Genomic DNA, 288358 nt, shown 5'->3' on the forward strand with positions numbered 1-288358 from the left:
AGGTGAAAGTCAGGAGGCTACAGAGCAGTGGCCATCTGTGTGTCCCATGCTAAAGTGTCATGAGCAATGGTGCTTAAAGGTATAACAGTATTAGAGAAGTGGTTCTAAATCATTGTCATGTTTTGGTTTTGGCAAAACCACCCTCAAGTGTTTTGGTCTGATTTCAGTTTTGGATTTCTTAATAAATTGATAAAAACAGCTAAAATCATGTACCTTGGACCTGTTTTTGTTTTTATAGTATTATTAACATCAATAACACTAATTTCCAGTCATCAATAACACTGATTTCCAGTCAAATTTGACTACTGAAATCACTAGGCAGGGACTTAAATGCAATCCAACATACGCAAGATCCAATTTTTAAATCCAACTTTCCAAACTTGCAAGAAGACCCTAGTCAGGACTCTGTTCTACTCGGAACCGCAATCTTCGGGTGTGTTCAGTTTTCAGCAAAACTGAACGGCTCATCTCTAATCACCATACAGTACATCTAGGAGGAGAAACAATCATCAACTAAGGAAAACAATGTTTGTGATAACAGTGTATTCATTCAAAGTGCAAGGGAAGACCAGAGATCAATTGACTGCACATTTCAAACTTTGGCACAAAGAGTGAGTTTCTTTAAACAGAGAGCAGAATATCATAATTAGGGTGCCACTCATTTGGCGCTCATGAAACCTGCCGATGCACATTTGCGAGTTCATTGGTGGGAAATATGGACTGCTGATTATTAGAGGAAGGTGATATAATAATGGTCATATGAATCCTTTACTGACCAAAGTGCTTGTTTCCAATAGTGAAGGTTTCTCATGCTTTGCTGATGTGTGGGGAGGATTGCTGTGGGTGCAGTCATACCCTATAAGATAAGGTCACTGCTAATCTCTACTTAATGGTACTTAACGATCATCATTGTCCCATGCTGCAGGAATTCCTTTCTGACAGGACTTTCTATTTTTCCCCAATTACCTGTATATAGTAGTTTACTGTTTGGACCATTCTTCTGTCCTTGAAACTTTGCTTCTGTATCTGTTCTTTTGGTCCCCTATGACATTGTGATGATTTATTTTGAAATCTGTATATGGGATACAATCACAGATTCATTCTAAGTAGATTGTACTGTTTTGTGAAACAATCTAATTACAGGGCCTGGATTTAAATATACCAAGAAGCAAGCCAGGAAAAGGACAGGAGGGTTGGGGAAAAGTGAGGATATCGCAGAGTGAGAGATAGAAGGGGGAGAAATAGGATGGAGGGACAGACTGAGTCTCTGCATTTAAAGCTGCACACAAAAGACATGAATTGTCTCCATGTCACAGTACAAAATAAAAAAGTGCAGTGGGAGGAGGAAAAGAGAGGGAGAGGGAAAGGGGACTGAAGGAGAAGGAAAGCAGAAGAAAAGAGGGAGGAAGATAGAGTGAGGCAGCTAGGAAGTGAAGAGAGGAGGGGAAGGAAGAAGAGAGGGTAGGTAAGAGAAGGAGGAGGGTGTGTAAAGGAGGGGGGATGCTATTGCAATCATTTAAAAACTCAATTGTTTGGGATTTCTAAGCCGGTGGAAGGCAAGTAGGCAGAGTCTGCTCTGCACAGACCCTTTTTCTCCTTTCTCCCTGCAGCGTGGGGGGCACATTCTGTGAAAGTCAGGAGAGGCAGGGGGGAGTGAGACTTCTCACTTAGGGGCTGTCTGGAGGCCGGATTTGTCCTTAGTGACTTTGAGTTGGGTTTATCGAGGATCACCAGACAATTTCTCAACTAAGCAATTGGACGTACGGTGACACCTACCTGTACTCATGGAGGGGACATCAATAGATAATCTTTAAGTCTTTCAAAACGATATATATGGACTTTACCTTGTTGAACACAAAGTGTGATCCCCTGTGTGGATGAATCATGAGGTTATCAGTGCCCTGCTGCTCTTGTTGGCATATTCTGCTCTACCTCTGTGCCCTGCTGGACAAAGGTTGTTGCACATGGACATCTGGCGCTCAGTTCCGATATTCACCATCACTGCAAGTCAAAACCAGGGAATCCCTCACAACCCCCAGAAGGTAACCAGCGGCATTTGCAGTGGTTATTCATTTATAGCTCTGTATGCATCACTGTTTTGCAATGATGCTGCCAAATTACTAATTACTGTACCCTACTTTAACCTTATGCACCCTAATAGCTGTTATCTTATTTCTGTATATTTCAGTTGCAGAGATGTACTCCTGGAATTTTAACATTGAACTTGAGGAAATTATACACATTAGTAAAGTAAATGTTTCAGGTTTAGCTACATAGCGAGGGACAAAACAGCTGTTTATTAATAAAGCATATCCCACTTTTGTGTTTTGTATGGAAGTAGACAAAGGGGAAAAAAAATCAGTCCGCACAGCAGCTTGTAACATAAGTGCAATTTGTGATAAGAAAATATGGGCTAGATAATGTATGATCTCATTTATAGAGTAGTTTTAATTTTTTTTTTGCTGTGGAAAAATGTGTTTCTGCTTGCCTGCCCCTCTGGCTGCATGGAGTTTAACAGATGCAGTTTTTAAAGGTTATTTTAGGATTAAGGAATTGCTATAGATGCAGGCAATTTACGGCCCCTGGTAGCTGACGAGCTATTGTAACATAACCCTTTCACTACTAGACAATTGCAGTGGTTATAACATTTTTCACATTGCAAAGGGCTGGAAATGTTGGCTGCTGTCATGATGGGATTCAGTTCAGCTGCAATGAGACCCCCCTGTGTTACGTGCCAGCAGGGAGGGTTTTTATGGGTCATTCAGGGTTGACAACTTTACAGCATTTTAAGGAAATGTCCATTACACCATTTACAATACCACTTCATAGGTTGTAAATTGTGAATTAACCCATTACTTTTTATAGTAGAAATTCACCCTTTTAGTTTTTTACGAATGCTACTATCTGTGAAACACAGTGCTTTGTCCATTTAGGCTGGAGAGAAAGATTTCCGGGGGAATAATTGTGACATGGGGATGTTGGAGAGGGAACACTAACAATTTATATGAGAAAATCAACAGAGGAAAAGCAGAGATAAACAAAATGTCAACAGAACAGGCCCCTCAGCGCGAATTGTACTGCAATTCCAGCATTCTTCCTGATACATCATTTTTTACACTGCAATTGCTGAACTTTCTCAGCACTGCAGTATTTGCTCTCCTGGTATTCTGTACCACAATACACTCTTCACTGATAGTCACCTCTGCACTGACATCTATGAATTGGTGCGTACACACGGTCAGATAAGCTGTCAGATTTGTACGATAACGATCCTATCGTTATCATTTAAATCTGACAGCTTCTGGCCCCTGCAAACGACCAAACGATGGTCAATGCGCGGCCACGTAAATCGATCATCGTCAGTAGTCTGTGCAAGCAGGCATACCGGGTCAATATCGACCAGGTTAGCCTGTTTACTATAGGGACCCGCGATCATTAATCGCGGGTCGTTATAGTTGTAAGGGGCTTGCAGCATGTGTTGGATGTTCGATAACGATCATCCAACACATGCAGGACGATCAGATAATGATTGTTATCGTTATCTTTTTGTCCCCCCGTCGTACCGTGTGTACGCACCATATGTCTAACATGCAGTTACACTGATTTTGTTGAAATTGCAATCACTGGCAATTGTAGTGATCTGTCACCGTACAGACTGTTCGTTTATCACTGTATGCAGTTTACTCCCAGCAAGCGTACCACTTCCTCACCCTACACTATTTGCTATTTCATAGTTACCTACTATTCCAAATTATGATTTCACTTAATGTTCTGTCTCTGACAGTGTCTGAATGTTATTATTTTTGCTCAGTAATATTATTATTTTGATTTATATAACACCATGATAGTCCCAGATTTATGTAGTTTCAAAGCCCCACTTTTTCTTTAAAACATCCATCATACATTCTTTAAAATAGGTAACAATATTTTTTCTAAGCCACTTATTATGCCATATTGATCCTTGAATTATATCCTGATATTTACAGATGTTATTATTCTTTATATGTTAGAATTTAATTTCTCAGCATTCAAAAATATTAGCTTGTCACTACAATCTCCCACTTACACAGATATTAATGAGTTTCAATAACTGAAGCCTGAGTTATAGAAGTAAACATAATGATATGACCAGCTATAGTAAGACTAGATGACAGTAGCTGAGATTTGTGTGTTTGTTTAATGTAATATGTTTCTTGCCATCAGATATTGTTTTATACATACAGTCTAATAATTGAACTGAATATACAGTTCCCATGTGACTGTAGGCCTGTCATCTTACCTCCGCCTATACAAACACCGTGCACACACACGCACACTGTAACTGCAGGGGTCTCTGGCACACCGTTCATGAGGAAAAACTTTGTTTACCCCTGGAGCAATCTCAAGTTTAGTCTGTCTGTGACACTCCCTCTAACCTATGAGAGCAGCCTGGGGCAATAGCAATGTAGCTGAGCAATCGCAGTGACTCTAGAGCAGTGTTTCCCAACCGCGGTCCTCAAGGCACACTAACAGTCCAGGTTTTAGTGATATCCATGCTTGAGCACAGATGGTTAAATCAAAATAACTGAGGTTCTAATTAAGACACCTGTGCTCAAGTATGGCTATCCTTAAAACCTGGGTTGTTAGTGTGCCTTGAGGACCGTGGTTGGGAAACCCTGCTCTAGAGTATGTGGTTTATGGCATGTTCAACACATACTGGCCAACTTTTTACCCAGGCCTTTCCAGAGATGCCAGAGGGGGAGGCCCAGGTAGGAAGTACAGGGGTGTGGCAATGGGGGTGGGATCTCAATGACATAATAGACTGCATATTGTGTCACCTAGCCTCTGGGGGCAGACCTACTCTCTCAGGAGTCAATTTACTAAGCAGCCATTTTTAAAGCCACCGCGTCTTTGGCGGTTTTATCCAGTGGATTTAAAGGGACAATCAATTTATTATTCATAACACACCGAGTATTGCATTTAATATTATTGCATCTTTATGTCCAGTGGCCTAAAGAGCCAGTGGCTTTGAAAATTTATCTCCAGGAGAGCTTCCTGAAATTCATTTCGCCATGAATTCGCCATTGTCTTGTAAAGGGTTATAAAACCACTTTATTCCATGAAGATTTTAACTAACTTGTAAAGCCTAGCAAATTAAAATAGATATATAATATTGCATTCAATATAGAGAATAAGAAGTACTGCGCTGTCCATATTGAAAATATAGGATAAAACTATCCACAGGGAAATCTGTTAATCCTGAGACAGTAGTTTACAGATAACCGACATTTAAAACAGAATCATTAGAACGATGAGAGGTTACTTTGCATATGATTTTGCTTTGTCAAAGACTGTTTATCAGTTTCAGTGCATAGACTATTGCAGGGCATGCAATAATGTGTATTTCTGGATATATATATATATATATATATATATATATATATAATTATTATATCTTTCCTCTCTGTATTGTAGGAACTGGTGCTCTGTCCCTGTCAGTCGGACAGTGTCTTGCCAAGTTCAGAATGGCACTTTCCTGCAGAGAGTGTACCAGAATTGTCACTGGGCAGCAGGCTGCTCCGGAGGAAGGTGAGTCTGCAGAGCCAGATATGATTATTCACAGTCAATGTTGACGCATCTTTCTCTTAGACACAATATATAGTAATTTTATTGTCTGTGCCCATGTCTCATGCAGGCTTTACTTAATTACGTGATTTTCAGTTACAGGACAGTTGTCCGCCCAACTTATAGACTCAGCTATAAGTCGGTGACTGCACTGGAATGGAGATGCTGCCCAGGATACAGAGGTGCTAACTGCGAGGAGGGTAAGTAATGTAATGATCTTACAGTGCATCCGGAAAGTATTCACTACGCTTCACATTTTTCCACATTTTGTTATGTTACAGCCTTATTCCACAATGGAATAAATTCATTTTTGTCCTCAAAATTCTACACACAATATTCCATAATGACGTGTAAAAAGTTTTTTTTGAGATTTTTGCAAATTTAATAAAAAAAGATACACCAGGAAATCACATGTACATAATTATTCTCAGCCTTTGCCATGAAGCTCAAAATTGAGCTCAGGAGCATCCTGTTTCCACTGATCATCCTTGAGATGTTCCTATTGTCTGTGGGCATGTTTTGGTGGTAACAGGGGGGTGGCTAGCCGGACGTAGGCGTGTCGTGGTCAGCAACTCTGTCTTTTGCCGCAGTTGCACTTATTTCAGTGGTCATGTTCAAATGGATAATCTGCGCCTCCATAGGGCTGGTGCAATGTGTCGCTGGTGTAACTGATGTGCAGCCAATGGTGTTTATTAATACGCAAAGCAGCGGATTAGCACCACAGCCATGGGGTGTCTCTGCACATATCCCATCGGCTGCTGCATTAGCATAAGGATGCAGTCGCAGCTGTATTAGCGTGCACCTCTGAATCAGGCCCTGTGTGTCTCCACCATCCCTTGTTAGCTCTCTCCAGAAATTCTCTACACCAATTCCTTTTTAATTAATCCTGACACTCTGGGGCTTATGCAGAGTTGAACACAAGTCGGCTGTAATTGCTGCCACATAGCTTGATTGCAACTAAATGCGTATTTTTGTTCCCATTCAAAGACGAGCACATCTTTATGAGTGAACATCCCCTATCTGTGCACTTGGATTAATACCCGTCATCGTCGGTGCAGTCTCTTATCCTTAGTGCAAAAGATACTTCTGAAAATATGCATATTTACCCTTCCAGCCAACTCTGTACAGCCTGCAGTTCCATTGGCATGGCCCATTACTGCCCAGTTACACCCTTTCAGTCGCAAATGGAGATGCAAATGAGATGTGTACGTTTGGTTCCAGAGCATGTGCAGTGCAAAAGTACGCAAGCAAGATGCACTCTGTAAACGGATGTACAGTCAACTCTGCATTAAACTATCTTTGTTTACCTGCTCTCATTTTGGAATATTTTGGCAGATCTTGGTGGTGGTAGCAAAGATCTGCTTTCCTGTGAAAATAAACAAGGGCAGTATCAAGAGTATCATTTTTATTATATTTCTACCTAGAGAACCCCCTTTTCTAATCCTTAGCTTGCCTACATAGTCAGAATGAAACTAATATAGTAGGTGGTCCATTGCGCTGCTACAGCTTTTCTTTTTTTAATATTTTGGACTACAGATTTAGGGATCTATTTATCAACCTTTTATTACTAAAATAATGTGAAAACATTTGTTTTCACACTCTTTCACATTATTTTAGTTTCACTGAAATGTATTAAAGGACTTTTGGAGCAGTTTTCATGGAAAACTACTCCAAGCCCTTTAATTCGCATTTGTTTAGTAAGCAGATCGCATTTCCCGTACTTATAATTGGAAATGCAATCTGTTTGAAATGTACTAAAGGGGAATTGTGAAAAAATACCTGGTGGGAGCCCTGCTATAACATCGCTATCTGGAGATGGCGTAAAGTAGGGTTCCCCCTAGTTCCCCGACTCCTGCTCCTCTCTGACAGACAGAGTAGAGCCGGGAGCCGGCCCGCTGTGATCAGCTTTGTGATCTAAATAGACCACAAGCTGATTACAGTAAAAAAAAAACTTCAAACACTTGCCTGCACCCAGGGGTCAGCTGATCAGTGATCGGTGAGCTCTCTCCTCTAGTCAGCTGGTCGCTAGGCTCCTGCACGGCAACGCTGGTCATCTCAGTTTACAGCACACACCAGATGACCGGGGTCACAGTATAGGAGCCCGGCGACCAGTGAACCAGAGCACAGAGGATCACTAATCACCGAGGAAAGTGTGAGCTCTTAGTGGGGGAGGGGGTGTCGCGGAGGGTGGCAATCGCGAGGGGAGGTAGCGGTAGCCGGCAGCGGCACATGTGCACACACCTTCTCACTGTATTTTTTGTGAAAAATACCATTAGAAGTCGCAGAGACAGAGCTTTATTGCAAGCTCTGTCCCTACATGCCGATGTTAGTACATCCAAGTGATATTTCCTAAATTCGCAATACAAATTTAGTTGAAAATATCACACTACAACCACATTTTAAATGCGGATTGTAGTAAATAGGGGCTCAAGAAAGAAGATCACGTAAGGTAAGTATATGTAATTCCCACTACAATACAGAAAGCTTTTGAGAACATTATTAATTTATTATTATTATTATTATATTGTCACAATTATTAATAAAGGAGCCAAATCTATGATTACAAAATAATAAATTGGGCAGATACAAGATTAAACAACCCAAGAATGGAAGAAATGTTTCCCCTAATTGCCAGCGATTTCGGTTCTGGAGTTTTTTTTTGGAATCCCCATGGAGTCTGGGGACAGTACGCCACTGTCCTGCATCTGACCAGCTTCCTATACAATTGGGCAGGATGGGGGTGCTCCATCTTGACCCTGCCCCCATTTTGTAAACCCACGATTCATGGCAATATGCTGTGAGTGGGGTGGGTTAGTGATGCAATGTACCCCACTGCCCCACATTGATTATCCATATCTCCAGAGGGAAAAATAGAAACTTTGAATGCATATATAAATTACTCAACGTTAAAAGTGATATTAATGCAATTTAGACACAAAGCTAGTGAAACCAAAGCATTCCGGAATGGTACTATGGTTTTTTTGGGTGTCATGTAAATAATGATAATAACTGAAGTAAAAGAAGAATGTTACCAGAGCTTGCAATCCATATATTTAGTATTTTGGGTGTTGTTCATTTCTGCACAGTTTCTTCCTGCCTGTGACAGAAGGAAGATGTAAATCTACTCTGTGACCTGTGTTCTCTTGCTGGATCACACACAGCGTTACATAACAAAACACAATACACAACGCTAGCATCTGGTGGTGGGGAACAGTCGGTGAAAGGTCCAGGAAAGATGGTATAATAAATGATAAAGGGGAATTTCTACTGTAAACTAATTTAAATATAAATTGTCATTTAAGATAGCTGTAGAAGTGTAAATAAACTTTGAGAAGAATAAGAATAAAAGGGGAGTGTGGTCATTCTGGTAAAATAATGGTATTTCCAGTGACAATTGTAGTGTATGTTTTTTTGACTACAGAAAAAAACTCCAAATTAACAGTGTAACAGAAAGAAGCCAGAGCTGTAGCATATTATAATATATACAAGGTATATGTAAAAATTACAAAAGGCAAGTATACCAAGAAGGAGCCTCATGTAAAGGAACAAATTCTGGTAGGCTACAGTGAGAGCCACAAAAGATAACTTTGTACATGACCAAGGTAACATTTAGAAGAAGTATGAGGATTGACAAAAGGGCTGATTTAGCGTTGTATGCAAATCCGGTGGTTTGTGTCCATCTCTGATGGTTTTCAGTCTGGTCTTGCACAGAATCTGTACTGCAAGATCACTTACAGTGCCCCCTAAGTCGTTTGGGGGCAGGCAGGGGGCGGCAACAAGGACCGTTATCCAGAAGGGAAGCATGTTGCCTCCATTTTGTGGGAGTGCCGAGGACAGTGCCCGCTTCCTTCGACGCAGATTTACTGGCCTCGGCCAAAGAGATGAGACTTCCATTCTGAGCTGCCTTAGACTCACTCAGATGGCCAATGCCGAGACCGATGGTCGCTAAGGCGAGCCGATGATACGTCTTCGATCATAGCACTCGGATCTGCAATGCTGGCAGTTAGCGTCTTTTGTCCTCAGACGCCTCCTGCTCCGTCCAAAGAAGCGGAAGGGATGCAAATAGCGTTCACCTCTGAATAAGTCACAAAGGCAGATTGCCTATTCATCAACACTAAAATAATGTTTTTAAGGACATTTTCCTTAATTAACGTTATTTTAGTATTCATGAAGAGACTTAATACAGGAGATATCACTGATATCTCCTGGTTAAGTCCCCCTGCATTAATTTCCACACTCCCCATACATTAGTATGGGGATGTGGAAATTATGGTATTCATCAAATTTCCGAAAATTATGTATTTTCGGAATTTGATGGAGTTACTATCTGCCACTGTGAGGTGGCGAATAGCAGGTAACACTTACCTGCTTCCAGCTGGGCAGGGCCCTCGGCGTCTTCCTCCAGTGCTTTGGTCCCTCCTCTGGCTCCGGTGGCTGCTCTGACATGTATTCTCCCAGCAGAACACAATAAAGTTTAGAAAAAAAAAAATATAATTTTTTTCTTAAACTGTACTGTGGTCTGCTGGGAGAATACGTGTCAGAGCAGCCACTGGAGCCGGAGGTGCTGCAGCAGGCAGGTAAGTCGGGGACGGGGGGAGGTATGCGGAGGGGGACACAAAATCACCGCAGCTGTAGGTAGTGCTGCGCATTCGCTGGTTTTACAGATGTAACAGCGCATGCACAGCACAGATTCCAGCTGCGGTAAATTAGTGTAGAGAGGGAAAACTATCTATTTCCCGAAGAGCTGTCATCGCAAAAATGACAGCTTTTTGGAATAGATAGTTATGGGGAGGAGGAATGATGAATTCCTCTGGTAATTAGGTAGAACTCCATGCAAGTTCTAAACCTAATTACCTCCATCGATTTTTTAGGTATGATGAATAGGCCCCTTTATCATGTACTGTTTGTAGTTTATCATGTACCTTTCATCTGTGATGTGTGTTGCTGCAGTATAACAGGGCCCATACATCAGCAATCAGTAGGGGCAATTACCCGTTCTGCCGATGCCTGGGTCAGGTGATTGTCAAATCCAACATGTTGGACAATCTCAATTCGCCAATTCCAACTTAAAAATCACCAGAATCAGCGAGTCAGGTAATCCTTATATTATATACTGTAGATATCATTTCCCCTGGTTGACAGTAACACATCCATCACTGAACAAGAAAAGACATGTGACAGAAATAACGTAAATCCACCAAATAAGGATATATTTATTATTTATTTCTGCACAGATTAAGGTCTGAATACATTGGTATCACATGCACCTACTTTACTACAAGTCATCATCATGAGTGTGTACTTCCACCTGCGAGAGGGTTAGGTTTAGGGAGCGGTAAGGGGGAGGTTAGGGTTAGGCACCCCCGGGGGGAGGTTAGGATTAGGCACTAGGGGGGGAGGTTAGAGTTAGGCACCACTAAGGGAGGATCAGGGTTAAGGGGGACGGGACAGGGGAGGTTAGCATACTTACCTGCCTCTGTCGGGATTTTCATCCTGTCGGGCAGCCGCTATAGGGATTTGACTCGGCAACTGAACAGCCGCCGGCTATCTGATCATATGGTTGGATACATGCAACATGTGCACGGTTCTGTAAAGCCGTATATGTTTGCATTTACTTTTTGAACAAAGATATGCTACACAAACGGGCGTACTACTCACTCTGCATCAGCCCCAGAGTATAACCAAACAAAATCAATGAGAAGTAGAATTCAAAATTCTAAAACATTACTTAAACAATACAAAATAGATCTGCTGTATTAATAAATTATCTAATAAATTAACATAAAAATTATCAGTGCAATTTGTTTTATTACTCTATAACTGAAAAAAAATATATATATAAAAAAATTCAAACTTATTCTATTTATAATATGTTTTAAATAATTATTTATATTGAGAAGGAATAAATGCATTGGTAATGATGGCAGTATAGTATACAGGTTGGTACAAAGCACAATTTACCAATACATACAGTGAAACTATGTAATTCCTATAGTTCATAAAAGTTTAACTGGGCGAAGAGAATAGAAACTTGGGAAAAGGGTGTATGGAGGCCAGGAAGTGACCTCTGAATAAGTTCTCAGGGAAGGACGTGTCCAAAATATATGGGGCAGATGTATGAAGCTGTGGGAAGTGATAAAGTGCAGAGTGATAAAATCCATCCACTCAGCTCCCAACTGTCATTTTTCGAACACAGCCTGTTACATGACAGTTGGGAGCTGATTGGCTGGTCGATTATCATTCTGCACTTTATCACTTTCTAGAGCTTCATACATCTGCCCCATGGACTTTTAGTGACATGAACCATTTGATCGTGACGAAAATGGAAGCACTGAATTATTTTATCCTAATAATAAAAATTAGCAGCTTTAAAATGCTTTGTCCAGAGAGAGCTTTAGTACAGATTTTGTCTAATTATAGACCAGTCGTTGGAGACCAGGGCAATTCCCATAATGTATGTGCATTTGATACTTTCATGCATACATGCCTACTCTCCCGGGAATCGCGGGAGGCTCCCGATTTTTCGGGTAACCCCCCGCGATCCCGGAAGAGTAGGCATATATCCCGCATCCCGCCCACTTCCTAGTGAAGTGGGCAGGATGGGGAGATTTTACCTGAGATTATCGGGTCCGTCGGGAAGGGGCGGGGCTAAATTAGGCAAATAGCGTCATTTAGCCCCGCCCCCTCCTCACGGACCCGCGAATCACGGGGGTTTTCTGTAAAGGGGCCGGGGCCTAATGCCGTCTATCGTCTGGCCCCGCCCCCCGAAGAGGAGAGCAGCAGGTCCCCTCCTGCTGCTCCCGGAAAGCTGCCCAGCAAAGTAGGTAAGTATGCTTTCATGAGATATTGCACCATTTAAGCAGTTATATAAGCTAGTAGAGACCTTTGGGAAAACACTGCAAGACGCAATGATTTCAAAGTGGGGTGTATTAATGGAACCACCTAACCCATTATTATTACAGAAATGCTCAATTTGAAGAAATTCTCTATTTGAGAGATAGATCTGAGATTGGAGTTTAGAGAACTCGGGCAAAGCCACAGGATTATTAGACTGTTCATATAGGTGAGAATACTGTAAGTACCATACCAATAGGGGGAATGGTATCAAACCTTGGAGAGAGCTAAAGTAGAGAAGTTGTCCGTATGAACCAGCTTCTAACTCTTATTTGTTGTAGATAAATGATAGCTAGAGGCTGATTGGTTTCTATGGACATCTTCTCCACTTTATCTCTCTCGAAGGATTGATACATCTCCCTTCGAGTGAGAATTGCAGATTGTAGTGGACAAATAATCTCTGGAGAAGAGAGCAAATTGTTTTAGTTTGTAGTGTGGTCTCAGACAGCCCAGGAAAATAAAGGATAGGATGGAGCTTTGAGGCACTTGTTGGAAATGGTGGACACAGAAACCATGATTAAATAAGAGGACGATATCCATACATATTTTAGCCCAAAGAGTGATCAGGGGCACCAAATCTCTCTGCTTTAGTATGTTTGTGTACATATCACAGTTTAATACTAGATTTCATACTTGTCTATATAGAATTAAAAATCAATTTGTTAAAGTATTTTGCAAATTGAATCAGAATCTTGACAATCAAAAGTAAGAGATGGGACAGAAGATACATCCTAACAGCTGCTATACATGCAATCCAAGAAATAAGGAGATTATTCCTTGATATTCTCCAGTAAATTGAGATCATTTAAAACATATAACGAATTGTAAAGTAGAGATGAGTGGTTCGGTTTTAGCTCGGACCTTCATGCCAAGCTTAGATCTCAACCCAAGGCAAACGCCAAAATGTCTGTGAAAGAAGACATTCTGAGATCCGATCTTGGCTGGTAGATCAGAGACAAAAACCGAACTGCTCATCTCTACTTAGAAGTTAAAGTCGACTACTTTTGTAGTGGGAGGGGGTATGTTCACAGGTGTAACAGCAGTAGGCAATCTGTATGAAATATTGCACCGTGGAGTTTAGTGTACTGCTGGGCATTGTAGTGCGCCGGGCATGAGCTGGGCGGATGGTAGCCCTGGTGTTCTACTATATATCATGCTGGAAATGAAGTGTGTGCAGGTGTTGGTAATGCACAGTTATGTAGGCACACACCAGCAGTTGGCTCAAACTATGAACAGCTCAGTTACTTAACCAATGGTTTTAGTTTATTGAGAGGTAGCAAGTACAGCCGTACTCACTGTTATATGTAAACTGGTAATGGAGCAAAGTTCTATACAGCTAACCAGATGGTGAGTGTATGCTGCTTGTGGGTAGTGCTGCCGGGATCTGAACAGCTTTATTTACAGGGATTAACCGGATTTCTCATAGGAGCTAAGTAGGAGACTTCTGTCTCCCACCATGTCTTTCTACACAGTACACGATCATCTTGGGATAGGGCATGAAACCTTCCTGGAGAATAGGAAGACTGGAGTCTGCGCAGTAGCGTACTCCTCTTTTGCCAGATCGGTGGTGGTATAGGGTACTTGCAGTTGGTTTGGGTAATGGACGCCGGCACTTGGGATTCCAACAGTCAGAATCCAGATGCCAGCATCCTGACAGGGTTGAGATACCGACACCTGTCGGTAAGTATCCAGACCCTACCCCTAAATCTAACCCTGCCTGCTCGCAGCCTAAACCTAACCCTCCCCCCCGCAGCCTAACCCTCCCCCTCAGTGCCTAACCCTAATCCTCCCCCTAGTGCCTAACCCTAACCCCACTACTTACCATCGGGATGCCGGCGACAGCCAGGATTTAAACTACATCCCCTTGCGGTTATGTATTGGGAGCTGTGGTGAGAGTCTCAGAGTCTGTCCTGTCCTACTTACCGTCAGGATGCTGGCGACAGCCAATGTAAACTACATTCCCTTGCAGTTATGTATTGAGAGTCTCAGTGTCTGTCCTGTCCTCATGGTTGCAATGGGTTAAAGACGCACTGAGATGCCACGCATGAGCAGCAGGGCCGTAACTAGGGTAGTGCGACCAGCAGGGCCGGCATAGAGGGCGCACCCCTCCCCATCATCACGATTTCCGCGGGACAGTACTGTTCCACTGTTCCACCCATGGGTCAAAGTGGCCCTCGGGTGGTCAAATCGGGAGGTTGGGGACCCCCACCACCACAGCAGTGTGGCGGTGCCAGACCCCGGAGACTCTGAATGGATGCTGCACGCACCATCCATTCAGTGACGGTAGAGGGGCTGGGGGAAGCCCAGCTTGTGAGGTTCCCCCCAGCCTGAAGTTATTTGGAGGTGGGCACGCTCCCTAATAACGTCACGTAGGGGGTGTAGACTATGGTAATTAGGCCACACACCCCATTTCAGTCACTTGAGAGGGCCGGCACAGGGTGCTCCTACCCCTGGAGCCGGCCCTGGCGACCAGTGCCATGGCATAGGGCACCGCAGGGCAAGGGGCGCTGTTTGGGACTGTCAATTTTCCTTTATATTATCATTCTCACTTGTAGCTTCCTCTTCTTTTATCCCCAGCATCTCCTGGCCTCCCCTATCTTTTCCCTGGCTGTACCCCATGTGGCCATGGCCCTTTTCTGGTGCACTATCTTATGTCCCTATTTAAAAATTGGAGGGGGGGCGCCAATGCTCTCTCTGGCACAGGGCACCAAAAAGTCTAGCTCTGATGAAGAGTAGCGCATGTCAGAGGCCAGACCCCTTCTGACTAAGCTTCGGTGGGTCCTAATGACCGCCAGCTCAGTGTAACTATCAGGATGCTGGAGGCAGCGCAGGAGTGCACTCATTCCAACATTTATTGTCTTTTACTGTATAATGATTGACGTATACTGTAAATGATATGATGGAAAGGGCTTACATGTGACAGTAATGTGCCAGTCTGTAACTGTTATTACTTACCTCTCCAAGGATTTCCCTTTTTCTTGAGATGATGGATAGGAGTCAGGTAACGCTTTTTCCTGTTGCATTTTCCTGTAATTGCTGCATCAATAGCTACAGTCTCTGTAGTTGCTGTCTTAGTTTTCCTGCTGTTCATTATTCTGCTTATTTGTCTTTATCATTAACCATCCCTGAAATTAACATTGAGTCTCTATCTTTTCTTTTCTTTATTTACATTCTCAAATGCTACCAATCTATCATTAGAGAGAGTAGTTTGGAGGCACAAGAAGTATGTAGATAATTAATTGGAATGTTGTGAAATCATCCAAGGTGTTGGTATGGAAGTCTGGATAAGAAATGTGGAAGCCAAGCAGAAAAATGTTCAAGAGATTGTTGATTTGGTCCAGCAGGATGATCACAGTAAAATGCAGATATAATGGGTTGAAAATCTGTAAAATATGTACTTCAAAAGACAGTTTGTAGTGAATGTGTTGCAGCACGCTGAAGCCCAGAGCTTACTTACCGGTTCCAGCGGCGCTGGTCTGTGGGGGCCCCAGGGCAACAAACATGTGGAGGCCTCTATTAAATATGGATGAAATGGGGTATGCGCAATGGGGACCGTATTGCTCGTAAGCGGTACATTGACAAACAGTGATAAGCTAAGCTTAGCGCTGTGTGTTAAATATTGAAAGGAGGACATAACCCCTTTAGTGAGTGCTAAAGGGGTTATGTTTCATTGTGAAAAGGGGCTCATGGGCTCCACATGAAAAAAAAACCCCACAAACACACACACAAAAAAAAACACACAATATACACCCACAGGGAAAAAAAACACATATAGGCACCCACATGAAATACTGTATTACTCACCAGTTGCGCAGTTGTTTCCACATTACACCGCATATAGTGCCCGATTCACATTACACCACATAGCAGTGTCCCTTATTTATGTTATGACACACAGCAGCGCCCCTTTTACACAATGCCCACATTAGTGCCCCTTATACACAATGCCCGCAGTAAAAGTGCCCCTAATACACAAAATGCCCACAGTAGTGGTGCCCCTTATATAATGCCCCCAGTAGTGGTAGTACCCCTTATGCAGTGCCCCTAGTAATGGCAGTGCCCACAGTGGTAGTGCCCCTTATGCAGAGCCCACAGTAGTGGTGCCCTTTATGCAGTGCCCCCAGGAGTGGTGCCCCCTGTGCAATGCCCCCATTAGTAGTGTCCCCAGTAGTAGTGCCTCCAATAGTAATGCCCCAGTAGTGATGCCCCCAGTAGTAGTGTCCCCAATAGTTATGCTCCCTGTAGTAGTGCCCCCAGTAGTAATGCCCCCTGTAGTAGTGCCCCCTATAGTAATGCCCCCAGTCGTAGTGCCCCCTGTAGTGAAGCCGCTTATATGGAAAAAAAAACACAATACTTACCTTAAGCCCCACTCCCGCATCCACCCGGCTTGCCGCTCCTCGGAATTATGGGAGAGACGTCATGACTTCTCTCCCATAGTGCACTGCACAGTACGGGAGCCAGAAGCCGGAGCTCAGGTGTGAGCTCCAGCCTCCAGCTGACGCTGGCGGTGTGGGGAGGGGGCCAGGTGCCCGCTGGTAACAAAATCTCAGCGGGCGCCCGGCAAATGAAGCCTCCCTGCTGCGCCGGGCTAAGGTAGGTTGGAGGAGGTTGAACTGGTTCCATCTCCCATTCTGGCCCACTTTAACCCCTAGTGGGTGTGGGGGCCACTAATGTGTGGGGGCCCGAGATGACTGCCCCTGTCGCCCCCGTTAATCCGGCCCTGGCTGTCATGTTCCCATGGTGGCCAGGTCTCCGGCAACACCAGCCATGGTGACATGTCGCTGGCTGGTACTTTGCTATTACCTTTTAACCTGTTCCTGACCATTCCTCAGTTTGCTGTTGTTATTTACATTACTGCTTTGTTCCTGTACGTCCCCAGTCTTATTCAGACTCCTATCAGTGCCTACCAACTCCTTTTCGGGGAACCCAACCTGGGCTGTGACCTGCTTGTTGGGCGCCATGAAGTTCAAACTTCCTTGCGGGGGTCCCTGGTGAAAACTCCTGACACGTTAGGCTCTGGCAGCTCTGCTATGGGTATTAGTCAATCACCTAGTATGGGCCAGCATACATACATACATCTACCCCTATTTCTGTGCCAGAAGGTAGACAGGCCTCGTGACTGGGGGGTACAAGGGGGACACTTGTACTGGGCCCTGAGATTCTGTGAGGCCCCAGCCCCTCTGGGATGTCTGGAGTTCAGTCCATGAGTCCCCACTGTCTCTGCTGCTGCTCGATTTAGCAGAGCACAGCCACAGGCAGAGACAGGGTGTCCGGCAGCCTGGCACAATAATTTGTTTTGTGTTGGTGCAGTGCATGTGACATCATGACATTTCGCTGCTGAATCAGAGAGGAGCTAGGTATGACCCACCAGGGAACAGCAGGCATTAGGTAAGTGTTGGCTGCGCTGGAGAGACATGGGTTGCACAGTGATTGGGGGGTCTGGAGATGAAGTGGCAGGAGTGGATGGAGCTGAAGACACCGTGCTGGGGAGACACAATGGATGGGGCTGTGAGACATAGGGTGGGCTGAGAAATATGGAGACTGGGATGAGACTGAGAGACACAGGCTGGGGTGAGGCTGAGAGACACAGGGCCTGGGGTGAGGCTGAGAGACAGGGGCTGGGGTGAGGTTGAGAGACACAGGAGCTGGGGTGAGGCTGAGAGACACAGGGGCTGGGGTGAGGCTGAGAGACACAGGGGCTGGGGTAAGGCTGAGAGACACAGGCTTGGGTGAGGCCGAGAGATACAGGAGCTGGGGTGAGGTTGAGAGACGCTGGGTGTGAATGAAGCTGAGAAACAGGGTGTGGAATGAAGCTGAGAAACTCGGGGGGGAGTCAGAAGGACACAGTGGAGCAGATGAGGCTGAGAGACACAGAGGCAAAATATGCTGAGAGATGGGTGAGGAATGAATCTAAGAGACAGATGGGGAATTAAGTTGAGAGACACGGGTGGGAGTGTAATGATGATGAAATGAGATAAGTGGATAACAGGAGATGGAGAAACACAGGGGGATGAGGCTGGAGATGTAGATATGGTGCTAGAGCGACACAGGTGAAGATGAGACTGGAGAGATGAGGGTTGAGGCTCGTGCAACACAGGCGAGGATGAACCTGGAGAGACATGGGGGAATAAGTTTGAGAAACACAGTTGGGGATGAGGCTGGAGAGACACAGAGGATAAGCCAGTGACATACCTGCATGTATCTACTGGGAGGGGATAAAGGGCCCCAAAACATGAGTGTGCCTTGCCCCAAAATTCCTGTTGCCGGCCCTGTATGTACAGTGTGAGAAAATAAGGAATACAACCAGACCTTCTTTCTGCTATTTTGTCTTAAGTTGTAGGTGTAGTGGAAGGTGTGGTATATTTTGTCAATGTTAATAATGCCAACATTCATTATGTCAACATAAGAATGTTGACATGATTGTCATGTCAACATTGAACATGCTGACATGTTGATAATGTAGACAATCATTATATGGACATCAATGTAATATCGACATTGTTCAATTGTTGACATTGATTTTTGTCTGATTCTATCCCTAGCCTTAATACCGCTAACTCTAAGTGAAATGTCGACAATATTACAATGTAAAAATTTCCAAAGACGATATTCTGTCAATGTTGATATTTGCTGGTGTCAAGATTAATAATGTCAACACTTCAACCACGTTTTTAAAGTGGAAACAAGGCAGAGTAACAGTCTTGTCAAAGTTTAATTATTTTATTGATTAAATGATTTGATGATACTGCTCTGTATCTGCAGAGAATCTACAGAAAATGGACCTATATGCCAGTATGAGAAGCTGGTGATGGATGGCATTGCAAGACACAATACAGTATGAACACCCCAGCAGCAATTATTTTAAAGGTAAAATCACCTTGGTTTTGCCTTTAAAGTGATAGCCGCTTTAAAAATATGAGAAGGCTTGCAATAGTTTCTGCATCGGTGCAGATTTTACTCTATCACATAAGCCCCTCTTTGCGAATACACACTGAAGGGTGGGCAGCTTAAGTAAAGCAAAGCTAGTTTGTACAAAGGGCTCCAAATTCCCTTTATTTCTGTCAGTATTAGGGACTATGGACCTCATTCAGAGGCGGTTGTTAGTTGCAAGCGGTCGTACTGAATCAGGGCGGCCGCTTGCATCCTGAGCGACTCCTCCTTGTCGATCGCTAAGCTGTGGGTTAACACCCACAGCTCTAGCGACCGACATGGGTGATGGTCGCGATGGTCAAGACCATCGCGACCATCGGGGCTTACGACCAGACCCTAAGGTTGGGTCTGGGCATTCGTAAGCCCCAGGGAGCTTCCTGCTCTGATCGAGCAGGAAGCTCCCCACTGACATCAGCAATGATGTCAGTGGGGCCGCCCCCAAACGGCAAGCGTTCCGGCGGGAACGCCTCCATTTGGGCAGGCACACCCCCTTCCACCTCCCAAACGGGGCGAGATGTCACTCACCATCGACAACTCGCCCCGTCTGCTGCGAGACCCCTAGCGACGGAGTGTCCGTCGCTAGCCGGGTCTCGCGCATGCGCACGACAGAGCCGGCTCCATCATGCGCATGCCCAGTGGGGCAACATCGAGTTGGTTGCGAGCGCTCAGCGCTTGCGAACGATTCTGAATGACCCCCTATGTGACATGTGAATTTATACATTGTCATTAAAATAATCCTCCACTACTCTATTGATACTTAGGGGTAAATTTACTAAAGTGAGCTTTTAGAAGTGGAGATGTTGCCCATAGCAACCAATCAGATTCTAGCTATTATCTTCTAGAATAGGGGTGGGCAATAAGCAGCCCCCCAGATGTTGTAAAACTACACATCCCAGCATGCAGTTTAGCTATATGACCATGCTAAAAATGTTGCAATGCATGCTGAGATTTGTAGTTCAACAACAGCTGGAGGGCCACTTATTGTCCACCCCTGTTCTAGAAGGTGCTAGTAAAAACTCTCACTTTAGTAAATGTACCCCTTAGTATATCAGATTGAGTCATGGTAGAGTTGTCAATAATTTTGGCCAATTCTTTAAAGCTTGAGCAGATGTCTTAATGGTGTTTCTCTCTGGTGCACTGAGTTGACTCATCACCCGTGGGTCTTTTGGAAAAGGTTAGTTTTTTCTGGCAGCAGCATTTGCAGGAGAAACTGAAGCAGGAGACATCGCTGTATCATGTGCCACTTGAGCTGACAACTTGTTCACAAGTAGCTCTTTGGATCTCTTAAGATCTGTGACAGTTGGAAAGAAAGACATTACGTAGGATTTAAGCCTAGGATCAAGCATGGTTGCCAAAAGGTAGTGGTCCAATTGCAAGATGTTACATATCCTTTGGTCCTTGATCTACAAGTCCAACATATTTAGTGGAACCAGTTTGTTTTATCTCCTACTTCAGTTTCTGTAGCTGCTTTTCCAGTAGTTTAATTAAGGAAATAATCTGACTGGCAGTGTCTGAATTTACTTCATTAGTTACTTTTTCAAATGGATTCACTTTTGGTAGCTTACAAAAATGGAGAGTATCTCTCCACCATGCTGGACCAAGGTACGATGCCCCCCTTTCCCAGTCCCTATGTCATGGCTTGTTGTGTACATTTGGATGGCTTGTTGCTGTTCCTCCAGTCGCTGAAGCATATAAAGGGTGGAATGCTGTCGGCGCTGTCGGTCGTAGCGGGTCTCAGGTATGCGCACGACGGTGCTGTCGTGCGCATGCTCTGTGGGGGGCCATCGACCCGGTCCGAGCACATCGGCGCTAACGACCGGGTCTGAATGACCCCCAAAGTCTCTTGTGGAGGATTATGCCATATAGGAGAAGATTACAGAGGATTTTCTGTGTTTCAGCGGGATTAAAAATTTTAACCTGTCTCCCAGTAACACTAAGGGTCAGTCTACAACATATGTAGGATTGGATTTACTAACACTTAAATGGATGCTTTACATGCTATGGAATTATGGAACTATTTATCAAGCTCTTCGGCCCCAGTAATCATGCGGAAAGAGCAGTTTCTGCATTATTACCACTAAATTAAGTAAAAAGTCTTGTTTTTAAGGGGTCCATTCATCATCACCTAATTTCTACAAAAGCAGGTGAAAATTAATATTAAAGCTGCATACACACACTTTTTTGTTACCAACGATTTTATGAACGATTTTCTGTCAGATTATCTGTCAGATTTTTTAAAATGTAATGAAAGATTTTTTTGAGCTACAAACGATTTTTGCATATTCCCTTAATGAAAATCGTTGAGTTGACAAGTCTGACTGAACTACAAACTACAAACGTGAACGCGCATGAACGATAATCGTTCATCGTTTGACTCAGAAAGTGAATGATTTTTTTCAAACGATTATCGTTAAACAACATCGTTTAACGATTATCATTTAAAAAATCGTTGTGTGTGTATGCAGCTTATCACTTGCTTTTGTAGAAATTAAGGATCAGGGCTATTCATTATAAAGATAATGCAGGAGATATATTACTGATATCTCCTGTTTACCTTTCAGTCCCGATCTGTCTCACTGTCTCCATACACTAGCATGGGGACCTAAATTTATCAAGCTCCGAAAATATTATACTGTTGGAGCTTGACTGCGGGTGCATTCTCCATCTTCAGATGGTGTTTCCTCCCACAGCCTCCGCTCCTTGCCTATGGGAAGGAGTCCCAGATTGCGAAGAGGGTTCCTTTTGGATCCTTCCGCCCCTGTCCGGCTCCTTCCGTCGGACACCTGGGCTTTGTGCGCTTGAGTGAAGTCTAGTTCACGCAGGTGCATTAGCACTAGTCAGATGCACTAACACTAGTCGGACTCTGCAGTGCTAACTTTCACTGCTACAGAAGTAACAGAGAAAGAGATCGCAGAGACAGAATATTTTTGGAACAGCTGTCTCCGCACCGGAACAATGTTGATTTTCTCCAGTGAATTTGTATCCGCCGCTGCTACTTGCAGCGAGTTGGATAATTAATTAATTAAGATGATGAATGGACCCCTGAGCCTCTGACTTTGAGATATCGCATATGACTGGACAGAACACTGCTGCTATTAGCGGCAAAAATAAAAGTTTTAGGCTTTGCCAGGACAGCTGCTTATTGGACTAGCCCAGGAATAATGATAAATGTAATGATAAATTATACATTTAACCGATATTTAAGATTTTCACAAATCGCAGCGAGTTTAAGCTCATATTAATTTATATAACTGTGAACTACTTATGTATTTATCTATATTACTTATCTCATCTATGTACTGTATATATCTGTGATCAATTTAACCATTATGTATATAATATTTATATATGATCTATTTGATTATGAATGCATCTTCCATCTTTCCCCCCCATCTCCAACTGTGGCTCAAATGTAATAGCCTGCAAGCTGGTTTCGCCTTTAAACAAAGTTGCCACTTAAGGGCTCTATTTACAACAATACGAATTCTGAATGCAGATTGTAGTGTGGTATTACCGACTGAATTCGCATTGCACAGGGATTTACTAAAAATCCCTTGAAGGGACAGAGCTTGCGATAAAGCTCTGTCCCTGCGAATCCCCTCCGCAGCCTTATCACAGTATTTTCACAAAAAATACCATGACAAGTGCCCATGCATGCGCTGACTGGCCATCGCTAAACCCCGCCCCCCCAGCGATCACGGACCCCCGCGACCCCCCCCCCCCCTTAATTACACTTACCTGCAGTGATCGGTGCTCCAGTGATGTCCTCCATGGCTCCGGTCAGCTGACATCCCATCCTGCGCTGGGAATCGGTCAGGTGACGACCGGGCCCCAGTGCAGCTTGGGATACCAGCTGACCGGAGGAAGGACATCACAGGAGCCCCAATCACCGGTCCCTGGACTCTGGTAAGTTTTTTTTTTTTACTATTTTTTTATTTCTTTTTTTTACAGTGTATCAGCATGTGGTCTGTTTAGACCACACAGCTGATCACTGGGACGGCTCCGGGCTCTACTCTGCCTTTTAGAGCACAGTAGGAGCCCGGTAACCGGGTAGACCCTGCATGTGCAGCTTGAAGACAGGCTGCCAAGAGACTGACCCCCTCCTTCCAACTAACCTTGCCGGCGTCTGTCACCCCCTATCCTTGTGAAGCTGCCGGCTACCCCACCAGACCTGCTTGATGCACTCTCCCCCTGCCGCAGCCGATGTAGGACCCCCACCGTAGCCGCCGGAGACTGTGCCCCCCCCGCTGAGACTTGCTAGATGCATTGTCCCCCGCCGCAGCCGCCGGATCCTGTGTGCCCCCGCTGAGACCTGCTGACCAAGTAGGGCCCCCACCACTGCTGCTGTGCGGGGGACCTACTCGGCTAAGCTGCTGCCGGTGACATGGCCCACCCCCGTCATACCAGATGCCGCTGTAGGACCCACTCCGCCGCTGACCCCGCTGGCCGCTGCTGCTGTGCAGGGGACCTACTCGGTTAAGTTGGTGCTGCCGGAGACTTGGCCTGCCCGCCCTTCATACCAGATTCCCGCTGCGGACCCCCGTCACCGCTAACCCCGCTGGCTGCTGCTGTGCCCTCTCCTGGTCCTGGCTCACAGAAGGACTGCTCTGGGAGCCGGGAGGGAGCATCAGGCAGGTAAGAGAACACAGCTGGGAGGGATTTTTTCAGATCCCTCTGCTGTATCGGATGCTGTTCGCCAACTCAGAGTGGCGTTCAGTATCACTGTCAACTTCCGAAAAAAATGCTTTAGCGGAGCGTGATGAATTTCATTGCACTGGTGTGCCCTATGCAGATAAATGGATGCTGACTAGCTCATGGGATATGTTTCTGACAAACTAGAAGTGTGCCCAGGTGTGGAGGGAAGTGGAAAAAAATGTGAATTATATAAAAGTGGGAAAGTTACATCAAAAGTCCAGTTTCCTCCCACATACGGACCATCCTTTTCATTGTTTCTGCTAAAGTAATTATTATTTTAATCAATTCTGACTTTAAAAATAAGATAAGGTGCATTGGGACTTTATCAAAGTAAAAGTGTAAGAAACAATATGACTCATTAAAAGCAAAGAACAAGACTATCTGCAGCAGTTCACAGTTGCTGTAAAAGTCAGCATACTAGAAGGAACACCCATAATAATGAGCCATCTCCACAGGGCCGTAACTAGGGTAGTGCGACCAGTGCCATGGCACAGGGCACCACAGGACAGGGGGAGCTGTTCAGGCCTGTCAATTTTCTGTTTATTATCATTCATACTTGTAGCTTCCTCTTATTTTATCCCCAGCATCTTCTGGCCTCCCCCATCTCTTCACCGGCCCTTCCCCATGAAGCCATGGCCCTTTTTCAGGTGTGTTATCTCCCTATTTAAAAAATAAGGGGGCGCCAATGCTCTTTCTGGCACAGGGCACCAAAAAGTGTAGTTACGGCTCTGCATCTCCATGCCTGTCAGTTACCATACTTCACAACTTGAAATACTGTTAGTGCACACTCAGGGGCGTCTTAAGAGAGGAGGGGGCCCGTGTACATTCTCCGTGCAGGGCACCCTCCTCTCTCCATGGCAGCCGGCAGCCGACTGATGCAGCTGGCCGGCCACTGCAGAAGCAGTAGACTCTGGGCACTAGAGTGTGCCTGGAGTCTACTGCGTATGCGCAGAACCCCGGAAAAATGTCCATGGCCATTCAATACAACCTGGCAGCCTGCTAAAGGTTTCAAAATGTGCTTGCTCTATATTTGTCTACATTTGTATGTCTGGAGGGTAAAGGGTATTAAATATGTCTTAAGCTTAAGATATTTTAGAACACCTGGAATTTCATAATGTTTGTAATTGTAATGTTTAATTTACTGTTTTCAGTAACCAGAACAACTGTACACTATGTACCCTGGACCTAGTTGAAAACGAGATGTAACTCTCAGACACAAATGTAATCGCCTGTGAGATCGCCTGTGAGACGTGGACAGCAGTGAGATTTCGGAGATGTAGTCACTAGAGTTCTATTGTTTTTACAGCAAATTTATTAAGGCAAAACTAACATTTTTAAAGGCAAAAACCAGGTTGGTTTTGCCTTAAAACAAACTGCCACTTTAAATATAGTGGGTACATCGCCAAATTTCTCGCAGGCTATTACATCTGGGCCTCAATGTATATCATCCTGGCAAATCTTTTTATACCTAAATTATAAAAAATAGTAGCACTTTATTTAGCATTTCTCAGTGTATAATGAATAAACCATGACTGTTTTAAGGCTTTAATTGCAGAAATCATCTTCTTCCATATGCGTCAGCATAATGACTTCTAGGGCTATGACCACTTCCGGTTAATCAGAATCAGGATCATCTTTATTGGCAATATTTAAAACACTACCACAGAATTATGCAAACCCTTTCGTCAGTTATTCAACACGCGAATAGCCTGCAGAAAAAAACTATTTTGATGTCTAGAAGTTTTTGCAGGCAATGCCCTATAATACCTCCCTGACGGAAGCAGTTTAAACAAGGAACAACTGGTCCGTCACAATATTTATTGCCCACTACCTTACCCTGGGCAAGTACAATTCCTGAACTGAAGGGAGACCTACCCCAATAATCCTTTCAGCTGTTCTTACAACCCTTTGAAGCCTTTAGCCTATCTCTTCGGTTGCTGAACCAAACCAAACTATAACGGACTCAAGTATAGCAGAGTAAAAAAGAATTAGCAGCTCTCGGGGGAGATTAAACTTTTTAAGCTGCCGTAGAAAAAATAATCTTTGCTGAGCTTTTTTGACAATAACGTTAATATTAGACACCCACCTAAGGTCACACGAAATTGTAGACCCCAGAAACTTAAAAGAGTCAACAATAGATACAACATAGCCATCTATCATAAGTGGGGACACAGGAATAGATTTCTATGTACAAAAACAAAGCGAGGTTACAGGATTTATGTAGACGCTGAAATGTTTTGTGCTAATAGTATTCCCTAAAGAACTTGCACTGGGCTCCGTGATGGCTAGAGTTGTTCATGATAATTAGATAAAAATGAGTAATACTCATGTAATTTTTACTGTCTGGTAACTACTTGTAGTGCACTTGAAATTACATGTACTGAGAATATTTTCTATTGTTTTACAGGCCCTGGGTCCCTAGCAGACGTAGAAGAAGCTCCACGCATCAGAACTACCTTACATAAATTGTCCCCTAGAGAAGGGGGCAGCTTCTCAGGTACTAACAACATTGCCATGACTGCTTTGTTACTACTCTCATATAAATTTAATGGTGGGCACAGTGGCGGAACTAGAGAGTGGTGAGCCCAGGTGCAAGAATATGCTTTGGGCCCTCCCTCTCCCCCCGTGTGTGTATCCTGATGATGGGGATGTAACCCCGAAATGTTGAAAATAAAACATGTTTGCTCACGGAGGTAGAAGTCTGTGGAGTGCTGCCTACAGTATATATACACATAATTACATTATGACGTTGGAAAAGCCGGATGTAAATTAAATACATTAAAAAAGTATAATTTACATAAAATACATTGAAACAGCCACTTCCACATAAAGTACCACCATTACACTTGTGCAGTTAAGATGGGTAAGACTTCACCTGTGTCTCTCAGCCCCAAACCCATCCACTGCATCTCTCAGTCCCTAATCCAGCCCATGCCAGTAGCACACGCAGGGGGGAAGGGGTGTCTGAGTACCCAGAACCCACCCCCCTGACAGACTAGAGTACAGGCATTGTGTTCTTAAGCTCCTCCCCTTCTTGGCAATTTTGCCGCGATTCACAGGTAAATATGGAGGAGGTGGAGCCAATATGACATAATTACTTAGTCATTTGGCCCCACCTCCCTCCCGATTGACCCGCGAATCACTGCAATTTCCCATGAGGGGGTGGGGCTTAAGAACATGGTGCCAGCCTGCTAGATCCGGTCTCTATCAGATGTGCTGCAAGGTAAGTTTTTTGTAATGTATGTGACATATGTTTGCGGTGTGTGTGTGTAAGGTATGTGTGACATATGTATGTGTGTATGTATATATGTGTGTATATCAAATATGTATGCATGTATGTGTATACAAATATACATATATATAAATATATATACACACACACTGGTGGACAAAATTGCAGACATTTGGAAATTTGAATGTTTTTCAAATTTGAATACTTATAAAAACAGTTTCACTTCACACAATGCACTGATTCATATATCAAATGAAAGGAAATTTAATGCTGAATTCAACACAATAAACAGAGGTCAAATATTTGCATTACAAGGGAAGTTATGCTACTTTCAGTCACACAAAGAAGCACAGATGCATGAGATTCAAGAGGCTGATTGTAGTAACAGCTACTACCAGTCGTCGTTCTGAGGACCAATCAGCTGTCATTTATGAGCAGGTGCAAGGTCATGTTCAAAGGTGGGAAAGGTCAGTTTGGCTGTTACATTTTGCAGAATAAAGTTGGTTACTGAAGTGCAATTACGGTTGGATGTTTGTGTGTATTGTTTAGTGCTATTGACGGTGTAAAAAGTAAATACAACAATGTCGTCCAGGCAAAGTGGTGTTTGGTCACCCAGGAAGAGATCCAGGATTGTAGTGTTACGTGAAAATGGTCTTTCGTATACAGCAATTGTGAGAGAAGTTGGTGGGAATGTGACAACATCAGGAGTACGAAAGTTTTGTTTCCGCTATCAGGAAACACAATCTATACAAAACAAAGAAGGAAAAGGCCAGAAAAAGTGCACAACAGCTGTTGATGATAGGAGAATAAAACTAATTTGCGTCAGGGACAGATGGATGTCATCTGCGGCCATTAGCAGTGAACTGAGTGCAACTGGTGTTTTAGTCAGTGCAAGAATGGTACGGAGAAGACTAACGGAGGTTGGCCTAAAAGGTAGGATTCCCCGAAAAAAGCCATTGCTGAATAAAAAGCAGCAGGAGAAACGAATACAGTGGGCAAAAGAACACATTGCATGGACAGAAGGTCAGTGGAAACAAGTGATATGTAGTGATGAAACTAAGATATCAATATTTGGCAGTGATGGGAGAAAATATGTGAGACGTCGCATCAGGGAAGAGGTACATCCAGATTGCATTCAAGCGACAACAATGAATCCTACAAGTGTTATGATCTGGGCATGTATGACAGCAGATGCTGTAGGCCGCCTTTATGTCATAGATGGCACACTGAACAGCAGAAAGTACATTGACATCATCCTACAACCAAAACTTCTACCTTCTATCAGGGATCTTTTTCCAGATAATGTCCCATTTTTTTTCCCAGCAGGATTCACCTCCCTGTCACACTGCACGGATATGCAAACAGTGGTTCACGGAGAATGACATACAGGTGCTGGGATGGCCGGGAAACAGCCCAGACCTGAACCCCATAGAACATTTGTGGTTCCGTTTGAAAAAACTGGTGCATCTAAGGCGTCCATCCAATAGAAGACAATTAATTGAGGCTATAATTGTCTCAAGGCACCACATAATAAAGAAGGAAGAGCTCCAAACATTGGTTGGCTCAATGCTACATCGTTGTGCTGCTGTCTTGAAAGATAAAGGATACCCAACAAATTACTGATAGGACAGTAACATCATAAGTACACAGGGATTTTCACCCTAAGTGTTGTTTTCACTGCACAACTTCCCTTGTAATGCAATAATTTGATCTCTGTTTATTGTGTTGAATTCAGCATTAAATTTCCTTTCATTTGATATATGAATCATTGCACTGCATGAAGTGTAACAGTTTTTATAATCTTTCGAAGTTGAAAAATATTCAAATTTCAAAAAAAGTGTCCGCAAGTTTGGCCACCACTGTATATATATATATTTATATATAGAACACCCATCCTCCCATAAAAATCCTGCATTTGCCCCTGCATGCGTCTCCCAGCCACAATCACCGGCCAGCTGCTTCTCCTCTCCGGGCTTCTCTCAGGGAGAATTAAAAGAAAGTCTGTAAGTATGATACAGCCTCCAATAGTCTGCACAAGCTGCCGTTTACACGGTAGTTTGTGCAGAAGGGATCTTTTCAAATCCCCCTTGCTTCCCCTGCTCCGTGCTCACTGCACCCTCCGCCTCCGGCTGTGTCGGATCGCTGCATGTGCTGCTTGCTGAGCTACTTTGTCCTTGGGCCGGGCCCCAGTGCAGCCTCTTCCGGACACCGGCAGTCAGTGGGCCCCGCACCTAGCACCCCATTATCCACACAGACTTTTGTAATAACCGCCGAATCTGGGTGCGGGACCTGTGTGACTGATAGTTTGACCACCAGTGCTCGAAGAACATTAGAGGAAGACGGCAGCAGGTGAAAACTCACTGACACCCGAAAAACTGACTCTGCAAAAGAAGAAGCTTTTCGGAAGTGATACATATGTACAGGAGGGATGATGAATGCCTCCGTTAATTAGGTAGAACTCAATGCAAGTTCTAAACTGAATTAATACCTTATATTTTTTAGGTTTAATGAATAGACCCTTTTAAACTCTACATATATATGGAAAATAGGGGGTAAAAACGAAAACTAGACCATGATGAATGGACCCCTCTGAGTTCTATTTCCATGTGAGGATAAATTGTAGTTATGTTCATACAGAAAAATAGACTAACCAGTGAGTGTTCTATGAGATTTCTAGTCATGACGAAGGTTGTGCTTTACTCTAATACGGCACACAAAGATGGCCACGCTTTATGTAAAGATGAATACTTACCAGAATGCTAAGCCAGAGCACAAACCAGCATACTGTTTCCACTTGGTCTAGTACGGTGGTTAGTTGGATTTCTCTCTGCGCAATAGAAAGAGCAGAACAGAAATAAAATGAAAACACATGTTAGACTTGCATTGGCGTATTAAGTATCCTTGCTTATGTTTAATATAAAACCACAGTGCTTGGCGTCTGCAGGATGTTCGCACTGTGGCACGCGTAGTTCTCTACGCCTGGGTGAGTGAACTGCTGAGCATTGTGTATTTATTACATTCTCTGACATTGTGCCTACAGTCTATTATTGGGGGCATGAAAGCTGTCCTGCATTTAACCTTCCAGTTTTCCAGGCTTTTCTGAGGTCAGATGGGGTTAAAAGCAGAGTTTACAAACTGTGCCAAGCCAGCTGGGGCAGAGTGGGCAGCTGTGTTTGAATCAAATGTTTCAGTGAAATCTACTTAACCCATGCAGAACTACAAACAAGATGGCAGTTTTTAAAGTAATACTTCTCCTCAGTGTTGCCGGCATACTTTCTGTTCCTGCCTGCTTCTGGCCTGTGATAAAAAAAGAGACTACCCTTAAGTGGAACAAAGTTTAAGAGGTTCTTTTTGCCTATTATTTCACACTTACTCTATTATATCTGACCAATATGGCCCTAGTCTAAGTGGGATTTGATGACATCACAATGTAAAATAGGTCTTCAATGTTGGCTGTTACCCATAGCCCTCTAGGGGTTGGCGTGAGGAGAGGAAACTCCCCAGTGCTGCACAGTGTGATCCACTTGTTTCCAGAGTAACCATTGCAATGTGGCCAGGAGAAGTGATTACAGAAACACAAAGAGAGAATGAAAGTTATAGAACAGGAGACAACTGGCACATTAGAAATGGGGAGATTACGATGAAGAACAAAATAATTTAGGGAGCATGTGAAAAAGTAGAGCAATTGTATGTGTATACTGTGCAAGATGCAATGTAAGAAGACATTAATGGCAGCAGCAGAGCGATAAATGAACTGAGATTAGTGAAACTGAACAGACAAGAAATCTGGAAAAGAGCAGGAGAATAGGACAGGAATAAGAAGCTGAAATGACTGGGGATAATAGAAAGTCTGTATGAGAGCAGTGTTTTCTTGAGAGAGACGAGAGGGTTAATGAGGAGTGAGTGTTGTGAGTGACGGCAAGCAAGATGGAATTAAAAACATCTGTTTAATATGTTGGGGAGACTGACATAGACACAGATCTGTAATTATGTGTAGCTTGACAGGGAAGAAAACTGTTGTATATACAGTATATTTTATGGCGGGACTTTTGTCAAGATCACAGTGACACTTGAGTGGAAAGTCCGAACCCACCTGTGTGTCTCCCATATTCTATGAACATCCATCAAACAGCAAGGGAACAACCACCTAATACTGCACCACAGCAAGTTACGTCATCATCTAAAACTGTTACTTATTAGTACAAACTAATCCTAATGATGGCATACAGGACAACATAGACCTATACCTCTACACCAATAAACATATACACAGTAGCAGGATGACAGAACTCGAAAGAGCTAAAGTGTGTTACAGCGTCTCACTTCCTGTCTGCATACCACCGCCATGGAACGCAAAACCGAAAGTGTTAGGCGGATAGACATAACAGCCTCTGTAGCTATGTGGCAAAAAGTAAAGGCGCTACAGCATCTCACTTCCTGTTTACATTCCACACCTGTAGAACGTAAAACCGGAAGTGATCCAAGCACAACCTGCTATAGGCGGGTATGCATTACCACCTCTATAGCTGTGGCTAGGCTCTAGAGATGTGAACACCTCACTTCCTGTTTGCGTCCCACATAGTGGAACGCAAACAAGAAAGTAAGGTCACAGCAATAACACCCAGAGCCAAAAATAATAGTGCACATAGCCAAAGAGATGTATCGTTCCTCACATGTATACATAGCAAAAAAGTAATACTGATCAAATAACCATTATTGAATATACCAACAAGTTTGAAAACCATTGAGTATAGTATACAGTTACAAAAGCCTAATAAGTATATAATCCCTAGTCTAATTGGTCCCAACAATAATATAGAGTCATATGTAGAGGCCAGTGACGGACGGTGAGGTCAATGGCAGGGGAGGCACACATAGAGATGGGTCTGAGTGCTGGGAGCCTGTCTCACCCCCTACTCACTATAACTCTCCCCTCACTACACTAAGCTTCAGTGTCCATGGATTTCCTACCTGCATTACGATGTCTTCTCTTGCTTCTGCTAAGCTCTGATCTCTAAACACTGCAGTGCACTTCCTGGTCACATGACACCTCCAAGGTGTCTATCAGTGCTCAAGGCACCCCCATACTCAGGCATGCCTCTATTAGCTCTCTGTATGTGCAGCTTACTGCCCGTGGTGTGGCCCTACCCCCAGCTCTGCAAGCAGTGTCTGACTATACAGAAGCAAGGCTGAGCTGTTACTGTATCCTCTCTCATCTCCCTGCAGTCTTAGTGAGCTCCACAATGCTGGTGAGTGTTAACTATAAAAAGGATTACAATAAACAAAGAATATGTTTCTAAGTTATAAATATCTTCTTTGTATTATTCTAATCATTTTTATATCAAATCTCAGGAGTATGGCAGGGGAGGCTCTGCCTAACGTGACTGCACGTCTCTGGTAGAGGATTACAATCTTATACAGCAAATAATACATATGCAAATCTAAATCATTATAAGGGTCCCAAGGTGTAGATGCGTATCATATCCCATGCAGGGAGATAGTATATAAAGTTAAAATACTCCACAGAAACACCAAAATCACTATTTCACGATACATAAAAAAAAATATGAAAACACAAAAGGTCATCAGGCCTAGTACAAAAAACTAACTATACAAGCATTACAAGAAAAATGTATATATTGCTTAAAGCCATTTGGGGGGCTTGAGTATTGCGGAGCTAGATGAAACTATGGATTGGGTTTAATAACATATGGGCAGGGTTATAAGATTAGGGTTTCCTTTACATCAATAAATTACACACCACCCATTGCTAGTTTGTAAAGTATGTATAGGTTACTGTGCTTATGAACGAATCTTCATAAAGTAGAGCCTTGGAAATGCTACATATACAGGGGTATTCAATATGGGTGCGATAACATCGTTTTTGCGTTAATATCGCAATTATGACGTCATTATCGCAGGTTTTAGTTTTACACCGTATTCAATTTCAAAGACTTTTCGCAGGTTAGAAAAGTCTTTGATAAAAAACGGGGATAACTTTTCACCACTGAATAGGTGGCGAAAAAAAGTGCAGAATTGGAGTTTAGGGGTGCAGGCTTAAAAAAAATAGCCTGCACCCTTCAGAATGACCCCTTGAAATGATCTGTGTCAAAAAAAATAAAATAAATCGAGACACCTCAAAAAAAGCACTTTGAATTTGGGGGCCAAAAAAAAAAATGTTGGGGAACAAAGTTAAAAAATAGCAAACTTGACTCTGGGGGGGTCCCCAAGTATGCCCCAGGTGTTTTTTTCATTGCAGCTCCTTGCGCAAGTGGGTTTTTCACAATTTTTTCAAGTCTCTTTTGCAACTTTAAAATATGCTGACCCCCATTTTCAAGTACCCCAAATTTGCTGGGCATAGTTATTTTTCGCAAAAAAAAATTCTAAATGCTCTTCTGCACCACTTTCTTCAAAGTCGCATTTATGCACTTGCCGCGACTGTTAGAAACCCCGACTTCCTTCAGGAGTTAAAAATGGGGGTACCCATAGTGATCCCCCATGTAGATTTCTAAACAAACAGAAACAACACCCTGTAGATGTAGGGTGTCACATTTTGCATCATAGTCTAATTTCTTGTGTAGTTAGTTCATTTATGCTAATGATGATGAAGTTACTATTTTATTACCAACTATCTTTATTTGAATGTCTTGGTCTATGATAAGTCAAGAACATATTTACTTAAATCACAGACCACAAAACTGTATCTTTTCCATGTTTTCTTTTGACCTAGGATGCCTAAACTGCAGTCAGGTTCCAGAGTTAAGCGAGCGTCTAAGCTCCTTGGAAGCAAAGGTAATTTGATGGAAGTTTGCATAATAGTTTGCGCTTTTGTCGTTTATTTTGTGTCACCTATGCTGTACCCTAATCATTTTCATTGTCCTGTTAACAGGTTGCAACAATGTTAGCATCTGATAGCACACGTGAGATGGGATCGCCATCCGGGCTATGGGGGAGCCCACCAGCACGTGGTAGTCCTGGGGAGGTGGGCATGAAGGGTAGGATTTGAAAAGTACTCGGTTTCTCTGCCACTGTGGTTTTTGATTCTCTTTTGCTTCCCAATGACTTGTTTCTGCTTGCACCTTCCAATTCTGTCTGGTGCTTTTTTTTTTTTTAAATTAGATACTTGTAGACATATAGCAGATTTCACTACCACACTACAGGAGAGTAAATAATTTTAACCATCACTATTGACTTCAGTAGGATACCGCCTCATGGTAGGTTATTATTATTATTATTACTATACTGATAGTGTCCTCCTCTCTTGTGTATGCTTCTTAGGTTCTTCCCATCTTTACTTGTTCCCATAATTTGTAAAATGACCTTCTATTCAGCCACCGGATTTAAGCGGACCCTTTAATTGTTTAGTTCTAATTTAAACAAATTATTTGATCTTGCTTAAGAATATAACATTTAACAAGTCAATTAACTTCTTTATTTCTTAATCAAATACCAGGGCCAGATTAAGGGCCTGATTCAGACCCACTCGCGAGCGGCTGTCCGCTCGCAAGTGGGTCGATGGTGTGCACTGAGCATGCGCACGACAGAGGGAGCTCCATCGTGCGCATGCGCCAGACGCGACGAGCGAAGGACTTTCCTTCGCTCGTTGTGTCTGATCAAAGGGGGCGTGCTGTCGATGTTGATTGACAGCACGCCCCCTTTGGTGGGCGTGCCGGGGGCGTGCCTCCCAGACGGGGGCGTTCCCAAGGGAACGTGTACCATCAGAAGCCGGCCCACTGACATCACTAGTGATGTCAGTGGGAGTGATTTTGGCTCTGATAGAGCCAAAATCACTCCGGGCCTTGCGGTTGAGAAACTCAACCGCAGGCTCCGGCTCGCAGTGGCGATGGTCGCGATGGTCAAGACCTTCGCGACCATCAACCTGCACGCTCGTATAGGCTGTGGATGGTGACCCACAGCTATACGAGCGTCCAGGAGGACGCTCCATAATTATGGAGGACGGCCCTCATTCAGAGCGAGCACTCTGCTCAGAGCGTCCGGCTCTGAATGAGGGCCTAAGCCTTCGGCAGGCCCAGTGCACTTAAGATTGGGTGGCCCTCTCTCTCTAGTAAGCACGGCCCTGTGGCTGTGCCCGCTGTGTGTGCCTCCTCCCCCCACACGTTCATGAGCCAGCAGCACAGGTGCTACCTGCACTCCTCAGGCAGTGTGGGGACTAATTCTGCTCATCTCCAGCATCTGCCACCAACAGTAGCTTGACCCAGCGGCAGAGCAGCAACTGTTACTATGCTGCAGCTGGGAGAGCTGCTGTGTGTTGGAGATGAGCAGAATTGTTCCTGAAAAGCAGTGCCAGAGCTGGGTCACAACCAGGGCTGGCATCAGAAATCTTGTGGCCCAGCACACTCCCACCCCCCCTCCTTTGTGTCTCTGCATAGCCTCAGATTCCCCCCATGTTTATCCAGCAGCCTCTACTACCCCACCCTGTGCCTTTGTTGCAGCAGCCAAAGCTCCCCCTGTGCCTCTGCAGCATCAGCCACGGCATCCCCCCACTGTGCCTCTGAAGCAGCAACCAGTCTCCCCCCATATCTCTGCCACAGCCACAACCCCCCCTGCGCCTTTGCAGCAGAAGCCACAATCTCCCCCTCCCCTGTGCCTCTGAAGCATTTCCCCTGTGCATTTACTGTTGCAGCAGCCACAGCTCTACCCCCCTGTACCTCTGAAGCAAAAGCCACGGGCCCTCCCTCACCATAGTTGCACTTACCTATGCTGGGGCTGGATCTTCTGCCGTGCAAGCTCCTCGATCCGCTGTTCTTCACTCAGTGCGTGGACATCATGACGTCACACGCGCTTCACTGGGGAAAAAACTGTCACCGGGCCTGGTCTTAGCAGTTCAGTCAGGGGGGCCCCCTGAGAGAAGGGGGTCCAGGGGGGTACTTGGTCCCTGCGCTCCCCCTTAATCCAACTCTGCAAACACCTTATAATCCAAAAACATTTAGGTGCTGTGGTAGTATGGGCTATTTCTGTTTCCCCCTCCACCATGGTAAAATTTTCCATTTCTCCGCTGATTAGGCTCCTACGGATTAATACAGTGACATTATAAATTTACAGGACACCTTAAGGATATATTAAGGAATTAAGCAATAAAAACAAAAAAGTTTTAAAATAAATCCAAACATATGATGTCTCAGGCAGATTAGTATTACTAGCCCATCTCTTTGTATAATTTGGGTATATAACTATCTCTTGTTTATATTTGCATAAAGTCTCATGTCCTGTGTGACCTGTTAAATCCATTTTCTGTACAAATATGGCATAAATCTGCTTCCCATGACCAGCTATTTTTGGAGGATGTGTATCACAGGACATTATACACCGCGGAAGGAACTGGTGACATGAGAAATTGTTTTCCATCCTGTGTCCTCCCTCCCATGCCAATATATCCTATTTAGTAACCTCTTGCATGTGTTAGCAAAAGACCTGTGTGCACTGTAGTGCTGTGATTATTCACAGTGTGCTCCCACTGACCACTTCTAATATATGGTAATCTGTAACAATTGTTCATGTCGTCCTGTTGTAGCCTCTATGACACAGCTGGCGAAAGGCTCTTCTTTGGCTCAGGAAGGTAAGTGAAGTAGATTTCAATTGTATGTATCATTGTTGAATAAAATAATGGTATTGGTTATGTGAGGTGATCAAGTTAGGGGTGCCCTCTCCTGCGGTAGATGGGCCCTTCCAAACAGACAGCAGCCAGGAAATAGCACACCAGTTCACTTTCCGTGTAATTATCCAAAGCTAGTTTATTGTGCAGTAAAAATAAATTCAAAACCATAATGTTACATTAAACAAACAGGATCCCTCTCTTAACCATGGTAGGACCCAATGCCCCTACCACAAACATAGGCCAATGGACAATACTCACTGTCAGTAAATCACAATGTTTCTTAATAAGCCTGCACAGGTAGTGAGACCCTGAGTGAACCCCTGACACACCTTTATCAGACTCTTACAGGTGCAAGTACTAATTCGCCTGTTCTCAGACTGAAGACCTGAAGATCTGAAATGGGCCTAATGGATGGAGCCGGTCCTCACTCTGCATCCATAACCCCAGGAACCCTTAACTGTCTTTTACTAAAGCCCAAACAGCTATCAATCAATCTGTTTTATAATCAAATACAGTACATTTTCCTGGGGTTTTAATACATATAGGTGACAAACCTGGACAAACATATCTCCCATGTATAACATTACCAGTGCTTTAGTCACACTTAGTAAAGATTGTTATATAAAATAATGGTATTCCTTTATAATAAATGACTTATCCTAAAGTATTGTTGCTTAAAAGCACTTGTTAATTTGTTATAATGCAATAATGTACCACAAAAGGGGAGTGAGAAAACAAAACTTAGTTCCAGAACTCTTGTTTTACTCAGCATAGAAAAGAGCATGTAGATTGAATAAATTCCATAATAAACTAATTTTTATTTCAGGTAGTAACACACGGAAGGGCACTACACGGCCAGTAGGTACTCCTGGGAGCCAGTGGTCACCTGGAATGAAAGGACCAGCTGGCCCTCCAGGTGGGTCAATGATATTGTCTTGGCGTCAGTCCATCTGTGTTTCAATATTACACTCTTTTTTACCTGTGTGCCACTGTTTCATTCATTTTTTTTACATCTTATGCTTACTTTAACATTATTTTGTTGTGGTTTATCCCCTAGTCTGTAAATGTATTACTTATTTTGTACTTTACACTATGATAGTTAATCATTTAAATAATTCTACACAACAAAGGTGTATCTATAATTGTTGCAGGGTGTGCAGTGCATGTGGGCCATTGGGTCTGGGAAGCCCCACACTGCATACCGTGCACCCACGACTGACCACTGTGCCTAATGCGTGGCTCCATATGCTTCTCACGTGGCGCCATCTTTCTAATGATATATTCAGAAAGATGGTGCTGCAAAAGAGCATACAAGGACTCTACAAATGATCTGGCAAGATCTAAGAGGATAAGGAAGACTTTGCCAGGTGAAGATCATTTTTTGCGGTTCATTAGAATAAACAATCATCATTTGTCATCTCCGTATCTTCTCTCCAAAATTGGATGTTCTGCGTGTGTCAACACGAACAGTAGGTCAATGACTTCAGAAGTCTGGTCTCAAAGAACGGAGGGCAAGGACAAAACAGCTGTTGGTCTGAGTGAGGTGCTGACTGGCCAGTGTGAAGGAGCATCATACATGGACTGTTGACAATATGTACGATGATTTAAGCACTAAGAATTTCATCCAGAGTGTCTGGGGATGCATGTCAGCTGCTGGTGTTGGTCTTCTGAAAATTGTAGAAGGAATGACAAACTAAATAAATCAATAAATACATCACAACACGCGTGACAATACTGCTTCCATTTATGAAAGAAATCTTTCTGGACAAAAGTTTTCACCTTTCAAGTTGACATGCATCATGCCATAGCGCAAAAGTTGTGAAGAATTAGTTTGTGTTAAATCACATCAGGTTGCAGAGTTGGCCTGGATCCAATCTAACATTTGTGGCACAATGTTGGGTACAAGATCTCAAAGAAGAAGCCCACAACAAGAAGGGAGCTGATAGACGCACTCACCACAGCCTAGAGTTGATCATCTCTCCGGTTCTTCTAGAGAACCTGGTTTTGTCAATGCCTAAGTGCTGAGCAACTGTGGTCAAGTCCAAGGGCTGTTCAACCAAATACTAATCACTGTTGAGATATTGCTTTATCCTTCTTCTAATATATACACTGCAAAAATGTATTCTGTACTTATCAAAACAGGCATTTCCGGGAATAAATATGCATTTCATAGAGAAGTAATTCATGGCTTTTTGTATTAATCTCACTTTTAGGAAAAATCATGAGCACTATCAATCATATAAAAATAAGAAAGTCACTCCAGAATAGTCAGATAAATTCCCTAAACAACGGTGTACAGTATAAGATGTGCGCATAGCTCAATGGCCACTACTGTAGTTACAACCTGTTTGAGATATCTGACAGCAACAGTACTTCCTAACCTAATTACAATGTACAGTTAATAGCATTCCTGATACAATAAGCTATGACCTTTCCTCCTTGTCTGGAGTTATATGCAGTAATAATGTTTTGGAAATATTTAAATTAGCTGTATGTAGAAACATATTTTTAAAATATATTTTCAATATTCCTATGATGGATCCACTATTTCCCCGCTATTCTATATATCTTGGCTCTACTCTAATAAAGTAGTGACGCCATATTATTCCTTGTTGCACCAATTGTTTGGGCAATTTTATGCATTCACATGTAGAAAATGACATACTCTATGGGAGACTTAGTGCCTGATTCAGAGCCGGACGCTATCAGCCGTTCGCTCGTACGCATTTGATTGTTTTAAACCACGCATGCGTCCGGTTCTCATTGCGCATGTGCGGCTGGATCATTGCGGTCATTTTTCGTTCGCTCGTATACACAGCGAACAGGAAGTGACCTATGTCATTTGATTGGCAGGATGTTCCGTTTATGGGTGGTAACTGGGGTGAAGATGAGAAAACGCAGGCGTGGCAAGCCGTTTTTTGGGCGTACATGTATTATCTCGTGCGAACGTCCAATGTGGACGCTATTTTGTACACGTCACTGTGTGATCCAGTTTCCATTATGACTGCTCGTTCAGCTTGTGGTAGGGTATTGGATCTCGCAAAGACGATGGTCTCTTCGTAGCTCCCTTAGCGAATCGATGTTTTGCTATTCTCCTTTACAAGGCACAAGACCAATCACCTAATAATTGGATCACTTGCGAGAAGGTGATTTGCAATGGCCAGGCTATATTAGCTAATTTGGAACGCATGTTGTGTTCCTATTTGTTTGTTTTTAGAAATCACAGCAATCCCAAAATAAATGTTTTAATAAAGGTAAAAATGTTAGATGTTTTTCTTGTATCCCGTGCGCATGTTGTTGTCAGATATTTTTATGGTTTTAAAAAGCCTAACACTTTTTTTTTTTTTTAAAAAGCACAACACCTTTTTTTGTTTTGGTTTTTTAAAAAGCCCAACACCTTTTTTTATTAATTTTTTATTTACATTTTTGGTAAAAGCCAGAAAGACAATCAGCTACTAATTGCTTGGCTTGTGTTATTGTTTACTTACCTGTTACCTTTTTTTTTTTAATCTTAAACATTTTTTTAAGTATATGACCTTTGTTAAGTATTTAATTATGTTTGTTACAGTCCCTTTTAGCCATTTCATAATGAATTAGACAATTTTTCTGGGGTTATTGTTTTATTTGAAAATAAATAAATGTTCTCATTTTTTTTTTTTAAAAAGTGCAATTTTACAGTCCCAATATTTTTTATGAGACTTCAAATATATAAAGTAATGATACAAAAATAAAAAAAATCACAAGAAAGGAGAGGGAGGTTTTGAGGGGCAAAAATATGGGGCAAACACAGAGATGGAATGTGGGGAAATTTGCCAGTGCTGTCAACGCCTTCTCCCCCGCTTGGCTTGATGTTGGAGGGAGCATGACTTTGTCCGTCTGGTCGAACGCCTTGCCTGGCCCGAGGTAGCTGGTGTTTCCTCTGGCCTAGGCATAGGGCTATGCACATTTGGAGGGTTGGCCGATGTTGTGCCAGAGGTGGAGGGCCCTGATGTTCCGGCAGGAAGGGAGGCCGGCTCCAACATGCGCAGGCGGACGAGCTGCTCCAGGGCATTAGCTAGTCTGACATTGGCTGCAGCGTTTTCCTCCAGGGCGTCCGCCAGCCGTAGCAGTATGGCGTCCATACTCCTCAGAATCTCGGTGTTGTGATCCATTTTCTCATTGAGATCTGAGAGAAGGGCCACTGCCTGCGAGGGGGAAGGCCCTGGACTGTGCACCACAGGGTCCCCAGACGGAAATACTGCTTCCTCCCCTGCGGAGCCAGCAGATCTACTGCGGCCAAAACTCAGTTCTGGAGCACACTCGTCCTCTTCTGTGCCTGTGTGAAAAAGAGAGCTCATACAAATATTAGTCCATTTTTAAGTTTTCAAAAACCAAAAAAATTAAACAGTTTTATCTCAATGACCTGCGGGAACATGTGGATCCGCAAAGTCTGGCATGTCTGTGTCCATGTTGGACACGCCAAACACCTCCTCTTCCTGCACACACCCCTGTGCCATCTCCTCCAAATTGGTCAGCTCCAGTGACACAGGGGTTGGCCCACCACCTGTCCCCCCTGCATGCCTAGCCCTATCAGCCAACTTTTGCTTTAGGCGATATTTGAAGTCACTCCATCTGTTGGTAAAAAAAGTAATTTTAGAGTAGAAATGTTCCCCCACATTTTGGGACTTAGGTGAGAGCATTTACGTACCGGCGTTTGACCTCTTTGGTTGAACGGACAAATTCACCAACCCCATTGACAGCACTGACTATGTCCTCCCACAGTTTCCATCTCTGGCTTGCACCCATACTTCGTGGCACCTGTGCCAGGTTGTCAATACAGTTTTGCACCAAAACCTCCATCTCCTTTCTTGTGAATTGCGGCTGCCGATTTCTTTTACTCATGGCCTGGGTACTAGGCCCTGCAGCCTCCTCATTGTCAGTCTCCACACCTTACAAAAAAAATAAATTTTAATTTTTACCTATTTTATTTTTTTTGGGTTGCTAACTTTCATTTTGGAGCTACTTACTTTGTTGTCCGGGATTTTGCCTTTGCTGCTGTTCTGTGGACATGATTCAATCTTTGAATTCAGCAGACCCATTGTGTGCTCTCGTGATGTTTTTATAGATACGTGTGCATTATACGGGCGCATCTATTGAGCGTCATTGATTTGAGCGGGAAAGTTAGGTCTATTTAAGGCTTATTTGTGGCCTTGTTTCGGGGTGGGTTGATAGAAGTGGTTGGTGGATTTTGGAGTTGAGGAGTTGTTTGTGAAGGTGTTGTGGAGAGTTGCTGAGTTGTCAAGTGTTATTTTTTCGGTTCACATTTTTGCGTTTTGGTACTAATCCTTTTTTTTGGTTTTTGAGGTAAGTTTGTTGGTTCGCTTTTTATATTTTTTGAACAAATTTGTATATTTTTTTATTTTAGTTTTTTTTTTGTTTTATATTTGTTTTTTTTTGCTTTCCCTTTTATCTCCTTTCGTTTGGTGGACTACATTTCTAGTTTCGGGCTCATCTTTGTACGGTAAGTGTTTACTGAGATACATTAGACCCTGTTTATTGTTAACATTTATCATTTTTTTAATGGATCTCATTATGCATTTTTTTTTTATATTTGCCCAAATGATTATTTGTCCATCAAAAATGCGAAATTTCTAGCGTATATTTTGCACATCTCCTGTCTGTGGCGTTAGCGTACCATTTAGCGGTCTTTTTGGCCCTCTATTGCGTATATTTTGCACATCTCCTGTCTGTGGCGTTAGCGTACCATTTAGCGGTCTTTTTGGCCCTCTATTGCATATATTTTGCACATCTCCTGTCTGTGGCGTTAGCGAACATTGGATTCATAGAATAAAATCAGACACTAACAACATCTGTGTAGTGCATGCATTCTTTATATTTTGGGCTTAGGCTGTTATTTTTATAATTTGTTTTTATTTATGTGAATTCTAATTCGTAGGTTTTCTTCATGTCACTACCGAACCCTGTAAGATTCTTCTTAATGTGTCAAAAAGATAAGTATATTTTCTTGTTTTTAGATTTTAAAAAATTAACTACATTGTCTAACATTTCAGATTGATGTTGGGCGAATTATAGTGGCAATGGTCCACGACCAACCTGAACATCCTCCTAGGCATAGGCATCGTAGGCGTGCAAGGCCCCAGATATTTAGAACACGTGTCACCCTTTTTGGAATGCCTGATGATGTGGTTTTACGGCGGTATCGCCTACCACCCCAAATCATCCTAGACACTCTTTCATTAAATAGAGAGTGATCTTGAAAGGCAAATTAACAATCCAACAGCAATACCACCACTTACGCAGTTAATGTCGGTGTTACATTTTTGCGCCTCAGGATCCTACCAGACCACAGTTGGGATTGTAGCAGGCATTTCCCAATCCTCCTTTTCAAAGATCCTGAGGGCGGTCATGGATGCCCTGTTTAAGCACCTACATCATTTTATTAAGATGCCATTGGATATGGGTTCCCTTAATGTGGTGAAGCAGAACTTTTACCAAATTGCAGCCTTCCCACATATCATAGGGGTTGTGGACGGCACTCACATACCACTTCAGCCTCCAGCAGCGCTGGAGGCCATATTTAGGAACCGTAAGCACTTTCATTCGATGAATGTAATGGTGGTATGTGATGCCTCCCTCCAGATCCTGTCCCTGAATGCCAAATATCCAGGAAGTGCACGATTCATTTGTCATCCGGCAATCAGGGCTTTGGCACAAATTAAACAACCTATAAGCTGGTGACGCATGGCTTCTGGTTAAGTGGTACCCCTAATTTTTTAAGCAAACACTGTTAACTTAGAAATGGTACTGAATGCTTTTTTTTCCACAGGAGACAGTGGTTATCCTTGCACGCCCTGGCTGCTCACTCCTTATTTGGTTCCCACACCAGGGCCACAAACTCAATATAATTCCGCACTTACTGCCACCAGGCAGGTGGTGGAGCATTGTATCGGCCTTTTAAAAGACCAATTTCGATGCCTCCACCGCTCTGGTGGCGACCTCATGTATTTGCCGGCTATGCTTTCCAAAATTGTGGTCCTGTGTGGGATATTTCACAACATCGCCATAAGGAGTGGTGTCCCAATGCAGCCAGAGGATGCCTTGCCTGAGGATGGCCCCCCCCGACATTGGTCACAGGAGAGTGTCAAGGGGGGCCATACGTGATGATGTCGTTTCCCGCTTTTTCAGGTATTTGAATTTACTTGGTTTTACAGGTGTTGACATTGTGAAGACTGAAAATTATGTGTGTTTACTATCCTGTTTCGAATGTTAACCTTTTTGTTGTTTTTTTTTTTTTTTTTATTCGAAATCCAAACAACAACCTTCTTACTTCCTGAAAATGCTCGCATGTGACATTAATGACTCCAAAATGACCTTTACACCTGGACAAATGTGTTTCTTACCTGATTTTGGGACATGTTGGCATGCACCGTCTTCAAACAGTTCTTGATTTTTTTGTTGCCATTCTTTGTGTGTATTTTTTGTTTTTGGTCATATATTGTTTAATAAACTACTTTTAAATTATTTAGTTTTTTGTTACCTGAAAAACCAGCAAATGTACATTACCTTTTAACTTAATTGGATTTTATTTTCACATTATTTTTGTGGTTGTTAAAAATTAAAAAAAAACACATAACAGGTATAACATAGTGGGCCTACCTTGACACATTGTTATTTTAAAGTTTTGGGAGTTGCATGGATTTTTTGGATTAACTATAATAACTATATAAAGGTATTTTTCTAAAAACATTATGGATTTAATGTCAATGGGAAAAATTTTGGGAATGTAAAAATATATATTTAAAGTCTAGGAAACCACTAGTTTTGTGTGAAAAGTGTAAATTTAAAAGATTACATACTCCCTGAATTTGGTATGCCACATTGTTTGCAGTTTCCTATGCCAATACCATAAACCCAAATGTTTACACCATAAAAATACATCAAAATGACCTTGTGAGCTAATTTTGGAGTCAATAAATGAGATTGGTTTAAACAAAAAACTTTTATTAACATAATATAATATGCAAAATTATTGACGCATCAAAACAACCAAATGGTCCATTGCAACCAGGAGCTGCACCAAATGTCCTCGCATTTGCAGGATCTGCCCCAAAATGGCACGATCACGCATCCTGGGGTCTGTAGAAAGACAAATATGTATTTAAATTAAATGTGATTTGTCAAATACATACCAGAAAAACAGGATTATTGACACTTAAATGAAATTTTAATACCATGCTAATTTGGATGCAAAACTATAGTGTTATCAAAAATGTAAAAAAAAAAAAAATTGGCACAAAAAGCAAAAAAATAAAAACAGGGACATGAGAAGAGTGGTTCGAACAATCACTTTGGGAACTTAAATAATCCTTACACCATTTGTGTCTTGATTTTAGTGTATACATTTTAAACATCACAATGAAACTTGTATTTGGCTCTGGCATATGTTTATCTTTGTATTTTTTTTTTTTTTTTGGAAACAGGACTAAATTGGGCTGAAAATTTAGACACCCAAAAAAAAAAAAAAATTAAAAAAACCTCTATTAAAAAAAATAATAAAAAAAATGAAAGGTCAATTTTCCTAAAATAAACAACCAAAAAAAACAAAGGACTGCCCTTAGATTTTAATCAGGGATACAACAGTGTATGCATATATGGCACATTTTAACACAAAAAATGACAACATCACAAACAAAATACCGGCAGGTTGTGGGCCAGGTTGGCTCAGATCCTCTTCCTCCGAGGTGGGCCAGTGGATGGGTGTCGACGGAGGAGAAATGTCGGTGGGGGATAAAGGGGAGGGGTTGGATTGAGGAGTGGGTGCATCAGGGGAGGGTGTGGGAATGTGGATGGGTAGGACAGGGGAGGGAGGGGTTATTTGTATTTGGGGAGGAGAGGGAGGGGAAATAGGGATGAGCAGGTCAGGGGAGGGTGGTGAAATTTGGGAGGAGTGGGCAGGGGAGGAGATGGTGGGAGTTGGGGAGAGGGGTCGGGCAGGCCTCCTTCTATGCCTCCGTATCTGCTCCTGACCTAAAAGATGTATATTTTGTAATATTAACAAATATGTTTACCCAAAAAGATTTTAAAGCTGAAACATGAAACCAAAATAAAATATTAATTGTGATAAAACCAAAAAAAAAAAAAGGTGTAATTTAGGCCTAAAAAACGCATACTGCACACATGCACACGCATTAATGCAAATTTACATTAGCAAAGACTAAAAGTAACAACAGATTGTCATAGATATATAAACATTCAAATATCCACTTACGCCTCTGGATCCTCATCCGAAGATGTGCAAGCAGGTGTGGGGACCGGCGTCGTAAATCGGACCACCGCTGTTCCAATTGTCCGATGGTCCGACAACAAGCTAGTTAGCAACAAGCTGGAAATCAAACAATTTCATAATTTTAAAACAAATTAAAAGCCAAGAAAAAAATAAAGAAACTGCCTTTGTATTGAAAAAAAACAAGTTTCCCGTTAAAAGCGGACGGATTCTACGGACCAAAATGAACACAAAACAAACAATAACGTTTATTGACATTCAAAAAAAAAACAAGATTGAAAACTTTCGAGCAACAATTAAGTCAATTAAGGTAATGATTGCCACCAATCGATTCACGGATGATTAACGAAGGAAAAACAAGGCAATCGACAAATGACAGGCCTACTTCCGGTCGTACTTGTGCGAGCGAACACTTCTTCAAACAACGAGTAGTGCGCTTGCTATTTCGGACGCTCGTTAGCTAGAGGAGGGGTAGTGGAAATATGAGGCGGAAGACTCGCTACGAGCGATCACTCGTGCGAGCACTTGGTTTGTCATTTGGACGGACGTACCTCCTGCGGGCGAACGGCTGATAGCCTCCGGCTCTGAATCAGGCCCTTAGTTTCTTTGGACTAGTATATTTGGACCATTTACTTGTTTATTCCAAAAGCACTGCAGACATGTACATATAAATTGCTGCTGAATACTGCAGGCTGTATGGATATTTTATCAATTTTATTGACAACATGTGTTTCATTCAATTAAAGAGCAGCATAGACAAACTCAAGGAAAATAGTGAGTGCCTAACTTTGTTGCATTTTTTTACTGACTTAAAGGGCCTATTTCTCAGAAGCTAATAGCCAACAATCCTTTGAAAATTAGATGTTTGCCTACTTATCAAAGCCCCCCTCCTGGGACTTTTATCTACTTGTAAAAGCTCCTCTCCTGGTGATGGCTATTGCTGGTGGCAACATGTACCAGGGACCTCCTGAGATCTTTCCTGGGGAAGCCTATTTATCATGGACAGTAGCAATATGAATAAGCTTTTTTTATCTTTTTTTTTAAGTCAAAGTTTATTTTATGTTTTCTATTGAATCAGGTTCTAGAAGCCAGTCAGACTTCCAGTTCCATTACACAAGTGGAATCCGGTAGGCCGGCTTGTCCACATGCTGATGTGGCAAGACTACTCTTACTGCTATTGGCCAATGTTACCTTGGCCTTGTAATGAAACAGCTGACGTCTAAGAGGCACCATTTTTAAATCAGGGTCTCCTATTTAATTTTATTTCTGGTGCATCAAAAGTATTATACTCACAACATAGCTCCAGCACTTGTGCCTTTGTCCTGAAACAGTATTCTAGTGTATGACCCAGCTTGACTTCTGACCACTCTATGTATTATCACTGTTGTGTTTCCGTGACCTCTTCGCGCACCAGACCATGGCCTGTTTTATGTCTTTGCATAATGCTTCTTATCATTATCAATCATATTGTCCTTCTCTATATGATATTCTTCTTCATGCCTCTATTCTTCCACCTTTTCACGAGAACTCTACTTATTATTATATGTATTCATATCTATGTACAGAATGCATCTCTAAACTTAACAGTCTTAACCCATGTCATACATTTAGGACCCCCTGGCCCGCCTGGAAAGGATGGTCCTGCAGGCGCTCCTGGTGAGAGAGGTCCCCCGGGGCCATCAGGTATCCCTGCTTCAGCTATGCAGAGACTAGTGAATAAGGGTAAAGTTTGTTAATCAATTCTTTAGTATATTAGCATTACTTCTCATTGTATATATGCATTGGTTGGCATGTATCTGAGGGTGCTCATTAAAGTAATGTGAATGTGTATTCTTCTGTGCCTATGACTAATTAAATCATGAGCTGTATTTTATTGGGCAATTGGTAAAACAGAAAAAGGACTTCCAAATGTGACTGGAGATATTTCTCCAGGACGACACAGATTTTTCTTTATAATAGTTTCTAGTGGTTTGGCAAGAAGAAAAACCCCAACACCAATCATGTATATTGACTTCCACAAAATGCCAACAAAAGACAGGTTCATAATGGCAATTCCAAACTGATGTAAAAGATCAATCCAAGGGGTCAATCCTATTCCGTGGGAAGGGTGCAATGTGCCATTCCAATGGCGTTAAAACGCCGGCAATGGACCGGCACATCGCACCCTTCGTAGCCCTACCCTGAATTCGCCAAATTTTGCTCGCAGCCCTATGGCGAATCCGGGCTGCCGTAAAGTGCGGCCACTGCCTCGATGACTCGCACTGGCGAGATCATCGCACGGAATAGGATTGACCCCCAAGTATTTTCTGCTTCAAGGACAAGACAAACGGAATAGAAGTTCATAACAGGCTTCAGCATAGAGTAAAGCTGGGTACAGTACACACTATACAATATATAATTTTGAAACAGATCGGAACAGTATTGTACGGATCGTAGTGTATGTATGCCTTATTGCACTGTACGACGGTCATTCATCGCATCATCCCATCTACTGTGCTGCACAGAAGATGGGACTGTGCAATGAACAACCTGGTGATGTTACATTCAGCATGTAATAACACATCGCACCATCATACACCTTATTGTGCACTGCGGGCCTAATTCAGACCCGCTCGCGAGCGCTGAGCGCTCGCAAGCGGGTCGATGGTGCTCTAATGCGCATGCGCACGACGGAGGGAGCTCCGTCGTGCGCATGCGCGAGACCCGCATAGCGACAGCCAAGCTGTCGCTATGGGTCTCGCACCAAAGGGGGCGTGCTGTCGATCATGAGTGACAGCACGCCCCCTTTGGTGGGCGTGCCGGGGGCGTTGTTGCCCAGACGGAAGCGTTCCCATGGGAACGCCTACCGTCTGGGTCCGGCCCCACTGACATCACTAGTGATGTCAGTGGGAGTGCTTTTGGCTCTGACAGAGCCGAAAGCACTCCTGGGCTTGCGGCAGCGAGACCCTACCGCAAGGGTCTCGTCGCAAGCCCGATGGTCGTGATGGTCATGACCATCGCGACCATCTTTTTGGCCGCTCGCATAAGCTGTGGGTGGTCACCCACAGCTATGCGAGCGGCCAGGAGGCCGCTCCATATTTTTGTAGGAGGGCCCTGATTCAGAGCGAGCGCTCTGGTCAGAGCGTCCAGCTCTGAATCAGGCCCTGTGTACGTCGTGTGCGATGTATCACATCGAACTGACAGCTGGGTCACACGTTGTATATTGCGTACCCAGCTTAATGCATGCATTTAAGGTTATTTCTGGCACATGTTATATATTGCATTTGGATATTTATATTTTCTAGCTTTGGTTTGTTTTCTGTTAACAAAAAAGTGTAGGGTTAAATATTTCTTGTTTCCTTATTTCAAAAGCGTGGATACTCTGTGTTCACAATGACCACAGGGCCTGATTCAAAGTAGTACGTAAACCCGATGGTTTACGTGCTAAGCCAATGGTGGGAGAACTGTGCATGCGTAAGATTAATTGTGCACATGTGCAGAACGAGTCCTGCTATCACGCTCGCAGTGCCCGACAGCCGTGGGTATTCTGTGTTCCAGTTTTCTGGGAATGCCAAGGCCTGGCCTCAGCAATGCAGGAAAGACGGCCATGCTTAGTAGCCTTTGTCTTTATCAGATAGCCTGAAGCTGAAGCCAATGGTCGCGATGGTGAGCCGATGGTCGCGATGGTGATCCGATGCTGAATCTTTGGATGCAGCACGCAGATCTGCAATGCTGTCAGAAGGCACCTATTTGCTTTAGATGCCTCCTGCAGCATTAGAATATTTACCCACAACAACTGCGTCCAAAGTCGCAGCTGCAATGTGTTCTAGGTCTATATCTGAATCAGGCCCTCAGCCCTTAATCACTCATAGGAATCATGAGTTTCTAGTAAATCCATGAATAAATACTTACTTTGGGTCTATTGATCATTTACAGATGTACTGCTGAAATTTGACAATTAATTTATTTAGATTTATAGCCCAAGGCGTAGTGCTTTATTCCCCAGCACAATAAAGACTACTTACACAGAAAGAGTCTTCAGACTTCCCTTTGTCGCATTGCTATGAGAAGCCTCTTTATCCATGTGCTCTGCCAAAGTTTCCCCAGGAATCCAGACCTCTTCAGCTCTCCCCATATAAAGCATCTATGGTATGGTAGGAGCCCAAAAGCCACACCTGCCCTAGACTAGGTAGTGGGTCGCCTTTAGTGTCTCACCTGCTACCCCATCTTAAGCAAAAAAATATTACTACCTGGCCAAAAGGCCAAGGCCAAATTAAAGTGTAATGCAAAAAACCTAAAAGTTAAATTTATGTACAGGCACCGTGTGATTAAGCATTCTTTGGTCTCCAAAAGATCCAATTGCTGCAATACTGATGTTCCAATGGTGGCACATTTCTGCAGGTGTGGCCACAGGAAAAAAGATTTAATGGTTAGTGTATTAATGAGAAACACAGGGTGATAGAGTGCAACAATTTTGAGCATGGTAGGGGTCTCGTTCTCAAGTAGAGATCGCTGGCCCATATTTGTGGATTGACTAATACCCAGAACAGAGGTGCAGAATCTAATGTGCTAGGAACTAACAGAGAGGAAGGACCGACCACAGCAGAGACATGAAGGCCCAGGGAGACTAGTGCCACCGAAACCGGTAAGTGAGCTCAGAGCTTCGCCTCACTGCGACATTACACTCCCCTCTAGGGGTGGGTCATGAACACACTAAAAATGTTTTATTTTTCTGGAAACTTCCGGTGAAACTTGCGTAGAAGTTGTGGAGCATGGACATCTGACGCCTTAACCCAACAGCATCCTTCAGAGCCAAACCCTCCCAATCAACCAGAAATTGGACAGATCCTTGAGAAATTCTGGAATCCAAGATTTGCTTTACCTCATATTCCTCTTGATGATCGGCTGGAATAGAGGAAGGTGGGTTGCAAAGTTGAATATCGATTAATAACCAAAAGGTATGGGGAGAGAGACATGGTATTCTGAGGGTATCTGGAAGTTTCAATCAAAATGACACTGGATTAACTAACTGAAGGCCTCGGAAAGGACCAATATATCTTTGAGCGAACTTCATGGTAAGAACTTTTGACCACAAATGTCGAATGGAAACTAGTATATAGAGCAGAAGCTTTATTTAAATTTAATTTTACTTCACTCCAAATGTGAATAAAATGTTTCACCGTACCTCGAATGATGGGTAGAGATACTGACTGGCAAGCTGGTAGTTCAGGCAATACAGGATGAAAGCCATATTTAATAAAGAATGAAGAATGTTCAGAAGTCTCATGGAAAAGATTATTTGGCTCATGGCAACAAGAATACCCAGTCATCTTAATTGCCGTAAATGTAAATTCTAATGAGTTTCTACAGATCCTGGTTTACTCGTTCCAATTGACCATTGCTCTGAGGGTGGTAAGCCGAAGAGAAACTCAGGTTGATGTGAAAGCTTTTACACATCACTCTCCAGAATTTTGAGGTTAAACTGTACCCATCAGTAGGAAATAAAGTCCTTGGGGAAACCGTGCAACCTGAAGATCTCTTTTATGAACACCTCTGCCAGTCTTGGAGCTGAGGGTAAACCCTTTAACAGAATGAAATAAGCAGCTTTAGAAAATCTATCCACCACAACACAGAGCATGCTGAAACCTTTCCAAAGTCCATAGAGAAATGGGTCCATGGACAATCGGGCAACGGCAGTGGTTGTAAGACACCCGAAGGAGCTTGAGATAGAACTTTGTGCTGAGCACAAGTAGGGCAGGCTGCCACAAATGACCATCTGGCCTGATGGTAAGTTAAGGTGTGAGCTATCTTGAAGTGCACTAAGTTCTTATGATCTGTGAAGACCGTTACTGGGAACTTCGCCCCCTCTAGCAAATATTGCCACTCTTCTAGGCCAGCTGGATGGCTAGTAATTGTCTCCTACAGCGCATTTTTTCTCCAGAGTGAAAATTTGCAAGAACAGAATCCACAAGAATACTACTTCCCTGTTACATCTCTTTGCGAAAGCATGGCCCCGACCGTAGAGGCATCAACTTCCAGGAAGAAAGGCTGAAACACTGCTTTAACTGGAAAAAATGCCTCTTCAGCTTTAGGAGGGCAATTCCTGGTATCTTGTCCTTTTTTGGTGAGAAGCCCAGGAAACCTTGTATTGCTTTTAATTCAGTCGGCCAAGACCAGTATGGCGGTAAACTTTTTGGGATCCATCTGATGACTGTATCCAGAGAGGACATATCCCAGTAATGTAATTTATTTTTGTTCGAAGGTGCATTTTTCTAGTTTACAATAAAGCTGGTTTGCTTGAAGACAAGAAAACACTTCACATACATCACATACATACTCGCGATGGCTGCTTAGGTTTTTAGAAAATATCAGAATGTCATCCAAATAGATCACAACATATTTATACAAAGGGTCCCAGAAAATATTGTTCATCTACTTTTGGAAAATAGTTGGGACATTTCTTAATCTGAATGTCATGACCAAATACTCGTAATATTCGTTGAAAGCTATCTTCTACTCATCTCTTCACCTGATCTCGATTAGGTTATAAGATCCATGCAGATATAGTTTAGTAAAAACATCTGCACATTTGATTCCATCAAAGATTTCAGATATTAGTGGTAAGGGGTATTGGTCCTTGATGGTGATGGCATTAAGCCCCCAATAGTCTATGCAAGGTCTGAGACCTCTATCTTTTCTTTTATGAAAAAGACCCCGTCTCCTGTTGGAGACTTGTACTCTCTGATGAACCACGTTGTAGGTTCTCCTTTATGTACTCAGTAACCACCTGGGTCTCTGGTAGTGACAGAGGGACTTCCACAAGGAGGTGTTTTTCCAGACAATAGGTCAATGGGACAGTCCCATTCCCCATGGACAGGTAGGATCTCTGCTGCCTTTTTACTAAATATGTTGTGAAAGGTCAAGTATTTAACTGGCATAGAAGTATCTTGCGCAATTAATGATCTCAGGGTAGCTTTACTTAGACGACTGATTTGAGGTACACATTTTATGTGGCAGTGAGGACCCCAAGACAAAATCTTGTTGTTCCAATCCAAAGTGGGAGCGTATAAGCATAACCATGGAAGGCCCAGAACGATCGGACTCTCAGCTGTAAGAAGTACATAGAAGGAAATTGGTTCTTTATGTAGAGACCCATTTGCATGGTCAGGTTCTGGGTCTGGTAATGAATAGTAGCCAGGGGAATCTTACTTCCATCCACCCCAATTACGCAGAGAGGAATCTGTAGAGGCACACATGGAACCCCATATTCCTGAACTTTCCTTGGCTGTAATGAAGTTACTGTTGGCACTTGAATCAAGAAAGGTCACAAGCGATTTGTTGGATTTGTTTCAATAGTAAGAACACTTCAATGGTGAACTGAGACAATATTTTTTCATTCATGGTGTGTTGAATCGTACCTAATCAACCCATGATCAGTTAGGCCTTCTCGTTTCCCGGACACTTGGAACAGTTCATGAGGAGGTGATCTGAATCCCCACAAAATAGACACAGCCTGTTGTTCAGCCTCCTCTCCTATTGCTCAGCTGGAAGATGTGATTTCCAGAGCTGGAGTTGCAACAGTAGCTGTGAAAAGAGGAGCCAATTTGAAATTAAAGCGTCTTGACAGCCCCTTTTCTTGAGCTCTCTCTCTATGGTGGTGATCCACCTTGACCCATAGAGAAATGAACTCATTCAACAATGATGGCAATTCACTGGATTCTAATGCATCCTTAATTTGCTCAGAAAAACCCTGTCCTAAGGCAGCTACCATTATTCCAACCAAGTTTGGAAGCAAGCTTTCTGATTTGCACTGCATACTGTCTGACGGACTGAGGACCTGATTCAGCCCTGCTCGCTAGGATGCGCTCGCTCGTTGCTGGCCGATTTTTGCGTTCTGCGCATGCATCACATTAAGTGTGCATGAACCACTGCGATAGACCGGGAATCACTCGCTCGCTCAGCATAGACAGCCCAGTTGAATGAGTGACAGAAGAGGCCGTTTATGGGTGGTAACAGGGGCAGGTCACTAGAAACGGGGGAGTGGAGGTGCGAACGCAGGCGTGCCTGTGTGTTTCAATGCCGTTTCATAGGCGTGCATAATTAACAGGCAGCGTCATTGTACACGTCACCTGGTTGTATTTCACACTTATGGGGTAGCAGTGCTTGCGGGCAGGTATAGTCAACCTTAAGAGCTGTGAGCACATACGATGGTGCTCAATGTACCAATGTTTTCATGCACTTCCTTGAGATGACGTGCGCAAGTGGGCGTATTATGAACAGTGGGCTGGTGGGCGTCTACTTACGCGAAGTGATCGCTCGCCAAGACATAGTGGGCATGCTAATGCCTTGACGAGTGATCACCTGCCTTGCTGGGCGTGCGCTGGATTTGCATACGCTGGGAGCGAGAGATCGCATCTAGCGAACTGCTCTGAATCAGGCCCTGAGTCCCTTGTTTCAGATGCAGAATTGTTGATGCAGCAGATGTTGCTCGTGCAGGTTCGTCGAAGACCTTTTTGAAAGATTCTAGGAAGTTTGTACAATTATGTACTAATGGATAATTTCTTTCCCACAAGGGAGAGGCCCATGCCAATGCCTGACCAAACAATAAAGAAACGACATAAGCATGTTGTTCTTGAGGAGGCTGTAATGCATCAACCCACTGCATAAGTGCCTGCAGGCACTGCATTATCTGGGACTGGTCTTATTCTTGTTCCTCCACTCTGGTGAGGAGATGGTCCAGAAGCTCTTTTGCTGAAGGTTTACCATTGGCATCCATGTCATTACAGCCAGAGTGTACTGTCACGTACTCAAGGATAGATTGTGTACAGTAGATGCTGATCTGTACTTGTGGATTGACGTCACGTTCGGCGCACACTTCTCCTTTAAATTTTAAACAGGTCGGTGCACGCACTTCTATGGGAACCACACTTCTATGGGTGGCACCAGCAGCAAGGAGAAGGACCAGCCGCCTGCATGTCATCCCCGGCTGGAGCTGTTGGAGACCAAGCCGCAATGGGGACATGGAGGCCAGGGAGAGTTGTGCCGTTGGACCCGGTAAGTGAGCTCTGGGCTCCAGCACACTGTGACAGTAGGGTAGTGTACATGTTTGTGAAATACACACCCTGCAGATGTGGCATAGTTAGACTTCTTCGCAACTCCATATTTGTCTCTTAAAAGGGATATCTTTTGCCCAAATCTAAAGGCTTTACTTTGATATACAACACATGATTAGGTTTCAGGAAGTCAAAATATCAACGTTACAGACAATTAAAAGCAGATTTCCCGAAAACAAACAAACATGGCTTATCATTTTCAAAAACTTTGAGTTTATCCTTTGATGTATTAAGATTGTCTTTATCAAATTTAAAGTTGGGATCTTATTTATTTAGTATATTTTGTTGTGTGACTGCAATATTCGAAATTTCTATTTTAAATGTACTTATTCTTTTTTTTCCATGCAAATTTACCTTTATGCTCATGCTGGGAAACAGGTTCTAATAAGAGCATGCAGGTGAAGAGCTTATGCTACCACTCTGCTCCCTGGTTTGGGTCCTCAGGGCACACTGCGTCAGTGAGAGGACACGGATACAGCAGCCCACAGGCTAACATTTTCAGATGGCATTAGTTTAGTTACCGTGTCCGAGATTGGTAAATCTGACTGCATAGAAACCTCTGGGGGCTGCTTTGAGGTCGGAACTGGTGGGACCTCTGCAGATATCAGGAATCCTTAATATTTCTGGATATCCCCCCCACCCCCAACCAAAAAAACCCCGGCAAATATTAATTGATAAATAGTCCCTTAAATCTTGATATTTTATTGCCACTTATAGAATGTGGTTTTTACTTGGGTACACAAATAATAGTGGTCCTCCAAGAGAGTGACTGTTAACAAAGTCTGTTGAAAATACATAAGCCAGCCACCACAGCTGATCACATTCACATCACAAATCCAGCCATTTATGATTATATGATTTATAATACTATCCAAATAATGTATCAGATTTCAAATTTAAAGAAAACTATTTTCAGCATATAATATAATGCACCATTAATTATAACTGTCTCCTATGTATAAAACAGTTAATAAAACAAATTTGTTTGTTCATTTTAGATATTTGACCACAATATAATGCATAATGAAAAAAATTTGTACGATCCTATAAACAACATTTTGTAAAAAATATATACTATCCCATTGAGATCCCAACTTTAAATTAATAATTTACAATCTCAAAACATACAGTAATAAACACAATGTTTTTGAAAATGATCAACCATATTTTTTTATTAAATTAAATTTTAAAATGTTTGATTCTGTGATCTTGAATTGTTGACCTCCTTGAACCTAGTCATGTACTATATCACATGATTGTATCACACAGGGCTGTAGCTAGGGTAGTGCGGCTGGTGCCATCGCACAGGGCACCACAGGTCAGGGGGCGCTGTTTGGGCCTGTCAAATTTCTGTTTATTATCATTCTTGCTTCTAGCTTCCTCTTAGTTCATCCCCAGCATATCCTGGCCTCCCCTATATATTCCCTGGCCCTTCCCCATGAAGCCATGGCCCTTTATTGTGTGCATTATGTCCCTTTGAAAAATGAGGGGGGCGCCAATGCTCTTTCTGGCACAGGGCACCAAAAAGTCTAGTTATGGCTCTGGTATCACATCCTGTTACATTCAGAAGATTTTTTTTTAGAAATATCTCAATCCCTGACAAGATTAGGTTTTTGTATGCTCACAAAGCTAAAATTTGCTGATTTCTGACAATTTTAAGTACTCATAAATAAAAATCTACGAGATAAAAACGTGAAATTCAAGATTTGTAGTTTGATGTAAAAAGTAATGACAAATTGGATCAGCCGATGTGAAACGGCCCTATAACGGGTAGATCTATAGGCTGGGTTCTCATATGTCAAAATGTGAGTGAGCCACAGAATTAGTCAGCTTGGAACTAATAGTGAGAAGTGAAATATAGATGAAATACTATTGTGAAACTACAGCTATTGATTGTTTGGGTATGATGGTACTTGTGGTACTACATGGACTAGCATGTCCATGGGTGCCAATGGTTGCCAAAGGATGTTTTAATTTTTGACTCTGGTAGTCTGGGCCTAATGCAGCAGGGTGGACTGATGATCAGTTCCCCACTGCCTCACGCTCCACTGTGCTTTGCAATAAGGTGAAGAGGTGGGACTATGCCACAGGGGGTGAAGGGGTAATGGGGGGGGTCATCTTTTGGTACTGGAGGTGGGGGGCAGGGGGTGAATTATGCCCTACAAATTTTTTTTTTGTTGGGGGGGCTATCAATAGGGGGATGAGGGGTGATAATTCTGGGAATCTTTTGCCACTGGGGGCTATTTCTTCTGGGAGGGTGGAAACTGATGTTACAATGGGGGCCTAAATACATGGGGGTGCAAACAACCCCCTAGGTATATTTTTTAAATAATATATATTTGTAAAAAAAACATTGTAAACTTTATAAAATAAAAAAAGACAATTTCTAACCGCTTTTTGAGGAAAAATTGTTAGTTAAGTGATTAAATAGGAGACAGTAATGTGAAACTTAAATACTAATAATAAAAAAAATATATATAAATTATATACAGTGTGTGTATATATATATATATATATATATATACATACACATTTAAAGTGTAACTAATTCGTTAAGGGTTATTACTTTTAAAAATCAATGTAAGAAAATGGAATCATTCACTCGTTATAGTTCCAGTAGACCTGATGTTACAAGGTCCTCAGATCTGCTGCCAGGTACTTCTACCGGGTACACTGTAGGGCTGCAAGCTCTGCGATGAGAAAGGTGGCTGTGAAGACACCACCAGCAAGGTAGAATTTATAATTACATGTCATTAGTTCTTCAATACAGCCACTAGGTGTCAGGCTATACAATACTTATAAGTTATAACCCTGCTGGATACAAGGCTTCATACAATAATACTCGCATTAGCAAATGATAGCTTGTTACCCTGAAGGATACTTTGGATCACCATGCTCAGCTTTCAAAAATTCACCCAAGCTGCCACTGCTTTATGATAACTATTGCAGGTTGGTGAAAAATGCTGATGATTGTCATTAAGTTAGAGGACAAGTAACTTATTTTGTCATTTCTCACCATAAGCCAGATTGTCCTGATCCTTACGTTGCTAGGGACGAACATAATATCAGATCTACAGATAAAATAAATATCTTATAATAATAAGTTTTATTCAGGGTTGGTTTGGCTCACAGGGGTACAGAGGATATCCCTGTTGGGCCCCACTGCCTGAGGGCCTACCCCCTCCTCTAATGTTAGGTTCCAGACTGTGCACTCGAATTATAAATTGCTACGCTATTAGAGAATCAGTTACATGGCAGAGTAGTAACATGGATGAAAATGGGGCTTGGTTTACTTCTATAGAAACTACACCAAGATTCACTCCTGCCAATCAAAATTAATAGTTGAGTTAACAGGCCTAATGTTTTATTGTTGGAAAATAGTACTTAAATATAGCATATTGTAAAGTTATGGTGTGTACACACGGGACGATTAAAATGCTCGATATGAACGATAACGATATCGATCATATCGTTATCGTTCATATCATGCATTTTTTGGTCCCTTCCAACCCACCAACGACCTGCGATGCGCGGGCATGCATGGATCCATCGCCTATGCATGCAGGCCAACCTGGTCGATATCGACCAGGTTACTATAGGTACCCGCGATTGTTGATCGCGGGTCATTGGCCATTGTTGCTGGGTTGGTGGTGTGCTGGATGATCGATATCGATCATCCAGCACACCCGAGAGATTGTTCAGCGATATCGTTATCGCTGACGGTAGTCCCGTGTGTATGCATCATAAGATTGTATTGACAAGGGTGATGGGTGGCACTGTGAGACCCCCAGCCAGGGGAAATCTAGGAGGGTCCGCAATCAGTGTGATGAATCATCCAGACTTAGGAGGCCGGGTTTGCCAAATCTATTTCCTTCTGCTGCCAAGATATGGACAAGACAATACTTTGTCTAGAAAGGGCTGCAACTCCTTGAGCATATTTTAGAAAAGAGAGTTAATGGGGATACTTAGACGGTTTGAAATTATTTTTGGGAGCCACCTGTCTGAGCATGACCTGTGGGCCTTGTAGTGAGTGCTGACTTCACCTATGAAATCTGGGCCAAAGAGGTCTGCATCTACCAGAATGGGCTTGTCAAGTGGTCTTGTGGCTAAACACATTAGTCCATCTCTGGCCAACCAGCAAGCCCTTCGCCAATAATGACTGTGGCTCTACTAATGGTCTTGAGTAGGACATATTTAAAAACTAGTAGTGAGGGACTCTATTCTGCAGAAAAAGCCTACAACTCCTGGTCTTTCATCAAGAGCACTGACAGGTCTCACACTGCTTAGTTTCCCAGCGGTGGCAGAATCAGTCTTTCTGAATAAAAAGTAAAGGACCAGCAACGTCAGTTATTTTAAAACTGAATTTGCCTCAACTCTTGGTCCATGGGGTTGCTTTGAGACCTATCACCCTCAGGTGAACATAAAGAAGTCAACTTCAGGTCAAATAGTGCAGGCGAATCTGGGAGTCCTGTATAAATCATTAAACCCCATTTGCCATCTTTGACTAGGGTTGTTCTACAGCAGGGGTTCGGCAATAAGCTCCCCCCAGCTGCTGCTGAACCACACACCCTGCCACAGCCTTAGCATGCCCTGATAGCAAAACTGAGGCAGGGCATGCTGGTATACGCAATCCCACAGCAGCTGGGAGGCTGTCTAGCACTGCTCTATGTTATGTTCTGGGTTGTTTGTGGACCCGGGGTGGTAGCAGGAGCGATCACAGACGCGGGTTTGAATATAAAACTAGGTTTTTTAATAGGTGCTTGAGTAGACATAAAATATGGCAGTAAATAAAAGTCCAGTTATATATAAACGTGCACTAGAGTTCTGTGGTGGGAGTAATGGGTTAATGTCCAAGTAGAAACAATTAGAACTGTCCAGGTGTGCAGGTAGTGAGACTGGAATAATCAACCAGGTATGCAGGTAGTGATGCAGGAAAATAATAAGCCAGGTATGCAGGTAGTGAACTAAGGCAAATGAGCAGGATGTCAGCAGGCTCCGGCACTCAGGTATGGGCACGGGTGGTGGAGGAAGCGGGGTAGTCCAGCGGAAGCTAGGAGCTGACAGGCAGACTGGCAGACAGCGAATTTCACAGGAACAGGATAAGCACAGAGAACTCCCTCTCAGCTAGGCTGAGATACACGTTGCACTGGCAAAGAAGGAAGGCACTGAACCTTTCTAAATACCCCATGCTGTGCTGTTACTGGCCGGAGGGAACATGTGACTCACCAGGATTGGCTAGCCGCATCACATGGCCAGAAGGCAAAATGGCGGCGCCCACGCCAAACGGAACGGTGACGCCGCCAGGCCTTACCAGCGCAGAGTGACAACAGGCCCGCACAACGCGCGCAGCCAAAGCCCCCCGCCAGACACCAGCTCCGCCACCAGACAGCCCGCGCCACAACGACCTCACAGGTAACACCCGCCTAGCGCCATGCTGAAATACCCTGGCCGTGACACTCTATAGGCTAGCTGGGCAAACTTGTTTACCTCATATATCTGACTAAGCTTCCAGTGTGAGGAATAAAATTTGGTGGGAGGTCTTACCTGCTAGTGTCACGTTGGCCACTATACTATACTTACCTCTTTGAAGAGGCTGAGGACCTAGTCATCTCCGCTGAAGAGGAACATGGTGGACATACTCAAGAGAGTTTAATAGAGGAGCATTGTGTTGGGACCGCTTCTGTCTATAATTGGTGCTCTAATGGTGCCAGTTACAGGCAGGAGAAATGTGTCTGGAGTAGACACTGGTGCTTTGCCAGCTTCAGGGAATTTCAAGTAAGGATCCATTTTTGCCTGAGCATCCCTGTGTGAATTTTCCTCCACATTCAATTTTGCACCTGAAGTTTTGCTGCCTTGGGGCAATTTCAGGGGCTGCTGAAGAGTCTCTGGAGGGAGAGGTGTCTTTTGGTAGTGATTTGTACTGTACATCCAACTCTGAGGTAGAAAAATAAATGTATTCCATTTACTTGACAGAAAAATTTATTTTTTTAATTATAATTAATAGTTTAAATGATAAAGAATTACTGCCCGCAGGAAGATATTACTTTATTGGGATGTAGTCGGCATTCCGACGCTCCAGATGGCAGTGGTCAGAATCCCGGTGCCGGAATTCCACAGCAGTCTGAATGCCAACTCCAGATTCCCGACCACTGACAGGTGAGTATTAGGGTTAGGCACTAGGGGGAGGGTTAGGCTGTGGGAAAGGTGGGTTAGGGTAAGGGTTACTTACCAAATTCTGTTGGGATTCTGGCTGTCGGGGTGCTGTTGTCGGTATTCTGACCATGGGATCCCATTTAACAATGATGCATAACCCCTTTAGCACTCACTAAAGGGGTTATATCATTCAAAAAAACAGTACTTGCGGTCACTTGGGTGTTGAAGAAGGGTGTTAAGTGATCACCCTAGCGGCCACTGCAGCACCTTTGATTTGGAGCGCAAGTTTTATTTTGTCTGGGGTTATATCATCCGTTCGGTATCCAACTGGCAGCGGTAATCTAAGATTACTGCCGTTTATTGAATACGGCATCGCTCTCACCATCTTTAGATGGCGAAAGTGATGCGGTCCCCATTGCCAGCAATGGGGACCCAGCAGCAGCCTTTACAGGGTCTGCAGGATCCCCACCGGGTCAAACAGTCATGTACATGCGCAGACTGACCATCTTGTATGCGCATGACAGATTTGCCAGGCACAGGCAGCGATAGGCTGCCAGCAGGGGAGCGGAGGACTACGCTGACAAGGAGGACGTTGCTGTACCCAACTGGCGAGATAAGTAATGATGAATACCAGTGGCATATTAGTTTCTATCACTGCGATAGTAAACAAAATATACAGCTGGTATTTAGGTTCATTGGGACCCTTTGTTTCTATAAAATATTAATTTTGTAGGAATTAAGTAATGATGAATATGGTCCTTAATGATAAAGAATCACTGCCAACACTGTTTAGTGGCTCTCCTATCACATTATTGCAAGGCAGTGGGGGACAGCTGTAAAAATTCTGTCAGAGAAACAGACTCAGCTTCGCCCCATGTCTGCGCTGTAGAAAAATCTATAGGAGGACGGACTCGTGCGGTCACATGACCATTAGCTCAGTGAGTAGATACTCGGCCCCGCCCTCCTGTGTAGGGACAAGCTAAGTAAGTGAATTTATTTTCACTTTACCTTGTTCCAGCGGTATTTGGGAGGTTTGTTCATCCACCCACCAGATGTTACTAAGTGGCAAGCCTCTCGACAAACAAACATGATTACCGCAGCACTGGACCTACACATCGTAGCATAAGTAGTGTCCCCACAGAGTATTATATCAGTACAAGCCGAATACTAATTATACCGCTGCAGCCCTCTATTATGTATAATAACAGTGACCCTATGTTGAATATACAGGCAGTGCAGAAGTACCAATGATAATAACCACTTGAGTGTCTGTACGGAAGTCTCTGGAAAGGGCTCCGACAGCAGACCGATGTTGATCTGAAACCAATGATTATCCCTTTAAAGATGATTATGTGTTCTGGCCTGTGACTTCAGTGTGACAATGATATTATCTGCCTGCACTGAAATTACTGCTACCACAATAGTAGGGCTGGTTCTGACACACTGTGCCATAAGTAAAATTGATGGCTGCTGGTACTGAAAGGCAAGCAGTTATGTCCGGCCATGTCATGTAGTCACTTCTTCCTTATTGCTATTAGTGTAAGTCAGCATAGCAGGGCTAATTAGAATCTGGGTACAAACTAGTTGCCCATAATTCAATGAACTACAAAACCTAATTTATAATGAAATAACTGTTCTAAAATACCAGTTTTTGCACAGGGAGAGTTGCTTCCCATGCTGATGTGCAGGGCCGTAACTAGGGTGGTGCGACCTGTGCCATGGCACAGGGCATCACAGGGCAGGTGGCGCTGTTCGGGCCTGTCAATTTTCCTGTGTATTATCATTGTCACTTGTAAGTTCCTCTTCTTTTATCCCCAGCATCTCCTGGCCTCCCCTATTTCTTCCCTGGCCCCTCCACATGAGGCCATGGCCCTTTTTTCAGGTGCACTATCTTATGTCCCTATTTGGAAAAAGGGGGGGATGGCGCCAAAGCTCTTTCTGACACAGGGCACCAAAAAGTCTAGTTACAGCTCTGCTGATGTGTGCTATAAACATTAAGAAAAGAGCACTCTATCGTCACTGTAATGCTGCTGTTTGTTTTATTTAATGTAAACAGGTAATGAAAGAGGAGAAAAGTGTATTTCATAATACTATATATAGATAGTAATAGGCAGATTTGTTTAATAGGTGGCTCTCAACCTCAACTTTCAAGTTTTCCCAACAGGTCATGCTTTGAGGATTTCTGTCTGTGGGAGAGGGTGGGATAATTGCTGACCCAACTAAATACTGTAAATTAAATTACCTGTGCATGATTAAAGAAATCTACAAAGGATGACCTGTTGGTGATACTGGGGGTAAATTTACTAAAGTGCGGGTTTTTAGAAGTGGAGATGTTGCCCATAGCAACCAATCAGATTCTAGCTATTTTCTTCTATAAGTGCTAGTTAAATGTTAAGTAGAATCTGATTAGTTGTCTCTACTTCTAAAAACTCTCACCTTAGTAAATTTACCCCCTGGAGTTTGGAAACCCTGATCTAAAGCTGGGTAGAGATGTGTCCTTGCTCACCTAGGGATATATGTACTAAAGTGCGGATAAAAAGAAAAGTATATGTTGCCCAAAGCAACCAGATTCTAGCTATTATCTTCTAGAAGTTGCTAGATAAAGTATAGGTAGAATCTGATTGGTAGCTATGGGCAACATCTCCACTTCTATAAACCAGCACTTTAGTAAATATGCCCTTATGTTTCCAAAATGGGATGTAAAGTCTTTCCCATGGTCAGACCTTATTCTTCCATATGATCTTCCATCACCTGCTTTGCTACTGAAGATATTGCACAAAATGGGAGCAGACCAGGTATCCCACTTATTACTGTTTTATCCTCTCTGGCCATCCAGGGTATTATATCCTCTAATCGGCGAGGGATGCCCGGCGTGAGACGCCAGGTCCTGTGCAACTCACACCCAGATGTACAGGTGTCACATATCAAATTAATCAGCACAGTCTCCTGGTGCGTCCATTGCAACTTAGACACATTTTGGCAAAACAAAGATGAAGTCTCACGGGACCCAGCGTGCCGAGAGAGGCTGCAGCAAAGACAAGGGAGGACACATCTGTAAACACTATAAAATTATTGGGTGATGGACCTGATTTATTGTATAGTGATAAGGCTTGAGTATTTCAGCATATTGGCAATAAAACTGTAAAAAAAAATAAAAAGTCCTGTGCATTGCTTCGATTATTCGATCGATCAGCCAAGACAGAGAATATTGGCGTCAATCTCCCAATATCGAGCAGTGTGTACATTCTTGATAATCTGCCCATATGTTGACATATTCCCATCACTACGTCATCCCCCGTGTGGGCGGACAAATGCAAAATCAGTGTCTTGGGGCCAAAAATAGCTTTTTTTCTAATGAAAAAAATCACATAATGAGTAGCACAGATATTGGGGCTTTCGATTTGCTGAAAAATCGAAAGCCCCAAATATCGGACAATATGTGCCTAGTTGTAGTCACTGATTCAGGGGGTATTTTATGGATCTACCCAGAAAACTGCCATTATCCACTGAGCAACTTCCAAATTATTTTTTAAATAAATGTAGCTGTCTTTACATCCAATGAAAGTCAGGACAGTGTGGATTACAGTGACTGCTACCCAGTAGCGGATTTACTGCTAGGCTACCCAGGCAGCCGCTTAACGTCCGGAGGGTCCCAGGGGACCCGCTGACAGGTGCATTGAAGGGCATTTCTAATTCTCAGCGGATCGCGAGCTCCGCTGAAAATGTCCGGCCGCATGCCTGTGCTGACTGCATCACATTCAGGGTCTCATTCAGACCCGCTCGCAAGCGGGTCGATGCTTGGCTGTGTGCACGCACAGCAGCCGCACTGCACGTGCGCAAGCCCCGGAGCGAGAATTTCTCTTGCTCCTGGGCTCACTAAAAAAGGGGCGGCTGTCGTTGATTGACAGCTCGTCCCGTTTGTAGGCGTGGCGGGGGGGTGGTTTCACAAACTGAGGCGTTCCCAAGCGAATGCTTGCCATTAGTGGGCAGCCACACTGACATCACCAGTGATGACAGTGGGAGAGCTTCTGGCTCTATTAGAGCCGAAAGCTCTCTGGGGCTTGCGGCAGACGAGACGCAAGCCCCGATGATCTTGACCATTGCGGCCATCAATCTGGTCGCTCGTTAAGGCTGTGGGTGGTACCCACAGCCTAGCAAGCGGCCAGGAGGCCGGATCATTTTTTAGATGCGGCCGCCCTCGTTCAGAGCGAGCGCTCGCATTTTGCGAGCGGCTCTGAATGAGGTCCCCAGTGCGTTGTGCATGTGACCAGTCATGACATATGCACGTATGACGTCACACGCACAGTGAGCGGAGCCCGGAGGACGCGCCCATAGGGAAGTGGACTGGAGTGGGTGATGCACTGCCTGAGCCATGTGTCTGCAGTGTGTGAGTACCTTAGTGTAAAGTACCAGCCACCTGCTACAAACGGGAGGGGGGAGGGTGTGTTTGGGGCATACACTGTCACTGTCTGATCCTGGCCCAGATTACGACAAGCAGGGGGCTGGAGGGGGGGGGGGCATACACTGACTGAGCCTGGCCCTAATTGCTACAAAGGGTGGTGGTGGCATGCACTGCCACTCTCTGATCCTGGCCCTGATTGATACAAATGGTGGTGGGGGGGTCACTGTCTGATCCTGGCCCTGATTGCTATGAAGGGGGGGGGACGACTTCCTGGCCATGATTAATACAAATGGGGGGTGGCATGCACTGCCACTGTCTGGTCCTAATTGCTACAAATGGAGGGGGCATACCATGTCACTGATTGGGCCTGGCCTTACGGTATATATTATATTTCCCCTTCATGCTAAGGACCTGGAAGTGACGTGCAGTGAGGGCAGAACTGCGGTTCCATGCCCATAAAGGCCACCAAAAGAAATTTGTTCGCTCGTCACAGGTTTATGTTCCCCCTCTGTGTCCATGTGGATAGTAGAAAATGATGTTGAACAGTAACTGATGATGTCAGGGTCCGCTCGGTGAAGGGCATCTAGATGCTGCCCTGCTCTTGCTTGCTACAATTGGGGGGGTTGGGAGGTATGGTGTGGTTAAGAGCCAGATAGGGCTGTAAAGGGCTGATAACACAGAGGATGAAGTCTGTTCTAGTGAGAAAACCCCAAAACCTAGTATGCGCTATCCCCAGCCCAGCTCTGCAGGGCCAGGACTTCAATGTTTGCATGTAAATATGCTATTTCCATAAAACTCGTGTTTTCACTCATAAATGAGCCAGACAATTCATAGATTATCTTTATTATCCTTACATGAACTAGACAGAGAAGATTTTCCTTCACATTTGTAAATTATTAATTTTCTCATATTACAAAGCTGTTATGTCAGTAATGTTTTAAAAAGTTGAATATAAGAAGGAAAAATGACAAATAATGTAAGAGGCATAAATCAGGAACAAAAATATAGTGCTATGGATTGTTTGAGGAAGGGAAGCCCCAAATCGGTGTCTTGCTTAGGGCCCTACCCTCGCATTATAATCAATACCAGGGCCGGATTAAGGCGGGGCAACAGGGGCGGTCGTCCCTGGGCCCCCACACACAGAGGGGCCCCCACACAGGGTCGAAGCAGCACCTGTTCTCGGGAGGAGGCTCTGCACCCGCGGCTTCAGTATTCTACTGCATGCAGCAGCAGAGTCAGTGCTGCTGCATCAGTTTTCTAAGGGGGAGAGGTGGGCCACCGTCTTCACATTAGAGCATGACCCCCGACACACTTATTCCCCCCTTACACTGCCCACATTTGGGGCGGAGCCAATATGTCAAGCCCCACCCCTGTGATGCATGCCACGATTCGTGGGGAATATGGGGAGAGGCTTGTCATATAGGCTCCGCCCCCAATGCAAGCTGTGTAAGGGGTAATAAGTGTGTCGGGGGTACTGCCTGAGTCGAGGAGGTGCCGTGTCCTATTGCAGCCTGTACCAGCAGAAACTGCTGCATCAATAGTAAGAATGTATGCGTACTGCTTTAGTGTGTGTATAAATGAATGTGTTATTGTGTATACTGTATATGTTAGTGTGTATGTATGTGTCAATGTGTGTATATGTGTTAGTGTGGGTATGCTGTTTATGTGTACATGTGAGTGTTTGCCCCTGTCTTCATGTGGCCTGGGGGGGGCCTCTGTGTGGGGCTTTCGGGGCAGGGGGGGAGGGGAAGGCTCGGCTGTGTGTGGATTGAAGGGGGCCCCCACGAGCCTTAATCCGGCCCTGATCAATACACATGCTGCTCTGTACAGTGCAACTTCAATAATTATGATTAATAGAATAATAAGAGTTTTGTAAAGACCAAGTAGAAAAAAAGTAATTCACATGAACATGTGCCACCCCTGGACAATTTTCACTAGTGTGGTAATTACAGCCCTGTTGTTCTTTCTAAAATGTATTCTTCTAATACTGAAGAGTGATTCAGACAATGTCCTTTCTGTTATGTAACAGTTAAAGAGATTCACTTTTATAATAACCAACTGCCCTTCTATATGTTTCTAGACCTGTTTAATTCAAATCACTTTGCTGAAAATGGGGGGCACAATATCCAGGGGCCAAAAGGACCCCCAGGTCCAACAGGTAACTACTGCTTACTTTTGTTTCTCTTAAAGGGGTTTGCACTAAATAAACCCTGTACTAAATTCCCTCTCTGCCCAGTGATAGTATTTTGGTGAGGGATCTTCCCCAGGGATCTAGCATGCAGAGTCCTGGGCAGTGCAGATCATCTCTGGTGCAAATCGGATGTCCCTCTAAAAGGACAGCTCCAACACAGTGGTTTTGATTGAAACTCTTATAGCTCTTCTGCTGGGTCCCAACTGCTTTGGAGATAGAGATAAGCAGCTCCGAAGGTGATCGACAGAGATCACAACTATATGTGCATGGTAGTACTACTAAATAGAATGAATGGTGAGACCTCCACCAGAACATTACTGGGAGAGAGGGGAATTAGTATGGTGGGTATGTAATGTGGAAATTTCTCTTTAAAGTAATTTTTATGATTATTTACAGTATCACACTTTTTTATTTTAAGGACCACCAGGACCACAGGGACAAACTGGACCACCTGGACTCATGGGAAAAGACGTAGGTTGATTGAAACCACTTAGTATTTTACGTTATTCTTATGGAATGGACATCTCTTATTAATAAATAGTTCGTTATTGAGTAAGGAGGATTGCCCAACAAGAACACTATATTAATAGATCAGTAATTTCAAATACCTTAGCACATACTTACCGACTTTCTGGCTGCCCCCTCCCGGAGGGGTCAGCCAGCCGGTGCAACAGGGGGCATGGCTATGGCGTAAGTGGGCGGTGCGGGGGCAAGATCGCATCACCGCCTTGTCCCCCCACTTTACAATGCCGATCAAACCATTAAAGAATGGTAGAATAATTGCTTCTGTTTGCCAAGCACCTACATTTGAATAAAGCATTATTCCAAGATAGGAGTGCCCCCATTTATTTAAGTTATTTTCAACAGTGTAGTTTATTTTTATATGATAATATTCTTCCTCTGTTCCAAACAAAATAATCCCATGGCCTGCTTATACATTAACAAACTCATTTGGTATTAAAAAAATAAAACACAATACATCGTTTTTGGCAGAAAATATTAATACAAAAGGGGTTTTCAATCACTTTAAATAATTGATGCTTTATTATACATGGCGTGCAGCAAAGTGTTACAATATAAATTCATTTAGCTATGAGGCATCTCGGGCTGATTCAGAGATGGACACTAAAGGCACAGTCTTTGCGTCTTTGTACGCCGCGGCTGTGCGAAATTATGTAAAAGCTGCAAGAGGTGTCTTTAGTAAAAAGGAAGCCCACTGCAGGCTCCTGTGATCCGCTGCTGTGTCCAAAGGCGCAGCATCGGATCAACTGCGTGAACATCGGGCATTTGAGTAATTCTTCAGCATGCCCACAAAATAGGGCCGACATGCACCCATTTTCTAGAACGCTGCTCGTTGCCACCCCCAACATCAGCAGCATGTCAATCATTGCAAGCAACATTGCAGAAAAGGAACAGCCCATGTGCAGTGCGGCTCCTGCACCCGCGCAGATCTGCAACCACCGGAGATGTACGTAAATATAGAATTTACATACATCTCTGAATTAGGCTCTCTGTCTTTACACCAATACCTGTACATGATCTAGCTACAGCAGTTTAGAACTGTAGCCTTTTGATACAGTGCATGACAATCTCCACAGTGGATATAACCTTATACAGCGCATAGAGCTGAACAGTGTTGTATCCAATATAAAGATATAAGCAACAATATATATTTTTGATTCATTTATTATGTACAGATTTAGAGCATGTTGTTTTTGTATTATCCTAATAACTTTATGGGTACAATGCATAGTTGGGTAGGGTACCAAGATCATTTTGTTGTGCAAACTAGTATATCTTACCTTATATGAAGACAATGGCATTTGTACATTCCTCTTATACCACTTTTACATCTAAATTCTTTGCCTGACCCGGAGGCTGGAACAGGGTTCCAAACCGGATCAGACCCGGAATTTAGTTGCGCCGACCCAGGATATTTCCAAGTCGGCGCCATTCACATCTGCAGTGACCCGGCTCTTCCAGCGTGGAAGTGGACGCTTGGAGATGACGTCATCTCCAAGCGACACTGAAGCCGGCCAATAGGCCGGCATGCGGTGCGCTCCAGGTCGTGACCCTGATCGCGCCGTTTACACTGCAGGGTTTCACGGGTCATTCCTGTGTTAAACCCTGCAAGTTACCTTGGTTGGATTGCCGGGTCACTCGATCCAGGAATCCAACCCTGTCCCCTTTTACAACAAGGAGCTACCCGGGTTAACCCTGCACTAACCCGGGTTTTAGCACTGGTGTAAAAGGGGTATAAGTGAGTGCAGTGATTTAGTTTTATTTAGATTAAGCTCAGTTTTCGCTAGTATTGAATGTATGGGGCCCATTATAAGAAATTTGAGAACAACCTTGAAGTAATTCTGTAATGAACAAAGAGTTAAAGGATAACTCAAATTGTACATTTCTTTAATTTCACTTGATTACCTCCACACACACATAGGGGCTGATGTAGCATTTTCACTTTTTTATGCAAAATCATACCTTATTTTATCGCATGATTTCACAAAGTGTTAAAACATTTAACAGTCGAATGTATCAAAAATGATTTGTGCAACATCCCATTGCGAAAACCATAGTGGTTTGTGTAACGTGTTTTGTGATGCAAAGTGATTTATTGTTACTTTTCGCCAAATTGTTGGACCAATGCCCTTGAATCTGAAGCATTGCGCATGTGCTGGCGAGAGAAGCGGTTCATGTGCATTGAACAAAGCGACAAATAATTCACTCATGTCGTCGCTCCGTGGAGTAGGAAGAGAAGCTTCATTTAATGAATAAACGAAAGTATATCATATAAAGTGGTTCCAATTAGAATTAAAGGGTCAGTTGAAGTGGACTGTAATAAAGGCTCCTGCTCACTTGTAAAAAGTAGGCCAAGGAAAAGGAGGAGCTGGAAAACATGGCAGGTCTTCTCATACATGGGTGGGCTCTCTGATCTCCCTCTCCTAACCCTTCTTCCTATGAAAAATATATTTCTGCGTCATCTGAGGCATGTAATAAACAGGAGCAAGAAGCCGATAAATATTTTCGAAATTTGAATGATACCTTTGAAAATATCAAATTTCTACTTTTTTTCAATTGCAAGACAGATCTTATGCTATCTTCTAGAAATAGAAAATGATCTCAATCATCTTTCACAAAAAACTTTCATTTCCTGCTTAATACTGACTGAAACTACATTGTCGCATTTATCATGTGATAATAAATCTATACACCATTTGGAATTGTATCTTTTACACCTAATATAGGACAGGTCAAAGTGCTCCATTATGATAATGATTAGTAGCAAACCCAATACGCATGCAGACGCATTGGCATTTCAAGATGTGTACTCTCTTCATATGGGCAACTAAGCTATGTGTGGCCGCTGCGGCTCTTTCTTGCCTGTACTCTGACTGTTTCCTAGCAACTAGGATGCTGGCTGTTACATGCAGCAGCTCGCCTGTTTGGAATACCTTGTTACCTGACTCCAGCCTGATGACTCCTGTGATTGGTCTATCTCCCTCTCATTAGGGATTCTGGTCAGTTCCTGACTGCCGGTGATATTCCCTATTTCTAGTAAGCTGGTTATGCGGTTGCTGTACAGTTCTCAATTTCCTTCTCTGTTCCTGTGTCCTGCCATTGTATACCTGCATCCTTGACCCTGCCTCAATCCTCTTTGTGTAGTCCCTGACAGTCCTATTCCTGTGTCCATCCCATGTCTGTGTCTGTGCGAAGACCCTCCAGCTTACCTTTTGTGTCTAGCTAGAATTCTGAGTAGCTGGTCCTGCTTCTACTCTAGCTAGAGCTAGTATCCTGTCTTTCTGGTTCTATGCACATCCAGCCTGTGTGTCTGTCTGTGGTTGTCTATTGCAACAAAGCATATTCACACCAGCTGTGTCTGTAATTGCAACTCTGCAGTTTGGTCTATCAGTTCATCTAACAAGTCTATCAGAAGTATTTGATAGGGTCTGCACTAGTATACCAAAGTTAATAATCTGAGTAGAGACAAATAATTAATAAACCAACATACTGGTCATATCTGGTTCAATTTTATATGATACTTTGTTAGTGGGGCTCCCGAACAAAATTTGGTTAGAACATACCGTCAGGTGCATAAATATTGGGTCAGTGACAGAATTTTCATATTTTAGCCTCTATTCACCACCACAATGCCTTTGAAATGAAACAAACAAGATGTGCTTTAACTGCAGACTTTCAGATTTAATTTGAGGGTAATTACATCCAAATCAGGTGAACGGTGTAGGAATTACAGCGGTTTCTATATGTGCCTCCCACTTTTTAAGGGGCCAAAAGTAATGGGACTATCAACTCAAAAGCTATTTCATGGCCAGGTGTGGGCTATTCCCTCATTATTTCATTATCAATTAAGCAGGTAAAAGGTCTGGAGTTGATTCTAGGTGTGACATTTGCATTTGGAATCAGTTGCTGTCGACTCTCAATATGAGATACAAAGAGCTGTCACTATCAGTGAAGCAAGCCATCATTAGGCTGAAAAATCAAAACACACCCATCAGAGAGATAGCAAAAACATTAGGTGTGGCCAAATCAACTGTTTGGAACATTCTTAAAAAGAAAGAACGCACCAGAGAGCTCAGCAACACCAAAAGACCCGGAAGACCACGGAAAACAACTGCAGTGGATGACAGAAGAATTATTTCCCTGGTGAAGAAAAACCCCTTCACAACAGTTGGCCAAATCAAGAACACTCTTCAGGACGTAGGTGTATATGTGTCAAAGTCAACAATCAAGAGAAGACTTCACAAGAGTGAATATAGAGGGTTCACCACAAGATGTAAACCATTGGTGAGCCTCAAAAACAGGAAGACCAGATTAGAGTTTGCCAAACAACATCTAAAAAAGCCATTACAGTTCTGGAACAACATCCTATGGACAGGTGAGATAAAGATCAACTTGTACCAGAGTGATGGGAAGAGAAGAGTATGGAGAAGGAAAGGAACTGCTCATGATCCAAAACATACCACCTCATCAGTGAAGCATGGTGGTGGTAGTGTCATGGTGTGGACATGTATGGCTGCCAATGGAACTGGTTCCCTTGTATTTATTGATGATGTGACTGCTAACAAAAGCAGCAGAATGAATTCTGAAGTGTTTCGGGCAACATTATATGCTCATATTCAGGCAAATGCTTCAGAACTCATTGGACGGCACTTCACAGTGCAGATGGACAATGACGCGAAGCATACTGCAAAAGCAACCAAAGCGTTTTTTAAGGCTAAAAAGTGGAATGTTATGCAATGGCCAAGTCAATCCCCTGACCTGAATCCGATTGAGCATGCATTTCCCTTGATGAAGACGAAACTGAAGGGAAAATGCCCCAAGAACAAGCAGGAACTGAAGACATTTGCAGTAGAGGCCTGGTAGAGCATCACCAGGGATGGATGAAACCCAGTGTCTGGTGATGTCTATGAGTTCCAGACGTCAGGCTGTAATTGCCTGCAAAGTATAGAAACCGTTGTAATTCCTACACCGTTCACCTGATTTGGATGTAATTACCCTCAAATTAAATCTGAAAGTCTGCAGTTAAAGCACATCTTGTTTGTTTCATCTCAAAGCCATTGTGGTGGTGAATAGAGGACAAAATATGAAAATTCTGTTAATGTCCCAATATTTATGCACCTGACTGTATACACATCTACACCCGATTGTTCCTACAATTAACCCTTGACTAGCCGTGTATCCAGTGTTCATCCTGTCCTGCAGTCTTCAGACCTCATTCTTTGCCAAGTCTCTCTGCAGTTATTGTGGCCTTGTCTAGCCTGCCTGCAATTAACTCTTTCTTTGCCTGCTGCTATACTCCAGGTTAATTACCTTGTGGATCCTATTCAAATAGTGCAGGTGCATCTCTAACATTATGTTTAATCTGTGCACGCTTCTTATGAGCCTGATTTATTTTTAACTCTGCAACAAGCCCAACATCACCAGGAATACGTTCTTATATTATTCAAGATATCCCCGTGTCACAATAGCACCACCAGAAACTACAGGAGACACTGGTGACTTTATAGTGTATCCTATATGAAAGAGATTATCTGGCGGTAATAATGGGTATGGCATATTAAGTCGACATTCAGAAAGTCGGCATGCAAAATGTCGACACCAGAATGTTGTCATGGTGTTAATGTTGATATGTACAGAATGTCAACATGGTAAATGATGACATTCAAAATGTGAATGTCGGCAGTCAGCATGTGGATAATGTGATTTTGCATGCAGTTTTCATCTAACCTTAACCCTATCCGTAATTGCACCCTAACGCTAACCCTAATCTAATATATTGGGGGGTGGAGTTGCGCTCACTATGGGGGTATGAGGGGGCCAGCTGCAGTTACCTAAAGGCACACATCCACAGTTGATATTAATGTGCAATCGCTCATTAATCGTGCACTATAATGTCGGAAACGACCAGCGATGTGCACTACCGCTGGTCATTTTTTACATCAATCGTTGCCCGAACATGCCGGTCAATCTGCCGATGACGACAGATTGGCAATGTTCGGGGATGATGGAGGGTGCCTACACTGAATGACTAATCGTTCAGTGTAGGCACTGCAGGGGATGGGGAATGACTGTATGATTACGATGTTGTAATCGTACTGTCTTTCCCTAGTCGCCTAGTGGATGTGCAGCTTAAGAGATGATCCTGCCTCTTGAATACATAATAGAAACCACAAAGAAGGGGGAGGGACAATGTCCGGGGCTAATAGGATCTTGCCTTCCGTGTAATAGCTGGAAATCACAGCAAAATATAAGTATGCATAAAAAGTATGCACATGCCCAGTAAATAAATGATCTGGATGAAGAGAGCCCTAGTGTAATTCATTCACAGCTGTTATTAGCAGTTACCAGGGCCGACTCCAGGGGTCGAAGCAGCCTGTGCTGGCTCTTTACAGAGCGCCCCTACATCGTGCGTAGCGAGTAAAAATGGGGGCGTGGTCTAATTACCATAAGTCACGCCCCCTATGTGACATTATTTTGAGGCGTGCCCGCATAGCACGCCTCCAAATAACGTCAGGCTGTGGCAAGCCTCACTAGCTGGGCTTCCCCCAGCCCTGTCCCATCACTGAATGGATGCGGCACACGTGTGCGTGCACAGCATCCATTCAGACTCTGGGGACTGGCACCGCCGTACTGCTGCAGCGGTGGGGGTCCCCAACCTCCTGATTTGACCACCCGGGGCCACTTCGGCCCACGGTTGGAACAGCGTGACATTACTGTCCCCCTGAAATCGGGATGTTTGGGAGGGGGTGTGCCCTCTATGGGTGGCGCCCCTGTTCGACCACACTGGTCGAACACCGCTAGAGCCGGCCCAGGCAGTGGCGCAACTAGGGCAGGGCCGCAGGGACTTGTGCCCTGGGCACCGTGGGACCTTCGGCGCTATGTAAGTGTGTGTGTGTTAGTTATGCACTGTAACTGGAGGCACTGAATGGGGAGAACCACTACGGGGGGCACTGCAATGGGGGGGATCACTACTGGGTGCACTGCATAGGGGGGATCACTACTGGGGGCACTGCATAAGGGGGACCACTACTGGGGTACTGTATAAAGGGCACTACTGGGGGCACTGTATAAGGGTGCACTACTACATGGGGCACTGCAAGAGTAGCACAACTACCCGGGACATTAAGGTGCATATGGAATGGAATGTTCCCAGAGTGACCGGAAAGGGGTGTGTCATGTTGACATGCCTATTTTTCGGTGGTCACGACCCTTGTGGCATGTGACCATGCCCATTTTTCAGCGCTCGCCTTCATCTTGCTCTGGGATCCAAATACCCTAGTTACGCCACTTGTTACTAGTGCTACCAGTATAGCCTATGGGGTATATTTATCAAAGTTCTATTTTGCATTTGATTTTATGTTCGATTTAACTCATCTGAAATAGAATCAAATCGAATGCAGAAATCCCTGTCAAAATCCCACATTTACTAAAATTCGATTTTGGAAGTCTTTTCTATATCAAATTTGATTTGGCTAAAGGGGGCGTGCTGTCACTCAACATCGACAGCATGCCCCCTTTGGTGCGAAACCCGGAGCGACGGATTGCCCGTCACTATCCGGGTCTCGCGCATGCGCACAACGGAGCTGGCTCCGTCATGCGCATGCGCTCTGGGCCTCCATCGACCCGGTTGCGAGCGCTCAGCGCTTGCGACCGGGTCTCAATCAGGCCCTCTGTTTCACTGAGGCTTTGCCTGTACCACAGTTGAGCTGTTAAGGCATTTCCTGCCCTGGTTTCCTAAGTAGTGTATTGGCTTTGGCCTGTGTTTTTTGTGATGTTTCTCAACTGTCTGCCTGACCTTAGGCTTGTACTCATACATAGATTCCTGTTTTCCTCTTGGCCAGGTACTGTATTTCTGGTGAGACTTCATTGAGAGCTATGACCTGTGATCTAAAGGAAGCGGAGTCCAAGGGGTTTATTTATCAAGCAGTGAAAAGAGTGGAGAAGTGGACCAGTGGAGAAGTTTCCTATGGCAACCAATCAGCTTTGAAGTAGCATTTATCAAGTACAGTCTTTAAAATAATAGGTAGGAGCAGATTGGTTGCTATGGGCAACTTCTCCACTGGTCCATTTCTCCATGCTTTTCACTGCTTGATACATAAGCCCCCAAGTCTCCTTGCAGTTATCTCTGTTGAAGACCAAGGAGGCCATTACACTCTACTCATCAAAGGAGCCATTGGCAACTATACATTGCACAGAACATTCACATCCGTTCTTCCATTGTTTAGTGATAAATGGCAGAGAAAATGTATCATGTGTTGCTCTAAATGGATTTTTACCTTTATACCCCACAACTCAACCTTCTTGCGCTGGATAATTTATTCCAGCTATAACAGCTGTTGACACACTAATGGTAGTATCTTGTGCAATGTTTTTCACTACATTGTTCACATAGGGCCTGATTCCAAGATTTACACAATGCTGATATTTACGCAGATCAAGCAATTGTTAGTCATGGCGCATGCACAAATGACACACTGCGCATGTGCAGCGATTGTATTGCAATTACGCTCGCACAGAGGATTCACTTGCAAAGTGAGTGACAGGTAGTCAGCATTCGGGGGAGGTGGTTAGAAAAACGCAGGCGTGTCTGACCGTTTAAACGCTGTTTCATGGACATGTATAAATTAGCCATTGCGATCTCCTTTGCAGCCTGAGAGCTGGCAGCATATCAGGAGAGCAGTGTTTGAGGCAGGTCAGACTTCACTCAGAAGCTGTGTGACTGGCCGATCTGCATCCATGTTACAGATGTTTATGATGTTGCATGTCTTGGACGCATATGAGAAGGCGGCAGTGGGCATTCCTATGCTCAGGTAAGCTTTTGGAGACATATATATTTTTTTTGCTATTGTGGTCCGTAAGAGATCACAGCTGCGATTGTATTAGCGTAAATCTACGAATCAGGCCCTGTGTTTTTACTTGTTCCCTCCATATTATACCCATAAATCTAAGTTTCTTACGGTACTTGCCGGTGGTTCTTATCCAGAGGGAAAAATAATGGGGCCTTCTGAGATGCAAATGGCACGGACAACTGGCACCTAAGGTTGTAGCCATGGTAAATAGATTATTAAATAATTTTTTATGTAGCACCATCTTTTAATAAATATGATTTTGGAATAAACACATTTAATTTTTAATAGATTATTAAATCCAAAGCGTTTAATTTCATTTATTAATGGTATTAATTGTTTATTGTGATTTACTGATTATTATTGTGCTATAATTAGGGGTTACCAGGCCCACCAGGTAGAGATGGTATTGGAGGAGAGAAAGGAGACAGTGTGAGTATGATAATAAAATACTGCAGAGCACTGTTTAATGGTAATAAATACTGTATATCCTAAATATCTATCTTGCAATGCAGGGTCCAGCTGGCCAGCCTGGAGAGTCTGGGGCAAAAGGGGAAATGGTAAGTATTTTCAAGGGCTTAATTCCCATCTTACCTATCTCTGTACAAAGATGCAACAACTTACTGAACTCAAAGGGGTATATTTACTAAAGTGAGAGTTTTTAGAAGTGGAGATGTTGCCCATAGCAACCAATCAGATTGTCGTTATCTTCTAGGTGCTAGATAAATGTTAAAATTGAATCTGATTGGTTGCTATGAGCAACATCTCCATTTCTAAAAACTCTCACTTTAGTAAATATACCCCTAAGAAACAGATATAAATGATCAATTCTCTGTTTCACTACGTGTTTTTTTTTTTATCTATGTGTGCCATGGTCTATTTCGGCTCCTTCTCTAGATTCAGCTGTATTGTATTGTTTCACCTATTCAAATTACTTACTAATTTTTATTTTTTTTTACACTCCATGTTTGTTAGTTTTTTTTTTACTCATTAGCTTATGAGCTAATTCACAAAAAATGGGAAAATGTGTAAATGCATATGAAAATTAAATGCATTCCACTTTCACCAATGCAATAGATTATCCTAACGCCTGAGAAATAGGGTGTCCTGCATTGAACCCTTTTTAAAAGTGATATTGTTGGGATTTAGAGAATAGAAGCCATTCATCCTATTTATAATAGGCTTTTTTACTCAGTAGTTAGCATCTCGCATATCCTGAGCCCTAGACATTGTGCCCTGGTTTATTTGTATAACTGGAGTTGCTGTCTCTCTTCCTTGATAATTGTCCTTATAACAGCTCATCTACTCCATATGGTCAACAGCAATTAACATTTGGATAGCAGGTTAATTTTTCGTATACTATATAAATATGCTGTAGTGTCATGTTAATTAATTAATTATGCAGAAAGAAGTGTTGTTTGCCTAAATTAACCAATCTTAATCTAGCGGTTATTATTCTAGCAAACATTTAATTTGTTTCATTTGGAATAGTTTTCATAAATATAATGAAAACAGCTCTCTCATTATATGACATCTGTACTGTAGATATCATCTCCTAAATTGACTGTGCTTATTTTACTAATTTATAGTGGTTGTCTGAGGTAAGATACATTTCATTATAAATAATGCCTTAAGCTGGCCACACACTAGACCAACTTACATCCAACCAGCCAACTTGTTGATTGGTTGGAATGAAAATCTGGTAAGGAATGAAAGCAAATGACAATCAGCAATTTGCTCCCAAACGCCAGAAAATGGACAAAAACTTGTTTGAACAAATTGTTTAGATCACAGGTTCTCAAACTTGGTCCTCAGGACCCCAAACGGTGCATGTTTTCCATGTCTCCACACTGAATCAAGTGAAATAATTAGCTCCATCTGTGGACCTTTTAAAATGTGTCAATGAGTAATGATTACACCTGTGTACCTGCTGGGTGACCTGCAAACCATGACCTGTGTGGGGTCCTGAGGACTGAGTTTGAGAACCACTGGTTTAGATCAAACATTTAACAAACTTGTCTGATGACCATTTTCATCTGTTTTCTGGCATTTAGGAGCAAATTGCTGATCATCATTTACTCCCATATGTTACCAGATTTTCATTCCAACCAATCAACAAGTTGGTCTAGTGTGTGGCCAGCTTAACACTGTTGCTATGATATAATGACATAATAAATGTGTATTTGCTTAGTGGACCAGTAGACACAACTTTATCAATTACATTTGTGATCAATTATGTAAACAAACCTATTTCAATCTGATTCTGGAAACAAACAGGCAAATAAGAAATTAGTGAGTTTGAAGGAACGTAGGAGTTAAGGGCGATGTGCACCCAGCGATGCGATGCACTATCAGATGGTCGACGTATCGGGCGGCTCCCGCACACAGAGCGATACGCTGCCTGAACGCCCGATATGCCGCCCCCCCTTCCCACATAGACTAGCATGAGATCGTCCGTCGATTCTCTAGATCTCTTATGCAGGCAGAAAGATCTGGAGGAGCGATGGACGACCTCACGGGAGTGCGCAGTAGCCGATATCATGCCCACACATGGATCGATATAGCTGCGATAACGTTCCAATCGGCCGCTATATCGCTCTGTGCGTGGCGGCCTTTATTCTACAATCAAGTATTACCTGACAGTCTAATGGTGGATAGATTGGACATAATACAATTATAGTATCGGGAGCAGCAATGAACAGGTAATAGCATAAAAAATTATTCTATAGAAAAAAAGTTAAACAACCATTTGGCGACTGACTGGCTGAAAGTCTAATATCAATATACTGGGGGTCAATTGCGAAAGGAAAAACAGACAAGGTACAATTAAAAAGCCTTTTGTGCTACACATTTTGTGTGTTTTTTCAATGACGGCCAGAGACAGTAAATAGTCACTATTTAAAGGATTAGTGAGTGTGACTGGTTAGCAGACTAATAAACCACCTAATGGCTTCTGCCCTCCCATCCCCTTTTAAAACCCTACAACCCCAACCTATGACATTCAAGCCAAAGAAAGGCAGAGGACAGAGCTCCTAGCTTTAACAAAAATCAGGAACCTGGTGGCAAAGAAGCAGAACTGCATTTGCCAGCTCCAGCCTTACTGTAAACCACTGCCCCCGAAGCAGGTTCCTGGGGATTCCACCCCCTTCCTTTGGCTTTCAACAAAAGACACCCCCCACACACAAAGGTGATTTTGTGTGCCAAAATCACTTAAAGGGTGTGTCGCCATGGCCATACCTTGCGTCCCCCAAAGACCGATGACTGCGGTGCTTTCTCACCTTGCTATGACTCATCTGCAATGGAAGACATGTTAATTACAACCATAAACAGTAATACTAACCAATACCTCCAGTTCTCTTCTCCCAGGTTCTGATGAAGTTAAATTATTGTTATGCATTGTCCTAATTGCCCTCTGGGTGTGTGTGGGACAGCTTCTAAATCACTGGGTCAGTCTGTCCCCTTGCTCTCTTTCCACCCTTTATCCTTCCAAATCTCCTTCCCCTCTCATGCCAAGCCCCTTCAACCTGCATATTGTCATTTGAATAGCTGATACCAATTACCCATTTTCTGTTATTCCAATGACTTCTTCTCTTTTTCTCTTGAACACTTGGCCTGATTCAGCTTTGGAAATACTTAGCACTTAACGGTGTACCTGGACAAACCATGTGGCAATGCAAGGGGTGTAAATACATACATTTTTTTGCATGTAGTGTAATTACTGGCTGCTTTTGTATGTAGCCCACAAATACTGCACAGCTTTATTATTACACTGTGCAACATGGTTTCACCAAGATGATCAGTTAAGTGCTAAATCTCACTCTATTTCCAAAGCTGAATCAGGCCCACTGTCCCTCCTCACTGGCTCTCTCCTCCCTCCAACTCTTTGAATTGCAGCTCCCCTTACTAATTATAGTAATACTCCAAACTTTTCCATAATTCTTACTTAACTTATAACAGGAAATTTATGGGCAAAACATAAGCATTTATCAACCTTAGGGGTAAGGCCCTATGTGGCCCGTCTTCTTTTTAGGAGCATTGTCTGTCTGACACTGTCTGAAAATCTAATAACATCCGCAGACTGTAATGGCTGGTGAAAGGAGCAGAGATTGGCTTATTATAAGCGACCTTGTATTGCTCAAATTTGTGTGTCTTTATAAATTGAGTAAATGGCAGTAAAAATAATGATATCCAATAATATAGTAGCATAACTGGAAATCTTTTCTTTCCAAATTTAATTATACAATGAGGCCAAGTGCTTACCATCACCCTTTTGGAACTATGGGGCATAAGGTGCTATTTGCACAGAAACGGTATATTCACACATTGTTCACTTAAGTTTATACCCACCAGAGATGTATTTAACTGCTATAGTCCCCAGTGATGAGGAGTGGCCTAGCAGTGAGCGTTAATCCACACAATCTGGCTCCGTTGGGTACACGTTTTGCTATGGGGCCCAGCAACAGCTAGTTATACCCCTGCCTCCCACTGTAGAAAATAATATGGTTAAGTTAATTTTCGATGAAAGACAGTAATTGACCATCTACACACTTCCTCATTTAGGGCTCTATTTACTACAATCCGCATATTGAATGCAGATTGTAGTGTGATATTACAGATCGAATTCAGCCAATATCACAGGGATTTACTAAAAATCCCTTGCAGGGACAGAGTTTGCGATAAAGCTCTGTCCCTGCGAATCTCCTCCGCACACTCACAGTATTGTCGCAAAAAATACCGTGACAAGTGAACGTGCATGCGCCGACTGGCTGCCGCTAAACCCCGCCCCCACGATCGCAACCCCCCCTCCGTTATTTACACTTACCTCCGGTGATCGGGACTCCGGTGATGTCCTCCGTGACTCCAGTCAGCTGATCTCCAATCCTGCACCGGGTCCCAGTGCAGGAAGTGAAACCAGCTGACCGGATGGAGGACATCACCGGACACCGGAGCCCCGATCTCCGGTCCCTGGTAAGTTTTTTTTTCTTTTTTTTAAGCAGTGATCATCATGTGGTCTGTTTAGACAACACAGCTGATCACTGGGGCCGGCTCCGGGCTCTGCTCTGCCTGTTAGAGCATTTTTTTCACAATTCACGGTATTTTTTCACAATTTATTTTTAGTAACTTGCACACAGATCGTATTTCCCATTACAATTATGGGAAATGCGATCTGATTACTAAAAATAAGTGATAATTAGGGCGTGGAGTAGAATTTTATGAATTCTACTCCAGTTGCCCTTCAGTAACTTTAGGTGATACTAAAATAATGTGAAAAGGGTGTGAAAACACCCTTTTTCACTTTATTTTAGTAAAAATAATGTTAATAAATAGAGCCCTTAGACAGTCGCAATACTATAACAGTATATAAAAAAAACAGTTCCAGCATAGGTAGTCTCACACTGGGAATGTGTTTCATGTGGTGATTATCCTTACATAGGTTGGCACAAAGTTCTTAATGTACTAATACTTATTTATTAACCACAAAAAATGACTGCAATTTTTTTCCTGCAAACGTTGCTATTTTTCACAAACCACGTCTCAAGCCGCACATTTATTTTGTTGTCCGGTCCCATTGTCAACAGTTACCATGTCGACACCACAATGTCAACACTAGAATGGTTCAACATGTTCACAGGCATAATGTCGACATCCCCAGAAAATCAAACTGTTCACAACATCAACATCTAAAATGTCTATACGTGAAATGCTGACACTTAGGTTGAGGTGCCACCAGGAGGGAGGGGGGTTAGAGATAAACTGCGGGGAAAAGATTAGGGTTATGCACTAGAAGGAGGGTTAGGGTATTAGGGGGGACTGGGAATGCCTGATGTCTGTACCAGAATGGCTCATCACATGACTGCCGGGACCCAGAAGTTGCACTGGAGAGGCCACTGCTGCTGGGATCAGGTAAGTGACCCTTGGGCCACCAGGGAAGTTATGTCAAACTTCTATCATGTCAATGTCATGATAAATGTCAAACATGGTCACTGTCAACATGCTAAGCATCTCAACATTTCACCCATGATGGCATTCTCATGTCGACTTTGTGTGTCGACCACAGACCACACCCATTTATTTCCCCTGTCCTTAGAACTGCCCTTTAAAAGGAAGAGGCACCGTCTTTTGTGAAATCACGGTAGAAACTGCACTTGTTGGAAACACAATTTCAAACTTCAACCTACTTCTGCTTTCAGATCACCAAATTCATTAATTTTTTTTTTACTTATAATCTTGAGAGCGAGAGAGAGGCAGAAAACCGACAATCCCTTGCTTGCTGTATGTAAAGCAATTGCATCCGATGCCCTTCAATTTACCTCTCCCAGCTGGCAGAGGAAAAGTATACAGTCCAGATGATGGCACTCAGGACGTCTTTCTAAATAATTGTGTAATAAAAACTGGACTTGTGTGTGTGTGTGTATATATATATATGTATATGCCTACACTCCTTCGGTTAACCCCCCCCCCCCGGAAGTGTAGGCAGATCTCCCGCATCCAACCCACTTACTGGTGAAGCAGGCAGCTTGGGGAGATTTAATAGGGAATTTGCTGGTCTGCGAGGAGGACGTGGGTCTAAATGGTGCAATTTGTATCATTTTGCGCCGCCCCCTCCTTGCGGGTCCGCGAATTGCAGAATTTTCCAGGAAATTTGGGCGGGGCCTAATCGCATCATCAGTCCGGCCCCGCCCCCCCCCCGAACCGGCCTCTAGCGGCAGCTCTCGGATCGGATGTCTATAAGGTTGGTGTGTGTGTATATATAACAATGTCTCGTAAAGAAAAAAATTAGTTTGAGTTTTAGTTTTTAGAAAAATATGGCAGAGAACAAAGCTTCAGTGTGGGATTTGTTATTCTGTAAGTTGAGAGAAATATTCACTGATCTGAATGGTTTTAAAAGTATTATCCATTTCTATAATCATTTCCCCTTCATCTCATTTCTTTGTACTCTTCTTCCATTTTATATTTTTACAGGGTCCTCTGGGACAGAAAGGTGAACCTGGAGAGAGAGGGGAGCCGGTAAGAATCTCTTTAGCCCATGCCTCTCTCAAATCTGCTCCATTTTCGCACCATTTAACCCCCATTAAAGAACTCTAACATATGCTGTAGGGAGGAACCCAATTCTCATTCGGTCCTCTAAATGTCTTTCAAAATCAAGAGCAAGACAGAGTGTTGGGATTGATATTCTAAATTCCTTCCTGGCTTTTGATCTACAGTTGTTTATATTGCAATATGATGTGTATTAATTAAATCAGCATCTGCTCTTCTGCTCTCCCCCCATTCAGTAATCCATAGTATTTATTTTCTATATGGCTCTTCCACTTTATTATATCTTGACATGTGTTTAGTCATTCCTCACCAGTTTATGGAGTTGAGAAAAGCCCTTTCTCCTGTGTTTTCACCAGAGAAACTGCTTTTCTCAGATCAAATTCTCAAAAGGTTAACATCAGAGAATTCAGAAATGTCACTATTGCTCACCTATTTAGCTTTGCTTGCCTCCGTCCTCATAGACATCTATGGGGACACAAGCTTACAGCAATTCAAATAGTGAGATGGCATTACCCTATTCTCAGCAATGGGGACTGGTGACACTCCATACCTGCTGGCAGCGTTAGGCTACCAACACCAAGGAGGGAACCCCTAAAAGGAGCATGGTAAACACAAGCTCAACTTCAATCTGTATCGCTGCGATAATTGGCGATGCTGATTGTTAGTTAGCACTTGATATCAATAAATAGACCCCTATGTCTCTTTCTGTGCCTCATTCACATGTCTATTGGAGACAAATTACACAGTGGCACTTCAAGATAGTTAACCTTGTAAACCATAATTAATGCATTTACCATGACAGCTGTTTATCAGCGCAGTGTAAAAAACAGCCCCAAAAAATTATTCCTTATCGATATGTGGCAATAAGGAATGATACTATTCTGGGCCCCACTGCCACCAATGATAAATAGGCCCCTTAGTAATAATTATAATTTAGGAACAAACATTCACCCGTCAGTATGTTATTTACAGTTTTATTCAGTCTGATTGTGTATTGAGGTGATGGGTCTCTGGGATAAGGACTGATACAGCTGTGTGTGGGTTTCCTATGTCTCGCCTTCTCCTCCTGACCCACGGCCTACTACTTAACCCTTTCTCTCACTTTATCTCCTTCCGTACTGGAGACACGTATTTAGCTGCATAACAATAAGCAGTGATATCCCATATCTTTTAAGAAAAGAAAAGTCATTTAAAATAAGTATAAGAAATACAATCGTTAATCTTGACTATGTAAGAAGTAACATGGAATGTTAGTAAATATATTTATGAATGGGTGATATGGCTTTCCTGGCACCACCTCAAGAAGAACATTGTATTTTATGAGACTGTTATGCTGTCATATGTACTATACAATCTATTAAATGATGGCAAACAGAGACTAAACAATAGCTAATTATCAGACTAGTTTTATAATGTTATTGTGACCATATGATCACCATTACAGTGCATTTATTTATGTCAGTAACTTGCACAATGAAACTTGTGATCATTCTATGAACTCCAGGAGTGAAGGCATTAATGACATCTGCATCTTATTAACATATTGCATGCATATAACAGTATCACTACTTTGACTAACAAGTGGCTTGCTGACAATAGTAAATATGTTAATGTATTACTAACATTACAATATAGTGAATGTACTGACTATTTTCCAACATAATGAAATGAGACAGCACAAACACAAAAAGAAGAACCTTGTGGAACTCGCAGTATACACAGCATAAAGTTAGCATACAGTACACATAAACAAAAGCCTGCAGCACAGCAACAACACCGCTAACTGGATTACAAAATATAGTCTGAAACTTTAACTAGTTCTTTTCCTTTAGTTCCTTGAGGTTAGTGTGAAACAAATACCAGCGATTGGACCACCAGGGTGATGGAGCATATTATTTATTAAATATTTTATTTGCCTGAAGTTGATCTTTAAATATATTTTCTATTACCTCAATTAGCTTTTTTTTAACCCTGTTCTTTCTAGTGCCCAATATTACCTGATATTAAGGCACATAAGATAAATGGTATATGGCAATCCAATAATGGTCAGGTTATATGCAACGGTAAGGGCAGGCAGCATATACTGTAAGAATATAAGAATAGTCTCACAAGCAAAAATCAGGCTAGGCAGCATATACGAATAGTCAGGTCACAGGAAAAGGTCAATGCAAGCAATGTAGTTGACAGAATCCAAATTAGTACGAGACAGGATAGTAACACTATAATCTACAATGAATGATACAGCTGTAACACTTATATAAGACTGCTGGTAGGTATTGAACAGCTAATCTGGAAGATTAGACCGTAAGTAGCTAATAGGCACAGCAGCAGTCATACACCTTCCTGCACACTTTGCCCATCGTTAGGGAGCATCATGGCAAACGAGTGACAAGAGGAAAAGCCATATGGAAGAGAGGACTGCCCTTGCATTTACTCCTGACACTTGATTCTGGCTAATCATTCTGTTAAGAGTTCCCCTATCCATAGAGATACATTTCTTTTGTTCCTGTTCCCAGCTCCCTCCCGAATCCTTGTTATACCCCTTTTACACCAAAACCCGGATTATTGCAGGGTTAACCCAGGTTACTTCTAGGTGTAAAAAGGGCCAGGGTTGGATTCCCAGGTCGAGCGACCCGGCAATCCAACCCAGGTAACTTGCAGGGTTTTACACGGACTCCCGTTTACAGCATGGATACTTCTGGGTTTCTTGGCGCTTGGAGATGATGTAATCTCCAAGCGCCAGGAGAAGTGTTCCACTGCACCCATGTGCAGTGTGAACGGCGCCGATCTGGGAATAATCCGGATCGGCACCACAGTAGAAAAAGTCTGTCCTGGGTCTCACCCGTTTTGGAACTGTGTTCCAAATCTCGGGTCAGACCCAGGATTTAGGTGTAAAGCAGTATTAGTCTATTACATGTTATAATTATATCACAATACAATGGCCTGGGGTAGGTGTGTTGTCACTGAGGCATGACCTGGTCCATACTGTTCAAAAGGTCCATGAATGGTGCAACACACTTTCCAACATGGCCAATCTCACCAAGATGAACATGGGGCATTGTGAAAAGATGTTGCCAGAATATCCTGTAGTTAATCTAGTGGGGTCTGAGAGAATAGCATGTTATCAGAATACCCAGGCTGCAGGCATTAGAGCTTGTGGTAGAGAGTGAGTGTAGCATTAGTATGAATCAGTGGTAGGGGTATTGAGGGGAAGCAATCGGGAAGCCGACTGCCTATATACCGGCAGCCGGCTTCCCGACTGTCTTATCCCGGCATGGGTGAAATGCCGGGCATCTAGATGTAGACGCCCGCATTTCCCCGACGCCGGGAGACCGGCATCACGATCGTAGTGATGCCGGGTGCCGCGAGCGGACAGCCGCGGGGGGGGGGAGGGTTAGGTTTAGAGCTCCCGGGTGGGATTTAGGGTTAGGCACCCCCCCGGGGGACTTAGGTTTAGGTAGCGGGGAAGGCGGTGGTTAGGGTTAGGCACTTAGAGGGGGGATTAGGGTTAGGCACTTGGGGGGGGAGTTAGGGTTAGGCACCCCTAAGGAGGGTTAGGGGGGTTAGGTTAGTGGATACTTACCTATCCACAATCAGGATTTCCAGCCTTGTCGGGCTTCCGCTGCGTCTCACTCTTCTCCTGCCGGGCTACCCATTCCGTATTGAGATGTATAGCAATAGAAGAAGACTGACAAGTATGGGACCATTACAGATAGTGGGGAGGGCTGATATGTGATATTTTGCGCTCTGCTATGGGATTATACATTTGTGAAACTTCATTCTTTTATAGTAAACTTTAAAACATCTCACTTATTTATTACAATACTTTAAATTGCATAATACACATAGAAGGGACCAGATAATTTGAAAGTGGCCTATTGCAATCACAAATTAATATCAAACTAATATACAGTACAGTGGAAGGTAATTATGACAGGTATTAAATGATTCAAAAACTACCACAATAATCTGTGCCAATGAAGATAATTGCATTAATTCTGAATACTTTTTTTTATCTTCCAGTGGTATAGATATCCTGCATGATTCACTTACCCTGGCATGTTTACTTTTTTTTGCCAAAACTGTAGTTGCAACTGCAAAATGTGTTAATTGCTAAAATGTGGGTGGGAGGGGGTTAATCCCTCACAGCTGTGTCTGTCTCTTGCCTGTGCAGGGGGAGAGGATGCTGCAGATTAGAGAAGCTCTGAAGATTTTAGCAGAAAGAGTTTTAATATTGGAGACAATGATTGGAATACACGGTGAGTATCAAGGAAGAGGACGAAGGAATTAAGAACAGCAAGGGGACAAATGGAGGGGCAAATACAGATAACGTAATAATGGACGAGGGAACCAAATTGAAATATTTTACACCAACTGTGGACATAGGGATGCTCAGGCTGCCTTACATTTATGTTTTTATGTATCTTAGTTTTCTATTGGACATTCAGGATTATGACTGCACATTATCAGGACTGCTGGTTTTTATTTGCTGGCTGCAGATGATCGGGATAGTCCCAGACAATGCTGGGTCTCACATACCCAACTCCAAACCACACCATTTTATAATATCTAAGGCTTCCACCTGAGTATCTATTCACCCCCAAACTACCTGTTACACAGAACCAGTTTTACAGCAGACAAAGGGGAGATTTATTATATTGTGGAGAGAAAGTGCAGAAGTTGTTCATAGCAACCAATCAAATGCTAACTTTCATTTTTCTAACACAGTCTGTAAAATGACTGGTTGGTACTTTATCTCTCACCACTTTATTTCTCCCCAAGATCTGATAAATCTTCTCCATAGTTACTTAAGCTGGGTACGCACCTATGCGATCACTCTTTCGATGCGATAGTTCGATCGACTTCACTCCCAATCGGAAGTCCACAGTCTCGATTCGTGTGTACACACCTATACAATCATACTGCCGACCTTCCATCCCTGACTGCCAAAATATTGAAAGTAATTGATTGTACCACCCATAGAGGCGGTGCTGCTGCTGATGTAGACTCACAAGAATGGTGGAAGGTGGAAGGTGCATACACACTGCACTTTTGGTCTGATCTCGCCTGGTCAAATCGGATGAATATTAAACTGCACATAAGATGTGATCCTTCGATTTGACCAGTTTTCTTCTGACAAAACATGATGGAAGGTGCATACACACTCTTACAATATCGTATGAATGGGTAAAAATTTAAAGAACAGCCCAACGGTTCAGTAGGTGTGTATCCAGCTTTACTTGGTTTAAAATAGTTCCTTTTATTGGCTCTGCAGGCAGTGCAATTTGTATGGGGCTGATGCAGTATAAGAAGCTGGCATAGCGTATGTTGTATATGCACTGGGCATGTCCATAACTGTCTGCACATACATACAGTCAGGTGCATAAATATTGGGACATTGACAGAATTTTCATATTTTGGCCTCTATTCACCACCACAATGGCTTTGAAATGAAACAAACAAGATGTGCTTTAACTGCAGACTTTCAGATTTAATTTGAGGGTAATTACATCCAAATCAGGTGAACGGTGTAGGAATTACAACGGTTTCTATATGTGCCTCCCACTTTTTAGGGGCCAAAAGTAATGAGACAAACTAAACAATCCTAAATCTAACTTTCACTTTTTAATACTTTATTGCAAATCCTTTGCAGGCAATTACAGCCTGAAGTCTGGAACGCATAGGCATCACCAGACGCTGGGTTTTCTTCCCTGGTGATGCTCTGCCAGGCCTCTACTGCAAATGTCTTCAGTTCCTGCTTGTTCTTGGGGCATTTTCCCTTCATCAAGTGAAATGCATGCTCAATCGGATTCAGGTCAGGGGATTGACTTGGCCATTGAATAACATTCCACTTTTTAGCCTTAAAAAACTCTTTGGGTGCTTTTGCAGTATGCTTCGGGTCATTGTCCATTTGCACTGTGAAGTGCCGTCCAATGAGTTCTGAAGCATTTGACTGAATATGAGCATATAATATTGCCCGAAACACTTCAGAATTCATTCTGCTGCTTTTGTCAGCAGTCACATAATCAATAAATACAAGGGAATGAGTTCCATTGGCAGCCATACATGCCCACGCCATGACACTACCACCACCATGCTTCACTGATGAGGTGGTATGTTTTGGATCATGAGCAGTTCCTTTCCTTCTCCATACTCTTCTCTTCCCATCACTCTGGTACAAGTTGATCTTTGTCTCATCTGTCTATAGGATGTTGTGCCAGAACTGTAATGGCTTTTTTAGATGTTGTTTGTCAAACTCTAATCTGGTCTTCCTGTTTTTGAGGCTCACCAATGGTTTACATCTTGTGGTGAACCCTCTATATTCATTCTTGTGAAGTCTTCTCTTGATTGTTGACTTTGACACATATACACCTACCTCCTGGAGAGTGTTCTTGATTTGGCCAGCTGTTGTGAAGGGGTTTTTCTTCACCAGGGAAATAATTCTTCTGTCATCCACCACAGTTGTTTTCCGTGGTCTTCTGGGTCTTTTGGTGTTGCTGAGCTCTCTGGTGCGTTCTGTCTTTTTAAGAATGTTACAAATAGTTGATTTGGCCACACCTAATGTTTTTGCAATCTCTGATGGGTTTGTTTTGATTTTTCAGCCTAATGATGGCTTGCTTCACTGATAGTGACAGCTCTTTGTATCTCATATTGAGAGTCGACAGCAACTGATTCCAAATGCAAATGTCACACCTAGAATCAACTCCAGACCTTTTACCTGCTTAATTGATAATGAAATAACGAGGGAATAGCCCACACCTGTCCATGAAATAGCTTTTGAGTTGATAGTCCCATTACTTTTGGCCCCTTAAAAAGTGGGAGGCACATATAGAAACCGTTGTAATTCCTACACCGTTCACCTGATTTGGATGTAATTACCCTCAAATTACATCTGAAAGTCTGCAGTTAAAGCACATCTTGTTTGTTTCATTTCAAAGCCATTGTGGTGGTGAATAGAGGCCAAAATATGAAAATTCTGTCAATGTCCCAATATTTATACACCTAACTGTATGTCCCCAATCCAATTTGATTCTTGCACTTATTCCTTTCTGTGTCTGGAGAGTGAAGTGGGCATTCTAACATAGGCCAAGTACAATAAGGACAATTGCTAACACATGCAGATGGGGAAAAAGACGCATATACACGTGGGAAATTTGCAGTTAGGAGCAGGTGCGCATAGCAAATGATGATGACGATGATGATTGCCAGCACTAGTGAACCATTTTTGATTGGCTGTTTACAAATGTTCCACTGACGTTGCTTGGGGCTTTCTTCCTTGCTGTTGCTTTTGTTAGTGTGTAAACTTTTGTTGTTTTGCATATGGGAAGTTGTTTCTGCTGTTTTAGATATGTATGAGAGGAAAACGCTATTTGTGTGCATGTCATTAATGCCCTTTTTGTGACCAACTCTGCATCAGTCCCTCTGGGCCTGATTTAGAGGTGGACACTATGCCGATGATTGTGCAGTTGGCCGATGTTTTTGTACTGCACATGCGCCCGAGCAGCCACAGGGTTGCTCAGAAGTTCGATGGTACGTCTTTGTACACAAGCGTCGGATTAGAGATGCAGCCAGTGGGCATCTCTGAACACATTACAGCTGATGCGGCATTAGCATAACTTCACAGTACCATTGCATGCAAAGATGCAGCCGTGATGGAATTAACGTCCACCTCTAAATCACGCCCTCTGTGTGCAAGGGTAACGCTTACCTTACTCCAACTCCTCCCGCCCCCCTACCTAAAAAAAGAAATGAGGTTGGTGTGTTACAAAACTGGTGATGTCATACAGCTCTCATCAATGATGCAGTGAGTGGCGGAAGGCAAAGCAGGCAGTACAGCATGGCAAGGTGGGCGCCCTCATACACATCTATTATTAGCTAGTGGTGATGGCAGCTGGGCTGGTAAAGCTACAGCAATGTACTGTACCTGGAGCTATTTTGGGATTTATGGATGAAGGGATCCCACAAGCCAAAAAGATGGTGCTGAGCACCTTGACTTCTAGGCACATATGTACTGCACACTTGGCATTTTATTATACAAAGTTAAATCACATTGTAAATACAAATAGAAAACATTTAAAATATACATATACTTAAGATATACAGATAATACAAAAATAATAAGATTATAACAAAAAGTCTAGCATTCTAGCAGTTTGGTTATTGCGGTCTGTCATCTGGGTAAGGAAGAAAAGAGCTGTTTATCAAACATGTACATTTTGAATCTGATCCTTTAAACACTCAGCACAATTCTGGATGCCTACAGTGGGATGAAATTTTATTATGACTACACGCCAGTGGCTTAACTAGGGTAATTGGAGCCCAGGCCAAGATGAAAAACTGAGCCCCTCCTCCCCCAACTATTTGTGGGTGCCAAAAAAGTGGATGCGGCCACATTTCACAAGGGGCGTGGCCACTGGAAAATGGGGGAGTGTCAACATAACACCCCAACATTTCTCGTCACTCTGGGAACATTCCTTTCCATTCCATATGCACCTTAATGCCCGCATTAGTAGTACCCCTTATGCAATGCCCACTGTAGTAGTGCCCCTTATGCAATGCCCCCAGTAATGCCTTTTATGCAGTGCCCATCATACAGTGCCCCCAGTAGTAATGCCTCGTACACACAAAACACACATATAATTATACTTACCCGAATCTCAGCTCCTGCACACTATGGGAGAGACTGCGGGAGCCGGAAGGTGGAGCTCATGAGTGAGCTTCAGCCCAGCTCTGGATGTGGGTGCAGCAACCAATAAGAGTCTGTCTGACTCTTATTGGCTGCAGTACTCAAACACACCGCCACCATAGGCAGCATATTTGTTTTAGTGTAGTGCCGCGGACTGCACTGCCCTGGACAGTAGGCGCTGCGCCGCCGGGCCGGATGGTGCCCAGGGCATGTTCCCAGCTCGAAACCCCCCCCCACTGCACACCAATATTGTGTGATATGTATGCATCTATAAGCCCCACACCTCTGTCCGCAAGAGAAGCCAGCTACAATGTCCTCAGCATTGACAGTCCACTGAAGAGACCTGGCATTGGCAGTAAGCCAGTAAAGCCATTTGCAATTTTTCAGGCTGATAGGTCACAGGGGGGTCGGGCCTGGTAGCAGCAGACGCAGGAGACTGTGGGACCTGCTGGATATGTGGGGACAGGTCATGAGTGGGTTGGCAGTGACTGATTAGCTGGAAAGTAGTGGCTGCAGCTGATTAGACCCACGGTAACCACCAGTGCCTTATAAACAAAGGAAGAGAAATTCTTTACTTTACAATTTGGCTGACTTAACTGCGCCCTTTAGAGGCCGGCGCCCTAGGTAGCTGCCTAATGGCAGCACTGGTCGTGGGTGCATACTATCTTCCTCTAATACTCAATGTAATCGGTATATATTATTTGGGCAAGCACAGACAGTGTAATGGTTAGCATTACTGCCTCACAGTACTGAGGTGGAGTTTGTATATTCTCCCTGTGCTTGCGTGGGTTACCTTCGGGTGCTCCGGTTTCCTCCCACACTCCAAAAATAAACTGGTATATTAAATGGCTCCCAGCAAAATTATCCCTAGTGTGTCTGTGTGTGCATGTGGTAGGGAACATAGATTGTAAGCAGGGACTGATGTGAATGGGCAAATATTCTCTGTAAAAGCGCTGTGGAATATGTGTGCTCTATATAAATAACTGGTAATAATAATTATAATAATTCTATCCTCCTCTAATGCTCAATGCAGCCATACCTATTGTATACCATATACCATCCATCCTCCTCTAACGTTCAACGTAGTCAGTGTATACTATCCTCCTCTAATTCTCAATGTAGCCAGTGTATACTATCATCCTTTAATGCTAAATGTAGCTGGTGTATACTATTCTCCTCTAATGCTCAATATAGTCGATGTATACTATTTTCTAATGTTCAATGTAGCCAGCATATATATATATATATATATACATATATATATATATATATATATACTATACTCCTCTAATGCTTAATATTGGCAATGTATACTATCCTCCTCTAATGCTCAATGTAGTCGATGTATATTTTCTTATGCTCAATGTAGCCAGTATATATATATATATTTATATATATATATATATATATATATACTATACTACTCTAATCCTTAATGTAGGCGGTGTATACTATCCTCCCCTAATGCTCAATGTAGCCAGTGTATACTATTCTCCTCTAAAGCTCAATGTAACCAATGAATACTTTGCTACTCTAAAGTTCAGTGTACTCGGTGTATACTATCCTCTAATCTCTAATGTTCAATGTATCAAGTGTATACGTGGGATGGTAATCAGAACCATCTATTTTTTTTTTTATATGTTGGCTAACCGTGCAATTGTGGGGCTCCAATGTTTCCTCCGCATTAATAGTTGTTTTCCGATGTTCTACTGATCAACTGGGGAGAGCCAGGGCAGGAAGATTCATTTGACTGGCTTTTGCACATACAGAAGATATGTGCACCTTCAGCTAAATCCACATGTATTTAAAACACACATATTTAAGCATACTATACCCGGGACTTCTCAACCTCACGTACTGTAGTCAGACACCTAACACAAGGGCCACGCCTCCTTACAAAAAATAAATAAAACAAAGTAGTATTGGCTCTATGCTCCACAGGGTAGCCAACCCAGGGGGGGTCTGGTGCGATCAGTGTGATCGCTTCTCCCTTGCACAGCCAGAGTAGGCTGCTGCGTATTCTGGGCTGGGAGACACAGGCTGCTGCCACTGATAGGTAATGGGGGAGGGGCAAGGGGTGGACCGCTGGCCCCTCTATTAAGCCCGTGTAACTAGTTCCCGCTCCCCCCTCGGTGCCCCTGATCATGTGATTGCAGTATAGACCCTGCCAGTCAATAGGTCGACACCAGATGGCTGACATGCAATAGGTCGACATAGTCAAAAGGTTGACAGGGACAAAAAGTCAACTGACAAATTGTCAACAGTGCAGAAGATTGACAGGGTTAAAAGGTTACCCGGTTCAAATGGTCGACACACAAATGGAGCATGCAAAAATGGTCGACATGTTTTTTGCAACATTTTTAGGGTTAGGCATTTGGGGGAGGGTTAGACTGCCGGAGGGGACGGTTAGGGTTAGGCATTAGGTTTAAGAACTAGAGGGAAGCTTAGGCACCAGGGGGAGGGTTAGGGGAAAATTAAAAAAAAAAAAAACCCGACAATTTTTTTGTCGACATTTTAACCCTGACGACCTATTGACTGTCGATCTTATACCACACCCTTTAAAATGTTGATTACGTAGTTGAGATAAAGCATTACCACTGAATAAGTTTTACCATGGCAAGTAATACATAATTTGTGCTGCCCTCTGGTGGAATGCATGTGCATATCATATTGTATAAATAAAGTTCTTTGAAGATCAGAGTTTATAGAGCACTAGTATGTCCTTTTTGCTTTTTCTAATAATCCAAGTGCTTTAATTGCTCTTGTTTTTATCCTGCTTCTTTCTTTTTACTTATGTATATTTACTCTTTATGTTTATTACTTATTATATGGGTGTTATCATTTCTCTTTCACCAGCTCACATTTACAATACTACCTTCTCATTTTGTATTTACTGCTACACATTTCCTCACCATCTCCTGATTACTGTCTTCTTGGTCCATTGTCCCATTATGCTGTTTTCGGTCTGGCAGGTGGTCAGCTTAGCCTCCTTCCTCCAGCTTCAGGAGCAGCTGGAGCTGCTGGTTAAAAGGGTCACTCTGCTTGAGTACATTATGTGGCCAGGTAACAAAAGCCATGTGCGGCTCCTTGCTACCAGAATGTTCGCTACCATTCGCTACCTCTTGAATCCATGGGCTGTAAATGAAGCTTGTTCCAACAAAGCATTCACAAAAGTTTTGGGGCTGGAGGGACACAGAAAAATGATTACCACAATATGTACGATAATTGTTATTATTGGTAATTGTTAATTAATAGATGCACCAAATCCCCTCCTGTCATTCGGTTATTTTGACCATGGGCAGCAATATTTCACAAGGAGGATGAAACTCTCTGCTGTAGCTCTCCAGTATTCTCCCACATAGGATCCTCCTCCACACTCACTGACAGCGGCTGGCTGGCTGACAGTGACACAGGGGCACTCTGAGGACAGTAGGGACTATTCAATCAGCAATAGGATATTGGGGACCCATCCTACCTGGTACTAGAAGTCAATGTTTCTGTATGGGACAGGGGTACCTTCTTGATAACCGAATGCCAGGTGGGTGAAGTATGTTTGAAGTGGTACTTTATAATTTACACATCCTGTACTTGTTTTACTAATATTTAAATTCTAGAAGGAAATCACTAAAGGCTAAGACCATGTTGTTGTGCTTAATCCTAGACAACATATTTCTTAGCAAATGGAAACATCGTTATATCAATAGTACTTAACAATTTATAACATTATTATTACGTATATTGGACCTGATTCTGAGTCTAACGCAAAAAGTGGCTGCATTTGCGGAAAGCAATGGGAGCCAGATTTATTATATGCTAACGCGGTATCCGTAGGGCTAATGGAAGGATCCGTATGACTTTAAGTGGGAATCCGCACCACCCTGTTTCTCCCTCCATAGCTGCATCTATCATATTAGTATCGGCACATGCACCTGCCTGATGCTGGGTGCAAGAGATAGATCAGAAACCGCACAGAAGTATAGCTACACGGCCATGATACTCCCATGAGATAGATCTCTTTTGTGCGTCCACAGCATTGCAGCCCAGAACGTCCATATCGTGCAAAGAGATATCCGCGCAAGAATCGGCTGGAAATACGCAAATATGAGTAACTTTGTTTGCTAAAACGTAATATTTGCAGCCACATAACAAGCTGCGTCCGACTCAGGATCAGGCCCTTTTGCAGTAAAGGTGTATTGTCATTAAAATAAATTTAAGTTGGGGTGTTGCCTAAAGATATTGATTTAATTGCACTATAGCTGACATTACAGCCCTTGTGATGTACTCCATGTATGCATGCTGCCTGTATATTCCGTGTGCATGTGCTGTGACTGCATGAGACGTGTGTAAGGACAGGTGCATGCTGTTGATTTTAGGTTATTTTTGGGGATTCAATGTTTTTTAAAGCTACACTGGTAATAGGAGATAATTAGGGCAATATCTTTACAAATAATGATAGGAAAGAAATGATCAATTCATAATAATACTCAAAATATTTATGTCCAGTAAAGAAAATATGGCTATTAGAATTGTCCTGTTCTGATACCAAATGATATTTAGAAATTCTGCAGTCACGACTACCTTCACTCATGGTAGTCAATTAGCCAATAAATAATTGGATTCAGCGCTGGACTTAGGGCCTGATTCAGCAGTGCACGATTATCAGGAATCTGCATATGCGCCGGACCAGTACTGCGCATGAGCAGTACAGGTCTGTGATCTCGCACGCAGTTCGGCAGCAGACTGTTAGTGATTGACTGTCTACTGCCGTTTCTGGGCTGTAGTCCGGCAGCAGACTGTTAGCGATTGACTGTCTACTACCTTTAGGGCGGAGTGAAGAGGCCAGCATCTTTACCAGCTGACAGAGATGTCCTGGCCTCTTTTGAGCATCTGCGACGGCTGGCTTGTGTGACCCCATGGGTCACTTAGCCGGCTGATGGGATCACAGATGATCCAATGCTGTGTCCTAGGACGCAGTTCGGTTCAGTAATGCATGAAAGAGGCGTGAAGCCTCCTGCTGCATTACCATATTACAGCTATCGCAGCTGTTACCATGATAGCTAATGCATCCTCTGCTGAATGAGGCTCTTAGATTTATAGGAGAACAGACATTAGTAACAGACTGCTTGTGAATTGTTTATGATTTTGAATATTTTGCATGATCAAGGCAGTGCTATCACTGATTGGGTAGAGGGTTAGAGCATGAAGAAGAAAGATGGTCAAAAGAAAGAGTTGGGTGCTTAGGTTACTAATAAGTAAAGAATCATCAGTATCAGCAGGACAAATGTACATGGGTGCTATGAAAAAGGACCTGTGAGAATGTGATAAAGGGCATAGGAAGAACATAGGCTTGTAATGTATCATATAATCAGTGTTTGCTGGTCACCTCTGTGATTTACTATTGTCTAATTTTTCCAATTTAGAAACTGACACGGGCTCTGGAACAGATCCATCACCTACGGGCACCAGTGGATTCTATCGTGGAAGGCGTAATGGCCCATCAGTTTACAAAGTATTGCCATCACAGAATGATGAAGAGGAAGATGAGAGCTATTGATGGTGTTCTCCATAGTGCTATTGGCAACCTAATTAGGCATATCTACCCTCTGTGGTTCTATCTGTGCCTTATTTCCATTCTTCTAAAGAGAAAAATGGGGCCCACAGAATTAATGTTTTCTTGAGTAGTCTTCAGGAAACACCTCTCAGGCCTGAACTTTAGGATATTACCACATGAATTACCCAGGTTTGATTGTTACAACTTATCTGCGCTCAAGCAGGACATGTATATACATATTGGCCTGTTGTGTGTTCTCTGCATAATGGGTTGAAAACAATCGGAAACATTAATTTTATGTTGCCTGGAAACCCCTCCGTACACCAGCACAGTGAATTGCTGGTCATCCTTGTGCAAAAATGGGTTTAGTTTCATTACTGTAGCCAAATGTGTCCTGTGTGAGTATATATGCAAGACTATTGAAAGGCACAGATCCATATGATACTGAAATGTGGGCCTGCAAAAATGTAATTGTAGCCTTTAATATTTTAAATAGGGAGAGCAGATTTAAAAATCATCATTCAGTTTCTTCCAAAAGTTGCTTGTTTTACTTACTATTAAATAATTAATACAGTTATCTATATGGGAATCCAAATGATGTCAAGCAGACAGGTCACAGCCAAGATTATGCACTATGGTCATAGAGTGAAATGTTGGTGAACACATATTTACTGCAAGTCATGTACTAGCGCTCACTAGACTGAATCATTTCTACCTGAGCTGAACAAACATGTCAGTAGGACAGCTCCTGAGGATGGATTTGGTACTGTAACCCACTTGAACTTTCAGAAGAAAAAAAAACAGCTACAACTGAATGTTCTTGAATATGGAATCTGTGTATCCTGATGCTTATTCCAGCATCTAAAAAAGCCAAACTGGAACTCCAAACTCTATATCTGAAGATAAGTCATATATAGAGACGAGGGCATTTGGTGTTACTATAAAATGATTTAATTACAAGTGTATATAATCACTTACAGTAAGATAAATATCAGATCAGCTGTAGGATGGTAGCTTGGAGAATTTCAACAGGAACAAATGGGAAAAAAAATCCAGCCCATCACTAGCACTCAGGTAGGAAGTCGAAAAGCATAAGCTGTGTTTGCGTTCCAGATGTCCGTCACACAATTACAGAGACATTTCACACAATGGAGTACTGCCTCAGTGCCATCATGAAGGCTACAGCAGCTGGTACACATGAGTAGAAGCCACATAGGATGCACAGTTCTGTGTAATACCTAATAATGGAACTGTGGGACGGAATACTGAAATGCAAAAACAACTTCCAGTTTCCTGTCTCAGTAGTGTCAGTGATACATCAGGATTATTTCCCAGTTGATCTTGTTGAAGTTCTCCCGTCTGACCATCTACGAGTAAAGGCAATATAATTATCCCCTTACTGTAAGTGATGCTGCACATTTGTAGAAGTAAATAAAAGTTTACAAAACGAAAATACCCAAGATGGGCTAATACATTTGATTGGTGTAATGTTGTTTATAACATAAGAGTATGTTATTTTATTATTTGTTGTGTACACATATTATTTGAAATCCACAATGGAAAAAAAAAAATTTGTATAAATAAAACTTTTTTTTTTTTTACTGAGTTTCTGTTGGAAAAGGTCTCACTCAGGACAAGAGAAATATGATTATATCCAGGAAACTTGTTCTGTCTTGTTGCTCACATTGTGTTTGCCAGCAGTTTCTGTCTTTGTTTGGACTGCTGTACAAGCCAACATGTACTACCGAATATTGCTCCACTGTCATTAGTATACTGCCCTTCAAGTAATGCTTGTAAGGTATTTGTAATGATTTCTCTTATTGGAGACTTGCAGGAAGTACCATGACTTAATGTATCAGAGGTTTATTTGACCTGAGTCAGAGGGGTTTAGATGTGCACGAGATGTCTGTCTGTCACTGGCCACTTTAATATCTCCACCAATTTCTCCTTCCACGAGAAGGGACACGGCTCTTTCCACCTTCCCTGTGGCTGCTAATGCAACAACTGCAGGTCCTGTGGGAAATCCCATTCGTTCCAGCTGCTGGAGTCTAAAACAGCAAAGCCAGATGTTGGGTTGGAGAACAAAAAGTTAGCAATTACACAGCAAAAGATAACCTATTGCAGAAATAACAATAAGAAGAGAAACTTTTATGTGGAACGTTAAAGAAGAGGTAATAGTAACATAACATTGTGACTAGGCAGGAAACCAAGGAAGGCTAGTGTTTACATAACAAGATAAATATGCATATCTCACCTAAGTGCTGACACACTGGACTTGTTCAAGGTTAACTCCTGTTTGTGTGTTTCCTGTTGCTCACAGTCCCTCAGAGAAGCTAGAATACCAGCTTCAAACATCTCATCTTCCAGTGTTCCTGGGTCTCCAAACCAAGCAGGAGTATTTCTAAAATGGGCAATGGGTGAATTTTGTGTATTTACCTCCACCATGGACATATCAGTAAAGGGGTTTGACTTGTACACATCTGTGTAGGAGAATGGAAGTCTGAGAAATAGAAAGTAACATACTGTTTGTTCTATGAAAATGGGAAACTGTCATCTATGACATGTGGTATGCAATGGATAGTTGTAAAATTACATTATTAACATAATTTTTAATCTCTTACCGTTCTTCTGCTCTGGAATCATACACCCTAGATCCTTCCTCCCGAGATGGTATAAACTGTGCAATGGGAACAGATGCCAAGCAGTGACAAAGGTACATTCTATCCAGTGCGTGTCTACTGGTATCTGAAAGCTCTAGGTAACGAAGTAATCCAACACGGACTGCAGGCTTATTGTAAGGAACATAGTGATTGTGTAAATGTATACAGGGAATTCTCTACTTGTGGTAATTTAAAAATGTATTTTAGGGTATCTATGTGTGATATAAATAGAAGAATATGGGCCTGATTCAGAGCCGCTCGCTATTTGCGGTTGTTCGTTTTATAAAAAGGGGTGGCTATTCAAATGAACCGTTCGCACTTTGCGGTCTGTTCATGCCTCTAAGTCTGAACGAGCAAGCAAAACTTGCGGTTGTAATTTTGAAAAATACGCCCCCTTGCCGCTCGCACCATACGTCATGTCCGTTATTTATTAGATTAATCGAGTACATCGTACAGCGTATGAACTGCTCGCTATTCTTGTGGTTGGTTTTTTCAACCGCTATTTTGCGAACAGTTCTGAGTTAAAAAAAACCAAGTGACGTGGTCAATGACGCTGCTGGATTAATTATGCACTCCCTTAAAATGCCCGTTTTGACCTTTAAGCACGCCTGCGTTCAGAATTCCACTCCCCGTTTTCAAGCACCTTCCCCTGTTACCACCCACATACGCCTCCTCCTGTCACTCAAAGTAGCAGGCATTCGCTATATAGCGAACTAACGATTTTCGGCCGCACTGACTGGTTCGCGCATGCGTATTACAATCCGTACGCATGCGCAGTTGTGCGAACATCGGTCAGAACGAACGAGCGGCCGCTTACGAGCGGCTCTGAATGAAGGCCTATGTCACTTACCTGTTTACATTTTTAGCCTCACATGAGGCCTGTAACAGTCTAGTCATTAGCCAGAGAACCTCTCACTGCCTTGGGACTGATTTTTTTCCCAAACTTCTAGTGGCCTTGTGAAAGCAATGCCCCTATGAACTCTTTATTCAGGGGTATAAGAAGCTCCCAAATGAGGAATCTTCACTATGAGGCAAGCAGTTTGAAACAACAGTAGATATAATCTTCTGCTAAGATCCTTGGTGAGATGTACTAAGCCTTGAAAAGTAATAAAGTGGGGAGTGATAAAGTACCAACCAATCAGCTCCTAAATGCCATTTTTCAAACACAGCCTGTAATGAAATAGGAGTTGATTTGTTGTTACTTTATCACTCCACTATCACAGGACCCAGCCCATTCTAATATGTTTATTTATAATTGATCGTTACAGATTGTTTGTATAGATGAATATTAAAGACTATTGTGCAAAAGGTTCTGTATTTAGTTAAACACACAGTGATTGGCTGGAAACAGAAGACCATTGTGTATGAGACAAAATATGTATTGGGACTGGATTCAAACAGTGGGAAGTAGCGATATTATGAAGGAGAGGTCACCTCTAACCCATTGCTAAAGCCACAGTACACGCTAAGCTTTGATCTAGTCAAAACCCTGCTATACACTTGCAGCATAATTACTATTAACACTTCTTCACATTGTCTTGTATTTCATGTTATCACTGTTCCTCTAACTAAAATAGAGATTTGATTAATATAGCAGAAAAAAATCCACATAATAACCATTTCACTCATTCTCATTCATACTCTTAACTGCAGCAGGAGACCTAGTCCGTCATATATTTTACTATATTACTCTGCAGCTCATCTTAGTCATGTCATATACAGTCAGGTGCATAAATATTGGGACATTGACAGAATTTTCATATTTTGGCCTCTATTCACCACCACAATGGCTTTGAAATGAAACAAACAAGATGTGCTTTAACTGCAGACTTTCAGATTTAATTTGAGGGTAATTACATCCAAATCAGGTGAACGGTGTAGGAATTACAACGGTTTCTATATGTGCCTCCCACTTTTTAAGGGGCCAAAAGTAATGGGACTATCAACTCAAAAGCTATTTCATGGACAGGTGTTGGCTATTCCCTCATTATTTCATTATCAATTAAGCAGGTAAAAGGTCTGGAGATGATTCTAGGTGTGACATTTGCATTTGGAATCAGTTGCTGTCAACTCTCAATATGAGATCCAAAGAGCTGTCACTATCAGTGAAGCAAGCCATCATTAGGCTGAAAAATCAAAACAAACCCATCAGAGAGATAGCAAAAACATTAGGTGTGGCCAAATCAACTGTTTAGAACATTCTTAAAAAGAGAGAACACACCGGAGAGTTCAGCAACACCAAAAGACCTGGAAGACCACGGAAAACAACTGTGGTGGATGACAGAAGAATTATTTCCCTGGTGAAGAAAAACCCCTTGACAACAGTTGGCCAAATCAAGAACACTCTCCAGGAGGTATGTGTATATGTGTCAAAGTCAACAATCAAGAGAAGACTTCACAAGAGTGAATATAGAGGGTTCACCACAATATGTAAACCATTGATGAGCCTCAAAAACAGGAAGACCAGATTAGAAGTTTGCCAAACAACATCTAAAAGCCATTACAGTTCTGGAACAACATCCTATGGACAGGTGAGATAAAGATCAACTTGTACCAGAGTGATGGGAAGAGAAGAGTATGGAGAAGGAAAGGAACTGCTCATGATCCAAAACATACCACCTCATCAGTGAAGCATGGTGGTGGTAGTGTCATGGCATGGGCATGTATGGCTGCCAATGGAACTGGTTCCCTTGTATTTATTGATAATGTGACTGCTGACAAAAGCAGCAGAATGAATTCTGAAGTGTTTCGGGCAATATTATATGCTCATATTCAATCAAATGCTTCAGAACTCATTGGACGGCGCTTCACAGTGCAGATGGACAATGACCCGAAGCATACTGCAAAAGCAACCAAAGAGTTTTTAAGGCTAAAAAGTGGAATGTTATGCAATGGGCAAGTCAATCCCCTGACCTGAATCCGGTTGAGCATGCATTTCACTTGATGAAGACAAAACTGAAGGGAAAATGCCCCAAGAACAAGCAGGAACTGAAGACATTTGCAGTAGAGGCCTGGCAGAGCATCACCAGGGATGAAACCCAGCGTCTGGTGATGTCTATGCGTTCCAGACTTCAGGCTGTAATTACCTGCAAAGTATTTGCAACAAAGTATTAAAAAGTGAAAGTTAGATTTAGGATTGTTTAGTTTGTCCCATTACTTTTGGCCCCTTAAAATGTGGGAGGCACACATAGAAACCGTTGTAATTCCTACACCGTTCACCTGATTTGGATGTAATTACCCTCAAATTAAATCTGAAAGTCTGCAGTTAAAGCACATCTTGTTTGTTTCATTTCAAAGCCATTGTGGTGGTGAATAGAGGCCAAAATATGAAAATTCTGTCAATATCCCAATATTTATGCACCTGACTGTATTTGCTTTTACCTCCTGGCATTAAACACTGGGTCGAGATTAATGGCTGAATTAAGAAAAATGTTATTGGAAAAGGTCTAGTCTTATTTAGCACACTTAGGGCCTGATCAGAGGTGTGTGCTATTGCAGCTTTATACTAATGCCCCAGCCGATGAGCTTCATATAGAGACGCCACACCCACCAGCTGCTGTGCAAATCCACCATTGTGCGTATTAAGATGCACCAGTCGCAATATAGATCGCACCACTGAACATTGCACCTGCCCTAAGGAGGAGCAGAATCACAGTCTCAACATGGGTACTAGTGACTTTGCAACTGCAGCAAAAGCCGCAGTCGCTGACCACCACTTTCTCGCATCTGGCTAGCCACCTCTCTGTTACCACCCAGAAACGCCCATTTAAATTGCCTCTCTCTGCATCCAAAATCATCCTGCAGCTTTTGGCAGTAACCGTCGGAATACACACGCAGTGTGACAGGGACGCGTGCGCAGACTTGTGTGTGGATCCAACAGAGTGTGCACGTCTGAATCAGGGCCATAATCTCTGACACTCAAGAGAAATAAACATGAATTAATCCGCTACCTACTCTCATGAACATTTTGTTTCAAATTCCTGCATTACCACAAGGCTTACAGCTCTCTCAGTTTTAAGGTTTGGGCAAATAGACCGCTCTCTCAGTTTAAGGCTTGGGCAAATAAACTGAGAGAGCAGTCTAAGGCTTGGGCAAATAGACCGCTCTCTCAGTTTAAGGCTTGGGCAAATAGAATGCGCTCTCAGTTTAAGGCTTGGGCAAATAGAATGTGCTCTCAGTTTAAGGCTTGGGCAAATAGAATGCGCTCTCAGTTTAAGGCTTGGGCAAATAAACTGAGAGAGCAGTCTAAGGCTTGGGCAAATAGAATGCGCTCTCAGTTTAAGACTTGGGCAAATAGAATGCGCTCTCAGTTTAAGGCTTGGGAAAATAGAATGCGCTCTCAGTTTAAGGCTTGGGCAAATAGACTGCTCTCTCAGTTTAAGGCTTAGGCAAATAGAATGCTGACTGAAATAAAATAACATACACTATTTAATATAATATGAATGAGCTTCAATAGTATTTATTTCCATTATGGTCCCTGGATATTGTTGGTATTACATAATTTTATTGTTTCCTTTCAACTATAAACAGGTTTCCAAATAGTTCAATATTTGAAAATGCACTTCAACAAACTCACAAAAGAAGCAATATCTAGCATTTATCAAATACTGTCCCCAATTTCTTTAGTAATAAACATAGATAATCCAGTTTTATTGCACAAGCCAAAACTCAATTTCAATAATATAGCTACAAATTTCTATATAGCCAGAGTAACTATAGTCTGAAAATGGAAAAATAGTTCCTCAAATGTAGAACATTGTTGCTATGCTCATTAGACCATGATCCATTATATTTGGGATACCTGGTTCAATTACAACCCCCTTTATAGTGTCTTTAGAAAATTTACTGATCCTTTTATTTGACAAGATAGCAAGTATTTATTGCATTCAGATGAAAAACAGGAACTGCTAGCCATTGCTTATGTTACAGGTCTGCAAACCATAGGGAAATGTAACAGCTGCATGCTCTGCAGTATATACAGTATTTGAAGGAAACTATTTTATGACTATACCTGCTAAATAAAAACAGAAAGGATACTTGCTAATCCACTAATTACTCCACAGATATGGAGCAGAAGAGGACACTGTGGCCACAGTACCTGGGTAGCTATTAGGATTCCACATGGTAGCAAAGGTATCAGCCTCTTCCCAAGTCGCCAAGGAATAGCTGGACGCTGGGCCAACAGCAGTGACAACTGAGTAGCAAAGAATCCAGAGGCAGGAGTAACTGGCACAGGGAGCAGCCAGGAAATGAAGAGGTAGAGGGTGGCACAGCACAGTGTACATAAAAAGGAAAAATGCAAAAAATACACTGTGCCAAGCTGTTTCTCCAGCCGCCAGTACAGGAGAAGGAATAGGAGCAGAGATAATAATAGGAGCTGTATGTCAGGGGGACACAAAATATGTGTGAGCAGCCGATGTCCTGTAAAAGTAGACACAAACACAGTAAGCGATACAGTACCTCTATTACAGGGTTTGTCCCTTTTAACTTTATACAATTCCAACCATGTTCTGGGAGCTACTATACATTACAGACTCGCAATCTCTGGAGACTTTAAAGTACAGGTCCCCCAAATTTCTGGTGGCTTTACAGTGCAAAAGCCTCTTTATTGTGAAGATCTCTAGAGGAATTACAATGTAAACCCCCATTCTTTACTGGCATTGCAGTGCAAATCTCAAATTGTTGGTGGCTTTACTATGTAATTCCTATATATATGTAGGTTTTACAATGCAGAGTCCCAAATATACAGTGATATTATAGTGCTTACTTCCCAAATATGTAGTGCCATTAATATGCAGACCCCGGGCCCAGATCTCTGGTGGAAACACAATGTAGACCCTGAAATCTCTGGTGTATTTACTATGCAGACTCTTGCCATTGCGGACCAAAGTTAGTTAAAAGGGTGACGATACTTAGTTGCCTGTGACACCAATTTATTTATTTATTATCAGTTATTTATATAGCGCACACATATTCTGCAGCGCTTTACATAGAGAATATTTGGCCATTCACATCAGTCCCTGCCCCAGTGGAGCTTACAATCTATATTCCCTATCACTGCGCGCACACATACACACGTTCATTTTGTTGGGAGCCAATTAACCTACCAGTATATTTTGGAGTGTGGGAGGAAACCGTAGCAAACCCACACAAACACAGGGAGAATATACAAACTCCACACAGTCAGGGCCATGATGGGGATCGATCACATGACCTCAGTGCTGTGAGTAAGTAGTGCTAACCATGACACCGTCTGTGCTGCCTGTGACACCAGTTTTGTAGGGACTGGCCCAATTATGGTTTTGAGCTGTTGTGGGTGTCGTCTATGCAAATACTGATGTGGCAGAAGCTTTACCGGTTTCTAATATAGTGAGAAGGTAATATCTTACTATTTAGCGGCGCTGCAGTGAAAAGTCAGGTTAAAATGTATATTTTGTCTTTATGGTTCATATCTGAATATTTAAATATTGTGTTTAGTGGTCCTAAAGTGATGGTACTATTGTTATAAAGTTAAACAATGGTGAATTGTGCAATGCTTTTTTTCTCACAAACATGCTTTCTTTGCTCTTGCTGTCATAGCACTTTTTGTTTCAAAAGAGCTCAATGGGCTGAGAGCAAAAGTGTTTTAGTCATCATGTCCATTCTAGTCTCCAGGTTTAGACAAAACATGTTGATCTAGTTTAATGTCCGAGCACAACATACAGATTCATATTAGGTGCACTGTTCATTTAAGTGTATAGTGTGTTATAAAAAAAAATCTAATTGTATGTTTTTTTGCCAGATAGTACATTAATATTATTTTTTTTTTAAATGTAAAAAAAAAAAGTTTGACCAAAGGAAGAGGGTTTATTCCTTGGAAAAGCTACAGTGGTGCTTGAAAGTTTATGAACCCTTCAGAATTTTCTTATTTCTGCTGAAAATTGGCCTAAAACTACCTCAGATTTTCACACAAGTCCTAAAAGTAGAAAAAGGGAACCAAATCCCTGTGGAGAGCTCCGGGGCACAGCAGTCATGTGGCCGAGACTCACAGACTGAAGACAGGTGAGCAGAGGGGAAAAGATGCGGCGGGGGGGGGGATCGGACACCCGCGATGAGTGTGGGTGGTGGACACCTGCTGGGGGGGAGGGGATCGGACACCCGCTGGGGGGGCCCGGATTGGACACCTGCGGGGAAGGGTGGCTGGACCGGACATCCACAGGGTGCCGGACTGGTCACCCGCAGACGGGGGGGGGGGGGGGGGGGAGGGGGTGAAAGACTGCGGGGAATAGAGAGGGGAGAGACATGCAGAAGTGAAGAAATCCTTGTTAATATCTCAGCTTCAGGGGAAAAGTATCATATTTCCAAAAAGAGCAGCATTTCGGAAGTGATACTTTTATTTATTTATTAACAGTTTCTTATATACCACAGCATTTTCCGTTGCGCTTTACAATTTGAATCAACATTAATAGAACAAGACTGGGTTGTAAAAGACAGACATAAAAGGTAAGAGGGCCCTGCTCGCAAGCTTACAATCTATAGGGAATTAGGTGTTGATACACAAGGACCGGTGCTACAAATTGCAATTTGGTTCAGCCCGATTGCAGAGGTTCTTGGTGAGCTGTCTGATCCAGTTGGCCTAGGGTCAGGAGTATGTGAAATTGAAGAGAGAGAAAATGTGATATGTGTAACTATAAGAAGGGAGTTAGATAGGGGAAGCTATAAAAGTTATGTGGGCGGTTCTGGAATTTGATAAGCTTGTCTGAGTGAGTTTTCAGAGAACGCTTGAATGTTTGGAGACTAGCAGAAAGTCTTATTGTGGGTGGGAGGGCATTCCACAAGGTGGGTGCAGCCCGAAAAAGTACTGTAACCTTGCATGGGAACAAGTAATGCATAAGGAGGAGAGACGCAGATCTTGTGCAGAGCGGATATGTTGGGTTTGGAGATATTTTGAGATGAGTGAAGAGATGTATTTTGGTGTGGTTTGGTTAATAGCTTTATGTGTGAGTGTAAATATTTTATATTGAATACGATAGAAAACTGGCAGCCAATGGAGGGACTGACAGAGTGGATCAGCAGACACTGAACGTTTGGCGAGACAGATCAGCCTCGCAGCTGCATTCATAATGAATTGTAGTGGTGAGAGCCTGTTTTTGGGAAGACCAGTTAGGAGACTATTGCAACAATCTATGCAGGAAATAATGAGTGCATGTATTAGAGATTTTGCAGTGTCTTGTGTAAGATATGGTCGAATTTTGCTATGTTTTTTAGATGTATGTAACAGGATTTAGAGACAGATTGAATGTGGGGAACAAAAGACATTTCAGAGTCAAGGATGACACATAGGCCCTGATTCAGACCCGCTTGCTCGGAGGCAGCTCGCAGGTCTGAAGGGCGTTTTTTTTTTGACCGGCCTTCTGGCCGCTCGCTAAACTGTGGGTGACCATCCACAGCTTTAGCGAGTGGCCAGGTGATGGTCCCGACCATTGGGGCTTGCGACGAGACCCTTGTGGTAGGGTCTCATCTGCCGCAAGCCCCAGTGAGCTTCCGGCTCTATTAGAGCCGGAAGCTCACCACTGACATCACTCGTGATGTCAGTGGGGCCGCCCCCAAACGGCAGGCTTTCCTTCGGGAACGCCTCCGTTTGGCAAGCCACCCCCCGACCTGCCTACAAAACGGGGCAAGCTGTCGATTAACATCGACAGCCACCCCGTTTGTAGCGAGCCCCGGAGCGAGTGAATTTCTCACTAGCTATGGGGCTTGCGTGTGCGCACTGCCCGGCCATTGACGCGCTTGCGAGCGGGTCTGAATCAGGCCCATAGGCAGCTAGCTTGTGGGTAGGGTTGATTGTCGAGTTGTCAACAGTAATAGAGATATCAGGTTGGTAACTACTATTGGCCGGTGGAAATATAATTAATTCTGTTTTGGATATATTAAATTTGAGGTGGCGAGATGCCATCCAAGATGAGATGGCAGAGAGACATTCAGTGACATGGACCAGCACAAATGATAACAAATCTGGGGAGGATAGGTAGATTTGAGTATCGTCCGCGTACAGATGATACTGAAAACCAAAAGAGCTGATTTGTTTGCCAAGAGAGGTGATTGAGAAAAGCAGAGAACCCAAGACTGAGCCTTGCTGTACTCCAACTGATAGAGGTAGTGAAGTGGAGGTAGAATCAGGAAAGCGAACAGTGAAGGAACGATTAGGTAGGATGAGAACCAAGAAAGGGCTGTGTCTTGAAGACCTAGGATTGTATTGTTTGTATGAGAAGAGAGTGGTCAACAGTGTCAAAGGCAGCAGAGAGATCTAGAAGAATTAGAAGTGAGTAATGGCCATTAGCCTTGGCAGTGACCAGATCATTTACTACCTTAGTCAGTGTTGTCTCTGTGGAATGTTGGAAACGAAAGCCTGACTGCAGTGGGACCAATAAGTTATGGGTGTTACGAAAGTGTGTGAGGCGAGTGTAGGCAAGTCTCTCCAGTAGCTTGGCGGGGCATGGGAGCTGGGAGACAGAATGGTAATTTGAGAGAGAGTTAGAGTCAGAATTTTTTTTTTTCAAAGTGGGAGTGCTCACTGCATGCTTGAACAGTGATGGAAAGATACCAGTAGCAAAAGAGATTACAGATTTTAGTTGTGGGATGAACACAAGAGACAGAGCTTTACTGATTTGTGAGGGTATAGGATCAAGAGGAGAGGTAGTGGAGTAGGAGGATGAAAAGAGTGTAGATACTTCATCTTCATTAGTTGGGTCAAATAATGAGAAAATGCCACCGGGCTCAGGTAGGGAATTGAGCAGGTCCCTGCCTGAGGAAGAGTGTACCATTTCATTTCGGATATTATCAATCTTGTCCTTGAAATAGGAAGAAAGATCTTGTGCACTGATAGTAGCAGGTGGGTTGGGTGACGGAGATGTAAGAAGCGATTTAAATGTATTAAAAAGTCGCTTGGGGTTAGAGGCTTGGGCAGAGATGACAGATTGGAAATGTGTTTGTTTGGCAGTATCCAGTGCATTATGATAAGAGTGGTAGATAAGAGGAAATCACTTGGAGTATGAGATTAACACCACTGACGTTCTACTTTACGTGAGAGTTTTTGTAGGAGCCTTGTCAATTTGGAATGCCACAGTTGACGTCTAAGTTTATGTGGAGTGTGATGGGTAGCTGGAGCAACTTCATCAAGGGCTAGTTCTAGGGTCAGGTTCAAGTGTGATACAGCAGTCTCAGGAGAAGTGAACTTAGAAATTGGTAAGAGTAATTGTTGCAGAGAGGTGGCTAGTTGTTCAAAATGAATAGCATTAATATCTATGTGGGTTTGAGGAGGCTTGGTTGATTTGATTGGCATTGAGGTTGATGTAATGGAAGAGAGTGTGCAGGTTATAAGGTTATGATCCAAGGGCCTGATTCAGACCCGGACGCTATTTGTGTCCGCTCGCTGGCTAAAAGGGGCCGGCTATTTAAATCATGTGCTCACACTGCATCGCGTAAAGCCGCCCACTAATAGCGAGCGGCCACACTATGCGCTCACACCTGTATAAAGATGCCCCTTTGCCAGTCGCAACACACGTCATCTCCGGCAGTTATAGGATTAATCGAGAACATCGAGAGCCATCGGAGCTGCTCGCAGTGCTTGTGGTAGCCTTTTCCCACCACAACATCGCGATCAGTTCTGGCTAAAATACAACCCAGTCACGTGTGTAATGACGCTACTTTGCTAATTATTCACACCCATTAAACGCCGTTCTGACAGTCGGGCACGTCTGCATTCGTACATCTACACTCCTGTTTTCAAGCACCTTCCCGTTACCACCCACAAACGGCACTGTCACTCAAAATAGCGGCCCAACTGCGGGCTACGGGCGAGCACTTTCCCATCGCAATGACTGGTTCGCGCACGCGCATTGCGACTCAAATGCATGCACAGATTGCGAAAAATCGGTCAATGCGAGCGAGCGCAGCATAGAGTCCGGGTCTGAATTAGGCCCTGAGAGAGGGAAAGGAGAATTAGTGAAATCAGAAACTGAGCATAGTCTGGTGAATACAAGATCAAGGCAGTGGCCCTCCTGATGAGTAGGAGGAGTCAGTCCATTGGGAGAGGCCAAGAGAGGATGTTAAAGAGAGTAGTTTGGAGGCATGAGGAGATTGTGGACTGTCAATCGGTACATTGAAATCACCCATGATGATGGTGGAGATGTCATAGGATAGGAAGTGAGGGAGCTAGGCAGAAACATGTTCCAGAAATTGATTGGGTGGTCCAGGTGGGTGATTGACAGCAGCATTGCGCAGAGAGAAAGTCCTAATAGTATGTACTTCAAATGATGTAAATGTGAGTGATGGTACCTGTGGGATAACTGTGTGTGTAAAAGATTGGGACAGTAATATTCCTACTCTACCTCCTTTACAATTACCAGGCCTGGAGGTGAACTTTTGTTAGTGAGGCATGATGAATGTCTCCAAAACAGTTTTTAAACTTGCAGCAAGTTTAAAACATAATTATCACTAGTGATAATTATGGCCTACCCTTAGCGACGGTCATGAGTATGTCGAAAATGATGAACGTCCCAGAAGGCCTTGCACATCAAAAACAAATGATATTTTGGAACAAAATGTAGAAAATTGTTCAAATTGACCGTTGACTCAGTATCCGAATGATGAATCAACATTACTACAAAAATGTTCTAGCAACTTTGCGGGAAAGAATCAGAAGAAAGAGGCCAGAAAAATGGTTTCATACTCCATCAGGACAACGCACCAGCCCACACAGCTCTCTGTGAAGCCGTGTTTGGCAGAGAAACAGATTGCAGTGCTAGAACACCCTCCATATTCGCCAGACCTAGCACCATGTGACTTCTTTCTTTTCCACAAAGTCAAATCTGTACTCAAGAGAACCAGTTTTGCATCAGTTACTGAGGTAAAGAAGAAAACGATGGAGCTGTTAAGATAGCTGACATAATGAGCTACAGCATAGCTTTGACCAATGGAAAATAAGAAGGGGAGTACACAGAAGAGTTAACATGTACTTTATATAATTAAACATAAGTTATAGCATCAGTCTTGTTATTTGATAGCCACACTGCGTATGAGGGGTTTACATTTTTTTCATAGAATTGGTGTAGATTGAACCTATTTTCTTAACTTTACTGCAATTTTACGTATATTACAATTATTTCTTGTTACCTTCTACATGTAACATAGGTGAAAATGAGCATTGAACTCTGTTAATAGGCTGGGTAAAGCAATCTTATCTAGATGTATAATTTATGTACTTTTACATCTTTTCAACTATAAAATGCATCATACATGTATATTACTGGCTAACATGATACCATACTCTACATGCATGTACATTAAATGATAAAACTGCTTGCTTCCTGCCAGTGATTTCATTGTGCGCAGGCTTTTAAAAAGTGCCTCAGTGTTTTGATTGTACAAAGAGAAGTGTTCAAAGTGAAGGTAAAGAATTTAATTTGAATGTCCATATACTGTAAGGATTACACTGAATGTATTACTGGAAACAGTCCAGCCAAGCATGCAATAGGAAGAGTAGAATGTCTGCTGAAATTGCTGACTGGTGTGAACCACATTCCAACAGTACTATGACAACATTTTGTTAGTTAGTTTTTTTGATAAACAAACTGTGACAACACTGGTTGAAGGTTGAAGCTGTGCATTTTGTCATGTTCTACAATACAACAAAAATATTATTTTTTACCCTTAAAGGGCCTATCCATTAGACGACTTTCAGGAGGTTTTGGTTGGAACATTCAGAAAGTCGTCTAATGGATAGCCGGCAAGGACCAGTGTTGCGCGTGCACGCTGGGGGTTTGCCGACTATCTGTGGAACATGCCCATCAACCTGACGACGATCGTCAGGTTCAGCATGTTCTCAGATAGGAGGTCAGCCTGCATTGGATGACGTTCAGTGTGGGCACCGCACCTAGACAACCTAAAGGACTGAACGCCAGTCATTCATTTTTTCAGGTCGCCTAATGGATAGGCCCCTTAAGTTCTTTAAGCTTTTTCACACCTTTAGCAAGTGGAATTCAATGTAAATACAGTCTTATGATCACAACTGCACTGTGATCTAGGTAAACTAACACCTCTGGTACATTGTATTAGAAGGACTGCTCTCACTTTGGACGCCCTTGTCTACTTATATGAATATTTCTCCCCTAATTTCTCAATATTGTTAGATAGCAAATTTATTTTCTCCCACCCGCTAAACAAATAACTTTGCAAAGTACCAATAAAGAAAAACTGGCACTTAACCTATCAGATAAATGATAATTATTAATCTCTTAAGACTGCAGCCTTGGAAACCAGTGTGACAATTATGCCTCCCACTATAACAACTAACTGTAAAAACAACAAGTAATCAGGGCGCTTTCAATTATTACACGTTCGATTAACATATACTAGTAATTTAATTCACATAAAAATCACATATAGAAAATACAATAAACAAATATTCACATATTACACAAGAGCAATGTTCCTATCAAAAGATGAATATATATTATGTTAAATGCACAGAGAAAGCTCCTTATTCCAAAGTCATTTGTGCAATCCTCACAACACAGCTTAAACAGCTCTATAACGATTTCAACAACAATGGCAATTAGGTTGTTACTATCCGATGTCTAAACATATGTAGTGCTTTAGATTCCAATCATAACTTGTTTTATAACATGATTTGTTAAATCATAAACAATGGAATTCAATCCTTTCAATAAGATGCACTGTGTATTCAAATAAAGGACACAAATGTCAGCTGTCTTGTAACAATCCCTGATTATCAAAATATAACATTCATTGTGCAACCACAAATGATCCTTTGCAGGAAAAAATGAAATAACTTTACAGTCTGTATTATGAAGTCATAAAAAAATCTGAGTTTTGATTGTAAAGCTACTAAAATGTAGTGTCTGCATTGTATAGCAATAATAAATACTGGGTTTGCATCTAAAATCCAAAAGAGAGTTCTTTTCTGGATTGGGGAAATAAAAGTATAATGGTTATTTTCTATCCATGTGGTGTTATCCACTCATTTCAGTACCTGAAGGATACAGTAGTCTGACCCAATCAGCAGTTTTACATGTATCTCCAGGAGTGTCAGCATGCCATGTCTGTTATGCAACATGTTTTCCTACACAATGCCCAGATACTCTTTGATTCATTGTTTCATTTTCTATGTATTTATACTTTCCGAATCAGATACGTGTACCGTGACCCGATTCACTGGCAAACTGATGTTATGTGGTCAGGAGTAATGATGGATTGGCAAAAAGACATTCCTTCTTTTACTGATTCCCATCCTATTTGCAATTTTGGTAGTATTATGTATTGTATTCTGCCGGACTATAGGATAATGAAAATCAAAATAATGAACAGGGTTATATATTTCAAAAGTTCAACGTAAGCATATAATTGAAGCTGAAATGGGTGTATGCCCGAAATGCAGAGTTTGCCAAGCAGATTTCATTCATAAACTACGGCATTGTAGGAAAATAACCCCATTTTGGCATAAGGTTGTGGATTTTATTATTTATTACCAGTTATTTATATAGCACACACAATTCCGCAGCGCTTTACATTTTATTAATCATTGTTTATCCTATCTATAGATGAAGAGGAGTTTCCAAAGCTGGCTTCTGAAGTCCTTGTCAAAGTCTTTATTCCCTCTATTAACAGTGATATTCACCATAGCAATTAATCCTAAAATTGTGGACATTCCCCTCTTCTCCCTGAGTAGATATACTCAAGGTGGAATTATTGAATACTAATTCAATACTTTATATTTGGAAAGAGGATCAGCTGCTTCCGTCTCTGAGGCCGAAGTAAAAAAATGGAGCCCATACAAAGAATCCTTAAATTAGACCACGCAGTGCAACATTATGAAGCTTTTTTAATCTACAGAGTGGGATTTAATTGACAATTGTGTTGGCAGAAATGATGAGTTGCACCTACCCTACCAATGTTGCCATCAATGCAATATTGATTCCCTCTCCAGGGCCGTAACTAGGGGGGGGGGCTGAGGGGTCATGTGCACCGGGCGCCATCCTCCAGCGGCACCGGCCACATACTTCCTTTGCCGGAGGTCTGCAGATAGAGACCTCCGGCAGTGGTGCGCGCCGGACAGGGGTCACTGAAAGTCGGCGCAAGATCCCGCCCTCCCTCCTCCCCTCGGAAGTTAGGGTAAGAGCTCAGGGGGGGGAGGAGGGGGCGGAGAGGGACGGCAGTGCTGCACAGGGCGCACTGCCGTCTAGCTACGACGCTGCCCTCTCAGACTTTTGCATCCCTCCTGTCTGTATTTCCCTTTCTCCTCTCCCCCTCCCCCCCTTATCCTCTTCTACTACTTCTAACTTCAATAAAAATGACCTTTGCCCCTATTTGAATTTATTCCGCAATTTGGAAATGTCTGTTGAGATACAGGTGGTATGGTGTTTAGTTAAAAGTTAAGATTTTTGGCACTGTATGTTTTGTTTTAACATTTTTATTATTTATTGTTTTATGTTGTTTACTTCATACTGGTACATTAGTTATTTCTGTCTGTACTTTATTCATATTCTACCCAGCTTCATTGCTTGCGATTACGCAGTTGCGTTCCATGCTGAATCAGGTCCTCTGGTCCAATTTACTTGTTTTTGGTGTCACAAGCTGGGCATTTACAATATCAAAGCTATTCTGTACTGTCTTAGGGGCCTATTCATCATAATATGTATAGTGGCTGTGCTATTTTAGTTTTGAACTTGCCGTGCTTGCCATCGCACTATACTAACAGATCAGTTTGATACATCATTCTGTCTTCCCCAACAGGTCTTCCAAACAAATGGTTTCCATGTCCATTAGGTCACACATTAACAATGTAATGGCAGTAAGAGGCGAAGGGACATTCTTCCTATGGATGGCGCTAGTACCCACTGTCTTTTCAGAGCCTGATGAATCATATAATTTCTATACTAGTGTATGGGATCAGCGCACAATGATGGTTCTGTAATATACTAGGAGATATTAGGAATATCTTTTACGCTATAGGAAAGATGAATACAGATGTGTCCTCACACACCTAGCCTCAATATTTCATGTGGCTCGAGACGCCTGACGCGAGTGAGCCGCCAGATCCTTCTGCTGAGTGTTTTTTTTTTTTGTCCAAAAAATGCATCTTAGTCGCAATTGGATGCAACAAACCACTTCACGGCAATTGTATATCTGTGTGCATCTGAGTCTGTATACGAAGCTTGGAGTGATAAAAGCTGCGGACACTGCCTTGTAGTGCCTCGTATACAGATGCAGACTCAGTCGCACACAGATATAAAAGTGTTGCATATCAAATTGATCAGTGCAATCTCTTGAAGCAGTTTGTCACATCTGATTGTGTTTAAGACACATATTCAGTTGAAAAAGACGCTCTGCGACATCCAATTTGCACGTAACCTGGTGCGCCGAGAAGGGCTGTTTGGCGTGACTGCAGCAATAGTGAATGAGAACACATCTGTAGGTCTAAAACTTAAAGGCTGAAATATGTGAAAATGGTGATAAAATTATGATACTGCATGTATAACGGGGCAAACAGCATTGATGAATAGGCCCCTTAGTACAGGGGCATCCACCTTGAGACAGTCAGAAAACACTGCGATAATAAAACTGAAGAAAACCACACTATATTGATTTATCCACTTAAAATATATAAATATATGCTTTTTACATTTTTGTGTTTTGAACAATATAGTTATTTCTACTTTATTGCATAGTAATAGTCTCACCATCCCAAATATCCTGTAATGTCTCCAAATGTAGCTCCAGATCACTGCAAGTCCCCAGTAAAGCCCCAAACACCATCAGAAGGATCAATAAAGAACATCCTAGTGGTGGGCCTGTTCCCAGCACTAATCTTAACATCTCTACAAAGGCTGGGGATCCCATGTATCACCTGCAAGACAGAACAGTTACTCCAGCAAATTACTCTGATGAATCACTTTAATTGCAAAATAAGGTGACATGACAGGAAGGGTCATGACTAGTCACAATCTAAGGTGAATGTACACAGGGTCAGGAGAGAACACTGGCAGGTAAATCTAACCATTGGAGGGTGCATCACCAACACCATTTTATTTACCCTCTCCATACAGGCATATTCTATGCCTTTAGCCTACAGTCCTACATAGAAGTTGCTACATATAGGGCCAAATGTAATAGGGTGAGAATTTAGAAAATGTGATTGTTTTCTCACACTTTTTAAACTTGCCCCATGTAATAGAGTTTGAGAACAAAGTAACACAGCAAACTTGTATGTTTTTCAGACTCAAAAAACTCTCACGATTTAAAATCTCATTCAGATGTTTTCCCATTTTGAAGATAAAACTCAACCAATGTGAGTGTTTATTGCTAAACTCTCACATTTGCTAAACTCTCACCTTATTACATTTGGCACATAGCCATGAAACTAATTTAAAACCAGTTTCAAGGCTAGTTTATAGACTCACTTTACAGTAGAAATAGGCAAAAAAGTAAATGAAAAAAGGGAACTCTTAACTAAGCAATTCTAACAGAACATTCTACCATTTGAGTACAAAAAAAAGCAATTTAGGAATATGTTAACTTATACATATTTTTATGCTTTTTACAGTTTGTCGGGAGGCTTGCCACCTAGCAACAGCAGATTACCGCATACATAGCTGAGACAGTCCAATCTCAGATAGTAGAGGGCCTAGCAGGTCGAAACGGTTTTCTGCAGGTGATGAATAAGTGTCTTAATAGCTTGTCTGTAAGGAGCCGTGAGAGACAGGTACGATAAGTGACTATACAAAGATTATGATCTGTATCATTTCTGATGACTTTGAATTCCACAATGGAATTATTCACTAAATAATTTTTTGTGTGGCCTTTAAGAATTATGTGAAACCCTTGTGGTGTCTGAGTAAGCCATGGGTTGGATATATTAATTAAAGTGAGCTCTATGCCCCAAGCTGCAAAAGCTTGAGCCAACAAGGAGGCAAGCTTCTGAGAGCTGGAAAGCAAGTTCACTGAAGTATCCAAAGTATCTCGGTGTGACAAGAAAGTATCAATATCCCAAGTTTCAGAATATCTAGAAGAAATTGGTCTAGATAGAATATCCCTTAGCAAGCATAGGTAAGTTCTATTATCTGTGCAGCCTGGAATCAGAAGACTGAGGCCCTGATTCAGAGCCGGACGCTCTGACAGAGTGCTCGCTCTGAATCAGGGCCGTCCCTCCTTCTTTTTGGAGCGGCCTCCTGGCCGCTCGCATAGCTGTGGGTGACCACCCACAGCTATAGCGAGCGGCCAAAATGATGGTCGCGGTGGTCAAGACCATCGGGCTTGCGACGAGACCCTTGCGGTAGGGTCTCGCTGCTGCAAGCCCTGGAGTGCTTTTGGCTCTATCACTAGTGATGTCAGTGGGGTCGGCCCCAGACGGTAGGCGTTCCCATGGGAACGCCTCTGTCTGGGAAGCCACGCCTCTGGCATGCCCACCAATGGGGGCGTGCTGTCAATCACCATCGACAGCACGCCCCCTTTAGTGCGAGACCCATAACGACGGCTGAGCTCGCGAGCGGGTCTGAATCAGGCCCTGAGTGCTGAGCTATATTATCTGATGGTGGCTGAAGCCACCCCAATTCAAATTTGTGGGCCAAGAAATATAGGTCTATTTGAAGAATAGAGGCCCTGTGATTAATCTCCTTAATCATTGCAGAGTATCTAGCCTTCGTGCTTGGTCTCAACAAAGCATTAATGAGAGCTGTTGTGGCTGTAGCTAGGGGTAAGTCCGTCAACAGCCTAGCAATGCTGCCATCCACATGGAGTGAAGAAGATTCTGTAGAATGTCTGGGGTGCCTAGGAAGCAATCTTTGGGATATCCCAGCAGAACTTTGAGACCTATTCTAAGGTGTGTAATGATTGGAAACCAAAGTTTGGACTGCCAACTGTGTAAACCAGAATGATTACAGGCACCTGATCTAATCTGATTTTATGCAATACTCTTAACAGAAGAGTAGGTAAGGGAAACACGTAAAGGAAAGGGAATGTTCGTACATGAGAAGACAGTGTGTCCTTCTTATGAGCACCCTCTATCCAGACTCTGGAAACAAATAGAGGAGTCTGGGCATTCAGAGGAAAGGCAAAGAAATCTACCACTGGGGCACAGAGAGCTAAAGCTATTTTCTAAATTAAATTTTTTAGAGACACTCTGTCCAAAGATACACTCCTGCTGGACAGTGTATCTATCAATTTGTTTGTCTCTCCAGGAACGTGGATGGCTGAAAGTATAATGCTCTCCGGCATGGCCAAATACCACATTTCTAACACTTACTTGTACAGTGACAAGGAGTGGATACCACCCATCCTATTGATATAGGACACTGCAGTGGAATTGTCCAGACAAAGAAGAATTAGAGCAGCGTGTATTGATGGGGGAACCAATGACTGAAGAGCCAGTTTTGCTGCCTTCAGTTCTAGGATGTTGATGTCCAATAGGAATTCTGCTGGAGACCATTCTCCCTTGATTGCTGTGTCATGAGAAGCAGCTTCCCAACCCCAAAGGGAAGCAAGCATTTGATGTAACGGTGAGGACTAGGGGTGGTAGAATGAGGGGCATTGGAGCTGGGATAGGTAAAGTTGTCCAGTTCCATATTTCTTGAGCTACTTGATAGAGCTGGTGACAAATGTCTGACCAGTCGCAATGACTGTAAATTAGAGCTATGAGGAATCTCTGGAGGTCCTCTGCAAAGTAGAAGCACATGAAAATACCCTGGGGAAAGGGCCACCATCTTACCTAGCACTGCAGCCAGGACCTCTATCCATTTGTCCAGAGGAATGCTGAAGGAAAAGAAATGGGTATCTATCAGAAATCCTAGGAACTGAATCTGAGTGGACATGGTAAGAATTTACTTTTGGTAGTTGACAGTAAACCCTAATTCTACCAGAAGAGATATAGTTCTGTTCTAGTGTGCTCTGAGAGTATCTATGTCGGAGCTTACTAAAAGTATATAATCTAAATTGACTATGCAATATATGTCTTGCTGACAAAGGTGGGATATGGTTGCCTTCATTACTCTGGTGCAGAAATATATGGGGTCTTCACTAAGCCAAACACCATCACCGTCCACTGGTACAACTGGTCTCTCCACCTGAACCTTAACAGGCGCTGTTGTTAGGGTGAATGAGAATAGAGTGGAAAGCATTCTTGAGATCTATCTTTATACAATAACAAATGTATAAGAACAAATGGAAGATCCTGCAACCCTTCCTTGTGTTTCAGAAAACCGTTCAGAGACTTTATATTTAACAATGGACCAACTGAGCCGCCCTGATTTAAAAATAGGAAAGTATGACTTGTCCAGTCCTTTCTGGCAGGGTCTGTATTTCTATTTTATGTTGCAACAAGACTGTCTTCAATGTGGCATCTAAACATGAACTCCTATTCTTTTGTGTACAGGGTTTCTGATAAGAACAGATTAAAGGCAGATATATGGCCAAACTGAATAGTTTTCAACAACCATGTGTCTGAGGTAATCTGGGCCCATTTGTGAAAGCAATGTGACAGAGTTATATGGCGAGAAGGAGTACTCACTGGTCATCCTTCCTCTGCCTGGATTAGACCGAGAGGTGGAGGGATATGTCCCGCTTTCCGTGGACTTGGATGTGACACCACCTCTCTGGGTCCTGCTGTAGCTGCGGAAGTTTTAGTTTGTGCCCCTGGCTCTGGCTTCTTGACCCGCCTGGAGAAAGGACTTCTTCCTGGCTTCATGAATATTAGGCTTGAGATTTGGAAAGGACTTTCTAGCTTTAGAAGAACGGACCTCATTAATACATTTTCATCTGAAAAATTTGGAAAATCAATAGCTTTAAAAGCAAGACCTTCGATACTGGCTCTAATAAACCAACAGGGCCTTCATAAATTAGTAATGTAGTTAAAGGCCTGCCCTATAAAAAGGGTTTCTCTACTGACTGTCTTGAGCAAAGCAATTTAGAAGCTACTAGGGACTCAATGGATGAGATGGACATGCCTTCTCTTTCAGCCTTGTCCAGGACTTATAATATAGGACTAGAATCATCTGCAATTTTATATTGGATCTAAAGAAAGGTCTTATCATTAGTGTCAGGAGTGACGTTATCTCTCAGTAAGGTATTTAAGGAAGAATCTATATCTAGAGCAAATAAAGCAGGTACTGTATATCAGGTAAATCTACATGGCCAGCTGAGTGAATTTAAACACCTCAGACTTTTCTGACAAGGCCCAGCTTAGCCATCAGGATTCAAAGTTACTTTATATCATCAAAAACAAAAGCACAGGTGTTTAGTATTACATAAACAAGAGAAGAAACCAAAAACAGTGAACATAATGGGTACAATGGACATAATGCAGTTTTGGGATATCCATTTTGGGTAATAACTTACACAGATTCTATATTCCATTTGCAAAAGGTACCATATGAGGCAGCCGTTTTGGGCACGCAACATGTTACCCTGGGTGGGATAGATAGCTACAAAGATTACAGTGTTTTGAAATAAGCCATACAAGGAACAAAAGAGGGATTACTTAAACCTGTGTGGTGTGATATGCACTGTATGGATAGATCCACGTGTTGCTTATCCTGCCCATGACAGAACCATACGAGGCACCCATCTTGGGCACACTGCGTAGGTTATATCTGGCAACTCGTAGAAGTATAGCATTAAGGTGGCGAAAATAAAATACTGAATACTGAAGCATAAAATGGCAATAATAAGTCAATGGTAATGGCAATATAATATCTAGGAAAGATTAATCTAAAATTAAAAGAAAATAGTAGAGCAAATTGAAACAAGCCTCGTAATTCGGCGACAACGACACTGGTTCCATTTGAGGAGTCACCATATTGCATCTTTCGGTATGGTCTAGTTCGAGGGGGTCCAGCGGCTTGCACGAAGAGATCCGCCAGGACTAGATCAAAAGTGCTGCGGTCAGGAGCTGGGATCCAGGAGCAGGCACAATTCAAGTGCAACAGGGGCATGGTGGAAACGGGGAGCTGGGCGCAGGTCTCAAGACAGTGGCGGAAATTCGAGATGGCACGGCAGTGTGCACCACACCAGAAGCCGAATGGAGGGGTCCCAGCAGCTCAATGTGGAGCTCCACGCTTGGGCAACCAGATGATGCAGGAGGGCTGGTGCAGAGGGGCTGACCCCAGCATCAGGGTCCATCAACCATAGTCTGTCTGCCGGGTGTTCCCTCCGAACATGATCTTCCCAGGCCACCGGGTGTCCTCTCCAGCTAAGCCCTCCCCAGGCCGGCCACCATCACGAGCGGCAGGGGGCCAGGAAATCATCAGCAGCGGCAGGTAACTGATGGACGAATGATGGCCATCCCACCGATGGTGAAGCAGGAGTTGGTGGCCAGATGGTGAGCCATGTTGGAACGAAAAAAGGCCGCCTGACTGCTATTTTCTTCATGTGCAGTCACAGTTGGATTAGTGGTAGCCTCTCAGCAGCTGGGAAGCATGCAGGCAATAAGGCAGCCGCAAACCTGCCCGGGTGATCTCCTCCCTCACAACCTCACCCCCCTGTAGGGAAAGACCATTGGGATACCAGGGTCATTGAGTCGCTGCGGTGGGTGCAAGGAGGAGATGGCAGATGACTTGACAGGTGTCAGGAGGCGCAGGGGACCGCAGCACAGCTCCCGGATACTGCAGTGGAGGTCACTAGTGTCCTCATCCAGTCTGTCTCTAAATCCTGTTAAATGCGACTAAGGGACATCTCCTGAGTCAATTTTCACCTTAAGGCAGGGCTCGAAAAATCCCGGGGGCCAGGTCGCCATGGCGACTAAAATTTTAGTCCTGACGACCAGATTTTAGAAGAGCCAGGTGCTGTGAAAAATAAAGCTAATTGAAAAAAAAAAAAAAGAAAACTTACAAAACACTCCTATTTGTGATTACTGGAGTGGGCGGGATGCTGCAAGCCTGTCACAAGGAGCAATGGATGCCTGCCATAATTAAACACTGTGGCTCCTCACTTCTGCCCGCAGGGAGGTGCATCACTACCAGCGTGGAGGTGGGGACAGACCGTGGAAAGCTGTAACACTGCCACTGCAGAGGAGTGTGACCTGACTGCCAGGAGCTGAATTATTGCCGGCACTTCGGAGAATGACTGCGGATAGCTGCAGCATTGCCATCGGGAAGGAGAAGAGTGACCACGGGGAGCTGCAGTCCAGCCAGCAGCAGGGGAAGACAGTGACCACCATGGCACTGCATTACTGCCAGTCAGGGAGTAGAGTTTCAGTCGGAGAGCTGCATCACTACCGCTGTGGGGGTGGAGAGCTACCGCTGGGAGCCGCAACACTGCCAGTCATGAGTATAACAAAATTGGACTGCAGGGATCTGCATTACCGGCATGGAGAATAGAGAGCATGGGGAGATGCATTACTCCCTGCATGGAGGAGAAAAGTGATCATCTGGGACAGGTAGCTGCAGCATTCCCTGTAGTAGTAGAGGAAGACAGTGACCACCAGGGACCTGCAGCACTGCTGGTTGGAGTGAAAGATCGTGCCCTTCGGGGAGCTGTACAAAGCTGGTGAGTGAGTATGTGGTTTTATTACAGTGACCTAATACTCCAAATATTGTTATTTATTGGAAGCACTCCTGTGTGGCACACTTAATTGGGGGCACTTGTGTGTGGGGCTCTTCTGTCTGGCACTCTGCAATTTGGGGCACTCCTGTGTGGCACACTATGAACTGGCAGCACTTGTGTAAAAGGCACACCTGTGTGCCACACTATGAACTTGGGACACTTGTGTGTAGGGCACTCTTGTGTGGCAGAACTGGACGGAGGACACTACTGTGTTGTATACTATGAATTTGGGCCCTACCGTTTGGCATATTTTGAATTGGGGGAAGGTATGGCCATGTAGCACAATCTGAATACCATTGAAGATACATGTGTGGTGGTCTGACGGCATGTTTGGAGGTTTAGCGGCATTGAAGGGGCATGTATGGTGGACTATACAAGTTTTATTATGCTTTGGCTGTGGACGATGGTCTGGCTCCTAAACTTTTATGCTGGCTCCTACTTTCTACAAAAATTTGTCGAGCCCTGGTTTTGTCCATACGGCAAAATGGTCGCCGTATTACAACTGTGATAACCACTGACGGTTTCAGTTTTAAAGATTGAAAAGAGATTCAAACATATAACATATGGCACAAAACCGTTGTGTGTGAAAGGGACAGATCCACAGGAATAAATCCTGACTTTTTTTTTCTGTCTGGACAAAACTGTTGTGTGGAAAAAGGCCTAACACTTGCCTGGCCAACCTGTGGCTCTCCAGTCCCAGCATACCCTCCCACCAGTCAGTTGTTAAAGCATGCTGGGACTTGTAGCTTCACAACAGCTGGAGAGCCACAGGTTGGCCAGATCTGCATTAATAGAAGAGGGGAAGGATTCAGCCATAGCAACTGACACAGCGTCATCCATCTCTTGCACTGAAGAAAAATCTGATTAGCAGAGTAGATTTATTTATTAACAGTTTCTTATATAGCGCAGCATATTCCATTGCGCTTTACAATTTGAAACATTAATAGAACAAGACTGGGCTGTAAGAGACAGACAAAGGTAAGAGGGCCCTGCTCGCAAGCTTTCAATCTATAGGGAAATAAGTGTTGATACACAAAGATAGGTGCTACATATTGCAAATTGGTCCACCCAGATTTCAGAGGTTCCTGGTGAGCTGTATGATCCAGTCACACAAGAAAGTTGGCCTAGGGTCAGGAGGATATGAACGAAAAGACTATAGGCCTGATTCAGAGCCGTTCGCTAGAAGCGATCGCTTGCACCCAGCGTATGGAAATCCAGCGCAAGCCCAGCATGGCAGGCGATCACACTGCAAGGCATTAGCACGCCCACTATGTCTTGGCGAGCGATCACTTTGTGTATGCAGATGCCCACCAGCCATTCATAAGACGCCCACTTGCGCACATCATCTCCAGGAAGTGCATGAAACATTGGTACATCGAGCACCATCGGATGTGCTCGCAGCGCTTAAGGTTGACCATACCCACCTGCAAGCACTGCGATCCCTTCAGTGTGAAATACAACCAGGTGACGTGGAAGCAAGTAATGCATGGGGATGAGAAACGCAGATCTTGTGCTGAGCGAAGAGGTTGGGTTGGGAGATATTTTGAGATGAGTGAAGAGATGTATGTTAGTGTGGTTTGGTTAATAGCTTTATGTGTGAGTGTAAATATTTTATATTGAATACGGTAGAAGACCGGTTGGCAATGGAGGGACTGACAGTGGATCAGCAGACAATGAACGTTTGGCGAGAATGATCAGCCTCGCAGCTGCATTCATAATGGATTTTAGCGACAAGACTGTTTTTGGGAAGACCAGTAAGGAGACTATTGCAATAGTCTATGCAGGAAATAATGAGTGCACGGATTAGAGTTTTTGCAGTGTCTTGTGTAAGATATGGTCGAATTTTGGCTATGTTTTTTAGATGTATGTAACAGGATTTTGAGACAGATTGAATGTGGGGAACAAAGGACAGTTCAGAGTCAAGGATGACACCTAGGCAACGAGCTTGTGGGTGGGGTTGATTGTCGAGTTGTCAACAGTAATAGAGATATCAGGTTGGTAACTACTATTGGCCAGTGGAAATATAATTAATTCTGTTTTGGATATATTAAGTTTGAGGTGGCGAGATGCCATCCAAGATGAAATGGCAGAGAGACATTCAGTGACATGGACCAGCACAGATGGTGACAAATCTGGAGAAGATAGGAAATTTTAGTATTGTCCGCGTACAGATGATACTGAAAACCAAAAGAGCTGATTAGTTTGCCAAGAGAGGTGGTATAGATTGAAAAAAGCAGGAGGACCTAAGACTGAGCTGTACTCCAACTGATAGAGGTAGCGAAGTGGAGGTAGAATCAGAAAAGCAAACATTGAAAGAGCAATTAGATAGGTAGGATGAGAACCAAGAAAGGGATATGTCTTGAAGACCTAGGGATTGTAGTGTTTGTATGAGAAGAGAGTGGTCAACAGTGTCAAAGGCAGCAGAGAGATGTAGAAGAATTAGAAGCGAGTAATGTCCATTAGCCTTGGCAGTGACCAGGTCATTTATCACCTTAGTCAGTGCTGTCTCTGTGGAGTGTTGGGAACGTAAGCCTGACTGAAGTGGGTCCAATAAGTTGTGGGTGTTAAGAAAGTGTGTGAGGCGAGATGTAGGCAAGTCTCTCCAGTAGCTTGGAGGGGCAAGGGAGCTGGGAGATAGGACGGTAATTTGAGAGTTAGGGTCAGAATTTTGTTTTTTTCAAAATAGAAGTGCAAGCATGCACGTGATCACTATGCACGCTTTTGAAGCTCTGCTGTCTGGTCAGCAGTGAAGTGATTTAAAGGTTTCACTTTCCCTGTTGGCAGCGGATTGTTGGGAGTCTTGCTGCCTATACCTATCAGCAGTGGCAGAACTAGAGAGTGGTGGGCCCAGTTGCAAGAATATGCTTTGGGCCCCCCATTCCTAGCACCCCGCATCCCAATTTCCCCTCCTCACATCATGTCACTGCCCAGTATTGGGCTGGGGCATGAAGGGCCCAGAGGGGGAATGCAGAGGTAGGAGCCCAGGCTCAGAAGCTTGGCTAACCATTAGCGAGTGCATGGTCTGGGCCCCTTGATAAATATATAAAATAAATACTGCTAGTACATGATAAAGTAGCAGAATAATGACAGCAACACACTGTAGAATATACACCATAGTCCTGTGCAATATAATGTCAGATATGTAAAAATCAAGGGCAGTCTGGATCCTGATCCCTAGAGGAGGTAGGGTAGGCCCCTAGGCAGTGGGGCACACTGGGGGATTCCCTTGTACCCCTGTGGGCCAGTCCGACCCTGTCACTGCCCATCACATGCAGCCATGTCTTCACTAACACATCACTCTTCTTCTGATAAACTCTCCAGGGTGAGATCAGTAACATAAATAATCACATTATTTATGGTAAATGTAATAGGCAAACCACTGCTTGTGGCTTCCAATCCTGTGGACAAACAAAAGTAATACCTGTCTCTCCACATAAGTGACCCTAAGGATGACATAAGCACAGTTTACTTAATATTTCTCTAAATTTTTCAATAATAAAATTTTGGCCTAGGGGTGCTTATGGAAAATATTCTGAAACTCTAGGGTGCAGTGTCTAGACAGTATCTATATCATGCAGCAATGGTCACTGCTGCTGCAGCAGCATCCTAAATAAAGCACATGTAGTATGCCAAAAAAACAGCTTTGTTAAACTTTTTTTTTTTCTTTTCCTACCTAGTCGTGCTGCTGCGCAGGGAAATATCTGCCTCTGCTCCTCTAGCTCCTTCCACACACAGTAGGCGCCGGGGATGGTCACGAGATCATGACGTGACCATGTCACATCCCCAGCGCCCAAGAACATCAGCCAGTATGAACGGAAAGAAGCCAGGAGGGGAGGGCCGGAATTTAAGCAGGAGAGGGGAGGGTCTGAGTGGCCCCTCCTGAGGGCCTCCGCCCCCTCCGACTGAGCCGTTCAAGGGAACAGGACTCCGACTGCAATGCTGAGGGCGGAAGTGGAGGTTTCTGCCCACACTTTCCACGAAAATAAGAAAGTTGGCCCCTTCCAGACACGGTGGCTCGCTTCACTCACCACATGGATATATTCCCCCTCTATGCCCACTTGGATGGTAGGGAATGACGTTGGACACTGGCAGATGATGTCATCATACATCTACGGAAGGGGATCTATCTCTTCCCGCAATGGTATCGGCAGCGACTCCGTACTTAGTCACTGATGGCGGTGCAGCGGTGCTGTTGAATGCAGGCGGCTATGGGCCCATGCACCACAGTGGGCCCCGTTGCATCTGCTGTTGCTAGTTAACAAGCCTTCCGACAAATAGCGAGAGTAGCCTTATAAAGTTGGATGTAATTGTATTATGCAAATATAACAGTTTAAAGCTTTGTTTGTATTGAGTATATACCTGGTGGTAAATGAGGCAGGCCAGCGTTACTGTATCAGTACAATTGTGTTTGAAAAATAAGTGTACATAAAATAAAAATAAATAAATAAAGCATAACAAAAAAAAAAAGGTACAAAGCGTAAGATACAAAAGGGCGCCTAGCAGCCCGGCCGGCCCTACAGCGCCATGCACACATCACACAGCCCCCACACAGCCAGCAGAAGCACACTATACGGATCACACCACTGTCGCTTACAGCCTGGGGGACGGCAACAATGATATGAGCCAGGATTACCTGCTCCAAGTGTGAGTCCCACTCACGGAATCGGGAACAGCCCGTGTTGGGGATGCATACATTAGCGGCGGCACACTTGTAAAGAGAAAGCCATGTGACGCAAAAGCAGGTTCCCGGATCTTCCCCTTCAAAGCCAAAAAGTGGTATGGTCCGGCGAGTTCAGTAAAGCGCATGCGCGCCGAGCACTCCCCACACGGACGCTGGAGCGGTGAGAGGACACAAAATGGCTTCTACCGGTAAGTAACGGCCGCTGAGCTCCGCCACGCATGCGCTTTATGTGCCCAGAGCCGGCGTCTAGTGCACGGTTCCTCCCGCAGGCTGCGCTCTCTCTCTGGTAGTTGCTCTCTGGGAGAATTGCGGGCCCTCTCCCCTAGGCCCCAGCCATCCAGGACGCAGCGTTCAACCTGGGTACACGCGGTGCACGGCCTCTCCCTCCCCGCTGCCTGTGTGTGGCGTAATGGGCGACATGCTGGGTATATAATAGCGTGTTACTGACGGTGTGCCGGCTGCTTCTAGCTGTGTGATCCGTAGGCCCCGCGTACCCCTCCTCATACCGTAGTCGTGTCTCTTCCCTGAGTGACCCAGCTCTGTCGGCCTATGGCCCGCTACAGGCTGTGCTGGTGTGTGACCCCTGTGCCTGATGCTTTTGTAATACAAGCACTCCAGTGCTGATGGGGACTGGTCACACGTATAATTGGGGCTCTGGTTATGGCATTGTTAGGTTGCTACATGCGCTCCAGTAATGTGGAAGCGGTATGTGTCCAACATCTTGTATTATAAAGTGCCCCCGGCCTCTTGCCTGTCCTGCTCTGTATAGCTTCTGGCCCCCTTACCTTTCTATAACACCGGGGTTCTAACATCCTGAAGAGGGGTGTTGGGGAAGTAGAGATGCGTAACCTTACAATGTGCTATAGGACATGGAAGATAAGATTGTGTGACAGGAAGTGGGTTTTGTACTTTACGGGACACTGAAAATGTTACAAAGTAGCCTTACTCCTTAAAGGCACAGTCTTATTTTACTGTAATTCTAATGGGATGAGTACCTGTTGCATCTTCTAGCTTAATATCCTGCCCTTAGAGCCAGGCTCACTTGTTGCTTGCCATTTAAGTACAGTTTTTAAAAATCAGGGGTCTACTTATCTCACACTAAACTATAATTCATGGCTGGTGGGGATTATTATTATTATTTGCGTTTTATTTCTGAAAGGCTTCATCCTGGCAGAGCTGCCCTGATATGCAGCTGTCCTGGCAAATATTAAAATATCTACCTACGATGCTTATGGCTGCAGAGAAAGTTACACTTCAGGATTCTTTTGTTACTTAGGCGTGATTTCCACTAAAGTTACTTAATCTGTAGAGATTCTTCTTGGCACTCCCGATGGGTCTTAATGTGGAATGCACTATAATGCTATCTGAAGGTGGTAATAACTACCCTAGATAAACTTTATTTTCATAGTTTGATAAATAAGACAGTTGCAATGTTGCCATACATAGTATGGGAACGGGATGCTAGGGATCCCAGCAGTCAGCATCACTATGCTCATCCCAACAGGGTTAGGATTCCGCCATCTGTCGGTCAGTATCCTAAACCTAACCTATCCGCACCCTAACCCTGCTACTTGCCTTCGGGGTTCTGGCGTTGGGATGCCAGTGCCGGGATTCTGGTACCGGCATCCTGACTGCTGGACTCCCCGCGGTTGGGCTATTGACTGTGTCTCGGGTAGGAGGTGTGCCCAGACTTTGCTTTTAATGCAGAATATCTGCAATATCCACTTTAGTTAGAGACTTGATTTAAAGGAAAGCTACTTTTATATTGGGAAAATCGTGTGGGTGGAAAGCTTACCTAATTGGACCAAAGGAAGAAGTGAAATCATTTGGCTTAAAGTAGCAATTCTATTAAATGTATTTTTTTGTTAGAAGCACATTATTTTTTTCTTACCCCTCTTTTTAATAATTTGCCAAAATTAGTTAACTCCTATGGCAAAACTCACATGTAGTGAGAAAAGATGCTTTGGAATGCCACTGAGCTCTTTTGTTTTCAGTGTCACGTTCCACCTCATTATCCAAGCTCTGCCATCACATGACATGGTGGGAGCATAGTCATTCTGGCTATTTGCCCTCCATAGAGGTATAGGAAATGAGAATCTGTAGTATGTTTGCTAAGAAAAATGACCATTAGATGCACACTTAAAATGTACTAATTTGCTATAGAAATGGCTTGCATATCTGTTAATTATGCAGCTTTTCACTGCAATCACTATTCACGTGTTTGCCTCTTGCGCTGTATTCACCACTGCACTGTAAGGGGGAATTCAATTGTTTTCTCGTGCCCGCAACTCCCATCTAAAGTGGCAGGCGTTATTAAATTGTTTTGCTACTGGATCAGAGTGCAGTGGGTGCCTATCACTTATTGCAGGTGTTGCACCCAAAATGCAGGGGATTAGCTACATAAAGCAATTATGGGCCGGATTCAATTAGAGGCGAAAAGCCGTAATGTGCAAAAAAGTTTTGCCTATTGCTGCTTTTCGCCTGTTCAAAACTCCTCTCCAAATTCAATTCCAGGCGGAATTCGCCTAAGCAGAAACTCAATGCAATGTAATAGGCAAAAGAGTATCCCCAATGAATAGCAGGTGAAAAGAAGTGCAAAATCTTTATTTTGGGGTGTAAACGTGGGGAAATTACCCAGAACCCTTGGGACAGTCCCCAAAGGACAAATTTGGCTAAAAAAGTAAATGAAAAAAAACCTAAACACCCCCAAAAAGTACTAATTTTGGGGGTGAAAAAGTGGGGGGACAAGCATAAAACTAGCGAAATAGGCTTCTTGGGGGTCTTTAGGATTGCAGGTGCGTTTTTGAAATTTTTAAGAAGTTCACTTTAGACACACAAATATGCTAGCACCCATTTTGAAGTACCCCAAATTTGACTGGACTACTTGTTTTCACCAAAAAATACTGCTTTATGCCATTCTTCACCACTTATGCAAAGACGCTAATAAGAAGCAATTTAAACAACTTAAGTACCTCAAACACTTTTATTAGGGCTATTAGTACACATCTACATTGACACCCTATGTTAGTGCATCTTTTTTGGGGGTACAGACCCCCAATTCTGACAGTACTTTCTGCATTCGCCGCTTTCAGTTTTCGCCTGTTTAGGAATTGAATAGGGGTAAAAGCGGGTACGTGTGCGTAAAGTCTGTTCCTCTGAAACATGCAAAGGCGTCGGAAAGTTGGACTGGCGCAACTTTTCTGACGCTTCGCCTCTAATTGAATACAGGCCTAAGTTGCAATCATGGGTGTTCAGGTGTCCTTAAGCTGGGCATACACTATACAATTCTGTAAGATCTGTCCAATCTGGCTGGTTGGAATGAAAACCTGGTAATGTATGGGAGCAAATGACAGTTTGATCATATGGTTTTAAACACTGAAAAAAGGACAAAAAACAATTGTTCAAATCTGTTAAATTCGTGTGTTTTAACCAATTTGTCTGAACAACCATTTTTGGCTATTTTCCACTGTTTGTGAGCAAATGGACGATTGTCATTTGCTCCCATACATTACCAGGTTTTCATTCCAACCAGTCAGATTGGACAGATATCTGACAGATAATTGTATAGTGGATGCCCAGCTTTACGATGCATTGTCGATTGGAATTCACAGAAAAGGGAGCATACAGGTTTATACACAATAGTAAAAGGAAAAAGTGCTTTGTTCAGCTGCATTCATTGAACAATATAATTGAGCTCTATTGTAAAATGCCGCCAGAGTATTTGCCCTGGAAGTACTTAGAACTTAGACTTTTTTTTTTTTTTTTTATGTTCCTCCAGCCTTGCATTGTACTGTACTGCCAATGTGAAAACCATTATCTGTGCAGGAAATGCAGCTACTCCATTCTCTTGTCCTTTAGTAAAAATGAAAACTGATTCAGTTTATTTAAAGTACTCTTCCTCTGCCCTCATGACCATTCAGTGTGCAGACTATCCTATACTGACTTTAACCATATGTTGCAGTTTTTTTTAAAATGTGTAATACACATTCTAAACTGTTTTAGCCTGCTGAATACTTTGGCATTCCTGGTCAAAATTTAATATGTACAGATAAATTGTGGGTAGGATGGAAAGTAGTTTTGTGGCCAGCACACTTGTCTGGGCAACTTGGTAAAATTGGCCTGCTCCAGTTATTATGTAACAATCTAAGCATATCAGAGCTGTGATTATAGAATCAGAAAAATGCTATGTAATGTGTACAGGCACACACCGGTGAACTCACTTCCTCACTTCTTGTGATGGAGGAAAGGGTGTAAATTACATCTGATGGGGTGACGTTTTATTTACTGTGCTGGTATCACAGTATTGGGGAGGACTGCCAAGGAAATGACAGTTTTCACTGAACGGGCTAGTCACCTGCACCTTCAAAATGAGACGCCAAACTTTTTGTAGTTTTTGAAAGCATTTTTCATAACTCAGGCATGCTGTATAGCACTTTACAATAGGGAATACACAGCAATGCATTGAACATACAGATATTCGATAACTGAATCACTAATGTGAATAAACAGTTTTATTAAAGCACAGAATTGGCAAAAAAAAACTTTGAACTGTAATTCTTGTTTATAGTACGTACTATAATTTTGTTTTGTTTGCTTGTTTGCCTGTCTTATAGATTACAGCACTTATAGCCAAGCTGGAGCTCAGCAGAGGTAAGTCTGTGCGCACTCTATTTCCAGTGTACAATATATTATTGAATGGGATTTGTACTTTTGCTACAATATTTGACCCTTGCTGTCAAAGTAACTTATTCTAATTTTTTTTCCAGCTATGGTGCTTATACTGCCCAGCCAACTCAAGGATATACACAGGCTGCTCAGGTATTGAATATTTTCTGTTCCAAATAAATTATTTTCATTCTAAAAATGGCTAATTAGTGACGTAGCTATACACTTTATATCAGTGCCCGCTTTTTATACTAGCAGTTTAAAACACATGGATGATCTTTAATGTAACAAATGTTCATTCTTTCTGAAAAATAAGACTTGTCAGTGCTTTGTTTTACTGCTGAGTGTCTTCTCAAAAAGGTGCACACAAATGGAAATATTTTACCTCTGTTAATGGTGGGTTAGACTGTTCTATGCTAGTGGTATTTGAAAGTCTAAAGCTTTATATGCCACTGAAAGTTATCTAGTAGATTTAGTGTTAATTGACCTCTTACTGTAATTGGCCTATAACATTTTTTGGCTTGTGCTGACCTTGACTTCACAGGCAAGCTACGGACAGCAGAGTTATGGCACTTATGGACAGCCTAGCGATTCCAGTTACACACAGGCACAGACCACTGCCACATATGGCCAAACGGCATATGCAGCTACTTATGGACAGCCTCCTGCTGGTAAGACACCTTTGTTTTATGTATATAGAATATTAAAAAAGCCTGATTTTGAACCAAAAAAAGTGCTCATCTGATGTCCAAGAACCTGCTTGATTACTTCCAAAAACCTGCTTGCAATAACAAGTTAATATTCAATGGAATAGTCTGCTTTAATAAAAACCTTCATTTTACTTGCAAGCCTCATTTGAAGGCTTTGTACTTTACTAGATTATTGCGGATCCATCAACCAATCTCAGCAGTGAGACTCTTCTGTTCCTTCTTGGTAGGTGGCCTCCAAGGTTGGGGGTATGGTTTCTTGATCCTTTTGTAATGGGTTATGTGCATAGAAGGCCATTCCGTCTTGGAATTCAGTGTTTCTGTTGCTCAGCAGTAAGATTTTGCTCCTGGGCTCACATCCAAAGTGACAAGGCCAAGTTGAATCTCCTACAGCTACCATATAGTAGTAGTCTGTGGTAGACTAAAGCGGTTAATTCCCAGCCTGACAGCTGTCACATTCTGTGGGTGGACAGACTACTTGTGTTGTAATAGCAGGGACTCTGGCAAGTGCCATTATTTTGAACTTTCTGGGGAACTCTATCTGAACACTGGTTCCCATTTGAAGTAGGTTATACATATTCTATTAAGTGGTGGCTATTCTGTTGAGATGGTAAACTTGGCTTTAAAAAGCAGTTGGTTGAGCGGAGCTCTAATGGCGTAGCAGCTGCCTTAGCTTCTGGGACCTCATGGTTGCCTCTGTTCATCTCCCTTGGGACCCTGTCTCGGAGGATACAAGCTGTACCTGTCTGGGCAGCTGTGGCTGCTGGTACTGTGTGCCCAGAGGCACCTTCTCTGGCATGGCATTTCCCTGCAGCATAAGACTCGCAAGAATGTGACTTACAAGCTGCCAGACACCTCCATAACCACTAAGTGAGCCACTTACAATACTCAGTTTATGATCCTGTTATCATATAATTTCTACTTCAGGGTCCATAGGGGGTCCACAGGGTTGACCTTGGGTATAGGTTGGGAACCAAATCCGGGCACCACGCAGTTAAAGCTTTTAGCTCCCAGGATGCACTTGGGTCCACTCTCCCTATAACCCCGCCCCCCAGCCAGAGGCACCTCAGTTTAAGTTGGTGCCCGGCCGGAGTCGGGTCACCGTTACTGCAGGGGGGCTGCTTAGCAGCCCCTAAGCTTAAAAGAGTTTTATTTTATTATTTTTTTACTACTCTTCAGAGCGGCAGCATCAGACTGTCCAATGGACGTCTGAGCTGCCGCTCCTACACCCCGCCGGCGCTGCGACGCCAGTACAGATCTGGGGATCGCAGCGGGACCCCAGAGTCTGTACTAGCCGGGCTCTGGAGGAATCCCTGGGCTGCTGCCGGATCGACGGGGACAGGTAAGTCGCGTGGTCACCGCTTGCGGTGACCCGCGTGTACATGCAGCCTTATGCCTCCGGTCTCTGGGGACAGACCGGAGGCGCTAGCGGTGGCGGCGGGCTCCCCCTCCATGGAGGCATACCCCGCGTGTCCACAGCCCACCAGGGATTATAGCGGCAGCGGGAGCCGGCATCCCGGGGGGTTAATTGCTAGCCAGGGGAGGAAGCCTTCCCTGTCTAGCGGCTCCTCCCCTCAGCTCAGCGCGCCTTTCAATAATACAGTCTGGCGTCGCTGAGCTGCTTCCTCCGCGGGCCACGCTTCTTCTGAGGTCTCCAGCGGCCATTTTCTCTCTGTGGTGCTGCAGAACTCTTAGGATGTCAGTGAGCCCAGTCCCCCTGCGTACCTGGCCATTTTGGGTGAGTGTACACAGCGCTATAGCCTTCCCAGACACTGAATCTGGGCAGTTGAATGTAGCGACATTGTGCAGTATATTATATGTCATGCTTATGTATGTATATATATTTTTCTGCATTGTATGTGACTTATGCTAGTGCTGACTGTCTGCTTTTTCTCTCACCTGTCAGTGTATATCTATCCCTTTTCTTTATCTGCCCTAATACAGGTGTACCTGGGGTGGTTCTGAGACCTCACATATATATATTTGTTAATATCTGTGAGGTTTGTCACATACTGTTGCGTGCTGCACGTTGCCATATTTTAGATGGAACTGTGAGTTGCGTACGCTGATAATGGGTTCCTGCAGCTAATCTTAGCGTCAGTCAGGACCGGTATGGCGCTGCTTAATATTTCCGTCAAGATAGTCAGATATATCTGACCAGGAGATTGCACATGATACTGCACCCATTATTGCTATCCTGCAAGTCATAGCCTGCAGGAATTAGTGCGGAGGATTTTAACTCAGAAAGGTTTACGTATGCGGCACCATCTGGTGCCGGGCCCCTTGCACGACCCCCTTAAAGGGCGTTGTTTCTCAGGATCCTCTCCTTTGAGGATCGCCGGGCGGGCCCCATTGTCGTCACTCGCTGGGAGTTACTTCACCATACTGCCCTTTTGAACTCGGGGTATCTCGCAATTTCTTGCAATTTACCCCTGTGTCACAGACTATCGCTCCCTGCCGGGGTTTTTCACAGTACATGAATTACCTCCGATACCACATCGGTCTGTCATTCCCCTTGCAGGGATTACCACAACGGCCACCCTGGTGGATGTCGTTTTATACGAAATACTAATTGGCGTGATATACGCCCTGTGGTTACTGACCAGTGGCTCTGCCGTGAACTGGATGGTATATTCGGCTCTTTCCCTCTCACATGGGGGGGAGCCGATCTCAAGTATTATTATCCCTGCTTTGGGGCTGGTAGCCAGGCTCATTCTGGATATAGAGAATGTCGATCCTGCACCAGTATCATACATCTCCCGTTTTCTGCCCAGCGGGTGGATCTCATAGCGGGAGTCTGGCTGTCCCCAGATACGAGGAGTCACAAAGGCCTCCTGTTTCCCATTCCCTGAGGGTCCTCACAAGTAATGGAAATCCCCTTCTGGGATGGATTTGTATGTTAATCATCGGGTTACGGGCATTAATACGCCTCCCATCCCGGCCTGGACGAATTTTACGGATCCGTAGGTGGTAACTTTGCCTGAAATCAATGTACTCAAGTTTTCAGGGCCTGTTGCCCGTCCTACCATGGCCATCGCATGGTGATGCTTTTGTGACGTTTTTCCCCTCCAACACGTCTGAGGTTCAAATATCTTTTTGCCGCTCACAAAATATGCAGTGGTCATATGTGGGATTACCTTATGGGATGCCGGTCTTCTAACTTTCAGGGTTTCGGCGGCGTCTGTATCCGCCGCAGTACCCTATGGCTGCGTTATGGGAAAGCAGAGGTGCACACTCCTTCCAGGGGGAAGTTCTTGTTTGGTCCTGACCTTGACAAGATCGTTGCATCATTGGCAGTATCACTAATGGGGAGATACCGTCTTTAGCTACTCCCACTACATTCGGACTAACTCTGTTAAGTCTTTTTGTCCTCAGGGTCAGCCTAAAGGCCTGTTTTTTCCTAGGCTGTCGGCCTCCACGGGGGCCACCGTATCCAGTACCGAGCAGTCCTGGACTTCCGGACGACCCTGTTTCTACACCTGAGGATATACCCTCAGCCTGACGGGACAGGTCTACATCTGGGGAATTTCCAGAGTGAGGTACTGATTCTCAACGGCCTCTCATTGCTCATGCAGCCTCCTCACAGGCATTGTTACACGGGCCCTTCTTCAGAACTGATCAGGGCCTTACAATCCCAGAAAGCTATACAGTCTTTGTGGTAAGCAGAGCTATTTCGGCCAACCTCACTATCTCAGTGAGGGACTGGTTGTTCTACTTTCTTTTTGGGGCGGTGACCGACTGGTCCTCCTTTGCCTATACTCTGTCTCAAATCCCTGAATCAGATTCCAACGGTGCCTTGACTCAGGTGGAATCGTCCATGCTCCATCATCCGATGTTTGGAACCTGGGGATTTTATGGTATATCCGAGTATTCAGGATACGTACCTACGGGTACATACAGAGCCCTCTCATCAGCATGGGTTCAGGTTTGCTGTGCCACAGCAACACTTGTAAGTTTCGGGCTCTGCCTTTTGGGGCTGTCCTCAACTCCACCGGGGTTTACCAGCTTTATGGATTTTCTGACAGTTCACCTGTTCAGTGTATCCGAATGCTCCTTTCTCTGGACGGTCTCCTACTTTTAGCAGGATCACCAAGGTACTTTACCGCCAGGTCAGGATAACCGGGGCTTCTTCTCGTCACAGAAAAGTCCTCCCTGCATCCCTCACAGGGTTTTCTTCATCTGGGAGCACTGCTGGATTCTCAGAATCTGAGAATTTTTCTGGCGTAAGACAAGATCTCCACTCTTCAACTTCGAGTGTGCGGATATCTACGCAGTCGACATATGTCATTACTCTTTGTGATGCGCGGTCTACTAGAGTGTCTACCTTTTGGTAGGGTGGAATGTGCTCAGTTCCATTCCAGGCCTTGCCATAATTGACTCCCCTCCAGATGGATCGAGTTTTTTTCCATCGGATCGCTGTTCGAACCATGATACTTTCTACGGAGGCGAGTTGGTCTCTGTCCGGGTGGCTATGGCCATCTCGTCCAGGGTGTTCTTTGCTAAAGACAGTGTCTGGTCCGCATTCATTTCGGGGCAGTTGGACGTCTGTCGCTTCTGCCCTGCCACTTAACTTGTTGATACTTTAAGCTGTCTTGGACTTTCACTCTGGCCTAACCCATTTGTCACGGTTAACCTGAATAGGTTCAGTCCGACAGTGTCACAACAGTGGCTTCCATCTAGGCAACACTGGTAGTTGGGTGGCAATGTTAGGAATGTCAGCCATTCTGACATAGTCCAAGGGTCTTCTCCTGGCCAACTCTGCGGTGTTTATTCCCGGAGCTCTCCATTGGGAAGCGGGCTTCCTCAGCCGTCACGGCGTGCATCCCGGGGACTAGTCTCTTCTCCAAGAGAGGTTTCAACTCCTGGTGAGCAGAGGGGGCCTCCCTGAGGGGATTGATCCCCATGGCCTTCTGACTCGATCACACATTACCGGTGTTACAGTCCAGCTCTAGGAGTACTGAAGCTACCTTCAGTGACTCTTTGTCAGTGAAGTGGTCCTTCCACTTTGTGTACCTGTGTCCTCCGGTCTCCCTTCTTCCTCGAGGTCTTCGGAAGTTTAATTCGAGACGGAGGGGCTTTCCTTCTGGGGGCTCCAGGTCGTCCCAGACATCACTGGTACTAAGATTTTCGGAGTCTCCTCCTCGATGCTCCGTTCCTACTGCTTCACTATCTGGACCTGTTGTCTCAGGGTCCTTGTTTTTCCCTGGATCTGGATCGCTTGTCTTTAACTGCGCCCTACTGTGGTCCTCGGGCTTCCCTGGCTCTGTCTTCATTGAGATGTTTAGAGCAGATAGGCCAGACTTTGCTGGGATCTGCCACGGACTGTGGCATACATAATTCTTATGGTATCGTACCTGTCGATACGATCCTCCGGTGTCCAGGATTTCCAGATATTCTGGCATTCCTTCCAGCTGGCTTGGGTTTCACCCTTGGCCTGGCCTTCCTGACAGTGCGGATCTCTACACTGTCGGTATGGTTAAGATATGGAATTGCTCCGCTCTGATATCCAGTTCATCCTTTGGAGTGTTTTCTGGATTATGTCTCCACTTGTCCTCCCTAGGGACTCCTGGGGAGTTAGTAGTGGTTCTTTGTTCCCTCCGGGGACAGTCAATGGAACCGCTGGTTGTGATAGCCATTACATGGTCTATTGTTTAAGCTCTCTCTCTCTCAGGGTGTTTAAATCAACCAGGAGAGTGTCTGAATGGGGAGCGTTCTCATGTGGCTCCCTCTTCTGGAGGGCATCATGTCAGGGTGTGAGTTGCTCTCGCCCTGTGTTTCTTCTTAAAGTGGTTTTTAGGTTCCATATTATTCTGGAACTTATGGTATGGCCATTCAGTTCCCAGTCCTCTCGGCTGTTGTGGCCTCATGGACTGTGGTCCGGCCTCTTTGGCTTTATGTGATCCGTTCAAGTTCCTTATGGTAAGCGGACTCCTTATTGGTGGTCTGCGGTTTCTGGTTTTAACAGGAAACGATGGCCGGCCTATAATGAAATGTTGACTGGATGGCCTCGTATGTCTTCCTCAGGGGCCTACCCATGGGTGGGCATTTCTGTCGTTGAGGCTTGTTTTTTTCTCGGGCCGTGTAACCCTCGTGGGCGGCTCGTCGTGGCGCCTCGGCTGTTTTGCCTTACTAGGTGTCCACGTGGTCTTCTGTCCATACCTTTTTAAGGTTCTAGGCATTGGTTTCCTTTGCCTCTCAGGATGCTTCCTTTTTGGCGACGGATTCTCCTCTCAGCACAGGAGCGTCCCCACCCTTGGTTGAACTGCTTTGGGACATCCCCAAGGTCAACCCTGTGGACCCCCTATGGACCCTGAAGTAGAAAACAAGAGATATGGTAAGAACTTACCTTTGTTATCTCTGTTTCTACGAAGTCCATAGGGTCCACAGGGCGCCCGCCCTGACGCACCTGGCTTCATATGGGCTGTGTTACTGGTCACCGGCTTCCCGTCTCCTTTTCTGTGAGTATGGTTCTAGAGTGTTCTAGTTTTCTCTCTCTTTTTCTCTCCTCCTCCGGCCTTTGGCTACTTACAATCTGAGGTGCCTCTGGCTGGGGGTCGGGGTTATAGGGAGAGTGGACCCAAGTGCATCCTGGGAGCTAAAAGCTTTAACTGCGTGGTGCCCGGATTTGGTTCCCAACCTATACCCAAGGTCAACCCTGTGGACCCTATGGACTTCGTAGAAACAGAGATAACAAAGGTAAGTTCTTACCATATCTCTTGTTATTGCACTTAGTGCTCAGCATCCACCCCCTGGCTGACCTGGCTCTGTTTATAATGCCATGATGTGTCTGTGATATCCTACCTTGCACCCATGTTGTGACCTAGCAATAACAAGTTGCCTTGGCTCTAAAAGATCTCCTCTAACAGCATGCAAGCCACATGTGGTCCCGTCAATGTCCTTACTCAATCTAACTATGGGAGACTGTACATGCCAGATGTCATAGATCATACTCTAATAAGCTTCACCTATTTTTCTCATGTACACTCCTCTGCATCAATCTGATTCTCCTGGGTAAATAGATGTGAAAACACTGTTCCCATAGTCTGGTTGGATCATGCCGCAGTTATGAGAACTTGGGACGGACTTACTTTTAAGATTTCTCCTAGGCCTTTGTGCTTTCCTGAATACTTATTACTTTCGGCTGAGGCCACTCAAGCATTGATAGATGTCCCTGCTTCCTATCAAGCTATTCCTCACTCGACCCTTCCATTTCACCTTATTAGTGTGCCCTTAAGGCCGTTATTCGTGGAGTGGCCATTCAAACTAGCTCTAGTCTGACTGTATCTACGCCTTAAAATCTGAACTGGAATTGCATTTGGCCCAGATAGAATCCTTGCATTGTACTCGCTCTACACTTAAACAAAACTGCCCTTACTAAACTGCAACAAAATTATAAAATCTTGGTAATAAACCTGGCAATTTCTTGGCTTGCAAACTCAGTTTGTGTTAAGCTAGTAATAGAATTCAGTATATTTTTTCCTCTGATAAATTGTTGCACCCGGCAGACATGGCGAATACTTTTGCTGCTTATGATTCCGTGTATTGCCTTCAGAGACAGCGCCACGATATTGATTCAGTCCTTGTTATGAAACCTTTCAGTTTAGGGGCAGATTTAATTTCCCTCACCGCTTGATTATTAGAACAGTAGGTTCTTTGTAATCAGGGCCCTGCTTGCCGGCAAGGCACTTGATCCGGATGGAATCCCCGACTCTTTATAAATTTGTGTTTAACATTGTTACTGAGCGGGGCACCTTTCCACTGGACCTGTTAGAAGCTGAAATATTACACTACCTAAGCGTAAGGAAAGTTCCTACAACCTGTACAGATTTCCAGCCTATTGCTGTTCTCAAATCAGATTAATTTCTGCGATGCTGATCTGACCACCTCCTCCTCATCCATGTGGATAAAGTGGGAATTATAGGAGGCAGGCAAGCCTCTGATAACACCCATAGGATTTTTGATCTCTCAGAACATATTCTAAAACCTCAACGAGAGTTTAATCTTCTCTTGAGATGCCGAAAATAAGAGTTTTCTCCTACACTGCCACTTTCTTATGGTAACTACCTAAGTTTGTTTTTTAGGGTGCTATACTACAGTCTATTGCAGCTCTCTAAATTGGCCTGTCTATTAATGGCATTCTGTTATCTTCCTTTCCTATTACAAACAGCTCTCTTCCTCAGCTGTTGAACCATTTGCGGTCACAATTAGAACCTTAATTTTTTTCGAGTATTGCTGTTGGGTCTTATCGCTAATTATGCCTTTTTGCAGAATTTAGTTTTCCAACCCTGAGACCTCTACCTATACTCCCATGAGATCAGAGGCAGCTATAGCGCAGCCCCTCAATGTTTCTGGGAAGCCTAATGCTCCTTATCTTGGGGGGGGGGTGTATTTTAGTTATTGCAGAAACATTTTTTTGACGTACACAGGCTCGTTCTCGCATTTAGAAGATCAAGACTCTCCTTACTCAACCTAGAAGCTAAGGTGGAAGTTTCCAATTTGTCCGCTTATAACTACTTGTTTGATATCCCAGATGGGTGACTTGGTTGACCTGGAAAGTGATTTATTATGGCCACCCAACCAGATGCGTCCCATTACTCAAGAGCTCCTAAAGCAATTAGTCTCTCGAGGCGTGGAATATGACGAATGTCAGTGTATCTCCGTGCCCTTTAACATGCTTTTGCTTGATCCCAGAGCTGAGCATACCAGCCAGGTGCTACAGTGAAATGACCTGTATTGTGGACTTTAGTTGGTTTTGAGTACATTACTACCTTTCTCAACTACAATTCCATGAGATGTTTTCTGTATTATGCCTTGGAAAAGGGAAGTGGACCACTCTGTCGGCCTATGCCAGAATTTTTCTAAGAGATCCTGAGGTATTTCTAGAAGGCACATTTTGTTTTGGGCTCATTGTCTTGGAGATGGTCCTGTTGACAAGACCAAATCTCAAATTCTATGGAAGGCTGACCTTCAAACCACTTTCATTCCACAGCAGTGGGAAGCCATTTACTGAACAGCCCATCAGTTGTCTAAATGCTGCATACATTTTAGAACTAAAAGTTAAACTACTTCATCACTTATAGTACACCACCTCCATATTACATGTTTGGCTTATCCAATAGAAATTCTGTTGGCATAAATACCTTGAGGTGGGTGACTGCTTTCATTTTGTCTGGGATTGCCCTTCCATTAAAAGCCTATGGAGCTTGCTATTTGATCTAACATTAAGATCTTATATGCTAAATTACAACCCTTTCCCCACTGGTATTCCCTTAACCTACCTAAATTAGACTGATTTTGTTGGGACATATATTTGTAGTGACCAGGACTGCTATAGTCCAGCTTTGGAAAAAATCTCTCCCTACTCCTAATGCTGCGTTATCGTTCAATGGTTCATTATATCGGTCAGTGGATATGCCGTCAACAACCAGTGATGCGTGTTCCCACTGGTCGTTGACCACATCGCTCATTGCACAGGTTCAGTGATGAGGGAGGGTGCCAGCACTGAATGATATCATGAATATTATTCAGTGTGTGCTCAATATCGTTAAGGTCATTGAGCACACCCCTGCCGGGGACACCCTACACGTTATAGCTCATGGAATGATATCGTGTAGTGGATATGCGGCATTAAAGTAAGATTGAATTTTATGGACAATATGCATTTTTGATGGAAGCTCTCCATAATAAATACCTGCTTCCTCATCAGTGATGAAATGGTTCAAATGACAGATCCATCACTGACCACAAAGGGACAGATTTATTTTGTGCCCTCCCCCTCTTTCCTTTTCTGTACCTTCCCTCTTATCTTTCAAGTAATTCCTTTTGCAACTGTTCAATAAACTATTGATATACAGATAATTTGTTAAAATCTGTCCGAGCAAGACCCATGTATTTACAAGTCCAGTGTAGCGTTTAAAATATAAATTCCCATGTTTTTAAAATTCTGCTGTTTTAGACTGAAGTAAAATTAAATCTTGTGTATAGATTTGCTAGTTCCCCCACTGTCTACTTTAGAATTAAAAATGATAGAAACTGTTCCTGGCTTGCTTAAATATGGTTCTCATTTATTTTATACTGCCCACCTCCATTTATACTTGCTCCTTATGTTCTGAAGAGTGCTACCTAAATAAATGCTTATTTGCCTTCTTCTAGCGGGTTATACTGCTCCAGCAGCACCTCAGGCCTATAGCCAGCCCATACAAGGCTATGGAACAACAGGCTATGATAGTAGTACTGCAACCACCACCACAACCCAAGCTTCATATGCAACACCGTCTGCTTATGGAACCCAGCCTGCATACCCTTCCTATGGACAGCAGCCTGCTACCACAGCTCCAGCAAGGTAATTGAGAAATGTCAAATGTAATGGCTTCAGGGTCCTCATTATGTCTGCATCCCCTGTCACACAGCATTGTGGTAATGTGAAAACTGAAGGAATGCCAAGTACCTCTAATTGCAAAATGTTTTCCTGCAATGTAATGAGTATTGCGGCTTAAACTGCATACACACTAGACTGTCGCTCGATAATCTGGATTGGGCCGACATATCGTCTATATTGGCAAGTGCGTATGCACCATGTGTGCTCCTGTGGGGTCGTTCATCGCATTGACAGATTGAGTCTACATGCTACTCGATCTGTCAATTTGATGAGCAAATTTCTGCTTGTGGAGACAGCTGGTGAACAATGTATCGATATGATGAACATTGCATCATATTGTGCATCGGCCAGGAACACACCGTGTGTGCCAGGCATTCGAATACGTAGTCATAAAGGCAGACTTTTAGCTGCATGTGTGCAGCCCATCTTCAAGTGAAACACCTGGAAAATTGAGTGGCATAAAGTTTTTAGTTAAGCTGGCACTTTAATACTTTGTGACTTGTTAACCAATAGGACACCACTTACTGTGATTCTGGAAGCTATATTGGTGACCTTGTTTAAATGGACCATTTTTTTTTTTTTTTTTCCTTCATCTTCCTCAAGACCTCAAGATGGAAGCAAACCAGCGGACACCAGCCAGCCTCCACCGAGTACAGCTACCTATGCCCAGCCCAACATGGGTTACAGTCAAAGCAGCTATAGCTATCCCCAAGTCCCAGCCAGCTACTCGATGCAGCAAGTAAACGCCCCTCCATCTTACCCACCAACAAGGTATTGGCTTTTATTACATTTGCGACAAGGCTGTCTTAATAACCCCTATATATTTACAGTTGGTGCAGCATTCTAAAATGTAAGATTTTCCTTCTCTCCTTTTGTACAGAGACCTTTGATCTGTCTTTAATGATATGCACAGCAGTGTATTATTTTATGGTGTGGAAACATTCTGTTCTTATATTAATGTCCTGATTGAAGTGCTGAAAGATTAACCCTTTTTACGCTAGTCCATATTGGTGCCTGTCCCACATCTAGGATGTACCACTGATGCCCCCTTTCAGGCATAGAACCAGGCAAATGCATGGCTCCAACCTGGGTTTTTATTTGCGCCGATGGGTGCGAGTGCTGTGAACGCCCACTTGTGCTTGCAGCCACCTGAGGAGGCGAGCAGGAATCTGAAGAGCCTGGCTTTTGGGCGCCCAAATGCAGGGCACCCTTTACTTTGCGACTATCTGCTTTACATGTCTAAACCTAATGTTGGGCGCTACATATTTGTTAAGTAAAGGGCGTCCATTTACTCACTGCCACCAGCACAAATCATTGAATATCACCCTGTCACTTTAGATGGGAGTGTGTGCAAAAAATACACATTATGTGGTTTTGTTTGCTTAGAAGCTGCTGATTTTTCACCACTGATTTTTGCATATGTTCACCCACAAGGATGATGACATAGTGACAGGAGAACATGGGATATATGGGCAGATTATTGAAAATGCGCACACTGCTCGATATCGGAAAATTGAGGCCAAGATTTTCGTTCTTGACCGACCAGATAATAAAAGGAATGTGTGTGGATATTTTCTAACAGTTTTATCGGTGAAACGATTGTTCATACACTATACAATTAATCGGACCGATTATTTGCAAATCAACCCAATCAAAGCTAGCTTTAACTATGTGCCATGTTCCTTTAAAGCAAAAGTCCTTTCTGACACCATAGAACAACAACATAGGAAGTTCACCACCACCCATGGACACAGTCAAACAGAGGTGTAGCTCTTACACATCAAGGAATCTTTTTATCAGCTAGAAATTACTTCGATGCCATATGTTTTACATGTCTTATCTTTGTCCCAGAGTCAAACATGTTAGTTTCTCTCGCATAGCTTATATTTTAATATTTATTTTAGAAGAGTACCAGGCTCTCATCTGCATTCTTCATATTATTGTAGGTAAACATAGATAAGTTGTGTTAACTTTAGCTTATAGCTCCCTACTTTAAATAAGCTTTTGTGTTTAGAGACTCGAGCATTGCTCTGAAATTCTTTCCCTGGGACCTAGTCTGTGCTTCAATTCTTAACATGTATGACTGAAATATTAAATATATGAATGTAGGTTTGGCTATACAGTGGCTGCAGGCTAACCTGCAGTGTTCTCTACATATGCAGAAAATTATCCTTGAAAAGTTAAGTAATATCACGGTTTTGCTTCCTTTAGGGCTATTTCACATTTTGCAGTTTTAGCCAGGCAGCAAAAAGCCGCCCGGTCTTTAGCCGGGTGTGAAATATAGTAATGCAGGGAATCGGCTGGGTCCTTTCACACGGCACGGTCGCCATGTTACAGCCGGAAATATCTACTGTGCAGGACGGCTGCCGTCCCTGCACACCAGTGGTGTAAAGGAAAGTTTCTTTTCACACACACTGGCTTCTGCCGGCCGGGCTTGTGCGAGAAATAATCCTTTTAAAGTACTGGCCTCGTGACTGCTTTCTGCCTTAGTGCGGTGCCAACAGCCTCGTGGCCAGCACTTTAGTTGGAAAATGCGGCTTAACAAATAGCTTTAGTTGCGTTAACTGCCATTATCCGACTTAACAGTGCATTGAATAGCTCCCAAACTGCGGGAAAAATGCCGAAAGTTTTTGCTACCAGGGGTCCGTGTTAAAGAAGGAATGTTCAAAATGTGTCTATTACTCATTCAACATTATTAAATATATATACTTTATTATTTTGTGACTCTTTGCTTGTACAAGAGTTCCAAATATAATATTGGCACTTCTTCTTTTTGCACTTTAACTTTTTTAAAAGGTAATGCATGTCCTAAAATTCCGAATTCACCTCAAAGTATCTAAGTGTGCTCTATTGCTAAGGTAATGTAGTCTACCCAGATCCTCAGCAATTCTGGAAACTCTTATTACATCACTAGTTTGTCTGTCATTAGGAATGCATGGAGAATGTGATGTTTAGCTAATGTTCCTTTGCCTAATAGCTAGTGATCAATATGCCATCCTGAATAACATGTTACCAAAGTGAGCTGGGTACTTTCGGGCTCACTGATGTCAATTGTAAGACTTTAGGATGGTAAGGGACCAATAAGTGGGAGATTGGTCTGTATTGCTGACAAGGATTAGCTGAGGGACCGTACAAGTAACTCTTTCTGTCTTCAGTTACTCAACTTCCCAGCCATCCAGCTATGAGCAAAGTTCCTATTCTCAGCCCAGCTCCTACACTCAGCAGAACACCTATGGGCAGCAGAGCTCCTACTCCCAGCAGAGCAGCTACGGCCAGCCAAGCAGTTATGGGCAGAGCAGCTATACCCAGCAAGGCAGCTACCAACAGCAACAGCAGCAGCAACAGCAACCTCCTCCCACAAGCTATCCACCTCCATCTTCATCCTATAGCAGCCAGCCCCCAAGCCAGTATGGCCAACAAAGCAGTGGCTATAGCCAGCAAAGTAAGTGATTTTGACAGTGAATTGTCCACGCTCAGCATTATTCAGTTTATGAATCACATTCATGGTCTCGCTGTATCTTTATATGCTAACTAATAAATATAACTACAATACACCCCAGCTAACTTATTTTGAATTGTGAATGATTCAAATGAAATATAAAGTGTAAAGCTATAAGCATATAATGAGAAAGATGCATATTAGTGTTGAGAACTAAACTTGGCATGGCATTAAATTGTTTTTTCAGGCAGCTATCGTCAGGACCACTCAAGCAGCAAAGGCTCATATGGCCAGGAGTCCCACCAAGGTTACTCTGGCTCTGGAGGCCGCAGCTCTGAAGGCTCTGACTCCCGCAGCAGGGGCCGGGGCATGTTTGACAGAGGTGGCATGAGCCGTGGTGGTAGGGGAGGCCGTGGAGGCATGGGGTAAGAGGAAAGCTACAATCTATGAACTAACATTGACATTTTTCCTTTTACAGATATTGGGGTTATCTTAAGGGGTAACTTTGTTGTGCAGGTGTCCTTGGTGATGCCCCTGACAGCAGTACAAAATGTGGTATATGGAATTGGCTAACAATTCCTTAAGTCTTGAATGTTACCTACAACAGCTGTCAAATGCTGGCCTTGTACTGGATGAGATGTGGATCCTGAGTTTTTCACCCCTAACTAAAAAAAAGTTGAACCTTGAACCCTACTGTCTGGATTATCTCTAACAGGAAAAACCTGACTACTGCTATAAAGTTTCTCTGCAGTGTTAAGGTGCATACACACAACTATGTTAGTAATGAACGATTTTCGTTGGAGTGATTTTCGTTCAGTTTTTCCCTTGAAAAAGTGACCGAAAAATAGTTTTACAAAGTAGTTGGTTTAACTTTACTTAAACTCTTTTCTGTGTGTTGAAGGAAAAAATGTTACAACTTCTATTGAAAATCGTTCAGTTGGCCAGTCTGAACTGCAATCGACAAACGTGAACGCGCGCGAACGATAATCGTTTGTTTTACACTGAACGATTTTTTGAACAATAACGTCGTTATAGTTAAATCATTCAAAAAATCGTGTGTGTACGCACCTTAACTGTTAGATGAGCCTTTTATTCTTGCTGGAAACTTTTCAAAATGTATCAAACATTACTCTGGAAGATCATCTTCCAGAAATGGCTTTAGCCTATAGTTTTATAGTGGAAGTCTGGCTTTAATTTTATCAAAATTGACATTACTGATCCTGGAACAGTGTTTGGATAAGTATATTTTCATGGGTCTCCAGCGTGCTGTTCTGAAGATCTGGAAAAGTGCGTAATAGATGTCTGGTCAATATTGCATATTAATGGCTTTTTTTTACCTTTCAGAGCAGCACTATTAGGGGTATCTAGGTTTTCAGGCCTATGACACTCACTGATTTAAATGATTTGTTTGGGAACCACTCACATCAATATGTAACGTCCCTTACACTGCAATAGTTGTAGCAAGAGGGGTTGTGTAAGTATGTATGTTCCTTTCATTTAAAGCTGCACAGAGCTCTGCAGTTCTATCTTGCTTTGAATTTGAGATTTATTTATATTTCCCCAGTTTGTTTGTTTTTTTTCTACCCCAAAACAGGGTTGTACTGCATTGTTTGTGCAGCTTTTTGCAGAAGTGATATTTAATGAAGCTATTGAACTTCAATATGCTGCCTCCACTACTTTTTTCGGAGTCCTTTTTACATATCTATATGGCTGTTTTATTTTGACACTTCTATAATGTACCTGTTTTGTTAACAAGCTCTGGAAAATCTGCCACTTGGTAAGATGTTTTGTGTTCCTGTATTCTCAGGCTCCAAAACCATCATAACTGAATCTATAATCATGCACATGATGGAACTGGGGTGGTTGAGTGACTCAAGGGGGAGAATTCAATTCAATGCGATGTTGAATAGCCACAGGAGAGAGCCCCCGAAGCCATTAAAAGCAGTGTTTGGGCAGGCTAAGGATTTCTTCTCGCACCCCCCTGGGGATGCAAGGAGAAATCCGACAAGTGCCGGGCGCGCAGCTGTTTTCTTGCTTAGCACGACGCTAACAGCTGCGCCCCTGGCACTTTAGGCACGAGAACCGGCATTCTGACGTAGCAGCGCACTTAATTGAATAGCTCTGGGAGCACCCTCCCAGCGCTATTCAATTTGCGTTGAATTGAATTTCGCCCATTATGAATTGACATACTTCAACTGTTGCTATTCTGTTCATGCCTGATAATGGAAATGGCACGCCAAACTAATGTCCTGTAAAAAAAAAAATTTTGGTCCATTATTCCTTTACATTTCTAGTGATTTGGACTTTTGCCCAAACTACATGATTAAAAAATCAAAACAAAATAAAATAAAAATATAGTGAAGTTCTGTAAAATAGGCGTGTTTTCCAGAGCTATCACATGGTAGGTAACATTCTAATTTGGCCCAAATGATTATCATACATGCATTGTTTTCATTGTCTGGCTATGTTCTTGCTATTATTGGTTGTACATGAAAATCCCTTATTTTAACATGCTTTTGTCAAATTTATATGCCACAGGTTACAAAGTGAGAGCGTTGTAAACACTTCAGTTCTAAAAAGTACCCACTCAGCCGGCAGCATAATGAAAGTGGGACTCGGAGAGGAAATTTCTAATTTATCAGCCCATAATATTAGAAATATATATGTTGTAAATCTTGTAATTTAGAAAAACACACATGTATGGTACAAGGTGTAAATAATTACACTAACTTTTTGTTCTATTTTATTTAAGTTTCTATGGTTTTAAGGTCAGAGAACTGAAATTACCAAATTAATTGTAAATGGTTAAGATGAAAGTGTATTAAAGGTGCAATGCTTATGTATGGTGTGGTATTTATTGTTAGACTACATGGCAGCATGGTAATGTCATCGCCCCATCCAACAATCTTTGTCCTTTTTTATTTATTTTTTTAAAATGCCGTTAAATAAAATATATGTAATAGTATTTGGTGCTATAGGGGAATCTCTGAGTAGTCGCCGTATGTTAAATGCCAGTGTTATCCACTTCTGCATAGGTAACAGAAAACCTTGCTGGTCACACAATGTTGGTGGTACTAGGAAAACCTGAATCCGGTATCTCATACAAAGCATCACTAAGAGCTAGCTTTTACTTGGCTGTGATTAACTTTGGCTCTGGTACATATTGTAGCTTTAAGTGACTCTTCAACTATTGAAAAAAATAGCATATACATCACTACTGGCTCAACTTTTTGCTAGCTCTATAGAATGGAAAGCTACAACATAACTTGACTGTCCTTTTCTGGGGTAGTGCTAATTAAACAGGAAGAATAAGGAAATATATTCTCTTCCATCTATATAATCTTATATGCTCTACCTATCTATAAATATAAAGCTTGCTTGGACTTTGTTTTTCAAGGAATAACTTTGTATACACTAAAATGAAGTCCATAAAATACAAACTGCCTCAGTTTACAAAAAGGTTAAGGCAGTAAGAGGTTTTGTTTAATTTAAGCATTGCACGCTTAATACAGTCACCTGTTGAACATAAAGGTTTGTTTAGATGTGTTTAAATGTTAGGGAATGAACCTGATTTACAAAAAAAGTAAAATTGCAAACATACTTGGAAGATTAGTGCCACGCTGAGACAGATGCATATGTATGGACATGTTAAGCCACTGCCGGCTCTGTACCCTTGAACCCCCTTCGTGGCCCAGAATGCTTTATGGCTCTTTAAAGGGAAAAGGCCTTCATTTCTTCACCTTTATTCTCCCAGCAGCGGTGGAGAGCGAGCTGGCTTCAGTAAGCCTGGTGGTAAGTTTTTGAGTATTACAAATGGGTAGTGTAACACAAAACAATGCCCCTTCCCCTTTTTTTATGATTTTAGCTAAATTTATTTTGTTTGGTCACTTTGAAACAATGGTGTAAAATTTCCTGTGGAAATGTTTAAGGGTCTGGCCGGCATTACTTAGGGGTATACATGGTTATGTGGTTACACAGAAAACCCCCAATCTGATACAGAATTGTGTGTAATATGGGGAAGAGTTGAGTTTCTCTACTGGAATTGATTGCACACTGGTGCAAAAGCGATACACACTTGGGCACACAAACTAACAAACTATTGGTTGTAATGGTTAAGAATACTTGCCCCTTCTTAAAAGCTTGTCACTTTACTGCCACCATACTCATGTCTCATAGTAGGTTGTAGTAAATGTGCAGCATTCTTACTGTTGGGTCATTCCATCCCCATTAATCAAAGGTAATAATGAATCGCCAAACTGCCAGAGATGGTTATTACATGTCCCCCCATTCTGTGTGCCCTTGAAGCCCCCCTTTCTCACGGTGGTATTGTAGATATAACGTGAATGTTTGTGTTGCGCAGGGTGTCTTTTCTTCTGGCTAACTTCTCCTTCTTGTGCTTTTATCTGCCAGGACTTCTGGATGATGGCCCTGATCTGGATTTCGGTGGGTACATAAGCTTTTACAGTGCTTAATGCTAGACTTGAACAAACCCATGTTGCCTAAAAAGATGTGAATTCAATTAGAAGTTATGTTCCTTCATATGGTTAAGCAAGAGGTTCCCAAACTCTGCCATTACAGTCCAGGTTTTAAGGCTATTCATGCTTGAGCACTGGTAACTTGATTGACAAATATTCCAATTTGATTTAACCATCTTGACTATAGCATGGATAAAACCTTGACTGTCCCCAGCTAAGTTGTCTGCAGATTTTCTGCTTGTGAGTAGAAATTGGCAACAGTGGCATTGCTGTTAAAGAGCAGCCTACATTAGCGAGACTCAAAATAAATCTAAATTCCAATCCCCATCCCCCGGAGTTAAAAGTACAACTATTGCCTGGTTCAGTTAGTTTCAAACTGTTATACCATTGTAAAATACTTGAATATTAAAGCCAAGCAGTTAACAAATGGCTTTAACAGATTATTTATAAAAGCCTATTGGTATTTTTAGTCCCCCCTATGGAACCTGAAGAGGAACCGGAAAACAACACCATCTACTTGCAGGGTCTGAATGATAATGTGACAGTTGAAGAGGTGGTCGACTTCTTCAAACACTGTGGTGAGGTCAAGGTGAGTGGTACATGTGTGTTTTTTGTCTTGATACTGCACTTGCCAAGACTGTTCTATTTACCTGTGTAAACTAATTGGCTTTTTAAAGAATCTTTTTAAAGGGTCAGTTCCCTGATTTGCATTTTATTTTTAGATGGTATATCTACTATGTTGTAAACCTTCCCAGCCATATTGGGTAATAAAGAAGTTTATGGGTGGCATTATTTCCCGCAGGTTGGCACTCATCTACTGTTGAATTGCATTATTGCTTTAGGCACATAGTAACTGGGAGTTAGCCCTCAAGGTTTTCTAAAATACTTCTCTAGACTGTTGTGTGTAACATATGAGTAGTGGTGGTGTACTTACATGAAGGGTACAAAATGCTTTTACTATGCAAAATGAATATTAGACTACCTAGCCTGTGGAAGCCTGTTAATGGGTGGCCACAAAAGCCATTGTACATTTGCATCTGTCCAGCGGGCCGCCAGATGTATAGATGTGCTAGATTGACTTCATTTTAATAAGCAGAATAGCAAACCCTGCTTATTAACAAGAGTAACTTGTCAGGTTTTACTAGACTATTTTTTTCAAAAATAAAATATGGAATATTCCAAAATACAGACTATTTTTAGCATGACTGAGAAAGTGAAACCTTTGCTTTCTGATGGTTCAATGTACACAAACATTGTTTAAAGTGCAAAATTATTAAAATACAGTATAAAATGACCTTCAGGCTGTCTGTAGGGTGTATATGAAACATAAATGAATTTCATGTGTGTACACACACTTTTTTTGATGCACAAAATTATTAAAAATATTGTATAAAACGACCTGCAGGCTGTCTGTATAAGGTGTATATGATACATAAATGCATTGTTTTTAGATTTGGGTCCCATTCCCAAGACAATTCATTATGGTATGAAATTATTCCAAAATACGGAATATTCAGTTATCCAAAATACCCCTGGTCCCAAGTATTTTGCATATGGGAGACTCAACCTGTAGTATATTCCAGTGGTTCCCAAACTCTGTCCTCAAGGCACCCTACCAGTCCAGGTTTTGAAGATCTCCATGCTTTAGCACAGATGGTTAAATTTATATTGCCTGATGTACTAATTAAGACCCCCTATGATTAAGCATGGATGTCCTTTAAAACCTGAAAATGTTGTGGTGACTTGAACAGTTTGGGAACTATTTTTCTAACCATAAAGTTAAACTATTAAACAGGTCGTTAATGTTTTGTGGGTGGCTTTTTTTTTTTTTTTTTTTTTAATCCATCCAATGGAAGCATAGCAACCTGTGTATTCTGCTTGAGTGATTATTAGCATGATTATTCCACATTAACACACTTCCTATCTAATTCTGCACAGATCAACAAAAGAACTGGACTGCCTTTAGTAAATCTATTTACAGACAAGGAGACCGGTAAACCAAAGGGTGATGGAACAGTTTCTTTTGAAGAGCCACCTTCAGCCAAGACTGCTGTCGAGCTCTGTGACGGTTAGTGTATAATTTCTCTGCTTGTTTCACTTTTGATGCATAATTTATTACAACTTTTATTTGTTAATTTCTTATATTTAACTTCTTCCAAACTAAACTGTGCTGTACCTTGTTTTTTGTGTTTTTGTTTTATTTACATTTTTATTTTATTTTTTTACACAGGGAAAGAATTTCAAGGGAACAAATTGAAGGTGTCTTTGGCCCGTAAGAAGTCTCTGCTAGGAAGCATGAGAGGTGGGCTGTTGCCACGTGATGGTCGCGGGCAGCCACCACTCCTTAGAGGAGGTAAGAAATGTTTTTCAAGAAAATGTAGGTTGATGCGGGATCAAATTTTGCTGATGTTTTTAATTGGTTCTAGTGTTATGAATTTTCTAAGTCTTAAGTACCCTGTTCTATAGGTCCCATGGGACGAATGGGTGGCAGAGGAGGGGAGCGTGGTGGATTCATGCCAAGAGGGCCACGAGGACCACGTGGGAGCCCAGTTGGTGGTCCCAATGTACAGCACAGAGCAGGAGACTGGCAGTGTCCAAATCCGTAAGTCTTGTATAATTGACTTGAGCGTCTTTGTTGCAAATGCATCCTGCTTAATAAATGTATTAACCCCCCCACCCCTTTTTGCTCTTTTGTTCATGTAGGGGTTGCGGAAACCAGAACTTTGCATGGAGAACAGAGTGTAATCAGTGCAAGGCTCCAAAACCAGAGGGTTTCATTCCTCCTCCGTTCCCACCCCCAGGTATGCTAAATCTTTCTTTTTTTGTATTGAGCGAGACCATAACCACCGGCGAGCTGGGAATGTTTCACAAGCAGCGCACTTCATGGCAACTCTGATTTAATGAACTTTTTCCTGTTTTGTTTCCTCTGTCCGGAAATGCATGTTTCTTGCTGATGAGAGTCTTGGATTATCAGTTATCTGAACAGTTACTAGTCTTTGTAGATTGGTAACACAGGGAACTACTATAATTGACCAACTTTATTGCCAGAATTTCAGGTGTAAAACATACTAACGCAATAAATATTTTTCATAATGGCTTCTCTAATATAACTTATGACTTTGATTAGAACTGAATCTGTGTTCACTATATTGAAGAAAAATTAATCCTGTAGCAATTAACACACTTGCGGTGTCTGCTGATTGAATTGACAAAATGGATTACTTGTGGCAAGGCTTCCATTGTGCATGTTGGGTCCAATGGACAAAAGTCTAATCTCGGGTAACACTTTGCAATTTGGTTGTTTGTGCCAATCACAAGGAATAGACCAGTAGGTCCCTAGTATTTATAAAGCTCTATATATTCAGCATTACTCAGATTGAAAGTTTAAATAGCAGGACACATTAAAACAATATAACTTTGCACTGGCAAAACAAGATTGAACATGTATTTGACTTTTTAGCAGTTATTTGAGGCTTTATCACAAGGATTCAAAAAAGTAAAAACTAACTAGTGCAGGGGTATTCAACATGCGGCCCTCCAGCTGCTGTGGAACTACGTATCCCAACATGCCCTGCCACAGTGTTGGCATTCCCTAATGGTAAAATTTTGTCATGACATGCTGGACTGTATAGTTCCACAACTGCTGGATGGCTGCAAATTGAATATCCCTGCTCTAGTGTAAGAACTTTGTATCTGTTTGCTGTTGAACAACATTTGCCATCTGCATGCCTTTCTAAATAAATAACTGAAGCGTCAATATCGTAAAGTTTGAGTTTAGACTATTTGCTGTTATGGATAATTAACTTTGCCCTGGCTATGATTAATCGATAGATGACTCCTTAACCAACAATCTTATTTTGTGCAGTAATGCTATGACATTTTAAGTTTGGAGTCTGGAATGTTTGCTTTTTGTCCCACAGGGAATGAACGAGGCAGAGGAGGTCCAGGTATGCGAGGCAGAGGATTGATGGACCGCGGTGGTCCTGGTATGTTTAGAGGAGGCCGTGGTGGAGACAGAGGAGGCTTCAGAGGTCGTGGGATGGATAGAGGATTTGGTGGGGGAAGGAGAGGTGGGCCTCCTGGCCCCCCAGGACCCCTCTTGGAACCAATGGGAGGAAGAGGAGGTGGTAGACGTGGTGGTCCTGGCAAGATGGAAAAGTAAGCTGCTTGCATATCTCTGTAGACTTAGTTTTGTAGTATCAAATAATCCACTTTAACTTACCCTCTCTCCTTTTTACTAGGGGTGAGCATCGTCAGGAGCGCAGGGAGAGACCTTACTAGGAGTTGGAAGCCTTCCTTTACTACCAGATTTATTTTTTAAGCCAGAAATGTTTTAAATTTATAATTCCATATTTATAATGCTAGCATGGAGTCCCTCCATTGTTACATTATGATTATCCTTTGTCTGTACCTTTAGTATTCACAATTTGTGGAGATATTAAAATGGAAGTTTAACGGTAGTACCAATGTTTTTGTTTTTTATTTTTCCAGAGAAAACCCACATTTGCAGTTTCTTTATCTGTAAAATAATTCCCAGGTTTTACAGAAGTGGCTTTGTCAGCATGTAGAATTGTGATGATGAAACATTGTTGGAGGGCGTGACCATAAAGATCTCTTGTAACTATACTTATTTCTCAGCTTGTTCAACGTGTTTGGCCCTTTTTGTGGGTCACTTTCAGGCTTATCCCATTAACGAGTTTGATGAGATCAAGGAGTCCGGTTTTATTGAGTGTTTATTGCAAGAAGATTAAGGGGGATAGTCATGAATGTTTTATAATGCTTGTACCACTTTGTTGACTCCCACATTACAATAATAAAACTCTGTAAAACAATGTCTACTTGTAAGCATTTATTGAAGTGAAGATACAAAATATACATGTGGAAAACTTGTTTATGTTGCTTAGTACATGCTCCTCTTATAGAAAGATTAGAACTAGTCCATCTGAAGCATATTTTTCTGTTTTACCACTTGTGATTAGCTAAAGCTTTATCCTTTTAATCCTAGAGGATTCTGAGAACGCTTATTCCATTCATAGCAGAATTAGATTGAGTTTAAGTAGTTGACCATATCAGTTCATCTTCAACTACTAGTCAAACAATTATACTTGCTAAACTGTTACCTATGAAACTATGGTTAAAACCACATCCATTCATTTTCTAATCCATACAAATTTCTAGTTGAAATGGCATCACTAATTTTTCTAGTTAAATGTAGAAACCTCTTTTATAAACTCCAGTATACCAATCAGACATGACCTTAAAACCACCTGCCTAATAATTTGTAACAATGTTTGTAGGGTGCATTGTCTTGACATGTGGGTATACTGCTGCCATGAAATGGTGTAGTTGGTCTACAACAATGTTTAGCTAGGTAGTAACCTGAATGCCAGGATCAAGGTTGAACGTTGCCCTGACAATTAGACTGCTTCCCATAGTGCCATCTGTTAACCAGGTAAATGACATCCGCACTCCTGGCAATCGACATGATGTAAAAGAATGTGATTCATCTGACCACCTTCTTCCATTGCTCCAAACTCTGGTTCTGATGCAAATGTGCCCATTGTAAGTGCCTTCAACTTTGGACAGGGGGTCAGCATGGGCTCTGACGGTCTGCTCCTACGCAACCCCATATACAGCAAGTGTTCTGACACAGCTCTCGTGGCCAGCTTTAACTTTTTCAGTAATTTGTGCTACAGTAGCTCTTTCGTGGGATAGGACCACATGAGCTAGCTATCGCTCCCCACACGCATATATCAGCCTTGGGTGCCCATGTTCTAGTCACCGGTTGTCCTTCTTTGGACCACTTTCTACTTCAGGGTCCATAGGGGGTCCACAGGGTTGACCTTGGGGTATAGGTTGGGAACCAAATCCGGGCACCACGCAGTTAAAGCTTTTAGCTCCCAGGATGCACTGGGTCCACTCTCCCTATAACCCCACCCCCAAGCCAGAGGCACCTCAGTTTAAGTTGTGCCCGGCCGGAGTCGGGTCACCGTTTAGTGCAGTGGGGAGCTGATTAGCAGCCCCTAAGCTTTATTTTTTCTAAGTACAGAGTTTTTTTATTTTTACTTTGGACTTTCAGAGCGGCAGCGTCTGACTGTCCGTCTAAGCTGCCGCTCCTTCACCCCGCCGGCGCTGAGACGCCAGTACAGATCTGGGGATCTCAGCGGGACCCCAGAGTCTGTACTAGCCGGACTCTGCGGGCGCCCAGGACTGCTGCCGGATCCACGGGGAGCAGGTAAGGTCGCGGATCACCGCTTGCGGTGATCCGCGCATTTAATATGTAGCTGTAGCCTTCCCAGACACTGAATCTGGGTAAGTTGAATGCAGTGTAATAGTGCAGTATATTATGACATGTTTATGTATATATCTGCATGGTATGTGACTTATGCTAGTGCTGACTGTCTGTATTTAATTCTCTCACCTGTCAGTGTATATCTATCCCTTTTCTTTATCTGCCCTAATACAGCTGTACTTGGGGTGGTTCTGAGACCTCACATTTATATACTTGTTAATATTTGTGAGGTTTGTCACATACTGTTGCGTGCTGCACGTTGCCATATTTTAGATGGAACTGTGTGTTGCATACGCTGAAAATGGGTCCCTGCAGCTAATTTTTGGCATCAGTCAGGACCAGTATAGCGCTGCTTAATATTTCCACCAAGAGGGTTGGTCAGATATGTCTGACCAGGAGATAGCGCATTATACTACACCCATTTTTCCTATCCTGCAAGCCATGTGCTGCAGGTGTTAGTGCGGAGGATTTGACTCATAAAGTGTTCTGTATGTGGCGTCATCTGGTGCCAGCCCCTTTCACGACCCCCTTGGGCGGTTTGTTTTCTCGGGATCCTCTCAATTGCGGATCGCCGGGTGGGCCCCATTGTTGTACCTCACTTGGGGTTACTCCACCATACTGCCCTTTTCATCTCAGGGTATTTCGCAGTTTCTTGCACTCTTCCCCTGTGACACAGACTATCGCTCCCTGCAGGGGTTTTTCGCAGTATATGAATTCCCCCTGGTGCCACAATAGTCTGTCATACCCCTTGCAGGGATTACCACAACAGCCACCCTGGGTGGTGTCGTTTTCTACGAAGCGTAAATTGGCGTGGTTGACGCCCTGTGGTTACTTCCCTGTTGGCTCTGCATGTACTGGATACTGTTTTGGGCTCTTTCCCTCTTACGGGTGGAAGCCTATTTCAGGTATTATTATCCCTGCTTTAGGGCTGGTAGCAGGTCCATTCTGGTTAGAGTGAATGTTGACCTGCACCTGTATCATACACCCTCAGTCTTACATGCCTTCGGGTTCCCTGTTGCTGACTAGCGGGTGGATCGCATAGCGAGACTCTGGCTGTTGCCAGATAGGAGGTGTTACAACAGAGTTTGGCCTCCTGTCCCAAATTCCCTGAGTGTCATCACGAGCCCCTCTTGGGGTGGATGGACGTGTTACTCGTCTGATTAGACGTTACTACGCCTCCCATTCCTGCGTGGTCCGTAGGTGGTAACTCTGCCTGAAATCGGTATACTTGCTTTCAGGGGTTGTTACCCATCCTACCATGGCTATAGCATGGTTGGTTAATACTATTGCAGATTGGGCTGATGCATTTGTAACATTTTTTCCCCTCCAACACGTCGGGGGTTCAAATGTATTTGGTCGCTCTCGTAATATATGCAGTTGTCATAGGTGGAAATGCCTATATTGGATACCAGTCTCCTAACTTTCAGAGTTCCGGCTGCGACTGTATCCTCCGTAATACCCTATGGCTGCGTTCTGGGAATGCAGAGGTGCAGATACCATCTTTAGGGTTGATCTTGGTTGGTCCTGACCTTGACAAGATTGTAGTAACATTGGCAGTATTACTAACGACAAGTTTACCGCTTTCAGCTATGCCCTCTACAAGGCCTCAGGCTAAGTCTGTAAAGTCTTTTTGTCCTCTGGGTCAGCCTAAAGGTCTGTTTCTTGGTAGACTGTCTGCATCTACAAGGGCCGACATATCCAGTACCGAGCAGGCCTGGACTGCCAGCCGATCCTGCTTCTGAACCTACGGATATCTCTTCAGCCTGACAGGACAGGCCTACAACTGGGAGATACCGATTTTCTCAGTTCGCCCGGTACTAGTGTCAAGTTGCCGTGGCTACGAGGGTACGCCCTCTCTTTGCTCGGGCGGCCTCTTTACAAAGGCCTTACAGATTCAGAAAGCTATGCAGTTGTTGCGGTAAGCGGAGCTAATTAGGCCATCCCCACTATCTCAGTGAGAGACTGGTTGTTCTGCTTTCTTTCTGGTGCGGTGGCTGAATGGTCCTCTTTGGCCTATTCTCTGTCTCAATTCCCTGAGCCAGTTCCTAAAGCTACCTGGGCTCAGGAGGAAATCCCTATGCTCCATCATACGATGTTTGGAACCTGGGGACTTTATGGTATCATATACAGGACGCGTGCCTACGGGTACTTGCAGAGACCTTTCCTCAGCATGGGCTGAGGTTTGCTGTATCACAGCAACACTTACAATTTTTCGGGCTCTGCCTGTTGGGACTGTCCTCAGCCCCACAGGGGTTTACCAGTGTTTTGGATTTTCTGACTGTTCTCCTGTTCAGTATATCCCAATGCTCCTGTACCTGGACGGCCTCCTGCTCTTAGCGGGATCACCGGGGTACTTTACAGCCAGGTCAGGATGACTGTGGCTTCAGGGTGCAGACGTTTAATAAACGGGGAAAAAGTCCTCCCTGCATCCCTCTCTGGGTATTCTTCATCTAGGATCCCTGCTGGATTCTCAGAATCTGAGAATTCTTCTGGCGTAAGACGGAATCTCCACTCTTCCATTAGGAGTACGTGGTTGTCTGCGCAGTCGACATATGTCTTTACACTCTGGGATGCATGGTGGAATGGGCTCAGTTCCATTCCAGACCTTTCCATAATTGGCTCATCTCCAGATGGAACGAGTTTTTTCTGTCTGATCACTGTTCAAACGATGATGCTCTCTCCGGAGGCAAGTCGGTCCCTGTCCGGGTGGCTATGGCCATCTCGTCCAGGGTATTCTTTGCTATGGACAGTGTCTGGTTCGCATCCTTTTCAGTGCAGTTGGACGTCTGTCGATTCCACCCTGTCAATTAACTTACTCTGGCATAACTCTTGTTTCCCGGTGAACCTGAAAAGGTTCAGTCCGACAGGGTCAGGACAGTGGATTCCTTTTTAGCAATACTGTTCATTGGGTGGCATTGACAGGTATGTCACATATTCGGACATAGTCCGAGGGTCTCCTCCCGACCATCTCGGCAGCGTTCATTTCAGGAGCTCTCCATTGAGAAGCGGGAGTCCTCAGCCGTCACGACGTGCATCCCGGGGACTAGTCTCTTCCCCAAGAGAGGTTTCATCTCCTGGTGAGCAGGGGGGGCCCCCCTGAGGTGACCCTCAGGGCCTTCTGACTTTATCACACTATGGTGTTACAGTCCAGCTCTGGGGATTCTGAAGCAACCTTCAGCGACTCTTTGTCGATGAAGTGGTCCTTTCACTTTGTGTACCTCTGTTCTCCGGTCTCCCTTCTTCCTCGAGGTCTTTGGAAGTGTTTCAATTGAGACGGAGATGCTTTCCTGCTGGTGGCTCCTGATTGCCCCAGATGTCAGGGGGTACTTGGATTTTCGGAGTCTCTCCATCGATACTCCATTCCTGATGCTTCGCTGCCCGGACCTGTTGTCTCAGGGTCCTTGGTTTTGCCTTGGACCTGGGTCGTTTGTCTTTGACTGTGTCCCTACAGTGGTCTTACGGCTTCCCTGGCTTTGTCATCATTGGAATGATGCAAAAGTGGAATGAATCCCAGCAAAAGTGGTAGGTCCCAGCTTTTGCTGGGACCTACCACAAACTGTGGCAACCATAAATCTTATGGTATTGTACCTGTCGATACAATCCTCCGGTGTCCAGGATTTCCAGATATTCTGGCATTCCTTCCGGCTGGCTTGGGTTTCACACTTGGCCTGGTCTTCCTGACAGTGCGGATCTCTACACTGTCAGTATGGTTAAGATATGGAATTGCTCCACTCTGGTATCCAGTTCATCCTTTGGAGTGTTTTCTGGATTATGCTTCCATTTGTCCTCCCTAGGGACTCCTTGGGAGTTAGTAGTGGTTCTTCGTTCCCTCCGGGGACAGTCAATGGAACCGCTGGTTGTGATAGCCATTACATGGTCTATTGCTTAGGCTCTCTCTTTCTCTCAGGGTGTTTATATCAACCAGGAGAGTGTCTGAATTGGGAGCGTTCTCATGTGGCTCCCTCTTCTGGAGGGCATCATGTCAGGGTGTGAGTTGCTCTCACCCTGTGTTTCTTCTTAGTAGTTTTCAGGTTCCATATTATTCTGGAACTTATGGTACGGCCATTCTGTCCCCAGTCCTCTCGGCTGGTGTGGCCTCATTGACTGTGGTCCGGCCTCTTTGGATTTATGTGATCCGTTCAGGTTCCTTACGGAAATCGGACTCCTTATTGGTGGTCTGAGATTTCTGGTTTTCACAGGAAAGGATGGCCGGCCTATAACCAAATGTTGGTGGATGGCCTCGTAGGTCTTCCTCAGGGGCCTACCCATGGGTAGGCCTTTCTGTTGTTGATGCTTGTTTTTTCTCGGGCCATGTAACCCTCGTGGGCGGCTCGCTGTGGCGCCTCAGCTGTTTTGCCTTACTAGGTGGCCACGTGGTCTTCTGTCCACACCTTTTTAAGGTTCTAGGCATTGGTTTCCTTTGCCTCTCAGGATGCTTCCTTTTTGGCGACGGATTCTCCTCTCAGCACAGGAGCGTCCCCACCCTTGGTTGAACTGCTTTGGGACATCCCCAAGGTCAACCCTGTGGACCCCCTATGGCCCTGAAGTAGAAAACAAGAGATATGGTAAGAACTTACCTTTGTTATCTCTGTTTCTAAGAAGTCCATAGGGTCCACAGGGCGCCCGCCCTGACGCACCTGGCTTCATATGGGCTGTGTGGCTGGTCACCGGTTTTCCGTCTCCCATTTCTGTGAGTATGGTTGAGTGTTCCAGTTTTCTCTCTTTTTCTCTCCTCCTCCGGCCTTTGGCTACTTACAAACTGAGGTGCCTCTGGCTTGGTGGGGTTATAGGGAGAGTGGACCCAGTGCATCCTGGGAGCTAAAAGCTTTAACTGCGTGGTGCCCGGATTTGGTTCCCAACCTATACCCCAAGGTCAACCCTGTGGACCCTATGGACTTCGTAGAAACAGAGATAACAAAGGTAAGTTCTTACCATATTTCTTGTTTTTTGGTAGGTACTAACTACTGCATACCAGAAACATCTAACAAGACCTGTTTTGGAGATGCTCTGAATTAATGTCTGAACCAATGTACTTTTTACCTTCTATACACTTGTCCTGTCTGATTTTACCACTTAGCATTTTATTTACTCCATTTTATTTCTAAACATCTTACATTATCCACCTACTCTTCAACTACCTCGCCAACCTATTGCCCTGTCTCATTGTCTGCCTCTTTGACTTCTATTTGCCTCTGTCGTGCTTTCCTGCCAATCACCCTTTTGTACACTTGCAGTTCTGCATCCCACTACCTACTCCGAGTCGACCACCATGTATCCCATACCAATCCTCTCCACCGGCTCTCATTGCTCAACCAGAACGCAGCCAATCCCATCCACATCTCTCCCATTCCCCTGTGCCCTCTGGAATACCAGACTCATCTGCAATAAACTGCCTGCTATCCATGACCTCTTCATTTCATGCTCTTAACCTTCTTGCAACCACCGAAACATGGCTCTCCTCTGACACCGCCTCCCCTGCTGCCCTCTCCTATGGCTGCCTCTCCTGCACCCACTCAGATCTGACAACTGCCAAGGTGGCGAGTGTGCATCCTCTTATCTTCCCCCCCCCCCCAACTGCACCATTTGCGTCATCCCATCTGAGCCCTCTTTCTCCACCTTTTGAGGTTCACTCTTTCTCTCTACCCCATTCATCTCCATGTTGCAGTAATGTCCCCCAGGCGCTGCTCCTACCAATTTCTTCACAACTTCGCTGCCTGGCTTTTCCCGCCTTCCTCTCCGCTGACTTGCCCTCTGTCATCCTTGGCTATTTTTTTTTTTTTTTAACATATCCCTGTTGACATCACTAATCCCGCATTCACCAAACTTCTGGCCCTTTCCTCCTCCTTTGGCCTTTTTCAATGGACCTCCACAGCCACACACTGTATTAGCCAATCCCTTGACCTTGTCTTCACCCATCTGTGTGCGCAGGATCCTCCATGGGCGATGTTTACGCAAGTGCTGGCGTCAATCGTGGATCGACTTGCGGTCCCGACTGCGGCCCCTTCTAGGGTGTTGCCCCAGCATACCGTTCCCCGGGTGTGACTCGTCTGGTGCAGTCTCCTCCCGGGTCTCAGACTGTGGGTCCTTATGCGGGTTTGCCGGTATACGTGCAATCCCCCACGGTGCCGCAGCAGTCGATGGTACCTTTTCAGGGGTATCCTCAGGCAGTACGCCCGTCTTGGGTGGACGTCCTCTCCAGCTCTGTTCAGAGTCTGGTGGCTTCGTCATCGGCTTTTCAAAATATGTTGCACAGTGATTTACCCCCATGAGCGTCCAAGCGTTCCGTTCTGGCGGCTCAGTACACGGACGTGTCTTCGGATGACTGGGAGATCCATGAAGACTGACTCGGATGCCGGGGCCCAGGAGGTGGAGGCTAAGTCTTCCATTAATGTGCCGGCATTGGTTAGGGCGGTGCGGGCCATCCTTCACATTGAGGAGGATGTGCCCGCCCCCAGGTCAAAATACCCAAATTTTAAAAAGGCCAAGGTAGCTTCGGTTTTTCCCCTGTCCGATCAATTGACGGATCATATGGCAGGGGTCTGGCAGTTGCCCAGCAAGAGGTTCCAACCGCAGAAGCGGTTGGTTTCGAACTATCAGTTTCCGGAGGCTCATTGCAGGAAGTGGGAAACTCCTCCAGCGGTGGATTCCCACGTTACCCGCTTAATTAAAAGCGCTACGCTGCCTTTGCCGTCGATCTCCTCCCTGAAAGATCCCACGGACAGGAAGGTGGAGACTTGTTTGAAGTCTATCTACTCTCTCGCAGGGGCGGTGGCCCGTCCGTCCATGGCCATCTCTTGGGTGGCTAAGGCCATCGAGAGCTGGGCCAATGCTTTGGAGGATACCTTTCTGGAAGATGCTCCGGAGATCCAGAGAGCGTTGATAGGTCAAATGAGGGATGCGGCTTCCTACATTGGGGAAGCATCGTTAGATGCAAGCCTGCTAACCTCTCGGGTGTTGGCTGCAGCTGCGTCGGTCCTTGTGGCTGAGGTGTTAGAGAGCTGACGCTGACTCCAAAAAGGGGCTGGAGTCCTTACCTTTTAATGGGGAGTTGCTTTTCGGTCCAGACTTGGACAAAATTGTGGACACTCTGGCTAAGTCTAAATCAGCCTTCCTCCCTTCGGCTTCTGCTCCTACCAAGGTACGGAGCTCTGCTTTTCGGTCCTTTCGGGTTCAGGGCAAGGCCAAAGGTCAGTCCTTCCCGAGGCAGTCGACGACCAAGGCCGCTTCTAAGCCCAAGAAGCAGGCCTGGAGTGCCAGGCGCCCTTCTTCCAAGCAGGAAGATAAACCTTCTGCCTGATGGGACGGGCCTCCCTCTGGGGGACCCCAGAGTGGGAGGCTGACTTTCTATTTGCCCAGTGCTGGCACAATACCACCACGGATGCCTGGGTTCGAGAAGCGGTCTCCCAGGGGTACGCCCTGTCTTTTCGGCACAGACTGCCCCACCAGTTTTTCTGCACGAGTCCTTCTCAGGATACGACCAAGTCCTTACAGATTCAGGAAGCTATAGAGTCCTTGCTGACAGCAGGGGTCATTGTTCCCGTTCCTCAATTACGAGAGACGGGGTACTATTCTTCTCTGTTTCTGGTGCGGAAACCCAATGGTTCTCATCGCCCTATCCTCAACTTGGGAACTCTGAGGAATTTGTTCAGAGACTTCAAGTTCAGGATGGAAACGTTGCGTTCCATCATTCTGGCGATGGAACCGGGGGATTACATGGTGTCCCTGGATATCCAGGATGCCTACCTCCATGTTCCGATAGCACCTTCGCACCAGCGGTATCTGAGGTTCGCTATCCAACACCATTACCAGTTCCGGGCGCTACCCTTTGGTCTCTCCACGGCACCGAGGGTGTTCACGAAGATTATGGCGGTCATGGCCGCACATCTTCGGAACCAGAATGTACGGCTGCTACCATATCTGGACGACCTCCTGTTGCTGGCGAGCTCCCCGGAGGTAGTGCTTCAACATCTCCACTTGACGATCGCTTGCCTGCAAGCGCACGGGTGGCTGATAAATTGGAAAAAGTCCTCCCTGATTCCATCTCAGCGGATGGTTCATTTGGGAGCCCTGCTGGATTCTCGTCAGCAAAGGATCTTCCTGACCCCGGAGAAGGTCTCCTCCCTGCAGCTGAGGATACACAGTTGCCTGAGCAGTTGCCGCCGGTCGGTCCATTCGGCTATGAGGGTTCTGGGCTCCATGGTGTCAACATTCGACATGGTGGAATTTGCCCAGTTCCATTCCCGGCCCCTGCAGGGGCTGATTCTATCGGAATGGAACGGGTTACCTAACTGGATCCGCTCTCAGTTGCTGGTGTTGTCCCCGGAGGTTCGGCAGTCTTTGGCTTGGTGGCTTCAGACAGCTCATCTGGTCGAGGGGCGCCCCTTTTGGATCCCGGACTGGGTCCTGCTCACGACGGATGCCAGTCTTCGTGGTTGGGGGGCAGTGACCGGCTCGTTGTCACTTCAGGGTCGTTGGTCTGCGGAAGAAGCTCTTCTTCCCATCAACATTCTGGAACTGCGGGCAGTTTATCGGGCCCTGCAGTCGTCCGGTCCCGCTCTTCACGGAAGGGCGGTTCAGGTGCAGTCCGACAACGCCACCACGGTGGCGTATATCAACCACCAAGGAGGAATTCGCAGTCAGGCAGCGATGTCGGAGGTGTCTCGCATCCTTGCTTGGGCGGAGTGTCACGTTCCAGCGATCTTGGCAGTCTTCATTCCCGGAGTCCTCAATTGGGAGGCGGACTTCCTCAGCCGTCACGATGTGCATCCCGGGGAATGGTTGCTTCACCCAGAGGTGTTTCAGCTACTCGTGGACAGGTGGGGGCTGCCGGAGCTGGACTTGATGGCCTCCCGTCACAATCACAAATTGCCCATTTACGGGTCAAGGACAAGAGACGCAGGCGCCAGTCTGGTAGACGCGCTGTCGGTGAAATGGACGTTTCACCTGGCGTATCTGTTTCCTCCGATATCCTTACTTCCTCGGGTTCTGCGGAAATTCAAGCAGGACGGCGGCACGCTCGTGCTGGTAGCTCCGGCGTGGCCCTGACGTCCTTTGTACTCCGATCTGAGGTGTCTCTCCATCGACGCTCCGTACCTTCTTCCTCAGCGTCGGGACCTGTTGTCTCAAGGGCCCTGCCTTTACCCGGATCTGGGTCGGCTGTCTTTGACGGCGTGGCTCTTGAGACAGCCATCTTGAGGTCTAGGGGTTTCTCCAGTTCGGTCATTGGTGCCATGCTTAGGGCACGCAAGCCTGCCTCCGCATGGATTTACCACATGGTGTGGCGCACTTACTTTCAGTGGTGTGAATCCAGAAATTATGATCCTCAGGTGTTCCGGGTTTCCAGAATCTTGGAGTTCCTTCAATCAGGATTGGACCTCGGCTTACGCCTGGCCTCTCTGAAGGTTCATGTGTCTGCTTTGTCCGTGTGGTTTCAGCGACTGATTGCTACACTACCGGATGTTCACACCTTTTTCCAGGGTGTTCTCAGGATACAGCCTCCCTTCGTGCCTCCTGTGGCTCCTTGGGACTTGGCAGTGGTGCTACGGGTCTTGCAGGGTCCTCCTTTTGAGCCTCTTGAGGCGGTGGAGCTCAAGTGGCTGACGTTCAAGACCGTTTTTCTCCTAGCAATTGCTTCTGCCAGGAGGGTGTCAGAGTTGGGGGCGCTTTCCTGTCGCCCCCCTTTTCTGATTTTTCACCAGGACAGAGCAAAGTGGTCTCCAAGTTCCACATTAATCAGGAGCTTGTCGTGCCAGCTTTTCAGTCACCTGATCTTTCAGCTGGTGAGGCTTCCTTGGATGTAGTCCGGGCACTTAGAATCTATGTGGACCGGACTGCTTCGGTTAGGAAGTCGGATTCGTTGTTTGTCCTCTTCGGTTTTCACAAGAGGGGTTGGCCTGCCAGCAAGCAAACGTTAGCCCGTTGGCTTCGTTCAGTTATTTGTGAGGCTTATGCACAGGAGGGTTTACCTGTGAGAGCCTCTGTTAAGGCTCATTCCACTCGTTCTGTGGGTCACTCTTGGGCTGCTAGACGTGGCGCCTCCGCTGTTCAGCTGTGTAAGGCGGCCACTTGGTCTTCCATTCAAACGTTTTTGAGGTTCTATGCGTTTGACACCTTCGCCCCTCAGGATGCATCCTTTGGGCGCCGGGTACTCCTTTCAGCGCAGGAGCGTCCCCGCCCTTAGTTGAACTGCTTTGGGACATCCCCAAGGTCAACCCTGTGGACCCTGAAGTAGAAAACAGGAGATATGGTAAGAACTTACCTTTATCTCTGTTTCTACGAAGTCCATAGGGTCCACAGGGCGCCCGCCCTGACGCACCTGGCTTCATATGGGCTGTGGGGCTGGTCACCGGTTTTCCGTCTCCCATTTCTGTGAGTATGGTTTCTTGTGGGTTCCAGTCTTCCTTCTCTCTGTTTAGTCTCCTCCTCCGGCCTTAGCTGCTTACCAACTGAGGTGCTGTGGCTCGGGGGCGGGGTATAGAGGAGGACGGACCCAAGTGCATCCTGGGAGCAGCAAAGCTTTAACTGCGTGGTGCCCGTGGATCCAGATCCAGCTATACCCCAAGGTCAACCCTGTGGACCCTATGGACTTCGTAGAAACAGATAACAAAGGTAAGTTCTTACCATATCTCCTGTTGTTGCCCCCATCTCCTGTGTCTGCAACACCTAACCAAGGCACTCCAAACTGACCAGGTTCCTGCAAAAAAGTCTTGGGCATCTGGTAGAAATCTCGCTCTCTGGCGGACTTCCTCTACTTCAAGTTTGTCCTCTATTCCTATAGCTCGGCCCTTGCCAAGCAAATCCTTCAAGTCACTCTTCTCTGAGTTCTCCAATCCACCTCTTTGATACTTTCAACACTCCTTCGCCCCCTACCTCCTCACCTCTCATCTTCCCTCACTGCGGCTGATTTTGCTGTCTCCTGTTCAAAATTGAGGCATTCAGTCACCAATCTTTTCCCATCTCCCCACTGCAGCCTTACCATCCTCTCCCCCTGGCCACCCCACTTTGTTCTCCTTCCGCCCCACTGTGGGCGATTAAGTCCCCTCCCTCATCTTGTCCACTCTCCTCCCCTGTCCCCTGGACAGCCTCCCTTCTCACCTCCTCCACATCCCTTTCCGCCACTGCCTGCTCCCACTTTGCTCACCTATTCAACTTATCTTTTTCCACTAACATCTTTTCCCTTGCTGTTCAAACATGCTCTTGTCTCAACTACTAAAAAAAAAAAAAAAAAACCCTCGACCACTAACTACTGTCCCATTTTATCTTCCTTTCGCCTCCAAACTACCTGAGTGGCTTGTCTACAACAGTCTCATCAGTCACATCTGACAATAATTTCCTGATTTGACTACCACAACCTCACACTGGCCTCCCATGTTCCCATCTTGCTCCCCTCTAATCTGTTCTCAATGCTGTAGCTAAACTTCTTTCTCTCCTGCCATTCCACATCCGCCACTTCCCTCCACCAAAACCTGCACTGGGTCCCATTCCCCTACAGAATTCTTAAACTCCTCACCCTCTCATACAAGGCCCTTTTTAACGCCACTGCTCCCTACATCTCCTTTCATACTCCCTCCTGCCCTTCTGGTTAGCCAATGACTATGGCCACTACTCTTCCCTGGTTACTGCATTTCATGCTCTAATCCAAGATTTTGCCCGCGCTGCGTTCCTTTTCTGGGAAAAAGCTCCCACGCTTTATCCTGCTCTCCCCAACCTTGCATAGCTTCAAACGTGCACTGAAAACCCACCTGTGTTTGAAAGCATACCCTTCCACCACATAACCTTGTCACCAGGTTGCTTACCCCACCCTCCTACCTCAGTGATCTCTCTTACCTCCTATCAGGTCCACATGCTCATACCTTATGTAATCTCTCCCCTAGATTGTAAGCTCCTAGGAGCAGGGTCCTTCTCACTCCTGTTATTACAGCACTCTTCTCTAGCACTTCAATTACAACCTGCACCTACTCAGTGGCCATTTAGCCTAGAATTCCTCTCTCGTAGCTGTCTCTACCAGCGGCCCTACTCCTGTTAGTTGTGCATCACTTTTGGAGACAGGTTCCGCCTTTAGCCAGTTACTCCCTTGCTTCCCAGCCGTATCGTGCACTGAGAATTGTGATTCTCATTACTTGTGCTCTTTTTATTTCTTCAGGGTTCACAGGGAGACATTGGGGTGTAGGTGGGATCTCGAGGAGTGGAGAGCAAAGCTTTTCAATCCCAATATGTTCTGGTCCTTCCCATACCCCGCCCACAGCCTGAGGGCACTTCAGTTTTGTTGGTGTCTGGCAGGAGCTGGGTCACCATTATAACAGGGTTGCCTTAAGTAGCCCAAGCTTTTATTTTAGGATTTCTATTTTTCTTCGGTATCCACAGGCTTCCCATGGGTATATTATGGTTGGGGAGATCCAGGCACCAAACTGTTAAAGCTTCAGCTCCCAGGATGCCTTGGGCCTAAATATATATATATCTATCCCGCCCCTAGCCATAGGTCTTCACTTGTTTGTTTGGTGCGGCAGGATCAAGACACACCTTTGTAACTGGACTGCTCAGGCAGACCTTAACTTTTATATATTTTTTTTGGGGGGGGGGGTTGGCAGTATTAAGCGTCTGAATTAAGATCTACCTCCGCCGGGCCGCAACTAACTGGGCTGGTGATTTAGGCAGGGTCTAGCTGAGCTTGCTAGCAGCAATGCTGCGACCCAAACTGCAACCGGACGCACATTGGGTAAGGCGATTTCCTTGCTTCTTGTGTCAGACTCGCCAGAAGCTGCTGCAGTCAAGGCCTGGGATTGTCCGCTTCCTCACTACACCGGTGCCTTATCTGATGCCGGGGATCGGCAGCAGACACTTCTGCCATGAGGCCAGCGTACCCGGCTGGTTAATGCAGCTTAGGTGAGGTAGGTCCTCGTCCCCCAACCCAGATGAAGTCCCTGCGTGTATGAGACCTGGGTCCATTACAGTGCGCCTTGGTCTCAAGGGTTTGGGTCAGTCTCCATGTATACCTCTCCCGTGGGTAAGGCCATATCCTACCATTAGAGCCATATACTACCATTCCTGGCTTTTGTGCAGTTGATTTAGAGTGCATTGGAAATATTACATATGCATTTATATGTGACAGTTTGCTAGCTGCTGTTAACACTCTCTTATTACTGTCTGTCAATTCTAAGTTTTTTTTTTTTCTCTCCATCCCTTGGGGTGGAGATTTTTCTTTGAGGATTTCGCATTCATTTGAGATTTTGTGAAGGCTGTCACATAGCATTGCATTTATTACCTTTATGAACATGTCTAAAGATAAAGGGAAACAGGAGGGGGAGCCAAACTGTGCTGGTTTAATGTAAATTATGTATAGCCTATGTCTCCTCTCAGAACGTAAAGGATAGTTTGTTTGTCTGTTATAAAGAGCCACCTCACCAGTCTAGTTTACCTGTCTCTGGACAAGAGCCATCTTGAGTATCATCTTTGTCCCAGGTAATGAAGCAGTTTGCATCGTACGGCTGCTCCCACGCTGCCTTCTTGGATGGGGTGTCCACAGCATGCTATGTTTGCACCTCCTATGCATCCTTCCTGGAAAGATGTTTATGGCCATTTTAGTCAGAGTATGGCACCATCTAATGTTGAAAGCAGACCGGTAGTTACTAAGGCACTTAAGCGCAAGTTATATTTTTATCAGTCTGCTCAACAAATGGATTCGGATGCATCATCAGAGGAATCAGATGATGCGCAGGGTTCAAGGGTCTAGCTTGGGGGAGGAGGACTATCCGTCCACAGTGGATGTTCTTCCTTTGGTGAGGGCATTTAAATCAATCCTAGATGTTCATTATGATGAACTGGCTCATAGTAAGAAGGCTCCAGTGTTTAATCACCAACGGAAGGTGGTCAAAACAGAGTTTCCTGTTTCTGAACAGCTTACTGAGCTTATGGATGAGTCATGGAGTAATCTGGATAAATTTTTTTATGTGACTAAAAGAATAACATCATTGTACCCTTTCCCAGCTTCTTTATGTACTAAGCGGGAGGTACCTCCTACCGTGGATGCTCATATAACGCATTTAATCGGGAATGCAACATTGCCTATTCTGTCAGCATCTTCTCTGAAGGATTCTACAGATAAGAAAATTGAAGCATGTCTTGAGGCAGTATTTTTATAATCTGGAGCTGTTACTCATCTACCTATGGCTGGAACCTGGGTAGCCAAAGCTGTTTAGGAATGGATGGGGGTACTGGAAGACTCTCTACCAGAGAACAGAGGATGTATATCTCCCACATACGGTAAGCAGTTTCTTATCTGGGAGGACCTGCAGTAGATGCTGGAATTTTAACTTTTAAAGCATCAGCAGCTTCAATAATGGCATGCAGGGTCCTTTTGGTTAAGATCCTGGAAAGTTGATACAGGATCAAAGAGGGTGCTGGAAGTCTTAACTTTCTATGGAAAGGTACTTTTTGGAGCAGAGTTGGATAAAATAATAGCTACTCTGGCGGCTTCAAAATCAGCAGGTCCGCCATCTACGGCGACTATAAAGTCTAGGCAGGTTTCTTTTCGTCCTTCTGTCCTCTGGGATGAGCAAGGGAACAGTCTTCCACTAGGTCAACCAGTTTTCGCCAGACAACAAGGCGACAATCTAAGAGGTCTGGCCCGGCAAGACGTCCAGCTTCTAAACCGGATGACAAATCTTCGGCCTGATGGGGCGGGCCTCCTCCTGGGGAATCCCAAGGTGGGAGACTGACTTCTTCAGTTTGCGGATTATTGACCTCAAACAAAAGCCGATACCTGGGTCCAAGAAGTTGTCTTGGGTATGCCCTCACTTTCAGGAGGCATCCTCCCCAGAAGTTATTTTGTACAGATCCTCCAGATGCAGTCAAGGCCTTAGCCTTTTCAGGAAGTCACTCCCTGCTGCAGGCGGGGGTAATAATCCCGGTTCCTGTGTTGCAACATGGAAGGGGTTATTATTCCAACCTATTTTTGGTTCAGAAACCGAACGGGGCTTATCGCCCTATATTAAATCTAAAAACCCTCAACAAATTTATCCATGTACCCAAGTTCCGTACGGAAACTCTCCAGTCAATTATTTTGGTAATGAAGCCAGGGGATTACATGGTTTCCCTGGACATTCAGGATGCATATGTGTATGTTCCTATTATACCATCCCACCAACAATTTTTATGGTTTGCTGTCCTTCAGCAGCATTACCAATTTCAGGCTCTACCCTTTTGGCCTAGCTACAGCTCCCTGGGTATTTACCAAAATTATGACTGTCATGACGGCTCATCTCCGGTATCAGGGAGTCAGAATTCTGCCATATCTGGATGACCTTTTGATATTGGCAGTGTCTCCGGTTGTTTTACAAAGCCATCTTCAACTGACCATAGCCTGCCTACAAAGGCACGGCTGGATAATGATTTGGACGAAATCATCACTTTCTCTAACACAGCAGATGGTACATCTGGGAGCTCTTCTGGATTTTCAGGCACAGACTGTGTTTCTGCCAGAGCACAAGATTGTGGCCCTATCGTTGCGAATTCGCAAGCTGCTATGCAAGCAAAGGGTATCCATTCTATTAGCAATGCAAGTCTTGGGGTCAATGGTATCCACCTTCGACATGGTGGGATATGCTCTGTTCCCTTCCAGGCCTCTGCAAAAGTTTATTCTCTCCAAGTGGATCATCTAATAAAGTCTGAGGGTCATTGTCACTCTCTCATGTGGTAGCTAAGAAAGGATCATCTGAACAAAGGGCGCCCATTCTGAATTCCAAATTGGGTGCTTCTCACAAGTCATCACACCTTTCAGGGAAGATTCTTCACTGACATACATAGTATAACAGTGCAACATCCATTGTTAACAGTTCTATATAGCAGCACATCAGAATTAAAGGCAGCACTCAATTATGCTCCCACACTATATAACAATACAGTCCAAACCGCGTTCTCCCAGTTGCCATCACCATGACAACAAGAGATCCACAGGCATCAGAGTATCTGATTGGACAGCAGCCATTTATAGCCATTCCTCACTGGGCACACGTGTAACCTTTGAGAAAGGCCTATTGGCTGAAATGCGTTTGAGACACGTGACCTGTCACTGTCTGCAAGAGCAGAACCTCAGCGGCACAGGACATTTATTCTTTATTTAACAGAATTTACTAAACACATCTACATGACAAACCCCCGGGTGCGAGGGGACACGCTCCTGTCCTTCAACTTTGAAAAAGAGTGCAGTGCAAGGAAACCTCACCAAGGGTAGGAGACGGTACCTGTGGAGACTTGTGAATCAGCATTGCAGGGCTGCAGAAAACTTAAGACCGGTAATGGCAAACGCCGCCATTGCACTCCACTGACTCCTAAAACTGACATATTATTTTCTACCACCAAGTCAGAGATAGGGGGTAACTTTCCATATGTCTTATGTTCCCTTATCAAGAGTTTACCGACATCCTAGTACTTCAAATCTAATAGAGCTGTTGACTATGGGGGAGACACAGAAGGAGACGTAACCATAGGATTGGGTACAGTGGGTGACATACAGTTGTTGCTAGCCAACTTCCCAAGCAGCTCACTTACTGTCGAGTAGTACAACACGAATGTAAGGAGAAACATCCAATACCCACACCAGCAATGTTGTCACACTTTAGTTTTCGAAAAGGGAGATGTAGGCACAAGTGCCATACGGAAAGAGGCACCCTAAAGAAGCCTGCTTATTTCGCCTGAAAACTAGGGTGTAAGGAGGGTACATACTGTGTATTCCATCAAGGTTGCTACACCACCTATGTAATTGTCACACTGTGGTTAAGATGATTCTCCACCACGAGATTAGAAGACTGATCCAGGTTGAGGAGGGAACAGGAGGTGAGAGGCCTGGATTAGTGTCTTCCTCATCCACCAGTACCAGATGTTGGCGAAACCTCACCAAAGCTGCAGAGTCTAACATACTGGGAGGTGTTCACCAGTGACCCCTCCAAGCAGGATTTGGGCTTAAGCTGCACCCAGTAGGCAGTTCGCGGACCTTTGGTCAGGTATCCGGCACAAGTGGGAAGAAATGGAAGAACACTACCACAGGGCAAGTACAGGAGAAAGATATTGGAGGATTGTACTAAAGTGATGTACAGAGAACACATTGGTTTCAGTCGCAATGCTGGCACAGGAGATTATATAATGAGCGGGTACTTGGATGATGTACTAAGTACACACACACTGTGGCTTTAGACGCAGCTCTGACACAAGAGAATGGTATCACGAGATGGTACTTGAATGATGAACTCTACACACATTGAGGATTCAGCCGCGGAGCTAGCACAGAAGATGATTCTTGATTGTACTCAGAAGACGTTCTGAGTACACACACTGTGGAAAACACTAGGAACAAGTCACTAGAAAGAACGGCGCTTGGAACCTTGAATGCTGCAATACCAATATTAACGCTGTAAGTAACAACTGTACAGGCAACTTTCTGTTGTCCAGAGCCCGGTTATATACCCTAAGGTAGCAGTCTATTGGAGGACACTGTCAGCTGACCGCAACCAACGCTACCATTGGGTAAAGGGTTGGTCAGGTGAAAACAGACTCATGGCTGCATCCATGATGGTAACCGCAGAAATCACATCACGAAGCGAGCACATAGATGTCCTAGCGGACCCCAGGTATAATCCTCGGCATGTCACTTGCCGCCGTACCTGGCGTCTGACCACTCTACAGATCAGGGGAAGCCGGCACTGAGGTGAGTAACAGCCGATCCTAGGCCGCAACCTGACAGTAAATAAGGGAGACATAGGCACATTGTGCTATATGGAAAGGAGAAATCTAACTGCCAACTTATTTCAACTGCAACCACCCTGATTATGGTTTTACACCTGAATTAAAATTGAGATTGTTCTGGAACATTGTGTCCCCGCAGAGGGTGCGATCCAATAAACTGTACTTCAAAGTACTATAGTCTCCCATTGATTAATTTTACATTACATAACCCTGCATTCTCTGTTTAATAGACACACACCAAATAGGTGTACATATGTAGGTGAGTGCTGGATGCCTAACCTCTTCAAACTTATATCAGTATCTAACGAGTCTGGACAGCTCATGTGCCAGCTGCTCAAATCAGGTAGGACTACTGAAGCATGAGTGTCAGAATCCCTGATCTTCCTCCATGACCTCTTTATTTCAACTAACCTCAACCTTCTGGCAATAACAGAAACATGACTTACACAATCAGATACTGGCTCCCCTGCAGCACTCTCACACGGTGGCCTACACTTCACACACACCTCCAGGCCTAATGGTAAAGGAGGTGGGGTAGGAATATTACTGTCCCAATCTTTCATATACACAGTTCTCCCACAGGTGCCATAACTCACATTTAAATAATTTGAAGTACAAGAAGTACATTCTATCGGGACTTTCACCCCTTTCTCTCTGAGTTGCTATCTATCGGCCACCCCAAAATTTTCTGGAACATTTTTCTGCCTGGCTCCCTCAGACATCATCATCATCATGGGTGATATCAATATCCCTATTAACAATCCACAATCTCCTCATGCCTCCAAACTACTCTCTTTAACCTCCTCTCTTGGCCTCTCCCAATGGACTGACTCCTCTACACATCAGGATGGCCACTGCTTTGATCTTGTATTCACCAGACTATGCTCAGTTTCTGAATTCGCTAATGCTTCTTTCCCTCTCTCAGATCACAACCTTATCACCTGCACACTCTCCTCCATTATGTCAACCTCAATGTAATTGAAATCAACCAAGCCTCCTCAAACCCACAGAAATATTAATGCTATTAATTTTCAACAACTATCCACCTCTCTATAACTACTCTCATCAATTTCTACATTCACTTCTCCTGAGACTGCTGACTGCTGCATCACACCTGAACCAGAATCTAGCAAAAGCCCTCGATGAAGTAGCTCCAGCTACCCATCACACTCCACGTAGACTTAGACGTCAACCGTGGCATTCTAAATTAACAAAACATCTACAAAAACTCTCGCATAAAGTACAACATCAGTGGCATAAATCTCGTACTCCAAGTGACTTCCTCACATATAAGACGGTACCACTCTTATCGTAATGCGCTGGACACTGCCAAACAAACATATTTCCAATCTCTCATCTCTACCCAAGCCTCTAACTCCAAGTTACTTTTTAATACGTTTAAATTGCTTCTTACCCCTCCCTCACCCAAACCACCTGCTACTTTCTGTGCACACTTGTTTCCTATTTCAAGGACAAGATTGATAAGATCCGAAATTAAATGGTATGCTCTTCCTTAGCCAGTGACCTGCTTAATTCCCTACCTTGACCCTCTGGCACATTCTCCTCATTTGACCCTACAAACGAAGATGAAGTATCTACACTCTTCTCATCCTACTCTACTATCTCTCCTCTTGATCTTATATCCTCACAAATCAGTAAAGCTATGCCTCCTGTGCTCCTCCCAACCCTAACTAAAATCTGTAATCTCTCTCTACTGGTATCTTTCCATCACTGTTCAAGCATGCAGTGATTATTCCCTTTCTGAAAAAACATAATTCTGACCCTAACACTTTCTCAAATTACCTTTCCAGCTCCCATGCCCCTCCAAGCTACTTGAGAGACTTGTCTACACCTACCTCATACACTTTCTTAACTCGCACAACTTATTGGGTCCACTTCAGTCCGGCTTTCATTCCCAACACTCCACAGAGACAGCACTGACTAAGGTAGTGAATGATATGGTCACAGCCGAGGCTAAAGGCCATTACTCACTTCTAATTCTTCTAGATCTCTTTATTGTTTTTGACACTGTTGACTACTCTTCTCATACAAACACTACAATCCCTAGGTCTTAAGGATACAGACCTTTCTTGGTTTTCATCCTACCTATCTAATTGCTCTTTCACTGTTCGTTTTTCTGATTCTGCCCCCTCTTCGCTACCTCTATCAATTGGAGTGCCGCACGGCTCAGTCTTAGGTCCTCTGCTTTTCTCAATCTACACCACCTCTCTTGGCAAACTAATCGGCTCTTTTGGATTTCAGTACCATCTGTACGCGGGTGGTACTCAAATCTACCTATCTTTCCCAGATTTGTCACCATCTATATTGGGCCGTGTCACTGAATGTCTTTCTGCCATTTCATCTTGGATGTCATCTGGCCACCTCAAACTTAATATTTCTAAAGCAGACTTAACTATATTTCCACCGGTCAGTTACCAACCTGATCTCTTTATTACTTTTGATAACTTGACAATCCACCCAACCCCACAAGCTCACTGCCTAGGTGTCATCCTTGACTCTGAATTGTCCTTTGTTCCTCACATTCAAACACTTGCATAAATCTAAAAAACATATCCAAAAATCAATCATATCTTACACAAGACACTGCAAAAACTCTAATCCGTGCACTCATTATTTCCAGCATTGCAATAGTCTCCTTACTGGTCTTCCCCAAAACAGGCTCTCGCCACTTTATGAATGCAGCTGGGAGGCTGATCTACCTTGACAAACATACTTCATCTGCTGCTCCGCTCTGTCAGTCCCTCCACTGGTTACCGGTTTTCCACTGTATTCAACTTAAAATACTTTTACTTACACATAAGGCTATTAACCAAACCACACCAACATACATCTCTTCACTCATCTCAAAATATTTCCCAACCCGACCTCTCCGCTCAGCACAATATCTGCCTCTCCCATCTCCACGTATTACGTGCCCCCATTTACGGTTACAGGACTGTTTTCAGGCTGCACCCACGCTGTGGAATGGCCTCCCATGCACAATAAGACTTTCCTCTAGTCACCAAACTTTCAAGCATTCCCTAAAAACTCACCTCTTCAGACAAGCTTATCAGATTCCAGAACATCCCACATAACCTTTAACTTCCATATCTAATTACATCACCGGTCCAGGTCCGTTTCAGTTAGTGTAGTGCGGTCTACAGTGAGTGCGGTCCGCACTACGCCGGCTCCGGGTAGTACACGTACTACCCGGCGGCAGACGCAGGAGCGGGGATTCAGGTAAGTATTGTTTTTTGTTGTCTGTGTATATGTAAGGGGCACTACATAATTGGGACCACTACTGGGGTCACTGTATAAGGGGCACTACTGGGGGCACTGTTTAAGGGACACTGCATAGGGGGGGCACTACTGGGGGCACTGCATACAGGGAACCACTACTGGGGGCACTATAAGTGGCACTAATGGGGACACTGCATAGGGGGCACTGCATAGAGGGGACCACTACTGGGGGCACTGCATAAGGGGCACTACTGGAGGCACTGTATATGGGGACCCCATTTTTCAGTGGACACGCCCCTTGTGGCATGTGGCCATGCCCACTTTTTCGACGCTCGCGTCTATGGCACGCACACTTAGGGGGCTCCATTTTTCATCTTACCCTGGGCTCCAAATACCTTAGTTTCGCTACTGTTCCTGAGATGGGCTTCTCTTTATTTAAGCGTAAGAAAAAGGGCTTACCTACTTTTCCTACTTCTGCGCAAGTGAAGATTTGTGGTTGGAAGCCATAAATCAGCCCCATTGTATATATTTCAGTCCTCCAGGCTTATTGTTTCTACTTACCTCCTGCTGATAGGTCTAAGTGGGAAACTCCACCACCAGTCGGTGCACCTATTGCCCGTTTGTCAAAGGCAACTGCGCTTCCTCTCCCAAACGCAGTTATGCTAAAATATATTACAAACCTCTTTCTATTCTTAACCTTTTTGGGTAACAATGCATTCCAACATGGGGAAGGCAACCTTCCCTTTCATTGTTTTATGGTGGGAGGGGCTCAGATACATTGGTGGTGTGGTGAACCTACTAAAAATCTGAGACCGTTTGCAGAGGCCAAACAAATCTTTCCAATTCTTTAACGATTCCCATTGGCGTATTTCCAGATGCAACACTACGCCAACTCAGTAATTGGGTTTTTTTCATAACTAGAATTGTTGAATACTCTAGAGTTGACGGCTGTTTGTGATCTCCGATGGACCACTCTACTACTCGGTTGGGAGAACTACAATGCCTCACAGACTTTTAAGAAATAATATTTCATAGAGCATATATTCACCCCAGAGGCAATACCTGGTGGGTATGTCTGCTACTCATATCATTGCTGCCGTACGCCAGAAGCAGATCTTTTGATAAGACAATTCTGGCTCCAAGTTCAAAATTATTCTATGGCACATTTATTGAATTATTTACCATTCACTGCTAATGGGCTATTTTTGGAATTATCCCCGAAAACCAGAGGGTTACCAGAGGTTGCAGAAAGCTACTGCTAGCAATCAGTGCGGTAGCCCGCAAATCTATTTTACAAGCATGAATTCTTCCCCTCCCACCTTCTCTGAACCTGTTTAATGAGAAGCTACACCACATTTTTCAAATGGACTGTTTGGAGACGACCTAAGATAAAGAGAAATTACTTTCAAATTTTTTGAGTCCAAGGAAAGTTATATTGCTATTCTCCCAGCAGATTTTCATGGTCGTATTAGACATTCCCTTAGAAATATGGAATGGTACGAAACCGGATTGTTGCTGGGTGATCCTCCCATAATATTGGATAGCTAGCTTCTTTATTTCTCATTATGCCTTTTTATTTGCTGGCTCCTCCTGTCTCCAATAAGGGCTCTATTGAGCTATGGGCCTGGAACTGATACTGTATTCGATATGTACTTGCTATTGTGACAGTGGTATTGGGCGCATTAGCCATGTGAATGACTACATTTATGTATATTATTGTATACGATTATGAACATGGACGTGTTTTCCTATTTCTCTTCTGCATACTATACACATTGTGCTCGATGTTTGTGATTTGATGTGATGCTCTAATGAAAAGTGATTTAAAAAACTCAACGGTTTTCTGAGGTCTATTTATACCGTCTCATTCTATGGCTTGGGTCAACAAGGCAGTGGAATGTTGGGTGGATGCTGTGGGCGAAGGTCTACATAAGGTGACTTCACGTGAGGACTTGGTTCCCTTGAAGAACATATGGTTTGCCACTCGATACTTAAATGAGACAGCCCTTGATTCGGGTGTCTTAGCTTCAAGAGTCTAAGAATCAGCAATTGCAGCCAGGCATGCCCTTTTGGCTACGCATGTGGCAGGCTGATGCCGAATCAAACAAGGCCATGGAGTCATGGAGTCTCTTCCCTTTTCAGATGATGTCTGGTATTGCAGCCGCTTCTAAAACTGTTTCTTCTTTGGCTTCCATAGGGTCCTTGGGGTATGTGGTTGGAGTGATCCACGCACCAAATAGTTACAAGCTTTAGCTCCCAGGATGCACTGGGTCCTCCTCCATATATACCCCGCCCTTGGCTACAGGCACTTAGTTTTTTGGTTTTGTGCGCAAGATCAGTGCACCTTGTAGACGGGACTGCTTCGGCAGTCACAAGCTTTTTTTCTGTTTAAATGAGTAAGTAGCGCTAGGCATCCGGATGGACACCCATGCTGCTGCTCCATCTACCCCTGCCGGCGCCGCAACACCAGTGAGGGAACTGGTGATTTTGGTGGTCACCAGCGGAGTTTCACTAGATGCTGGGCCTGAGACTGCACCCGGAAGACACAGGGATGAAGGTAAGGTGGTTCCCCGCTTGTGGGGAACCACGTGGCAGTTCCTACCTCCAGCAGTAGAGACCTACCAGAGGCCGCTGCTGTTGTGTGGAACCAGGGATGACTGCTTCTCCCACTAGACCACCGGGGCATATAATTCTGGCGCCAGGCACAGTGGTGGTGGCCATGTAAAAAGCCAGTGCGCCCGGTGGGTTCATACAGTCTAGGGGGAGGTAGGCCCTCCCCGGAAGCCCCTCCCCCAGCCCAGATGTATGTGACTTATGTAAGTTCTGCTGTGTGTTATACTGCATTTTTTTATTCCTGAATAACTGTCAGTTACAATTATCACTGCTATTTCTCTTCATAACCCTCTGCTACAGGCGTGTGGGTTATTTTGGGGGTGAACACTGTCACATTGTATTGTATTGCATTGCATAACATTACCTTTATGTCTAAAGGTAAGGAGAAGCAGGAGACTAAAGCCCCTGTGCTGGTGTCATGTATGGCCTGTCAGGTGGGCTTGTCCCCTCAGGATTTCATACAGGATGGATTGTGTAGTCGCTGTTATAAAGGAGCCACCACATCATTCCAGCCTACCAACTCCCGGGCTTCCTTTTCTCAGGTTATGGCACAGGTTGTGGACCATTTAGCTACACCCATGTCCACCCCTACTATGGGGTACCCTCAGCAGCTACAACCTGCGATGTTCATGCCTCCTATGCATCTGTTCTGGATCGATGTTTAGGCCCACTCAAGCCAGAGTATGGCTCCGTCACCTGCTGCATTTCATCAAATTCTGCAAGCAGGCAGGCCGGTAGTACCTAAAACCAGAAAGCGGTCGGCTTCTTCCTATCTGTCCATCCAGCCTGCAGATTCTGATGCATCTTCCGATGAATTTGAAGAGGTACAAGGCTCCTCTCAGGAGTCTCTCTCAGGGGAGGAGGACCATCTAGCAGCAGTGGATGTTCCCTCCTTGATTAGGGTGGTCAAACTATTTTAAACATAGATAGTGCAGAGCCAGAACCTAGGAAGGTTCTGCTGTTCAAGTGCCAGAGGGTCATTCAGGCTGAGGGCCTGATGGACGCTAAGCTGTGGACGCACGCTATGGTCGATTGTCACCCAACTGCGCATGCATCGCAGTGCGGGTGCACGAACCAGTCATTGCATTTGGAAATCGTACGCTCTTAGCACAAAGCCTGAGCGCTACTTTGAGTGATAGTGCCATTTGTGGGTGGTAACAGGGGAAGGTGCTTGTGAAAGGGGCAGTGGTGCAGGCGTGTCTGGGCATCAATACTGAGTTTTATGGGTGTGTATAATTAGCATGGAAGCGTCACTGTAAACGTCACTTGGTTGCATTTCAGCCTGCAGTGATCGCAGTGCTTGCGGCAGAGTACCTCAAGCGCTGCGTGCAATTCCGATGGCTCTCGATGGTTCTGATTAATCATACAATTCCTGGAGATGACGTGTGTTAAGACAGAAAAGTTGGCATCTTTATACTGGCATGCACTCACTCTGCCGTCGCTCTCTAAAACATAGAGGGCGTCCTTACACCAGACAGTGCGATCGCGGAATTTGCATACCCTGCCCCTTTTGGCAGCAAGAGAGCGCAGCTTAGTGTCCGGGTCTGAATCGACCCCTGAGTTTCCCAAATCTGAGCAACTCTCTGAACTTATGGGGGGAAGCATGGAGTTCTCCTGATAGACGATTCCATGTTACAAAGAAGGTTGCAGCTTTATACCCCCCTCCCACCTGGCGAATGTGCTAAGTTCCGCCTACTGTGGATGCTCATGTGTCACATCTGGTTAAGAGCGCCACATTGCCCATACCATCTGCATCCTCCCACAGATAGAAGACTTGAGGCCTGTCTCAAGGTGTTTTTTTCTCTATCAAGAGCTGTTACCCATCCGGCCATGGCTACGGCCTGGGTGTCTAAGGTCATTAAAGAATGGACAGGGGCACTGGAAAATACTCTTCCAGATGCTTCCAGGGAGCAGCTGATGATTATATGCTATATCAAGGAAACAGCCTTCCTATTTGGGGGAGGCAGCATTAGACGCCGTTATTCTGGCTTCTTAAGGCATCAGCTACCTCAGTTGTTGCTTTCAGAGCCCTATGGTTAAGGGAAAGCAGATGCAGGTTCCAAGAAGGCTCTGGAATCCCTGCAGTTTACGGGAGGCATACTGCTTGGCACAGAACTGGATAAGATGTGGCTACTCTGGCAGCTTCTAAAGCGGACAGTCTGCCTTCAACAACTACCCCTAGACCTAGGCAGTCGTCATTTCAAGCCTTTCGCCCGCAAGGAAAAGTGAAAGCACAGTCTTCCTTTAGACAATCCAGTTCTCATAGGAGACCGCAAACTAAGAGATCTTGGGCAATCAGACTTCGGCTTCCAAGTCAGACGACAAATCCTCGGCCTGATGGGATGGGCCTCCTCCTGGGGAATCCCAGGGTGGGAGGCCGACTTCTTCAGTTTTCAGATACCTGGCATCAGTCAATTACAGAAGCCTGTGTCCGATAAGTGGTCTCTCGAGGGTACGCCCTTACTTTCTGGAAAAGTCCCCCGAAAAGATTTTTCTGCACAGCTCCTCCTTCGGAGTCTACCAAGACCTTAATCCTCCAGCAGTCCATTCGTTCCCTGCTTGGTTCAGAGGTGATAGTCCCAGTACCATTGGATCAGCAAATAAAGAGTTATTATTCCAATCTATTTTTGATCCAGAAGCCCAATGGGTCCCACCGGCCTATTCTGAATCTGAAAGGCCTCAACAGATTTTTCTAGGTGCCCAAGTTCCGTATGGAAATTCTTCGGTTAATTGTTCTGGCAATGGAACTGGGGGATTTTATGGTGTTCTTGGACATTCAGGATGCGTATCTACATGTGACAATTACGCCTTCCCGCCAAAGGTTTCTGCGGTTTTCTGTTCTGCAGCAACATTTCCAATTTCAGACGCTGCCTTTTGGTTTGTCAACAGCCCCGCGGGACTTTACCAAAATAATGGCAGTAATGATGGCCTACCTAAGGCGTTAGGGAGTCAGAATACTGCCATACCAGGATGACCTCCTGACATTGGTACAATCTCCAGATGTATTACAACATCATCTCAGACTGACTATTGCCTGCCTCCACAGACACGACTGAATCATAAATTGGAAAAAGTCGTTGCTTTCTCCAGTACAGCAGATGGTGCACTTCTGGATTCTCTGGCACAAAGGATATTTCTGCCAGGAGACAAGATTTTGGCCCTTCAATTATGGGTTTGCAGATTTCTCCACAATCAGACAGTGTCTATCCACTCAGCAATGCAGGTTCTGGGGTCCATGGTGTCAACCTTCGACATGGTGGAATATGCTCAGTTCCACTGCAACAGCTGATCCTCTCCCGGTGGAGTGGGGAGTACCAGGTAATAAAGTCACAGACGATCCGTCTTTCTCCAGAGGTTCGGCTTTCCCTCTCATGGTGGCTGCAGACATCTCGTCTGAACAGGGGTCACTCCTTCTGGATTCCAGATTGGGGGCTCCTCACTACGGATGTCAGCCTCCATGGATGGGGTGCAGTGACGGGTCATCACACCTTTCAGGGAAGATGGACAACCAAGGAGGGTCACCTATCCATAAACATCCTGGAACTTCATGCAGTATTCAGGGCACTCGTTCAGGCACAGGATATACTAAAGGGCAGGCCTGTCCAGATACAGTCCGACAACGCGACCGCAGTAGCCTACCTCAACCATCAGCGAAGTGACAAACATTCTGGTCTGGGCAGAATGTCATCTTTCAGCAATCTCTGCAGTATTCATACCAGGAGTCCTCAAATGGGAAGCAGACTAAGTCATCAGGATAAACATTCCGAAGAATGGGCTCTTCATCCGGATGTCTTTCAGATCCTAGTGGTCAAATGGGGACTAACAGAGGTAGATCTCATGGCCTCAGGCCACAACCACAAGGTCCTCAGGTACGGGTCCAGAACGAGGGATCCCTCAACTGATTTTGTGGACGCTCTAGCAATGAAGTGGGACTTCAATCTAGCGTATCTTTTTCCTCTGATCCGGACCTTCCCCGTCTGTTTTTGACAGCGTGGCTCTTGAATCTTCCATCTTAAGAGCCAAGGGTTTTACTATTTCTGTAATTCAGACGATGCTTAGGGCACGGAAGCCTTCTGTCACGAACTGTATGGGAAAAGCCAGAGGGTTAGGGTTGCTAGAGAATAAAGCAGGTGAGTGATAGTGCTAGGTCTCCCTATTGCGACCAAACCCAGGTTTAGCTAGACCCGCCCAGAGGCACGGAGTCTTACTCACTTGGTGGTCTTCACCAGTGACCCCTCCAGTTGGGATGTGGGTTTCGCTGCACCAAGTGAGCAGGTCGCTGCCCTCTGGGCAGGTACCTGGGAGTGGCAGGAAGACCGGAACTATATTAGAATGAATACTTGAACACAGAAGATCAGCGTGAACTAAATACTTGAGCACAGGAGATCCAGGTGCTGACTTACACAGAGAAATGTGGATACAGATATGTACTGGGAATTACTAGAGATCCAGCTGAGGCCTAACTGGTAAGTATGAAAGCTGACCCCACAGGAACACAGGGAAGCGGTTAGAGAGGTGAGCAGCACACTAACAACACAGGGATTTACAAGAAACACTGGAGTTCTGTGAGAGCTGAAGTAACATGCTGGGAATTAGCATGGGAGCTAATACAAGTAACACTGGGGGTCAGCATGAGGGCTGAAACAACACACTGTAGATCATTGGTGTCAAACTCGGGCCCTCCAGCTGCAGTGGAACTACACATCCCAGCAAGCAGTGCCACAGTTTTGCTATTAGGACATGCTAAAACTGTGGCAGGGTATGCTGGGATATGTAGTCCCACAAAAGCTGAAGGGCCCGAGTTTGACACCACTGCTGTAGATACTTCGTGGAAAACACTGGAGAGCATAACAATCACTGGAACAGCGAAGTTGAACAGCAGTTTCCTGTTCCTGGAGTTAGACTTAAATATCCCTGGGTAGCTGGTCATTGGATCAGAAGATCAGCTGAGTGACCACAGGGCTACCACTGGGAGAGACTAGTCAGGTGATATTAACTAACATGGCTGCGCCTACGCCTGGCACCCCAGAAACTAAGACGCACGCACGGACGCCCTAGCAGACCCCAGGGAGAATACTCAGTCACCACTCACCTCCACTCCCAGTGACTGAAAACGTAACCTCAAGGACACTGGCGCGGAGGTGAGTAGCGGCCGATCCCAGGGCGCATCCTGACACTATCCTCTGCCCGCATCTATTACAGAATTTGGTACTCGTATTTTTAATGGTGTAGTTATAGAAAATATGATCCTGAAGTTTTTAGGGTCACGAGTGCTTGCTTTTATCCAGGCTGGGTTAGACCAGGGTCTCCGCCTGGCCAGCCTAAGAGTTCAGGCATCTGCACTCTCAGTTTGGTTTCAGCGAAGGATCGCCCCGCTGCCTGATGTTAGGACATTTTTTCAGGGTGTTCTGAGGGTTCAGCCTCCCTTTGTCCCTCCAGTAGTTCCGTGAGATTTATCTTTGGCTCTCAGGGCTCCCCCATTTGAACCCCTAAAATCAGTAGACCTTAAGTGGTTGACAGTGAAGACCATTTTTCTTCTTGCTATCTCCTCTGCCCGCAGAGTCACTTGTGATGTCAGTGGGGCCGGCCCCCGACGGTAGGCATTCCCATGGGAACGCCTCCGTCTGGCCAGCCACGCAGCTGGCACGCCCACCAAAGGGGGCGTGCTGTCAATCACCATCGACAGCATGCCCCCTTTGTAGCGAGACCCATAGCGATGGCTTGCCTGTCGCTATCTGGGTCTCGTGCATGCGCACTGGGCCAACATTGACCCGCGAGCAGGTCTGAATCAGGCCTCAAGTCCTTTAGGAAATCGGATTCTCTTTTTGTGTTGTATGGCGGTCAATACGAGGCTGGCCAGCTAACAAACAGACTCCGGTTAGATGGCTTCATATGATGATTTCTCAGGCTTACACACAAGCTGATCTCTCTGTTCCAAACACAGTGACTGACAACACATTCTACTCGATCTGTGGGACCATCGTGGGTGTTTCGTTGTGGTGTCTCTGCTGAACAATTGTGCAAGGCAACCACGTGGTCTTCCGTCCACACTTTTCTAAAATTTTACACCTTGGATACTTTTGCCTCGCAGGATGCTTCCTTTGGGCACTGGATTCTCCTTTATGCTAAACAGGAGTGTCCCCACCCTTAAGGGAACTGCTTTGGGACTTCCCCAAGGTAATTCTTGTGGACCCTATGGAACCCGAAGAAGAAAATAAGAGTTATGGTATAACATACCTTTGTTAAGTCTTATTCTTCGAGGTCCATAGGGTTCACAGGGCACCCACCCTAATGCACCTGGTGTTATTGGGTAATCTTTTTTTCTTTTGTATTTCAATGATTCCATCTTCTTAGTGTTTCTTGTGTACAATTGTCCTTCCTTCTCCTCTTTCCTTCTCCTGCCTTGGTAACAAACTAAGTGTCTGTAGCCAGGGGTGGGGTTTATTTATGGAGGAGGACCCAGTGCATCTTGGGAGCTAAAGCTTGTAACTGTTTGGTGCCTGGATCACTCCAACCACATATCCCAAGGTAATTCCTGGGAACCCTATGGACCTCAAAGAAAAAGAGTTAAAGGTATGTTATACCATAACTCTTATTTTTATGCCCTCTTCTGCACAGAAACTGAAATCTTCCTTTCAATCTTTTTGTCCACAAGGCAGACCTGGTTATCTCCACACGTCGAGGTCCTAGTTGGTCTTTCATCCAGGACCTTCTCAGGAATCAAGACCTAAAAGGCACCAATCCGGACCTGCACGTTGCTCTGCGCCCAAGCTCACAGAAAAGCCAACAGAATGACTCTTTTCCTCCTGCCATCCCCCAAGCAAATTAGGTGGTGGGGGCCCATCGTCTTTGGTTCAGCGAACAATGGCTTTATTGCACACAAGAGAGGTAGGTTTGTGTCATTGTTACCAAAGGAAATGCTCTTGACTGTCAGGGTTCTCCTCGACGGTTCTTTGATGTTTTTGTCACCGGTTTTCCCTTCGATCCTGCACGGTCAGGGACCTTTACGGCAGTACATTCAGTCTTTCTGGGATGCAAAAGTCATTGTTCCTGTACCCATTATCAAAAATGGTTTCTACTTCACTCTCTTCCTTGTCCCAAAGCCAGACGGGTCTTTCTGACCCATCTTGAATCTAAAATCTCTCAATATACACCTCGGAGTTCCCACAATTCAAGATGGAGTTTCTCCGATCAATTCTCCTATCATTGGAACCCGATGACTACATGGTGTCCTTGGATATCAAGGTCGCATATCTACATATCCAAATTTGCAGCATCACCAGTTACTTTTATGCTTTGCTGTGCTCAACAAACATTTTCAATTTCAAGCTCTTTCAATAGGGTTTTCTACAGCACCACGAGTGTTCACAAAAGTTAAGTCTGTGACGGCGGTGGCCCTTTGCCATCAGGGTATCAAGGTTTTCACAACCTGGACATCCTATTATTCCCAGTTCAAAAAACTATGGCACTAAAGGAGCACCTCCAGGTGGCGACCAGTCTCTCGCAATGTCACGGATGGGTCCTGAAATTTCAGAAATCATCCCTTGTCCCAACCTAGCGGATGATTCATTTGAAGGCTCTCCTTCAACTCCTCATTCATTTGAAGGCTCTCCTCCGAACATAAAAATTGTGGCGGTACAAACTGCCATTCAATTGCTTCTCAGACAGAATATTCATATCCATCTGTGCATGAGGGCCCTCAGACAACTTGTGTTAACTTTCAACGTGGTTGAGTTTGCTCAGTTCCACACGCAGGTTCAGATGGAAATTCTCTCCAAGTGGACCGGGTCAGTACTCCACATCCATTCTCAGATGATCTGTCTGCTCCCCAGGGCTAGACAGTCCCTACAGTGGTGGTTATTCACTCTCCACTTAGACAAAGGTTGTTTATTTTGGATAGAGGTGTGGACCTTACTTACGATAGTTGCCAGCCTCCGGGAGTGGGAAGCGATGACCCTTCATTTGACATTTCAGGGTAGCTGGTCGTCTTGGGAATCTCTTCTTCCTATAAATGTTTTCGAGCTTTGGGCAGTATATGTAACCCTGGTACAAGTGCGTCATCTCATGCAGGGACTCCCGGTTAAAATCTAAACAGACTGCATGATGGCAGTCGCATACATAAATCATCAAGGAGGCACCAGAAGTGCTCAGGCCATGCGGGAGACACCTCAAATCATGTCCTGGGTCTGAGCGCCACCGTCAGGCCCTGCTTGCCGTTTACATCCTGGTTGTGGAGAATTGGAAGGCGGATTATCTCAGCCTCCAGGATGTTTACATGGGGGAGTTGTCCCTACACCCTGCAGTCTTCCAGATGCTAGTGGGTTGGTGGGGCCAGCCAGACATCAACCTGATAGCCTCCAGGAGGAACTACATGGTGGACAGGTATGGTTACAGGACTCGGGATCCAGGGGCATATCTCATAGACACCCTATTGGCTCCATGGGCATTCAGTTGGATCTTCCTCTTTCCTCCAATGGCTCTCATTGTGCGTGTTCTCAACAAGCTGAAAGAGGAGTGGGTTCTGGAAATTCTAGTTTGCTCTCTGTTGGCCTCATCGAACTTGGTACACAGACCTACATCAAATGTCAGTGGTCCCTTTTTGGTGGCTGCCTCTTCGTCACAATCTTCTCATTTAAGGGCCCCTGTTATCACCCTGATCTTCCGATACTAGCTTTGACGGGGTGGCTATTACAAAATACATCTTAGCTGGTTTGATGCGTTCATTCACACTATGCTCAGGGGCCGGAAGCCATCTTCAGCTCCTATCTATTACAGGGTCTGGAAGTCGTTATCCATGTTGCTATCCTTTTTGCAGAAAGGTTTTGTCTTCACCTTAGTTTTTTTCAAGTTTAGGTTTCCGCCCTCTCTGTTTTCTGTCAGCGGAAACTGTCATCATTCTTGCTGTTCAGACCTTCCTGCAGTGGGTGTTACATATTCAGCCGCCTTTTGTGCCTTGGATCACTATTGCAATAGCAAATACGCACGCAGTTCGACTGGAATAGTATGCTAATCCATTGCCATTGCAGTCCCAATGACAGTGGCCGGTTCATGTACACACACTGCAATGCATACGCATGCGCAGTGCGCTACAATTGCCCGATTGCATACGTATTAGCAACTGCTATCCAAGCTGAATCAGGCCCTTGGTCCTGGTTCTTTCTACTCTCCAGGAACCCTGCTTTGAACCTTTTGGATTCTGTGGACCTGTGATTCTTAACTTGGAAGACTGTTTTCTTACTCACCATTTCTTCTGCTAGGAGAGTATTGGATTTGTCTGCTCTATCACATTGTTCACCATTCCTTATTTTTCATGAGGATTTGGCTGCTCTCCGCACAAGTATGGCATTCCTTCCGAAGGTGGTTTCCAGTTGCCACATTAATTAGGAGATTGTGGTACCTGCTTTCCAGGATGGGCAGTTGGGTGAGTCATACCTATCCTTTCATTTCTTAGATCTCGTTCTGGTGCTACGGATTTGTGTCCAGAACCAAGGATTTACGTCGCACGGATGCTCTTTGTTCTGTTTGATGCCCTTCGGCTTTGTTAGTGTAAACTGATCTCCAGAGGCAGGGGGTGGAGTATAGAGGGGGAGAAGCCAGTGCTGTGAAGACTTTAACCATCTAGTGCCCAGACTCCTCTTGCACATCTATACCCACAGCTCTCCAGTGTCCCCCATGGATTAAGAGCAACAGATTTAACCGGTAAGTACAAAAATCATGTTACTGTGTGTATTGGGGTTAGTCTCTCTGCTACAGCCTGAGTTGGATAAAGCTCATGAAGACATTGCCAAAACGAAGCAAGATCCACTGGAGCTGCCATCTCAGCTGTAAGGTACCATCTATACCTAACTTATCTATGCCCACTACAACACCTGAGGTACCAAATATGGACCAATAGTTTGAACACTGCATCCATTAGTTCATGGTGAAGTCGGCTAAAAGAGCCATAGAATGTCTGTAAATTAGACTTCTGTATCTGTTGTCAAATAGAGACCCCTAAGGGTTGCATAACTATACTACAGGGGTTGGGTATGATATCCCGGTGGTGGCCATCCCGACCGTCACAAAACCAGCAGCAAAATCCTGACGCATGTTGTTAAGTGTTCTAACCTTTACCCTAAAGCCAGCGACTGGACAACTCATGTGGCAAGTGCATACACACTTGCCGATGCTGAGTCCGATGAGGGGAAGGAACATGTCATGCTGCATTCTGCAGCATGGCATCGTTAGCGACATTGCTTGTCAGCCCTGCTGTAGGGCCGACGGGCAATGTCGCTAGTGACCCGTGGGAGCACACATATCATGGGTATACACTAGACGATGTACCTCATATGTAACTCCAATCCACGGGATTGGACCACATATCATTTAGTGTGTACCAAGCATAACCCACCATCTGGATTCTGGAGCTGTTATTGTGATGACCGTCGGTATTTTGACTGTCAGCGTCTGACTACATCCCTACTACAGTGGGAATAAATCTTTTATTCACACTTTGTAGGACAATGCACATAAATGCAAAGGTCTCTAAACTGAAAATAGGAATGGATCAGTATGACAAGTCACCTTGTAGCATTCACCAATGGAAGTATTTTGATGCTTAGTCAAAGCAACAGCAGACTTGGTTGTAGTCAGGGACGGACTGGGGCTGCTAAGCAGCCCTGGCAGTCCCCCTGTGTGTGCACCTGCAAAAGGGGCGTGGTCTCTCCTAACTGGGAGTGTCACAAGTCACGGGGTATGGCCTCGCAGCACTCCCCCATCTTTCAGTACCCCCTGCCAAGCAGAGTGCCGTGAGGCGGAGCTGTTTGGCCAGGGTTTGATGCCGGACTGGCCCTTCTGCCATTTGCCTGGTTGCAGTATTTACTTGATAAGAGGAAAACAATCTTTCATAGTTTCTGTTTGATCCTGAAAATCCATTTGTAATTGTTCAGATTATTTGTCATGCCAATAGATGCAGCATAGAATGGCCACTATGTGTGGGGGTGCATGTGGAGGGGTGGCTGCACAAACGCAGGCGTTCCCTTAGGAACGCCTGGCATTTGTGGGCGGCCCTACTGACATCACTCGTGATGTCAGTAGTGGACTTCCTGCTCTATTAGAGCAGAGAGTCCACTCTGGCTTGCGAGAGCTGAGACCCTACCACAGGGTCTCCTCGCAAGCCCGATGGTCGCGATAATCGCGACCATCTCCAGCCCGCTCGCTCAAGCTGTGGGTGGGCACCCACAGCTAAGCGAGCGTGCAAGGGGGAAAAAAAAATCCCCGCCCTGATTCAGAGCGAGTGCCCGCAAACAGCGAACGGCTCTGAATCAGGCCCTAAGGCTTGAGTAAGATACAGTGACCTTGATACTGTGTGGAACTTCCAAACAATCTCAACTCTCTCCACTACTATTTTTCATTTATTTTCACCCTCTGAGACAAGCTAACTTTAGCTATTGTGTCACAGGAGAATGAAATGTGACAGTACTCTAAGGAAAGTGATTACAGAGGAAAGACATGTAATTTCTGAAGTAGATAAGGGTAAAAGTGATGAGCAATCTTCAGAACTCAATCTTCAGAACTCAATCTTCAGAACTCAATCTTCAGAACTCAATCTTCAGAACTCAATCTTCAGAACTCAATCTTCAGAACTCAATCTTCAGAACTCAATGACCCATGGCATCTGAAAAGCTTCTTAAAATTTTCTGGAGTTTTTATTTTTTTGTTGCCTTTTTTTAATTTTTATTATTATTAGGATTTTTATTTTGGTATATGTTTTGTCACCCTTGATCATCCTATTGTCAAATGTCTTTTACCTGTAACAGGAGCTGATAAGCAGTCACAACATACTGTACCACATGAATGGATAAAATTCTGTATGGGACAGCAGACGCCTGCACTTAACACACTTCCTTCCAGGAACGCCCTGCCATAGACTGCCTGCTGAGCAAATACGCTCACTTATCTCCCAGCCATGCCCTCACTCAGAACTTGTAATAGCCAGGACACGGCCTTAAACCATATAAAATCTTTAAAACATCATAATCTATCAATATCTGTAAATAGATTAAGGCCTTCATTCAGAGTCGGTCGTAAGCGGCCGCTCGGTCGTACGCCTAATGACCGAGAAATTGAAAAAGGAAGTAATCGCACGGCCGGCCGCAACCAAAGTGACGCCCATACGTGAACAATGCACCTCCTCTAGCTAGCGAGTGATAGCAGCTAGCGATCGAGTCAGTCGTAGTATGTTAATTTTCTTCTGATGGTTGCAGCAGCTTGTGTTGTGTTGATGCCCACATGTCATGTTTCCATGCTCTATCGATCAGCTTGTTACTAGCTTGTTGACAATTATTATTTTCGCTAATGCAAACGCAACTGAATCAATTACAAGCCAATTAGCAGTGTTATTAGCTATAACAAACGATTATTAGCAGCTTGCATTGTGTGGCTCAAAATAGAAACATCAATCCTAACATCAGTAACATTCGATAGTATCGATTGTACTCTGGGGCTTGCGAGAGTAAGTACCCAACCTCAAGCTGTACAATCAGCCAGGCCTCAAACCTGCTCGTAGAGTGACGTTTTACTACTTCCGGCCTTCTATGTCGGTCGTAGCAGGTAATTTATGTACGCCCCTAAAACGCCCTGAAAACGGTGAGGAACGCCTGCGTTTTTAGACCACCCCCCGTCAACACCCACAAACGGCCTTTCATGTCCATCATCTCTCAGAAGCCACTTCCTGCTCGTAAGCCATACGATCGACAGCATTTTGGATCGCAAGGTCTCATACGCACATGTGCACAACTAACTGTACACATGCGTAGTTTGGAAACATAGGAGGAGTACGACTGAGCGGCCGCTTACGACCGACTCTGAATGAGATCCTAAATGTTTTGTATGCAGTCCTTACAACTGTTAAGGTGCATACACACGTAACGATTTGTTACCAACGATTTTCCTTCAGATTTTTCCCTTGAAATAAATAAACGATTTGGTGTTTTGTAGTGAACTATTTTGTCAACGATTTCATGAATGATGAACCATATTTTAAGCATGCATACAGTGAATGGACATCGTTCATTCTGTCAAACATGAATGATTTTCTGAACAAAAATCATTATGTTGGACAGTCAGAAGGGATGATGAACGATAACTACCAACTACAAACGGGAGCGCGCATTGGTAGTTATCGTTCATCATTTGCTGCTTAAAACTGAACGATTTTTTGAATGACTTAACGATAACGACGTTGTTAATGACAAATTGTTAAAAGAATCGTTACGTATGTATGCACCATTACAGATTAACACAATAGTAGTGATGACCATTTTCTAAATAGGAAGTGAGTGTTTTGGGGTTATGCAATGATTAATACAGTGATTTTTTAATACATGACCCTTTATGCATTTTCTAATGTTTGGGGGGGAGCAGGCAGGAGAAGGGTTACAATACTTACCTGCATGCGTTGGGATTTCCATCCTTTGGGATTCCGCTGCCAGGATTCTGGCAGTCGGCATTATCAGCATCGGGATCGCGTACTCAACCCGGTAAATGAGAACCATTGTTCCATTGTTTTTCTGCCTGTATTCACAGCCGTACTGCCGTTGTCAAAGCAGCCCTGCACATGCTGGGAAAATAAAAGAGGATGGATACTGCCACCCACCACATCACACCTATCCTGATATACTCTGTACTGCTGTGTGCATTATGAGGAAATTGGCTAATAAGCTTGAAAAATTGTAAAAGATTGTATCCGGTGAACTGATCATTTTAATCAAAGAAACATAAAAATAATAACGCATCTCATTGTAATCTCCACTTTGCTGTAAAGGTATCTGCAGTATGCCCTGGATGCTGTTTCTACCCCAGGATTTTGAAACCGTGGCCACTAATCAATTAATCAAGTAGATATGGATCAAGTGTGTTCGTTAATGACAGTTCTCAGGCATATGTGCATTTGTTTTAGACAAAATATGTTACTCCAGCTTTATTAAAGGCTTGTGCTGCATTGTTATACTTTTATACACTGAGTACTGGTTTATAAGGTTATACAGAATGTTATAAAGATAACCACACATTACATAGCATACTTGCCTACTTTGAAATAGTATTTCAGGGAGATTGTGAAAGCAGCACCTATGAGCGAGGCGGTAAAGTGGGCGTGTGCTGCTACATCTGAGGGGTGTGTCATAGAGCCCCGAAGCAGTTAGTAAGATCTACTTGTTGATACTAATACTTTTCAGGGCTTGCTCATTACTGTGTTTTACAAAAGGGTTCCATACACTGGCGTAACTACCGTAGGTGCAGGGGGTGTGGCTGCTATGGGGCCCGTCCCTCCCCCTACACCTACGGTGCCAGGCCAGCCGTTTTTGCGTCCTCCTTCAGCAGTGTGTCTAAAGATGGTCTTGTGCCGCTGTAGCAAAAATTGCACATTGCAAAAATTACTGGGAGAGGGCCACAGCGCATGTGTGGTCTGTAGACCGCGCCTGCGCTGGAGTCCCGGCACAGGAGTGAAGAGGCCTCTGATGTGGTCACTTCATTCCAAGCACATCACAGGGATGTGGTCCTTTCAGATCCCCTGTCCCAGCGGGTGCTCTTTAATACATTTGGCCGGTATTATCGCATACTGCAATGCGATCATGGGTGCTAATATCATGCCCAGATCACACTGAAGTATGTGATCATTCATAAATGGGCCCCAAAGTCTGACTATAAATCTGCTAATTTGTAAGAGCATTGTATAATGATTGATCATAGTGCAAGATTGATCTTCTTGCAGTTGCTGGAAGTGAGAGAAGCCATAAAACTATATAAGATAAAAAATCCCAGGTTAGCAATACTTGTTTTTGAAAATTAAATAAAAGTCAGTGCATGAGTCTTGCATGCATTTGGAACTCCCTTTCTGAGTCAGGATAATTGAGGTCATTGTATTGAGTGGCCTTGTTATGAGAAATGGTAATTTTCTAATGAACAATACTCCTCTTTGTGATCTAGATAGAAATACACATTATGCTACTGTGTATTAAAGATAAACCACAGACTGTGTAATGGTTAGCATTACTGCCTCACAGCACTGAGGTTGTGGGTTCGATTCCCACCATGGCCCTAACTGTGTGGTTTGTATATTCTCCCTGTGCTTGCGTGGGTTTGCTCCAGTTTCCTCCAACACTCCAAAAATATACTGGTAGGTCAATTGGCTCCCAAAAACAATTCACCCTAGTATGTATACAGGTGGTAGGGAATATAGATTCTAAACTCCACTGGGGCAGGGACTGATGTGAATGGCCAAATATTCTCTGTAAGGCGTTGTGGAATATGTGTGAGCTATATAAACAACTGGTAATAATAGTAAAAAAACATGACTTGATTTTTGCCTTTATGCTGGGGAAGATTTTAGAGGTGTAATAGCAATCAGAGCCTTACATACAGTATATTGCAGGTTTTAAAAAAAATAATAATTAGGATCATCACAAAGAGGAGATGTATCAAATATTGGAGAGAGATAAAGTACCAACTAATCAGCTCCTGTCATTTTTCAAACACAGCCTGTAAAATGGTCGTTAGGAGCTGATTGGTTGGTACTTTATGTCCAAGATTTAATACATCTCCCCACATAGTCAGAGTCTGTTTCTCTAGAAACAAACTATTGTATTTCAAATAGTAACATTTTTAGATAAAATTTAGTCTTTTTTTTTTTTTTGCAAATGCTAACGCTGCATACACACACAACGATTTTGTTACCAACGTAATGTGTAAAAGTGTAATGAACAATTTTTTGGAACTACAAACGATTTTTGCATATTCCCTTAATGAAAATTGTTCAGTTGACAAGTCTGACTGAACTACAAACGTGAACGCGCATGAACGATAATCGTTCATCGTTTGACTCAGAAAGTGAACGATTTTTTAAAATGATTATCGTTAAACGATATTGTTTAACGATAATCGTTCAAAAAATCGTTGTGTGCGTATGCAGCTTTACAAATAATTAGGTCCATATATATCCGTATGCCACCACAATGGATTTTAAATAAAACCATGTAGATGCAACTGAAGTGCAAACTTTCAGCTTTAATTCAAGGAGTTGAACAAAAATTTAGTTTGAATCATTTTGGAATTAAAACCATTTTTATACACAGTCCCCTATTTTCATGGAGCTCAAATGTATTTGGACATATTAACTTAATCATAAATAAAATGTTTATTTGTAATACTTTGTTGAGAAACCTTTGCATGCAATGACTGCCTGAAGTCGGGAACCCATGGACATCACCAATTGCTGGGTTTTCTCCTTTGTTATGCTTTGCTAGGCCTTTACTGCAGCTGTCTTCAGTTGTTGCTTTATTGTGGGTCTTTCTGCCTTTAATTTTGTCTTCAGCAAGTGAAATGCATGCTCTGTTGGGTTGAGATCAGGTAATTGACTTGACCATTGCAGAATATCCACTTCTTTAGGTGCATACACACACAACGATTTTTTGAATGATTATCAATAGCGATATCGTTTATCGTTCAATCGTTGAAAAAATCGTTCACTTTCTGAGCTAAAACAATAAATGATTATCGTTCATAATCGTTTATACGTTTGTAGTTTGTAGTTCAGTCAGACTGACCAACTGAATGATTTTCATTAAGGGAATATGCAAAAATCGTTTGTAGTTCAAAAAAAATCGTTCATTACACTTTAAAAAATCTGACAAATAATCTGACAGATAATCTGACAGAAAATCGTTCATAAAATCGTTGGTAAGAAAATCGTTGTGTGTGTATGCAGCTTTAGCCTTAAAAAATTCCTAAGTTAAGCTGGATACACACCTATACAATTGTTGGGCTATTTTTTCGATATTGCAAGAGTGTTTATGCACCTTTTGATAATGTTTTGTTTTGTTGGAAGAAAACTGGTTGAGTTGAAGGATCGCATCTTATGTGCAGTTTAATATTCATCCGATTCGACCTAGCGAGATCGGACCAAAAGTGCAGTGTGTATGCACCATCCACCATTCTAGCGATTCTACCACAGCGGCATTGCCACCTCTTTGGGTGGTACAATTATTATTTTTTTAAAATTCTGGTAGTCGGGGATCGAAGGTCGTCAGTATGACTGTATAGGTGTGTACACAGTTATCGGCACTGTGGTCGGGACATCCGATCGGGAGTGAAGTCAATTAAACCATTGCATTGATAGAGTGATCACAAAGGTGTGTATCCAGCTTTACATTAAAAACAATATGTTTGGAGCCACGGTCCATCTGTACTGTGAAGCGCCGTCCAGTCAACTTTCCTGAATCTGAGCAGACAGTATATCCCTGTACTCTTCAGAATTCATCTGGCTGCTCCTGTTTTCTGTCACACCTACAATAAACACTATCGACCCAGTGCCACTGGAAGCCATGCATGCCCATGCCGTCACACTACTTCCACCATGTGTTACAGATGATGTGGTATGCTTCAGATCATGAGCTACTCCAAGCTTTCTCCATACGTTTTATTCCCATCATTCTGGTACAGGTTGATCTGCATTTCATCTGTCCAAAGAACGCTGTTCCAATACTGGGTTGGCTTTTTTAGATGTTTTTTTGTGTGGCATAGTTTAATCTAATCTTTCTATTCTTGAGGGTTATGAATGGTTTGCACCTTGTGGTGAACCCTCTGTATTTGGTTTTGTTTATTATTCTCTTTATGGATAGTGATATACCTCCCTCCTGGAGTGTTCTTCACTTGGCTGGATGTTGTAAAGGGATTTTTCTTTACCATAGAATGGTTCCTGCAGTGATCCACCACTGCTGTCTACTATGGACAACCAGGACTTTTTGTGTTGCCAAGCTCACCAGTGCGTTCTTTTTTTTCTCAGATGTACCAAACTGTTGATTTGGCCACTCATAAGGTTCCCGTTATCTCTCTGATGGATATAAAGAAAGTAACTGTTCATTTACATTTAGACTAAATTTTCATTCATTAAAGCTGTTCACACGGGTAGTGTTTCCTGTGTCTTTTCATCCCCCTTTTTTTTTTCTCTTAAAAAAATAAAACACAGGCTACAAAAACATCCAACAATGACAGTAACTGCAAGGCAAAAATGTGTATTTTAGTTTTTAATTGAAGATAAAAATGCATAAAAAGTAAAAAATGTCACAACTCTCAGAAGGATAGTGAATGTTGACCCGTACTTTGGGATTAGCTGAGACCTAGTACCCAGACGCAGAGTCTAACAAGCCGGTGGTTTTCACCAGGGACCCCACAAGGAGGTTTGGGCTTAGCTGCACCCGACACGTAGGTCGCGGCTCTCTGTTTGGGTTCCTTAGTACAGGTGCTAGTATACACTGGAGTGCGACTGGTGGATTGCCGTGTGGCGTACAAAAGCGTAGTCAACAGGCTGGGTCAGAACCAGACTGACAGCTCGGTACCAAGGATGAGATGGATTCAAGTCACTAGACTAGCAAAGGTCAAACCAGAAATGGAACTATGGAACTGTTACAGATGTATCTGCGGTACCACGAAGCAGTGTTGCATGCTGGCAAGAAAGGCTGAATTATCCCTCTCAGCCAGGGTGAACACACACAAAAAAACCTAGCACTAACCAAGCTAGAGAATCAAATATCAGTGCAGCAGTACTTAAAGAGGTGATCGCCAACCTCATTAGCAGAAACAAAGAATGATATTTCTGCGCTCTAATATTTAAGTTGGGACATAGGCAACAACACATGAATGAATTGACCAGAACAATTATCAATTTATTATAATTAAAACTAAAAAGATGTTGGAAATATGACATGAACATATAAAACATACAAATAGAAGCCAATGATCACATGTAACTCTAATAATGCCTCATAACATATATAAAAAGGAAAGAACATAATAAAATTCACAATTTATTTAATTAAACTTGAAGGCATGGAGTTGATCACACTCCAATAAAATTGTATCTCAATATTCAGATACACATTGAGACATAAGTCTGTAGATTAGAAACAGTTCCATACTGTAGTGTTAGAAAAACCTCATATGGGTACTCTGTCCGATGGTATGTTGCATCTTTATTGATTCTTAAAAAGGCAAATACGGATGTCTGTAGCTTATTGGCAGCTCTCCCTATAGATTTGAATGTCAATATTGGTATAATAAGCCCGTCACAATGTTGAATCAGGCTAAGGTATAGCAAGATCGTAAACAGTACATCATATCCCAGCTGTATAAAAGATAAGAACTGATCACACAGTCCGGTATAAACCTTCACTAATCGATAATTACTGATCCTGTGTATGGCGTTTCAAGACGTGAAGTGTAACACTGTTGACTTAGGTTAAGCTTTAACCGGTAGTGTACCTGTATGTGAATCAGCACGGCCCCTGGATATATCAGCACACTGTATCACAGACGACTCAACGCAGCAATCCAGCAGCTGGTGTCTGACAGTGTAGCAGCGGCACATAGCCACTCCGTGGTCGGCGCCGGTCTCTGTCTACGCATTGTGTCTGCCGGAGTTGCTGAATACACTGTACAACAAATTAATACTTTTAATTTGTTTCCTTTCTAAAAATAGTCATACATCACTAATTTGAGGTCAAGAAAAACTAAAATGATTTCAGAATGTTTTTAATAGCTCTATTTTTTGAGCTACACTTCTTGCACTTACTGTATGTACATTAGTAATATAGTCATAGTGAAAAGCTATTTTAAAATAATCTGATATTTTCTTGATAGAAAATAAATAACAGTTGTTTTAATTAAATCAATCACAAATAAGAACACAAAAGAAACAAACATACAGCATAGAAAGTACTATCTAATATAGTGGCCTATTCATGGTGGTGCTTTCTCTTTGCTTGTCGCTTGTACTCCTCTCCTGGGGCATCTTTTGTCACTGTCCAACAGTAGTGATCACCTACCCTGATATCTTTGTTCCATTACTGTAATGTCTTGGTGGAACCGCTCACTATGCTTGTCACTCAGTGCACCACAGTTATCTTGTGTGGGTAATCCCGTGAATCGCATATATTTGAATAGGGCAGGGGACAAATAACTGATTCATTTAATTGGGTCATTAGGCCCTGCCCCCTCTGCGCGGAACGCAGATTGCTGGTAAGATTCTCTCCATGCTGCCCACTTCACTAGGAATACCCCTACATCGGCATAAATGGGCTATATCTCGGAACTCGGAGCTGAGAGTTTTAAATGTCATATTCATTCTTTGCATGCTGAAATCAATTAGAAGTAACTATTTTCATATCGGAAACATTTTCATTGTTGTGCAGTGATATCAGTGAGAAGACAAGTGGCTGCCATCTGTGTAGCCGGCAGCGTGGGATATTAGCGGGGATCCAGTGGCCACATGTACTCACTCAATTAAACATCCAGCTTCTATCTCAGCGATGACCCGACAATGCGGAGAAGTCTGGCAGTAATACGGATATGGAGATGGCTTGCAGTGAAATGGCAGTGAGTAGTTTGCAGTAAAGGGAGAAACTCCAAAAGCTTGGTGGGAGAGCAGCAACGTGTTTCAGCTATCACTGTAGCCTTTTTCAAGCTGAAATGCTCTCCTTTGCTTGTTAGATCTGATAAATAGTACCAGAATGAAAGTCAATGGATAACTGGACAATTGTTTTTAACCATTAATGGTCTGTCTTAGCAAAAGTAGGTATATTGGTTTCATCTGTTCTGAGGTTCCAATAATTCTTATGGCCACAGTAAACATACCTTTATCAATTAGCACAGAATATTTATATACTATAGGTTACTCACATACATATTAGGCCAAATAATTCCAACAAGTACTGTATTAATAATAAAGTAAATCACATATAAACTCAATTAAGTCAAATATAATAAACCTAATGGGGAAGCAGTCGGCAACCCGACAGACAGAATCCCAACCGTCGGCTTCCCAACTGTCTAATCCTGGCAAGGGGTTAAATGATGGCGTCGAAATCCCGATGCCTGTCATTTTACCTATGCCGGGAGCCCGACATCCGGCTTACCAATCGCTGGGCATGGACAGTCGTGGGGGTGGGGAGGGCTAGGTTTAGGGTTCCCAGGGGAGACAGGGTTAGGCACCCCCCTGGGAGATTAGGGTTAGGCTAGGGGAGGGAGAGTTAGGGTTAGCAACCCCCAGGGGAGTTAGGGTTAGGCACCCCCCCCGGGGGACTAACGTTTAGGCGGAAAGGGGGTGTTAGGGTTAGGCACTTAGGGGGGAGGTTAGGGGGTAGAATAGGGTAGGAAATACTTACCTTGGGACGATCAGGATTTTCACTGCTGCCGATATGCCGCTGCCGGGATTTGAACTGCCGGCTGTGCGGCTGGCGGTCAATCATACTGAATCCACCACATGTCCCATAGAAAACATGACAGAGTCATATAGATCACATTAATAAATAATATAACTATAATTAATTATCGGATACAAGAGAAATTGGTAGTTTAGACACTGCACCACATAAAAGTAAAACACTCTACCGGCATCTACAGTTGTCAACTAAATATATAATATAAGGAGTGGAAAAAAAAAAGGCTTATGAGCTATCATGCTTAATTTATTTCTAAAGTATTAGTATATATTAGATATTATTATAATTATTATTAGTATTTTTCATTAAATCTCCACTCATATTATGTTTACTAGCTCATAACATAATGATAGATCAATAATTAATAATTATAGAGAGGATAAATCAAAAATATGTACATATAAATTGCATTAATGTTGGCATACAGGATGTTATACAATAACAACTTAATCCACCTCATTATCAGTAATACCCCTTTTACACCGAAGCTAAAACCCAGATTATTGCAGGGTTAACCCGGGCAGCTCCCTGGTGTAAAAAGGGAGAGGGTTGGATCGCCGGGTTGAGTGACCCGGCAATCCAACCCAGGTAGCCCGTGAAACCCTGCTGTGAGAACAGGGCACTCCGGGTCACGATGACCTGGAGTGCGCTGCAAGCCGGCCGATTGGTCCGGCTTCAGTGGCGCTTGGAGATTACGTCATCTCCAAGCGTCCACTTTCACTCCGGGAAAGCCGGACCCGACTCCGGTGTGAGCGGCGCCGACTCGGGAATGTCCCGAGTCTGCACCTGCTGAATTCCGGGTCTTATCCGGATAGGAACTCTGTTCCAACTCGGGTCAGACACGGAATTTTGGTGGAAAAGGGGTATAAGAGTATATCAATATTCAACCCCATAGGGGTCCAAAAATTTTAACTATAAGAAAAAAGATCTTAATACATATTGATATCACCAGTCTCGATGAAATCCCCCAAAAATGGAGAAACCATAATACTATATAACCTAAAATAGATCTAAAGCAAATTGCAAGGATTATAAGTATAAAGATATAATAATAACAGCAATAATGACAAGGAGCAATAATGACAAGTTGCATGTTTTTAAGATCCCAATCTGTACATATATGTCCAGAGCAGTGCAAGGTTTTGTGGCTGCTTCCCCAGATTCCCGAACTTGCTCAAATGATCTGGGGTGGGATGTACTAAATGGAAAATGCTGTAGAAACACAGTTTCCGGGGTTTTACCGCATTTTTCGTATGTACCATCACCTGGCCGCTGGGTCTCAGATGTGGAGGGTAACACCAGCTGTTGCTGGCGTTACCCTATAGAAGCCTATGGGCTTCTACCACATCACGCTGCTATGAGGGATCCGATTGGATCCCTCCCAGCTGCCCCACGGACGCCGTGTCTCTCTGTGCAAGCGCAGATGGACTCCCAGGTCATAAACCCGGAAGTCCACGGGACAATACACATCGCAAAGGACAGCTCTTATCGGAAGAGCTGCCCTTTGCGCTACTGATCACATATGTTAGTGCATATGCGATCAGTAGGAATGCGAAGCATGGCGGGATGTACTCTGCAAGGTTAGTACATCCCGCCCCTGGAATGGTGCCCACATCTCAAATAAAAACATTCAGCTCTGACAGGATGGCCCAACTGCCGCATATAATGGCATGCTGTGATTGCTGGTCCTGTACAGGTCAGAATTATTGCATACACTATACTTCATATTATGCATAGTATAGCTGGTTAAGTGCTAATTATACCCTCTTCATGAACTGGCCACACTTGCTTTAAATTCAAGCATTTGGAAACCCCCTCTAGAAATCCTGCGTTTGCTCCTGACCTTCATGAGCCTCACATGGCCTCAGTGTACCCTGGTGAGTTGAGACTGTAATATTATACCTGCATATGGAGGGAGGAGAATAAGCAGAGTAATGAAGAGGAGGTCACTGTATTGATGGGTGAAAGTAGTTACAATTATGCTCAATGTAATAATGTTAGAGGGCAGCTCCTTCTCATCACCTGTTAATCTTAAATAGGATTATCTGAAATGCATATTACGTATTTGCTATCTAATACCTCTTTTCCACTGAAAACCCGGGTCCGACCTGGGTTTTTAGACATGGTTCCAACCCAGGGTCTGCCCTGGAATTTGGAGTGGATTTAATGGGGATACATATTTTTTTTTGTTCACAGTAATGACATAATAATGAGTAAATACCACAAATGTTGTTTATTTTCCATGTTTTTTTTATTGAAAAACAATAAAGGTTTACATTACAATATAAGAAAATTATGAATATAGCCTCTAGAAAGTTGCAGTCTATACAAAGACTACATTTTCACATAAAAAAGTTAAGCCAAAAATAATATACACTTAAATTTGTTTGCTCCCCAGTCATGTGGTCTGGGTGACTGCAGTTGATGTCATCAGCAGGTGCATGGAACAGCCAATGAGAAGGTTTTCTAAAAACCTGGGTTGGATGCATTCACACTAGAGGCTACCTGGGTTGCACCCAGGAAAAACCCTGGTATAAAGCAGGGTCATGGACCCGGGACTTCGACCTGGGTCGTTTCTGTTCACACATAGCGAAAACCCGAGTTGATGCACGTTCACGACCAAAAACCCATGTTTTTGCTGTATGTCTGAAAGGGGTATAATACCTGCATATGGAGGGAGGAGAATAAGCATAGTAATGAAGAGATCACTGTATTGATGGGTGAAAGTAGTTACAATTATGCTCAAAGTAATAATGTTAGAGGGCAGCTCCTTCTCATTACTTGTTAATCTTAAATAGGATTATCTGAAATGCATATTACGTATATGCTATCTAATACCTCTTTTCCACCGAAAACCCGGGTCCGACCTTGGTTTTTAGACATGGTTCCAACCCAGGGCAGACACCGTTTACACAGCACCATCGATCTGGGTTATTCTCAGGTCAGCCTAGTTCACACTGAACCTGGGTCTGCCCTACTAAACTTGTGAGGTCATAAAAAGTGGGAGGTGACTGCTCCACAACTACCAATCAGCTTATTTTAGGCATGACCCAGGTCGGATAACCCGGGTTGTGCCGTTTACACTGCACCATTACCCAGGTGCATCCTGGATTCGACCTTGTCACTTATTATTTTTCATGGACCCTTTTTCGACTCGGGTAGACCCAGCAAAAACCCAGGTTTTTGCTCTGGTGTAAAAGGGGTATAACTGTTGAGTCTATGTGAATGGGTGTGGTATGAAAAACCGACAGGTTCTGAATGCCAACAGTCAGAATGTCGACATGGAGTATGTTGACATTCACTATTTCATAATGTTGACATTTAACATATTAACACCAGAATGTCAACATACAGTTTTATGCATCTGATGCGATCCCGCGATGCTGCAACCCGGCATCGCAGAAATCCAACATGTTGGATTTTCCCGATTTGACAATCACGATCAAAAAATTATCGCGATCGTCAAATCGCCGACATTTAACATGGAAAATGTCTGTGATCCGGCGGCGGATCGCAGAACATCGATGGGTGGGAGGTCGGCGTTTCCACCCGGAAACGCCGGCACTTCCCATCGCATCGCCGGATCGCAAAATCCGGTCTGTGATGTATGGCCACCTTAGTCTAAACCTAACCCCAAAAATAACACAAAAATGTTGACACTCTGGTGTTGACATGCTAAATGTTGACATTATGAACATGTTGACATTTTAGCCATGTCATAATTAGTCTTGTTGACCTTATGTCCATGTAGACACTCTGACTGTCTGCATTCTGACCGAATCCCATGCCATGCAGTATATGTTTAGTTTGAATCTGGCTGTTTTTTTTTAAGTGGATAGAAGTACTATATATAGTACTGTGCAAAATTTTTAGGCAGGTGTGGATAAAATGCTGCAAAGTAAGAATGCTTTAAGAAATAGAAGTGTTAATAGTTTGTTTTTATCAATTAAGAAAATGCAAAGTGAATGAACAAAAGAGAAATCTAAATCAAATCAATATTTGGTGTGACCACCCTTTACCTTCAAAACAGCATCAATTCTTCTAGGTACACTTGCACACAGTCAGGGATTTTGTAGGATTATATTCAGGTGTATGATTAACCAATCATACCAAACAGGTGGTAATGATCATCATTTTCATATATAATTGAATAATTGTGTACCATGTCATTTTTCCTCTTGCCCTGAAAGGAATATGGATGATTTGAAAGTGATGGCCATCGAACAGATTAAGGGCCTGATTCAGCAAGGATCGCAACTGCAATTATGCACGCAATCGGCCGATTGTTGCGTTCTGCATATGCATAGTAGTGCGCGTGCACTCCACTGCGATCACAGACACTACGCAGACCCATCGCAGAGTGACTGACAGGAAGTACCATTTGGGTGTGCTGAGGGCGGGGGGTCAGTGAAACGCAGGCATGCAAGTGTGTTTGAACACCGTTGCATGGGTGTGCATAAATTATACACTGCGATGCCATACGCAGCTTGTGTACTCACTGCGTGCAGGTCAGAGCCTGTGCAAGTGTGCGTGAGGCTCCGATTGTACTCGATGTTACCGATGGTTTTACAGTCTTGCTTAGTATTACGGATGTGTGTAAGGTAAGGCGGACATCCTTATGTTGTGTGGCAACGGCATAGCGATCGCAGATTAGCATATCTTTGCAGTGAGACTGTGTGCGCAATCGCAGTTGTGATCCGTACTGAATCAGGCCCTAAATCCACTAAAAGAAGAGGAGATATATTCCAGTGCCTCTGTAAAAAAGAGGCATTCTGGATCTTTAAACTAACTACACTAGCCCCGAATGGCTTGAATGACACCATGGAGCTTAATTATATCTGATTCAGGTTTTCAGGTTATTAATATCTCTCTTGGCATGTCCCCCCTTCCCCCCACCATTTAACCAACTGTCTTTTTGCGCGGTTGGATCTTGGGGCCCTCCAGCTATACGCCAGGTCCCTGGAAATAACATAGTGACACCTTCTGTCCCACTTGCACTTAGGCGTGGGGTATTCACCCTTTTACACTCCGCTCCTTATCCGTAGTGTGCTTTCGTATTTATTGCCTCTCCTAATTATTATGAAGTCAAAATAAATGGTAACAGTTTAAATTTACCATACATTTTAATATATATTCTCCATTCAATTTAACCCCCTTTTGGTCTCTGTTTGTTCTTTTCTTTTTTATATATACAGTAAATTCTATGTGGTCTTATACTGTATTTGTTTTCCAAAATTTGCATGTTTTGTATTTTTGCCGATTATGATCTAATTATAGAGTAGAGCCCACTTGCCATTAACATCTAACTTAATAATCAACTTTGATTGGCTGGGTAAAGGTTCATAAGGCAGAGACCCAGAAACAGGGGAATACAGCTCTTGAAGAAACGGCACAGGTGCAGAGAAACGCATCAGCTATACACCCCCCATGACATTGGAGGATTGGCCTGCCACACATTCAAGTGTGTACCGCAGTTCCTGTCTGGATGTTCATTGGTAAAGCACCTTTACAAGGACCCGGCACCTACACGTGATCTGGGAAGATGGCCACGTCCGCATACTCACCCTTGCCAGCCTCACCACCCCGGATTGTATGATCGGGATGGGTTACAGGAGCCTGCCAGGCACCTAAAGGTTCAGTAAGTATTGTACCTGTTTGACATTATCCTGACACTGTGACACTGTTCAAGTTATGCACAGACTGTGGTAATTCTGTATCATTTACTAAAGGGACAATTATTAACAGCGGTGGTTTGCGGTGCATGTGAAAAGGAACAGCATCACTATCCCTGTAATTGGAAGCATTTAGTAACTACAATATTTAGAGAGACTGTGGGGCCTATTCATCAAATGATAAATGAAACAGTAACCATGCGGAAATGCTAGTTTCTGTATATTTAGGTTACCCAGCTATTCATCATCAGGGGTCGGGTAGGACCACCTGATATGCAGCAAACTCTGAAAACTGAAAGCCATCTTCAGACGGCGCTTGTTCTCGGATCCCTGCTCCTTCTTATGGGAAGGAGTCCCGGGGATGCGAAGAGGGATCTTAACAGATCCCTCCGCCGCCTCCTCACTACCTCCCTGGCATGCGTAGCCGGGCCGACAGGGAATAGGTAAGTAACGCAGCTACTTCTGTATTTAGTGTAAAGGGGTATTATATGTGTATCCCAATAGCATCATAGTAGGAAGGAACTAGTTGCACCTTTGAATATATTATAAGTGGCAGGATCTTTTTTTTTATTATTGTATCACTTTTATTACAAAAAGGTTTTCATTTAGGGATAACAGAGAACAGAAAGATCACATTAACGATTTTTATGTAAGATATATATTTTTTCTGTAGCTGTGATACTAACCGAGGAGGACAGCTGCTTTCAGAGCAGCTGTCCCAGCACCGGAGCAATGATGAAAACCTGGATACTTAAGTATCCCGCGCAGCGAGACCATTCCTTAATCATCGTGGGCCATATGTGCTCCGATGATGAATAGGCCCCTCTGTCTTTATTTTACTACAAACATCAAGGTCTTGTTAGATCCAAGGATCTGTGATTACCTTTCAATAGAGGGTTACTATGTACACACTTTACAAGTTGGTAATAATGTTTGACACAACAAGAATCTGTGGAATTGATAACTTGTATCAAAAGACTCACCACCCAAGTCTAATCAATTTCTGTGTGAGCAATGCAGGCTTTCAATCCTGCTGTCATTTATGCATTTTATGTTGTTTTCATTTTTTGATTATTTAATTGTGTCTCTATTGTCTAAGCACTATAAAACTATTTATATTTGTGTATAATCCATTGTCCTTGTAGTGACACTGCGCTCCTGTTTTGTCTTTTTATCTAATACCCCTTTTACACTGGCCAAATAACCCTGATTATTGTTGTGCCAACCCGGGTCGTGGCTCAGTGGGAAAGAGGCCAGGGTTGGATTCCCGGGTCGAGTGACCCTGCAATCCACCCTACTGTAGGTAGCGAGCAGGGTTGAACACTGCACTGTGAACAGGTGACCCAGGTCGGATCGATAACACCCTATGGAGAGCTGGTTCTCCGGCACTCGGAGATGATGTAATCTCCAAGCGCTGGCAGAGAAGCCTCGCCAATAAGGTAGTAGCTAGATGCCCTTCACAGAGAGGACCCTGACGTCATCAGTTACTCCCGTCATTCCCTACTATCCACGTGGACATAGAGGGGGAATATAAACCTGTGGCGAGCTAATCGAACCACTGTGACCAAAGCATGGCGAGCAAATTTCTTAGTTTGGTGGCCTTTATGGGTATGGAACCGCACTTCCGTCCCCTCACCTTACGTCGCTTCCAGGTCCTTACAATGAAGGTGAAATAAGCTCAACCCGCCAATAACCCAGGTCCAGTCTGTGGTTTAAACAGGTTTCAAGACTCTGTGACACGGCTTGTGTTCAGTGACCCGGGAATTTAGTGTATATGTGTATCCCAATAGCATCATAGTAGGAAGGAACTAGTTGCACCTTTGAATATATTATAAGTGGCAGGACTTTTTTTTGTTATCATTGTATCACTTTTATTAAAAAAAGGTTGTAATTTAGGGATAACAGAGAACAGAAAGGTCACATTAACGATTTTTATGTAAGATATATATTTTTTTGTTATATAATGCCAGAGGCGAAGCAGCTAGTGACTAGTCATTTACATCAACCGTATAATGATGGTGATAGGTAGCTGTGAGCGCTGCGGCAGGGGAAGGGTTACATGACTTTTCCCGCATTGGCCAAGACGTTAAAGTATTTAAACTTGGGATAGTGGCCAAATAGTCTGGAGTGTGACACAGGGCGGCCGCGCCCTCCTCTGCCTGCCTGATGCTGCTGCTGAGATCATCCTTAAAGCCACAGGCCGGGGGTATAAAATACTGAGGAGGTTTCCCCTTATCCCACTCATCGTGACAACCTTTCCTGCAATGTAATCCCAGCAATGCTCTATTGTGCCACCACGTGTGCATGACAAGTCACATGTATATGGGACGGAGCGTTGTTGTGTTTCTGCCCCAGCACTGCCATTGACAGCAGCGGGGTGAGCAGGAAATGATAGAGCGGGCGCCCGGGGCGATGCAGGCTCAGTGTCGGGTTGCAGCTAGAATACCCCTTTAACCAGGAACACTAATTAATCACACAGGTTCTGTGGCAGTGTCTGACTAGTATGTCTGCATTGTCCTAGTTTAATTAGTCACAGACCCTCTGTAAACCATGTGTCCCTGATTAAAAGGGTATTGTAGCAACCAAGTGTGCTGGCAGTATGTGTACAGTGTATGTAGTGCTGGGTCACGCTAATAACAGGTTTTGTCCTCTGTAATAGAAGTGTACGCGGACTTGGAGCCCAAGAGTATGAGTCATGGCGTGGGCCACTGGGGTCCTTGGTCTGTTATTACGGGACCCAGGCTCTGATACCCTTCTAGCTCCTTCCCTGGGATTCATCGTGCACAGTTCCTGATCTTCCCCTTATCCATGCGGATCAACACTCCCCCCGCCTCCCCCGAGCTCAGCAATGAATGGGCACCCCGGGCCGGCAGGAAGCAGTAATGAGGCGCTTTCTCTTCTAGATATTACTGACTGTCCCTCCCAGAGCTCCCAACAAGGCTGCCGACTAGGACGGGGCACAGAGATAGCCTTCTGGCCCTAGCTCCGGCTACGTGTGTGATCCTTCATGAGAGGAGGACGAGGAGAGAGTAACGCGATGTGACTGCCGGGGACAGGCGGGCGGGGACTGGTGCGGTGCTGGCTGCTAAGCACAGAGACCGTCACCACCTTACTTAGGAGACTGAGATGCAGAGAGAGTGCTGCTGCTGGCAGGGGATTAGACAGACTGTCTGCTGCCTGATTAACCTTGTGCAAAGGGCGAGGCTCTGGCAATCTCTTCTCCAGCACCGCCCTTCTTGTGGCTCTGTTATTGCCCGGACTGCAGAACACCGGAGACTGACCGCACGGCAGAAGTGTCCTCTCTGCCTCCCATGTAGGAGGACCCCGAATTGAGCAGCCCCCGGGTCACACAGACACCAAGGGGAGGGGGAGCCAGTGACATCCTCTGTTCTGGAAGCTGGAGGTGATGAAGTGGCACTAGCAGAGTCCGGAGGGAGAATGAGAATAGCGCTGCTGCTGTGCGGTAACCCGGGGGGAAAGCCCCCTCTCGGGGGTGAGAGTAAGCTCTGCTGCTCACAGGCCTCAAGGGATGTGAAAAGTTTTTGTTGGGAAAGTGACATTTTATTTTAGGTAAGAACCCACCAAGTAAAAGTCCTATCCTTGACAGTTTGGAACATTAATGTCCCTTTCAGTTGTAGTTTGTACAGAATGTAACCTGTATTTTGTAGAATGCTATACCACCTGATTGCCCTCTGAGCCATGTGCATTGTTCAGCATGTTGGCATAACATTTTTAATACATACGTTGCTCTCTCTTGCTATTTCCAGTGCACAGGTCCCATTTACTTAAAAAAAAATAAGAGAGAATCTGGTCTATGCATAACATTATTTACAATGGTATGAGTGTTGCGTTGCATGTATCCCCTTGCTAGTCTGACCATCCTGGAAACCAATTCATTTGTCATAAAGCTTGGAATATTTGAATGGTACTAAAAATATGCTTTGATGTCTGTAGGTCAGGTCGCCAAGAGAGGAATGAGAAGAGATGGCAGACCAGAGCCACATCCAGTCATCCGCTTCCAAAAGCATCCGACCATTCCGCTCCAGCGAAGAGTATCTGGAGGCCATGAAGGAGGATCTTACGGACTGGCTCAATATGTTATATGACCTGGACATGGAAGCTAGCAACTTTCTGGAGGCTTTGGAGACTGGTTACACTCTATGTCAACATGCTAACAATCTCAACCGCTTAGCACGAGACTTTAGAACACAATATCCAGATGCAGCTACTGGTATGAGGCTACCTCAGAAGGACGTGAAATTCCAGGTGAAGGGGGCTGTTCCAGGTTCATTTTTGGCCAGGGATAATGTATCTAACTTTATTGGCTGGTGTCGGAAGGAACTTGGAATACCAGAGGTGTTGATGTTTGAAACCAATGACCTGGTGCTAAAGAAGGGGGAGAAGAGTTTTGTGCTGTGTTTGCTTGAGGTAGCCCGGCGAGGGGCACGCTTTGGCATGCCAGCACCAACACTTATTCAGATGGAGGAGGAAATAGAAGAGGAGCTTAGCCAGGGCAGGATGAACACAGAACAAAGAGGTTATCCACGTGTCCAAATGCCTGTTCGGCCTCCGCGCACCCTGTGTGATCTCAAGAACTTGGATGAGTTGGTGAGTTTATTATATAGCGTATATTGTTGGCTTTCCACTCACCCTAATAAATGAAGGGACTGAGTCAGAGATAGATGCAATAACTATATTTACTCAGATTGAGCGATTGTTTGCGATTACATGCGTGTAAGCCTTATTCTCACACAGAGAATTTATGCCAGGTACACCTTTGTACGATCGGTAATCTTGCTGATGGTTGGGGTGATTTACCTTCGCCCTGGACCGTGCAAGATTGCCAGTACACATTAGAAGATTTAATGAGCGTCGGAACAATGTATTGTTCCATCCTTCATTAATATGCACTGCACCGAATGCGATATTGTGTGATTGGCCATGCAGCACGGCCAATCGTATGTGACCCGCGGGAGTGTGGAATTGGGCATACACACTGCTCGATATGCCCGATTTGTCATTCCAGTAAGGCAAGAGTGTACTACAACCGTACTCTCGAAGTGAGAGACAGGTAGTCAGCTTTTGGGGGAGGTAACGGAGGGTGGTTAGAAAAATGCAGGCGTGTCGGACCATTTCAACTGTTTTCTGGGAATCCATAAAACAGCCACTGCGTTCTTGCTCGCAGCAGCAGAGCCCCCTGTGCGTCTGGAGACCCGCTATGTCTGCGACACCTTAGACTTAATCAGAAGGCTGATGGTCGCTTGATCTGCTTTCGATGTTACCGATTTTGTGCGTGAGCGGCGGATGTGAGATGCTTTCATTGGGCGTGTCTTTGCGCTGGATGATGATTGAGTAATTAGCATATTTTCTCAATTGCGATCAGTGAGATTGCAACTGCGATGACATTTGCGTCTATTTCTGAAACAAGTCTTGGGTTCAGGTGTTCATTCCTACCACCAGTGCCTGTAGCATTGTTTTAGCTGGAAAGTAAACGGTAATTGTATTGGATAGAAATGTGGCTCTACAGTGCAGTTCGCCTTTATCCTTGACCGTCAAATTGCAGATAGATAGATCTATCTATCATATTCTATGCGTGACACATTGTATACGCCCATTTAGAAGTATATGCTAAACTATCAACTGTGACATTTTCAGAAATCATTAATGCAGGGGAGTAAGGGGCAGGGTACTATAAGGGACGCTAGGCCTGATTTACAGTTGGTCATAAGTGCATTTATATTTTGCGCACAAATATATCACACTGCACACGTGCACAACATACAGCAGGTTTTCAGCTACACATACCTGACCCTTTCCCATGCTTGGAAGGCTGCACAGGGGCATTCAAATGCAAATGGTAAGCAGTAAGTTTATGAACATGCACTTAAGTTGTGCCATTTGACTGACTTTAATATTTTGGGTTACATATATCTTCAGATACGTTGCTTATGAGTGTAAATTCTGAGCCTATGGTAATACAAGTAAGTGTGCAGGCACGTATATAAGAGAGGGCTTCTTTTATATCAATCTCTACATTACCTCCAATGTGGTTAATATTATTTTTTTAATACTCTTTTTAATTTTCTGCATTTGTTAGCAATAATGTACTAACCATTACCTCAACCTCAAAGTATTAATTTACTGACTTCAGCTAAATCTGACTAGACGTGTGCTACAGAGTTTTTGTGTGTATTTGCTCAGAGCACTAGAAATGAAAGCAAAGGGCATGTGAGGATATTAAACCCCTTTTATACCAAAGTCTCGGGTCTGACCCGGGATTTGGAACATGTTTCCAACCCGGGACAGACCCCCATTCACACTGCGGCGTCGACCCGGGGCATCATTCACACTGGAGCCGAGTCGGCACTGACCCGGCTCTACGGCACAGGTGAGTAGCGATTTTTACCATCGCTCCCACTCCGCAACACCCTTACCTTAAGCTGGCCACACATCTAAAGATTATCTGTCCAACCAGCCAACTAGTTGATTGGTTGGAATGAAAATCTGGTAAGGTATGACAGCAAATGACAATCAGCAATTTGCTCCCAAACGCTGGAAAATGGACAAAAACTGTTGTCTGAACAAATAGTTTAGATCAAACATTTAGCAAACTTGTCTGAATGACCATTTTCATGTGTTTTCTGGCATTTAGGAGCAAATTCCTGATCATCATTTACTCCCATTCCTTACCAGATTTTCATTCCAACCAATCAACAAGTTGGCTGGTTAGATGTAAGTTGGTCTAGTGTGTGGCTAGCTTTACTCCAAAGGAGTCCGGAGGCGCAGAGGCGGGTGAGGTGCGCTGCTCCGTTCTGGTCAGCCCGGCAGTGGATGCTTGGATATGATGTCATCTCCAAGCACCACTGAAGCCGGTCATTCGGGCGACATGCAGCTCAACCTGGATCATTGTGACCTGGGTCGCGCAGTTTATACTGCAGGGTGACATGGAAATGACCCGTGCTCAACCCTGTAATTCAGCCCGGTCGGATCCCTGGGTCACTGAACCCGGGTTGATCCATTTATACTGACAAAAATTCCATTATGATGTAAGTATTCTTTTCTACATTCTTAGTTATATACTGTACAGTACTGACCCCTGTGAGGTTTTATGTCCGCAAAGAGGGAGATGGTGAGAGTCTTGCAATCAATACTTATGAACCTATTGCCACATTCAGGAAAAAAAAAATATAGATAGATAGATAGCAGGAAAAAGGAGCCAGCACATCCAAGGTTAAAGATCTGACCCTTTTTTTTTTTTTTTTTTTTCTTCTAATGGGCGGAATTCAATCCTTTTCATCCCCTAGCGCGCCCGACGGAGCTATTATATTCTTGCTCCTGTCGGGCGCGATCAGCTGCCAAGCGCTACATTTCAGCTCGCAGCCCCTGGGGGATGAGAGCTGAAATGTGCAAAAAGTTACATGTTTGGGCGCCCAAACATCACTTTTCGCGATCGCGCCCAGCACTTTGGTCGGGTTCAGCTGCTTTACGCGATCAGCGTGAAAAGCTGGCACAATTGCATAGCGGCCCGCGATCTCCTGTCACTTTAGACGGGAGATGCGGGCCACAAAATCAGTTGAATTTCGCCCAATATATCCTTAAAGTGCAAAACTATGAGGGGAGCCGATTATAACATAGCAGCAAGGCATATCATTTGTAGTGGCAAAGAAAACTGATACTTATCAGCAACATGCACTTTATGGATATATAAAAATTGTCATATTTAACCTTGGATGTGCTGGCTCCTTTTTTCCTGCTGCAACATGATTATGTGCATTGCACTCCATTTTTGTATTTTGAGCATTTGCAGTTTTGTCTAATTACAATATATACAGTGCCTTGCAAAAGTATTCACCCCCCTTGGCGTTTTACCCTTTTTGTTACATTACAACCTGTAATTTTATTTTTAATCTGAATTTTATGTGATGGATCTGCACAAAATAGTCTAATTTGGTGACGTGAAATGAGAAAAATATATATAAAAAAGAATCTTTATAAATAAAGTTCAGAAAATTGGCATGTGCATATGTAATCACCCCCTTTGCTATGAAGCCCCTCAAAAGTTCTGGTGCAAACAATTACCTTCAGAAGTCACATAATTAGTGAAATGAAGTCCACCTGTGTGAAATCTAAGTGTCACATGATCTGTCAGTATAAAACACACCTTTTCTGAAAGGCCCAGAGGCTGCAACACCACTAAGCAAGAGGCATCACACCATGAAGACCAAGGCGCTCTCCAAACAAGTCAGGGACAAAGTTATTGAGAAGTACAATTCTGGGTTGGGTTATAAAAAAAAATAAAATATCCAAATCTTTGATGCCCTGGAGCACCATCAAATCCATCATCATCAAATGGAAAGAACATGGTGCCACAACAAACCTGCCAAGAGAGGGCCACCCACCATAACTCAGACCGGGCAAGGAGGGCATTAATCAGAGAGGCAGCACAGAGACCAAAGGTAACCCTGAAGGAGCTGCAGAGTTCCACAGCAGAGACTGAAGTATCTGTGCATGTGACCACAATAAGCCGTACATGCCATAGAGCTGGGCTTTATGGAAGAGTGGCCAGAAAAAAGCCATTACTTAGTGATAAATTAAGACACGATTTGAGTTTGCCAAAAGGCATTTGGGCAACTCCCCAAATGTATGGAGGAAGGTGCTCTGGTCACATGAGACTAAAATGGAACTTTCGGCCATCAAGGAAAACGCTATGTCTGGCGCAAACCCAACACATCCCATCACCCCAAGAACACCATCCCCACAGTGAAACATGGTGGTGGCAGCATCATGCTGTGGGGATGTTTTTCAGCAGCAGGGACTGGGAAACTGATTCGAATCGAGGGAAAGATGGATGGAGCTAAATACAGGGATATTCTGGAGCAAAACCTGTTTCAGTCTGCCTGTGATTTGAGACTGGGACAGAGGTTCACCTTCCAGCAGGACAATGGCCCGAAGCATACTGCTAAAGCAACACTCGAGTGGTTTAAGGGGAAACATTTAAATGTGTTGGAATTGCCTAGTCAAAGCCCAGATCTCAATCCAATTGAGAATCTGGTCAGACTTGAAGATTGCTGTTCACAATCGGAAACCATCCAACATGAAGGAGCTGGAGCAGTTTTGCTTTGAGGAATGGGCAAAAATCCCAGGGGCAAGATGTGGCAAGCTCATAGAGACTTATCCAAAGCGACTTGCAGCTGTAATTGCCGTAAAAGGTGGCTCGACAAAGTACTGACTTTAGGGGGGTGAATAGTTATGCACGCTGAAGTTTTCTGTTATGTTGTCCTAAATGTTGTTTGATTCACAATATAAAAAAAACAGAACTTCACAGTTGTAGGCATGTTCTGTGAGTGAAATGATGCACACCTTCAAACAATCCATTTTAATTCCAGGTTGTGAGGCAACAAAACATGAATAATGTAAAAGGGGGTGAATACTTTTGCAAGGCACTGTATATATAACACATACATTCAATGGTCACTTTATTAAGTTGACTTGTACACCTGCCTCTTGATGTAAATATGTAATCCTTTGAACAAGTGGGAGTAACTCAGTGGTTACAAGCTTGCACAAATGGTCTAGAGGCTCAGTTTTTTTTTTTTTTTTATCAGACCAAACACCAGAATGGGAAGAAATGTCTAATTGACTTTGGGCGGAATTCAGTTGTTTTGCGTGGCCGCATTTCCCATCTAAAGTGAATGGGGGCTATTCGTCCAAAATGCAGGTGATTAGGTGCGTAAAGTGGCTTCTCCTGTCTAAAGAGACAGTTAAGGCACCCAAAAGCCAGGTGCGTTGCGGTTAAGGTGCCCAAAAATCCTACTGCGGGTGGATTTCTGCTCTTGCCTCAGGAAGCTGCGAGCAGAAAGCTGCAATGAGTAATGGGTGCCCGCAAACAATTGAATAGCTCCTGCTCCCTTTAGCTGGAAATGCAGCCGTGCAAAACAACTGAATCCCTCCTTTGTCTGTGGAATAATTTTTGGAGCCAGAAAAAACACGACAATGAGATCAAAGTACTCAGTCACCAGATCTCAATCCAATTGAGTACCATTGGGATGTGGTGAAATGGGAATATCGTTGCATAAATGTGAATTAGTGAATATATAAATGACATAAAAGTTTAGTAAACATTGAATATGTTTCTATTGGGAAAACATTTTGTTTACTTCACTAGTGATGAAACAAGTGATTTATGTTTAGTTTACATTCCAATTAATAGCAGCAAATCTACATGTGGCAAACATGTAGAATTAGATTACAATATATCATCTCCTTCTCATTTTTGGGGGGAAGGGGGCTCAAATGTGGCTTTCAGTTCCACTAAGCATGACCAAGATGGCTAGCTGAGGCATGCTTGCGCAAATCCAAAGAAACTGGCCAGATAAAGGGGCAAGTTAACCCTTGGAGCAGCTGAGTGTCATGAAGAACCTCGGCAATATGTTATTTGATAACATGCAACAATAATGCTGTTTTTTTTTGTGTGTTTTTTTTTTATCACTGCTTTTCACAGTGATAAATCTCTTCTTGCTACAGTCTGGTGAGGCCTTGGGTGCATCTACAGTATGTCATTATGTTGCATTTGCCATGAATCCAGCGGACTGCCACAACAGGTCACTGTGTCCTGGAAGCTCTTTAATTCAGGAACATTATTATACAGATTTTGAAGTTTGCCAAAGTACATTGCAAGTCTGCTGTTTTAATGAGACCGTCTCCATTAGTGCTGGGCAAATCCCAGAAGCCAGGTAGTCAGGGCACCCACAACTAAAATGACTGCACTTAGTTATTTTAGTGTAATTTTTAGGGTGCTCACCCCACCCGTACCCTTCCACCCCTTTCTCCACTTCCCTTCAACAGTCCTATTTTATTTTTTACTGTTTACTTTGAGTTGATGTTTTATAATTTTGCAAACTAGTTGTTTGTGGATATACCAAGACCACTGTACTAGTGTGTGTATCATCCTCCGACTGTTATATAAATGTTTTTACAGGTTCCTGAGTATTGGGAGTCATGTGCTTTCCTGATAATGGAGGCACCACTTTTTGGCTCCTAGATATGACTGACTGGCTCATGAACTCCACATAATGATGAATGATAAACTTACATCTGCAAATGTATCGTATAGAGGGTTTTGCTCACAATGCTGCCTCCTTAAAGGAAGTGATCTAATGACAAGTGTTTCCTGTCTGTACTATTACGTGTGGATTCAGTCTGCAGATTTTCCCTACATGTTTGTATATCTCCAAGGCAATGCTGAAGATGAGGTTTCCTCTGGAAAATGTACAGATCTCAAGTGTCATTATACTATGAAAAGAAACATAACCTCAGAATACTAATGCATATCTATATTACTGAGTGGTCTCATCTTCTTTGTATATGTGCATAACATAATGCAGTAGCCTCCTTGTGTGTTATTTGGTTCATCAGAGGAATTGCTTCATCTCATTAAATCCAAACTAACACTAGCAGAAGCCTAATTGGTTTAACTAGGAGATGATTTAAAACAATAATCTGCCTTGGGCCTGGGAGTGCCCTTGCTCGACGCAACATGAGGACATTGTAGAATTTCAGCAAAATGTCCCTTTTATATCAGATGTTTTCATTGCAGAGTATAGCATGTTCTTAAGTTTATCATAGCCTAGCAAACATTGGGCGGTATTCAATTGTTTCGCCCCCTTATGCGCCCGACAGGAGCTATTGAATTGTTGCTCCTGTCGGGCGCGATCAGTTTCCGACGCACCATTTCAGCTCACAGCCCCAGGGGAGTGCGAGTTGAAATGGGCGAACAGTGCCGTGTTTGGGCGACCAAACAGCACTTTTCATGATCGCGCCCAGCACTTTGGTTGGGGGTAGCAGTTTTACGAGGCTAAACCCAACCCCTATGGGCGGGATCAGTGCGAAAATTCGGCAACGATTGATTAGCGCCCTGCGATCTCCCGTCTCTTAACAATTGAATACCACCCATTGACTGAAAACGTAACAGTCCTTTCCAACGGTTAGTGGATGTGTATAACAGTGCACTTGGCACCAAAATGTGATTAGCATGGATTAGCCTAATTCTGGGTGTGGTTTCACACATAAATATTGCATAATTATTGTACTGCTGAAATAATATATACAAAAATAAATTTGTAATCAATTCTAGAGGGAGGTATACCAGATGGTATACAATGAACCAGATGATAGTGACAGGGAAACCAAACCAGACTGCAAGGTGCCATGATCTGTATACTGATATATCTATATAATAAGCCAGAAAGCGTCCTGTATGCACGGCCAGAGTTTTGGATCTAGCTCCACCAAATTTGGTGGTGTAGTTTGATTAGGATTAGGTTTTTGCCTAGGTTTGACACTCCTACATTACACAGGTTCCAGGGCTGACTCCAGTGGAAAGTGACAGTCTGCCAAAAACCTGTGTGAAAGCTACAAATTCTTTGGTAATCGAGTATATTTTTTGGTGCCGCCCTATGCAGTGCCCCATTTACAGTGCCCCCAGTAGTGGTCCCTCCTGTGCAGTGCCCCTTGTGCCCCCAGTTGTAAGCCCCTTATATAGTGCCCCCAGTAGTGGTACCCCCTATGCAGTGCCCCTTGTGCTCCCAGCAGTAAGCCCCTTATATAGTGCCCCCAGTAGTACGCCCCCTTATGCAGTGGACCCAGTGGTAGTCCCCCCCCTTTTTGTGCCCCCAGTGGAGGTTCCTCCCATGCAGTGCCCCAGCAGCAGCCACCCCCTTGTAGTAGTCCCCCCTTTGTAGCCCCCCACCCCTTGTTGTGCCCCCAGTGGAGGTTCCCCCCCCCCCCTATGTAGTGCCCCAGTAATAGCCACCCCCTTGTAGTAGTCCCCCCCCCCCCCCCCCGCGAGTAGACACACATGTAATAAAAATAAAAACACTTACCTGAATCCCCGCTCCGGCCTCCGCCATCCGCTCCTCAGTCCGTCCTCCCGGGTCAGGTCGTCTCTCCCATTACCCACTGCGGGAGCCGGAAAGCTCCAGCACAGCTCCTGCTGTGGGCGCAGTAGCCAATGAGAGTCTGACTGACTGACATTGGCTGCTAATCAAAACACACACACAGCTGCCGGCGCTGGCAGCTGTGTGTTTGTCACTGTGTAGTGCTGACTGAATTCCGTCCGTTCAGCGCTACACGCGTGGTGCAGCTGTATCACAGAGAAGCAGTCGGCCCGCATGGTCGCAGCTGAGGCGCCCTCCACTATGTGGCGCCCTACTCAGCAGCGTATCATGCGTAATAGTAGAACCAGCTCTGATATTATGCCACACAGAGCACATTCAGGTTATGCCACACAGTAGTTCCCCCTTATACACATTGTCATGCAGTAGTGTAGTGCCCCTTATACCACACAGTAATGCCCTTTACAGATTGCCACATAGTAGTAGTGCCCCATATAACACATTATTCCACATAATAGTATTGCCCCTTACGCATTATGCTCTCCTCCCTGTGTGCCGTCAGCAGCCAGCAGGTGTGGATTTTTTTTAAATGTAGTTATTTTCTTTATGGAAACTGTTTTCCATTTGACCAATAAAATAATAAACAAAAAAAATTATAATAATTAGCACACATCACAATCGTAAAACATATACATCACAATAGAGAATACATTTATAAATAACATGTTCGCAATTGCAGAGCATAGCAGAGAGAGAAAAAAAATACAGCATATATAAACATTATACGAAAAAAGATAAGCGAATAATAGACTCGGGGGTATCCAATTAGCTGTGGTAAATTACCGCGGCTAATTACCTCGCCTGGGGCTATCCAATTATCCCTGAAGTCGGCCTGACGACTGCACTTATCGGTGTGTTTATTTCGGGACCTGATGTGTCCTGAAAGAGAATCTACGATAACTTCTGTTTTTTTTCACCTGATAAAAGACGAAAACACACAGGTTTGCGAGCTTTTCGCGGCTCCTATGTGTTTTAGTGAGAACTATCCTACCGAAATAATAGGATAGGGTGAAAAAAAACATCGGGGATAATCGGCGAAAAATCCCAGTTTTTCGCCGATCACGGGGGTCAATTAGCGCCCGTACAATGTTCGGGGCTAATTGGATACCGCTCGCAGAATAGTATCAAAAACATCTAGTACAGAATATACAATATATTTTATGCTAGGCATTCACACTTAAATTTTAGGGTACATAATGTACAAACCTCCATTCCCAATATGCATTAGATAATTCTATATACAACATTGAGCAAGATCCAACTATAGTCTGCCTCCCAATCAATAAACATAACATAAAATTTACAGTCTAGGTAAAATATGCTGATCTGGCGGCAATTTAGCATATGTAGATTGTAACTATCTCTGCCAAATTCAGTCAAACTTGGGTTCAGCGTTACGAGTAGTATATAAATACCACTCATGTTGTGTTATTGACTAGGGCAACCCACATTTGACACTCAGGACCCAGCAGGTGTGGATTTGGACCCGGGGCAGAAGTTAATTACAGCTGAGGCATCGGCAGACATGGACTTACAGCGCCAGTGCAATTTGAATCTGGCGCCGGTCATAAGCCAATCGAAGCACGCAGGCCGGCAGCCAGTCAGGGGTTGCCATTGGTGATTGGCTGCAGTTCCGCGAGCTCTGATTACCTTGCGACCGGCAATGCTGTCTCTCCATGTCTGCCTTCCGGAGTACCAGCTATAATCAGCTGGCGGGCCGGCACCAAATCAACACCGCTGACACCCAGGCCCCCCTCGGCGGCCCTGACTGGACCGGCTCACCTTGTGTGCGCGACTGGTTGCAGGGGGTGCGGCGGGCCACAGAGGCAGCTTAGGCACCATAGTAGCCGCACCCCTTGCACCCACAGTAGTTACACCACTGTTTGCATGCATGTTAGCAAACAGTGGGGTCCTTTTTGGGATCAATGGAATAGGGTTATAGACGAGGACAATAGAAACAAAGGCTGCAGGTGGCTCTGCACTTGCCTAATTGCGCTCCAAACTGTGTTTCATTTAAATTTAGGGATTGTTTGTTCCTAAATTGCAATAATTTGTTAAGCCGACCAACTATGCCAAAGTCCTCCCTTCTGGCCAGTCCCTGCACTGTCTCTCAAAATACTTTGCCACCAGGTATCGCACAGATTTTATACACAAACTATTGTTTTATCATGGGATATAAAGAAAAGGGTCAGTGCGCTAACATGAAGCAGCCAGTTATGGGATTGTCCGTCCCAATACTAGAACAAAATATAGAAACCAGCGCTTGAATAAAATAAGATATAAATGCTGACCAGAGAAAAGGATGTGACAATAATAATTGACACATTTATTAATAAATAAATAAATATATATATATATATTATAATTATCAGTATAAAGGAGCTATTATAAACCGCATTTAACCTGCAAATGGCTAGTGACCTTTATATGGGACGAATGTTATAATTAGGACTTGCTCTGGAAAACACAGTTCATACGCAGCAGTATTTACCAAGTGATTAGGATCAAAAAGGAATTGTCACAGTCCTCTTAGCGTAGAATCCGCATGTGTTGCGGCTGTAATTGATTTCCACTTGTAGCTGTACACCAAGGTCCAGAATCCGCTTAAGTCCATACTACCAATGGTCACGATGTAAAGTCTGTCCAGGTAATTATGTTGAGGTAAGTACTTAACGCGTTTCGCTGGTATAGGTATCAACCAGCTTAATCAGAAGCATGCTTCTCATGAAGCTGGTTGATACCTATACCAGCTGGTTGATGCCTATACCAGCAATAATTATGTTATTTTATCCAAGCACTGGTTTCTATATTTCATTGTCTTATCATAGGTTTAGGTCTGCTAGCTCATGGCCTTAAAGTTACAGAACGTCCCCCAAGGAATCAAGTAATGGGCACCTGGGAAGTTAAACAATTTCATTAAAAACAATAGGCTTTATTCCATGGCACTCAATTATCTGTGGTGCCTGAGGTATGTGACCACTCGATTTAAATAAAAAATTAAAAAATCACACATGCTCTGCACTTACCTAATTGCACCCCAGACTGTATTTCATTTAAATTCATTTAAATTTGTTCCAAAATATTGCAATCATTTGTCAAGCCGGCCACTGTTAAAATGGCAAAATGCCAATGTGTTAGGTTTTGTGCCAATATCTATATTTTCGTTACCTGGAGTTTGGTATCTGGAAAATAGCTGGTGACACTGGTAAATAGACGAAAAATAAATAAATTTTTTGAAAGACAATCTTGGGTCGAGATCACCGAGGTGGAGTCTGATCACAAACTGCGTTTGTTACTTTACTTAAAGACATCGCTTCAATTCCAATTTCTCAAATGTGCTAATTCTAAAAACATTTTAAGTAAAAATTTTCTTAAAAAACCTGCCATGCCGAAAGTTGCTCTCAAATCAGTTTAGATTGGCGTTCGATAAGTAATGTTATAATTATGGTAACTGTGTTTTCTGCGCTAACCTCATTTTTTTTTTTTTTTAACAAAACTTAAACTTGTATACATTTTGGTTTTATTACTGAAATGACAAAGAGATATCATTGGTTGTACAATAGTATAGATTTATGCTGGGTACACACCCAGCCCGACATCCACAGCGGCGGGGGAGCCGGCATCGGAAAGTGCATACACACTTGCCGATGCGGGCAGCGACGGCAGGGGCCGTTGTTAACATCCCCTGTCGGCTCTGCATATAGGGCCGATGGAGGATATTGCTGACGACCCGTAGGAGCGTGCATCATCAGCGACATAGTTGGTACACACGAGACTATGTGCCCGATATGCTGTTCCAATCCGCTGAATCGGGCAACCTATTGTCTAGTGTGTACCCAGCAATAGGGAATTCCATCTCCTCTTGCTATGTGGCATTATGACTGTGAGTGTCTCCTGACTATTCTCTTATCCATGTTATGTCTGTGTGTCTCCTGACAATTCTATTTCCTCCCCACAGGTTCGTGAAATACTAGGTTGCTGTCGTTGTCCATCCCAGTTTCCAATGATAAAAGTGTCAGAGGGAAAATATCAGGTTGGGGACAGTAACACACTTATCTTTGTGCGGGTAAGTGTGAGTTTTTCTAATATGTCCATATTGGCATTATGTTCACTTTACTAACAAACTGCATTTGTATATGAATGCTGCAATATACTCCAATGTAACAGAATGAGAAAGTGATGTTTGGCAATCGATAAACCGTTTCTCTTGGCTTTTTTTAAATAAAACAAATATGGTAAGTTTAGCCACACCCACGTTCCAGGGAAAGAAACCCCTAAAACATGATATATCAGTAACTGTACAGAAGTAGAAGAAAATTATAAGATTTACTTTTCTGTCACTCTCTAACAGCCACTACAGAACAGATGGAAAAACACTCCCTCCCCTAAGGCTACCAACTAAACTACACCAACATACATCTCTTACCTTACTTCAAATATTTCCCAGCTACACCTCTGTGCAAGATCTGTGTCTTTAACCCACGCTCATCACCTACTCCCATTCACAGTCACAGGATTTTTGGGGGGCTGCACCCACTCTTTGGAATGTCCTCCCACGCACAAGAAGTTTCTTCTAGTCTCCAAACCTTTACGCTTTCCATGAAAACTCACCTCTTTCAAGCTGATCATATTCCAGAACCAGGTGGGTGAAGGGAAGGGGAAGGGGATGTATCAGGCCTTGGAGTGAGATAAAGTGGAGAAATTGCCCAATCTGCTTCTACCAGTCGTTTCATAGACTGTGCTAGATAAATAACAAAAGCTGATTGGTTACTTTGAACATCTCTCTAAAGCTTGATACATCTCCCCCTGGATCATATAGCCCACCAACACCCTTTTTAATCTGGCTTGAGTGCTATACAATATGTGCCACTTATTCTCATGTTTGAAATTCCTATTTCATTATACACTGTGTAAGCTTTTTCTATCTGTTATTACCCAGTCTTGTTTTCTTATGGTTATGTATCCAAGTGTAAAGTGCAAAGGATTGTGCTGGCTCTATATAAATAAATATGGTAAAGAACTAACTCCTTTTTTCCATTTTTAAATTGTGGAGATTTGTACAGATGTGTTGACCTGAGAACCAAACAACTGTTTTATTTTTTACAGCTGAAGACATGTAGGGATGAACTATTATATCTGAATTGTTTTTAAATGTATTCTATAGAAATATTCAGCCAAATAAAGCAGAATACAATTTTCTTTCTTTTTTGATGGTATATTGGATTAAGGAATATTAACTTGTGGTGATTGGTCAACTTTAATTAACAGGTAACAATGAAGGTGTATTTTTATAGATGACCATACATAATTGCACATTATTTAAAGAAGGTCTGTCATCAACAGATCCTCTGATGCCATTTTTTATTTTTTGCCTAGAGCTTAATGTAGATATAATTTACAGAAAAGCAATAAATCACTCTTTGGTTGATGTATCAAGCAGTGAAAAGAGTGGAGATGTGGACCAGTAGAGAAGTTCCCATAGCAACCAATCAGCATTGAGGTAGCATTTATTAAATACATTCTATAAAATGAAAGGTAGAATCTGATTGGTTGTTATGATCCACTTCTCTGCTCTATTTTCACTATTTGAAACATTCACCCCTTTTATGCACGGTGTATGGAACAGGTTTCTCCAGATTGCTCAGTAGGGCATCAAGCGGTGTGCAGTTTGAAGGTTTGACTCCGATATAGGACGCTAGGATGCTATTCGTCCTATTCAGTTCCAAAACACGCGAAAACGGCGACACGCAAAGTCAGAACAGGCAGAAAGTGGTGTCAGAATCGGGGAAATCAGCCTGAACCCCCCCAAATAGATACAGAAACATTGGGGATAAATGTAGTAGATTAGCCCTAATAAAACTGTTTGGGGTACTTAAGTTGGTACAATTGCCACTAATTAGCGTCTTTGCACAAGTGGTGAAGAATGGCATAAAGCTGTATTTTTTGGTGAAAACAAGTAGTCCTGGCAAATTTGGGGTATCTGGAAATGGGTGAAAGTATCTTTTAATGTTTGTAAAGTGAAGTTTAAATAAAAGTGAAATTCCACCCCCAAAAATGCACCTGCAATCCCAAATTTGTCCCCCCAGTTTGTGGTTTTTCGGCCCCAAATTCAAAGTACTTTTTTAGGGTGTTCTTATGTTTTTTTTTTTTGTTTTTTTTTCAGGATATTTTTGATGCAGTTGCCCTTTGGGGACTGTTCCAAGGGTTCTGAGTGGTTTCCCCGCTTTTGCACTATTCAGAGGCGAATATCTTTTGCCTACTACATTGCACTGACTTTCCATGTTTTCGAAAAGCGGGTGGAATTGAATACGGAGATAAGGCAAAAAGATGCAATTGGCGATACTTTTTTTTGCAGATCTCGGCTTTACGTGTCTAATTGAATATGGCCCATAGAGTCAGACTGTCAGAGTAGGGAGCTTTCTCCTGCTGGGCAATGTGAAGAGAGCATAACACATAAAGACCCTGATGAATGTAACGCTCCCTACCAGTGAGTGAATGGGGTCACGCTAACTACATAATGTACAGTCTGTTCTGTATTAAAGAAATTATACAACATCACAGGTCCTGGACTCTTTAAATAAAGTTTTAAAATCCTCTCCTTTTAAAGCGTTATACCATGTTTACCGATTCAGACTACAATATCATATAATACTTGTAAAAAGTGGAAGCATTATATTTAGGTCCTGGTGCATGCTACAAAAAGGCCAGTTCTGTGCAAAGTAATATATTAATATATTGCTGGGTCTAATGCTGGGTACGCACTATACAATTTTTAGGTATATCAGTATATCTGCATGTGTGTACGGGGGACCCTCAGACGCTAACCTCAAAACTGGTTTGGAAAATTTTAGTGCCCGTCCATTTGTGATGTCTCGTATCAAGAGACCGATTGGTAAGTGCGTATAGCTTACCAAATCAGCCGGTCGGTTGGTGGGAAGGCCGGTCAGCAGCTGGGTTACTTAAAGGGCCGCATACATCTGGGATTAATTGTGGCAATTGCAGATGATTGTCCCAAAAATGTGTCGGTGTATGGGGTTCACTGATTGCCTAATCCAATCAGAAAGAGATTGGAATCGCTATATCAGGTTGTCCAACATGATGAATTTTAGCGATCAGTCGGGGCTATAGATTTGTAGTGTATGGAGACGATCAGCCGATTTGCTGACCTTGCTAGTAATATGATGAGTCTTTCAAGATGATCTGCAAATCGCTGAAAACTATCTGTAATGTATGGGCGGAGATATGTGGATTGGGTAACCTTTAAATTGGGGGGGGGGGAGGGGGGGACATGGTAATCACAATCTCTGAAGTGATTTTTTTTTTTTTTTGAAGATTGCTAATGTATTTTCCCGTCCGCGTACCCAGCTTTTAGCACAAAAGCGCTTACAGTAAGACTTCTATAAATGTCAGGTTCACAAACTCATCTCTCTCCATTGAATCCTAACAAAAGAACTGGTGATTGAGAAAACCTGTAACATGAGTTACAATTTAAATAATTTAGGAGTGATGTAATGTTACCTCATTCCCTCTGAATTCCTCCCTTCTCAGATGTCTTCCATTAGTATATGTGTTTTGACTCTCCAAAGCTCGACAGACCTAGCAGTGTTTGGTCACTTCCACACTTGCCAACAATATATTAACGTGCACAAATGAGGATTGCACACTGCTTGTGTTAGATACCAATGCGCAAAGAGATTGCCCATCAGACTTTCACTTCTGCTTTGTGTTTGCCTGTTGCCTGTCGTTTTATGTACTCTATATGTATTTGCTTTGATTTGAAGCAGGTGACACTATATTTAGTGTATATCATGCATTTTTAAATAGGCCTTGTGTTATCCCTCCATGTCCTGCAGGTTCTAAGGAATCATGTTATGGTGCGTGTTGGAGGGGGCTGGGATACTCTAGAACATTATCTGGACAAGCATGATCCCTGCAGGTGTCAGTTTCTTTGTGAGTATAACTGTAATATAGTATTATCATGTGCTGTAACCCATAGCAACCCATCAGATGTTTACTATAAGTTTTCAAATACTTGAATTTTTGGGTAGAAAAATTATAGCATCTGATACATTTAGGGGCTGAGGTATCATTTCCACATTAAATTTCCCCCAAAACGTGCCTATTATCGCAGATTATTGCATTGCATTAAATTTATCGGCGGAATGTATCAGAATGATGCAGAGTAAATTTACGATGCAGAAAAAACTAATGTGAAACCAGTTTAGAGATGCAATGGTTTTCATTTTACGTGGTCGCATATTTTTCTAGGCCAACACCTTGGAATATGTTGCATTGTGGATGTGCTGGAAAGAAGCAGAGTAAACACAGTTATCCTGGCCAGGGGCAAAGCTCAAAACTGCTCTAGAAAACAGAGCAACATTCCGCAATGAAGTAACTCCCCAAAGAAACCTATGGGGGCTGCTTATACAATTAAAGATAAGAGTAGTAAACAAGTTTGGGGACATTTGGAAAACACTTGTAAAAAGTCAAAGGGGGCTAACCCAAAAATAATTTTGATAGCCTCTCTTGACAAAACTATGAAAAAAATTGGGAAGTTTGCAAATATTGACGGCTCATGCACTCATACAACAAGTATGCCTAAGAGAAGTGTGACAGAACTACATCTACACTTCATCTTCTACAATTGTAGTCAGACCTCATCCCTCACATTACTTTGTTACTAAAATAACTGTACAGGTTGAGTCTCTGATATCCAAATATTCCAAAATACAGAATTTTTTTTTTTTTTAGCATGACTCGGGGCCCGTTTCAGCAAGGTACGCAGTTGTATACGCATGCAATCGGCCGTGTCGCAGTGCGCTAACCCTTCACTGCGATTGGCTTGCGATTGTAGTGAGCACGCAGCTTCATTATACACTGATTGACAGGAAGTGACAGGGGGGTGTTCAGTGAAACGCAGGCGTGCCAGTGCATTCGAACGCCGTTACAAGGGCATAATTAAGCCACTGCGATGGAAGACGCTCTAGATACACACAGGAAGTTTAGCAATTTCTGAGTGAAGTCTGGTCAGCCACTATTGTGCATATGGGTCCGATGGTTCTCGATGTTACTGGTAATTTTGCTATGTTGCCAAAGTATACAGGTGTGAGTAAGGGGAAGTGGGCGTTTTTATGTTAGGCTGCGATCGCAATGTGAATGCAGACATTTGCATATCGCTGCTGATATTAGCAACTCCGTTGCGTGTGTATGAGCAGAATTGCGATCCATAGTGAATCAGGCTCTTGATAGTGAAATCTTTGCTTTTTGCTGATTCAATGTACACAAACTTTGTCTAAGGCACAAAATTCTTAAAAATATTGTCCAAAATTTATCTTCAGGCTTTGTGTATTTGAAAAATGTGTGACTTTCATGTATGTACACAAACTTTGTTTGAGCCACAAAATTATTGAAAAGATTGTATGAAATTACCTGCAGGCTGTGTGTATAAGGGAGATGTAGCCTGCATACCGGCGTGCGGGATGCCGTAGTCTAAATACCGGCATAGAAATCCAGATAGGTTGGGATCCCGGCACCAGTATCCCGACCGTCGGCATCCCGAAGGGGTACAGGGGGAGGGTAGCGGGGTTAGATTTAGGCATTAGGGGGAGGGTTAGGCATCGGGAGGGAGGATTAGGGTGCGGGGAGGTTGGGTTTAAGGACCAGGCAGTGTGTCTTCGGTTTAGGGTGCGGGGAGGGGGAAGTTAGGTTTAGGCACCGAGGAGGGTTAGGGTTGGGGTAGGGAAAATACTCACCATTACTTGCTATGGGGGCTGGGATTCTGGCTGTCGTGATGCCGCTGTCGGTATTGTGACCAGCGGCATCCCGACAGCAGGGATATCGTACCCATTCCTGTATAAGGTGTATATAAAACATAAATGCATTCTGTATTTAGATTTGGGTCCCATTCGAAAGATATCTCATTATGGTATGCAATTATTCCAAAATACGGAATATTCACATATCCAAAATACCCCTGGTCCCAAGCATTTTGGATATGGGAGACTCAACCTGTACTTATACCATCTGAGGCTGGCGATAAACAAAGGAAAATGTTTGCAGAATTTTTGAGTTTTTTTACTTGATACATACTAAAATATCACATTTCCAGTCATTTCTACTACATGCAGTTACGATATTAACTATAAACATACTTTATGCAATACAATTTCACGATAAACTGCTTTCTTACCTATGACCTATAGTAGATTCTAAATGCGAAAATCAATATGCTTCCCCCCGAAAACCAGCTTGATACATCGGCCCATTAGTCACTGTGCACTATATCTTCTTCATTTATTAATATTATCCTGTACATAGGAATCCAAAGTGACTCAGCAGAGGGCTGTTAGCTGCAGGGGTCATAGACAATATAAATGGAGATTGAACAGTGCCAGAATAGTTTATGTTCTGTCTTGTGTTTTCTTTCTAGTCTGTTTTTATGGAACCAACATTAGTCATAGAGATGACTGTTCCCTATTCTTAGCTTCTTTCATGCTCCATTTGTTTTCATCGCATCTGTATGAACAGCGTGAAACATGAGGAGAGTACACCACTGTCTACGTACCCTATAAAAACTTTGTCACTTTCGGGAGAGAAAAATCACCTGCCATTGTCATTGTCTGTCATGTCCTCATTTGTGCCTGCAGGACAGGTGTCGATGCTTCCAGTCTAGACATTCATCTTGACTGCTGCACAATCCTATCAACAATCGGATACCACATTTGTGGATAAATGGCTCACTGATCTCTTATTGTGCCATCAATGTAACATTTATATAATTGATCTACTTCATCAATGTTCATTAGTTGTCATCTCTTCTCTACAGCCCATCGTGCACAGACATCACGTCCCATAACATTTTCCCCACAGCGTGGGTCTAACTTTGCACCTTCCCGCACATTAAGCCCATCTAGGGGACGATATTCTGAGGGATTTCCCAGGAGCACTAAGAGCCCTGAGCCCAACACTCCACAACGATCCAATCCGGCTGCAGCATCTTCCCTGAATAACACCACCAAGGCCCCAGTATCACAGAAGGAGCGCCCAGGGATGCATGGCATTAACTCATTCAGGTATGCTGACTGCAAATCAAAGTGATAACTAATAATTAATACGTCTGTGACTTACATATACAAACATAGATAAGCTATGATCAGTTTCACCCACTACGTTTACCAGTAAAAAAAAAATGTAAGCTAAATAATTATATCCATCTTAATTGAATTAAATAATTGATGTTGAAAATAAAGTAAGTATAATTATTTGTTGATGTATACATCATTCTCTGCACACTTCAGGCCTTGGGGGCAAGTTACTTTTAGAGAGCCAGCTTAATCATGGGTCTGTCAGTTAATGATGCACGGATTTTGACTGCCACTCATCTGTAAAGAAGGGGTCTATTTATGCAGTGGAGATAAGCCAAACGTTTTCGCTTATCGACTCTTCGGTCAATATGAAAAGTGGCTAATGCTGGAAAAATGAAAGACTTCTCTGGTGTTCATCTATTTTGCACCCCTTACTGCCGGTAGACACTTGATTGGTTGGTATGGGCAACATCTCTTCTAAAACTCACTTCTAAAAACTCTCACTTTAGTAAATTTACCCCTAAGTTTATTACAGTCACTGCTCAGAGGCCGTTAGTGTAACTAACATAATTAGGTGTGGAGGCGGAGCTTAACTTTGTGCCTGTCACAATAAGCCCCATCCTTTCAGTGGGAAATGACTCCATATTATTTATGTGCATTTCTTCACTATGATTTTTTTCTATTTTATATACATTTTTTTTAATATCCTAATGTATAAGACCTTTTAAAGGTCAGTAACACAATAGGCATTATTCAGTCCCTCCAGTACTTTGGACATATAAACAAGCTGCAATGATATGTGTCTCCTTTTCCACAGTAACCATGGAGGTGCTCCCAAACCATTGGTATAGTCGTTACGTTTCCGTTATCAAAATCTAGTCTGTCATGTACTTATGGGGAAACACTCATATCCATTCTCCAAGAATATGATCTAGAAAGAGCAGTAAATAATGAGTAATTGAAGTGGTAGTATAGAGTTATACAACTTCCATTTAACAAGTGACTGTAAAATGAGGTTTTGTTTTTTTTAAAGAAGTAAATTCTAGTATGCTGGATAAATGACTACTGTGGAAGTACCCTAGATTTACAGACTTTGCAATTAGAGAACCTAAAACACAAGTTGATTTAGAGGATCGAGAACTTATCAGAACAGAATATATTTGATATAAAGTAGTAATTTGGAGGCGACACTGTATTTCCTTCACACAGCAGACTTCCTGGCAATAATACCATGGAAGGACACTGTAGTCAGTCCCCTTTAAGGGGCGCATCCACTAGCAGACTGTGAAACGGCTGCACGATTACGACATTGTAATCGTGCAGTCGTTTCACAGTCTGTGCTGTGCCTACACTGAACGATCAGTCGTTCAGTGCAGGCACCCTCCCTCATCCCCCGAACATGGTCAATCTGTCGTTATCGGCAGATTGACCAGCATGTTCGGGCGATGATAGATGTTAGAAACGACCAGCGGGAGCGCGCATCGCTGCCCGTTTTTGACAAGCTGCAAGATTTGTGCCCAATTAACAAACGATTGAATGATAACTATGTCGTTACCTGCCTTTAGACACATTTTTTTAGAGTAATCGCTGATAAATAACAAAAGTTTGCACTCAACTGCATAGCAAGTGTAAATACAATGTGAAACCTTAACTTCTGGCACACGATGGGATCTTATATAGATAGATGTGTGAATTTTATTAGACCCTCTATTATATGAGGCAATTTGTATTTTAACGTAGTGGTCCTTTTAATGCAGTCCGGTCCAAAACTCAGCTTGCATATGGCACGTTGTATAAATCTGGATGCGTTCGGCATCCCAACCCCTGACGTGAGTCATCTTGTACAAAGTTTGGAAATCTAAACGTTTGAGAGGCAGGTATGCAAGTAATCCAGAAAGTCTAAAAAAAAAAAAATGCAGAAATATGCCATGACCAGGAAACAGGTTGGACCTGCTTTGTGTCGGAAAATGCAGTCTTCTGGAAAGTCACCTGACTAAACGGTATGGTCGCTGACAGCAGAACTAAAGTAGCAAAACAGACAGTGTATCCTCTTGGCTGTGCTTATCAGTTGTATTATAGAAATGCGTATTGTAAAGTATCTTCTGGTCATTTAGCTTATTAATTGTGTGTTAATTGCTACTCATACAGTTTTAGAACTTATAATCATACCTGTACAAGTTTTCCTACTTTCACACATCTTGATTGTCTTTCTTCTTCTTGTGGTCTTGTAATTTCTTTTGGTAATCTTTACTTTTCCCTTCTCCAAGTTTCACTCATTCCTTCTCTCTCAGGCCTCCTCGCTTACGGCGCTATTCTGGTGACAGTGACTCTTCTGCCTCCTCTGTTCAGAGCGCCCCTGCTGGCAGAAAATCAGGCGAGGTGATGAGACCAGGACTCCGCTCTTCTGTAACGCGCAGTCAGTCCCAGGATCGGGGGCCCCTTCCCCGGCGATCACCGGCATCTCAACCTGCCATGCCTGATCGTGGTAGGGTCCATGGTTCAACTGCTGGTGCTCCAAACCGACGGGCCCGTAGTCAAGGTCCCCAAACTAACAAGAAAGCAGTTTTGCTCATTACACGGGACAAAGATGGACAGCATTCATGGACAAGTCCTGTAAATTCCAAGCCACCTAACACTCACAGCCACACAGAGCCCCCAAAAACTCATGCTCGAAGACAGCTGGCATATGCACCTGTGTCTCTGGATGTTCGCCAGGAGCAACAAATGTATCGCAGTCTTGAGAAGGAGTTCTTGGAAAATTCACGACTTCTGGGAGCATCAGAGAATACTGGAGGAGCACATGGTGCTGCTATCTTACTAAGTCCACCTTCCTGTGAGCCAGCTACTATAGACTCCGCTTACTGCTCCTCCAGCTCATCATCTTCCTCACTTAACTTCTACATTACTGGAGGAGGAAGGGATCAGAGTGCAGATGGGAACAATGTAGCGCTTCCTGCATCTACTTGGAGGAGACTTCCAGCCCTATCCAGCTCTTCAGATGATAGTTCCTGTCCACCTGCTTCTGAGGACCTGCAGGAGGAAGTTGAAACAGAGGAGCCCTCTGCAGCTGCTGAAATTGAAGTAGATACTAGCGGAGTGGTTTTAAGACCAAAGAAAACCCTAAAGCGCCCAGACAGAGTCCCTTCCATCTACAAACTCAAACTGCGCCCGAAGATCAGGCCTAGGGCAGACACCCAACCAGATAAGTCACCTTCTCGCATCCCCACCCCACTTAACTACAGAAATTCAGGTTCTCCACCTAAACAGACACCCAACCGTCGCTCCTGGAGAGCTCTGCAAGCTGTCTTGTTCTCTGATTCAGGGATACAGGCAGAACATCCCTTTGGATGAGCAGGTTCTGAGGACTCATTGCTGTCACTCCACTATAACACATGCATTTTGCCAGTTGCTGATACTATTTAAGCTATGCTTTATTTATCAATGGTTAGGGTGGGAGTTTTCCTGAAAATAAGCATGCTGTGTGAAGTATAACACTACAGTCCGCACATGAATAGGTTGTACAAGCAAGGTTACACACTCATACAGTGTCATTATGTAAAATTGCAGCATGTGCGTTTTTAGGTGGCTGCTATTATAAAACAATACTGTGCGTATTCAGACCAGAGAAGGCATATAGAGGCTACCGCTATAACTCTTAATATCATGGGGTAAAAGCTTATGATTAGAATAGTCACATTTTAGGTTATAAATGTTACTTGGGCCTGACTACTATTCTCTTTCGACAAGAAGATAGTCTGTAATAATGGTTTTGAAATTATCAGCGGTGACCATTCATTTTTTATCATTAATAGGGGTGGGACGATTCACTGAAATGGAAGAAAAAAGTGCAGCTTTTAATTATATATATATATTTTTAATTCCCTGTGTGGTATAGTAACAACAGTGCAAATCTATGAGAATGCAGATAAAAAATGATCCGTTATCTGCATGACGTGAAGACTGTTAATGTTTATCACTTACTACACAGGATATGTTTTTGTTTTATTATTTTCCAAGAAAACCATTTCCGATATTAATCTTTAGAGACAATTAGGGGCATATTTATTAACACATTTAGCTGGCAACCCCCCAAAAAACTGACTTTTCAGGGGGTACCCGTAAAATGTATCTCCTGGATGTATTACAAAGGTTCCGTAATAGATATCTGCTTCGGTTTCCCTGTTTCCGATCATAATAACAGCCCCCTATGGAGGCTGCTATATTGTGAGATTTACCAAGCTGCAGAATGCGACCATTTTTCTCAAACGGTCGAATTCTGGAGCTTAGGAATGCGACCATTTGACATTTGGTCTCATGCATTACCAGATTTTTGTTCCAACCAGCCGAACAGTTGGATGGTTAGACACATCATAAGGTGTTTGGCCAGCTGAAGTGATGTTCGAGGACTGGAGTTGAGAATACCTGTTCTATTGAAATAACTAGACCACCGCTGGTTCTGGTGCCAGAACCTCTCTTTAGTATGCATGGGTTTAGGAAGTATATATGATCCAGCTTGGCAGTAATCATTTCTAGCTGTTAAAAGAAAGTTCCAAATAGTGACACTCTTTTTAAAAAAAGTAAAGGTGATTTCTCAGGAAACATGGTCCAAATAGCAGGAAGATTTGAGAAAAAGCCTAAATAGAATAATTTTTATTCTTACTGTATAATTTTAATATTTGGTTCTGTTGGTTTAAACTGGCTTCTGTTACTTCACTAGAGCCTTGTGCTGAGAGCTAATGAGGAAGCATTTTGGGCAAATTCATAATTGCAGTATGCATTCCTGCACACAAGACTTCACAAGCTGTAAAGACTCCTTCAGGCTAATGGTAGAGTAACAACAACAAGCCAGGAACAAGCTTACGTAATGGATGCATTATTAAAGGATTCTTCTGGAGATACAAAGAGTTAGAATGAAACCGAAGTGCTGACTTATCTGCTCTACGCCATTTGTTGGATCTGCTGGGGTCTCCACTGGGTCTTAGTGTCCCACCCTGCACTTGACTTTCCTACCTGCCTTGTTTCAATAAGACCAAGCAGGATCTGATGCCCCTCTGCTCATATATGTATGAGTATATTATAGGGAATGCAACATTAGATCCCAACACATCCAGAGAATGCACAGTAGGAATTGGGGTTTTCTTTCAGTTCTTCACCCTCAATTAGATTATTACTTTTGTTTGTTCTGTTTTGAGCGATTACCTGATGCCACCTGAGCCCTTATATGTGGCAACATGAAAAATTCATGATCTGTTAAGTGGTGATCTAGGAATTATGCAAGAGAACTATAAAATGATATATATTATGCATAAACCAAATATTAAATGAATAGTATAAGGCAGTTAAGAGTTAAGGAAAATTTAAGAAAAGCTTTGACTTTTAATGGCTACACAATACAAGTCAGCTGTCAAGACTTGCTGAGCCTTGCAGTTCTACATGAGGCTGCATCACCCTCTGATGTATTAGAGGATTGAAGCAATATAATGAGATGAGCAGAGTTTATATGAAGCACTTTTAGCAGTTACAGGGAGAATGTATATGGAGCAATAGGGGAAGTTATAGGAGGGGTCCTATAAGGAAAGTGGTTGTCTATTTGAAAAGGAAGTTTAATGAATAATTATATGGTACATGAGAAGGTTTTAAAGGAAGAGCTGATAGCTATGTAAAGGTAAGTGAGCAATCATTGGTATAGTACCTGATTACCCAGCCATTATAGGTTGGGACACATGTAGTGATCTATTGTCTGCCAAATAGTCTACACTTTCGGTCCACATTAATTAGACCAGCAACTCTAGCAATATGATGGCTATTCTCACCAGATAGGCTTACCCCTTCCCAACATACAACTACAGACTGAAACGCTAACGCATACCACTCCTGTTGAAGAGGCTGTGTGGTAGCACAGAGGACACATGCCAGTTCTCTGCCCAGTGTATTGAGCTATGTGTTGCTCTACCATAAAAAACAGGGTCACCTCTTTTGAAAGCATTGGAACTGATGAGGTGCAGTCACATTGTCCACAGTTACCATGTTGATATTCATAATGTTGACACTAGAATATCAACACTGTTCAACATGTCAACATCCTCAGAATGTTGACCTGTGAAATGTCGGCAATCTCAGAATGCCAGCAGTTAGGGTTTGGCTCCAGGGGGGATGTTGGGGTTAGGCACTAGGAGAGGGTTAGCAATAGGGGAGAATGCTCCGTCAGATGTCCGCACCAGTCATATGACCACCGAGAGCCATAAGCCACACTGGAGCTGCTGCAGTCGTCGTCACCAGGTGAGTGACCGCTGGGCCGCCATGGATGTTAGGTTGTCATACTATCATGTCGACATGTAATCTGTGTAGACATGGTCACTGTCAACATGCTGCATGCTGACATTTCAACCATGTTGACCTGATGCATGTCAACTTAACTGTCTACCTAACACACCACACCTGAAACTGACAGGACATTATAACTAAAAGTTTCTATAACTAAAGTTGTATATTTGTACTTATTAGCTGTGCGCAGAATAGTTTTATAGTGTCGGTCATATCTATCAATTCTTGTAATTTGCACATACTACACTCTGGTGCTTACTTCTCCTTTGCTATGTAACAATGTAGTATTCACTGTACACTTGACCAGCTTGGGACAAACCAGTAAAAACTTGAGTTACGGTCAGATGCTAATCCTAGAACAGGCAGCCCAGTCCCTGCGGGTGCAGCTCACTGATGATCTATCTGCTGCGAGCTGTCTATGGTTCTATTCTGCTGAAATGGGATTCCAGGTTTCAATAATGTTTGTAAGGAGACAGATGCATATAAGTAAAAGAATGTGAGTGTTTGCTAATGTAATGGTTTGGAGCAATGAGATTATTGGAGGAATAGGATGAGTAACAGTTTGTGGTTGCACTAATTTCTCAAAATGTATGTGCGCAAGTGTTGTGCATCAGGGAATGGCTGTTGACACGTATGTTAAATAGAAATGTCTGAAAATATGTCTAATGTAATGTTTGATCTCTTGCTGCTGATTAAATCTTTTGGGAAATTTCAATGTTTTCTGTGTCATACTGACATCCCAGACACCATTGTTTATAATACTGGTCTTGAAAAGAAACTCTCCTCTGTAACACAATGGAGGGAGCCATTTTGCAGACTGAAGCAATAGGAAGTGCCTCATGATACCATTGTCTTCTAGTGAATTGTTAGGTTACTGCATGCTGATGAACATTGGATCATTGCACAAAATGGCTGCCTCCAGTCTGTCTGCAAAATGAACATCACTATTAAAGTTGACTCGTCCTTACACAGTGCCATATTGTATAGCAACAGTGGCTATGTATGGGCTGCATTCTTCTGTCTCTGTGGCTCATATTAAAGATGATTACACAAAAAGTCTTATCCATTAAAGATTTTGCTAAAGATGTTGGTATATTCACCCCATGAAATGAACTTGCTGTTTTATATATTAGCATTTATTAATATAATGAACAATATCAGTAATGTAGATATTAATGCTTTCTTTATATTTGGTATACAAATATATTAGAGTAATGTAAAGCGGGCCATACACTGTGCGTTGGGGGATCCGACATATCGAGCAGTCCCCACACGGTGCGATCGTGTGGCTGACTGCCTGGTATGCCAGCATACGCCTCCCTCACCCGCATAGCGCTGCATGGTATTGCACATCACATCGACTGATCCTGCAGTAAGAACTTTGAGTGCGATGTACGACCCCCCCGGGTGCCCGCTCGGTCCGACATCGGGCTCGTACACGTGCGCTATACCAGCCAAATCGCACCAACCAGTCGGCTCAGCTGATTTATTGCACTGTGTATGGGCCGCTTTAGTTAAAATTCTGTTTTTTTTTTGTTTGTTTGTTTGTTTTAACCAGGCATTTACTTTGTGTATATCCAGATTTTAATGTGGCCAGCATAAGCGTTAGGCCTGGTAGGTTAGGGTTAAGTTACGTAAAGGGCTTCTAATATATGTGAGTATGAAGAGGCACCTTAGTAACACTCTTAAATGAATATGAATGTACTCCTACCATAACATATAGAAGCTGGCTCATAAAACCTACCACCACAAAGTCTAACATAAAATCATGTTATTTTCTATAAGAGAATGGAAGTACCTCACATCCCTGAAATTGACAGGAACCAGCTGTTTTAGAATTATTTGGGTTTTTTAGGATACAAATGAATTTCCATGCATAGATTAAAGCAGTGATCAGGGCATATGCTTTTAGGATTGTGCAAAGGAAATCATAGCCATTTCCACACATGGAGCTGGTGCTCTTCTTCAGATCTTCTCCTATAATTTTACTGTGACCATAGAACGCACAGCTTAGAGGACGGTTTCTAGTCGCACTTTGCACAATGTGCTAATAGCTTCATATATAAATTGCCACGTACTCAAAACAGTACCATGGCCCCCTACTATCATGATTTATTTCAATTGAGCACTGTATTTGCTGAATTCATCAGACTGAAATATATCATATAGGGATACGGTGACTCATCATGCGGATGTGCATACAACTGAATATACTGTTGAGCTGCAGACCTGGAGAGCCATTGCCAAAACTATTATGCCTGCCCCCACAAACAGTATCTGTAATGCATAGACTGCTTATTGAGCGACAGATAACTCTGGTAACTCAGGCGTTAGCGTGATGTGTGAGAAACTTGGCAGTATTCTCATGAAGACTGATGCAGGACAGTTAATGGATGCCTGCACTGTATGTGGTCACTTTCAGATTATGACATGATCTATGTTAAACAACCCTTACGCCTAGATCACAGGTTCTCAAACTCGGTCCTCAGGACCCCAAACAGTGCATGTTATCCAGGTCTCACAAAATCAATGAAATAATTAGCTCCACCTGTGGATTTTTTAAAATGTGTCAGTGAGTAATGAATACACCTGTGCTTCTGCTGGGTGACCTGCAAAATGTGACCTGTGTGGGGTCCTGAGGATCCAGTTTGAGAACCACTGGCCTAGATCTTCAGTTGTATTTGCTGCAGGAACCACATAATGTAGAGATGGTTATTTCTGTTTCTTGCATAAGACTAATCAGCAACTGCTACATTACTAAGATCCTGTGCATTTATGGGCCGAATGCTTTGTCCTGGACGTAAGGCTACTGAAACAGAAAAAAAAGAATTATGGAAAAATATGTCATCTGGACTTTGTCTCATTGACTTTTTATTGATTCCTTCAAACGTTGCCATTTATAATTTTAGTGGATATTACTCGAGTACATAAATCAATATATATGACCTATTGCTACAGCACATATTTTAGGGTATGCACCATAATCAAATATTGAAACCTTTGATAAAATGATGCTTACATGTGTTTTGATGAACATAAACCCAGGCCTTTTATACAGGAGGTTCCTGGTAAATGGTTACAGGTATCAATGTTCAACACTGAATTATTGATTGAGCCCTTTTATTGCTGTGTGATGTTACAGGTGAGAGGAGACCTTATATTTGTATTTGTTTCGGAAGTCTGTTAATACATTAGCTAGGTAGCACTTGCCTGTGTATGAGACCCCTTTTCTGAAAGGCGTTCTAACTACTTTGTGTGCTATATATGATAGCCTTGTGTAACATTAGCTTTATAGGCCTGATTTACTAGGCTAGACAATCAATGAGCTGACTCCCTCATGTGTGGTGCACGTCACATTATGCTGCAACGCTCTCTGTGCAGTGCCCCCTGCAGGCAGATGCTTGGTGTGGTGCTCCTGCTCCTTGTCATGGTGCTGATGAGAAGTTCCTTAAAAAGTAGGAGAATGTGCCAATTGCTCCTTGCTGAACATTCCAGGTACCCACATTTCCAATTCTTCTTCACCAGTACAGACAGAACATGGCGTGGTGCAAAGCGATACTTCTGCTGGTCTCTCTTGTTTCCAACCACCACAATGAGTGGTGGCTTGCTTGTGCTGTGGGGAATATATAGAGAAGTATGTGACCCGCACTAAGTTATAGCAGCTCCAATAATAATTTCTATAAATATATGTAGGAAGTGGAACGCTTGTTAAAATGTGTGGTTTTGAATAAGATGAGATAAAATAGAAACAATGCTGAGACACTTAAAAAGGATAAAATAAAATCATGACAGGCATTATGCACAGAAATGTTTAGAGCTCTTTTGCAAAAGTAAGGGAGCCGGGCGGTGGAGTTCCCGGTGAAGTATATCCAGGGCCGGCCCTAGCCCAAATTTTTTGGTAAGCGAGTATATTTTTTGGCGCCCCCCTATGCAGTGCCCCTTTTACAGTGCCACCGGTGGTGGACCCCCCCTGTGCAGTGCCCCCAGTAGTAAGCACCTTATAATAGTGCCCCAGTAGTACTCTTCCCCCCCCCCCCATGCAGTGCCCCCAATAGTGGTACCCCCTATGCAGTGCCCTTTATATAGTGCCCCCAGTAGTGGTCCCCCCCTTGTAGTGCCCCCAGTAGTATTTCCTCCCTACTTGTAGTGCCCCCAGTAGTATTTCCTCCCTACTTGTAGTGCCCCCAGTAGTAATCCACCTCCCTCCCCTACCCTCACCCCTTCCTGCTGTAGAGACGAAATTAAAAATAAAATACACTTACCTGAATCCTGGTCACGCCGCCGCTTTGCATTATGGGAGTGACGTCACGTCATGACGTCACTCCCATTACCCACTACGGGAGCCGGAAGATGTCCGGCTCTGGCAGTGGGAGCAGCAGCCGATGAGTCTGTCTGACTCTTATCAGCTGCCGGCGCCGGCGGCTGTGTGTTTGTGCTGTGTAGCGCTGACCGAACTCCGTCCGGTCAGCGCTACACATGCGGTGCAGCTGTGTCACAGAGACAGTCTGCCCGTGGCCCGCAGCTGAGGCGCCCTTCACTATGTGGCGCCCTACACAGCTGTGTACCATGCGTAACGGGAGAACCGGCCCTGAGTATATCTGAAGAGCGGTGCAGATTGCTCAATGTTGAAGACACGGGCAGTATCTACCTAAACTGTCCCTATTCCTACCTTTGTCTTCTGCCAGTGGTCACGGTTTGCCAGTCTTCTTAATTCCCGGTGGAGTCCGGTCCTTCATCCCTGCCAGCACTGTCCGTATGGCTGGTAGCGGTCAGCTGCATCACTTCCAGTTTGACGAATGCTGGATGTCACAGTGACCAACGCGTTTCGTGCTATCATGCACTTTGTCAAGGATCAGTGTTGGATACTGGGACATCCGACATTCATCAAACTGAAAGTGATGCGCTGACTACTTCCGGCCAGACGGACAGTGGTGGTGGAGTAGAACAACTGGTTTCCACCAGGCATTAATGAGACTGACAAGACTTGGAACCCTGCCGCCTGGCTCCCTTTTGCAAAAGAGCTCTAAACATTTCTGTAAATAATGCCCGTCATGTCAGAGGAAAATCATTAAAAATACATAAGCGCTGGGGATCAATAAATATATAATGGCTGTAGGTTGGGGGGAATATATATATATACTGGGAGTAAGAAGAGATCATTAAATATAAGGGATTGGGATGAGGTGGGAGAAAATCTTTTTAATAACATTTAAAGGGTGGAAGTGATGTGTTGTTGGGAAGGGGAAAGAGACAAAATCAAATGTATAAGGGAAGGAGTGGGTGGGTCATTTACAACACAATAGAATGGTATAAGTGTGTGCGTGTGTATATATAATTTTACATTATACATACTGCGATTATTTATTTATATATATATATATATATATATATATATATAAAAGGATATTTGGATCGGCACTCAATTCAACACGGCAGCGTGCCCCGGTGCCCTCTGGAATACTAACGGATACATACAGACAAGCAGCGGCACTCAGAGACTGTTAGTAGAAGTACAAAAGTATTGAAATCAATACATAGCCCAACGTTTCGGGACACACAGGTCCCTTTGATCAACGTTGGGCTATGAATGCTGTGTGTGTGTGTGTATATATATATATATATATATATATATATATATTTATTTATTTACACACACACACTGCATCCGGAAAGTATTCACAACGCTTCGCTTTTTCCACATTTTGTTATGTTACAGCCTTATTCCAAAATGGAATAAATTAATTTTTGTCCTCAAAATTCTACACACAATACCCCATAATGACAGTGTGTAAAAAGTTTTTTTTGAGATTTTTGCAAATTTAATTAAAAAAAAACAAAAAAAAAAAAAAAAGAAAGCACATGTACATAAGTATTCACAGCCTTTGCCATGAAGCTCAAAATTGAGCTCAGGTGCATCCTGTTTCCACTGATCATCCTTGAGATGTTCATACAGCTTAATTGGAGTCCACCTGTGGTAAATTCAGTTGTTTGGACATGATTTTGAAAGTCATACACTGTCTATATAAGGTCCAACACTTGACAGTGCATGTCAGAGCACAAACTAAGCATGAAGTCCAAGGAATTGTCTGTAGACCTCAGAGACAGGATTATCTCGAGGCACAAATCTGGGGAAGGGTACAGAAAAATATCTGCTGCTTTGAAGGTCCCAATGAGCACAGTGGCCTCCATCATTCATAAATGGAAGAAGTTCGGAACCACCAGGACTCTTCCTAGAGTTGGCCGGCCGTCTAAAGTGAGCGATCGTGGGAGAAGGGCCCTAGTCAGGGAGGTGACAAAGAACCCGATGGTCACTCTGTCAGAGCTACAGCATTCCTCTCTGGAGAGAGGAGAACCTTCCAGAAGGACAACCATCTCTCCAGAAATCCTCCAATCAGGCCTGTATGGTAGAGTGGCCAGACGGAAGCCACTCCTTAGTAAAAAGCACATGGCTGCCCGCCAAGAGTTTGCCAAAATGCACCTGAAGTACTCCAAGAAAATGAGAAACAAAATTCTCTGGTATGATGAGACAAAGATTGAACTCTTTGGTGTCAATGCTAGGCATTATGTTTGGAGGAAACCAGGCACCACTCATTACCAGGCCAATACCACCCCTACAGCGAAGCATGGTGGTGGCAGCATCATGCTGTGGGCATGTTTTTCAGCAGCACCAACTGGGAGACTAGTCAGGATAGAGGGAAAGATGAATGCAGCAATGTACAGAGACATCCTGGATGGAAACCTGCTCCAGAGCGCTCTTGACCTCAGACTGGGGCAACTGTTCATCTTTCAGCAGGACAACGACCCTAAGCACACAGCCAAGATATCAAAGGAGTGGCTTCAGGACAATTCTGTGAATGACCTTGGGTGGCTCAGCCAGAGCCCAGACTTGAATCAGATTGAACATCTCTGAAGAGATCTGAAAATGGCTGTACACCGACACTTCCCATTCAACCTGATGGAGCTTGAGAGGTGCTGCAAAGAGGAATGGGAAAAACTGCCCAAAGATAGGTGTGCCAAGCTTATGGCATTATATTCAAAACGACTTGATGCTGTAATTGCTGCAAAAGGTGCATCAAAAAACTATAGAGCAAAGACTGTGAATACTTATGTACGTGTGATTTCTTTTTTTTTTTTTTATTAAATTTGCAAAAATCTCGATAAAACTTTTTATGCTGGCTAATGTTGGTGCTAAAGGTGGAGGCACAGGTGGGTGGGTGGGTGTGCTGACAACAGGGAGAGGGCCCCTGAAGGCTTCATCCGGCCCTGGGTTAGTACTTTATTTCTCCAAGGCTTAGTACATCTCTTTTTTTTGAAGGGTGATGAGGTTTTTTTCCCCCTCCTTTCAAACAATTAATATTAATTGTCCCCAGTGTATTTTGATTGTTAGCAAGAGCCTGACCTCTCTATGATTTGCTGCCTCAACTGTTTGACATGATGAAAACTCTCCGGACTGCAGATATCAAAGACCAAGATAAAGACTCTGCTGTTCCGGAGCCCACGAAACCGTGGATCCAGCCACTCCTGGGAGAAAAGAAAGGAGGAAAAATAATTTGGTTAACTTTGCTATTTATCTGTACATAAAAGTCTACAATGTATATTGTGTAACCCACTAAAATGTTTAGAATCTATTCCTCACAGAGAGACTGTCTAATCACGTACTTATAAAACAGGAAGGTATTTGTTAAAGGGAAGGTAGTATATTTACTATGCCCATATGCATCTGTCAGCCATCCGCATGGTGACCGACTGGGTTTCTAACTCAGGTAGAAGTTGTTTTAGGGGAAGAAATCTCTTCTGGATACATGTTACAATTGCATTCAAAATCTTTACATGGGTTCACTTTACTGTTTTCATACATGGCACAGATGTCTTGGGTGCCTAATTTGGATTTGCCACAGATGAAAGATTATGGGGTTTATGTATCAAGCAGTGAAAAGTGTGGAGAAGTGGACCAGTGGAGAAGTTATCCATAGTAACCAATCGGCTCATACTGTACCTATTATTTTATAGACTAATTGATAAATGCTACTTCAAAGCTGATTGGTTGCTATGGGCAACTTCTCCACTCTTCACTGCTTGAAACATAAATCCTTATATGTTTTATTCCAATCTTGGAGAAATGGCTTAATGGGACCTGAAAAAGTTATCGTGTTAAGTCCTGTTTTATTTTAAGCCTTTCTGCAGACATTTTTTTATTGCATTCCTTACAGTACTATCATCAGCCCCTGTGTGTGATCACTGTACAAACATGCAGTACAGGACTCCCTTCAGCATTCCCCTTACCTCTGACCTTTAATTACATTGCAATAAGGAAGAGAAAGGTGAGGAGCCAGTTCTGATATCTAACTGGTGGAACATGCTGTAATACTGAGTGCTCAATAACAAGCAGCATCAGTACATTTATGCTGAGTGTTCCTTATTGAAAACATCATTTTACTAGTTAAATAGTATATCGGGTAAAATGATTTCAGATACAGTTTTAACAAAAGTCCTGATAGGTGAAAAAAAATAGATGGGAAAAATACATTTTCTTCAGTACAAATTAAGTAATCAATTTGACAGGTGATTTGAATCTTGGTTCTGTCACTTAACAAAATATGTGGCGTTCTCAAACCCACTAAACTAGTGGTTCTCAATCTCGGTACTCTGGACCCCACACAGTTCACATTTTCCAGGCTACCCAGCAGGTGCACAGATGCATTCATTACTCACTGACACATTTTAAAAGACTCGCAGATGAAGCTAATTATTTAACTTGTGATTCTGGGAGGTCCTGGAAAACATGTTTGGGTTACTGAAGACCAAGTTTGAGAACCTGGGCACTAAACTAAAGCTGCATACACAGGTAAAGATTTTCTGTCCGACCATCCAACTAGTTGTTTGGTTGGAATGAAAATCTGGTAATGTATGAAAGCAAATGACAATCAGCAATTTGCTCCCAAACGCCGGAAAATGGACAAAAACTGTTGTTTGAACAAATTAATTAGATCAAGCATTTAACAAACTTGTCTGACGGCCATTTTCATCTGTTTTCTGGCATTTAGGAGCAAATTGCTGATCATCAGTTACTCCCATACGTTACCAGATTTTCATTCCAATCAATCTAGTTGGATGGTTGGACAGAAAATCTTCAAGTGTGTACCCACCATAATACTCTACTGCACAGGTTCTCAAACTCGGTCCTCAGGACCCCAAACAGTGCATGTTTTCCAGGTTTCCTCACCTGTGGATGTTTTAAAATGTGTCAGTGAGTAATGAACACACCTGTGCACCTGCTGGGTGAATTGGAAAACATGATCTGTACGGGCTCCTGAGGACCAAGTATGAGAACCACTGCTCTACTGTGAGCCAATACTATGTGAAAACACGCAGGGTCCATTTAATTCTAGCTGCGAGCGCTTTATATTTGTTTCTGTGCACCAAAGGACGTGTAAACATCATATCAAGAATTAGCAGTTCTCCCACGGATGCCAGTAGTATTATCAGGAGTGTCTCACCTGCCCGCCAGAGCCAGGGTACCTGTGCAGGGTGGGTAAGTCCAGGATAAGGAGCTCATACATCCTCCCGCTGAGGACAGCAGAGGCGCGGTACAGCTGCCTGCTCTCTGTCGGAGTGTATTCCTCCCGGAACTCCTGGGCTACAAACTGCCGGATAATTGCCGATTTGCCAACTCCAGGTGCCCCCAGCACTGCCACCTGCACTGTCTGCACCATCGTAAGGGAAGCACATCTGATATGGGCCTCACTCACGCATAACCATCAGCCATAGGGATCCACTTCACTCATGCACCGCTATTATCTTAGCATCAGCAAGGTAAGTGACATCCTCATTCTGAGATCTGTAAATACAAAGTACAACTAACGCAATATACTCATAGTAAAATAAGAGGGGTAGGTGTATCAGAATGTGGGTTACGTGTTTGATATTCATGCTCTCTATATTAATATATACAGTATATACATTTGGCACTAATGTAGAGAGCAAGGACAGTGATCAATCGTAAGGTCAAACAGCAATCTGGCACCGTAATGCAACTGCATAAACTCCAGGCAGTGCTATTGCTGTACATTAGCGAGCGAGGATTTACATCCGTGATATAAGAGCAATGGAACAATAGCCTCATGAGCGTGGCAAGTGCAGCATGTAACGTAATGAATTTACATTATTCAATGCAGTAGATGATAATGATGATGGAATACAACTGGATGCTAGCGCATGTCGTCTCTATTAAAGGAAGAAGTACATACACAGTATGATAAATAAGATGCTGTACATTGGAAACAAATGGCTGCATTATTTACCAGCTAATTTCAATTAGACAAAGAGTAATATGATTTTATTGAAAGGCAATTTTCCCCAATTCCTGTTAATATTAGTAATAACTTAATAAATCATTTGGATGGTCACTGACATAAATTTGAGAGATGACACTTTATGGTGGATGTGCGAGATGTAGCCAGATAGCCAGGCAGTATTGTTACTACTCAAGGTCATTGCTCTCCGACCAGGTGAATGTCAATGGCAGCCTTAAGACACAAAATATCACATAGATGATGATGATGCGCCTACCTCCAGGTCCCTGGAATCAGTAGGCTCTCTGCAACGCCTTGTCATGTTTTATGAGAGGTTTGTGATGCACACACTGAAAGTGACCCCTGGGCTTACCCTTTGTGCCATCTTGCACCCGGATCTCCGATGCAATCATTGACCTTCAGCACCAGGGACAGCGGCAGCACACCCGGCCAGTGTTCTCCTATGTACTGTACTCTGCCTCTCCCCCTCCCCCTTGTAAAATTACTGCTGAGAGAAGCAGGATCCCGGGCACGTGCTGCAGAATACAAATAACACCCCTCCCCCATTTCCTAAACTGCGGCATCTTGTACTAGCAGTATTGTGGACATTCCCACAGAGGCGCTAGGGAGTATTGTTCCGCAGAACTTACAATCAACTCGTGAACAACTCTTTACGTCACCAGTCTCCAATAACAGAAGTAACCTATGCCTATTCAGTATAATTGACGTATCTACAATACATTTTGCTTTAATAAGTACTCGATTGCTGTAGTGTATCAGCCCAGAGTCGGTTTCTCTCCACAATTGCTTTCTAGCTCTCACTCCGACTTTTATTGGAGAATTTTATTTCCACATAAAGGCAACAGTGTACCAAGAGCCGATGGAGGACGTTTACACTATAATCTTACTGCCAGAACTAATTTATTTGGCCTCTAGAGCTAAACTACATAAATCACCCACACATAATGAATGGTCCATTAGAGTTCCTTCCAGTCCAGCTATATTGGTGATATGCGAGAAGCTGCCATAGAGGATACCAATGTGAACAATTACTTTTATTGTCTAAAATGTAATTTGTCCTTGATTTAATAGGTCAGAGGGACATAAATATTTCTAGACACACCTGTAATAATGTATCTCATTGTCCAGCCCCCAACAGGAAGCTTCAGTCACCTGTACTCTTAAGCTGGGTACACACTATATGAGTCGTCAAACTATATATATCATTCCCAAGTGGATCAGAATGACATATTGTGAGGATCGCATAGTTTGTACACCCGATCGCGCAGACCATTAATCGCATCGTCCTATCTGCTGTGCTGCACAGCATATGGGACACCATGCTGCTAAATGGAACATCACATTAGTCAGTAATTATTACACCTGTTCTCCATCACAGAGTATGGAAAACATGCACTGTTAGTGTTCCCTGAGGACTGGAATTGGGAACCATTGTACGAGAGCAGTGGTTCTCAAACTCAGTCCTCAGGACCCCACACAGGTCACGTTTTGCAGGTCACCCAGCTGGTGCACAGGTGCATTCATTAGTCACTGACACACTGTAAAAGATCCACAGGTGGAGCTAATTATTTCACTTGTGATTCTGTGAGGAGACCTAGAAAACATGCACCGTTTGGGTCCTGAGGACAGAGTTTGAGAACCTGTATACTAGAGGTACAGAAGGATGAACATTTCCCATCATTTACACAAAAGTTTCTTCAGGTAAGCAGCTGAATATTGTTGAAATAAAAAAAAAGAAGGGGTCTCAGAATGTCTTTCTAAATTATACTGTGTGCTGGCAAATATCCCTTGTCTGGTTTGCAAACTAGTAGCGTCAAAGAGTGAGAACTATAGGACAATTCATATTTTATAATGTTGCAAAAGACTAAAACACAAAGGCCGCAATTCAATTCAACGCAATGTTTGGTCAGGCTAAAGGATTTCTTCTCGCACCCTCCTGGGGATGCGAGGAGAAATCCAACAAAAGTGCTGTTTTCCGACTTAGCGCGGTGCTAACAACCTCGCGGCCGACACTTTAGTCAGAGAATGCCAGTTCTCGCGACTATACACCCACCAGAACCGTCATTTTCCGACTCAACAGCGCTCTGAATTGAATAGTCCTGGGAGCTATTCAACATTAAGTAAAATGACATTGCCACATATAGCAAAACAAGTAAAACTTCTATCAGATCAAAACGGACACTAAATAAGCCATATGTTTTCATTTCTTTTATGATTGCATAGATATTGATAGTGTTCGTAGCACATACATATTGCAAACAAGTCTGCACACTACTAAATCATTTATAGCAATAAAGACAAATATTTGAAGGAGAAATAAAAAGGGACATTTCTAGTAAGGCTAGCAGTTTCTCTGCAGCTATACTGCAGACAAAATGATAAAATGTCCCCCTTGGTGTGTACACACTACTAATAAAACAATATTATCGATGTGAATTGGGCAATCTGTGCGACAAACAATTGGAGACAGAATTCTGTAATATATAGAGAAAATAGCTTGTATGATTACGGTACATAGTTGGAATCACCCATGAACAGTGGACCTGAGTTATGCAGCTCTGGGCAGGCTGTGATATGCCCACTGCCTACACTTGTAGCCGCTTCACAGAATAATAGGCCGTGTTTGGGAGGGGAATCTCCTCTTGCTTGAAATCAGGGATCATGCAAGAAGCATAAACAGAAACAAGAGCACACTTGCAGCTCCCACTGAATATATAATACTCCTTTAGCCTGGTGACCTCTCACTAATAGATTTTTACCAAGGAGAAAACAGAAAACCCAAATTTGAATGGCTCAATTTTCCTCTTACAGCTCACACAGACTTAACCCCACAAGAGTTTAATTCTTCCAGCGATAATCTAGAAAAAAATGATATCGAGATTCACACATATCAAAGTTTTTATTATATACATTTTAATCCAAGTCGCCATTTTTTGTTTAAGTTAATAGGATCCAGCAGAACCTACCTCTTACAGAGATAATACAGCATCTACCATAAAAAGGGGTGGGATGCTCCCACATTCTCATGGAAGAGGGAACATTTTAACCCTTGTGCTGTCCATGTGTTAGCAAAGGGTTTAAAACGTATTTAGGGGTTGGGGTAAGAGCGTAAAATCAACACTTTTCATTATTTGGTCCTTGTTTGTTTATCCCGATTAGAAAAAGTAGCAGACACATGCGCACAAGGCCTCTGTCCTGTATGTCCAACCTCCATACAGGAAGGACAGTGATGGTCACAGCTGGCATGGAGAAGGGCTTAGTTCTTCAGGACTGTTTCAAAGGCTTGGAAGATGAATGGTGATACCTCAGGTGCCCGACACTTCAGGGAGAGCTGTTTGTGGAAAATAAAAGTTAGATCTATTTTCCCTGTAAGTCACAAAACTATACTGCCAGATAGGGGCTCCAAAGCTTTAAAAATACATAAATAAATAAAAAAAAACATGCCTAATAGACATTTTAGATACAGTTGTACTTCATGTCAGCAAGCAGAATTTCATAGTCTAAATCTGTGGTTCTCCTGCTGGTGAGGATTTACTCCATTCACCAGGTCACTAGCATGCAAAATGTATAAACACTTGGAATTGCAAAAGGTAACTGTAGCTGTCGTACCAGACATTGCCAGGCTTTATTTTTCCTGTGTCTTTCTAAATCTCTCCCCAGGTCTTGCAATCTGTCCCCTTATTCCCTCCTCTCCCGTCATTCTGGGGTAGATGTATGATGCAGTGAACAGAGTGGAGAAGTGTGCCAATAGAGAAGTTGTCCATGGAAACCAATCAGCTTTGAGGTTGCATTTATCAAGTACATTCTATAAAATCATAGGTAGAAGCTGATTGGTTGCCATTGGTAACTTCTCCACTGCTTCATACGTCTACCCCTCTGTCTCTTGCCCTATCCATTTTCCCTCTCTTTCCCTGTGTCCCTCACACCAATCTCTTTTTCCAGTTCCACATTGTAACCGCTCCAAAATGCATAATGAGGGGAGGCGGTTGCTACGGGTGCTGACAGCCAGGGCGCTTACATGAGCATGCAGTATTATTTATATATCTTCTCTGCAGTAATGCTGGGTACACACTTGTTCCAATTCTCATCCAATCCAACTTCAGACCAACTGATTTGTCAGACATCGGTAGAGTGTGTACGCTCACAAGACCTCTAGTTTCATACAATCGTGATCTTCTGGTCTTATGAAAAGATTTTTAGCCTGCTGAGAAATCAGGAGACTAGACCAGACCAGATCGCCAATCAACAGACCAATTCCTGAGACTGGTTTGTCCAATTATTCTCCCAATTCATCCCAGAGAGTGGCAGCCGGTCTGCCAAAGATTGGAAGAGTGTATGGTTACACAATCATTTCATCAGACTGTTTCAGCAGATGCAGATTGGAGGTCTGCTGGAATATTGGACACGTGTGTACGCCTAGATTGGATGTAGAATCTGCGACCAGGTCTGCAGAAGGATTGGATAAACAGTCTGATCTCCTGAGGATTGGACAAGTGTGTACCCAGCTTAGAGTTACAGCTCTTCCCAGGTAACAACAAGGAAGAGAGACTGTGTGGGAGTCAGGCAGCCAGCAAGAGCAGAAGGGAGAAAGGGGCGGGACCTTTCTCCAGCTCTCTACTGAGCCTGTGCTAGACTGACGCAGTAGGAGATTGTCTAATGCAGTGGTCGGGGAACAGGGGTAAATTAACCCACATGGGATTAAAATGAAATTCCTGGGGGTAATGGACGGACAGCCGGGCATGCATATGAATCATTCTATAATATAGAATGATTCATATGCATGCCCGGCTGTGCCGCAGGGAGGTTCTAAGCTTGACACCCGCTGAGATGTTATTACCAGCGGGCGCCTGGCTCCATCCCTGCAGCGCCGCGTTAGCCGGAGGCTGGTGTTCTCTTCTGAACTCCAGTTTCCGCCTCTCTCCATGCGCACTATGGAAGAGACGTCATGACGTCTCTCCCATAGTTTTGAGGAGCAGCCGGGCGGACAGGACGGCGGCGGATGCAGGAGCGGGGATTAAGGCAAGTGGTGTTTTTTGTACAAGCGGCACTACAGGGACATAACTATGGGGGCACTACTACAGAGGCATTATATGGGGGCACTACTATATGATTTCCTTCCTTTCAAATCAAGGTGGTAACGTCGGCGTATTTAAATATATTTTGGGATAAAAAAGTTCCCTGACCCCTGGTCTAGTGTGTTTCCCATCTATTGTATACAACACATTAAGATATACATTTGAGATGTCATAATTACGTGTATATAGAGCTCATGTTTTCTTTTAAACATGTTTGTGGATATTATACTGTAAAGGGCACAAAGAATAGTGTATTTGTATACACCTCTAACTGAAAGCAGTGTGTGTGTGTGTGTGTGTATATATATATATATATATATATATATATATATATATATATATATAATATAAACAAGATCACATAAAATTAGATCTGCCATGTGTTACAGCTGCTTATATAAATTTGGTTATGCAGCATTGTCTGATGTTTTTGGCGCCATAACCATATAAACATGAATGTGCAAACAGAAGTGCTGAGTGAATACTAATCCTGCTCACTTCATTTTTTTTTTTAAAAGATAAGATGAGGTGTAAAGATCCAATGAAAAATTACTATACCATTGTAATCATCTGTTTGGTGGCTGAATCATGCTGACAGTACGTACAATGAGAACAGAAGATTGGAGTCAGACAACAGAAACTTACTGCACAGCTGGAACCTCCAGGCTGCATCCTCAGCTCTGCCAACACCCAAATGCCGTTCGTGAGCTTCATAGACTGATACAACATGTCCTGACCTTCCACTGTACGCCGAGCTACTGTGAAGACATTGCTGGCCTGCAGCTTGTTACTGACCACATCTGTGGAACCAGACAGTATTGTAAGCTCACCAGCACATAGTCAAAAATTAGGAAATACTATTGGAAGAATTGTAATGTGGTTATTAAAGGAATATCAACACAATAAAACCTTTCTGATCTATAGAGAGCCATTACAGTGGTCAAAATGGATGACTTCACAGGAATGTTTTAGTTTTTTTTGTCCATTTTGAAAGGTTTTTGAAAGTCATACCTAGGCATGTGATGCCACATTGTCTATTTTATTATTATTTTATTTATTTATTGCCAGTTATTTATATAGCGCACACATTTTGCAGCGCTTTACAGAGAATATTTGGCCATTCACATCAGTCCTTGCTCCAGTGGAGCTTACAGCCTATATTCCCTACCACATGCTTATACACACTAGGGTTCATTTTTGTTGGGAGTCAAGTTATGAAACCGGAGCACCCGGAAAAAACCCACACAAGCACAGGGAGAATATACAAACTCCACACAGTTATGGCCGTAGTGGAAATCAAACCCACGGACCTGAGTGGTCTGAGGCAGTAATGCTAACCATTACACCATCTGTTCTGCTAGAAAAATGAATTGAAGGCAATTTTCCATATCTAATTTAAGAGGGGACTTCATTGTACGTGATAAAATCACTTCCAAATGCCAAAGAGCTCAAGCTATTTATAGGAAATGCAGAATGTGATTGGTCAGCTACTGTCCGCTTGAACATCTTCAGATTGCATTGACGAGGTGCTTCTTTCAGTGCAAATTTTATAGTATAACCATTTAACTGCTTATCATTAAAACGTGACACTTAAAAAATAGGCTAATATCTGAACAAAAAGGTATAACACCTTATAGGAGCACGATAACTGCATTAACAAAATTGCATTAAAACCTACAAAAAAAATGTCCCTGTGAAAAGATGCATACTTTTATTAAGTAGCCCTTCTAAAATGCTTACAATTTACATATATATTTACACTTCATGAGAGGTCTGCCAATTTTCTGTATTCAAGCACCTGCATATACCAGAATATAGAGCTGCATCTAACTAGTCACCACCTCACATACTAATCAATGTACATGTAATCCAGCCTGGACTATGTGATTAAGTTGCTACATAATACCCCTTTCAGATCGGAATGCCGGGTCGCACCCAGGATTTTGTTCACAGGTCCATTCTGGGTGCGACACGGCTGAGACCCCCTACAGACTGGCGGCCCGAGATGGCACTAATGCTGGGTCGATGACGTCACCGCCAACATGTGCTGAGCCGGAGCTTGGAGATGAGATCATCTCCAAGCGCCGGCTCTTCCTCTACAGTGAAAGGGACACAGGTCGCATCGACCTGGGTTACCCGTTCACACTGCACTGCAAGCCCGGTTGAACATGTGTTTAACCCTTCTCGTGACCAGGGTTTAAATGCTCGACCCCGGCTTATTTCAACCTGGCTCTTTCACACTGCACAGTAATCCACGTGCAATATAATACAAGCCCTCCAACATGACCCCTTCTATCAAGTAGAAAATGCTCTGCTCCTGGACTTTCCACTTCATTTATGATGGCAGTCACCTGTGTTAAACTAGTTCATTGATGAGAAGGGTGTTTCAGCACAGGTGGCTGCAATCATAAATAAAAGGAGGAAGTCCAGGAGCAGAGCATTTTGTACCTGATGGAAGGGGTCATGTTGGAGGGTCTGTAGAATGTTTTTCTTGAGATTGTAGTGGGCATAGTGTACTGAGAGAGAAATCTGTTATTGTCAAACATTAAAGATAGAATCCCTCAGATTACGTGCAATCTCACACTATATATAATTTACAGTGAGTATTATGTAGTGTGTGTGTGTGTGTGTGTGTGTGTGGTACTCGCCTGAACTTGGTGGACAGTCTCTGACTTGAAACTGTGCCTCATTCTCATTTGGGATGTCTTTCCAAGAAGCCAAAAAGATCTGTCGCTCTAATAAAATTAAAGTACAGACAACCATGTAATTATAGTGATCTCAACAATTACTTATTTATACAGTACATGCTAAAAGAAATCATGATTTTAAAGCATACAGTCTACTGGGCTGCAAACTTTCCCAAATGCTTACTCACCCATCTTTCCATCTTCTACAAACAGGATGTGCAGCGGATATACAACGCTGAAGTAAAACACATCGATGTTGTTCTTTACCGCCACCTGTTGGGGGGGGGGGGGGGGGGGGAGAGCTGCATAAATCAAAGCATGCAGTTCTAGCATACTTTTTTTTTTCTGCCCATGGCTTTGCTAGTGCAGATGCGTTAGAGGGCTTATAATTGCTAGCAAGGAAACTTGCCTTGATCAAGACATATCCGCAGGCTTGCTTAACTATATAAAGAAATAAATCATTTGCATATTGATTAATCTAGTTGTAGAATATGTATCTCTATATTCACCTGTAAGTTATTGAGAGGTTCCATTTTCATGACTGATCCAATTGTGTTTAAAGGCAGGGAGACCTCTGTAGACTGGTTGGGCGCCAAGGGAGTAAGTATCTGAAGTGGAGCAGCAGGTGCCAGCCCAAAGCTGTTAGGGAAATAGTGAGGAAGATGTTCAGCAATAATTAGAATGGAGGATGGTAAATAAAAGCGGAATGAGTCGCTCCTGAGAACTTGAAGCAGCTGTACCTGTTGCGATTGAACTGGATGGCAAAGTCACTCATGACCTGGAGGGCCCGATTGGTGAAGTGCAGATCCATAAATACAGAACCAGATCTTCGGGCAAATGTACCACTAATTTCTAGGCCTTTGCCTTTCATGGCATGCAGCCATACCTGAGGAGGAAAAAACAAACAGAAGTCAATACTAGAATAAACTCCACAGTCCACTTAAGGAACTTGATAATATGACTGCAAGTACTTTAGTATATATAAACGTGACAAAGTGGCTACTCCAGTTGGGAACAAGTGTAATAATAAGGAAGTAAAAAGAAAATACAGAGGCTGATTGAGTTCCAGGCTGCTGTGACCGCTTTAGCATCTTTTGGTGTAGTTGCACCTGCGACTTTATGATAATACTAGTATCAGCCCTTTCCCTGGTGTACAAGCATGCGTCCGCGTGTGCAAGGACTGAGATGCCCACTTTGAGCATCTTTAGACGCCACCATTGGCTGCACCATCTAAACTTGCACCAGCTCTATGGTAGGTGCAGATTTCCCGTCTGAGTATGGCCTCCAATGTGAGTGATTAAGCGTCTGTGCAGCTCTATGGTAGGTGCAGATTTCCCATCTGAGTATGGCCTCCAAAATGAGTGATTCAACGTCTGTGTATGCAACCACTTCAGCTACACTCCCATGAGACGCCCATAAGACAGAGAATCTCTGTGTGTCTGAATATCCACCTCCTAGTCACGGCCTGCAGATTCCCAGTACATTTCTGATAAGGTGCGTCTCAATCGCATACACAGTATAAGAGTTCTAAGACTTGTTTGCGCAGTAGCAGAAATTCGCTCAACTTCGTAAACATCAGCAATACATGCGACACAGAATCAGACCAAAGTGTTACTTACAGATTTTGGAGGTACGCAAGATCCAATGATTGCACCTGATCCACCGCCCAAATCAAAGAGGTCTCCAAGTCCTCCAGAGAGGGAAGGGCCCAGGGCAGATGGACCCACTGGAGGAGCCATAAATCCAGTAGGAAGCTGGAGGAGACAAGCAGAGATGTATACATTATTGCAGGTAATCTGAGAGCAATAATCTGGGAAGCTGTGTATGAGAACAGCTATGACAGGTACAATGAGGAACTAGTCATCTTCTTAACCTAAAGATAGACTGTAATATTGTGATTGCTTATTGCAAGCCAGAAGGGACATGAAAGGTAATCCAATCTACTATATATAGATGCATAATAAGAATGTGGAAAAGCAGGTAAAGAAATGTGTTAAATACAAAAGCTTAAAACATTTTGAACTCATAAATAGTAAGAGATATAAGAACAGAGCTCTTTATTGTATTCTATTGATGCTTGTACCGTCTCATAAAAAAACTAAAAAAAAAAAAAAAGAACTGAGCTCTATTTAATTCCCAAATATGATGAGGGAAACCTAAATGAACTAACTAAAAGGTACTTACAGTCAGATTTGGACCTGTGTCGCCACCCAGCTGTAAAGATAAGAAAATAATTACTCAAGCCTAGAAAATGTCCCTATAATGATGGGTGATGACTGTGAATGTTGTTATTCTGAAGAGTGGGTGACAGCTTTGATGAAACCTTGTAAGCTCGCTTTAGGGGTTAAAGAGACCCTAAATATAGATGCAGTGTAGATGTAAAGATGTCCCTAGCATACCCCTTCTGTGTCTTCCACAATCTTTGAAGTTGAAGTAGATGGGAGGGGAGGCACAGCACAGGCAGCCAGAAAGAGGCAGGGAACACACACAAAAGCCGGAGAACAGCAGGTGAGAGCGGCATAGGAAAGAACATTGATAGAAAAAGAAAAGATGAAATAAGGGATCAGCCCAGATACTGTATGGAGAAGAGATTTATCATTATACATCCTTGCCCTCCTCTCCCCCCGAAACAACATGAGGGATTAAAGAGTCACTTTCTATTTATTTAAAAAGAAATGCATTGAATGAGGTGCTCTATTTTATTTACACACCAGGGTCTCCAGTCCACCACTCAGAAGATCTACTCCACCAAGGGGCACAGAGCTGGTAGTTAGGGGTGGTCCGCTGATGGGTGGTGCCAAGTCTAGGTTTAGGAGATCACCCAAAAGATCTCCCTGTGATGGGATGACGGAGGCATGTGTTTCAGCCTGAGGCTGAACTTGGAGTGCGGCCTCTGGACTCTCTGCACTCTCACCGCTGTGTACAAAGAAAAATCAGGAGGAATCACAATAGTCTATGTTCTTTGTTAACGTTAATACTATATGCTTTTACTTTAGGTTTTCTTTCGTAGGGTCACACATATGTTAATGCGATGTAGGAAGATAAGAGGACAGCAGTTCTGGTTCTCGATTGTGTACTCTCTCCAATAAGCATTGTGTTTTATTAAATTAAAACTCTGATATCCCTTAATCTCCGATATCTGCTTCGGTCTCTCCTTCGTACATTCAGTGCATACTTAATATTTACGTGTATCCCTGAAAACAGATGCTGTCGGGGAATATCTCACAAATATTATTTGATAAATAGGTTCCCTAGCATGGATAGAAACCTACATTAACATCTATACATCTAGAACTTAAAGGCACCTTTGTTTTTCCCATTGCTGCTTGAGAACGGGAAATTCACAAACCACACCTTCCATTGATTATATGAGAAGAGCACTAACCAGAGACAAAACACCATACCCTGGCCTATGCCGGAGAGGAAAACCATAGAGCAGTGGTATTCAACATGCTGCCCTCCAGCTGCTGTGGAACTACACATCTCAGCATGCCTTGCAACAGTTTGTTATTAGGGCATGCTAAAACTGTGGCAAGGCATGCTGGAATGTGCAGTTCCACAGGAGCAGGAGGGCCACATGTTTAATAACACAGTCATAGTGCATCAATGTAGCTAGAAGAAGTATCAAGCCTCAAAAAGCCAGCTAATATCCAATAAATACTCACGAGCCTGATCGTGGCGGTAACCTTTTGGGCACAACCCCACGGCTACCCTCCACAAAGGCATTTGGAGGCTTGTGGTATACTGAGGCTAGTGTGCCAATGTAACATATAAGTTCCTCCAACAATGTCGGCTCGATGAGGTCCGTTTCCTCTGAGATAAGAGGTTTTTCAGCCAAGACCACTTCTTTGGCAGCAACGGGATCTGTAGAGAGTAGTCGCCAGTATATATAGCCACGATCTCTCAGGTCTGGGTTGTCTGAATCCTGAGGTGAAGATCATGCATTAGAGCAAAGATACAATGTCAGCAAGAAATGATTACATAAAAGGGTTTCTTAATCTCCAATAATTTAATAACACTGCCACATTGTCTCTATCGTTTTTACACTGCGCAGAAATTACAGCTAAAAATAAAACATCTGTAGTGGAATGTATGTAACACCTCATTAAATAGCTTTATGGCAGTTCACTGAAACCATAAGTGACTCAAAGAGAACAGTATACCCATGAGATTGCATTGTTACACCCACCTGAGTGGCCAAGCTTAGAACTTGTTGTACTAATTCCTGTGTCTCTGTGGGTTTCTTTAAGAACAACTTGACGATAGCAGTTAGGAGCTGCAGCTGGACCTAGTAAGGTGAGAACGCATGTCAGAAATATCCCAAGCCTACGTTTTCTAAGAAACAATATTTTACAGTTATTCTAAGTCATGTAAGTGCAAACGTATAATAATGAGGCAAACTGGTTTGGATTAGCCTAACACCTGAACATTTTTTTATTTGTACAGATCTCTTTTATATTACAGGTACAAGATAAATTAATTTAAAATGTCAATGCCCTGGGTGTCAGGTTGTGGCTTCCTAGGTATAGGACAAGCAAAAGGTGTCTATGCTAGATTCCAGGGACTAGGCAGTGAGCCGATTAATGTTTCTTTATAAAGAATAGGATGACAATGAAATCTAAAGCCAAAAATTAAGACACCCCAAATCAAGGAAAATCACTAGTAGCCCTTATTTATTTCTTCAAATAATTTACAAAATGTTACCTTAAATTTAGTCCTATTTTAATTATATTTGTATGTGTATATGTGTGAAAGAAACAGTTAGGAAGTGACTATCTCATAGAGAACAACAAGAATACAAATTTATATTTTATGTACCAGTTGAGATCACACAATAAAAACTTGAAAAAAAAAAAATCATTGTGGTCTATGATAATACATACAGACTTAACGGTCACAACCTCTTCTACATTTCCCAGTCTTCACGTTCCTCCCTAACTGTAGACTGTAGAAGAAATGCAGATGTATTTTCTTCCAATGTGCCACAGGCACAAGGCTCACCTGTGTGCTCTCATCATGGAACCCCTCTAAGAAGCTCTCCAGCAGTTCATCAGCATTGTCAATGCGCTCAGCATACTCCCCCACTATCCAAATCATGGCAGCTCTGGCCTCCGGCTCATCCAGGGAGTCCAGGTTCTCACACAGTGTAGAGATCACACTCTCATATCTGAAATAAACAAAGGGGGCGTATAGAAACAACAACATCTAATTATTCATATTGGGACATATCACCAAATAGCTTCTATAGCAAGCTTCAAAGCTTTAAGAACTGACAGAAAAGCATCAGATGAGTCAGTTTCTGGACAACAGGTCAAGTTTCCAGTTACACCTACTTGTTTGGGTACTTTCTAAAAATGTCCTTTATAACCACGATTGCTTCTTGAACCACATAATTCACCTTGGTCTGAATAAGATCCAGCAGGGTACTCACGCAACGCTCTGCAGATTGCTGGAGGGAAACAAAGTAAAAGATCACAGATGAGTCACAATTTCTCTCTTTAATGCTCCTAAAGCTGCAAACATGCATATTTTGAGAAGCTGACTTGTCAAACCTCCACTTTAATGGCGCAGCGTCCAATCGCTCTAACAGCTTTCCGTACAAAATCCACATCCACCTCGGTGGCATATTCCTTCAGTTCAGCAAGAACCTAAGTGGGGTAATAGGAATCTGATTAGAAGAACATAATATGCACACACTTATGGAAGAACAGAGCAATGATTATTTTTTCCTGTACACGTAGACTGACAGTAACATCTCCCATATATATGCCGACCTGGGCAATATTCGCAGGCGATGCCAGTCTGATCATGATGTCAAGTTTTTCAAGTTTGACGTAGATTGGATCATTATATTTGACAAAGAAAACTTTCATCTCATGTTTTAGGATCTCCGGCCTGGGGAAAGAGGCACATGTAATAAGCAGATATCAGTGCACCGAGAGCATTTTCAATGACGGTCAGCATGGGAACACGGTCCTACCGTTTCTGCACAATCAGGTTGATGTTGCGCAGAGCCACATATTGTAATTCCGGCTCAGCAGAGAGCAGAGTGACTAGGGGGGGCGCCAGCTTCTTTAATAGTGTCCCATAGTAGTCCAAGTCTTTGGCCAGCAGCTCCATGAGTTTCATTAGTACCTTCACTGCAGACAGCACCACAGCTGAATTTGCATGCGAGAGACGCGGCGTAACACGTTCACATACACTATAGTGAAAAGAAGTGCACTAAGGAAACAGCAAATAGACTTTCATTGCCAGAAATGTAGACTAACAGACTGCTTAATCTCTAGTAAAGAATCTTTTCTGCTGGCTGTCATTTCTGACACTCACCGCTTCAGAATACAGAAATGTCACACCTACCATACCGCTGGATCTTGTCCCTCAGTATTTTACTTTCTTATTGCACTCATTAGCTGATAAAATATGAGATATGGTAAGAACTTACCCTTGTTATCTCTATTTCTACGAAGTCCATAGGGTTCCACAGGATACCTTGGGTATAGGTGTGACGTCAGTCGCAGGGCACCAAAGAGTTAAGCTTTCAGCCTCCCAGGATGCACTAGGTCCCCCTCCTATACCCCGCCCCCAGGCCAAGGCACCTCAGTTAGTTACCAAGCCATAGGCCGGAGGAGGAGAAGGAAGAGAGAGAACAAAGATCTGGACACATACAAGAATCACATTCTCACCAGAGGGAGACGGAAAACCGGTGACCAGAGCAAAGCCCATCTGCAGCACAGGTGCGACAGGGCGGGAGTCCTGTGGAACCCTATGGACTTCGTAGAAATAGAGATAACAAGGGTAAGTTCTTACCATATCTCATATTTTCTACTTCAGGGTCCATAGGGTATCCACAGGATACCTTGGGGATGTCCCAAAGCAGTATCCTTTAAGGGTGGGGACGCTCCTGTGCAGAAAGGAGAATCCGCCGCCCGAAGGAAGCATCCTGAGAGGCGAAGGTGTCAAACCTGTAATACCTCACGAAGGTATGGACAGAAGACCACGTAGCAGCCTTGCAGATCTGAACTGCCGAGGCACCACGTCAAGCTGCCCACGAAGGACCCACAGACCTAGTGGAATGAGCCTTCAGAGAAGGAGGGACCGGTAGGCCTTCATGAAGATAAGCTTCAGAAATAGCCATACGGATCCAGGCTGCCAAAGTTTGCTTTGAAGCAGGCCAACCCTTTTTACAGAAGCCATAGAGGACAACAAAGCGTCCGACTTCCTAAACAAAGAAGTGCGGTCCACATAAGTCCTTAAGGCCCGCACAACATCCAAAGAGGCCTCACCCACGGAAAGACCCGGTGAGTTAAAGGCCGGAACAACTATTTCCTCGTTAACCTGAAACTGGGAAACAACTTTGGGGAGAAACTCGGGCCGAGTGCGGAGCACTGCCCTGTTCCCATGAAAAAAACCAAGAAAGGGGGTCTACAAGAAAGAGCCCCTAACTCAGAAACACGTCTGGCTGAAGCAACGGCCAGAAGGAAAACAGTCTTAGCTGTTAGCCATTTAATATCCACTGAGCCCAGTGGTTCAAACGGCGGTCCTTGGAGAGTCCTCAGGACCACAGCCAAATCCCAAGGCGCCACAGGTGGAACAAAGGGCGGCTGAATACGGAGAACACCTTGCATAAAGGTGCGCACATCCGGGATTGTAGCAATCCTACGGTGAAACCAGACAGATAGGGCCGAAACCTGTACCTTCAAAGAAGCAAGGCGAAGCCCATGATCTAGTCCCGCTTGCAGGAAGGCGAGAATCCGAGACAGACGAAACTCCCGCGGTGCATAACCTCTCGGTCGACACCACTGGAAGAACGTATGCCACACGCGATGGTATATCCTCGCGGAAGACGGTTTCCGAGCTCGTAACATGGTACACAGCATAGAGCTGGCAAACCCCCAGGACCTCAGCATGGCCGTCTCAACAGCCACGCCGCCAAAGACAGCCGAGTCAGGTCCGGGTGAAGACAAGGACCCTGAGACAGAAGGTCCGGTCGTAGCGGCAACCGCAGAGGACTGTCCACGGACAGACCCTGAAGGTCTGAGAACCAGTGCCGTCTGGGCCACGCGGGAGCTATCAACAGGAGCGTCCCTCCTTCCTGTTTGAATTTCTGGATTACCCGTGGAAGGGAGACCGGAGGGAACAGGTATGCGAACCTGAACGTCCACCGGACGGACAGAGCATCCACCAGAGACGCCCCTTCGTCTCTTGTGCGAGACCCGTACACCGGCAACTTGTTGTTGTGCCGGGACGCCATGAGGTCGATTTCTGGAAGACCCCACCTGTCCACCAGTAGTTGAAAAACGTCCGGGTGCAGGGACCATTCCCCTGGATGAACGTCCTGGCGACTTAGAAAGTCCGCCTCCCAATTTAGCACTCCCGGGATGAAGACCGCTGATATGGCCGGAAGATTGCGCTCCGCCCAAACCAGGATCCGAGAGACCTCTACGAGAGCCGCCCGACTGCGAGTTCCTCCTTGCCTGTTTATGTAGGCCACGGTGGTAGCATTGTCCGACTGGACCTGCACCGGGTGACCCTGGAGAAACCGCTGTGCCTGCAGGAGAGCATTGAAGACCGCACGGAGTTCCAAGATATTTATTGGAAGCTCCGCTTCTGTCGGTGTCCACCTGCCCTGGAACAAGTGTGGACCCGAAACTGCTCCCCAGCCCCGAAGACTGGCGTCCGTTGTCAACAGGACCCAATTTGGAACCCAGAACGGACGTCCCTTGTTGAGGTGGGTCATCTTTAACCACCACGCAAGGGACAGGCGAACCTCCGGGGTGAGCACAATCGTCTGGAACTTCAGAGACTGAGGCAGCCCGTTCCACTTGGACAGGATCAGGTGCTGCAGAGGTCTAGAGTGAAACTGGGCGTATTCCACCATGTCGAACACCGACACCATGGAGCCCAGTAACCTCATCGCCGAGTGTAAGGACACCCGGCGGCTGTGCAGACAACTGCGCACCCTTGACTGTAAAGCAGAGATCTTGTCCTCCGTCACGAAGATCCTTTGCTGTCCCGAGTCCAATAAGGCTCCAAGATGCAGAATCCTCCGAGACGGGATTAGAGTGGACTTCTGCCAGTTAATTAGCCAGCCGTGCCGTTGCAGCAGTGCAATGGTCAGGTCCAAGTGGTGTAACAGGAGCTCTGGAGATGGTGCCACCAATAACAGGTCGTCCAAGTACGGCAACATGCGGACTCCTTGCAGCCGCAGAGAAGCCGCCATGACCGCCATAGCGTCCTGTATGTCCAATGACACCATGTAGTCCCCAGGTTCCAGCGCCAGAATGATGGACCGTAGGGTCTCCATCCGAAACTTCGGGACCCGCAAAGACTTGTTGAGTGCTTTGAGGTTGAGAATCGGACGATATGACCCATTGGGTTTCTGTACCAAAAATAGATTTGAATAGAAACCCTGGCCCCTCTGGGAGAATGGAACAGGCACTATAACTCCAGCCTGGAGCATAGTGTGCAATACCTTCCGCAGCTCCGTAGCCTTGTTCCGGTCTGATGGTAGACCCGTGGTGAAGAATCGAGCCGGGGGTCTGTGCCGGAAGGAGAGGGCGTACCCGTGAGAGACCACCTCCAGAACCCAAGTGTCTGTCGTAGTGAACGACCAACACCGGGAGAACTGCAGCAGGCGGCCTCCCACCCTGGGATCCCCCAAGGGGAGACCCGGACCGTCAGGCCGCAGGCTTGTCATCTGGCTTGGGGGCCGGACGTCTGGTACTCCATGCCTGTTTCCGGGGCTTGCCCGATTTCTTAGGGCCAGCCTGTCGAGGAAACGACTGTGGTTTGGGCCTGCCCTGGGCCCTAGATGACCGAAAGGACGATGGTCCAGAACCAGAAGGAGCAGCGGCCGACGGGAGACAAGCAGATTTGGCTGCCGCCAGCGTGGCCACAATCTTATCCAGATCCGGACCGAAGAGAACTTCTCCGGTAAACGGCAACGCTTCCAGACCTTTCTTGGATCTGCGTCCGCCTTCCAGGATCGCAGCCACAAGGTGCGACGAGCAGCTACCGCTGCTGAAGAAATTCTAGACACCAGAGTACTAATGTCTAGAGCCGCCTCGTTGATGTAGGTGGCCGAATCACGGAGATTGCCAATCAACTCCGCTTGTTCGGCCGGACAGTCGGATTCAAAAGAAGCCTCTAATGAATCCGCCCAGCGCTCCATCGCTCTGGCAACCCAGCAAATGGCCATAGCCGGCCGTGCTGCCCCCCCTGCAAGGGAATAAGCGGACTTCAGGCAGATTTCTACCTTGCGGTCCGTAGCATCCTTAAGGGAGGACATGGATGGCATCGGCAATGTGGCACTACGGACAAGACGGGTCACGTGAGAATCCACCTGTGGAGGGGATTCACACTTAGCAAAATAATTATCCGCGAACGGATAAGCCACCGCCAGGCGTCTCTGCGGCTGGTATCTTTTGCCAGGTTGTTTCCACGCCTCCTCTAAATGGTCCACCAACTGACCCGAAAGAGGAAAGACTGTGGCATCGCCCTTCACATCTTTGAAAAAGGCATACTTAGATTTAGCCGCTGGGGGAACTTCGTCCTCAATCACCAAGGCTGTGCGGACCGCCCGAATAAGTCCAGGAATATATACTTTGGACTTAGCATCAGCGTCCTTAGTATGGAAAGGTTCCTGATCGTAAGGATCCAGAATCTCCCCATCATCAGACGTCCCTTCGTCATCCTCATAAGGAGCGGACAGAGACGCCACCGGCCTTTTATGAGGCCGCATCACAGACTCCCCTTGCAATACATCCGACAAGTGCTGTAAAGAACTCGTCAGGGAGTTAACCCACGCTGGCTCCTGAGAACCCGGGAGCGGGGAAATAGGGAGACTGTGGGGTACCACCAATTGTCGTGGGAACCCCTGCATGGGTGACGACACCACAGACTGCTGGGACAAACCCATCGGAGTAAACGCGGGCTGCGGAGCTAACTGGCCCACTAAAGCTGTTAACGCCTGAGCGAAACAAGCCCAGGGCGGCTCCTGTACCGGTGCTGTAACCGTAATAGGCCGCGCCATGGACAACACTGCCGGCAAAGGCCCTCTGCGCTACCCTCCCCCTCCGCTAACGGTACTTTGCACGTGGTACACTGTAGCCGGAGGGGAAAATCACTTTCAGACATGATGGCACCACGTATGTGACCTCTCTCACCAATTAAGTATTAAATAGGCGAGAGACCACCCTGCAGCACCGCACCGCAAGGGCTTTAGCAGAAAGAACAGGGACAGTAATAAAGCTGACAGTTTAGTGAAGAATAGTTACAGGCAGCGCTAGCACAGTCACATACAATGCAGAGAAATAACAATTCCTGCACTAACAGCGCTGATCACTCAACTACACAGACACAGGGCCTGGTAGGACACAGCGCTGCATACACAGACCTGAGCCACAGCGGAGGAGAGGTATGCGGGGGGACCCAGACCACGATGCTTCCTTCCAGACTTCCAGCAGCGTTCACCATGCGTTGCAGAGAAGATGGCCGCCGAGGAGCAGAGAGAAGCTGGCCTGGGGGAGGAGCGCTGACACAGGACCAGTCAGCACAGTGCAGAGAGGGCTGTGTGCAGCGGGGGAGGCGCCGGCTGTGAGACAGGGAAGGCGCGCTCCCCTGGCATGCATTTAACCCCTGGGACGCCGCAGCGCTACCGCTCTGCTGCGGTCCGCTGTCCCAGGGGGTAGTGGAAGCGCAGGTTGGTCGCCTGGCTCCACGCTGCAGCCAGTCCCCAGGGAGCCCCCTGCCTGGGGACTTAGGACCATGTGATCAGCGGGGACCCACCGCGGGACCCCGCTGCTTACCTCTGTCCCCCTTGAATCCGGCCATGGTCCGGAGCATCTGGGGTCACCGCTAGCTGTGACCCCAGACGCCCACCAGCATCCCCGGATCAGTACCGGCGTTCTGGTACCGGCGGGGTGTAGGGAAGACAGCATGGACGTCAGGACTGACTGTCCATGCTGTTCATCCAGTTGTGCAGCCACAGCTGCATGAAGAATAAGCTTCAGGGGCTCTTCTAGCCCCCACTCCAACAGGTGCACCCGACTCCGGCCGGGCACCAAACTAAACTGGGGTGCCTTGGCCTGGGGGCGGGGTATAGGAGGGGGACCTAGTGCATCCTGGGAGGCTGAAAGCTTAACTCTTTGGTGCCCTGCGACTGACGTCACACCTATACCCAAGGTATCCTGTGGATACCCTATGGACCCTGAAGTAGAAATATAACTTATAGGGGCAGATTCAATTAGTCGCGGGGTTGTCCCCAAGTCTAATATCCATCCAAAATCCCTGCTGCTCGGGGAAAAGCTATTTAATTAAATAGCCTTTTCCCCGCTCCGCAAAATCGGGACTCACGCACATAAACACATTGATTCCGCGTAGACTGCGGAATCAATGTGTTTTTTCCCCGTGCGCGAGGCCGAATACCGTGGATTTTACCTCGCACCACCAGGTGCTGCGAGCTAAAGTCCGACTGCAGGGAATCGCGCGCGAGGTCTCGGGGACTCCCATGCAAGGAACCCCCGGCAATTGAATTGGACCAGTGTGACAATTAGCCACGGGGTCAACCCCGCGGCTAATTGAATCTGCCCCATAGTGTTCCCGGTAGGCTGTTTCAGCGGGGTGCCGCGTCCTGTCCAATTTGAAGTTACTGACGTGCGCTCTGCCCTATGGCGTTGCCCAGCTGAAACAGTCGACCACACCTGCAGGCCGCAGTGTCCCGCGAAGGGAAAAGTTCAGGTGAAACAATCATGTGCATTGGCATCTATTCACACTGTGGGGAGAGCTTGGGGCAGCCCAGCATCTCTGAGTGCTGGGCACGCCCCCTACAGTGATGAAAAGGGGGCGCATCCCAATTACACACCCCCTTTTCTAGTGACCACGCCACTTTCCAGGCATACAATAGCCTTCAGCGTGCGCAGAGCAGTGTCCTTCACAGAGTCATCTTGCCCCCTTCTCACCCTAGCAGGAACACTAAATTAGTCTGGTTTGCACAACCTGCTTCCTGGCACAAAGCATACTCTACACTTATAATTGCTAACTCACCTCTGGGCTTCACGGTCATCCTTGGGGACATAGTTGGCCAAACAGTCCAGGATAAAGATCTGACCCCACTCAGTACACTCGTTTAGGGCAGTTAAAAGCTTGTTGATTGACTGAGGGTTCAAGTCCAAAAGGTTACTACTTGGGTGGGACTCAGCAATCTCTGACAAGGCTGCTACAGCATTAGCCACAACCTAGAAGGTCAAAGTAATGGTGAGGAGTTTGTACATCTTATCATCATATGTTCTTTGTTTTATTGGTGATAGAGTCTGAAAACCATTTGGTTGTGCAACACACACACACACACACACACACACACACACACACACACACACACACACACACACACACACACACACACACACACACACACACACACACACACACACACACACACACACACACACACACACACACACACACACACACACACACACACACACACACACACACACACACACACACACACTATTTATTGGAAGTTCACACTGTTTGCTAATTACCAGAACCTGTGAAATGAGCAACCACAATACAGATGTATAGTAATATGGAAAAGCTTTAGTAAGTAGGCTAGCATTTCATTTACAGACAATATTTCATCTTCACGTTTCATTCTATTATTAACTATCTAGGAGGGTATGTAGTCATTGTGTCTATATTAAGAATGACGACACCAGAATATCGACATGGTCTGATGGGCGACATTCAGAATGTTGACAATGTCCACAATCAACATGTTGACATTCACACTGTCGACACATGATTTTAGGGTTACCTTGCAGTTAGGGTTAGCTTAAATTACCATTGTCAACATTCTGACAGTCGACATGCAGACGTCTCAACATCCTGGATGTTGCCATAATATACCACACGATCTAAGAGTATCAGCCAGGCCAAATGCAAACACTGGCTGAGCACCACCAGGATAAAAGAAGCACTGCTGGGTTATGGCACAAGGCTTTTTCCTACATCAGCCGCTGTCGCTTTAACTAGATCTGTGAAAAATCAGTAATAACATAAAGCAGACATCATCACTGCACCATGTACAAATAGCGGTGCTCATCATTTCACCAAATGGGCAGAGAGATGTAACATCTCACACATAGATATGAACAGAGGACGCTCACCATAGGATTGGAGTCAGAAATCAGGTCCTTCAAAGTATCCAGGAATCCCTGATCCTCTACTAGCTGAGCATTAATGTCATGCAGTTTGGCTACACACACTGCTGCCGTCTTGCGTACGTATGGATCCTCATCCTTCAGGCACTTACGCAGTGGTTCACAAAGATATTCTGTAATTTTGTCCACACGGATACAGCCCATAGTGCGAACTGCTAATGCACGGATCAATGGGTTGGGGTCCTCACAGTCCTGTGAAAAAGAGTCACATGAACTTAACAGAATTGGACAGAGAACAAATTATTTAATGATAGTGAGGAAAAAAACAAACATAAATTAATAACAACTCAGATCACCTGGAAAAAGATCAAAACAAAGTACATACAGCAGCTATATACTGTATATTCTGCACAAATGTGGATTCCACAGTGCCCACAGAAGAGAGCACTTTCACATGCTTCAGTTCGATAACATTTACTACAGGAATTAATCTGTATTTTCCATGTATCAATTCAAAGCGATTGTGAATATTCGTATATAATAACTCTTACAGGATGGAGACTAGGACATGACAAATCAGTATTACTTCATCTATCATTAACCCATAACTTTACATGATGCAGGAAGAAAGGACTGCCCAGTGAGGCTCTGTTTCAGAATATATAACATAGGTACACAGGGCCTGATTCAGACCAGCTCGCAAGCGGGTCGATGATGGGCACTGCACACGCGCGAGCCCCAGAGCGAGTGAAAAATTAACTCGCTCCGGGGCTCGCTACAAACGAGGCGGCTGTCGATGAGGGGGGGGGTGGCGGCTGGTCAAACGGAGGCGTTCCTGAAGGAACGCCTTCCGTTTGAGGGCGGCCCTACTGACATCACTCGTGATGTCAGTTGTGAGCTTCCTGCTCTGTTAGAGCAGGAAGCTCACTGGGGCTTGCGGGAACGAGACCCTAATACAAGGGTCTCGTCGCAAGCCCGATGGTTGCAGACAATCACCTGGCCGCTCGCAAAAGCTGTGGAGCGAGCGGCCTGGAGGCCGGCCAAAAAAAAACCAAAAACAGGCCGCCCTGATTAAGAGCGAGCGCTCACAAAAAGCGTCCGGCTCTGAATCAGGGCCACAGTTTGGAGAGCACCTGGACTCTTATCCTGTAGCAGTATAATACGTTACAGTAGCAGATTCGGGACCTGTGTAGTACAGCAGTATCAAGCTATACTTCCATTTAAAATGTACATAGTTACCACCTTTCACCAGTCAAGGATCTAGGTAATCTCATTCAATGTGCAAAAAAACTATAAAGCTAGCTACATATTGCAGCATATATTACTTCATATATTTGCAGCTTGTCGGGCACTAACAAGTTATAGTGCAAATAGGGCTGAAGTTCTTAGGTCGGCATGAACGATGTACTAGGGGGAGGTTAGGGTTAGGCACTAGTGGGAGGGATAGATTTAGGGGTAGGGATTACGGTAGGTATGTACACTCTCTGGAACGCCACTCCATCCGCTGGAAGTCACACTGGCATGACCGCCAGGACCAGAAACATGCCAATGGAGCCGCTGCAGCCATCGAGAGTAACTAAGTCGCCACTGACCCACGAGGGACAATATGTCAACATTCTAATATGTGTCTACATGATCAAAGCCAACATGGTTAATATTAATATTATGACCATGTCGACATTATGAATGTCAACACCCGTGCAAATAACTGGCAGACTACAGCAAAAACATTAAGTGCACGCACTGCACTGGGAGCCACACCTGCCTTCGTCCGGCAAGTACATGATTGGTGCTAGGAGGGAAAGGAATAGATACATATAAGACTACGTAAATCATTAGAAATGACATGGCTTATAATATTCATGCACACTGTACTTTTATTTAATCCAGACATCATATATTATGAAAGTGGCCTGCTTCACACAGACGGATCTTAACCAAACAGCTAGTGATGTTTGTATTCCAGTTTGAGCTATGGGAGAATTTGCAGTCTCTACACACATCAGTGTGTGCAGTATACTGCCATATAATGACCACAGCATGTTATATACAACAGTAGTGAGCATTACACAGTGACAGCGGTACATAATATAAAGCTGGTCATATGGCAAACTGCCATCTTCTCATACACACCCAAGTAAAGTAGTTGGACGTGAAGCATTATTTTCTCAATTTATGTCTAACTTCATGTGCTTGTTAGCAGGATTCAGTGTGCAAACATTTCCGTGTATTGATATACGTAGTCATATCACCTCTATGGCAGCGTCATTTGTTGTTACATATCCATAAAGAAAGGTTGTCTAATCTCACATGCCTTTTAGGGTTGAGACACCAACCTTAACAAAGGTGTTTACAGCCATGATAGCCATATCTGGCTGGCTCTTAGCGTAGTTCATCAGGTACAAATAAACCAGTTTCTTCAGTTCCAGGTTATCAGTCTGCATGCAGTTCACCACATCAGGGAACAGGGCACTGCCATGAGAAGCAGAGAGTCAGCTGCACAGCAATGCATGATGCCATGCATACAGAATTAAGTCAATGAAGTATATGGATATTTACGTACACACAGCTAATTGCCTCCACACATGGAAAAACTAAAAATCAGCTAAACAAACAAAACGTGACAAACATAATGAGAGGACAATTAGAGCAGCACTTGTAACTTGCAGATCAACGCTATCAGAAATAACACACACAGCACTGTCAGAATCAATATTGTACGTGATGACTGGTAATTCTGCTCCTCAGCACTGACAAAACCCCAGTCACCTGTTCAAATGGAGGACACCTTTTATTTTCCACTCATCCAGCCTAAATGGAAAATGTATTTTTGGACAATGCAGAACTGCTCATGATAACAGGCATCTTCAATTACACTGCAAACAAACTACCTGCAAAGTGAAAACCTACACCCCCATTCACCTGACATCCTTCCCCACGGTCATGGAAGCAATGACTTTCTTAACAGCTTCCTTCTTCTTCTCCTTCTTGTCGCTGTTCAATTCTGCTTTCAGCTCAAAGATCTCACCTACAGGTGTGAAATATAAATATAGCACTTGCAAGGACTACAAAAAACAAACAAAATTAATATTCTCAGATGCCCGGAGCCCTTCTCACCTTTTTTGGTGGTGGTGAAGTACTTTGAGTCTGTCATACTTGCTTTGGGATTTCACACTTTGCTGTAGGGAGAGGACAGATGGTCAGTGCATGGAAAGCAAATTTTATCCAGAGCAGTCAGCTGAGGCTCCAGGAAGGAACAAAGCTACACCACCCCCATCCAACAGGAAAAAAACAAAGAGAAGTTCAGAAGGGGAAATGAAACAGGGTTAGCTAATGCTATAGATACTAGAGCTAATGCATTGGTCTCAATGTAATGTAAAGGCCACTACACAATCATTTTGACAATTTGGTTGATTCCCACACATTGGAGCGATAAATCGGTAAAAATGCGTAGACTACATCGTGTAGTGCACGCTCCTGTGGGGTCATCAGCCTCATCTTTTGTACATGCAGTAAGATCAGGCGATGTGGCTGAAGATCCCATGCAGTGCTATGCAGGGGTAGCTGGCATATCGGGCATCGGATCGTGCAGTGTGTACGGACCGTCTGATATATGTCGGCCCGTCTGCTTTGGGATCGTTGGCGACATCGCTGGGTACACAAACGTTTAGTGTTTACCCATCTTAAGGTTGGACAGCAGAGCCATATAACAAATTTTTATGAACCAAAAATTCAAGTCTCTTGAGAACTAATCACCAGGTTCAAAGTGTCATACAGTTTGCTAATCTGTCTGGAGTTTGTCATAACACAGTGAATACGAGGAACAAAAGTCTTTTTATGCAAACATACGTATAATACAAATTAAACTGAATAACTATCCCCATCCTCATAATTCTGCTATAAAAAGGTCATCTTTGTGGCATGTGGATAGCTGAATACATATCATGTATCTATATTATTGCATACAGCTCAATTTTTTACTAAATTAATTTTCTCACAGTGCATTGTGAGACATTGGATTACAATGGGGTATAGAGTGCAGTGACAGGAGCTTACAGTCTGACTGAGGGCCTGATTCAGAGATGGGAATAGAGAGAGAGATAGTACTTAACTGTGAACCTGGACAAACCATGTTGCAATGCAAAGGGTGTAAATACATAATTTTTTTTGCATGTAGGGTAAATACTGGCTGATTTTACATGTAGCCCACAAATACTGCACAGCTGTATTATTAGTCTACAATTTAGATGTCAGTTTGGACACACTCCTCCCAAATCTAAATCTCTGCACATTATAAATCTGCCCCACCTGCAGTGCAGCATGGTTTCACCAAGATGATCAGTTGAGAGAGAGAGATCTCTCTCTTCCCAATTCTGAATCAGGCCCTGAGTTATGTAGATGTGGAATCATGAATAAAAAATAATAATAAAAAAAAGAAGATGAGGAGCTTCTCTACATCCCTGCAGTCCATTGGGAGACATTGGAACACCATGGGGTAGAGTGTGTTGTCCAGGGGGGATGTAGTCAGCATCCTGGTGTGCGGGATGTCGCGCCAACAGTCAAAATACTGGTGCCGGAATTCCAACGGCGTTGGGAACCAGGTTCCAGCATCCCGACCGCCGGCATCCCGCAGGTAAGTATCAGGGGTTAGGGTGCGGGGAGGGGGAAGTTAGGTTTAGGCACCAAAAAGGGAGTGCTAGGGTAGGGAGTGGGGTAGGGTTAGCATACTTACCAACAAGCATTCTGACTGCAGGGTTCCCGACTGCCGGCAACCCATATTCAGATATTAATTGAATACCTCTGCAACTTAACCCAGTCTAAAGATATTCAAGAGCTTACCACAGGCAATAATTGAATGGCTCTAAGCACTTAACCCATAGAGCTAAAGCCTGCGTGGCTAATTCAATCTGCCCCTTTAGCTTTACTGTCAAATTGTTTACGCTCATCCCCCTCTATACCCTCATTGTCTGCCTGGGAAGCAGGGAACAACAACTCTCAAATGAGAGCGATAGCTTGATTAACAGAAAAAGAATCAAAGAATGAACAAGAACTGAAACACAAACAAAGAGCGTAATGGGTCACAATGTCCCCCAACAGACTGCAAGAAAAGTATTTATACAAAGTACAAAAATCCCATTTTCTCTACATCCATTAGGGATGTCCCAAATTTGTCCCTACGGCAAGATATACTTATAAATTGCGGTGCTAAGCACTTTACGTTCAAATCTGGCCATGCTGAATGCAAAAGCGCTACGTTTGGTTAAGGTGTGCACCAAATTATTCGCAGAGGCCCAGTGTGACGTCGCCCCATATGGTGGAGTGTGCTTAATACATTTTTGTGAACGGACCAAGCTTTCCTAAAGTATGACTATGCAAGTCATACATAGATCAGACACACAGACTGCACACCATTACATCATCCAGAGAATGCAGAGAACAGTCTTTGCCCGGAAACATATCCCGGTCTAAAGCTGGAATCATAATGTCTTAATTGAGGCATAACTTAAGAGTTTACCTTAAGCAGAAACAAAGGTTTAGTTCTAAAAACTGCCCTATTGTCATGGAAGAAAAAGAAGAGAGACCCCCAGCTCCGAAACTCTCCCAGCTGTGGAGACAGCTAATAGGAAAGAACCAAACAGTAACCTCCAACTTCACCGAAAACATTGGTTTGAAAGAAGGGTGCTGCAAATTCACTTGCTTAAAGCAGAAATCCTATGGCGCTATTGTGATTGTGGAAAATATATGCATTACTCCCTGTAAGAAAATCTGCACCAGGTAAAAAAATTAAAGAGCGGACTTTTAGACCATCATTTATAAAATCCTGCAAAAACAGCACCAACTGGTCCAAGCTAAAATAAGTGGTAGGAAACCCTTTCGCTTCAAACAAGATGTAGATCTTCCAAACCATATGGAAATACTTGGCGGAAACAGTTATTCGAGGCTTGAGCATGGTCTAAACCAATCTGTCAGATATATTCAGATATACTTTAAGGATCAGGTCTTCAACAGGAAAACTCTTGTGATGAAAGCAGGGCTAAATGCTATGCTTATAATTGTCTGTGTACCTTTCAGGGTAGGGTGCATAGAGAAGATAGAGAAATATTTGCCTTTTGTGGTGCACAGAAAGGATTTATAAATAAAATGTAACCTTTATTTAGTCTCTTAACATTTTTCAATTTTTTTTTAAAAACCCAGCAATATAAAATAAAGAAATAGAAAATGTATCCAAGATAGGAAATTTGATTTAAAACAAACTGCACACTGGTTTAACACAAGTACTTTCCAGGGTAGGCCAATTTTACCAGAATCAACCAAATACCCTTTCTGTTTACCCAATTTAGGACTCAGGAAGTATTGCTACCAGAGGGTAAGAAAAATAAGTAAGATAAATACACCAAGCAACCTATATGGTGTCTACCAGAACGCCTATAGATCCATCGTGCAGGAGTAGAAGGACTCCACCATCTGGTTCAGCTGAGATGCCATGTCGTCTACATCTATTTACCCCATGAGGCCACTGGCTGTTTTGATAACCTCTAGATTAAGGGGCCATTCCCCAGGGTGAAAAGTGTCCCCTGAGAAAGTTTTCCAACCGAGGGATGAAAACCACGGCAATGGCTGGAGCGTTTTGCTTTACCCAACGCATGAGCCTACCAATTTATCTCATGACCAAGGCATTCTTAGTGCCCACTATTCGACTTATGTATGCCTTAGCATTGACATTGGGTGGATCTTGATGGCTCTATCTTGTAAAAATTGTCATTCTCCTACTAGAGCATTAAAAATGTCTCTGAGCTACAGCACATTTATTGGGTAATTTGACTCCACCAGGGACAGAAGTGTGATGTCACCCCAGCATCAAAGGTTGCATTCATTTTCAGAATCGTCCAGTTCCATTTAAAAAACAGATTGATGTGGAGAACTTTAGATTTAGACTACCCAAGAAGAATGACCTCAAAGAGGTGGAAAGTCATGTTTGCTAGGTGCTTCAATAAAAGGTCAATGGACACTAGTCTATGAGCTACCCGGGGCTACCAGAGGCCCTGTAGAGAGATTTTTGTATCCTAGTAAGAACCATCTGTCTAGCGTTGAATAAAAAAATCACCAGGAAGATCATCAGTTGAGGTGGTGTCAAGTTGAATTACTTTGATAACCCAACCATGGGACCCTCAGGTCTTGATCGTCTTCAGAACATGAGCCTGCAATAAGGGTGGGGACCCTGCTTTGATCAGCTGATCTTCTAGGAAATGGATGGCCTCCTTCTACAACCTCACTCTCACCTCTGTGCTCAACTCTGTTGCCCCCACCTCTCTAGTCCCACTTCGCTGCTCAAAGCCCCAACCTTGGCACACCTAATTTACCCGGTTCCATTAAAAATGCTCACACACTGCTGAACGCCACTGGAGGGACGCTCACCCCTTAGCGGACTTCCTCCATTTCAAGTTCATCCTCTCTTCCTACCGCTCTGACCTCTCCCTTGCCAAACAATCTTTCTACAATTCTCATCTCTTCTCAGTCCTGCAACACCCATCGTCTCTTTGCCACATTCAATACACTCCTTTGCCCACCCCCTCCTCCCTTCCCACCCTCCCTGCCACTGAATTTGCCTCCTTTTTCACCTCCAAAATTGAAGCCATCCATCACAATATCTCCTCCTCCCATCACTCTCCTGCCACCCCTACCAACGCACCCTCCCCTCCCCATAGCCACCTACCCTTGCGCTCCTTCCGCCCCAGCACGGGAGACAAAGTCCATTCCCTTATTTTATCCTCTTCCCTCTCTACCTGCCCCCTGGATCCCATCCCCTCTTGCCTCCTTCGTTTCCTCTCCCCCACTGCCTGCTCCCACCGTGCTCACCTCTTCAATCTATCCTTTTTCACTGGCATCTTCCCCTCCCCCTTCAAACTCTGTTGTCTCACGCATTCTAAAAAAGAAAAAAAAACCTTGACCCCCTACTCACTTTCTAATTACCGCCCCATTTCTCTTCTCCATTTTGCCTCTAAAATGCTTGAGCAGCTTGTCTACAACAGTCTCACTTGTTACCTCTCTGACATCTCTATCATTGATCCTCTCCAATCTGGCTTCCGTCCCCGCCATTCCACTGAAACTGCCATGGACAAAGTCACCAATGATCTTCTCTTGGCCAAGTCTAGGGGCCATGTCTCCCTCCTTAACCTCTCTGAGGCCTTTGACATCATGGATCACCCTCTCCTATTCTGCACCCTTCAGACTATGGGTCCTTTCTTGGTTCAAATTCTACCTCGTCGACTGCTCCTTCTGTGTCTCTACCTCTGGTTCCACCTCCCCTCATTCATCGTTCCTGTGGGCATCCCCCAGGATTCTGTCCTCGACCCGCTACATTTTTCTCTGTACACCTCCTCGCTGGGTGAATTCATCAGTTCCTTTGGCCTCCAGTATCACCTCTATGCTGATGACACTCAACTCTACATTTCCTCACCTGATCTCTCCCCTTCCCTTCTCTCTCGGGTGTCTAATTGCCTCTTTGCCATCTCCTCCTGGATGTCTGAGCGCTTTCTCAAACTCAACATGGCCAAAACTGAACTCATTGTCTTCCCTCCATCTAATGACACCACTATCTCCTCTGTTCTCCAACTCCGCTGCCTGGGAGTCATTCTTGACTCTTCCCTCTCCTTCACCCCCTACATTCAATCTCTTGCCCTATCCTGTAGTTTCTAGCTCCACAACATCGCTCGAATCAGACCCTTCCTCTCCCAGGATGCCACCAAAACCACTGTCCACTCACTGATCATCTCTCGCCTTCACTACTGCAACCTTCTCCTCACTGGACTCCCCTCCTCCCATCTTGCTCCTCTCCAATCTGTACTTAATGCTGCAGCTAGACTCCTCTTCCTCTCCTCTGCAAAGCCCTCCACTGGTTCCCCTTTCCCTACCGAATCCTTTTCAAACTCCTAACTACCACATACAAGGCCCTTTCCAACTCCACAGATCCCTACATCTCCAACCTCATCTCCTTACACACTCCTTTCCTCCTCTCTGGGTACCAGATCTCACTCCAGAATTTAAGATTTCTCCTGAGCTGCCCCCTACCATTTGAACGACCTCCCTTGTTCCATCGGACTATCCCCCAGCTTGCATTGCTTCAAGCGGGCACTGAAAACTCACCTGTTTATAAAAGCATATCCATACTCCACTTAACTGTGCCACCACATAGTTACCTCTTAACGTCCCTTGCACTGGCTCACTGCTTATGGGGCAAATGTACTAATCTCTGGAAAAAAAAAATTGCAAAGTGATAACGTACCAACCAATGAGCTCCTAACTCATCTTTCAAACACCGTCTGTAACATGTCAGTTAGAAATTGAGTGGCTGGTGGATACTCACTCTCCAATTTATCACTTTCCAAAGCTTAAAAAAAAGCATGCTAAAGAGTTGTCTTGATTTTCATATCCATGCCATCTCGCAGGGCCTCAGAATTCATTCTCTCAATGGCAGTGGTCTATTAAAGTTAAGCTGTGAAAGAGCCACCACAGCCAGCGACTTATTTCCCATGTTCTCATATGCGTGAAACCTTGTATATTAACTGGTAAAAAGGCCACCCAAAAGAGAAAGAAGAGGATAAGTAAAATATTTATTTTCTTCCTCTTAGATCAAGAATTGAATGTACAAGCGACCCCTCGCCTTTCTGAAAAATTAGTACCTGTCACCACACTCTACCCTTGGGTAATACACTATCCCACAATGGATGTTCAAAAAAGAAATTACAGTTTCATAGTTACATTGCAGTTATAAGTTTAGATATTTGTGAAAATAGAAAAGTAAGTCATTAGTAGCTGCGGAAATCAGGTAGTAGGAATAGACAGTGGTAAATGCCCACGCGTAACATTTGTATAATAGATTGGACATTACAAAAGAGTACAGATGTGTCCTTGCTGGTCTTTGTTGCAATCGCGCCAAACAGCCCCTCTCGGCACTCCTGGTCACGGGAGACTCTGCTAGCGACGAGTGTCTTCTGTCAATTAGATGCGACTAGGACGCACCAGGAAACTGCTGATTAATTTGATATGCGACACTTGTATATGTGTGCGCGACCGAGTCTCTTAATCAGTATGCGAAGGGCTACGATTCTGTGGTTGCAGGTTTTTTTCACCCCAAGTTTTGTTTACAGTCTCAGTCACACACAAGTGTTGCATGTCAAATTAATCAGCAGTGTCTTCTGGTGCAGCCTAGTCGCATCACATTGCGACTTAGAAACATTTTTTGGCAGAAAAAGACGCTTGTCATTAGCAGAGTTGCACGGGACCTGGCAGCTCACTCACCCCAGGCATATCGTGCTGCAAGGAGTACTGAGGCTAGATGAGCAAGGATGTATCTGTATGTAATGGAAGGGAACTGTCGGTTCTACTTTTACAATACTGCTCACTGTATGGAGTTAAACAAGATTTTGTAAAAAAAAAAAAAAAAAAGGCAGCGAGTACATTTCTTCACATTTTATCAATTACTGTTTTGCTCTGTGCGCTTTTTCTAAGTTTACAAAAAAAAAAAGCTAACACAAACAGGTCAGGCAGCATCTGAAAACGTGATGCAAAACCATTTCCAGCAGTTTGTAGAAGTTAACATTTGTAAGGTCTCCAATTGTGGTATTCTATGGAACATGACTGAATCTTTATGAATAAAATGATGTAATCATTAGGTTAAAATTTTTATGCCGACATTCTCAGAATGTCGACATTAGGGCGGGAAGGTTAGGCACTAGCTGAGTTCGAAGTAATTTACATCTAACTTGCAAGCACAAAATACTCCCCAGAGAAAAAGTGCATTTCTTCAAAGGTAACATATGCACCTCTATACCCCTGTAGTGAACAGTAGTATATGTGGCATGAGGGTAGCCAGCACACTCAGCCAATTCAAAGTGGATTCTGTTAGCTGTATTACTATCAGCAGGCTTACCATTAAGATTTAAAGGAAAGGAAGGGATATTTCTGTTGTAATGCCAGTGAGTCAGCAAATGATCTACATTTTTTTATTAAGAACAGGGTAGAAAAAGTTACATAACGGTGATAGAAAAGCCGGAAGGACAAGCTTAGTCACTTTTACTACCTCGAGGAACAGAGACTTGCAGGACCAGATGAGGGAGCTCCGATCAGATAAAGAAGAGTTGCAGTAAAATAATTTACATTATCCCAAACTAATTGAAAAAGCAATAAGTTACAGTAGGCAATTATGCCTCTACTAAATCTATTAAAACAGAATATCAACTTATATTTCATGCAAATCTACAACACAGATAGTGTAAACAAACAGGTGTGTTTTATAATAACATTTCCAAACTTTAGATTCTTCCTATAGTCATTTTTATTTGACTCACACAAAACTACAATGTTGATACAATGTAATAAAAAAATACAACATTATTACTATTAAAGTCTGAGTGTATATCTATGCAAAGCAAAACCACAAATATAAGACTGGACTGTGCAGTTTGCTTGTGAACACTGGCATTTATAACTAGACACAAATACAGAATAGAAAAAGTGTGAAATACAAGGTATAAGTTAGAAATCCACAGGAAGGTTTTACCTCCAATGTTCTTTATTTTGTTCCAAGTACAATATACTTACACAACTCCTAAGCCAGTTCTATATACTAAGATATTATTAACAATAATAACAACTATTTTTAATAATAATTTACATTTTTTTAATAATACTCATTTTATTGCTTATTGTATAACTCATAATTATATATTAACATATTATATTTCATTGCACTTTCCAATTTGGAAGAGAACAGTAATAATGAGCTTGGGTAATAACAGAGAGAGAAAGAGGTAAGTGTAAGCTTGCTTGCAAGATTACAATCTATAGCAGTGGTTCTCAACCTCAACCCTCAATATAGAGAGGTATAGAAAGACAGACCAGGAGATAGGGTGGGAAGTTGAATTCTAATGCAAACACTTATTTTCAGGGGGGGGGGGGGGGGTTATTCCTAATTTTAATAAAGGGTTGGATCAATTTATTTTATTTCTGAGAGTTTTATGTAGATTAGTGGACATCCATTTCAATGAAATCCATCAAGGTTCCATTTTGTAACACAGCACCATATAAAAAAAACAAAAAAGGGGTGAATGTTTTTTTATAGCCACTGTATAATATATGCAAACTCATGTACATAAAATAAGTTTATGCATAGTTGCAGAGGATGCATTTTCTATACACGAACCAAACCAAGGGGAAATATAATGCTGCCTGTATAATGCAAAACTGAAATTGTTTAACAACTTTTAATGAAAACAGACTGCACACCCTATGCTGTATCACTTGTAATGCAGGGTACACACTTGGTCGACAAATTAAATTTATGTATATGCAGGTATCCAATACACACTCACAGACTGATATGTCTGGACAAAGGAACTGGTAGTGACATCATTGTCGGCATATGTGTCAGTCATCTTTGTACACAGGCAGATGTGCACGATATACCTGAAAGATATATAGCAACTGCTGTGCTGCACGACTGACATGATATACTGTGAATACATCATTCACAGATATATCGTGTGTATTTCAATATTTCATTTGTCGGCTGTACGAATATTATATCGGTCATTGTGTACCCAGCAAAAAAAATGACAGCTTTAGATGCACAAACAGCTGCCTACCATGCAAGGAACTGAAGGAATACAGAGATGCAATTTAACAGGTAAAGTGACATCTACAATGCACTGCAAGTAATACATTTTAGAACGCAAAATAACAATTAATGAGGATATTTGTGTAATATTAGGTCTCAGCGGAAACTAGAAGAGTGGAAATGTGTCTTTGAGATTATCCTTCAAATTAAGAGAAGTTTAAAGAACTAGAGGAAACTGATCTTCTATTTAGCACTCAGATGGTGATGGCTGGGGTAGAGAAACCTGCTGCACCTAGCTAAGGACTTGTACTAGAAGTCTATGTGATACTGAATGAATGTCCCTCTGAGTGAGGAGCACTGAGGTTTGACTTACAGTACATACAGCTGTCACTATAACCTCTCCCCTCATAGTAAACCCCGGAAGCTTTGGCTGGGGAAGGGTTAATCACACCCCCCATTCATCAACAACTCGCCCACTTCCGGGCCCAGCCTCCCCGCCCTTCTACACCCGAGTCTCTGGCGGCTACAAGATCGGCAACAGTAAAGATTCTGACCTCTGTGGAGGACGCGGTGGCCAGTCCGGTACTCGGGCCCCTGGGATGTCAGGCGTGTGCAGAAGGGACAACTCCTCCTCCTCCCGGCAGTTCCCTGCAAAGATGGCTGTCACTCGCTCCCGGAAGTGACAACAGAGGCACATCCGACATCCACGTCTATTAGTTGCAGTTGCCAAGGAAACATGCAAACTGAGTAGTGGGAGGCGGAGTGGTAGTGCGGCGCTGTACGAACAGAACTAGTTATTTTTACTGCTATTATTTATTATTATTATTATTATTATTACACAGCGGTTACCAATAATCAACATTGGTCGTTGCCTCATTGGAGTGTAGAGTCTGACACCCACACCTGTAGTATGTGTTGTATGTTCCTAATTTATGCTTGTGTACTTTTCCCTATATATATATATATATATATCAGCAATAATAAAAATGAAAAGGAGTGTTTTAATGAGACTGGCCCCATGGGTCTGCGTGAGTGAGGCAATATGTCCAATAGTTCTGGACTTGCTGACTTTTGTTTGCAGCCCCTGGGCCGTGAGGGGGGAGGGTTGCTGCTATTTCCTATGTGGCTAAAGGACCTCTATGACGTATTCACCACGTGACCACTGCAGGAGGCTGGACTGCTCCAGCGTTACCATTCACTAGGGCATAGAGGGGGAATAAATATTTGTAGCGAGCCACCGTACCCGAAGCGTAGCGAGCCCGCGAGGGGACACTTTTGGTCCCCTGTTAGCATCTCCGCCCCTCCCCCTTTCAGGCTGGGTCACGTGGTTGTGACGTCACAGGTCCATCAGCGCTGTATAGTCTAGACCTAACCAAGGGGGGAGGGAGACGAGGGACCATTGCTGGCGTTTCCACATTATTGCAGCAGCAACTCGGCCTCCTCATGGCCAACGACAATTGCTAGATAAATACTGTCTGGTTTTGAATATAATCCACAAATGCTGTACACACAGCTATTTTGATTTGAGTTTGGAAATGCCCCTCTCAGATCTATCTGTCCCACCTACAGTGCAACATGGCTTTACAAAGGTGCAACTTTCCAGTGGTGAACTGCACTGGCTGTACTGTGACTGGCTATAGCCATAGTTGCCAAGTGCGCTTATAACAAGCGGAATTGGGCTTGTTTTTTTTCCCAGTTGCTTGTTTTTTTGGATGGTTGCTTATTGCTTGTTTTTGGGCTTATGTTTTCTAGGTAGCTTGTTTTTGGGCTTGATAGCCAGGTCCCACTACTAAGGTGAGCAAATGTTATATAGCTCCTTCACCAATCCATGTATGTTTAGCTGTCTGTATGTATATCTCTCTGTATATGTAGTTATATAAATTTGGTTAATTAGAATGACTCGTTTAAATGAATAGAAGTTACATTTTCCCATATGTCAGTTATGTTGTTTTGACGTGTTTGTTTAAATGACTCTTTTGTCCTGTACTTTACCACGCACAGATGTCCTGATTCAACAGTGCACACTAGTTGCTTGGGAATCTGCGCAGGACCCATTCTGCGCATGTGCAGAACGGGTCCTGCTATATCTCACAGGCACCTGTATGCATTTGCCTGATTGACAGGCAGAGGAGTTTGCGGGGCGGCGATGGCCTACGTTCCTGGAAATGGGGGCATGTTGCCTCTGTTTTCTGCATTCCCGGAAACGGGGGCATGTAGCCCCCGTTTTCCGGGAGTGGCAAGGCTAGGATCTGCACCCATGGACGCAGACTTCCTGGCCTTGCAGGATGACAGAACACGGCCAGCTTCAGCTACCGCAGCCTGACCAAAGGTGTAACCATCGCGATCGATGGTTGCAATGTTGATCCCAGACTGCAACCTCGGTCACAGCCTGGGATTGCAGATGCAGTAAGGAGATTTCAAGCACCTCCTGCTGCAGTTGCATTTTAGCAAGGATGGAATTACAAAGCTGCTTATGTGCGGCTTTGCAACTCCGTCCTATGCCGAATCAAGCCCCGAGTGGCCTGCGCTTTACTTCGCACAGTGGAGTCTCTTCGTAGAGCAGGAAAAAGCTGTGCTTTGCAAATATTTATATGTATTTTAATAAAATGAACAATAAACAATAACATTTGAGGTTTTCATTAAATTACGCCCTCCCCAGTACCACCACATTGCGTTGGGCTTATCGGATTGGGTTGGGCTTGTTTTTCACTCAAGAGTTGCTTGTCTCTCATTTCAGAGTTGGCAACAGTGGCTGTAGCTTCCCATTGGAAGCAGTGATGTGCGGTCAGGTGAGGCAGAGCCTTTCCTGACATACTTGGGTATACTCCAGAGTTTTGACTATAAGAATTATAAGAAAAATGTATTATTTTAATAGTTTTTATAGTCAAAACTCTGGAGTACAAAGTGTATGGCAGGTGAGGCACTGCCTTCCCTGCCTAGCTTTTCCACACATCCCAGATCAAAACACACCAAGCTTCCAGCACTATATACTGCTGCACCTTTGT

The 288358-nt window shown here is 43.8% G+C and overlaps 6 protein-coding genes across 24 annotated transcripts; 3 read left to right on the forward strand and 3 right to left on the reverse strand.

Moving 5' to 3' along the window:
- Window positions 1–1561: 1561 nt before the first annotated feature.
- On the forward strand, window positions 1562–100284 carry EMID1 (EMI domain containing 1). 5 transcript variants are annotated; one of them, XM_088443506.1, is made up of 17 exons: window positions 1562–2042; window positions 5455–5568; window positions 5701–5804; window positions 26531–26620; window positions 34086–34147; window positions 34245–34350; window positions 36888–36932; window positions 37798–37887; window positions 47866–47976; window positions 67982–68059; window positions 68511–68563; window positions 77839–77892; window positions 77976–78020; window positions 84424–84468; window positions 88673–88757; window positions 96157–96247; window positions 98605–98679. In XM_088443506.1, the coding sequence occupies exons 1-16, from the start codon at window positions 1885–1887 to the stop codon at window positions 96210–96212; spliced, it is 1296 nt and encodes a 431-aa protein (XP_088299632.1). In that variant the 5' UTR covers window positions 1562–1884; the 3' UTR covers window positions 96213–96247; window positions 98605–98679. The 5 variants fall into 5 exon arrangements, with proteins under 5 accessions (XP_088299632.1, XP_088299630.1, XP_088299629.1 ...); XM_088443504.1 differs by lacking the exon at window positions 96157–96247 and having other exon boundaries at window positions 98605–98838; XM_088443503.1 differs by lacking the exon at window positions 88673–88757 and having other exon boundaries at window positions 98605–98838.
- RHBDD3 (rhomboid domain containing 3) lies at window positions 92600–130522 on the reverse strand. 9 transcript variants are annotated; one of them, XR_015869486.1, is made up of 9 exons: window positions 129621–129838; window positions 121956–122203; window positions 121158–121201; window positions 118135–118301; window positions 106433–106816; window positions 101357–101516; window positions 100990–101235; window positions 100338–100783; window positions 92600–96366 (listed from the first exon to the last, which is right to left on the reverse strand). XR_015869486.1 is itself a non-coding variant. In XM_088443514.1 (9 exons), the coding sequence occupies exons 4-9, from the start codon at window positions 118292–118294 to the stop codon at window positions 96350–96352; spliced, it is 1143 nt and encodes a 380-aa protein (XP_088299640.1). In that variant the 5' UTR covers window positions 118295–118301; window positions 121158–121201; window positions 121956–122203; window positions 129621–129839; the 3' UTR covers window positions 92600–96349. The 9 variants fall into 9 exon arrangements, 8 of the variants coding, with proteins under 8 accessions (XP_088299640.1, XP_088299635.1, XP_088299633.1 ...); XM_088443514.1 differs by having other exon boundaries at window positions 100608–100783; window positions 129621–129839; XM_088443509.1 differs by lacking the exons at window positions 92600–96366; window positions 129621–129838 and adding an exon at window positions 130454–130500 and having other exon boundaries at window positions 99220–100783.
- Window positions 129787–158164, forward strand: EWSR1 (EWS RNA binding protein 1). Of its 2 annotated transcripts, none has more exons than XM_088443500.1 (17): window positions 129787–129856; window positions 134282–134318; window positions 134435–134486; window positions 134878–135004; window positions 145193–145382; window positions 146022–146189; window positions 148574–148860; window positions 149105–149282; window positions 152612–152649; window positions 153268–153300; window positions 153803–153921; window positions 155271–155400; window positions 155563–155685; window positions 155799–155934; window positions 156036–156133; window positions 157253–157490; window positions 157574–158164. In XM_088443500.1, the coding sequence occupies exons 1-17, from the start codon at window positions 129844–129846 to the stop codon at window positions 157611–157613; spliced, it is 2007 nt and encodes a 668-aa protein (XP_088299626.1). In that variant the 5' UTR covers window positions 129787–129843; the 3' UTR covers window positions 157614–158164. The 2 variants fall into 2 exon arrangements, with proteins under 2 accessions (XP_088299626.1, XP_088299627.1); XM_088443501.1 differs by having other exon boundaries at window positions 152615–152649.
- A 54108-nt stretch (window positions 158165–212272) lies between these two features.
- GAS2L1 (growth arrest specific 2 like 1) lies at window positions 212273–241215 on the forward strand. Of its 3 annotated transcripts, none has more exons than XM_088443521.1 (6): window positions 212273–212345; window positions 214094–214747; window positions 227051–227158; window positions 230946–231042; window positions 233918–234164; window positions 236468–241215. In XM_088443521.1, exons 2-6 carry the CDS (start codon window positions 214124–214126, stop codon window positions 237525–237527), a joined length of 2136 nt encoding a protein of 711 aa, XP_088299647.1. In that variant the 5' UTR covers window positions 212273–212345; window positions 214094–214123; the 3' UTR covers window positions 237528–241215. The 3 variants fall into 3 exon arrangements, with proteins under 3 accessions (XP_088299647.1, XP_088299648.1, XP_088299644.1); XM_088443522.1 differs by lacking the exon at window positions 212273–212345 and adding an exon at window positions 212351–212405; XM_088443518.1 differs by lacking the exon at window positions 212273–212345 and adding an exon at window positions 212838–213709.
- A 2111-nt stretch (window positions 241216–243326) lies between these two features.
- Window positions 243327–251306, reverse strand: RASL10A (RAS like family 10 member A). 2 transcript variants are annotated; one of them, XM_088443523.1, is made up of 4 exons: window positions 251166–251306; window positions 249998–250338; window positions 247900–248021; window positions 243328–244113 (listed from the first exon to the last, which is right to left on the reverse strand). In XM_088443523.1, exons 2-4 carry the CDS (start codon window positions 250211–250213, stop codon window positions 243852–243854), a joined length of 600 nt encoding a protein of 199 aa, XP_088299649.1. In that variant the 5' UTR covers window positions 250214–250338; window positions 251166–251306; the 3' UTR covers window positions 243328–243851. The 2 variants fall into 2 exon arrangements, with proteins under 2 accessions (XP_088299650.1, XP_088299649.1); XM_088443524.1 differs by lacking the exon at window positions 251166–251306 and having other exon boundaries at window positions 243327–244113; window positions 249998–250257.
- A 2387-nt stretch (window positions 251307–253693) lies between these two features.
- Window positions 253694–285996, reverse strand: AP1B1 (adaptor related protein complex 1 subunit beta 1). Of its 3 annotated transcripts, none has more exons than XM_088443515.1 (23): window positions 285908–285996; window positions 275855–275916; window positions 275660–275765; window positions 275074–275209; window positions 272744–272989; window positions 271620–271810; window positions 264556–264777; window positions 264350–264470; window positions 264128–264223; window positions 263909–264024; window positions 263577–263742; window positions 262765–262863; window positions 262241–262500; window positions 261287–261491; window positions 260975–260995; window positions 260760–260789; window positions 260195–260329; window positions 259316–259461; window positions 259085–259214; window positions 258764–258848; window positions 258537–258623; window positions 256534–256688; window positions 253694–254144 (listed from the first exon to the last, which is right to left on the reverse strand). In XM_088443515.1, the coding sequence occupies exons 2-23, from the start codon at window positions 275889–275891 to the stop codon at window positions 254070–254072; spliced, it is 2865 nt and encodes a 954-aa protein (XP_088299641.1). In that variant the 5' UTR covers window positions 275892–275916; window positions 285908–285996; the 3' UTR covers window positions 253694–254069. The 3 variants fall into 3 exon arrangements, with proteins under 3 accessions (XP_088299641.1, XP_088299642.1, XP_088299643.1); XM_088443516.1 differs by lacking the exon at window positions 285908–285996 and adding an exon at window positions 285727–285745; XM_088443517.1 differs by lacking the exon at window positions 260975–260995.
- Between the last annotated feature and the right edge of the window lie 2362 nt (window positions 285997–288358).

The sequence above is a fragment of the Taudactylus pleione genome, unplaced genomic scaffold, assembly GCF_031769625.1.
Source record: "Taudactylus pleione unplaced genomic scaffold, aTauple2 ptg000330l, whole genome shotgun sequence".
NCBI classification, from domain to species: Eukaryota; Metazoa; Chordata; class Amphibia; order Anura; family Myobatrachidae; genus Taudactylus; species Taudactylus pleione.

What these genes read in the sequence shown, in the direction of transcription:
- EMID1 (XM_088443502.1), top strand. Translation starts at nt 1,885, where the DNA reads ATGAGGTTATCAGTGCCCTGCTGCTCTTGTTGGCATATTCTGCTCTAC. An exon ending in TCCCTCACAACCCCCAGAAG is followed by an intron (nt 2,043 to 5,454) that starts GTAACCAGCGGC and finishes TCTGTATTGTAG; the next exon opens with GAACTGGTGCTCTGTCCCTG. An exon ending in AGGACCAGCTGGCCCTCCAG is followed by an intron (nt 37,888 to 47,865) that starts GTGGGTCAATGA and finishes TCATACATTTAG; the next exon opens with GACCCCCTGGCCCGCCTGGA.
- RHBDD3 (XM_088443514.1), bottom strand. Translation starts at nt 118,294, where the DNA reads ATGGGATCCCCAGCCTTTGTAGAGATGTTAAGATTAGTGCTGGGAACA. An exon ending in GATTCCAGAGCAGAAGAACG is followed by an intron (nt 101,236 to 101,356) that starts GTAAGAGATTAA and finishes TCTATTTCTCAG; the next exon opens with ACTTCCATTCTCCTACACAG. An exon ending in TCCAGTGTGTCAGCACTTAG is followed by an intron (nt 100,784 to 100,989) that starts GTGAGATATGCA and finishes TTGCTGTTTTAG; the next exon opens with ACTCCAGCAGCTGGAACGAA.
- EWSR1 (XM_088443500.1), top strand. An exon ending in AACACTGTGGTGAGGTCAAG is followed by an intron (nt 153,922 to 155,270) that starts GTGAGTGGTACA and finishes AATTCTGCACAG; the next exon opens with ATCAACAAAAGAACTGGACT. An exon ending in GCCACCACTCCTTAGAGGAG is followed by an intron (nt 155,686 to 155,798) that starts GTAAGAAATGTT and finishes CCTGTTCTATAG; the next exon opens with GTCCCATGGGACGAATGGGT.
- GAS2L1 (XM_088443521.1), top strand. Translation starts at nt 214,124, where the DNA reads ATGGCAGACCAGAGCCACATCCAGTCATCCGCTTCCAAAAGCATCCGA. An exon ending in TCAAGAACTTGGATGAGTTG is followed by an intron (nt 214,748 to 227,050) that starts GTGAGTTTATTA and finishes TCCTCCCCACAG; the next exon opens with GTTCGTGAAATACTAGGTTG. An exon ending in ACACACTTATCTTTGTGCGG is followed by an intron (nt 227,159 to 230,945) that starts GTAAGTGTGAGT and finishes CATGTCCTGCAG; the next exon opens with GTTCTAAGGAATCATGTTAT.
- RASL10A (XM_088443524.1), bottom strand. Translation starts at nt 250,213, where the DNA reads ATGGTGCAGACAGTGCAGGTGGCAGTGCTGGGGGCACCTGGAGTTGGC. An exon ending in ACCCTGGCTCTGGCGGGCAG is followed by an intron (nt 248,022 to 249,997) that starts GTGAGACACTCC and finishes CTTTTCTCCCAG; the next exon opens with GAGTGGCTGGATCCACGGTT. An exon ending in AGGCAGCAAATCATAGAGAG is followed by an intron (nt 244,114 to 247,899) that starts GTCAGGCTCTTG and finishes TATTCCCCACAG; the next exon opens with CACAAGCAAGCCACCACTCA.
- AP1B1 (XM_088443515.1), bottom strand. Translation starts at nt 275,891, where the DNA reads ATGACAGACTCAAAGTACTTCACCACCACCAAAAAAG. An exon ending in TTTAGAAAGTACCCAAACAA is followed by an intron (nt 263,743 to 263,908) that starts GTAGGTGTAACT and finishes TGTTTATTTCAG; the next exon opens with ATATGAGAGTGTGATCTCTA. An exon ending in TGTAGAAGATGGAAAGATGG is followed by an intron (nt 258,624 to 258,763) that starts GTGAGTAAGCAT and finishes TAATTTTATTAG; the next exon opens with AGCGACAGATCTTTTTGGCT.